Source organism: Gossypium raimondii, chromosome 9 (assembly GCF_025698545.1).
Source record: "Gossypium raimondii isolate GPD5lz chromosome 9, ASM2569854v1, whole genome shotgun sequence".
NCBI lineage: Eukaryota > Viridiplantae > Streptophyta > Magnoliopsida > Malvales > Malvaceae > Gossypium > Gossypium raimondii.
In genome coordinates, this window is record NC_068573.1 from 39,922,954 (window position 1) to 40,169,240 (window position 246,287).

The 246,287-nt window shown below is 33.0% G+C and overlaps 24 protein-coding genes, 3 long non-coding RNA genes and 1 pseudogene across 30 annotated transcripts; 17 read left to right on the forward strand and 11 right to left on the reverse strand.

Annotated features, from left to right (window-relative positions):
- Window positions 1–17,859: 17,859 nt before the first annotated feature.
- Window positions 17,860–19,198, reverse strand: LOC105799643 (short chain aldehyde dehydrogenase 1). Its single transcript, XM_012630312.2, has 2 exons — window positions 19,053–19,198; window positions 17,860–18,912 (listed from the first exon to the last, which is right to left on the reverse strand). Exons 1-2 carry the CDS (start codon window positions 19,079–19,081, stop codon window positions 18,126–18,128), a joined length of 816 nt encoding a protein of 271 aa, XP_012485766.1. The 5' UTR covers window positions 19,082–19,198; the 3' UTR covers window positions 17,860–18,125.
- Window positions 19,199–33,308: 14,110 nt separating this feature from the next.
- On the forward strand, window positions 33,309–34,492 carry LOC105797945 (tropinone reductase-like 1). The gene is made up of 2 exons (XM_012627810.2): window positions 33,309–33,430; window positions 33,584–34,492. The coding sequence occupies exons 1-2, from the start codon at window positions 33,417–33,419 to the stop codon at window positions 34,368–34,370; spliced, it is 801 nt and encodes a 266-aa protein (XP_012483264.1). The 5' UTR covers window positions 33,309–33,416; the 3' UTR covers window positions 34,371–34,492.
- Window positions 34,493–37,683: 3,191 nt separating this feature from the next.
- On the reverse strand, window positions 37,684–38,703 carry LOC105797946 (tropinone reductase-like 1). The gene is made up of 2 exons (XM_012627811.2): window positions 38,666–38,703; window positions 37,684–38,470 (listed from the first exon to the last, which is right to left on the reverse strand). The coding sequence occupies exons 1-2, from the start codon at window positions 38,701–38,703 to the stop codon at window positions 37,684–37,686; spliced, it is 825 nt and encodes a 274-aa protein (XP_012483265.1).
- A 1,468-nt stretch (window positions 38,704–40,171) lies between these two features.
- LOC105797947 ((+)-borneol dehydrogenase 1) lies at window positions 40,172–40,999 on the forward strand (the record flags this gene model as incomplete). Its single annotated transcript, XM_012627812.2, has 1 exon — window positions 40,172–40,999. A coding segment is annotated over one exon (819 nt), but the record flags the coding sequence as incomplete, so codon positions are not given.
- Window positions 41,000–42,945: 1,946 nt separating this feature from the next.
- On the reverse strand, window positions 42,946–44,656 carry LOC105799644 (secoisolariciresinol dehydrogenase). Its single transcript, XM_012630313.2, has 2 exons — window positions 44,488–44,656; window positions 42,946–43,863 (listed from the first exon to the last, which is right to left on the reverse strand). Exons 1-2 carry the CDS (start codon window positions 44,532–44,534, stop codon window positions 43,071–43,073), a joined length of 840 nt encoding a protein of 279 aa, XP_012485767.1. The 5' UTR covers window positions 44,535–44,656; the 3' UTR covers window positions 42,946–43,070.
- A 5,288-nt stretch (window positions 44,657–49,944) lies between these two features.
- Window positions 49,945–63,576, forward strand: LOC105799647 (uncharacterized). Its single transcript, XM_052621259.1, has 6 exons — window positions 49,945–50,089; window positions 59,257–59,338; window positions 59,448–59,454; window positions 61,262–62,186; window positions 62,292–62,491; window positions 63,472–63,576. Exons 1-6 carry the CDS (start codon window positions 49,945–49,947, stop codon window positions 63,520–63,522), a joined length of 1,410 nt encoding a protein of 469 aa, XP_052477219.1. The 3' UTR covers window positions 63,523–63,576.
- Window positions 63,577–67,445: 3,869 nt separating this feature from the next.
- On the reverse strand, window positions 67,446–70,088 carry LOC105799648 (uncharacterized). The gene is made up of 3 exons (XM_012630319.2): window positions 69,686–70,088; window positions 68,798–68,960; window positions 67,446–67,960 (listed from the first exon to the last, which is right to left on the reverse strand). Exons 1-3 carry the CDS (start codon window positions 69,821–69,823, stop codon window positions 67,764–67,766), a joined length of 498 nt encoding a protein of 165 aa, XP_012485773.1. The 5' UTR covers window positions 69,824–70,088; the 3' UTR covers window positions 67,446–67,763.
- Window positions 70,089–74,333: 4,245 nt separating this feature from the next.
- On the forward strand, window positions 74,334–76,481 carry LOC105799645 (protein trichome birefringence-like 8). Its single transcript, XM_012630314.2, has 4 exons — window positions 74,334–74,730; window positions 74,869–75,258; window positions 75,359–75,517; window positions 75,820–76,481. Exons 1-4 carry the CDS (start codon window positions 74,354–74,356, stop codon window positions 76,145–76,147), a joined length of 1,254 nt encoding a protein of 417 aa, XP_012485768.2. The 5' UTR covers window positions 74,334–74,353; the 3' UTR covers window positions 76,148–76,481.
- LOC105799649 (small RNA-binding protein 11, chloroplastic) lies at window positions 75,861–79,262 on the reverse strand. Of its 3 annotated transcripts, none has more exons than XM_052620803.1 (5): window positions 78,961–79,240; window positions 78,545–78,613; window positions 78,346–78,452; window positions 78,132–78,266; window positions 75,861–76,085 (listed from the first exon to the last, which is right to left on the reverse strand). In XM_052620803.1, the coding sequence occupies exons 1-4, from the start codon at window positions 79,163–79,165 to the stop codon at window positions 78,132–78,134; spliced, it is 516 nt and encodes a 171-aa protein (XP_052476763.1). In that variant the 5' UTR covers window positions 79,166–79,240; the 3' UTR covers window positions 75,861–76,085. The 3 variants fall into 3 exon arrangements, with proteins under 3 accessions (XP_052476763.1, XP_012485775.1, XP_012485776.1); XM_012630321.2 differs by lacking the exon at window positions 75,861–76,085 and adding an exon at window positions 77,774–78,056 and having other exon boundaries at window positions 78,961–79,224; XM_012630322.2 differs by lacking the exon at window positions 75,861–76,085 and having other exon boundaries at window positions 78,351–78,452; window positions 78,961–79,262.
- Window positions 79,263–79,728: 466 nt separating this feature from the next.
- Window positions 79,729–84,208, reverse strand: LOC105799646 (mRNA-decapping enzyme-like protein). The gene is made up of 8 exons (XM_012630316.2): window positions 83,918–84,208; window positions 83,730–83,770; window positions 83,559–83,608; window positions 83,334–83,478; window positions 82,727–82,783; window positions 81,879–82,002; window positions 81,322–81,780; window positions 79,729–80,903 (listed from the first exon to the last, which is right to left on the reverse strand). The coding sequence occupies exons 1-8, from the start codon at window positions 84,074–84,076 to the stop codon at window positions 80,847–80,849; spliced, it is 1,092 nt and encodes a 363-aa protein (XP_012485770.1). The 5' UTR covers window positions 84,077–84,208; the 3' UTR covers window positions 79,729–80,846.
- Window positions 84,209–86,597: 2,389 nt separating this feature from the next.
- On the forward strand, window positions 86,598–89,664 carry LOC105799650 (vacuolar protein sorting-associated protein 55 homolog). Its single transcript, XM_052621489.1, has 4 exons — window positions 86,598–86,761; window positions 88,808–88,847; window positions 88,938–89,022; window positions 89,204–89,664. Exons 1-4 carry the CDS (start codon window positions 86,729–86,731, stop codon window positions 89,385–89,387), a joined length of 342 nt encoding a protein of 113 aa, XP_052477449.1. The 5' UTR covers window positions 86,598–86,728; the 3' UTR covers window positions 89,388–89,664.
- Window positions 89,665–91,703: 2,039 nt separating this feature from the next.
- LOC105799652 (sorting nexin 1) lies at window positions 91,704–96,724 on the forward strand. The gene is made up of 11 exons (XM_012630325.2): window positions 91,704–92,150; window positions 93,022–93,174; window positions 93,273–93,408; window positions 93,557–93,690; window positions 94,207–94,281; window positions 94,766–94,925; window positions 95,040–95,173; window positions 95,326–95,394; window positions 95,716–95,795; window positions 95,924–95,984; window positions 96,072–96,724. The coding sequence occupies exons 1-11, from the start codon at window positions 92,088–92,090 to the stop codon at window positions 96,279–96,281; spliced, it is 1,275 nt and encodes a 424-aa protein (XP_012485779.2). The 5' UTR covers window positions 91,704–92,087; the 3' UTR covers window positions 96,282–96,724.
- A 2,453-nt stretch (window positions 96,725–99,177) lies between these two features.
- On the forward strand, window positions 99,178–101,198 carry LOC105799653 (uncharacterized). The gene is made up of 3 exons (XM_012630326.2): window positions 99,178–99,609; window positions 99,892–99,945; window positions 100,749–101,198. Exons 1-3 carry the CDS (start codon window positions 99,298–99,300, stop codon window positions 100,980–100,982), a joined length of 600 nt encoding a protein of 199 aa, XP_012485780.2. The 5' UTR covers window positions 99,178–99,297; the 3' UTR covers window positions 100,983–101,198.
- Window positions 101,199–101,339: 141 nt separating this feature from the next.
- LOC105799655 (uncharacterized) lies at window positions 101,340–104,345 on the forward strand. Of its 2 annotated transcripts, XR_008188777.1 has the most exons (4): window positions 101,340–101,964; window positions 102,152–102,281; window positions 102,413–102,565; window positions 103,179–104,345. XR_008188777.1 is itself a non-coding variant. In XM_052620942.1 (3 exons), exons 1-3 carry the CDS (start codon window positions 101,762–101,764, stop codon window positions 102,485–102,487), a joined length of 408 nt encoding a protein of 135 aa, XP_052476902.1. In that variant the 5' UTR covers window positions 101,340–101,761; the 3' UTR covers window positions 102,488–102,800. The 2 variants fall into 2 exon arrangements, 1 of the variants encoding a protein (XP_052476902.1); XM_052620942.1 differs by lacking the exon at window positions 103,179–104,345 and having other exon boundaries at window positions 102,413–102,800.
- Window positions 104,346–106,981: 2,636 nt separating this feature from the next.
- On the forward strand, window positions 106,982–108,755 carry LOC105799657 (40S ribosomal protein S14). Its single transcript, XM_012630330.2, has 6 exons — window positions 106,982–107,141; window positions 107,561–107,680; window positions 107,765–107,810; window positions 108,066–108,151; window positions 108,236–108,365; window positions 108,462–108,755. The coding sequence occupies exons 1-6, from the start codon at window positions 107,139–107,141 to the stop codon at window positions 108,527–108,529; spliced, it is 453 nt and encodes a 150-aa protein (XP_012485784.1). The 5' UTR covers window positions 106,982–107,138; the 3' UTR covers window positions 108,530–108,755.
- A 771-nt stretch (window positions 108,756–109,526) lies between these two features.
- Window positions 109,527–111,015, forward strand: LOC105799658 (ubiquitin-60S ribosomal protein L40). Its single transcript, XM_012630331.2, has 5 exons — window positions 109,527–109,694; window positions 109,788–109,874; window positions 109,968–110,070; window positions 110,617–110,683; window positions 110,763–111,015. Exons 1-5 carry the CDS (start codon window positions 109,592–109,594, stop codon window positions 110,787–110,789), a joined length of 387 nt encoding a protein of 128 aa, XP_012485785.1. The 5' UTR covers window positions 109,527–109,591; the 3' UTR covers window positions 110,790–111,015.
- Window positions 111,016–112,070: 1,055 nt separating this feature from the next.
- Window positions 112,071–113,243, reverse strand: LOC105797704 (agamous-like MADS-box protein AGL90). The gene has a single exon (XM_052621260.1). It carries the CDS (start codon window positions 113,241–113,243, stop codon window positions 112,071–112,073), a length of 1,173 nt encoding a protein of 390 aa, XP_052477220.1.
- An 11,985-nt stretch (window positions 113,244–125,228) lies between these two features.
- On the forward strand, window positions 125,229–127,192 carry LOC128032510 (uncharacterized). The gene is made up of 3 exons (XR_008188778.1): window positions 125,229–125,270; window positions 125,735–125,821; window positions 126,615–127,192. It is a non-coding gene; the product is annotated as an uncharacterized LOC128032510 (long non-coding RNA).
- A 1,508-nt stretch (window positions 127,193–128,700) lies between these two features.
- On the forward strand, window positions 128,701–134,189 carry LOC128032511 (uncharacterized). The gene is made up of 3 exons (XR_008188779.1): window positions 128,701–128,971; window positions 133,246–133,332; window positions 134,123–134,189. It is a non-coding gene; the product is annotated as an uncharacterized LOC128032511 (long non-coding RNA).
- A 14,633-nt stretch (window positions 134,190–148,822) lies between these two features.
- Window positions 148,823–149,995, reverse strand: LOC105799656 (agamous-like MADS-box protein AGL90). The gene has a single exon (XM_012630329.2). It carries the CDS (start codon window positions 149,993–149,995, stop codon window positions 148,823–148,825), a length of 1,173 nt encoding a protein of 390 aa, XP_012485783.1.
- A 12,978-nt stretch (window positions 149,996–162,973) lies between these two features.
- Window positions 162,974–164,466, forward strand: LOC105799659 (ubiquitin-60S ribosomal protein L40). Its single transcript, XM_012630332.2, has 5 exons — window positions 162,974–163,141; window positions 163,234–163,320; window positions 163,413–163,515; window positions 164,071–164,137; window positions 164,217–164,466. The coding sequence occupies exons 1-5, from the start codon at window positions 163,039–163,041 to the stop codon at window positions 164,241–164,243; spliced, it is 387 nt and encodes a 128-aa protein (XP_012485786.1). The 5' UTR covers window positions 162,974–163,038; the 3' UTR covers window positions 164,244–164,466.
- Window positions 164,467–166,872: 2,406 nt separating this feature from the next.
- LOC128032601 (agamous-like MADS-box protein AGL90) lies at window positions 166,873–168,045 on the reverse strand. The gene has a single exon (XM_052621261.1). It carries the CDS (start codon window positions 168,043–168,045, stop codon window positions 166,873–166,875), a length of 1,173 nt encoding a protein of 390 aa, XP_052477221.1.
- A 3,284-nt stretch (window positions 168,046–171,329) lies between these two features.
- LOC105799660 (uncharacterized) lies at window positions 171,330–172,869 on the forward strand. The gene is made up of 4 exons (XR_001135629.2): window positions 171,330–171,586; window positions 171,693–171,839; window positions 172,543–172,595; window positions 172,692–172,869. It is a non-coding gene; the product is annotated as an uncharacterized LOC105799660 (long non-coding RNA).
- A 4,364-nt stretch (window positions 172,870–177,233) lies between these two features.
- Window positions 177,234–177,617, forward strand: LOC128032602 (uncharacterized mitochondrial protein AtMg00820-like). Its single transcript, XM_052621262.1, has one exon. It carries the CDS (start codon window positions 177,234–177,236, stop codon window positions 177,615–177,617), a length of 384 nt encoding a protein of 127 aa, XP_052477222.1.
- Window positions 177,618–183,079: 5,462 nt separating this feature from the next.
- On the reverse strand, window positions 183,080–188,147 carry LOC105799661 (beta-fructofuranosidase, insoluble isoenzyme 1). Its single transcript, XM_012630333.2, has 7 exons — window positions 187,919–188,147; window positions 185,141–185,149; window positions 184,201–185,057; window positions 183,963–184,121; window positions 183,626–183,870; window positions 183,462–183,552; window positions 183,080–183,396 (listed from the first exon to the last, which is right to left on the reverse strand). The coding sequence occupies exons 1-7, from the start codon at window positions 188,097–188,099 to the stop codon at window positions 183,214–183,216; spliced, it is 1,725 nt and encodes a 574-aa protein (XP_012485787.1). The 5' UTR covers window positions 188,100–188,147; the 3' UTR covers window positions 183,080–183,213.
- Window positions 188,148–193,133: 4,986 nt separating this feature from the next.
- LOC105797705 (beta-fructofuranosidase, insoluble isoenzyme 1-like) lies at window positions 193,134–198,267 on the forward strand (annotated as a pseudogene).
- Window positions 198,268–203,210: 4,943 nt separating this feature from the next.
- On the reverse strand, window positions 203,211–209,699 carry LOC105799663 (kinesin-like protein KIN-5C). Its single transcript, XM_012630334.2, has 23 exons — window positions 209,420–209,699; window positions 209,177–209,306; window positions 208,896–209,054; window positions 208,437–208,786; window positions 208,202–208,340; window positions 208,010–208,107; window positions 207,771–207,927; window positions 207,113–207,182; window positions 206,920–206,996; window positions 206,587–206,640; window positions 206,398–206,478; window positions 206,217–206,328; window positions 206,051–206,137; window positions 205,793–205,968; window positions 205,542–205,703; window positions 205,334–205,441; window positions 204,966–205,124; window positions 204,798–204,881; window positions 204,519–204,724; window positions 204,330–204,431; window positions 204,026–204,135; window positions 203,732–203,883; window positions 203,211–203,652 (listed from the first exon to the last, which is right to left on the reverse strand). The coding sequence occupies exons 1-23, from the start codon at window positions 209,476–209,478 to the stop codon at window positions 203,455–203,457; spliced, it is 3,030 nt and encodes a 1,009-aa protein (XP_012485788.1). The 5' UTR covers window positions 209,479–209,699; the 3' UTR covers window positions 203,211–203,454.
- Window positions 209,700–233,005: 23,306 nt separating this feature from the next.
- LOC105799666 (uncharacterized) lies at window positions 233,006–235,359 on the forward strand. Its single transcript, XM_012630336.2, has 3 exons — window positions 233,006–233,963; window positions 234,044–234,212; window positions 234,577–235,359. Exons 1-3 carry the CDS (start codon window positions 233,142–233,144, stop codon window positions 235,053–235,055), a joined length of 1,470 nt encoding a protein of 489 aa, XP_012485790.1. The 5' UTR covers window positions 233,006–233,141; the 3' UTR covers window positions 235,056–235,359.
- Window positions 235,360–246,287: the final 10,928 nt, after the last annotated feature.

Consider the following 246,287-nt stretch of genomic DNA (forward strand, 5'->3'; position numbering starts at 1 on the left):
CAACGACGCCGTTTTCTGAGCTTTCGGGGATTTAGCGGCGTTTTTAGAAAAGCGCCGCTAAAAATAATTTATCTTAATTGGTTTATTCATATTAAATAAAATTCAATTTATTTCTAATTGAAAAAAAAAATCTTTAGAAAAAAATAATGACACGTAGAAATAATTTGAAATAAAATACATGGAAAAATTAAAATATTATTATTTAAAATAATTATAAAAGAGATAATAATAAATTTGTTTAGGGTTTTTGTTTAGGGTATATGATTTATTTAATATTTAAGGCCGGTTTAGGAGTTCATATTTTAAGGTTTAGTGAGTATGGGTTTAGGGATTATGGATTAGGGGTTGGGATTTAAGGTTTAGGGGTTAGAGGGTTAGGTGTTTAGGGATTAAAAGTTAGGGATTTAAGGGTCGAGTTAGGGTTTTGGGTTTAGATTAATTGTTTTTTAATTTATATTTTAAATATGTTCTTATATAATTGTAAAAGAGATAATAATAAATTTGTTTAGGGTTTTTAGTTTAGGGTATATGATTAATTTAAGATTTAAAGCCGGTTTAGGAGTTCATGTTTTAATGTTTAGGGAGTATGGATTTAGGGATTATGAATTAGGGATTATGGTTTAAGGGTTGAGATTTAAGGTTTAGGGGTTAAGGGTTTAGGGGTTAGATGTTAGGGGTTAAGAGTTAGGGATTTAAGGTTTAGGAATTCAGGGGTCGAGTTAAGGTTTTGAGTTTAGATTAATTATTTTATACAATTAATTAATGCTTTTATATTTAAAAAAATGTAATCTAAACCATTTGATATATTTAAATATTAGTTTAAATAGAATTAATAAATAAGTTAAAAAAGTAATAGATTGATATGGATACTTATGTATAATTATTTATTTTGAGAGGACCAAATTATAAGAAAAAATACAAAAATAAAAATGATATGGATATATAGGTAATTATTTAATTTAGATAATTCTAACTTAAAAATTAATTACAACCATTTTATCATTTGTTTTCTTATTAAAATATATAATATTTATTTTGAGAGTACTTTTATTTTATTTTATAAAAATCAATTTATAAAAAACAAAAAAAAAAAATTTTAGCATAGCAAAACGGCGTCATTTTGTTCAAAATGAAAAAAATTTTGCGGCGTTTTTCATAAAAACGCCGCAAAAGATAAGCAATAAAAAACGCCGCAAAAAATAAATCAATTTATTAAAAAAATAAAAAAATTTTAGAATAGCAAAACGGCATCGTTTTGTTCAAAATGAAAAAAATTTGCGGCGTTTGTCATAAAAACGCCGCAAAAGATAAGAAATAGCATAAAAAACGCCGCAAAAAATAAATCAATTTATAAAAAATAAAATAAAAAATTTTTAGCATAGCAAAACGGTGTCATTTTGTTCAAAATGAAATAGTGGCGTTTTTTATAAAAACGCCGCAAAAAATAAATCAATTTATAAAAAAATAAAAAAAATTTAGAATAGCAAGACGGCGTCGTTTTGTTCAAAATGAAAAAAAATTTGCGAGCAATAGCGGCATTTGCAAAAAATAAATCAATTTATTAAAAAAATAAAAAAAATTTAGAATAGCAAAACGACGACGTTTTGATCAAAATGAAAAAAATTTGCGGCGTTTGTCATAAAAACGCCGCAAAAGATAAGCAATAGCATAAAAAACGCCGCAAAAATAAATCAATTTATAAAAAATAAAATAAAAAATTTTTAGCATAGCAAAACGGTGTCATTTTGTTCAAAATGAAATAGCGGCGTTTTTATAAACGCCGCAAAAAATAAATCAATTTATAAAAAAATAAAAAAATTTTAGAATAGCAAGACGGCGTCGTTTTGTTCAAAAAAAAATTAGAATAGCAGCATTTTTATAAAAAACGCCGCAAAAATAAATCAATTTATTAAAAAAATAAAAAAAAATTAGAATAGCAAAACGACGTCGTTTTGTTCAAAATGAAAAAATTTGCGGCGTTTGTCATAACAACGCCGCTAAAGGTAAGCAATAGCGGCGTTTTTATAAAAAACGCCACAAAAATAATTTCACTTTAAAAAAATGGAACCGTTTGGATAGATAATTATTAGTGGCGTTTTTTTAAAAAACGCAGCAAAAGATAGACATTACCAGCGTTTTGATGAAAAACGCCACAAAAATTTATTGCATTTAAAAAAATCGCGCCATTTACCCCAAAATTTCCCCCCTGAAATCCTTAATCTTCCCATTTAAAAAATCGCACAATTTCCTCTCTCTGGTTTTTGCGTTTCCTTTCACCCTCAGAGGATGACACTGTCCATGTGCTTCTCTACCACCACGGTTGCTGATCCCATTCCCACTTCAGATCCGCATCCACCCCATTCATCCGACTCTCAATCACTCATGGTCGTTTCCTCCTACAAGTTTGCTGATTTCCCAGGCCATTCATCTGACCATGCTAATTTCCATTTTGACATTTTATTTGTTCATATTCCATGTAGTTTATATTTGCCATCTTGAAAACAACTCCAACGAAAATTTCAACAGTCTTTTTGTATTTGTATTTTTTTTTCAAACGCCATTTTTCAAATCTTTTCCTTTGAATTTCTGATCCCTTCAGAGTGCTGAAAAATATTCAGGTACTTCGGTATTTTTCACTTTCGCATTTTATTTTCTCCAATATTTGAATTTAGTTCCAATTTCGCATTCCATCAAGTGTTGGAAAAGATTACCCTTGTTTATCTTAAAATACAGGGTAGGGTTTGTTTTCTCTTTTTTGATTTTTTCCTCTTCCATAGTTGCTTACTCCAAATGGATGTTTCGCTTCGATAGCCAATAGTAGCAAATATGCTTTATTTAAGGTCAGTTTTTTCCCCTATTATTTGTTTATTTCGATTTTATCTCTGGGTTTTCTGCTACGTAGCTTGTTTTGTGCTTCAATTACATTTTTTTTGACTAAGTTGCATTCGTTAATATTATGCATCGTATACGTTGATTGCTAATTTTCTGTTGTTGTCATTTAATTACTACTTTATACTTTGCTCTGCTTCAATTTTAATATTGGGTCTTTGAGATTTTCTTTTAGTGTTTTTTCAATAGTTTGTTGATAAATTAGTCCTTTTTTTTTTTATCTTGTTGCATATAGGGATCTTTGGAGAAGGCATAGGAGGAAGGTTTTGGTTACAGCAGGTGTTTTAGGAACTGGCAAATGAAGGGGTTAGTTGATTCTTGGCTAACCCTTCTTGAATATTTGTTTTGATTCAGTCAATAGTGAAGGCATATCAAACATTATTAAGATGGTTCACATGGAATCAATGACCTTGAAAACTTTTATGTTACAATTTGTTTTCTTGTAAGGTGCATTAATTTTAAGCACTAGCTTAAATAGTTAAATGATTTATAAAGGCATGTCCAGAATTTTTATAGCCACTTGATGGATAATGTCAGTTCTCTTTTCCCGTGATGTAATTTTGGTTTTTGATTGCTAAAATTCTAACCTTGCGATGGGCCATGGTTTTTGATTGCAGATGTAATTTATAAAGGCATGTTACCTCTTCTTTTTTCTTTATACAACTTCTCATGTTTGTATTTTGCTACCGAATATGTTGGTTGGTATGTTTTTGAACTATACGTGCATGATAGATCAATACAATTAGCGGTGGTGCCATTTTTTCTTACTTGAGTAGCTCCTACACAAAACTGATGCTATGTTGTGTCATTACTAAAATTAGATTAGAATATATGTGGCAAAATGATTTGATAAATGAGTTAGCCTTAAACTGGAAGAAGATAAAATAAAAGGAAAGGGGAACATGGAAATCGTCATGATTTGTTTTTGGCTATTTTAGCATGTAATAGACAGAGCTATATTTTTAGAATTTCTTTCTGGCCAAACTATTGCTCTCTTTCTGTCAGTGAAAAATTGGAAAAGGTTATATAATTTAAAGATTAGTTATCCATGTGAGTCTGTATAAAAAAAATTATATATGTAAGTCAAATTTTAAGAGATTATGAAATCAGTAAAATATTTGGTGAAGAAAGGAAAATTGTAACAAATGTAACAAAATCATAGTTGATCCCAAGCTGTTAAACTTTTATAAGTAGGCATCAACTCTTCACTGAGTTTCTCTTGAGTTGCATACTTAAACTCTCCCTTACAGAAGTTTTGGGTAACTCTTACTTTCTCCAAAAAGGTTTCCATTGAAAGAGTTGTGGGGTCCTACAAATGGAGGAGTTATCGGTTGGCCACCCTGTTGGGTAGCACAGACAAGGATCATCAATACACTCATTTTTGGATCACCTTTTCTTTTCTAGTGAGGTACACTAGTTTTATTATTATTATTATGATTCTGTTGTTACTAATTAGTTAAGAAATGAAGTTGAATTTAAGTTCTTGTTAGTTCTATCTTGATGATAAATAATTTGTTTGTGGGATGATAAATGTGCGTTTCTTATTTAGATTCAGAGACTATTTTAAATAAAACAGTTCTATGGTGATAATAAATAATTTGTTTGTGGGATGAACTTGCCTAATGTCTTATAGGTTTAAATTAGTTATATAGTAAATTAGTATATGGAATCATCACTTGCTTTTCAGGTAAAGGTAGATGCAAAGGCACTACCTTAAATTGAATAATGCATTTGATTTAGATGTTTATTATTATTATTTTCTTTATTTTTATTATCGCTCACAATCCATGTGTCTTAGAAAAAGTAGATTGTCCTTAATAGAAAGCTCATCTGTGAAGTTGGTTTGCGTGACCTCCCTTACTTTTAACAGATTGCAAAAAATTCTTGAGTAAGAAACCTTACATTGTGACTGTAGTGTACTTTGAGTAAGAAAAAGTAGATTGTCCTTAATAGAAAGCTCACCTGCATATAATTCTTGAGTAAGAAACCTTACATTGTGACTGTAGTGTACTTTGAGTTGTTTGAAACTTGTACTTATTGCTTTACATGTTTGAAGGTATGTGGAGAATGGTTCACTTGCAAACATTATCAAGCCAAATAAATTTGGGCCTTTTTGAATCATTGGTGGTTGTTTATATTGCCAGTGTTTGTTTCTCTGCAATTTATTGCTTCATTTCCCTATTAAAGTATCATTTCGATATGCTAATTACTTGTTGAACAGGTTTTGGAAGGTTTGGTTTATCTACATGAATAGGGTGTTATCCATCGGGATATCAAGGGTGCAAATATTTTGACAACTAAAGCGGTAACCTACCAACCAGTTCTCTTTTGCTATAAATGATTTTTCCTATTAAAGTATCATTTCGATATAAATGATTTTTCCTTTTGCTAAAGACCTCCATCTATAATGTGTGAGCTACAGTTTCTTGTTGTTCTGGTTTAATGGATAATTGTTTGTTCCTCAAAATAAGATTGATGTGGTTTATTTTAAATTTTTTGTACATATTAATTTTTTGTACATATAAAGTAGGTTGAATATCTAGACTTTATTTTAAATTTTTGTACATATTAATATCATTAAACAAAAGTTTTCACCTACACATATTACATATTTTATTTTGTTCATATTGCATATGTTATTTAATGTTGTGGCTCATTGTACTTGTTTTGTGTTCTTCTGGCGCTTTTATTCGGGTAGCTCATTTTATGAAGAAACCACTACTCATGCAAGCTTGTGAATTAGCATTTGCTGAATGTGATGTTACAAATGGAATGCAAGCCCCGTGGTTGGTGGAGATAGGTATCTGCAAGGCTTAGCACTTCTTCAAGTGGAGTGTTATTTAATGTTGCATTCCATGGTCGTTTATCTTAGTCGGAACTTGAATTTGGTGTTATTGAAACAGGGTTTTGTAGCTACCTTGTGTATTAGCTTCTTTAACCATGATTGTTAATTATTACGTGTTTTGTAGCTTCTTTTATATTTGGCCGAGTTAATATATATCAGATGAGCTTGTGAGGTAGATTGTTCGTTTATTTAAACATAATATTTTAATTCTAAATTTAAATTCATTAATTTTTATATTTAGCTTTAAAGTTAAAATTTTAATAGAAAATTTAATTTAATTAATATTTTTTATCCTTAAAAGTATATAGTTTAAAGTTTAAATTTCAAAAATAAAACATAATATAATATTTATCATAGAAATAAATATTATTTAATTAAAATATTATTTTAAAAGTCATGTTTTTAGTGGCGTTTGTGAAAAAGCGCCGCTAAAGTACGTGATCTATAGCTGCGTTTTTATTTAATCGCCGCTAAAGAACATGATCTTTAGTGGCATTTAATTTTAAAGCGCCGCTAAAGAACATGACCTTTAGCGGCATTTGGTTTTCAAGCGCCGCTAAAGAACATGACCTTTAGAGGCGTTTTTTTCCAAGCGCCGCTAAAGAACATGACCTTTAGCGGCGTTTTTATCTGTAAACGCTGCAAATGTTAGCGACGTTGTCGTTAGCGGCTTTTTTCGCGGCGCATGGGGAAGCGCCGCAAACATCTTTAGTGGCGCTAAAAAGCACCGCTAAAGGCCTAAAAAAGCGCCGCTAAAACCCTGTTCTGGTGTAGTGTAAACTACACAAACGATCATTAAACTAAAGATAAAATTATTTTTTGATCACTCAACTATTAAAATTTATATTATTATCACTATCGTTGTCGACTTGTATATTTTCTTTACTCATCCGTTAACTATCACTAAAGAGATAACATCTGGCCCATTAAGTTAGCCACTTATGTGCAACATTTATTACATGTATTTGCCTAATTTTCTAAACAAAATATTTTTATTTTTTAATTCTTTTACTCATAAAAGACTAAAAAAATCGAAGGAAAGCAAACAATAGTAAATTGATCTCTACTAACCTATTTTTCATTGAGTTCGCCACCTCCAACATCTTCACCCTAATGTCACGAGTCGCGAATTAAAGTTCATGACCAAAACATATATAAACCCCTATTCTTTAATACATACTCATTAAAGACTTTGACTTTAATTTGTTGGCATTTTTTGATGACACGAATTTTAATTCGATAAAATTACATATAAATTATTTGGATAAACACATAAATAAAAAAGAAATTATTATTTTAAATCATAAATATATATATATTTGGTATTTTTTTATGTTCATTTTACAATTTAGATATGGGATTTCCTTTCCAACAATGTCATTTCCAAAATTTAAATCTATGTCTAATTAAATACAAATATTATTAAGAGTAATTTAATCTAATAAAAATTTAAAAAGAAAAGGTTACTTTTTTGGGCCAATGAAATTGTTTAAATGTTTTGATAATGATTTATAGATTTGACGAAACAACTGTTTAAAAGGTAAACAAAATGATTTTTTTATATATATTTTGCAATTTTTTTTAAAATTTATTGGTTAAATAAAATTTTTCCATATTGTATGGTTAGAATTATATGTTTGTCGAAATAGGCAAATAATTCTCATGTAATTTTCTTAAATTAAATTTCAATTCATCCCAAGTTATTAAAATTAACGTCTTTGATCAATATATATTAAAGAATATGACTTTGTTTAGGTAAAAACATTACGAGTACATTTTAAAAAGCTATTATAAATTGAGGAAATTTTAAATATATTAATTCTAAAAATGAATTTAGGGTTTAAATATAATAAATTGTGAAAATATGAAATAAATTAAAAAACCATATGAAAATAATATGGAATAATTAAAACACAACATAACATTGTTGAGTGTTTTTGTGTATATGTCCTTTAAAGGGGGTTATTATGAATTAATTAGCTTAGGAAAGGTTTCATGATCGTAAATCAATGAACTTAGATTGTGATTGTAAATTATCTAACCTTAATAAAATCAACTGTGATCATAAATCATCTAGTTGTTAGGAGTAACGATAGTAAATCAACTAACTCGTAGAAGATTGTTTATGATCGTAAATCAATGAACTTAGGTTGTGATCGTAAATCAACGAATTGTTTGAAGTAGTGATAATAAATCAGCTAACTCAGAGAAGATTGTTCATGACCGTCAATCAATAAACTTAGGTTATTATCGTAAATTAATGAGTCTTAATAATATCAACTGTGATCGTAAATCAATGAGCTGTTTGGAGTAGCAATAATAAAACAACTAACTTAGAGATACAACAATATTTAATATTTGAATTTGTTACATAAATATTTTCACTTACATTGTGGATGTCATTATCTAATATTATTTAAATGATTTATTAGGCATCACCATTCATTGTCTAATAAAACATCAAGAGATACAACAATATTTAGTATTTGAATTTGACATTTTTTCAATTTAATCCTTAAACATTTTTTTATTTAAAGTGATCTCAAATTTGATTATCTTAAGCAGTTTAATTCCTTTATTTCATAAGGCTTTTAAAATGTGATTATGTGACACTCTGAAATCATGTTGTGCCATCACCTATAATTTCTAAAATATATAATTTCGAATTATGAAAAATCATATAAATATATAAAACTATAGAACTTTATAAAAAACTATAATGAAAAATAGCATATATATAATATGTATGAAATTAAAAAATAATTTAAATTGTTAGTAAAAAATATTTAAATATGTAAATGCATGTAGTTAAGAATTTTACATATATGTAATATGTAATCATGACCGTATTTAAATTAGATGTTATTTCAAATGAAATGTTGATTTATATTGAGAGTTCTGTTTAAGTATAAACTAAAGGTAAGGAGTTGTCCAATTAAAGTTTAAGGGCTTATTTGGGTGTAATACAGGTATAAGGGCTTATTTAAATAAAGTGACAAAGCTCAAGGGCTTATTTAGTATATTAGCCAATAATCAAATTGACTTGGTGCTTCCCAGTAAAGTGATTGATGGAGTTAGAAGGTAGAAGGGGATAAAACCTAAAACAATTCTTGCTACTTAAGGTTTTCACTTATGGAAATGTAATTGTGGAAATGAAATCAAGAACAATGGAGTTAGAAGGTTGAAAGGGATATAGAACCTTAAAGGTTTCCTGCTACTTTTGGTTTTCTCTCATGGAATGTAATTAAGGAACTAAAACCAAGAAACTAAATGAGTATGTGATGCAAACTTATGGACCAAAATAAAGATGTATGCCCAAGAGTCAGGTCTAGCAGTTCACGACTCTTATCCACAAAACTTGCTGACATGAGCTGAAAAGGTAGATATTCTAAACTAGGTTCATTATCAAGAAAAGCATATACTGAAAGGAGATCCCAGTAACATCATCACCAAAATGATTTTTCAGAAGGGATAGTATAGATAGAGTCGTACCCCTTAGCCCAAAGCTTCTACTATTCCACCTAAACAATGACGCTCTATGAGAAAATACATTTAGTACACACTGTAACATTAGGGGCTTTACGAGAAAAGCAACTAAATTTCGTAAATTTTTCTCCCAAAATCAACAATTTCTAGCAGGTGGGTAACATTTTAATACACTTTGAATGAGCCATGAAACAGAGTGGGTAGGAAGGAAATAATCCAATAAGTTGAAGATTACTTGCAATGTAAAACCCGGATTTAGTAAAATGTATTAGTTGTTCAGTTGTTCTTTTGTTCTTCACAAAGCAAATTGAAACAGAAGCCCAGGTCATTAGAATGGGTCATTTCTGAAGCTATCCTTCAGTGAAAAGACATCTGTGTTAAATTCTATACCAAAGAGAAAACTTGTATTGAGAACATAAGAAATGATCATACAAAAGAAAAACCTTCTTTAGCAGTATCTGAACTGCACTATATATAGAACCATGCAGCTGATAACTGCTTATAACAACTAACAACTATTTGCAACTAACAGCCAATTGCCACTTATACTCAGCAGACTTCTAACTGAGGTTAATTCCTAACTCAGCCATACTCTAACATTCTCCCCGTTTCTTTGTTGTTTGAACACTTGATAGCCTCATTGAGTGTGAGGACTCGAAGTGCTTTGCGAAATGACTCAAACTGCTTGGGTGTAATTGGCTTGGTAAGAACATCTGCAATCTGATCTGATGATGGAACAAAGTTAACTTGTAGAGCTCCAGCCATTATCTTTTCCCGAATAAAATGATGGTTAATTTCTACGTGCTTCATTCGTGCATGATGCGTGGGGTTTGCTACTATAGCCACTGTTGATGTATTGTCGCACCAGATGACCGGTATCGATTGGGACAGACCAATCTCATCAACCAGTTGCTTTATCCACAAAAGCTCTGACACACAGTTGGCGAGACTTCTGTATTCTACCTCAGAAGACGACCTGGAGACAACATTTTGTTTCTTTGAGCACCATGCAACAGGGTTTGGCCCGAGATACACGACATACCCCGTGGTGGAACGACGATCTTCCATGGATGAAGCTCAATCAGCATCTGAGTAGCCAACAACTTCAACATTTCCTTTAGTGAAAAATAGACCATGATTACTAGTTCCAACGAGATACCTTAACATACGTTTGACTGCTCTCCAGTGATTCTCACTTGGACAATTCATGTACTGGCTTAATTTGTTGACGCAGAAGGATAATTCTGGTCGAGTGATGCACAGATACTGGAGCATTCCTACTACGCTGTGATATAGGGGTACATCAGTGAAGGGAGGGCTACTGTCTTCGGCAGTTAATTTTGGGGTACCTACCATTGGTGTAGGAACAGCTGTAGCTCCTATCATACCCGTTTTAGAGAGAATTTCTGACACGTATTTCTTCTGACTGAGCACTATCCCTTGCGATATATGTTGAACTTTAATACCCAAGAAAAAATCTAGCTGCCCCATGTCTTTTAGAGCAAATCTATTATGTAATTAATGAACCACACTATCCACTTCATCATTCGAGCTCCCTATTATCACAATATCATCCACATATACGATAAGTAGCACCATGCTTCTTGAAGAAATACTAATGAACAATGAAGTCTCAGCCTTTGATGTCTTAAAACCAAGCTGAGTAACCAAACATTGTTTAAGTGTATGAAACCATGCTCTAGGAGCTTGACGCAGGCCATAAAGCGTTTTGTTTAGCTTACAAACAAGCTGCTCCCCATTTTCACCGAACACCTCAAAACTAGGTGGTTGTTCCATGTAGATTTCTTCCATCAAGTCACCGTTAAGAAAGACGTTATTAACATCAACCTGCCTTAAGGACCACCCTTTCATAACAGCAACAACCAGTATGGTTCGAACGGACCACTAGGCTGAATGTGTCACAAAAATTAACTCCTGCATTCCGAGAGAAACCCTTGGCCACTAGTCGAGCTTTATATCTGTCTACTGTTCCATCAGCCTTTTTCTTGACTTTAAATAACCACTTGCAACCCACTGCTCGACGATTAACAGGGAGAGAGCATAAATGCCAAGTATTGTTGTTATGGAGTGCTTGTAGCTCATTTCGCACTACTCTTTGCGACTACTCATTCTTCATTGCTTCATGAATGTTATCAGGTGTATCACTTGATGAACAGGTGGTTGTGGTTAGATATGCCTTAGGCTTAAATATTCCTACTTTGCTACGTGTTACCATGGCATGAGTGTTTGGTTGAGTATTGGGTTGAGTAACAATAGGATGACACGTAGAAGGGGATGGTAGTATGGGTGCAATAGGTGGATATGGTTCAGATGGATGGGATGGCAAAGTTGTTGGTTGATAAGACTCGCTAGGGGAAACGTGTGGAGGAGAAGTCGAATTAGTGGGTTGATAGGATTAGCTAGGGAAGGTACTGTTACTAGGCACCAAAGAAATATTGGGAACTGTAGTTGATGTGGTGAGTAATGGGGACCGAGGTAGCATGACCAGTAGCTTGGAACTAAACCTTGACGAGTCAGTTGTGATAGATTCAGTTTTGGTTGACTCTTTTTTAAAAGGAAATGTTGACTCACAAAATGAAACATGGTGTGAAATATACACCTTGCCATTAGAATCTCGACACTAGTATCCTTTATGTAGAGGTGAATATCCCAGAAAAGTACAGGAAATGGAACGAAACTGTAGCTTATGAGTATTGTATGGTCGAAGGTTTGGGAAACATAAACATCTAAAAACACGTAGGAAAGAATAGTCTGGTGGGACTTGAAATAATTTTTCATAAGGTGACATATTTCCTATAGGAGAAGAAGGTAACCTGTTTATCAAGTATACGGAACTGCTGAAGGCATCATTCCAGTAGGACAAGGGCATAGCAGCATGCGCTAACATGGATAAGCCAACTTCCACGATCTGCCTGTGCTTTCTCTCAACTAAGTCGTTCTGCTCAGAGCTATAGGGACATGAAACCCTCTGCTGAATACCTTGTTGAGATAGATAGTTCCTTAAGGCTTGAAACTCACCACCTCCATCAGTTTGTAACGCAAGAAGTTTACACCCAAGAGATCGTTCTGCTTGTTTATGAAACAATGGAAAGACATGCAGCACTTCAAATTTTTGCTTTAAAAAATAAACCCACTTGTACCTGGTACAAGCATCAGTAAAGGCTACATAGTAGCGATAACCATTAGATGGGATTGGAGCAGGTCCCCAAACATCTGTTATTATCAATTGCAATGGTGTAGAATATACAGATGTAGATTTAGAGAAAGGTAATTTGCACTCTTTGCCTAAATGACAAGCAACACATGAAAAAGAGTCTGTAGACGAGCCAAATTCTATATTACAACGTTGTAAGGCTTTTTTAAGTGTCGCATTACATGGGTGTCCTAGCCTAGAATGCCATAGGCTGAAAGGAAGGAGTTTTGCGTGACAAGACAAAGATCGAGTAGTAGAACAATCAACCGATTGAGATGGGCCAGGTAGGTTGAGCTTGTACAGTCCGCCATGCATTGAACCCGTGAGCAGAACCTCATTGGTTTGAAGGTCGCGGACACGACACTGTGTAGGTAAAAACTCAAACATTACACTGTTATCTTTAGTGAACTTAGATACTGATAATAGATTTTTGGTTATCCCAGGCACACACAGCAGGGACTTCAAGAACAAAGACTGTGATCAAGTACGAAGAGACGACTGACCAGTTGCCTTGATAGAAAGAGCATGACCATTACCCATGTACACCTTACCTGGGCCAGTGTACGGTGTACTGTCACTCAGAGAAGCAGAGGAATTGGTGAGGTGATGAGATGCACCGGAGTCTGGGTACCATGCATTATCACCCACAGTATCAGAGGTAGCAATAAGAGCCTGAGACTGTATTGAAGATGATGACCCTGGAGCAGATGAACTAATATGCTGCATGGGATTAACGAAAGCGGGTTAGTGCATAGTTGAGTAGAGCGAGGAGATGCATACCATTCTTTGTTGAGGATAGGCATTCATCCAAGGATGTGGGGAAGCACCATTGCTAACCATACAAACATTTGTCTGAGGAGGTGGCCTATAATTCGTACTTTTATACGTGGTATCAAATCGGTAATAACACCGATCAACAAGATGACCAGTCTTTCCACATAACTGACATTGAAATCTTGAACCTGAAGAACGGCCGCGCCCGTGGCCACGAGCTCCTGATGAGGGTCGATAAGCTGGTAGAGAAGAATTATTATCGCTAGAGTCAGTAGACTGATGTGTAACCATGTTAGCGGAACAAGGAGCATCAGACACAATTAGTTACTGACGAGCTTCAGCATCAAGCAACATAGTAGAAACACTCTGAACACTGTAAGAAATTGAACTCGCGGTGATAATGGTAAGTACTGACTCATATTCAGATGATAAGCCATTAAGTATGGCTGTAACATGTTCTCTTTCACTAATAGTCTCTCCACAACTAGCAAGACTATCATAGTAACCCTTAATCTTCATCAAGAACTCCTTCATAGACAAATCAGCCTTACGCTGAGAGTGTAACGCCCTTCTATAAAACATTAACTGAGACGTAGTTTTACTACCAAACAACTTAACCAAAGCACTCCAAATTTGAAGACTCGTATCAAGACCAATAAGCTGAGGAAGAACAGTAGCACTTACAGATGACAATAGCCATGAAGCAAGAGCACTATCTTGCTGTTCAAAACGAGCAAACTCTGGATTTTCTTGCGAAACTCCATCATTATCAAGAAGATACTGCGGAGGAGGAACAAACTGCGAATCAAGAAACTTCGAAGCTTAAATGTTTTACTACCAATAGAACTTGCGACGCCATAGTAAGTAGTTATGATCATCAAGAAGCACGCTAATCTTCTTGGTAGAGAATAACCTACTATCTACCACTTCATCGACAAAATGGATGATATAGCCGGTTACAATGATGAATTACTGAGATGGATTGGAAGGAGAAGTCATAAACAACTACCCGAGAACGATCCCTACATCTAATACCATGTTAAATTCTATACTAAAGAGAAAACTTGTATTGAGAACATAAGAAATGATCATACAAAGGAAAAACCTTCTTTAGCAGTATCTGAACTGCACTTTATATAGAACCATACAGCTGATAACTGTTTATAACAACTAACAACTATTTGCAACTAACAGCCAACTGCCACTTATACTCAGCAGACTTCTAACTGAAGTTAATTCCTAACTCAGTCATACTCTAACAATCTGAATAAACAAAGTATCCTTATTTAATTAATTGGCAACAAAATACCACCTTAAGAATATCAATTTGCTGTGCTTGCAGGCAAAGGAAAGTAACAAGCTATTTCTAGGTTAAAGAAACAAGGTTGTTTTATAAGTAAATTCAAAGAATGGCAAAGCAAGTATTAAAGGGTAACAAAGGGATGGTTACTCTCCTACACAACAAGTCTGTGATGTCTCCAAGGACTTCTTTTTTCAACTCTCTAACAGAAGTACAGGGAAAAAGAATCTAGACACTGATGACTTATAACAAATTACAGAAACCAGTTGGTTTGACTATTCATAGCAATAATCAATCTTCTATTTCTTTCTTCGGGTATATTTGATCGAGCTAACTGAACTGGACTAGTTTATCCCATCCACAGAGGCTCGGATCTCTATCATTCTAACCAGATTAATGAACTAGCTATCAACTACAGAATGAACTAGCAACAAGTAGGAAAAACAATACTATCAGAATTAACACCATAACGAAACCCATTTCAAGCTTTTTAAACGATTTTTAAGAGTAAACTATGGACTAATTTCCTTGTTAGGAAAGATGAAAAAGCCATATTGGCAAAATGAAAAAAACATTGTTTCAATCAATTACTTAGTAGAATTAAAAGACTAAAAGAAACGAAACCATATTTCGCATCACTTTTTAATCATTATACCATTTGGAAGGTAACAAATACTGGGAAAAATGAATAACAATGTAAATTAACAAAAATTGAAGATCTAATTTATGCTTTGTTGGGATAGAAAAAAAAGAAGAAGATAGAATTGCACTAAAAAAAGGGATAGGCGAAACATTTTCTTTGACCGATTCTTGGCGTTTCGAAATGTATTGGTCTTCGACAAAAACGGTGGAGGTTGGTTCAATTTCTTCATCGAATTGCCGCTTCCACTTAAACTGAGAAGTGAATACTATTACGAACACTAGAAAAACGAGAAGCCAAAGTCTCGACATTACTCATGAACCTATGGCCAGATGAAGTATCTATCAACCTGTCAATTAAGGGCAAAGGAAAACATTCTCAATTTTCCATTAGTCTTTTTCACCATCACAACATTTGATACTCAATTTGAGTACGCCACCTCCCTAATAAATCTCGCTGAAAGCAATTTGCTTACCTCTTGTCTAATGGCCTCAACAACCCGTGGAGCAAACCTCCTTCTTTTTTGCTTGACTGGTTTAACCTTGGGGGACACATTTAGCCAATGCGCAATCACCTAAGGATCCATACCCGACATGTCTGCTACTAACCATGTAAAAATGCCTGAATTCTCCCTCAAGCATTGTACTAATTTCTCTTTTTCTTCTTCTGCTAATGTCCATGAGATCCTTACCAACTTACTTGTGTTATCATAAAACAATTGCAAAGTTTCAGGGACTTTTGTTGCCATGGCTTTGCATGTGCTCCCACAGCCTCTTATTGGAAAGGCGCGGCATGATCTTGTAGATCAAAATGGTCGAATTGCATCTTTCTTCTTAACTCTTCGTTTTGCCTCAACAACTCTTGTTCAAGTAATTGTTATTGTTCAAATCTGATACTTTGTTGAGTTATTTGTTCCTTCCTCAACCTTAGTTATTGTAAATCAAATAGTTGCTGCGAGGATGCCCCATGATTGAAAGGAAAAAATGGTCCCTGACTAGAGGGAGCATTGAGATCGAAAGAATTGGAGGCATCTGCCTGGCCTAAGTTGCCCAAATTTTCTGGTCTGTCAGTAAACCAACTAGCAAAAAGGTCCATTTCACGAGGTTGATTGTTGGTGTCATAACCTCCTGCTTGGTTTGATAGGAAGCTGCTGGGGAAATTCTCGTTAGGGTGAGTCATCTTGGTTTTCTGATTTTCTGATGGTTAGAAATTTGTTCACGCTCGTCTCACCAAATTGTTGAGTGTTTTTTTGTATTTGTCCTTCGAAGGGGGTTAAATTCTCTATTTATATGATACGGTCATTGTTCCTGAATGTGATGTTCTAAGTAGGTCTCCATGCATGCGAACATATACCCTATTCTAGGATTAACACATGTTCTTTAGGTGTAGGTTCGTCTACATGGTGGTGCGAACACACCCGTGCGAGTTCATGAGAGGATGCAAACTAATCACGTGCGAACCCCACGATGCATACTATACCGGCTACAGATCAGTTTCAGTCAGGTAACTGGGTAATGAGTCAATAATAGCGAACACCATAGCACACATATAATAAATTATTAACATGTAAAATTTTATTAAAAATCATATATAACAAATTAAATCAATATATAAATTTTCTCTAAATTGAATCAATATTAAAAATCATGCAAAATATGAGATAAATTTAAACACACATAACTCGTACACAAATTATTTTCTAAGATAAGCTAGCTCATTAAAACACAATGTCACACAAAAATAACACAAACAAGACATGCATTAAAAACGAATAAAAATTCTATATAAATAAATTATTAGCATGTAAAAATATAATTTAATGTTCTAAAGTCATAAAAATAACATGAATATAAACATGGTATAAAACTAATATAAATGCATTAAGAAAACATGAAAATGGCGAAATCGACACCATTACAATGGCTCTCAATTTTGTGTCATGTATCTTTGTGTTAGTTTCTATTCGTATTAGTTTTCTTTTCAATAGTCATAATCATATTTAATATATAATATAAAAATTTGGGCACAATAATAACTTTTTCAAATAAATTTTAACAATTTTTTTATTTTATTATTTCTCGTGTTGATTAATATTTTGATTATTTCTATATTGGGTTTGTGTTGTATAATTATGATGCTTTCAAAATTTTACTATTAAAAAACTCTAATTTTGTGTCATGTATTGTATAATAAATAACATTATTAAATATCTAAACTATTTTATTTCTCATGATTTTTAGTTTATTGTAGTGCCCGTAACAAAGTGCAAACATTTATCTAGTGTTTTATAAAGTAAACATGGGGACAAGTCGAGGGTCCTTTCGCCTAATCTCATAAATGAAATGGATATTTTCTACTATTAGTCATTCAACTTTAGCACATTTTATATAGTTTTTTATGATTTTATAATTTTTATTTTAATAAATTATAAATACTTTTTATATTTTAAATAATATTTATAATATCTATATTTTTATTATTCTTTTAATATATATCACCCTTGATTATAGCATGTGGTGGCTTTAATTAAAAAAATAAAAATTTAATAATTTATTTTAAAAATTTTTGAGTACTTTTTAGCAGCATATAAACTCGGTTGTGTTTTGTGTGGATCAATAAAAGAATTAAATAAGTGGGTGTTTGTTTTGGTTGTATGATTGAGGACGTTACTAGGCTCAATAACCCATTTTCTGATCTCATCTGCTAAAGGATTAAAGCACCAATAACCTTATCGCTGCAACATTTATTAACTTTCTTTTACACTGACTCAACAGCTTTACATTGTCAATTTCAACTAATAAAATAGAGTTAAAAATCACATTATAGTACGATGGTAGCTATTAGAGGTTTTTCACCCACCAAAAGAAATAAGGGGGAGAGAAGAGAGTAAACATAGCTTACATGTACACATGTAAATTTATCAAGTTGGCTACATAAATATAAATTCTAAACCCTAATTTATTAGCATAATGGTTGTTCAGGGAAATCCTGCTTTCCATGTTTGATTGTTGAGACTATAACCTCCATCCACAGGTAAGTTGACGCCATTTAGATACTTGGCGTCGTCACTTGCCAGAAACAAGGCAGCCTGAGCGATGTCACTGGGTTCCAATATGGCCCCTTCTAGTACTCCCGCGGCAGATAATATCTCCTCAACCTTTTCCTTTTTTGAAACTCCTGAGGTCTTTTGGAACAACGGGGTGACAATTGCATAAGGAGAAATGCAATTAACTCTAATCCCATACTCACCTAACTCCACTGCCAAATTTTCAGTCAACCCTACCACAGCATGCTTCGATGTGGTGTATGCATGTGACAGACCCATGCTTATCTTTGAAACTATACTAGCAGTGAAGAGAATGCACCCTTTCTTGGCTGGTATCATCACTCTAGCCGCATGCTTAGCACCCAAGAATCCACCTAACACGTTTACATCGAATACTCTCTTGAAGTCATGGAGACTGGAAGCAATGAGCCTTGGTTCCGCCTCCCCTGCTATGCCTGCGTTATTGAACATGATATCAAGCTTTCCGTACCTAGAGACTGCGGTATCCACGGCGTTTTGAACATACGATTCAGATGTTACGTCACAGTGGGTATAGCTGACGCTTTCTGGGCTTCCAAGCTGTTTGCAGAGGGATTGGCCTAATTCGTCTTGGATATCAGCAACTAAAACCTTTGCTCCGTGTTCAACGAACACCCTGGTTGTGCTCTCTCCGATGCCGCTGGCGCCACCGGTTATCAATGCTACCTTACCTTCTAGTCTGTATCAAACAAAGTGTGGTTTATACTTTATACACAACCTAATGATCCAATCTATCCTTTTTATTTGAAACATGGATGCTCTTTTAAAAAAAAAAATTTAACATAGGAAACAGAATTTAAGGGAAAAGAAACAATTTACCTCTTAGCTACCGATCGAAGACTCGCCATTCATCATAGCTCCCGGTTGTTTGGTGTTTTGTGTTTCACTTTCTTTGTTGTTTGTTTTATTATCCTCAAGTAGCGTGTGGGGATGATGTTTTAGATAAATAGTCTTATTTTGCTTTTGTGTGGATGACATTTTGTTTGAAAACAGATGGTTTTTTTCTCTTTCTTCGTAAAGGGTGTTAATCAGTTAACCGACCCGAAATAACATTAATCGAATTAATTGACCTTTTAAAAATTTTAACCGTTAACCGAACCAAAATTTTTTCAAAAAAATTAACCGAACCGAAATTTTTTGGTTAATTCGGTCGGTTAACCGAATTAACCGAAAATTATATGTTTTTTATTTTTGGGTAAAAATTAACCAAATTAACCGAATTACCTGAATTAACCGAATTACCCGAATTAACTAAATTAACCGAATTGAATCACTACATAATTAAAAACATTACATAAGTCTTTGAATCACTAACATTACATAAGTCTTGAAATTAAATTATTTTTATTTATTAAATTATTTGTAATTTTTATGATTGAGTTGGGTTGGGTTGGGTTGGATACTCGGGTTTGGATTGGATTTAGGTGAATAGTGGGTTTATTTATATATTATAATTTTATTTATTAATTTTTTTGGTTAACCGAAAAAATTCGGTTAACCGACCAATTTCGAATTGAATTAACCGTTAATCGAAAAATTAAAAAATAATTAATCGACCCCCGACCGAAAAAGTTCGGTTAACTGATCGATTAATCGAATTCGGTCAGTTAACCGAATTTTTTCGGTTTTATCCAAATTTTGCACACCTCTAATCGTCATGTCTATGAGAGAGAGAGGATGAAAATATGAAATTCAATAGTACTTTTATATTATATCAACAATTTCATCCTAATTTTTAAGATTTTAATTTAGATTTAATTTTTTTTCCAAGATAAAAATAATGAAATTCAAAATAAAATATTGATACAATATAAAATTATTAAAAAAAGAATACAAATTATATGAAGATATTATTTCATTAAATTAAAGAAATAGCTATGCTAATTTTGAGGCCAATAAGATTAGGAATTAAACTTTCTTTCAAGGATAATTATGGTAATGGCTAAATTAGTTTTATTTTTTTATTTTTATCAAAATCATTTATTTAATGTGTTATGTTGTTTTCATATTATTTTGTGTTTACAAATTTATAAATTTATATATTTTAAGTATGTTACCGAAAAAATAAATTAGTTAGGCCTCTTCGTTTAAGATTTCTATTGTTAAATGGTTTAACTGTTAATGAAAATTGATATAATTGATGGAATCAATCAAAATTGACACATGATATGTCATATAAAAGTATTAAGTAAAAACATAAAATAATTAAAATAATTATTAAAATTTTCTAAAAACTATAAAAACATAGAATTATAGGAAAAGGGACAAAATATTTCATCTTAAAGAGTTTTTTTTTAGAATTTGTCTTTGGATTACTTCTAATTAATGATATCTTATGATTTCCTTTTCTGAGTGAAATATCATTTGTAATAAATTAAATAAAGCCAAAGCCCCAAAACAAATCACCATAAAACCCTAACATCTCTATAGTCATCGACGAGGTGATAGTGAGAGTGTCTAAGTAATTAAAGATAAACCTCAAACTATAATTTATATTAAAGGTTGTTGTCACTAAATTTTAAACAAGTGTTCTCTACTTGAAAGTGAAATGCATTACAACTAACACTTGGGTTTTCTCTCTTTATTTCTTATAAAAATGATTACAATTTTAATTTATATTAAAGGAATGAGCTAGTTCTCTGAGGCCCATATGAACCCCAGGAAATCAGATGGCCCGATAATAACTTTTTGACCCACAACTATAAAACCAAGGCCCGAAAAACAATCACCATAAAACCCTAACATCTTTATAGTCGACATTGAGGTGATCAGTGGCGGAGCCAAAAAATTATTTTGGGAGGCCGAAATTAAATTATATATTTTTACAATAGTAAAAATGTAATTTTACTATTTTAATAGTCTATATCTTTACAATTTTTAAAGGATTAAATCAAATTTTTATCATTTTTGGGGGCCAAAGTACAATTTTACCATTGTTAATTTAAAATTTTATAAATTATAAAGGGCTTAAAAAGGAAATTTTCTATTTTAGAGAGGGCCAAGGGCCTGCCAGTCCGCTGACTCTGCCATTGGAGGTGATGGTGAGAGCCTAAATCATTAAAGATAAACCTCAAACTATAATTCATATTAAAGGTAACACTTGTTCTCTTCTTAAAAGTAAAATGTGTTTAATATTTCTCCATTTAGTTTTATAAAATGAGAAAAAATTTAATTTATATTAAAAGGAGGATGCTAAGTAATTAAAGATAAACCTCAAACTTCAATGTGAACTTATTCGGAATGAAGGCCCAAAAGTTCTATTACATTACAGATATCTATGTATAATTTATAGCTCATAAATTTTGTTGTATGTTTAATTGGTGATAAATTATTGTTAATACTTTATAAATTTAATTATTTTAATATTTTTAATAGTATTTAAATAGTGGAACAAGCCTGTGAGTTGGTCTAAACCCATTCAAACCCATAAATAATTTTTATTTTATCCAAACCAATCCGGTCGAAGAAAAAAACATAAATTTGTTTACAATTATTATTTAGAATTTTATTCTTAAAAATTTAATGTTATCATCTAATCTACATTAGCAAGACATTTGTTGATGTAATTTCACAGTTGTGTTTTTTTTTCTTTTTTTCTTTTTAAGTCTCAAATTTAGGGTTAAATTAGTCATATATGCTGAAATACTTTGTTAATTGGTCATATATGTCAATTTTTTTGAAAATTTAGGAAAATAGGTCGTTCCTAGAGAGAGTGTGTGAAAGCGCATCCAGTTAGGCGAACTTTTCTGTCAATTGTGCTAGACATGCTTTCACACACTCTCTCCAAAAATGATATATATATTTCCTTAAATTTTTAAAAAAAATGGTCTATATGGCCAATTAACAAAATATTTCGTCATATATGGCTAATTTAGCCTAAATTTTGGAGGTAATATCAATTTTGTTAACATTGAAGATTAAATTTTTTGAACTTTCTAGATTTATGATCAAATTGGTAAAATGTGTAAATATTGAAGGGCTAAATTTGTTATGTGGTCCATATGAAAAGCCTACGTAAACTTCCCTTACTCATCTAACTACAAGTAACGGGAGAGTGGCTACAAGATGTAATTATGAAAAGTTGAGTGATTAAATACAAAAAATTATAGATGGGTGAACAATATAGAATGAATTGTGTAATTGGGTGATTATTCTTGTACTTTACCCAGAAAATTTAAAGTTAATAATTTAAAGGGATAATTCTTAAAAAAATACATGATTTTTTGTTTAATATGCAATTTTATACACGTAATTTGATTTTGTGCAATTTTATATATGAAATTTTGATTTGATCAATTATCACAAATTATTAACACAATTATTAATATAACCCCATTTTATGTATATATATTGCATGCACATATAATTATATTTTTCAATATAAAATAAATTGATATATTTGTTTCTTTAAATGTGTATGATTGAATCAAAATTAAAATTCTATGTATATATTTAAATCATAATCAAAATTCATGTGTATAATTTCATGTGTATAATTTAATTAAAACTTATTAAATTATGATTCATCAGTTAATTTATTAATTGAGATGAAAGTGGGAATAAGAAAATATTAGTTAACCAATGGGTAAGTAAACGTAGGCAAATAAGTGGAGAATTCAACAGAAGAAAAGGATGGAGGTTTCTTCCATTTCATAGATTTTGCATTTTATTTATTTTCGTTGACTTTTCTATTTCTTTCGCATTTCAACACTTCTACGTCAGGCAAAATATATAAAAAAATTTGAAAATTATATATATGAAAGGCTGATTGAGACTGAATATTATTCAAAATCAAACAATAGCTTTTATTATAAAAATGTTTATATTTTTAATAATTAAAATTAAATAACTTAAATTCTGATATGGGTGAATGGTAAAATTGAAGGTTTGATCTTGGGTTCAATATACATTTATTAGTTTTTCATCACCCTTAATGTGGGTATCATATAATTTGTTATTTAAAATATTATGATAAATTTAATCTAAATTTAAGCTTGCAATAAAAATATCTCTTCAAAATAAATAAAAATTCATTTTATTCTTTTTAAAGAATTCATGAAAGTAAATAAAATGGCCATGTCCATTGAAGAAGTCTTACTTCTACAAAAGAATTCTTTTGTAAAAATAATATGTTAAAACTTAAAAGAAATACATATTTAAAATACGTAAAACTTGCATTGTTCCGTAACTTCTACGGCTGTTTTTCCTTTATGGTATTATATAATACATGACTTCCCATTGTTTTTAGTTACAATTCTATTAATCGTTTTTATCGTAATCAATTATTACAAGAATAAAATAGAGTAATTAGGGTAAACTATTAAAATAGTCACTTTTCTTTACTTTAGATTTCATTTTAGTCATTTATTTTTGAAATGTTATATTTTAGTCATTTACGTTAACGTGTTGTAACATTTTAGTCACTGAGTCGTTAATTGCCGTTAACGGTGTAATAGTAAGCTAATGTGACACGTTAAATAATCATTTCAAACAAAAATTTTTGATTAAATTATACAATTGGTCCCCATATTTTTTTCGTTTTGAGCAATTTAATTTTCTTTTATGTTCTTATAACTTTCTCTTCTTTTTTTTTAATTTTTTTATTCTCCATTCTCTTCTACTTCTCCCTTTGTTTTTCTCCATTCTCCATCTCTTTCAGTGTAGTTCTTTTTTCTTATGTTTTCCATTTGTTAAAACTTTTTTATGTTTATGAAAAAAGAAAAGGCGAAAGCTGAAACCAAAATAAAACCTGCTTCGCATATTCTCACCCCACAACTACAAACCCTAGTCTTTCATCATCGCTTTAACAAACCAATTTGGATCTCTTAATGACCTAGTCCACAAGCTCGCCTCACTTGAAGACCTGGCCAGTCGAGACTTATGGCAGTTCACCCTCAACAAAGTTTCTTGAGCCCGTTCCTTTAACCTCCTAACCAACCCCCACAACCACCTTATCTATCTTGCCTACAACATTCTCGTCCTCTCGAAACTATATTGTTTCACATATTCTTCAAACGAGCCCTACACTCCTAATGACTAAAACGACCACCATACGAAACTTGTCCTCAACTTTACCCAAACCAGTTTGGTTCCATGCTCCCTTTCTCTCTTTGGTTCATCCATGATCGACTTCCAATCAAGCTTGTTTGGGAATATCCAAGAAAGTTTAGATCAATTTTATCGTTTGCTTAATTTTATTCGTCAGAAAATAAAACAAAATGAAAGGAATAATCTACACAATTATGTAAAAGTTTGGAAACGGAAAAAAAATTGTTTTGACTATAAGGAAATCAATTTATGTTTAGATTTGATTAAGTATATGATTTTTATATTGATTAGTTAGATCCAATTTTAGTTTCAAAATTAGGTTATATTCAAATCGAGATTTCATTAAGAATGATTGATATTTAGTTTTGAGTGAAATTCAATTTAGGAATTATGTGAAAGAAACAATGACTTGGTTTATTTGGTGGGCAAAGATTATGTTTCTATCGTGAATAATATGAGAAGAGAGAAAAATAAAGGGAAGAAGAAAAGGAAATAAAGAAATAAAAGATAAAATTAAATTGTTCAAAAAATAAAAGTATAGAACTAGTTTTAACAAAAGAAAAACATAGAAAAATTACGTTAAAAGAAATAACAAATGGAGGAAAACAGAGGGAGAAGCAGAAGAGAATGAAAAATAAAAAACAAAACAAAAAAGAAGAAGAAAAGTTCAAAGAACATAAAAGAAAAAAAATTAAATTGCTCAAAACAAAAAAAATATAGGGACCAATTGTATAATTTAACCAAAAATATTCATTTGAAATTATGATTTAACGTGCCACATTTGTAACGTCCCTATCCCGTAACTATCGTCGGAATAGGTAAGGGGATTACAGGACCTTTAATACAGTTCGGAACAGTAAAACATTGAACATTTACTAAATACCATCTCAAACATACCAAATTCAACGTAATTTCATATGTCAAGTTTATATCCAAATATATGTCCATAACTCATTTCAACACATTATAAAACATACTAAAATGACCATTTCATTTGGTCATACATATGATTCAAAATATTCCTTTACAATTTAACCACATATCACCATTCATACCTTAATTATGCCAAAATACCATTTATCAAAATGACCGCAAAATGAACATAACACATAATGTTTCCATTCTAAACTAAACATTTCCAACTCAAGCCATATCACATAGCTTGATCAAACCCTAAAATCCATACCACATTCACCGACATAAGTGATCATATAATTCACGCCATAAACTAGCTTATACATGCCATATTTATATTATTTACATAAGATCCAAAAGTACCAAAAATCGTCTGGATAGTGTGATAGCAAATCTCCGACCTTGTCCGAAATCGAGCTAGCTTCTGAAATCTCGTATTGCTCGGATAACCGTCGTCTACTCGTTTACTTTTCGTTTCCCCCGATCTAGTTCTGGTAATTGTTTATCTTGATCTAATCAAGCTACCAAGTTGCCGAATATCAAAACCCTATTTTAGTTTTCTTCCTTGCTTCATTTGGCCATAAAAGATGATAAAATGGCCATCATTTTGTTTTGTTTTAATATAATTCATAATAATACAACAATTACCATTTTAGCCTTAGTTATATAACATTAAAATCCCACTAACTAATGTCCATACTAGTCCATGCATTAATTCAATGGTCCAATTGCATCATTAAGACCTCATATTTAAAAAGCCATGTCAATTCGGCACTTTAACAAATGGCATACAACTTTTGCATTTTCTGCAATTAAGTCTTTTTTCACAAATCGGCACACAAACGATAAAACTAATTCACGACAATTTCACACATATCAATTCACATACTATAAGCACAGAAAATAATATTAAAATATTTTTCTAACTCGGATTTATGGTCCCAAAACCACTGTCCGACTAGGGTCTAAATCGAGCTGTTACAACTCTCTCCCTTTAGGAATTTTCGTTCCCGAAAATCTTACCGGTAAATAGATTAGGGTACTGTTTTCACATAGCTTCCTCGGGTTCCCACGTAGCTTCCTTTATCCCGTGTTTATGCCAAAGAACCTTCACAAGTGCTTTACGTTTATTTCTTAATTCTTTGTTATCTCGGGCCAGAATTCTGATCGGTTCTTCGCTATACGATAAATCTGGTTGTATTTCCACATCAACGGGAGAGATCACATATGATGGGTAAGATCACTATCGACGTAACATCGAAACATGAAAAATATTATGTATCTTTTCAAGTTCAGACGATAATGATAGTCGATATGCTACAGGCCGTATTCTTTCAACAATTTTATACGGCCCGATAAATCGCGAACTTAACTTTCCTTTACGGTCGAAACGGGAAATTTTCTTCTACAGTGACACTTTCAAGAATACTCGATCTTTGACCTGAAACTCTATTTCTTTACGTTTCAAATCCGCATATGATTTATGTCTATCTAAGGCTACTTTTAAACTGACTCGAATCACTTTTACTTTTTCTTCAGTTTTTCTGATCAATTCAACCCCGTGAATCTTTTTCTCACTCAATTTTGTCCAGTATAACAGTGTCCGACATTTACGACAGTATAAAGCTTCGTACAGAGCCATTTTCAAACTTGTCTAGAAGCTGTTGTTATATGCAAAATCAATCAAAGGCAAGTGTTTCTCCTAGCTACCTTCAAATTTAAGTATGCAACAACGCAACATATCCTCAAGTATCTGTATAACTCTTTCCGACTGACCGTTAGTCTGAGGATGAAAGGTTGTACTAAAATTTAATTTCGTTCCCAGAGCTTCTTGTAATTTCTTCCAGAATCTCGATGTGAATCTCGGATCTCTATCATATATAATAGACAACGGTATACCGTGTAATCGTGCAATATCAGATAAGTACAATTCAACTAATCTATCCAGGGAGTAATCTGTACGCACCGGTATGAAATGAGTAGATTTTGTCAATTGATCAATGATAACCCAGATTGCATCTTTCTTTTTCAGAGTCATGGGTAATCCCGATACAAAATCCATAGTAACTCTGTCACATTTCCATTCCAGAATCATCACCGGGTGTAATAAACCTAACGGTACTTGATGTTCGACTTTTACTTATTGACAGATCAAGCATTTCGATACAAACTCTGATATATCTCGTTTCATTCCCAACCACCAGTATAACTGTTTCAGGTCATTATACATTTTAGTGCTACCCAGATGAACAGAAAAGCGACTACTATGTGCTTTGCTCAAAACTTTCTGAATTAGTTCAGTATCTTTAGGTATGCAAATTCTATTCCAGAATATTAAACAATCATCAGGTCTAATACTAAATTCAGAATCAGAATTAGACTCACACTGGATTCGTCTGGCTTACAACTCACTGTCATTTTTCTGAGCCTTTCAGATTTGTTGTAGAAATATCGGTCTAGCTTCTAATTCAGCTAGAATAGATTCATCATCACATAACATCATCTGAGCGTTCATTGTTCGCAAAGCAAATAGGGACTTCTGGCTCAAAGTGTCAGCTACAACATTAGCTTTTCCCGAATGATAATCAATTACAAACTTGTAATCTTTCAGTTACTCGAGCCATCTCCGTTGTTGCAGATTCAAATCTTTTTGTGACATCAAATACTTCAGGCTTTTATGATCTGTAAATATTCAGTATTTCTCACCGTACAGATAGTGTTGCCAAATCTTTAATGCGAATACTATTGCAACTAATTCAAGATCATGTGTCGGGTAATTCTTCTTGTGTGGTTTCAACTGTTGAGAAGCATAAGCTATAACTTTTCCGTCTTGCATAAATAAACAACCCAGTCCGTTTAACAATGTATCACTGTAAATCATAAACTCTTTACCCGATTCAGGTTGAACTAAAATCGGTGCCTCTGTTAACAGTGCTTTTAACTGTTCGAAACTCTGTTGACACTTATCAGTCCACTCGAATTTCACATATTTTTGAAGTAATCGAGTTAACGGTATTGCAATCATCGAGAATCTTTTTAAAAATCTCTAGTAGTATCCTGCTAATCCTAGGAAACTTCTGATCTCAGATACATTTTTCTGTGGTTTCCAGTCTATAATTGCAGATATTTTGCTCGGATCAACTCTGATGCCTTCCGCTAAAACAATATAACCCAAAAATCTGACTTTTCGAAGCCAGAATTCACATTTGCTGAATTTAGCATATAATTGTTTATATCTCAAAGTCTGTAACACAATTCTCAAATGTTTAGTATGCTCCATCTCATCACGAGAATAGATCAGAATGTCGTCAATGAACACAACAACAAATCTGTCTAAATACGGTCTGAATATTTGATTCATTAAATCCATAAATACCGCATGAGCGTTAGTCAAACCAAAAGGCATAACTAAAAATTCATAGTGACCGTACCGTGTTCTGAAGGCAGTCTTCGGTATATCTGAATCTTTTACTCGCAACTGATAGTAGCCTGATCTCAAATCAATCTTTAAAAATATGGTAGCCCCTTTCAACTGATCAAATAAGTCGTCGATCCGCGGTAAAGGATATTTATTCTTTATAGTTACTTTATTCAGTGGCCTGTAATCAATACACATTCTCATTGATCGATATTTCTTTTTCACGAATAACACCGGAGCACCCCAAGGTGAGAAGCTCAGTTTTGTAAATCCTCTGTCTGTTAACTCTTGTAACTGTGCTTTTAACTCTTTCAATTCTGTAAGTGTCATTCTGTACGGAGCTATCAATATCGGTGTTGTACCCGGTAACAATTAGATTTTAAATTCAACTTCTCTGATCGACGGTAAACCTAGTAGTTCTTTTAGAAATACATCTAGAAATTCACTGACAACCGATACAGATTCAATCTTTGATTCTGACATTTTAGTATCCAGTACATATGCTAAATACGCATCACAACATTTTTTCACACATTTCTGAGCTCGCATAGAAGATATCACAACCGGTAATTCACTCGAATCATTAGATTTAATCCGAAGAATTTCACCATTCTAACATTTCAGTTCTATACTCTTTCGTTTGCAATTTACAACTGCATCATGTATATTCAGCCAATCCATGCCTAGTATCATATCAAACTCATCAAATGGTAAGAGCATCAAGTCAGCTAGAAAATAATATCCCCGAGTCATCAATGGACATTTCTTACAAATTTTATCAACTAACACTGACTTACCCAACGGATTTGATACTTTAACTACAAATTTTGTAAACTCAACATGTAAACTCTTTTTAAACACTAGTTCCATACAGATATAAGAATGGGTTGATCTTGGATCTATCAACGCAATTATATCAGAATTAAAAAGAGAAAAAAGTATCGGTAATAACATCAGGCGACGAGGCTTCCTCGCGTGCGCGTATAGCATAAGCTCGGGCAGGTACTCGGGTCTCCGATCTCACATTTGAATCTCGTGTAGCACTGCGGTTTCCACTCTGATTCCCTGTATTTCGGGGTGGTCTACCCCTGGTAACAGTATTACTCACTTTAACTGATTGCTCTCTATCAGCAATAGATCTCTCCGGACAGTATCGTAAGAAATGATCTAATGATCCACATCTGAAACATGCCCCATTTTTCAATCGGCATTTACCATAGTGCTTTCAGTTACAATTTTTACAATTAGGTCCCGTATTTCTCATGCTACCCACATTGGCAACGGATGTCGTTTAAGGCTTCAGATTGAATGATCTAGCATCTCTTTCTCTGATTGATATACCCGCAGAAGTAGTGGAACGAGGATGGGAGTCTTTAGATTTCTTTAATCCAAATTGATGCGATTTACTCGCGAATATCTTTCTAGAATCTCTTACTTCAAAATCAGCTTTTCGTTTCTCTTTGGCAAGTTCTTCAGCTTTACAAGCCCTATCAACCAAGATAACGAACTCTTTCAGCTCAAGAATTCCAACTAACAATCGAATATATTCATTTAGCCCATCTTCAAACCTTTTACACATGATAGCTTCAGTAGAAATGCATTCACGAGCATATTTACTGAGTCGTACGAATTCTCTTTCATATTCGGTTACCGTCATACGGCCCTGTTTCAGATCAAGAAATTCTTTTCTTTTCTGGTCAACAAACCGCTGACTAATATATTTCTTTCGAAATTCAGTCTGAAAAAAATCCCACGTAACTCTTTCTCGCGGAACAACAAATATTAGAGTATTCCACCACTGATATGCTGCATCTCTCAACAATGAAATGGAACATTTTAAGCATTCGGTGTACAGGCTAATTCATCGAAAACCCTGATCGTATTTTCAAGCCAAAATTCAGCCCTCTCAGTATCATCACTAGTTGAAGCTCTGAATTCTTCGGCCTTATATTTCCGTATCTAATCAATAGGAGGTCTATTCAATTGCAAAAGATTCGTACCTTGTATATTTTCAGGGTTTGGTTGGGGAACAGGAGGGGGTGGCTGTTAAGCAGCCGAGTTTGCTCGAACAAATTCAGAAAACCATTAAGACATCATTTGAAAGAAAGCTTGTTTAACTTCTCCCTGACCGTTCGTAGCAGGGGCTCGATTCGGAAGATGTAGTTCTTTGAGTGGAAGCTGGCGCGTTACTTTCTACATCGTCGGCTATTGCTCGGTTTGGATCCATTTACCATATAAAATATAATTCAGAAGCTATCAGGAGATATCACACTATCGCAATTTAAATATGACATGTATAGCTAAACTCATATACACTACAGTAGTCCTAGAATCGACTAAACTGTAGCTCTGATACCAATTAAATGTAACGTCCCTATCCTGTAACCATCGCTGGAATAGGTAAGGGAATTACAGGACCTTTAATACAGTTTAGAATAGTAAAACATTGAACATTTACTAAATATCATCTCAAACATACCAAATTCAACGTAATTTCATAGATCAATTTTATATCCAAATATATGTTCATATCTCATTTCAACACATTATAAAACATACTAAAATGACCATTTCATTTGGTCATACATATGATTCAAAATATTCCTTTACAATTTAACCACATATCACCATTCATACCTCAATTATGCCAAAATACCATTTATCAAAATGACCGCAAAATGAACATAACACATAATGTTTCCATTCTAAACTAAACAGTTCCAACTCAAGCCATATCACATAGCTTGATCAAACCCCAAAATCCATACCACATTCACCGACATAAGTGACCATATAATTCACGCCATAAACTAGCTTATACATGCCATATTTATATTATTTACATAAGATCCAAAAGTACAAAAAATCGTCTGGATAGTGTGATAGCAAATCTCTGACCTTGTCCGAAATCGAGCTAGCTTTGGAAATCTCGTATTGTTTGGATAACCGTCATCTACTAGTCTACTTTTCGTTTCCCCCGATCTAGTTTTGGTAATTGTTTACTTGATCTAATCAAGCTACCAAGTTGCTGAATATCAAAACCCTATTTTAGCTTTCTTCCTTGCTTCATTCGGCCATAAAAGATGATAAAATGGCCATCATTTTGTTTTGTTTTAATATAATTCATAATAATACAACAATTACCATTTTAGCCTTAGTCATATAACATTAAAATCCCACTAACTAATGTCCATACTAGTCCATGCATTAATTCAATGGTCCAATTGCATCATAAGGACCTCATATTTAAAAAGCCATGTCAATTCAGCACTTTAACAAATGGCACCTCATATTTAAAAAGCCATGTCAATTCAGCACTTTAACAAATGGCACACAACTTTTGCATTTTCTGCAATTAAGTGTTTTTTCACAAATCAACACACAAACAATAAAATTAATTCATAGCAATTTCACACATATCAATTCACATACTATATGCATAGAAAATAATATTAAAATATTTTTCTGACTCGGATTTGTGGTCCCGAAACCACTGTTCAACTAGGGTCTAAATCGAGCTGTTACAACTACATCAGCTTACTGTTACACCATTAACGACAATTAACACTCAGTGACTAAAATGTTACAACATGATAATGTAAGTGACTAAAACGTAACATTTCAAACATAAGTGACTAAAATATAACTTAAAACAAACAAAAGTGACTATTTTAATAGTTTACCCGAATAATTAATTTAATAACGATTTAAATTCAAATTAAGTAATTATAACTAGAATAAATTTAAAAAAAAGAATCTACACATTTACATACAATGAAACTCAAACTTGGGATCTCAAAATACCCAAAACTTTGACCTTGGCATTGATGAATGGTAGACTCTTCAAAATAATAACCTTTGATAGAATTTCAAGTATTGTTGTCATATAACAATGGATTAAAAAGCAAAATCAATATTCTTGATGGGGAATAGACTCTCTTCAAGAGAAATATTCAAAGTGTCATCCTCGAGGTAGACTCGCAACAATCGAAGGCATTGTCCTATGTTGGGATTTTATTCCCAACCTTCTTGGAGAGCTATGTATGACCCACGAAAGGGGCGCCTCGATTAGTAGAGATAGGTACTGATAGCTTAAATGGTACCATATTTGCAAACATGTTACCTTTAAAGCATAGGTTGGTGGTTCGAGCTAGGTTCTTCCATTATTCTTCACACACCCAATACTGACACTTCTTTCAAGTTTTGTAGGTATTTATCTCCACTAGTCAAGTCACCCCCTCTGTAAGCCGTACATAGCTTTTCGTCGAGATCAGGGGAAAACCTCCGGCTTAAGGATAATACATTCGATTATTGGGAGTCTAAGTCGATTGTCTTAAAGACTATACTTTGAAAACTCTCCTGATGGGAGCCAATTCTCCCCTAAATAAATATAAATTGATTGAGTATTTAGGGACTGGAATATAAAAATAATAATTAGGAAACAGAAACAGAGGACCTTATGTACGGACAACGAGTAACGTGGTAAGAGAGGATTTGCCAAAATGGCTTGGCATATGTTTTAAACAACATGGCATGTTCTGTGGTTGTTGTCTTCTTTTATTACTATTTTTTTTTTCAAACGTTGTAACCTGTTGTTTGATTCTGGGCTTCAGGAATTAAAACCCCTATTAAATGTTTTGGTTGAAATATTGGTGATCTTATTTTTATTTATTTCTCTTTATATACGCATATATAAATGCTTGGATACCAGTGAGAGAAAATAAACAAACAGCCAATACGCAAGTTTCTTCCCTTCCTGCTAAATTCTAAATTTTCACAGACGTGTTAAAGTGAGCATTGCGATGTCTCAGAAGAGGTAACAAACTAAGAACTCGCACCCTAATTTTATGCATTACTATTCATGTTCGAATTTTTTAGCACCTGTTTGTTTTAACAAGTTTCTTTCTCTTAGTTTGATTCCAATTTCCCGAGATGTTCCCCATATTGATGTATAATCTTCAAGTTTCAGGCTTGAAGGCAAGGTGGCAATTATAACAGGTGGCGCCAGTGGGATTGGAGCAAGTGCTGTGCATGTTTTCCATGAAAATGGTGCCAAGGTGGTCATTGCTGATATCCAAGATTGCAAAGGCCAAGCCCTCGCCAACCAGCTTGGCGAAAATGTTGCCTTCATCCATTGTGATGTCTCAAATGAAGATGACATCTGCAATCTTATCGACACCACCATCTCCAAACATGGAAAACTGGACATTATGTACAACAATGCAGGCATCATGGACCGCCCAACAAGCGGAGGGATTTTGGATGCTAAAAAATCAGACCTGGAAAAGATGTTTCAAGTCAACACCATCGGCGCTTTCCTTGGAGCCAAACATGCAGCAAGGGTTATGATACCCCAACGTAAAGGTTGCATTCTCTTCACTGCCAGTGCTTGCACTTCGATTGCAGGGCTTGCATCTCACACTTACGCAGCAACAAAGTATGGGATTCTGGGGCTGGCTAAGAACTTGACGCCTGATTTGGGGCAATACGGCATAAGAGTAAATTGTATCTCGCCTTATGGAGTGGTAACTGGCTTTCCAGGGATTACCGAAGAACAGAGATCCATTGTGGAACTGAAACTGAGCAACATGGGCAATCTAAAGGGTGAAATTCTTAAGCCAGAATGTGTAGCCAAGGCTGCACTATACCTGGCTAGTGAAGAAGCAAATTATGTGAGTGGAGTCAATCTCCTGGTCGATGGAGGGTACAGTGCTGTGAATCCAACCATGTTCAAGTTTGCGAACCTTGTTAATTAATTACCAACCAAGCAATCAAGGCATTGGCCCTTGCCAGAGTTTTTTTCTTTTCAAGTGATGCAAAATGTCAGACTTTTTCTAGTCATATACATCAATATAATAAACAAATAAATTTGTTGGGATATTCATGTAGTTGTTTGATGTGCTTATATATAATAAATACAATAAGAAATCAATTTCTAATTAGTTTTCAACGTGTAATTCGATTATCTATATCATTGTTTGGATGGTGCAAGGAAATTAATTGTTCTAAACTTATGATATACTACAAAGAAATTTATTTTGAAGAGGTAAGCTTGACTTGTACCTAACTAGACATATTGTCGAGATATATAAGCACATGCTTCCAACGAAATTCCAAATTTTCAACTCCTAAATTTTGAAAATCTGTATCAAGAAATTAGGAATCAAAATCCTTTACTTTCTAAAACATTTGCTTGCACATTTTATATACGCAAGTCAATTATTTAATTAATTTTATATATTAGACATACATATGCAGTGAAGTTATGTTCATACTATTTCGCATCTATGTATAAGTGTATGTTTAAAATATATAATAAATTAAAGTTAATTTTAAATTGTGAGTAAAAAATTTTAAATAGCTAAATACATCATATTAAGAATATTAAATTATCATGCTTTTGTCATTTGTCTTGAGTTGATATCGAGTTGGTTTGTGACACCAACTCAATTAACGACATTATTGATGCCAAAATGTGGGTCAAAAGAAATCTATCTAAAAGATATATTTATAAAAAAAATTATATTAAGGCTAAGTGAGACATTGATTGAAATGGACAAATTAATATTTGTTACTTTGTACATAAGTGGGTATTATACTTAATGATCAAGGCTCTTATCAAAACTTTACGAAAAGTATAGGATTTAGAACACTAATATAATAATAAACAATAATAATTAATAATTAATATATTATGTATTACTATTATAATATACGATATTGTATTACATAGTGTAACAATATATTTCAAAACTATTGATACATATATATATAACTATTAATTGGTCTAAAATCAAAATCAAATTTACCAAATGATTTGATTGAATTGGCTCGATTTGGCTAATTAAGTTGGTTTTAATTGCTAACTATAATTAGGGGTGTTCAAATTTTGGTTAAAGCTGAATTAACCGACCGAACTGATCTAATTCAGTTAATCAGTTGGTTAATCGATCTAATTCGGTCGGAGGTCAATTAATGATTTTTTGGAAAGCCGGTTAATTCAGTTCGAAATCGGGTAATTAACCAAATTAATTTTAGGTTCGGTTAACAGTTAAAGGATTAAAAAGTTTAGTTAATTCGGTTAATACTAGTTCAATTTGGTTAAGCATTCAAACACCCCTAACTATAATAGATGATATACTACTACATAATATAATAATATAATATATATAACTATTACTAAAACTATTAATATGTATATATAATTATTATTATATTATAAATTATAATATAAAAGATATAGTATTACATAGAGGTGTCCATGGGTCGAGCCGAGCCCGACCAAAATTTTAGGCCCGTTCGCTAGGCTCGGCCCGAAAAATGGGCCTAACATTTTGCCCAAACCGGTCTGAATAAAAATGTTAAAACTCGGGCTCTGTCGCCCGTATTAATTTTTTTATATTATTTATTATATAATTTTTAAAATATATATAATACATAAAAAAATATTAAAAACATTAAAGTAAATGTTTCCCGAAAAATTGAAAATAAATTTTAAAAAATATGTATACTTAAATAATACTAAGATAGGTGCAACTTAACAAGCAGATGCCTCTAAAATAGTAACAAAATTAACAATACAACAATAACAACAAAATAATAGCAACATTACTTCAAAAAAAAAGTAGCAACATAATAGTGGATAAAATATAACAATAAACTAGCAAAAAAAAGTAAAAAACAACAAGAAAAAAATCAATTTTTTTGCATATTCGATCCAGGTCTGGCCCGAGCCAAAAAAGCTTTACCCGAGGTTTAACCTATTTTCTAAGTAAGCCTTATTTTTTTTCCCAAGTCCATTTTTCGAGCCTATATTTTTACCCAAATTCTCTCACTTTTCAGGCAAGCCTTCGAGCCCGGCTCATAGACAGGTCTAGTATTACGTAATATAATAATATATTTTAAAACTATTAATACATATATATATAACTATTATTATATTATAAGTTATAATAAAAAATATATAGTATCAATAGTTATGCGTAATTTAGTATATTACAATACATGTCTATAACTAATAATACATAAAATGTTATTAAAATTTTAATATCTTAATAAAATATTATTTTTTAAATTAGATTTTGAATTGAGTTTGAATTTTTACAAATTGTATTTGATATTGGGTTTAAATTTTTTTATTGTGGACATAAGGTTTGAACTATAATTAATTTATTTCAAGTTTAGTTAATATTGAGTATATCATTTGGGTTTGAGCTTAGTATAATATTTTTGAGTTTTAGAATAAATATTTTAGAATGTGAGTATTATGTTTATAAATTTAATAAAAAATCAAACTTATTCAATTGTTAAGATAATATAAAATAATAAACAATAAAAGATATTTTCTTGATTCATGTACATGAATAATAAATTTTATATACAATAAGCATTTTAATTATTTTAAAATAACTCTATTAAATATATATAATTTATGTTTTTATAATGCAAATCTAAATTGTATTGTCCTTATATAAAAGTAAAATGAATTATTACATTCGAAATTAAAATATCTATAACTTAGAAAATCCAAAATTATTTGAATATGTTAGAGCCCGTCGAGCTCGATTTAAGTCCATATAAAAAAAATTTAAGTTCGAGGAAATATGAGCCTGAAAAGGCCCAAGCCCAAGAAAATTTGAGCTCGTGATGATTTAAGAGAATAAGTTATGTGAGTGAAACTGTTATACTAAGGTCTGATAGAATTTAAACTATTTCTTATAGTAAATTTACACTTTGCAAACTTATGGAAACTAAATTGCATAAATAATATTTTGTGCCATTGTTTTATTTTATTTTTCTATGTTAGTCATTATAGTGACAATCAAAGTGGCCACTACAGCCAAATACTCCTTTCAACGTTCTATTTTATAAGTTACCATAAGTAATTGGTAATTGTTGAATTCCAAATAGAATTTAAGATATTAATTAAGATTTACCCTTGAAAAAAACAGAACCTTTCCTTTCAATGGGGGAATAGCGAATTTTTTATTTATTGCGGTAGAAGGATGCCTGGATTTGTGCAGGAGCATTTTAATAAAAAATTTACTGAAAACAAAAAGAAAGAAAAATTTAGTGAATAAGGTTAAAAGCCTTCATAAAGGTAGGATTGACAATGCTGAAACCTCCATCCAAAACAAGGTTGAGCCCACTCACATAATTCGCTTCATCACTAGCCAGGTATAACGCTGCATAAGCCAATCCCTCTGGCTTCAGAATTTCCCCTTTCAGATTGCCCATTGCTGTTAGTGACTGTTCCATGTTTCTCACCTCTGTTTCATTTGGTGCAATCATTGGAGTGGCAACTCCATATGGCGATATACAGTTCACTCTTATCCCATAATGCCCAAGCTCTGCTGCCAAGTTCTTAGCCAGGCCTAAAACTCCATATTTCGACACTGCATAGGCATTGCCTGATAGCAGCCCTGCGATTGCAGTACAAGCACTAGCTGTAAAAAGTATGCATCCTTTGCGCTGAGGCGCCATCAACCTGGCTGCATGTTTGGCACCTAGGAGAGCACCCACAAGGTTTACCCCAATAACTTGGTCTATTTCTGACTTTGTGATATCTAAAATGGTGCTAAAGGTACGGTCCAGGATGCCTGCATTGTTATGCATTACGTCGAGTTTCCCGTACTTGCTGATTGTGGTGTCAGTGAGGTTGCGGATATCATCTTCGTTCGTCACATCACAGTGAATGTAGCAAGCACTTCCGCCCAGCTTTCTGGCAAGGGCTTCTCCTTTGTTGTCCTGGATATCAGCGATGACCACCTTGGCACCGTTCTCATGGAAAAGGCATGCTGTACTTGCTCCAATGCCGCTTGCCCCTCCTGTTATAATTGCCACTTTCCCTGCTAACCTGAAATGAAACCATATTAAAAAGCAACAAATAATGTAACAACAAGCTCAAGAGAAAATGAAAATAATCGATTTTGTTCTTCTACAGAAAAGCAACTGAATGTCCTCGACCCCAAAAGGACACCGACAGAGTTGTATATAAATACCAGCAATTTGGTAAGAACTGTAACTAGAGCTTGTAGGAAAATTTTAATACCTTTTAAGGGGTGAAATCAAAGAAGTTATATTGGTCATCTCTTCTTGATAAGAAATCTGAAATCAAGCAGAGAATAGGAACAAATGAGAGGTGGTTGGTTTTTTATTCATCGTGAGCTCTATATATAACACTAACCGAAGATAAGTGGGATGAAAACGTGACTTGGTAGCAACATTTGTAAAGTCAAAATCTTGGATACTGATAAAATAATCTAGCATTTTGTATTAAAGATGAATGAATATATAGATTTTATCGACTGCAGACCATGGACGTATCAGCAAATTACAAAGGACAACCAAAGGTCCAAAACAACAAACATACGGTGAAACCAAATGGGTCGGCAACATTGGAAAAAAGGTGTTTTTTGGTTCCTAGCCAAGTGCAAAATGAATGAATTACGTTAAAATTCTACCAAGTATGAGAGACAGAAACTTGGGAATACGAGAAAAAGAAATACAAGTACACAAAATAATTTTACGAAATCAGATGACCCCAAGTTTAAAGCCACCTTAAAAGTTTAACTACATTTAGATGGTTATTTTGTTATCAATTTCAACCACTTCAATCCAAATAAATAATATTTAGATGTTTACTTTGTTATCAATTTCAATCCAAATAAACAACTGATACTTAAAAGCAAAAAAAAAAAAAGAGAGTCTAAATTACTTTTAGGTTTAGTAACTCTTAATATAAGTTTTAGTATTTTTAAAAATTTAGAATTTAATTCTTATATTTTTTTATTCATATTCATGTTATCATTTATGTTCTGGTTGTGTGACTATTATCCTATTAATGTCGTATTTAAGGTTCGAACTTGCATCTCCTTTTAGGGTGCAATATGTTTTACTATTACATCCTACTCTTAGGTTAGTCCTTATATTTTTATTTTAAAATTTAATCTCTTACTTTTTCAGATTTCAAAATTGAAATTTAACTGTTAATTTTGTTAATTTTTTTATTAAATTTAGGCTAATTATATTGTCATATTTTTAATTATATAACTATCAAATAAGTATTTTTTTTCAAAATGTCACACTAACAAATTTAAGCTTAAATGATTGATAGAAAGTTAAGAGAAAAATGTTTGGATAAACATTTCAACTGTTAATATTGCAGCAACGTTTGGATAAACATGGTTGATGATAAGCTTAAATGATGATAGAATGTTGAAGAGATATACAGAAAGAGAGATTGCGGTGATATTCTTTAACATTATCTTCGATTAGTATTATATATAGAGCTCCCGATGAATCAAAAACCAACCGCCGATCATTTGTTCCTATCTCTGCTTGGTTTCAGATTTCTTATTAAGTAGGCATGAGTAGTGTAGCTTCTTTGATATCACCCCTTAAGAGGTACTCCCACAATCTCTAGTTTCAGTTCTTCCCAAATTGCTGGTACACATATGCAACTCTGTTTCTGTCCCTTGGTGTCGAGGACATTCAGTTTGACTTTCTGTAGAAGAAGGGAGATATACCAAAGTCGATTGATTTCATTTGTTCTTGATATTGTTGCTTTTTACAATGGTTTCGTCTCAGGTTAGCAGGGAAAGTGGCAATTATAACAGGAGGGGCAAGCGGCATTGGCGCAAGCACAGCATGCCTTTTCCACGAGAACGGTGCCAAGGTGGTCATCGCTGATATCCAGGATAACAAAGGAGAAGCCCTTGCCAAAAAGCTGGGCGAAAGTGCTTGCTACATTCACTGTGATGTGACGAACGAAGATGATATCCGCAACCTTACGGACACCGCCATCAGCAAGCACGGCAAACTCGACATAATGCATAACAATGCAGGCATCCTGGACCGTACCTTGAGCACCATTTTGGATATCACAAAGTCAGAAATAGACCAAGTTATTGGGGTAAACCTTGTGGGTGCTCTCCTAGGAGCCAAACATGCAGCCAGGGTGATGTCGCCTCAGCGCAAAGGATGCATACTTTTTACTGCTAGTGCTTGTACTGCGATCGCGGGGCTGCCATCAGGCAATGCCTATGCAGTGTCGAAACATGGAGTTTTGGGACTGACTAAGAACTTAGCAGCAGAGCTTGGGCATTATGGGATAAGAGTGAACTGTATATCGCCATATGGAGTTGCCACTCCAATGATTGCACCAAATGAAACAGAGATGAGAAACATGGAACAATCGCTAACAGCAATGGGAAATCTGAAAGGGGAAATTCTGAAGCCAGAGGGATTGGCTTATGCAGCGTTATACCTGGCTAGTGATGAAGCGAATTATGTGAGTGGGGTCAACCTTGTTTTGGATGGAGGTTTCAGCATTGTCAATCCTACCATTATGAAGGCTTTTAACCTTATTCATTAAATTTTTCTTTTTTTTTTTCCAGTAATTTTTTTATTAAAATGATCCTTCCTAAATCCAGGCATCTTTCTAGCGTAATAATAAAAAATTTGGTATTTCAATTCAGATCTTAAACTCTAACCATCAAATTGTTTCAGTATAGTTAAATTAAATTAGTATTAATTTTGATTTCTTGAAATAAGGAAGTGGAATAAATTATTAAAACACTAAAAACATAACCTCTAACTAAATTGATTAACTCAGCAATTAATGGAATCTCAAAGTCTTAATATTATCATTCACAAATTGAATTATTTTATTGAGTTAATTGTTTACTTGTAAATTAGTTTTGTCCACATACAAGAAATTGGACTTCTTAGCTACCATTGTAAAATATTAAGTAGACGCAATCCAATATCAAGTATTAATAAATAATAACGTGAAGCTATAATTAACTCATCCAACATTCAAACATCACTTTATGCCCAAATTAACTCTCTAACAAACCACAAGTTTTCCATTTTATGATTCTTCTTTTCAAATCCGATTTGCACACCAAATACATATGATGTTTATTTCTTTTTACTTTTCTGTGTGTTGAGATATTTTTAGATTAATATTTCAAACTCACTTTCTTCAGAATTTGAAATTTTTAATTAATATTTTTATTTTCATCATATTATTAAATTCACATTTAAAATAATTATAATATTTAATTTAGAATTATTAGTTAAAAAGTGATATAAAATAGAAGTTGTGCACGTTAAAAATTAATTAGAATTTAAATTACATTTATTAATTAAAAAAGTTGTTTTTATTTTTTGTATTCTTCATGTCTATTTGTCAGTCCATGTTTGCGATTCATGGTTGTCTCTCCCAACAATGTTGTCTTCAAGGTTCAAATCTAGGTCCTCCCTTTAAGAATGCAATGTTCCTTACTATTGTACCCAACTTGTTATTATTTGAATAGAATATAGGGAAAAAAGGTTGTGATAATTATAATTATAATTTATCATTATTAGTTAAAAAATTTTAACCTAAACAAAAGTTGTACTAATTTTATTTTTAAATAACAATTGTTCTAATTTTATTGATGTAAAATAGAGTTATTATTTGAATAGAATTCTAAGCATATTAGTTATTACTTAATTAATATTAGAGTTAATTATGTTAATTAGTTATTATTTTAAATAATATTACTTTGCATAAATTACAAAGTAAAACTACATTAGTTCAAAATACTTTAACTATTATTTGAAAATCTTCTATTATAATTTTGAATTGACAAGTTAATATATTTTATAAAAATATTATTTTATGCTAAAACTTAAAATCACATGCAACGCATGTGACATTAGAAGCTAATGTTACTAAAATCATAAAAAGTATTTAATGTTGAATTAAGTAAAATAAATAAATAAAATTAGAAAGCCTATCACATGCGTATGTGATTAAAAACCAGTATGTAGAGTATATGTACCGGTTTAAAAATAACATACAACAAATAATATGCAATATTTACGAAATTAAAAAGAAAAAATAGTTTAAGCTTTGAGTAAAAGAAATTAAAAGGAAAATACTTCAGTTTAAGAATAATAAATGCACTCCAAATGTTTATCATGGTATTGTCATTTTTCTATAGCACGTCAAAAATTATCATGTTGGTGAAAGGAAAATTCAATATTAAAATCCAATTATAAAAATTAAATATCAAGTTGCCTTGTGACATCGACTTAATCAATTGCATTATATAAAGTATAAAAGATAAAACATCATCAAAATAATATAATAATCATTTAATCTTTTTTATCTAAATTGGTACCCCATTAATTCATGATATCAACCCAGTCAAAAGTTAGGATAATAGTATAGATATTTAATATATTAATTTACACTTTTTCTCATTTTAATAATTTTTTTTCCAATGATAATGATCCTTGTTATTAACTTTAACTATTCCAATAAGAAATACATGCATCTTTTCTTTATCCTCGATCTTTCAATATCTAATAGAAACGCTGCCTAAATAGCTTCTTATTCATATAACTTTAATTGGAAGCTAATTAACAAGACGGGCAAGAATTTGCTTAGCAAAATTTTGTACTTACGAGTCATCGGGGTATTGGAACATACGGAACGACGGATTGACAACAGTAAAGCCCCCATCTATGAACAGATTATGCCCACTCACATATCTTCCCTCCTCACTTGCTAAGTAAAGTGCTGCATTTGCTACATCTTCGGCCTTAAGATACACACCCTTTAGGTTAGCCAACGCACTCATCGCTTTCTCCAGCTCCTCATCATTAACCCCCACGAATCCCGTCGCTAAAGGCGTTGCCAGAGCGTAGGGAGACAAGCAGTTCACTCGGATCCCAAATTGCCCTAGCTCAACTGCAGCATTTCTGGTTAGTCCCAGCACAGCATGCTTTGAGGCACAATACGCATGTGTTGCAGCAGCACCAACGGTGGAGCTTACGCTTGAAGTCGAAATTATGCTACCACTTCGAGCAGGGACCATCACCCTAGCGGCGTGCTTGATCCCTAGGAAAACCCCAGTTACGTTTACACTAAGAACACGATCGAAATCTGATTTATCATAGTCGATTATGCGAGCCTTGTCAGCATCAACGATGCCGGCGTTGTTGAACATTATGTCTAGCTTGCCATGGGTGGCGACTGCTTTGTCAACAGCATTTTTTATTTGGTCTTCATCAGTGACGTTGCAATGCACGTAGGAACAGTTTGAAGAGCCTATGTCCTCACAAACGGAATGGCCCAAATCATCTTGGATATCAGCAATCACAACTTTGGCTCCATGGTGCGCAAACACTTTAGCAGTGCATTGCCCAATACCACTAGCTCCTCCTGTAATTAGTGCTACCTTCCCTTCCAGCCTGCACTTGATGGTTGAATAGTAGTAAGATTAAGTCTGTATTTTCATTTTCTAAAGATGAATTTCAGTATTTACAACTCGTTTCTCCTTTGGAGAAGGCTAGTCCATCCCCAAGGGTCTCATTCTTTTACCTAGAAGATGGATCCGACAACCTTGACTCAGGTCAAATGAGCTCCTACCCAACTAATTTACTTACAGTTTGGCAACCGGGGGAAGAGACTAGCTGGAACTTAAGATTTGTACTCAAAAACCAACCATTGAGTTTTCATTTTAAGATGTTAATTTCAGTAATCACAGTTAAATCCTGACAACCTCAATATAAAAAGATATATCAAAATAGTGCAGAAAAATACGTAAGGACGAGGGGAGGTGGAACAGTGGGATCTTTAACATCATTATGCTATTACAGAATTGCAAAGAACAAAGAGCTTCTGCTTCATTTTTTACCAATCCAAACCCATCAAATCTAAACTCTAGGAACAAAGATTAACATATATAAATGAGAATTTGATACCAAAGGAGAAGTTAGATTAACATGTGATAATCAGCACAACATCCAAAGAACAAATAAGATTACAGATTAAGATTGACAATAAAAAATGAGTCAACTAAGAGATACTCTCACCTCTTTGTGACTGCTGAGATAAAAGATGAAGCAGCTGCGCTTGCCATTGTTTCCTACAATTCTTTGACAATGCAGATGAGAAAGCCGAGTCTTATAAGACTCCGTCAACGGCTTGTCATCTTTTAGTAGTACTTGAGGAGCAACAGGGAGATGTTCGCGTGTCTACAAATATCTCGTATTTTCTTTAGAAGTTATATATTCAGTTTTCTAAATTTACTCTAATTTTAAACATTTTATATTGTAAAATTATTTCCTCCTCCTTTGTTTTTAAGAAAAAATGTCAAAAAAGTCAAATGTTAATTTCTAGAAAAGAACGCAATACCACTTGCATCATTGGTTTGTTCAGTACCATTATTTATATAAATAAATATATTTATGTAGGTTACTCTCCAAAAATAAATATTTAATCATAAAATGTGCTTTATTTTTATGAATGACAATCAAAGATAATATAAACAATCATCACGTTACACTTCACACTTAAAACTCGAGTATTACATTAATATAACAAACTATTAACCTGATAACAATAACTAATAACTTAGTGAGTTTCAAGTCTAGTTGCACTATATCAAGGTCCAAATCTTGTGTACAAACTCATCCCTTAAATTTTATAAAACATTTCATAATAATACTACATTGAATATTTCTACAAGACTAAAGCATTGATAATATTTTTGCTATAATTATCATCTTAGTTGTAATCATTTAAAATAAAACTTAATAAAATTTATTATTTTAATAAAACTTCAAATTATAATTTATTGTCTTTTTTTAAAAAGAGTTTGGACTCAATTCACAATAGATTATTTAATAAAATTAGAAAAACGCTATATTCTAACGGGACATTGGCTAGTAATTAAAAAAAGCTTATGTACTATAAACATCATTATTGGTCCTAAGCCTTCCTTTGGATCGAAATAATTAAGAAGCTTGGGTTTGAATAATAAAATGACAAAAGCGATGAATTGTTAATTGGTGGGTGGCCGGTTGAAGCATCTACCTCACGGAGTTTGATAAGTAAAATCTTTCTAAATTCAAGATGCATTAATGGTGAAGTGCTGCGAAACGACAAAGATCATATGGGGGGCATCTTCTTTGGTGTCCAAAGCATCTTTCCTTCTTCTTTTTTTCTTAATAAAAAAAATTACTAATTATTAATCCAATTTATGATATGTTTTTTTTAAAACTACTGTCATTTTCTAATCAACCTTAAATAATTGATATAATTTAGGTTTGGAGTGAATTATAAGAACCGAATTTAATATTTAGATAGTGTTTGTAAAATTGTTTAATGATTGGGTTTAGATGTAATTGTTTATAATTACGTATACATGAATAATATTGAATTGAGCATAATTGAAGTACTAATTTACACTTTCTAATTATTAGTGGAGGTGAAAATTAAAGTAATTACACTAAAATCCAATTATCACACTCATATATTATTTAAATTTAAAGAAATTATTTTAAGTTATAAAATTATATTATAAGCATGAACATGCATGTATGAGTATTTATGATGGTTATGACAATTTTTTTAAAATTTTATTATAAATATTAAATAATTATATTATAAAAATAATTTATGTTCATTTTATAAAGTGATAATAAAAATATATTATTTAAATCTTAAAAAATTTAAAATAATGATTCCATTTATAAAAAGTTGTAACTATTATTTATAAATTTATTTAAGTCAACATAACTTACTTATTAAAAGTTATGCAATTTTTATAGATTTTATAAGAAATTATTTATAGAAAATATATTATAAACTTTATAAATACTTAATAGATGCTCGTGCTTGACAAGAGTTCTCAAGGTAAACAAAACTTGGAAACTAATTTTTATACTTAATCAAGCACGATCATCTATTAACTTTCCCAATCGTGTAATTCATATTGTATTAAATGAGATATATATTAATTGACTTAAGATTCATGTATCATCTAACCAAAATATAAGTTTAAATTTGCTTTCAAGTGTGTTTTACGTGGAAGTTACATTGATGCTAACAAAAGAAAAGCTTAAAAACTAATCCTTATATCTTGTCAAGTACGACCATGTGTTAATTTTCCAATCGTATAATTTGTATTGTATTATATGAGACATATATTAGCCGACTTAAGATTCATATATCATCTACCCAAAATACAAGTTTAATTTGCTTTCAGTTATGTTGTTTGTGGAAATTGATGCTAACAAAAGAAAAACTTGCAAACTAATCCTCATACCCTGTAAAGTACGATCATCTATTAACTTTCCCAATGGTATAATTTGTATTGTATTATATGAGACATGTTAGTTAACTTAAGATTCATATATCATCTGACCAAAGGATAAGTTTAATTTGCTTTCAACTATGTTGTTTGTGAAAATTGCATTGATGCTGGCAAAAGAAAAACTTGAAAATTAATCCTTATACCTTGTCAAGCACAATCATCTATTAACTTTCTCAATTATATATATAATCTGTATTGTATTATATGAAACATATATTAGTTGACTTAATATTCACATATCAACTATCCAAAATATAAGTTTAATTTGCTTTCAACTGTGTTTTTTTGTGGAAATTACATTGATGCTACCAAAGTAAAAAGTACTAACATGAGACCATTCTTTAATTAAAGTGTTGTTTGATAAATTAAAATTTTAAATATTGAATTAATGTTATAAATATGTTTGGTGTATTTCTTAAAATTAAGTATGGAATATGATTAGATTGTTTAATAAATGTAATTTATCAAATTTTAAAGGTAAAGTATTTAAAAGATAATGTTAAAAGAAATAAAATAGAATTAAAAGAATTAAAAACAATTATATTAAGTGATAGTAGTTCCTTATCTATTTATTGTTTTCTACAAATCTTTTCATTAAAATTTCTTTTAAAAAATTTATTTAAGTAAATATAACTTATTTATAAAAGGTTGTGACCATTGTATGGATATAACTTATTTAAGTGTCCATGCAATATATTATAAAAAGATAATATACTTATTTATAAAAAAGTGTTATATATATTTAAAATGTTATAATTTTTGTCAAAACTTATTCATAAAAAATATTTTTAAATTTATGGTAAAATATATTATTTATAATAAGTGTTATAAATTTTATTTGTCACTTTATAAAATATTTTTATAAATGTTATATATTATATATTTTATATTTTTTACCTAATTTACATATTATAAAAAAGATATAATCTAGTATAAATCTTTCTCTAAATTAGGATTGATAGAACAATAAATATTCTAATATAAAATTTAATAAACAGGATATGTCATGTTAGATAATCAAGAACGAAACTAAATGTAGAAGCGTACCTTAATTCATTCAAATATAGAAATCTTCAAGTCTTATGGTTTTGATATTCTAAATTAACACACAAGTATTTTAGAGGATGTGACTCTTTCTTTTCTAAAGGTGGGATGTCAGAAAAGTTACGTATGTATAATTTAAGAACCATAACCCTAACATACAACTTTTGCAATTAACCTTAATTTCTAATCAACCCATCATATAATTAATTTTAAATATATATATCACACTTTTTTTTATTATAAATAAGTATATTATCTTTATAAAAAAGTGTTATATATATTTAAAAATGTTATAATTATAACATAAAAAAGGTTAAATTGTGCTAGTATACTGCATACTTCATAACTTCATTCTTAGGTGGAATTAGGATGACCCATACTTTGAAGAGTACATGAAAGGAGGAGATCTTGATAATTTTCATGATACAGATATAGATCCAAATGGAGAAGAACTCGGTCAAAGAACAACAAATGATGATAAGGAATATATGTTAAATGTTAAAGAGGGAATAACTAAATAAATATGAAATGCTAGAGGAATTAGATAAAATTGCATATGGTGTTTATTTTTCTTGTTATTTTATTAGTAAACATATTATCGACTACTTTCTTGGACTAACAATATTACATATGATTATTCAATTTTAATCTTTGTTACTCATTTAAAACAACTTGATTGTACGGACAATTTTTATAAAACTAATCTTTTATAAAATATAATTTATACTTATTTAAAATTTAAAAATAAAATTGAGTTAATGTGAAATTTGGGCCGCGTTGGATGTCTCCACTCCTTTTCCTTTTATTAATTTCAACCTTTCTATTCCTTATTATTGTTTTTTTCTTCCTGCGATGGCAGCTAAATATAAAAAATAATCACCTCCCTACAAATCATATCATTAGTTTTTCAAAAAATAATTAACATACCAAGACCTGCCAAGTGTTCGAAATATATATATTTGACTTTTTAGCTTTTAACTAACATTTTGTATATTCTCTAATACCAAATTTAAGTTAAAATTTATATTAAATATTATGCACATTTATCACACATTAATTACTTATCTACTTATGGGTAATTTGTCAATGCTCTATTGTTGACGTATAGGAAGCTAAGGACAACAAAAACAAAAACAAACAAACATGAAATTCAAAATTTTAAATTATAGCTTTAAAAATTAAAGAAATATTAGAAATTTTATTACACACGTATCGTATGGAAACCACATATTAGAATATAGGGTGTGTTTAAAAATAACATATAATAAATAATGAAACGTATGGTTTGAAACTAATTAATAATAATAATACATGAATTGTTTACAAATATTAAACTAGTTTAAGTTCTAATACTACTATTAATTATAAAAAATTAATATAATTGAATTAATTTATTGGTGTGTTGCATGGATAAACTAGTTTAAGTTCTAATACTACACTTAGCTATAAAGTATAATTCCTTTTTTTAGTACTGGACAGTTTACTTGGAGTCGGACTTAAATATAAATAATTAAGTATAAGAATCTAACTCGGTTTTATTAAAATGTTCAGTTTTTTATTACAATAGCAGGCCCAAAATAGCCCAAATCGTTTTTAACCTAAATTGCCCAAACACTAGCCTAGCCCAATATCCCCAACCCAATTGAAACCAAATCTAATCTGGACCCAATTCCTAAAACGGTGGCCCAATTGCCATGTGGCCCAGCGATGCAAAATCAGAAGCTGACACCCTAGGGCAAACCCCAGTGCCGCAGCAGTTCCTCTCGTCCGCGAGTGCCAGGCCTCTGTTCTCACGTGCGCCTCCGTACCCTCCGTATTCGCCACGTCCACTGCTCCGTACGCTTGCAACAAACAAAAACGAACAACGCAGCACCAAAAGAAAATAGCAGTTGTAAAAAAGAAAATTTGGGGATTTTGATTTTCTTTTTCATTTTCTTTTCGACTATATAAGCCATTAAACAGAATCTGTAAAGAGGTGGGGGGGAGACCACGAATATTGTATCAAAATATTTTTGAAAGAAAAGCAATAGAAAAAAAATAATTTCTTAAAAGTGATTTCGAGTTTCTTTTCTCTGGTTCTTTTATCATTTTCGATCCTTTTTCTCTTATTTTTATTTATTGTTTGAGAATGGGAAACGGAAGGAAAGTGAAGGCTTTAACCTTTGTTGCGAAGCCGAGCCCTCGCCCTCTTCGTCGTAATCGGAGATCGGGTGTGGGATCGGAGAGCCTTCGAGCGGCTGAGTCTGAAACGGCGCACGGAGGGGAAGGGATTGGTTTTTTTTAGGGTTGATTTGTGAGTCTGAAATGTCTGCTGATTTTAGGCTTAATTTAGCCTTTATTTTGACTAAAGAAACGACGTCGTTCAGAGCCTGAGCAGTGGCTATGATACGACGCCGTTTAGCAACCGTACCCAATGACCCGACCCAACTGCGGCTAGATCCGCGCGTTTTGGCGGGGGAGGGTTATTTGCGCGCTAAGTCTCTTTTCTTTTGTGTCGTAGTTCAATCTAGTTTTCGTTGCTATTTTAATTCTGGCCGTACAATTTTCTGCTGATCTCACTTCGATCCTTATTGGAACGCAGCGTTTTAAAGGGTCGAGGTTAATTTCCTTTTGACCCCTCTTGGTTGCTCGCGTGTTCAATATGGTTCGCGCCCTTATATTTAGTTCGAATTGGCTCTTAAATTTTAGCATTGATTTCAAATTAGTCCTTCTGTTGTCTTTGTACTACCATTATTATTATCATTTTTACCATTACTATTACTATTATATTTTATATCGATATATTTAGCTTTTTATATACGGGATTTTATTTTATTTTATTTTACTATTTCCTTTTTATATTACTATTATATGTTATCATTTAATTTTACAATATACTATTTTATTTTATTTTATATATTAATTCAACATAATATATATTTTAATAATGTATATATATATATTAGATTCACTTAAACATATTTTTGTGCTTTAAAATATTTATACAATAATATTTTCATAATTCCATTTTATATATATATACAATTTTTATTAAATTATTTTATTTATACACATGTACATACATAATATGTTATTTTTTATAACATTATTTTTATAATATTATTATTTTATAATTTTTTGTAACCTTAATTTTCTTTCTGCATAATATTTGCTTCAAGATTCATCTAAATAATATTATTTATGTAGTGTTTGTTTTATTAAATTTATTTTGAATCTAATAAAATTCATATATATTTCTTTTAAAATTTGGTGTTTACAATTTATTGATTATCATTTCCTTTTAGGTACTTAAAGGTTAATTATTAATGTTATGGTTCTTTTTAATGTTGATAATTAGGTTTGCATGGTTTGAGATGTGTGATTATTATTCGTACATGTATGATGTTGTTTATTTGTATTCATAAATTATTGATGACCATTACTCTAAACTTTAGTTTATTAATTATTATTTCATGTTGTACATTAATATCTCATCACATTATTTTTTAAAATATCTGATTTCATGAAATTATTAAAATCATCTCATTCCGCAAATTGTCAAAATACTCGATACTCACGATTCTCGAGAAAATTGTGCCCTAACTTACTGGGCTTCAATTCTTCTCGACGAATTTAGATAATCAAGTACTCATTTTATTAAAACCATACAATTGTTAAAATAGAGTTCTTAAGATTTCAAAATATTGGATCCTAACTTACGGGATACGACATTTTGTTATCTCGATTTTAAAATAGAGGCAATAGTTGATGTATAAGAATTTCGAGAAATTGAACCCTAGCTTACTGGATTCTGATTTCTCAATTGACTTAAATAATCAAATAACCTTCTTAAAATACATGATTTTCTTTAAAAAAAAAAAAGGGGACAAATTTAATTTCAAAGATTGAATTGTAGCACCCTAACTCACTGAGTGTGACAATTTATTTTCTCGAAATAAGTGCGTCCTATCATTCAATTTAGTTCATTTGAGTTTTCTCACCAAAAGATCGTATTTTAAAATCTTTTCAAAGTTTCGGCATTAAGACATTAAATAATCAATTTGGTACCAATTTTGGGCGTTATGAGGGTGCTAACCCTTCCTCGCGCGTAACCGACTCCCGAACTTGTTTTCTCAAATTCGTAGACCTAAAATCGTTTTCAAGGTGATCCGATCACACCTTCAATAAAGGTCGGTGGCGACTCCCATTTTTTTTTTAAAAGTCGATCCCCGTTTTTTTCAAATAATAAAAATGTTTTCGACACTATTTTGCCCCTGTACTTTTAATTCATTGTAATTTAGTCCATAGGCTCGGAAAATGAAATTCATACAATTTAATCTTTACTCAAGCATAGTCAATTGTTTTATACATATTAATAACAACCCACATAATTCACAATTTCACAATTTTTACCATAAATTTATTATCTTTTCAATTTAATCTCTAATTGATAATTTCATCAAAATTATTTTTATAAAAGTTGTTTATCTAACAACAACCTTTCATTTTCTATCATGAAACTTCAAAATTCAAGCATACTCATCGATGGCAAAACCCTAATACTTTAACAATTTTGCAAATTAATTCCCGAGCTAGCTAGCTTAAGCTACTACGATCTCGGAAACATAAAAATCATTAAAAACGGGACAAAAATACATACCTAATTGAGCAAAATAAGCTTGCTAATATTTCAAGTTGTCATGACTAGGTTTTCTCTCTTTTTTTTTTCTTTTTTTTCTTTTTTGTAGTAGATGATGATAATAGATGATATTTGTTTATTTTATTAATTTATTAAAATTTTAATCACATATTTCCAAAATTAACCTTGATATTTCATTAAATTTCCAATGATGACTATTCATACTTATCCACTAACCACTTTAATGGTCTATTTACTATATAAGGACCTCCAATTTAAAATTCTATAGCTATTTAATACTTTTAGCTATTAGAACTCAAATTTTGCACTTAATGCAATTTAGTCCTTTTATCAAATTAGACATGTAAACGGTAAAATTTCTTAACTAAATTTTTATATGGTATTTCTATCATACTTAGACCATATAATAATAAAATAAATTTTTCCAACTTTAGATTTGTGATCTTGAAACCACTATTCTGATTTCACTGAAAATGGGTTGTTACATAAATTTTGTCTTGATTATATATAAATAGGAATTTTGTGTTAAACTTTTTACACACATCATTGTACATCGTTAGTCTCTCAAAGAAATAGTGAAAGTTAATAAAAGTTTTTATTCTATGATTTGGTTTGTGTTGTTCGAGCCCACATTTGAAGTAATTCGTGGTTCGAGAATAATGGAAAAGGTTGTTCAGTAGAAAGCCGAGATTAACTTTAAATAAGCACAAGTATAATTTCGATTAAGTTTATTGCTATAAATAACACAATTGCTCAAGTTCAAAGAAAAATTTAAAACTTTTGCTATTCCTAATGATAATGTTTTCTAAATCGATTTTTCCAACAATATGACACCTCGAGATCATTGCTAAGGGTATATAATCCTTGGCTTTGATAAAAAAAAGTACACCATTAATCATTCGATTATGAGTAAATTTTATTTTAAACACTTAATTAAAAATGTTACAATTTGATGAACAATGTTTAAGAATTTTTTATCACTCGACCATTAGTCATAAGTAATTGTGGAGTACTATTATTCAGGATTAATGGAAAAAAAAAAAAAAGGAAAAAGTCCTATACTATAATTTCACTCTGTTGTGCTTGAGAAATATTCGTGTTTCAATGTTTCAATATATTTTGAGAGCAGTGAGTCAGAAGTTCAAGGTAATTGGACGGAAGTACCCCAACTTACCCAATGGCTGAAGCCCATCTCTCCGACATTGTACTCTCGACATTAATACCGTAGATCTTGGATTTGTTGAAGTTGAGTTTCAGACTTGAAATGACTTCAAAGCAGCGAAGCACCTTCCTGATGTTGAGCTCACTTGCACCACAAAACGGACCAGATTGTCAACATACTGAAGTTGCAAGATTATTAAGCTTTGTTGGCCGATAGGAACCCCTTTGAATAACCTAATGGAGATAGCCTTACATAACAAAATGTTGAGTGCTTTAACAATGTTGAACAACAAAAGGGACAATGGACAACCTCAAAGTAGTTCGTGGGAGAACCATTAACAAGGATCGAGACCAAAGTAGTTGAAACACAATGTTGGTTAAATGGTCTAAAGTCATTGAGATTGGTTGCGCATTGATTTGATCATGAGTCGGGTTCAGGCTGGGCCAATGATAAATTTTAAGTTCATTTTTTAGGACTAGTTCGACCCAAAAAATGGACTTAAACTTTTCTCCAAATTTGATCCAGATAAAAAATGTTAAACCCATGCCTGTATTAAAATTTTTTATATTATTTTTTATATAAAAACCAATTTAAAAAATATAATACATCGCATACACTAAAAACATTAAAATAAATGTTTACAAACAAATTGAAAATACATTAAAAAAGTCTTTTATATTTAAATAACATTAAGTTATAGTTACATTTTAGAAAGCAAATGTCTCTAAAATAGTAACAAAATTAGTAATAAAACAAAAGTTATACAATATACAAATAATAACAACAAAATATTAGTAATATAATAATAAAATTGCAGCAAAATAATATCAAAATGACATCACATAACTATGAAAAAATTTAAGTAAAATTGGGCTAGGCTTGGGCCAAAAGTTCTTACTTGAGGCCTGACTTATTTAGAAAATGGACATTATTTTTTGTCCAAACCCATTTTCCGCTTATATTTTTATCCAACCCTCTCACTTTTCGGACGAACCTAGACAAATAATCCGACTCATGATCAAATCTAGTTGTTTACCACAATTTAGGAACAAATGAAGGCTCAAATTATTTCTCATTGGTTGGTGACGAATTTATACATATTTAATTTAACCTCAAAATGATGTTTACTAACTCATCCGATAATTGTAAATGCATAATATTATTATCCAATAATAATTACAATAATATATTATATTAACTTAATTATTTGTAAATTTTTAATTTGAATATATATAAATCATATTTTAGATATTAAAATATAATCACTATAAGTTCAAAAATATAATATATACTCAATATAGATATTACAGAAGTACATTCTATGATAAATTAAAGTTAAAAATTTACTCTCTTTTTTCTTGTCTTGACTTGTATGGAGTTATAATTAAAATTTTTGTCAAATATTTGTTCGGCACGGGTTCAAATTGTGTTCCCCATCCCCGCCCCTAATTTTGTATAAAAAAACTTCACTTTATTGTATAACTAAATTATAATCTATGTCCATTTTTAAGATAGATGGAAACTAATCTTTTAAAGTTTGTGATTATCCTTTTCATCAATATCATTTTTAGTTATTTTAATTTCAAAAATGATTTCTCAAACCAAAAACTATAAACTATTGTCCTTTGAGTCTAAAATTAATTTTTAAAGCACTTTTACCTTTTAAAATTTATGTATTTAGTATTGTTTATGGGTGTGAAAGACAGTTTTGACCTTAAAAACGCTTTAAAAAAACATTAATGGTTGAAGAAACACATGGGAGGGTTATTGTATGAAAACAATCAGGTTCACCGACCAAATGATATGTTGATGAATAGGTTATGAGACTTTTTCAACAAAATTGGACTCAAATGGTTGTTTGGCTAAGATGAAGGGATTGAGTTAGGTTTGGTTAAAAGCTGCAAGGGAAGGGGAAACGTGACAAAATGTTGAAACCTCAGACACATAAAGCCTGCCTGGAAGGGCCAATGTCAAATGGAATAAGTCTTTTGGAAACCAGGGCATAGGTCCCCCAAGGACCATGCCCTGTCCTATAACATATAATATATTCTTTTACCTTACACCCTCAACTCAACTCAACCACCGAATATCTGGTCCCAAACACCCTCATTTTCACTTCACTCCGTTGGAATCCTAGACCAGTCATGCCACGTCTCATTTTCTTTTTTTTACCCTAACCCACTTTGCAATCTACCCCAGCAAGCAGCAGGCACTACGGTTGGACCGAAACTGATCCAGGTCAAGGTCATGACTCATGTGATACGCTGCTGTGCTGGGGCTTATATAAATATTATATACACGCCTTTTGATGAATGTGAAATTGATTTCATCAACCATTAATTTCCAAAATAAATAAATAGAAAGAGGAGACGTGGCTTGTTCTACATACTTGGTTTTTTATTTTATTGTCTCTCTGTTTTTTGATATATTTTGGCTGTAAATGAGATGTTTCCCTTCCTTTTTCAATCTTTTCCTTGGACAGTTAGACATAGGCAATTTGGCAATGCCTCGGGAAATTGTTATTTATTTTTTGTTCCTTTTTTCGAGAAAATCTATTCGATAACCTAAATGATGAATTATTTGCCATTTACTATTTTAGAGATTTCCCCATGTTCCAAGTTAAACTGCACTTCATGGGTTCACTGCTTACACCTTCCACACGATACCTATAAACATTACAAGCAGGACTGTCTTTATAGAAGTAAATAATGGATAACTTACAGGCATGCGTAAGCAATCCAACCACAAAGCCAGCCCCAATTACACCGTCTAGCCAATGGGAAACCCAACATGTTATTTATAATTTTGTTTTATTCACAAATCTCCATGTGTGGATACAATTTGAAGATTTTAAGTCCAAACAAAAACAAAATAAATAAATCAAGTTTTCCTGCAAATGTTCACCCCAGTCCAACTTATCGGCTTCGTCCATAAGTGTTCATTTCAACCATATTTTAATGCCCCTCCCTTTTTTCATCTCACAATTTCTCCTCTTTGAGATTCAAATATGGTTCAAATTTTTTTTATTTTTGAGAAGTTGAAATGATCGGAGTGAAAAATAAAAGTATAGGTTTCGAACTTTATCAAAATAGTATTTAACAAAAAATTTAATTACTATTCTAAGTCAAGATAAAAGTTCGAAAAGATTTCAACGTTATCTATGAAGTGTGATGCTCGTTAAAATGTGGTTGTAAAATTTGACTTTTCTCATTTTTCATTATATATATATATATATATATTTCTCATTTTAATTAAATTATTTGATAAATATAAGTTGCACAAATTAATAAATGAAAAGCAAAAATAAGATAAAAATCTATCAATCTTAAATATAAGTTGTTGATGTTAGGTTTATATAGAGTCCCTCTTACCTTTGAAGTATTGAAACTTTATATATAAAGCAAGGTTAGACCAAAAGAATTACGTTTGTACCATTTTTATTTTTTATTCTATAGTTTGCTCTATCTGAGAATCCAAACCAAACTGTTCCTCCACCCCCCACAAATTGACTAGCTTTAATTTTCCTTGACTAGCTCTTATTTTAAGGGATGCTGTGTTATGGTATCCAACAATCGTTATCAATAAATCTTTAAGTCTTTTAAGTTTCAAAAAGTATTTAAATTTTATTTCTATAAATAAACGACATTATATTATAAGGTAAGCAAATAGATAGTGTTTTCTGTTTTAATTGTTTGGAGTCACTATTGCACCACTCTTGCAGGTTTCAAGTACTTAAAATTATCATGCCAAAGAAGACTCAGATTAAAAAAATTTAATGTTTAAAAATACTGAAATCAAATATATTTTAGCAGATAATTTGAAATGTAAAATGACATTTGGGGAAAAATATAAATTAAAGTAAAAATTAGTACTGTATAACTGAAGGTATGATGTAAATTGTCTTGTCTTATGTCCTATTACCCTTGCCATTCACATGTATGATGTATATGATATGATTAAAAAGCCTCTGATTAGCTACTTGGAGAAAATAGAGGTCTTACTCTTTAGAGAAGAAGAAGGAAAAAAAAAAAAACTCTATACTAATAATTCAAGGCAGAAAGAGGGGGTTGGAGTTTTGCGAGGAAGATGTCGATGGACAGGTCTTGTAAAAGCGGGTGTTGGTTCCGCAGCATGTGCCAGATTCCTTCAAAAACAAAACCTGGTTTGAATTATTTTTATGAAAAAATCTAGGAACACACATCCTGTCCTTGCCCAAACAACATATTATTTGCACAAAGTTTGAGGCTTTGGTTTACAAACTTCATTGAAAATTGAGGCAAAAGCTGGGGCTCACATATAATAATCTAAAACCCTATCTGATGATTGCATTAAGTAGAGAGTGAATAGTTATATAAGATGACATAAACATATGGTGGATGTATTAGGATGAGAGCATAGCATAGCATAACAAAACAACATGTATTTAAGTTATAACAACCAGTCCAGTCCTTTTGGGGGATGGAAAAGGGTGTCTGAATCTACCTGGAAATTTGAGGTGGGTTTTGTCTCAAGCTCACAAAAAAAGACAGTCAATGCTGAATCTTAAATATTATACTTCTCCTCAATTTAAAGTTTTAGGAAGGAAGGGCAATTGTTTTATCACAGCCAACACAATGAATTAAAGAGTGAAAGAAACCCATGATGGGAGGAAAAGGAAACGGGAGTAGAGGAATGGAAACACGACTGAGACTGAGAGATTGTCCTTAATCCTTTTCAGTACTTTATTTTATTTTATGTTTTAAAACAAAAACAAAACTTGCTTTCACTGACTTTTACTAAAATATTCAGTGACTGAATATAAACCTAACAAGCATGGCCTTCTCTGTCAGGTTTACACTTTACAATGAAGTATGAGATTTTGCACTGTTTGAAATGATACAATATCCCCTTTCTTATATATATATATATATATTACAGGCAACGCAAAAACATCAAACATCCTCTCCTGATTTACCAAACCTCTACTCCTCCACCTGCTGCCGTAGGATGCCGCCCATATTGCGTCACCACTGCCCCTGCCCTTCTGATTTGCTTGCCACCCTAATAACATGATCCCACAAATTTTATTATTATTGTTCAGCCTGTAATTAGAATCTCTCTTTTTGTTTTCTAAAGATTTCATCCCCATACATGTTCTGTCTAATTCAGCAATTCTTATCAGTATATAAAGTGTGTATGTCCCTGTCATAGGATCGGACATATGTGTGTTTCAGAAAACTGCTCCAAATAAACGATTTTTATTTTCAATTCAATAAATTATTTTAATTCTGAATCTAAATAGCATATTCTAGAGTGAGATTACTTCATTGCTTATATGGAATGATGAATAAAAGTGAAGTAAAATCTGACTGACACGCCCTATTTGTTTGGTTGATCTCTTTTCCATATCCAAAAATAACATATCATTCAAGACCTGAACTAGTAATTAATGGCAAGTAGTAAGAGTTGAAAAAAACTTGAAAGAAAATGTCAAGTTACGCATAAATAATGAATTAATGATTGAAAATTCCTCACGCAAAACCTTAAAAGGTAGTCATGTACTTCTGAAGTTACAATTTCCCTTACCTCAAAAAGATGTCCTTTTTCTTAAAGAAAAAAATCTCAATGTTTGTTATATCTCTGAATGTCTTGTCTTTTAGCTGCATCAAATAGTTTCCACATCAAACCCCATACTCATTACGACTCTTTCTGCCCACCTCCATCCCCTTTAAGTTTCAAAAAGTATTTAAATTTTATTTCTATAAATAAACGACATTATATTATAAGGTAAGCAAATAGATAGTGTTTTCTGTTTTAATTGTTTGGAGTCACTATTGCACCACTCTTGCAGGTTTCAAGTACTTAAAATTATCATGCCAAAGAAGACTCAGATTAAAAAAATTTAATGTTTAAAAATACTGAAATCAAATATATTTTAGCAGATAATTTGAAATGTAAAATGACATTTGGGGAAAAATATAAATTAAAGTAAAAATTAGTACTGTATAACTGAAGGTATGATGTAAATTGTCTTGTCTTATGTCCTATTACCCTTGCCATTCACATGTATGATGTATATGATATGATTAAAAAGCCTCTGATTAGCTACTTGGAGAAAATAGAGGTCTTACTCTTTAGAGAAGAAGAAGGAAAAAAAAAAAAACTCTATACTAATAATTCAAGGCAGAAAGAGGGGGTTGGAGTTTTGCGAGGAAGATGTCGATGGACAGGTCTTGTAAAAGCGGGTGTTGGTTCCGCAGCATGTGCCAGATTCCTTCAAAAACAAAACCTGGTTTGAATTATTTTTATGAAAAAATCTAGGAACACACATCCTGTCCTTGCCCAAACAACATATTATTTGCACAAAGTTTGAGGCTTTGGTTTACAAACTTCATTGAAAATTGAGGCAAAAGCTGGGGCTCACATATAATAATCTAAAACCCTATCTGATGATTGCATTAAGTAGAGAGTGAATAGTTATATAAGATGACATAAACATATGGTGGATGTATTAGGATGAGAGCATAGCATAGCATAACAAAACAACATGTATTTAAGTTATAACAACCAGTCCAGTCCTTTTGGGGATGGAAAAGGGTGTCTGAATCTACCTGGAAATTTGAGGTGGGTTTTGTCTCAAGCTCACAAAAAAGACAGTCAATGCTGAATCTTAAATATTATACTTCTCCTCAATTTAAAGTTTTAGGAAGGAAGGGCAATTGTTTTATCACAGCCAACACAATGAATTAAAGAGTGAAAGAAACCCATGATGGGAGGAAAAGGAAACGGGAGTAGAGGAATGGAAACACGACTGAGACTGAGAGATTGTCCTTAATCCTTTTCAGTACTTTATTTTATTTTATGTTTTAAAACAAAACAAAACTTGCTTTCACTGACTTTTACTAAAATATTCAGTGACTGAATATAAACCTAACAAGCATGGCCTTCTCTGTCAGGTTTACACTTTACAATGAAGTATGAGATTTTGCACTGTTTGAAATGATACAATATCCCCTTTCTTATATATATATATATATATTACAGGCAACGCAAAAACATCAAACATCCTCTCCTGATTTACCAAACCTCTACTCCTCCACCTGCTGCCGTAGGATGCCGCCCATATTGCGTCACCACTGCCCCTGCCCTTCTGATTTGCTTGCCACCCTAATAACATGATCCCACAAATTTTATTATTATTGTTCAGCCTGTAATTAGAATCTCTCTTTTTGTTTTCTAAAGATTTCATCCCCATACATGTTCTGTCTAATTCAGCAATTCTTATCAGTATATAAAGTGTGTATGTCCCTGTCATAGGATCGGACATATGTGTGTTTCAGAAAACTGCTCCAAATAAACGATTTTTATTTTCAATTCAATAAATTATTTTAATTCTGAATCTAAATAGCATATTCTAGAGTGAGATTACTTCATTGCTTATATGGAATGATGAATAAAAGTGAAGTAAAATCTGACTGACACGCCCTATTTGTTTGGTTGATCTCTTTTTCCATATCCAAAAAATAACATATCATTCAAGACCTGAACTAGTAATTAATGGCAAGTAGTAAGAGTTGAAAAAAAAAACTTGAAAGAAAATGTCAAGTTACGCATAAATAATGAATTAATGATTGAAAATTCCTCACGCAAAACCTTAAAAGGTAGTCATGTACTTCTGAAGTTACAATTTCCCCTTACCTCAAAAAAGATGTCCCTTTTTTCTTAAAGAAAAAAAATCTCAATGTTTGTTATATCTCTGAATGTCTTGTCTTTTTAGCTGCATCAAATAGTTTCCACATCAAACCCCATACTCATTACGACTCTTTCTGCCCACTCCTCCATCCCCTTTCTTTCCTCTCCCAAAACCACCACCAACTCAAACAAGAAGAAAAGATAATCAGACTATGTTCTTTCATTAGCAGCCTTTCATTCAATTCCCTCTTGAAAACTCTTCTCCTTGCTCCTCCTTCTCCGCTAAAACTCCTCCTCCAACCATCCATGTTCTTCTCTTCAAACCACCCTTCCCTCAGCTTCAATTTCAACCAACATGAAGACCACTCTGAGTCTGAGATAAACCCTAACCAAATCCATCCAGACCATGGAATGGAACCCATGTTTGAAAAACCCTTAACCCCCAGTGATGTTGGCAAGCTCAACAGGCTTGTTATTCCCAAACAACACGCCGAGAAATACTTCCCGCTCGCCGCTGACTCCGTCGACAAAGGCTTGTTGCTCAGTTTCGAAGACGAGTCCGGCAAGTTTTGGCGTTTCCGTTACTCGTATTGGAACAGCAGCCAAAGCTACGTGTTGACAAAAGGGTGGAGCAAATACGTCAAAGAGAAGCAACTTGATGCTGGTGACATTATTTTATTCCTGCGACACCGTTCAGATGGTGATAGGTTCTTTATAGGGTGCAGGAGGCGCGGTGCACCGTCAGCACCAGCTGATGCCGGCAACACCCTCATGGGAAATAGTACATCCTGTGGAGGCGGTGGCGATACTAGGGGACTTTATCATGGGCATCCTTATCTTGGGCACATTCAAGGCTATGCTGCTAATCTGCCATACCGCCCTGGCTGCCTTCATGCAGGTACACACACACATAGAGAGAGAGAGAGAAAATCTGAAATTTAGCAACAAAATTAGGAGGAAATAATTGTGTGAATAGCATTTTTATATATTTTTGCATTTCTAGGAAGTATTGTTGAAAATGAAGGTATAGCAGCCGGGAACCCAAGAAGGCTGGTGCGGCTGTTTGGGGTGAACCTAGAGTGCCAGCTCGATGGGTCAGAGCCATCCACGCCTGAAAATAGCTCGTCGGTGTCGGTGTCAAGCCAGCAGGGCCCAACCACCCACCAGTTTTATAACTCTCAGTCATACACTTCAAACTACATGGTAAGCCATGCATCCTCATTATCATCATAAACTTATAAAGTTAATTAATTAAGGAATAAATATACTGCAATTAGGCTGCGATTGCCATTTAATTAGTAAGTTGTGCTTACCACTTGGCACGTGGCCTAATTGCATTTACAGTATGATTACGTTGTACCATGGTTTCCTTTAATTCTACAAATTTATTTTAGGGACCAGTATCCACAGATATATGAAAATATCAATTAAATATTTGAAGTTGTTATTTTAGGGGGGGAAATATATTTAATCTGCTACTTTAATTAAAATTTAAATACATATAAAAAAACAATATTTTAAGTAGCAAGCTAAAGATAAAGATGTAGCCGAATAGTTTGGTCGGTTTATACTATTTTAGTTTGGAAAGCAAGAAATTGAATACTACAGTTAGTAGCAAAATTTGGTTAGATACTAACCATAGAATTTAATTCAAAAAATAGAAAAAAAAGTAGAATAATATGTACAAGTTTTAAAATTCCAAGTAGCAATGATGGAATTGGAAGTGAATAGAGTCCACATAAGGCAGATTGTTAGTTAAATTCCAAGTCAAACTGTGTTTTGGTTGGAATGGATGGTGACGCCCTCCAAATAATTGATTGGCCGAAATGTGTTAGAAAGATTGATGCCATTGATTCGATTTTAAACCTTCACCACTTGATAATCGAGAAATTATGTTTTGATCATTAAGGTCAGATCTTGCAAATTAAGAAAAGAATCGATTTTGGATAAACTGAGTGGATTTTGTGGTCATCCCTAAAATTGGTCAATAAGGCTGGTCATAATAGTTAGGCACATATTCTAAAGAACAGTGACTTTTGCAAAAGAAAAATACAACTGGTCCATTAAAGCATTGGTGTGATTACAATGAAATCTCCTATATATGATTTCTTAATTTGGGCATAAAAGGAGAACATGTTTGGTGTGATTATAATTATTAGATTTTGGTGGTTTGATTGTAACAGGATATTACCTTCTCCCGAGATATGAACCAGATGAGAAATCATCAAGAATAAGATCTGAAGATGTGACATCCTGGATTTTATTTTTAATTCAACCTCCCCGGAAAGTTCAAACAAATTCTTCTTCTTCTTCTTCTTCTTCTTCTTCTAGTAGTAACTTTATATTTTTCTTAAAGTAGAAAAAAAATCCATTGAATTAGGCAGCTTTCCAATGCACAACATAGAGGAGATGGGAGATGGTCAGGCAAAGGTGGTGATGTAAGAAAATTGCCACAAGGGGAAAACTGGGTATTTGAGGGACTCTTGATTTTTCAATGGGAGAGAGAGATATTGATAATCATAATAATGGAAGGGTATGGTGATGGTGGTGGGTGGTGGTTCTTAAATAGATGGGCTACCAGCCTCTCTCCCTCTTTATGACTTTTTTGTGTAGTGTATCTAATTATGTAAGAAAGTCCCCAGGGGAGGGGAGGGGAGGGAGGGGTGGGGAGCCAAGCCCAAGCAAGTTTTATGCTCTCTACTATGTAATTTGCAGAAATCAGAATCTGAAAAGCTCTTTAGAAATACAATGGCATGTTTCATCCCACAAAGGATGAAGTCATCCTGAATTCCTTAGGATGGTGATTGCTGATTCTATTATTCATAAGGAAATCCCCGATAACTTAATTCTAACCAAAAAAGAAAACCAACATAAATATAAGATAAACAAAGTGGTGCCTGACTAGATAATGCAAAGATTTGAACAAGTTGCAGGGAACTTTGAATTTCCCTTTGGGAAGAGGTTTACTATTAACGAAATTTCAACTTCACAAATCACAGACTATTTCAATGTACTGCAATAAACCTGCCTGAAGATTTGAAATAATAACATGAATGTAATAGTAATATACAAACTATGCTGGAATTTATATTACAAAAATTATCAATATATGAAAATATATAATATCATGACGTAAGAAAATACTATAAACATAATACATATACACAAATTGAGGCTTGCCAATTACCATATCGTTCCTGTTACTTGGCAAGTGTTCTAACAAATCGGTGCCACAAACAGCCGAGGGAGAAAAGGCCACTACAGCCGAGAAAGGGCCATGGAAGGCCAGCAAACAAAAGGGTTAATCCATTTTTTTGGGCCTGAACTTTTTTATTTTTGTCAAATTTAATTTTGATCTTGACAATTATTTTCACATTACAGTCTGAATTAAGTAATTGCTCCTACATTGGAACTTGAATTTTCTTGTTCAACTTTTTTCGAGGAAATATCAATGACTAACTTGGATAAAAAAAAGTTTAAATCTCAATGTGAGAATAATTGTCAAGTCCAACGAATAATTTGACAAAAAGAATTCAGACTTTAATGTAGGAACTATTGTCAAGTTTAAGAAATAATTTGGACAAAAAAATTTAAGTCCCAATATAGGTACACTTGCCAAGTTTAAACCCTAAATAATGGATTAACCCCAAACAAAAACAGACAGGGAAAAAAACCAAAAACAAGCTTTGTTACTCGGACTCAGGTATGAATGTTGAATATGGGTATATCTCCGTCTTTTTCAATGTATTTGGAGGATCCCGGAGTTCATATCCCATATCCATATGTTGGACATGAGTGTTGGACACGTCAGTTCAAGAAAAATGAAAAATCCGAGAAACACAGTAAACAAGAGAGGGAAACAAGGAAAAGAAGACAAAAAATCCAAAAGCTTCAGACTCTGTAACTGCTTCATCTCAAACAGGCATACCCTGCTTCTCATGAAAAAGAACACCATGACTTAATAAGCTACATTCTCATAACTCTAGCCAATAGCATGCAATCAAATACCCTGTCCGACAGGGATCGCATTTTATGGACCTTGAACTCCATGCGATCAGATTACTAAGTTTCTTTTCTACCGTTCGTCAAACATTAAAATTTTCAGCCACTGATCATTTTTGAGAACCTGGTTCCACCAGCTGGATCAGATATAAGGTTATTAAGAAAAGTTTTTTAGCTATCCAGTAAACTTCACAAGCCCAAGCACCTATGCTTTAGGCAGCTCATATATTTACCCATTGAATCAAACATTTAACGGATGTTCTTAATCAAGCCATCGTACAGGCAGCTCAAAGCAAGCTGATAGAAAATTTTAGTTTTAAATTGAGTAAAAACATTAAGCCCCAACAGTTTAGTGAAACCACTAATAGTCAACTGAGTTGGACATGGGGGCATCCCAGTGATAAAAATCGATATGTGACCCTTGAATGAATGGCTTAGATTAAGCATCCACAGCAGGAGTTGAACAAAGATTTTCATGACCGAAGTGCTAAAATGAAGCTTGGACCACACATCATTCGGTATGGACTAATGGCTACAGGAATCTAGCTAGAATGCACATGTTTGAAAGACATTCCAGGTTAACTAAGAGATGCCAATAGAGGCAGGTGGATTTGGTGACTAGATAGTGACTAATCAAATCAAGTGTCAATTAATCATCAGGGCCCATAAGGATTTGGACAATAGAGTTACCCATCGATCTCCACTGGAAATGGCCTCCAAAGTTTTAGTGGCTCTGCAAGTGGGAGGATCACCAGGTATTTGTTATCACTGGCCAAGGGGTGGTGGCTAATCAAGAGGTCCAGCAAGAAAAAAAATTCAATCATGCATGACTAAGTACTGTATAAATATAGTAAGAACATGAGAATCTTTGTCCCACTTAGTTTTTCCTCTTATCATAACTTTTGCTTTTGGAGCTAAATCAACCTTTTCAATTCTCTCAATATCTGCAACAGAAAAACGAGTTAATTTTTTCATACTTAAAGCCCCTGAGGAACAAAACCAAATCAAATAGTGTTGAAAGCAACATTGACCAGCATCAAGATATCAAGAGACGACTAGATTTTGTAATAATTGCAAGCTTGAAATTTTAAAAACTTCAAAGGAAAAACAAATCTAAGTTGGAAATTACATGTCTTTGGAGTTATTAGAACCATCAAAAGGATACCTTTAAAAAAAAGGATTTGTCTAGCACCAAATGTCCACGATCTGCAAAGCAAACTTAAACTTGAAGCCAATAAAATGCCATCCCTAAATCCCCGAGGAAACAGATAACTTTCTAGGAGAATCTCATGAAAGCTTGCAGCTGAAGACTTAAAATAAAAAAATCATGTGGCTGGAAGGTTTAAAAGCAAAACAAATCACTAGGTGATAATTGGTGTACAATAGCCCAACCAACAGTATCACTTGACAGAGTACCAGATTTCTCGCACAAGGTACTAAGAACAACTGGTACCTCACGATAATGTTACATCCTATTGTTAGTGCAAGCTTAACTGGAATTTCAACTCTGCACCAAACTCTAATTCTGGAGCCCCACTTCCATTCAGCCGTTTATATTGTGCAAGTCATTTTCAACCTCTCTCCAATCTGTACTCTATGCAGTGTACTTCAAAAATTTGCTATTGCAAATTTGACAAATATTGTTTTCCACAAGCAAGACTTTCCAGAAAAAAACTAAAAGAAGAGTTCAAGTACCTGTTTAAATCTTAAACTGATTGTACACAGAAAATTTCAGCCCAAAATAGATTCCTAAGAATCCTCGAGAGGCCAGAAAAGATCCTCACTTTGGAGAAGCAAAACCTAAATCACCCACATTCCAACAAAAAGACAAGTTTTTTTTTTTTTTTTTGCTACATGCTGCTTTTCACTATAGTAATATACAAACCTTTTCTCAGGGATGTACGCCAAATGATGCATTTTCTTAGGCTTCCTTTCTTTAATGCTTTAGCTATTTTGAATAAATGCTAAAACCAGAAGGGAAAAAGCAGAATGAAAAAGAAAAAAAGAGCAAAAGCAGCAATCAAATTTTACTTCAATTAATCCGACTTAAGACTACAACAATCTTTTCTTTCACAGTCAATCATGGTTTTGGTTTCTTTAGTGTAAGAGCAGCATATTCAAGATTGGTCTTTAATGCAAAAGTGCTAATCGGGTATTATATGCAAACTGCCTCCATTAAGCATTAAGGTTCTTTTACATTTCTCCAAGCTCAAGCACGTTGAATACTAAACTACAACAAAAACTAACAAACATGAAATGACAAGAAGGAAAGAGCATCACCATTGTCAATGGAGATTCCCATTATATTTGTAGTTTCTAAAGGTCACTTTCTCAATACAGGAAAATTCTCAGGACATGTATCATTCTTGTGATTTCATGCTAACCCAGCTCCACCAAATCTCTAAACTTGTATCTACAATAGGCATGCTGAAGAAGTACTCACATGCATCTCCGATTACGCACTTATCAGCCATCAAGCTGAATTTTTATCAGTATTTCCTTCTTGCTGTGCTTTAGAAGAATCTTCCTTTTTCTCCATGACCTGCTGGATACCTTCTTCATATCCTTCTATGAAACTCTTAAGAGCATCTCTATATGCAGAAGCCCTTGTCATGTATAACCTCTGTAAAGCAGGCCTCAAAGTCTCCATCCCTCCTCTTGCAGCAACCGCTATTAAATCATTTCCATAGACAACATCAAAACAATGTAAAATTCAACAAGATAAACTATAATACCAGGAAAATAAGAGAGCAAAGAGTGAGAGGAGAGAAATTTGGCCTCAAAAATTGTAGTTGAAAAAGAGAAGCAGTACCAACAAGGTAAATGATGACAGAATAAGTAGAAAATTATCATCAGTTAAAGATTTTCTTTCAAAAATCAATTAAATAAATATATATTAAGATGTTCAGAAAATAGAATGTTTGCAGATGGCACATCATGCTATCATTCTTCAGAGTGAGCACTTTTATTTACCAAAATGAAGAAAAAAAGGCACCTAGGTAGCAAGATAACAGTATGATCGTCACGATAATGGCTCTAGACAATGAAACCCAGATAACTAAGACTGCTAGGAGAGAAACAGTAATTTAATATTTTCCTTAACAACTGAACCTTGGCCTGGTGAAGAAGGGATTCACCAAAAATATGCCAATGGAAGCGTAAAATATAAGACTTGAACACAGGTGCCAACAACATAATAAAACAAAATGCAGTCACGGATGACTCTAAGCACCAAGGGGAAAAAGAAATCAAAGAATCAATTCCATGCTACCTCCAGACAAGTTCTACTAAAAAAGGAAGTTGAAATGAAAACCTAACTGAACTCAAGCATTACGGGACTTTGTTCCTTGACCTCCATAAGATGTCTCAAGCACGAACCAGACAGTTTATTGCACATATAATATGCCGCATATTATGCAAGTCATGCTATACACTTCTTGATTCACTACAGACAACTTATACATCAGAACAGTTCAAGAGAAGAAACCACAGAGTAAAGTTCCTCACCGATATCCTCCAAGGCCGAAGGTTCTGTCTCTGTACTCCTACTCTTATCTCCATTGGATTTATCTTCAGTACCATCATCCTTCTTATAATCGTTTGGTCTAAGATCAGGACCAATATCCCTTACCCAGCTTGCAGCATAAAGCCTAGAGGCCTCCTTCAAGACCTAAAGAACGATGACAGGTTTTTATTACTTATATACTAAAAATAAATGCCTCTTATTCCCTAATACATAGGCAAATAATAGGTTCTTGAGCATCATTTGACATTCAAGTGGTTAAGTTAACCATCAAGTAAGCAGAACAGTACATAAAAGTCATTTGATCATTTCAATATCCCAATGATCTAATTTCCACTCTGATCACCAGCTATAGCATCTGTGAGATTTCAAATTTTCATTATGCTTCTTTAAAATTTGTCAAATGGAACAAAAGCAAAAAATATATTATAAAAAGGAAGTGGCAAAATCATCATATTTGAGAAGAAATTGCTAATAGTTCAAACGTAAAGTATTTCCAAACATACGTTCTTGATTTAAAGTAAAAACCATGCACTTCTTCTTTTTTTCCAAAAAAAGGCTTCAGAATTCAAAAATGTTTTTGCTTACAGCAATAGCAACGATGCAGAAAAAAAAAGGGGTTAATTTACAAACCAAGCTCACTATTTTACTATGATGGAGAAATGATAGAGCCATGCTCTTTAAACTGGCAGTAATATCTAAACGACAATCCAGTAATAATATAGCTTCTCCATCACATAAACCATCAAAAAATACAATTATATAAAGGAAGGGGGGAAACCCAGAATCTAACAGCATTCATCATTAAAACCCAGAAATCGATAAGCAAACAGAACTCTTACTGCGGAAGAGAAAGTGGAAAAGAAAAGTACCAAGAAGCGCTCGTGCCAAGTCAATTTGCGGCGCTTTTTGATGTGGGGAGGATCAGGCAATGAAGAAGGGAAAGCTATTTCTTTGAGATCGTATCGGACGTAGTCATACAGCTTCCTGCACACTACTTTTACCTTCATTTTAGGTTGATATAAGAGATAACCAATTTGATTAAGCTAATGAAATCTTTGTTCTTCCACGGTCTAACTATTTAGGGGAAGCAGGCTATTAACAGGGTTCGGCGGTACTGAGGCCTGAGGGCTTTTGATTTGTTTGATTTTCATTTTTTTTTAACCCCTTTTCAAGGTTTTCAGGTGCTAACTTGGATTTGGGAAGGTAAGCTGTTTGGTGTTGAGGGTACATGGGAGAACTATGTTGGTGCTAGCCATTTACGTGATAATGAATCGAGATTAAACCAAATAACTAATGTTTTTTTTCTGTGTGTGATTAACGATTTTTTTTTTTTGTTGGTGGGTTTCCTACATAGATAATAAAAAAATTAATAACAAAAATGGGTATGTTGTATATTATTTATGTAAATGGTATGATTTTTATAATAAATTTAGGTGCAGTGTGTTAGGCGGCATCAATTTCAAAAACAATTTATGTCACTAAATCATTTTAGGTGAAAGTTTTTTAAGTGGTGCTGTTATATTGTCAGGTAACATTAAAAGATATAAATTTATTGTAAATACTGAATAAATACAATAGGAATACAAAGAAATTTATTATTTAAACACATTGGCGACACTAATTCAAATTATATCTTTTTGTATTCCTATGATATTTGTTCAATATTTAAAGGAAATCCGTATTTTTTATGTTGCTTGACAGTATGGCAGCGCCACTTAAAAAAATATTTTCTTCATTTGGAATTGGACGATGATGGATTGCTATTAAAATTTACAATTAAAAAACATATCATGTACCTAAATAATTTACAACATCTCCCATTTTTATAATTTATTATTATTATTCATATAATTTGTTTGGTCTTTTGCTAAAAATTTTAAAAATATGTTGACGCTTAATATGCAAATATTATGAAAATATAATTAAACATTTTCATCTATTACTAAAATTTTGTACATAAAACTAAACATACTTAATCTAAACAATGTTTTTGTTGAATTTTTCCTTAATTTGTAGTTGTTAAGGATTTGAAAACGAAGACCTCCTTATCATCCTCTTCAAGATAAATAATTCTACCATTTGGTAGGCATGCTATTGTTAGGAGTATTGTTTCTTGTCATGATATAGTTCAGTTACATTTTAGTTTATGCAGTAAGCAAAATTCACCACTGCAGTATAAAAGAAATTTCAATGGTCGAATTAGTGATTTGTAAGTCTAGAACCTGCACAATAGATTTATCGGGTGAAAGACTGTTGGATATGGGAGAAAGTTGAAATACATGGTATATTGTGAGATATTAATTGAGGATATTGAATCGTAAAGATATGAAAAGTAAAGGATCAAACAATCGATATTCAAAAGTTGAGAGGTTAAATTAGAAAGTGGAAAAGTTAAAATACTAAAGTTACAATTATACCAAAAGTGAGAAAAGACTCAAACGTAAATATCAAAGATTCTTAGGGGCAAAACGATCATATTTCAAGTGAGGATATTTTGGCAAAATTATCGAAATGCACTTACGCATATGTATTGAATTTGAGACATTAGATTTACTTGAAGAAGATGAAATTAATATGGGTCATTGTATGTATTATATTTATTAAATCGTGAAACTTTGGCAACATATTAACCATTGGATCTTGATGAAAAGCCAGACGAAATTAAGATAGTTAATTAAAATTATTAAATTGGATATTATCATTATTATTATCAATGGTTTTCATTGTAATGCGATTTTTTAACATTTTAATTATACTTTTTTGAAAATTAAACTCGATGTGTTAAAGTTTTCGTAAATTTCACTTGTTAATTGAAAATTTTTTCGATTTCCCAATAAAAAGTTTCATGGTGAATTTCAAGCGTTAACCTCATATATAAGATGTAATGGAATAACTCAACAAGTTTGTTATCCACATACCCTTGAACAAAATGGTTGTGCTGACTGCAAACATTGCCATATTACTGAAACCGATCGAGCTTTGTTACATCATGTATATGCCCCTACTCGTTTTTGGTGAAATGCCTTTATCATCAATCGTCTCTCTAAATCTCAATTACAGAATAGGTCTCCCTTTGAGATTTTGTTTACTACCAAGCTTGATTATCACTCTCTCTGTGTTTTTGTTTGTTTATACTATCTTTTGCTCCGTCTGCATGTGTTTTTATGGGTCATAGTAGGACTTATAAAGGATGTAAATGTTATGATCTTACTTGCAATAAATTTTATGTTTCTCGCCATGTCTTATTTGATGAGTTTGTTTTCCCGTTTGAGGCACAAGGTGATGATGGTGACTGCCCCCACCTTTGCTTATAAACCTATCATCTCCACCGCTACCAGAAACACCTGTTGTATTACCATCTTAACCGACTTCTTCCTTTACTTGTTCACTTATTACTGCTTCGACCACCCTCACACCTACTTCATCTTCTATTGACAAGTTGGGTACAGTGAATTCCCATGACATTGATCTTGTTTTGGAAAGGTCTTCTTCAACCAGTCTTACTCAATCTCCTACGATACCTCCAACATCGCTAATGCGTACACCTCTTATTGTCGACTCTCTCATAACTCACTTGCAATCTCGACCTTCCGTGCGAAACCTTGGCAAACTTCATTACTTTCTCAACCTTGAGACTACTTGGAAATAAAATGGTCTTATGCTCCATCAGTCTAAATATATTAAAGAACTTGTGCTTTGCTCTAGCATGTGTTCTTGCAGTGATATCTCTACTCCGTCTTCTCCTGCCAATAAATTGATAGTGGCTGATAGTGAAAAGTTTCATGATGACAGCTTTTTCCGCAGTGTTGTTGGCGGGCTACAAATATCTGACATTTACACATCCCAATATTTCCTATGCCGTTAATAAAGTTAGTCACTCGCTCACTGTGCATCGTTGGTCGGCTATGGATCGTATTTTATGCTATTTAAAGACTACCTCCTATCATGGTTTATTCTTATCCTTTAATGGTCGGTACACACCATGGTTTTTGTGATTTGAATTTAGCGGGCAATTTTGATGATCAGAAATGTAAGAGTAGATGTGGGATTTATCGTGGCTAGAGTCTTGTGTCTTGGTCTGCCAAGGAGCAGCATTCAATGTCACGTTCTTCTATTGAGGCTGAATATTGGGCACTGGTTATTACTACTACTACTTCTGAGTTGATATGGATTTATAATTTGCTTCAAGAGACAAGTCTTGTTTATATCCACTCTCCCTCTTCTCTGGTACGACAACATTAATGCTACATATCTCACAACTAATCATGTGCTTCGTGACCTTATTCACTCTAAATGTCTTTTAAGTGTTGTACATTTCTTTTCGTGATCAAGCTACTAAATTTTGACAAAGTCGTAAGGCCAATTTCAGATTTAATGTAACAAGCGTTAAATATTTTTTTCACCCCGATTCATCTTGCCGGGGGTAATGAAGGATAATGTTCTTAGATATATATTTCTTAGGTTTTAGGCATACTTCAAATCCACCAAAACCAAATCTATTTCTCCTTGCAATCCAAATAATCACTTAGGATACATTTCACGTGCTAGGTTGCCTATAACAAATTTTCATGGTGTTCAAATGAAAAATTGTTGACAAACATGATCATAATCTACACGGCGAAACACACTGAGACTCAAGAAAAAATCCTCAACGCTGGTTTTGTAATGAAATAACTCATACCATTTTTATTTAATTCCACAATATAAATAATTTGAAATGAGTCCTAACACTAATCAATAAGGGACAAAAACTTTCAAACGAAAATATATACATTAGATTTCAAATTTAGTAAAAATACAGGGACGAGAAGACCGTATTTTAACCTAATCTTTTATGTATTTGTTGGGTTTTATTTTATTTTATTCAATTATACTTGACAGGATGGTTGTGTTGGGTTATAATCGAAGCTTTCAACAGTTAAAAACAAAGAGACCTATTGTGACAGCTTGGCAAGGTACTAAGTTCTTAGGATTTCCCATTAGGAAATAAGTAATTTTTTAAACAATGCACACATTGTAGGTTTTTTTTTCAGGAGTAAATAAATAGAAATTTGGATCTTACAAACTAAAATAAATATATTAAAAATAATAATTGTTTAAAATAAATTTTACCAAAACATCAAGGATTAATCACTAAATTCGCTTCAATAAATATATTGAGAAATTAAACTTTTATTAAATATTTCATGATTCATTTTAAGAATACAAATACTAGTTTTTAAGTATTAGATTAAAAGAATATATTAGCTAAGTTCCCATACTTGCAAGTAAATGTGAAACCTTAATCGTTTCTTATATATAAAAAAGCTTTTGACTTCTGAGAGTGGCGAAATTGAGTTAATTCAGATGTCGTGAATATTTATGTCTTAAAAACGTTTGATTAGGAAATGAACCAATAAAGACGTGCAGTAGAACCAATGAGAAAAACAAAGATCGACGTATGCGTCGGCCAAGTTTTTTGCAACAGAAAAGATCTCCTAGAAATTGACTCTAAAAGTAAAACTCGATTGTGCATCATCTTCTTCGATCCTCTTCTTATGGATCAACGCACGACCCAAACAAGATACAATGCTTCCTTCGTCCCTGTAATAAATAAAAGAGAACGTTGCTATATTCTCTCTTTTGTCTTCATCTTATTCATCTCCATTATCATTGTTTTCAACCTTGGAGACTCGCCTCTTCTTTTCCGTTTCGGTTATTTCTTCCCTGCTGCTCATCAACTTATATCAAACCAACAAAGACGACCCTGCGATTATTCCTACGGTAGATGGGTTCGAGACGAGAATTATCCGAATCAGTTGTACAATGAGAGCTGCATGTTTCTTGATCGTGGTTTTCAGTGTCGTCGGAATGGACGAGAAGACGTAGAGTTTCTCAAGTGGAGATGGCAACCCCATGGCTGTGATCTTCCTAGGTAAATTCTTTAGGTTGATTATTTAAGCTGGATTTATGTTACACTTGCTAGTTTAATTGCATAGTTGCGCAGTGAAATAATGAACTCCAAAGTGATATACGGCTCTCCCTTTTTTTGCTTTCGGATGGACCACCTCAGATTCAATGCAAGCGACTTTTTGGAAAGGAGTCGAAACGGACGAATAGTATTTGCAGGTGATTCAATGGGTAGAAACCAGTGGGAGTCTCTGATATGCATGCTAGCACAGGCGGTTACCAACCAGTCATCAATCTTCGAAGAAAATGGAAGCCCCATAACCAAACACAAGGGGTTTCTTTCCATGAAGTTCGGAGATTACAACCTCACCATTGAACATTACAGGGCACCGTTCCTTGTTATCATCAATCGCCCACCCAAAGATTCAGCAGCTCAAGTCCAAGTAACCATCAGTGTCGACAAGTTGCACAAGTATTCCGAGCGATGGACGGGGGCCCATGTTCTAGTCTTCAATACAGGGCATTGGTGGAACAAGGAGAAAACTGTTAGGATGTATGGGTTATTGCTAATGCTATCTCTTTAATTCTCTCCGTGCCTTGCTTCCATTTCAAACGGCATAAAGGAATAATGACGAAGATGTCTCGCTTTTCAGGGGATGCTATTTTCAGGAAGGAGGGAAAGTGAACATGACCATGGATGTGATGGAGGGGTTTCGCAGGTCTCTGCACACGTTGAAGCTATGGATAACCAAGAATTTAAACCCGGAACGGAGCCATGTTTTTCTTCAAAGCTATTCACCAGTTCATTATACGTAAGTGTATATGTTTATTGTGGTTGTAAATGTAACATATGTTATTACGCTCGACAAGTATCAACAATCAGGTGGCAAAATCGGACTGCATGGCCATCAATTTTTTCCTAAACCAGAATGCTCTACCTAAACAATGCTCTAAATGACCGCCTTTGGTGGACAAATATATAGAATATACTTGATATGCCGAGAGATTACTTTCCCTACTGATTGAGCAATCAGAATGTTCAGTCTCTCTCTTGGAAAACAACAGCTTCTGTTGCAGCAATGATTGATGAGTGTTTTATTTATGAAAATTGCAGGAATGGCGCATGGAATGATGGTGGCTTGTGTGATGCAGAAATTGAACCAGAAAAGAACGAAAAAAAGCTTAAAGCAGAGCCTTGGAATAATCGATACATTGCTGATGTAATTAATCAAATGACATATGGCAACAGGAAGGTCCGGTTGTTAAACATTACATACCTGACAGAGTTCAGGAAAGATGGTCACCCGTCGAGGCACCGAGAGCCAGGGACTCCTGCTGATGCTCCACAGGACTGCAGCCATTGGTGCCTACCTGGTATACCTGACACATGGAATGAAATTCTCTATGCTCACCTACTATCAATGGAATTTAGAACCAAGTAAATTGCCAATTGGGAAATACCAAAACAAGAAACAAAAATGATATTGAAACCATCTATTACCCTATATGGGGTGTAAATGTTTCGATTTTGAAGGTTGTACAGGATCTCCTCAGCCAGAGCATAGCTAGGAGGGCAAATAGGGGCCTTGGCTCTGTTAGTCAAGTGGGATAACATCAGTTTTAGTCTCTCCCAACTATCAAGAATTCAATTTAGACCCATTTAAACAAAATTTATACCTTTAGCCTCAAATTTTAAAATTTTTTATTTTGGCCCTCAATACTGATTTCCAAGATTTGGCTCTTCCATCAAGCTAAGCTATTCAAACAACTTTAGAATTCATTATCACATCAATCAAACCACTAGTTCAGTGACAAACTTACATGGGTTTTGAGTTCATGAGATTCAGGGTTCGACACAGAACCCTTTCCCCTTTCACATTGTAATGTAAATGTTCACTTGTATTAAAAAAATGAATTCACTATCATTGGTTTACATTTCCTTTACATTTTCAAGCAACATCAAGAGATCTAATCTCTTATTATCATTTCTAGTAATGGATGTTGAAGCATATCTTTAAAGAAACAAATCCAGATACATGGTTTCCAGTAATGGATGTTGAAGCATATCTTTAAAGAAACAAATCCAGATACATGGTTTCCAGTAATGGATGTTGAAGCATATCTTTAAGGAAACAAATCGTGGGATTAATGCTTTGGCACAAAAGGGAAGCAATTTTCAATCACCGTTTTCCTTGAAACTTCACTTTCAGTGAACTTTGTATGTATCAATAATATTATGATGTATCGAACCTCTTAATTTTATTATAGTCCAATGTTTAATTTTGAATTTTTTAAAAAAACTTCTTAAGAATAGAGATGTAAATTCCCACAAACAATAATTTTTTATAACAATTAAGTTATACAAAATGTTGTGGATGATTATGGTAGTGATTCACTTATAGGTAGTGCGAATAACCACTAAAATAGTGGTGGTTCACACTATACGTGGTTCAGAAAGCTACTAAAGTTATGATTTGTAAAGGTGTTTGAGTAGGTTATAGGCTATATATCTTGGTCCTATGTCTCTTACTTAATGGGTCCCTCTTGTCCTGGTGTTTAAAGAGAAGTTGGCTTAGCATGAATCCAGTCATTAAATATCCTACTCATTAAGCATAGGTGGTAGAATAATAAATGTCAATCACGACTATTGTTAAGAGTCAACTTAAGAGAATGAAGAATTCATTAAATTAAAAAAGTGATGGATTAACGAGTGCTGAGAGGAACTCTTCCTTGTATTTCTTTCGAATATCATGCAAGCCTGCCTACCTTATTAGACATGTTTTAGTGAGGCTATTCTCTTGATGAACTCTGAGGCTGAACTTTGCCAAGTTTTTCATTTAATCATAAGATTTGATGGATCGACAGCAAGTGATATGACAAGGGTATAATAAAAATAGGTCCAAAGAAAGGTTGCCAAAATTTTGTTCAGGTCTATAATCATATTTTAAAATGATAGCCACCAAAATGATAAAATTTTGTTTGAAAAAAAAGGGATTTTGCAAACCAAAACAGATAAGAGTATGTGCGTTCATATATCACACTGATGAAGTAATGGAGGTACAGCAATATAACATTAAACTAAGCTTGGTTAAAAGGAATGTAGTCTGTTGGATAAAGAGAAGCAAATCAACATGAATAATTTATAAGATACAAGACCATCTTCCTTAACTGTCCTTGCAAAGAGCTTTATGTATCTGCTACTAAAACAAGCAATCATATCAAATATAAGAAAGCTAAATCAACCTACGTAACTTAGTCTGTGCTCTTTACTAGGTTTCTAGACCTTAAAACCTTAACTTCTATGACTTCTTGCTTCTATTGATGTGTAGTCCTCGGGGCTACTAGATAGATCTGAAATGATTAAAAGCCACCATTATCATTGTAGCAATGAATTTAAGATGTTTTGTATGTAGCATAAGATTGTACCTAATTCTCAATGCCTGTGTCTTTGAAATGTAATGTATCTACTGGATCCGGAGGTCCTCTTGCAATGGGCATTCCACCTCCAATAGCAAGTTTGGGTTTAGCATAGTCCACAAAAATAACACGTCCATTCAAATCCTGTCAGTAATCACTAGGTTATTTCTGAAAACCACTGAGATCCCAGTATATAGGAAGATGAAGGAATGGACTTCAGTACCTTACCATTCATCTCAGCTATAGCTTTCTCAGCTTCATCTTCAGATGCATAAGTAACAAATCCAAAACCTTTTGATTTATCTGAAACCCTATCTGTTATAATTTTGGCTGGTAAAAGTAACCATGTTAGAACAAAGTTTAAGCATAAACCCACCCTTGAATCCTCAGACTATTGTTCAATAAATAACATCGAGACTAACCTTCCATAACTTGACCATACTGAGAAAATGCATCTAATAACCCCTTCTCCGTGGTATAAAAGGACAGACCTGTTTAAAAAAGGAATTTACAAAGACTGTTACAAGTTTAAGCAAATATCTATTCAGTGTCAAGACTGGTAATGATACTAATGCAATCAGATGCTATAAACAGAGTAAGCATTTGGGTTTCAACTTATTTCGGCTAAAATCGTGTATTTTCAATTCAATTTCCAGTTTATAATTGAGATGAGGTGGAGCAGGAGGGAAACGTTTCCAAAGGAATATATACATCATTACTGAATATTGATCAAGCATTTGTATTTACAGGATAAGCTGAGGGTTCTGTACAAGAAAAATTGAAGGTAACATATAACACAAAAGGATAGAGAAGAGTAAATGAAAAGTAAGAAGGGTACCTCCAACGAAGAGCTTGGAGGCGATACCTCTGTGGGAAAGAAGAAAGGTTGGAGGAACAAGGAAAGATGGTTTTGGGGCTCCCTTAATAAGTCTTCTGAGTGCCGCCATGTCCACTACTGCTAAGGAACAAGCAAACTCAGTTCCTTCCTCTCGTATTATACATACCGAGAGATTTGCCAATTCTATGAACCTGTGTGTTCTCATTGGACGGGCTCAACCCTAACCACGTGGGCCTATTTAATTAATCTCCATTGCCCTAATACCATTTTACAATCTAAACTCACTTCTGTACGTATGCATCCCTCACCCTATTCATCAAGTTGTTTTAAAATTCGTCATCCACTTATTTTTCTTGTCTTTAAAGAAAGAGTTCACGTTTCACAGAGTTTAATAATATAAAATCCTTGCCAAGCTCAACTTACACAAGAAGACCTAACCTCCATGGTCGTAAGCTTGATCCAAATTCCTTCCACCTTGTGTAATTCATGAGTAAGCTCTCTGTCATATTTATTTTAGTGTTTTAGTTATTGAGTTAATTGTTCAGCTTAATGATCGAAAATCTTGGCATATTTGTAACTTCAAAATAATTATTATTATTGAATCTATAAAATAGTCCCTGTTACAGAAATGTCTCCCCATGAACGTTCCATGCAGGGTGATTGATTCATAGTTTCATATCAAATGTATCAGCATGCAACAAGTTTACCAATTTCAAAGGGACGACACTAAAAAGAGCCTGCCCACGCACACACCCAATGACATAAAAATCAGGCAAAAATGGTGGTCTTGCTATATTTCTCAAGTGGCGAAAGAGTAAATCATTTTGCATTGAAGTCACATTAGCAGAGCCTTTTGACAAAAACTAGCATTGTCCTAAACATCCAAGAAGCTCGCATCATATTAAACAACATTTTAACTTCTATGAGGAAAAAAAAAAGGATTCAATTCCAACTATTACAATAGACCGAAGAAAAGATACAATGATGTTAAACCAAACTTCCAATGCTTCCAATAGTCTCAAAGAGCTCACACCAGCAACTTCTCATACTAGTTGGCACGACAGGAAGGTCATACTATAAACAGAATCAGTTTCACAATTACTTAGCAATCAAAGAAATCTGGCAACGGGATGTCCACTATCGCTTTAAAGACTAAACACCAAATTAATCCTCAAACTCTGCTTCAATGTCCACTGCACACCTCAGACTTATACTTTGTTGAATTAGGCATTCAATCTTCTATAACTGATTCGATCAGCTAAAACCTTTACGGGTTACGGTCCAATAAAACATGACAAAACATTGCCTGAAATCCTCAAACTGAAATCAATGTTGTAGTTGTTCACCTTAAATGATGAAACATAGCTGCTGCACTCCACCATCCCCCATATGATGCACGTCTCAAAAAGTGGAGAAAATGAACACTCTCCAGATATCAACGACAATGGGTCTCTCCCTCCTGAAAGCAAGCTCAACGGTGCAGAGAGGAAATGGTGATAAGGAAGAAAGCAAGGATTTATGTTGACATGGACGGAACGATGGTGGGCTGTTTGCTGGAGGAAATAAAGCTGATTTTTAATTTCTCTATCTTCTCTCAACCCTCAAAGATCAGTTCTTTCGGTGCATGTTGAAACTTTTAGGTTTATCTTCATCATGCAGGCCACAACCTTTTTGCCGCATCAGCAACCATGAGTCCGTTTTAATTTATGCCAGCTCCAGTTATACAAACTACAATGCTAACGGGGTAGTGTTTCACACTATCATCCATTAACAATTAGGGTATAGATCGAATCAAGTGTCTAAGTTGAGATACCTGACCGAAGAAAATAAAAGTACATGGTGCACAGGGAACTTTGAAGTGAAGCTTTGAGGATGAACTTTAGAGCTCATGAATGATGCACCTTTTGCAATGCCTGGTAGAACATGTCAATGAATTGATCATCCTAGCACAAGAAGGCAAGAATCAGTCAATAACAAGAAGCATACACCAAATTAAGGGGGCTTCAAATTATGTATACATGTATGTGTCTTCACCAGGGATTTATTAGTGGCCTTCCAAGCATACCACATCAAGTTCAGTCTTGAAATCTTAGAAAGAGTACTTATCAATACTGTTCAACAGGTGCAAAGATATTCCCAGTTGGACAGTACTACTGGCTACATCTCCTTCTCACAGGCATTTGCATTAACTACTCATAATAATGATTTTTTTTTCCAATATTTATCTTCTTATTTTCTATTAAGAAATCAATCTTTTGGCTGAATTCTAATAAGTCGTCATAATCAAGCGACATGAGCTGCTATTAATTAACATCATAAGTTAAAAACAAGAACCAAGAGGCAGAAATTTTTTCTTAATACCTGAACAAGCACAAGAAGTGCATCACGGACTTTATCCCTGCTAATATGAGTTCCATCATGCAAAGTAGGAGGTGCACTAGGAGTAAGAGATGCAGGTGGAGTAGGTGGTGGAAAAGGTTGAAGCAGAGGAGTGCCATAAGGACGTTGCAGGTTGAGGGGTGGATGAAGAGCAGAAGCAGTTGGTGTTGATGAAGAGATAGGTGGCATCATCAATGAGGCTGATGATGAGGTAGGAGGAGCAAAAAAGGAAGAAGGCTTAATGAGATTGGTCACTCGGTTGCTGCTACTTACTGAATCGAGTGAAGGAGGAGCAGGAGGAAGGGACGGCACTGGTGGAGTTGGCACTGGAGCAGAGACGACAGCTGCTGCATGAGAAGATGGAGGGGTGGTTGAGATAGAATGGCAAGGCTGTATTGAATTTGTACCATTGGGAGCATTAGTTCCGAGATTCATAGCAGCCTGAAGTTAGTGAACAACATAAGTTTGAGAATAGATACATTGGATAAATATTAGGTCTTGAAAAGCCAAAAAAGAGATGATATCCGCTGTTGACATACACTAAAGAAGTTAACAAATGAAGAATCTTCAGGTGCATCAGTAGTAGGAGAGGCAGTTGCTGGCGGCTCCAAGGGGCCTTCTATTACAGACATGCTAGGAACTGCTTCTAGTTCCTCAAATTCACTGAATTATAGTGATAAATAAGCTTAGAAAACTCAGGCACCGTAAAAAGGCAAAAAAATTAAAGAAGTTACTACCAGCATATACTGGCAAAAAGGATTTTAAATTTGCCAAGGATCACAATCCAAATCACTAAATTCCAAGATAATCATTTATAATAAAACATGTAGATGCTTGTTCTCCAGCTAATCGTAAATTATAAATTTACCCACGGGACTTAGCATGTCTGGCAATTATTACCTATTGAGCTACATTTTGGTGCACCTCATAACCTGTAGATATGGGAGTTGAGGCTCATTGTTATAACAATAAACTTTTTACAAAGCTCACCTTACTCCCCTATTTAAGCATGTAGTAGAATTCAGTTCTTAATTCCATCTATTCCCTATTCTCAGTTCATATTCTGCCCACTTGCTACCTTCTATGTCCTTCACCTTCCACAACATTTGGCATCCACAGTCCACCCTAGTCCTCCTCTCTACCGTCTTTACCTTAATCCTTTACTTGCAATTGCAAAACTACCTTACCTCATACACAGACGGACCCCTTATACATGCAAAACAGACAATTGACAAAAATGCCATATGGGCATCAAACAAGATAATATGAAGGGAAAAATACAGGAATACACTCCACAACTGCAGGGGCAAATTAAACGGTTAAAAATATGTTCTATGACTTCATAAAAGCGATAAATTCCTTACGGATGCTTCATAAAAATCATTACCTTTTGCTTGCAGATACTTTTGGCTTTGCAGGAACTTTTGAATATGCATTAAGTATTCTGTGCAAAAGACAACAAATGAAATGTTACAATAAAACCACCCAAAGGAACAGACCATTAACTTCACTTGTTGAATTATAACTCACAAAACAGATTGATATAGATTTGTTTTGAATGATTCCAACATATATTCTTAAAATATGAAAGTTCCAATGTTGTTGTCAATGCCAGGAAACTTCTTTTTTTTATATAGAAATATCCCGATGCATACCAGTGACAAGTATATACTTGATAGTTTGATAGAGCTAAAAACACATACATTATTGGTTCAACATTATAAAGTGCATTGACCTCACTTATCTAGAATCTTGTCACCAAATTTAGAATACTTAAAAATTCAATCAACCAGAACAGGAGGCAAATCAAAACCACACGTCAAAGGAATGTCTTTAGCTATTAAACCCTGCCTTAGGGTGAAAAATAATCATTAAGTAATGAAGAAAGCACAACATATAAGATAATAAAAATATAAACTCCATATATGAATTCACTTGGGAAAATCATGCTCAAATTCAGCTAAATGGAAAAGAAGACAAGGAGGAAGTTCTACCTACTAAAGAGGTTAGCAACATCCTGACATTCACGAGAATTATAGAACCACATGCCGTTAACTTCTTGTGCTGCATTTCGATACAATAGGTAAGGGACTTGAACCTCATACTCGAAATCTCCCAGCAAATTCTCCACTAAATTATCTGTTTGTTAAAAGCAGATTCAATACCAAATCAAGGGGAAATAAGGTCCATGCTAATTCATTTCAATTAAGAATTTCGACCTGTGTTACGCCGATTCATTACAATGAACTGGAACCGAGGTTGCGTATTCCTTAAAAACCAAGTACATAATCATCAATCATTAATATAAACTAAATCAATTTCCAAGTTATTTACTTGTTTCTAACAAAGTTAATGCTGAAAAAATAACTCAAAAACATTGACTTATTTACCTCTTAACAACAAAGAGAGATCCTTCAACATCTTTTCGACTCTAATATAAAAACAAAAAAAAATTAAAAAAACAAAAAAGACAAAGGATCTAAAGCTAAAAGGAAAAAAAACTTGAAATTTCTAGACCAAACCAAACTTAAAATTCTAAGATTCCAAAGAGTTAAAAGAGAATTGCGAGAAAGCGAACCCATTGATTGCTGTCAATGTTGAATTCATAGAAGGTGACGTGAGCGGCAGTGATCAGAATTTCCTCTATGAAAGGATCTATTCGTTGGAGAACAGTGAGATTGAGCATCTTCGTGCTTTGTTGATCGATATTCGGCATCAATTTTCCACTCTGAGACATTCTCCGATTCGATTAATTTCAATCCCTAAACCCTAAATTCAATTTTTGGAGGTGTTGCAACGTAAACGATGAGATGAGTTACCCACGTCAAATCCTATCCCAATAAACACGGTAGTTGGCAATTTACTTTACTCATTCATGAATGACCAAAACAGCCTTTGACCTCTAGAATTTTACAAAAGAAAAGGGTAATAAAGATACAAGTCTAATCAAATAAATCGGTGAAAATCTACTAGGAGTCCCTGTACAACGACCGAAAATTCATCTTGGTCCCTCAATTAATGAAACTCCAAAATCAGACACTAAAAAATTGTTCAAATCATGTCACCTAAATTAATTTATACTTAACTAGTTTGCCCATAATTTCGAGCCGGCCTATGAAAAAGAATCAATCATCCTACATTTCATATATTTTTGAATTATGATTAATAATAATTCAAGTTATTTTTAGAATAGATGAACATCTTATCAATAAGTTATTGATAGCCGGTGGTGGTAGAGTGGTTAATGGTGTTATTTCGGTAAGTGGGTTCATCGAAAAGATTGAAATCATGATTCGTCGTCGTCATTAGATTTCTTTTGCTTAATGAGGATGTAGATGTTGATGGATATCACTATTAGAATCTTCATGTTGCAAATAAATAAAAAAAAAAAAAAGCTATTTCAGATTCATTTTAAAGAGGTTGTTGGCTTTAGTCAAAAGTCAAAAAAAAAGGTCAAGACAACAATCCATTAATATATTAATGAAATTTTTAACAACAGTGATCAATTTAAATAAGGGTAAACTACAACCATGGTCACTTTTGTTTACCTTAGGTTACATTTTAGTCACTTATGTTTGAAATGTTACGTTTTAGTCATTTACGTTGTCATGTTGTAATATTTTAGTCACTGAGCCATTAATCGTCGTTAATGGTGTAATGGTAAGCTGACGTGACACGTTAAATCATCATTTCAAACAAAATTTTAGGTTAAATTATCTACATGGCAATTCACATGCATACCTCATCAACAAAGCTAACAAAGGTAAACTTTTCTATCTATTTTGAGGTAATTTGACAAAAAATACAAATTTAAGGGTTAAAAGAGGTAAAAACTTAAATGAAAGACTAAAATAAATTTATTGTAAAGTTGGAGGGTCAAATAAATCATTATGCTTATATTTTATTCAATTTATTAACAATAATATTTTTTTATTAAATTAGACAAATAGATGTGAAATGTGATAATACACTTCTTGTGGAAACTCTTTTATCTGGTAGAGTCGCTAATAGTAACTTGATAGAATTGCGTCTAATTCATCAATTACTAACCCAGAATTGAAAAGTTCGATTTCGTCATGTTCTTAGATCGTTGAATGAAACTGTAGGCCACATGATAAAATATGCTCTTATTGGAGTCTCAGGATTACTATACTATGAAGAGCCATTAAGTTCAATTCGTGATTTATTGTGAAAGGATAGGAATAATCTTTAATTTAGTCTATGATTAATATTGTATTGGTATAACGTTGTTATTTCTAAAAAATATTTATTGAAAGGGATGTTTCGAAAAGACTTTTACCCAAAAAAGATTATAGTGTGAGAAGGAAGTTAAACCAATATCATATTCCTATACCTATTCGGCTATTCCTAGATCTCTTGTTTTTATTTTGATATTTGTATATGTGTTTTGATACACACCAATACCATTACACTAAAATAGAAACTAAACCTACAGTTTTGGTATGAAATTAACTTTATTAATTTAAACAAATAAATACAAATGTTTTTTAAATAAAAGAAAGTTACAATACTAAAAAACTTAAATCATAATTTAGCTCACATAGTTTCTTGTGTTGGCACCTTTTTTTTAAATTTTATAGTTAATTATTAATTTTGTTTCTAAAATTAAAAATTTGTTAATAAAAACATGAACCATTATATATTTTTATTAGATGTTAATTTTTTAATAAAATAAGATAAAAATGATAGTCTAAATACTAAAATAAAACAAATTTAAATATCAAAGTAAAAGAAATTATATAGTTGAAGGGCCAAAAAAGTAAATAAGATAAAAAGGGATCCATGAGGTTTACTGTCGGAAAAATTCTAATATTAATCCGAACCCTTAATAAAATTGTTATCGTATTAGTATGTTCTGATTGCTTTTTCTTTAATCTTCCTTCCTTTCTCAATTTCGGTGAGCCAAGTTTCGATCGACAGCAACTCCAACTTTCCCTTCTGCCAAAAATGGCTATGACTATTGAAGGTAATCATCATCTCTCCTTTTTGTTTTCTATTTTTTCAGTTATACTCTTCGATTCATCCTTGTTGTAGGATGCTTGGGGTTTGACTGTGATCTTGTAATTCAATAAGGTTATGAAATGAAATTAGTTGTCGGACCTAGATCTTTCTTTAAAGAGAAGTCTTTCGTTCTTTTTTTTTTTTGATCATTTGTTTTCAAATTATTTTTTGGGGCTAATTTCTTTTTCTTTTCTTTTTTCTGGTTCATCTTCGGTTTGGGCTTGTTGGATAACTGTTGTTAACGGCAGTGTAAGTTGTAATCTTTGTTGGTAATTCTGGGTTTTATGAAGTTATAAACAAGTGGAATTTGTTTATTTATTATCTGTGTTTTATTTTCGAAATATGCAGGCTTGCTGGGCTCGCTTTTATGTTTTCAGCTAGTATACTGTTACAAATTCTGGTATGTTTTTCCTAATCTGATTCAGCTGTAAGCCATTAGTCATCAGTGGCACTGCCACTGAATTATTGTAAATATTTTCTGAATAAATATTAATGTTTATATTATAGTTTGCAAGTTAGAATGCGTTGCCATCAACACTGTGATCGGGTCTTGTTTTACATTTTCCTTGTGATAGAAGCAATGCTAGTCTTCGGATATGTAGTTAGCTAAATGCTTATTGAAGCATTTTACCTATATTTCTGTTTATGACTATAATGCAATTAACCAATCACAACACAAAATTTTCTAGGTTCCACCATAAAACCATTGTTCCACATTATACTTTGTTGGACCTTACACAATTGATGTGATTGGTTTTTTGCGTTGCGGTAACTGTAGATTATGTGCGCCTATTTTTATTTAAATCTATGCAGTTTTGATTCACATAACTTAATCCTACTTCAAATTATGGTATTATGTGCTTCATATCTTGAGAAGATGGAATGTAAATTCTCTATCGTATTAGAGGACTTGATATGTTAGTATTTAGGAGTGGTGATATCTTGTTTCTGAAAATAGATTTTTCTTTTGAAAAGAAAGTCCTTTTAAGGTTGCACCAGATTGAATTGACATCAGATGTGAGGAAAAAGATACAGCTTTTGGATAGCATTTTATTTGCTAACTCTTGTGAATAAAGGGAGGGTTACTGGATTTGACAAATGTAGGCTAATTAAACTCTATTAGGCTGTCTAAATACATCTAGTAGCTCTCTAGAAGAGGTTTAGTTAAGTTCCTGATCCGTCTGAGGTTTAATTAGCTTATAGGTTTGTTGAGGGAGAACTGGCTCCTCTGGGAGAAGTCTTGTCTTTGAAGTGTCGTCCTTTGGGCAGCCGTTCGGACCATCAACAATCAAAGGTATTGTCCCTGTGTCAGGGTTTTGTCCTCGGCCTCCGCGGAGAGTCGTGTACCGGTTCACGGAGAGGGGCACCTTGATCGGTGAAGATCAGTACCTGCAAGACTCGGTATAGGTAGTATTGGGCGTGTGAATAATTATGGAGGCACCTAGGCATACTGTAGCTTGAATCACCAACCTTGGCCTTCCCTCTCCGTGAACCGTAAATGGCTCTCCAACCATCCTGACTTGGTATTTATATTGGTTCAACTGTCTGGTAAGCTCAATGGTCTTAAACTTGTCTTCATTGATGATATGGACTATTCGAGTGAAATCAAACTCCTGAATTTTTTGGAGGCTTGTACAATCATGCTGTCTTGCTTTGTGCAAAGATGGAATTTATGGACCTAGTGGGGTGCTTCTTTTACCTGATGTAGAATGGGTTTACTGTTCAACCATGCCGCCTGTCTCTAGGCTGCACATAGCTACTTTATCCGCCGAAACATCTGATATATATCAATATGCTACTGTGTGATTAGCGTGGGTACATCAAAAAGAGATGTTGTGGTCGCCTCTTAAATTCGAGTCGTACTGAGCTACTCGGCACTGGCTAATATGCCTTTAGCTTTTTCAGAAAACGTACATTATTTTTATATTTCTTATCTTAATTTTGAAGGACTTTGAGTGAGTCTTGCCTTGTGTTTGTTTGGTGTAATAATAAAAGGGTTCAATGATACTTGCTAATAGCCCAAATCTCTTCAAGATGAGCTTATTTGTATTTAAGGTCTTTTTGATGTCCTTTGAGGGCATTGAAGTGACTAATACATGATTTAATTGGCACTCCTGAGTTTGATTTGCTTTATGGTACCCCTACTAGTTCAGCCTCAGGTAGGCATGTTTTGTGTAGGGGTTGGTTTGGAGGCAGCAGTTTTTTTTCCGTTATAAAGGATTTGCCATAGTAATCTGAGATTCTGATTTTTCCCTTAATAAAATGAGCTTTCGATGAAGAAGTTGCTGACAATGTTCATCTATCTATTGACTGAACCAACCGTGTTAAGAGCTTAAAGCATTTTTTTCTGAATTCCTTTCTTGTATATTCACTTTAATTTTGAGCACATCAGCTCCCGATAATCCATCACTAATATCAATGAAGTGTTTTTAAATTTCCATGTCAGGCTTGTGCATTATATAACAACTGGTGGCCGATGCTTTCAGGTGAGATAGTTTATTAGAAGTTGGTCATGCCACTTAATAAACCAGGTTACCTTTTAATGATTGATAATCAGAAACTACTATTATTCACAGCTCTCATGTATGTCCTGGTGCCAATGCCTTGTTTATTCTTTGGAGGTGGATCAACTCAGTTTCTAACCAGTCGGGATGGTGGGGGGTGAGTAGAATTCTTATAAATATAAGCTTTTAAAACCTCTTATATAATTTTCCCATTATGCCTTTATCATAAAAAATCATTGGTTGTTTCGGGAATGTGGTGTTCAAACTCTTGATAAAAATAGTTCCTCAGTTTATCACCTTGTTGTCTTGTTCACTTTATTTATTTAACTTCATTGCAGATGGATAGATGCTGCCAAATTTCTTACAGGGGCATCTGCTGTTGGGAGCTTTGCAATTCCCATTATTCTCAGGCATGCTCACATGATTTCAACCGGTGCAATGTTCATCGAATTTACATCATTCATCATATTCGTTTGCACAGTCTTGTGTTTTCACCGTGCTAGCCTTGAAGACGACTGGTGATAGATGCCCTCCCGGAAATTTTCACCTACACTTATGTATGTCATTCACCTAGATCTCTGATAGTTTGTTTACTTCTCCATTTGCAAAGGAAATGAAACAGGAACTTTTCCCTTTTTAAAGCCCTTAGTGTATATTTTTGAACAACTGTTGGCTTTATTTCTTCTTGTTTTTCTCCTTGTATTATGATTTGCCTTCCTCTTTTTGACAATGGAATAATTGTTGCTAGACAAGTACTTATCAATCTGATCCATCAATCCAATGGGTTGATTACAAACAATGAACGCGTTTCTTTCAGTTCTGAGAACCTGAAGTTTCTTGACCTGTTGTAAATAGATTTTTTTAAAATTTTCTTTTAGTTAATTTTACAACTGGTTAAATATAAAGTTCTTATTTGGTCTAATTTTCCTTTCAGTCCTTGTATTTTTCACATGTATGAAATTTAATCTTATTTTTAATTTTAAGATTTTGAAATCCATTTGATAACGATGATAAAGAATTTTACAACTCAAGGTTTAGAATCAGAAATCGTACAATCTCAAATTTAATATTGTTATTTCTTTTATTTGATATTCCAAGTGTGTAATATCATGTGAGGATTTTTTTATTTTAAAAGTTTTTTGATAATATTATAAATTAGACTTTAATTATTAAATCAAAACATAGGAATTAATTTCTTACCATGTGCAATCTCTATACTAAAAAAGTTGCACCAAATAACCTTTGCCGTTTTTGCCAAGTGTTTGGGAAGGATATAGTTCATGCTTGCAGAGATTGTGCAAGCATCTTTGGAATCTGGGAAAGGGTGGATATAAGCTGGCCAACTTCACACTCGACTACAAACATTTCATATTGGATTACTTATTTCAGTTTCTGATTTAGAAGAATGCATCCTTATTACCAGAGTTTTATGGGCAGCATGGTTTGTTTAAGAACAAAGTACATGAGTTACATGCATTTGTTACATCTTACCTGTTGGAGCTGAAATTGGTTTCTGATTCAAGGATTTCTTCGGCGCAACTCCGACAAGTTTATTGGAATCCCCTACTGGCGAACACCACAAAAATCAATCTTGATGCAGGTTTTAAAATATCTATAAATAAGAACAGTGCTAGTGTGTTTATCGTAAACCAAAACTGAGAGGTGATGGGTACGTGTGTCACGTCCTGCGCATAGAGGCTCATGACTAAGCATGCATCATCGATTCAAGTTGTTCTTATGGGTTATATAGGCTTACTTTGGCCAAACAGGACTGGACTAATATTTTGAAAGTTTTATAAGAGTAGTGGCAGAGCTATAAAATTTTTTTTGGTTAAAATAAAATCCTTCTTAATTTTTTTGCTCAACTAAAACACTATTACAATTTATTTAGGGTTTTATTCTTCAAAAATTTTAAGTATGTTCTTTACAACAAAAAGAAGATGGCAAACTAAGACTGAACCTCTAGTAGGTGTATGTTTGCAAATTGAAGCTCTAAATACGAAGATTTGAGAGTGAGAAAAGATATTACAATAAGCTCTCAATAATATGTACAGAAGAAATGGAGAAAAATAAAGATTTTTTCGCTTGCGTTTGATACTTGGATTTGTCTCTCTTATTTCTTGATGTGTTTTAAACTTGTATTTATATCAAGGAATAAATTTGTGGACGTTTACGGTTGTTGGGGATGAATTCTAACCATTAGAAGCATTGAATTCTAGTTTAAGGGTTCAGACTTATACGTATAGTTACATTGATAAAAAGTTTAAGAGAATTCAAAAATTACTTACTGACTTACTTGTATAAGTAAAAGTTCCCTTAAATATATGAAAATTTATTTTAAATGTTGTTATATCAAAAGTTTGGAATAATACATTGTTAGTAGAGTTTTAGACTCTATAAGTAAGGTTAGGAATAAACAAATGTCTTATAATAATATAATAAAATATTTAAAAATCAATATTAAAAAAAGGAGATATATCAATTTTTAATACTGTAAATACTACTAATTTTGTCAAATATTCACCCAATGAAATTGATTTTCTTAAAATTGAATTAAAAAGCAAAGATTGATTCAATGAAACATTTAAATTGACCAAATTAAAATTGTTGAAATGATAAATATCCGCACATTAGAATTCTAATAAATCTAATAGATGAGTGATGTGTTTTCTAAATGAACAAAACAATTAGATTGCTCTCCATTCTCTCTTTACCAAGGTTTTAACTCTTGGCCTTCTCCGTGAGTGGTTGTCCAACCTTCGGGCCAACATCCTCACCTCTTTACTTATATTTTCCACTATGCTTTCTTTTTAATTTTTTCTTATCCCTTTGGCATGGTACCCTTAATATCTCCCCTTCTTTTCACTGTTTGATCTTAGGCCGATAATGAGAAGCAATGTGGGTCTCATTGCTCCATGGTTCCCACCAATGAAACCTTTGGGCTTGTTGGACTTTTTTTTTTCCCTCTTTGGAAAAGATTCCCTGCTTTCACGAGGATTTGATGTAGGTGTCCCCCAGAGTTTTCGCTGGTCGATTTCTCGACAGTGGTTGCAGCCATTGCACCAGAACCATTTGTTTTGGTGGTTGTCATAGCTGTTATGTCAGCTTTGGCTCATTCTTTTGCTAACGTTTGGCCTGTCTCCCTGGAGGTCTTCAACGTCTTTTATTTTTTTCTTTTTCTAGGGAAAGGGGGTGGTGGCATGACCTCCCCTAAAGGCGTGTATGTCGTTTGACCAATTACAGTGGCTCAGTTTCCACCGGAGCTTTCTCCCCCTCTTGGTTTTGGTGGACTTCAGCCCTTAAAGCTTTCCTTATTTTAGTTGTTTTATTTGAGTTTTTTTCACCTATCGGTTATTCGGAGTTGATTTGGAGTTCATCATCGTTCTTCCAATAATATTATTTCAAGAGCTCGAATTTGAATTATCTCCTTCATGCGCATGTTCATCTTTTATTGAAACTCTCTTCTAAAATATGGTATCCGCGGAAAAATCTAATCCACTCTTCCAGGCAATGAAGTAAAATGGAACTTCATCTGCATTTACTGGACACCACAATTCGAAACAGACCATGATTTTATGATAATTACAACTTTACCACTACTTTTCTGATTTTTTAGGTATACTACGTTAACCTATTAGCAAATTTATATTTTTATTACTCAATTTTAAAAAATTACATCATTTAAGTTATTAGGATGTCAAAATAATTACTATATAATTTTCTATTTACACTGCATGTATCAATCAAAAGCTCTCATTCTTTTCTTCTCTATAATTCAGTTTTTTTCATAACATAGATTTGAACATCACAAATTAGTGAACTAAATCTAAACAATTATTTTTTGATCTTGACACTAATTGGTAAATACATTTTGATTTAAGATATGTTCTTCTACTTATTGATGAATCTTGATTCATTTTATCAATCACCAAATTATCTGTTGAAGCTCCTTAGTTGTTTTTATTTTCTAATAATAGTCCAGTCACTTAAATAAAAAGTTTCGAATAATTTAGTGATTTAAATGAAAATTTTGAATAGTTTAATGATGATTTTATAAAATTTTAAAGTTACTTAGATGTAGTTTACCTTTTCGCCCCTGGGGATTATTTATTACTTGATTAATTGATATTCTCTTTTTTCTTTTTATTTTTGGTAGTGTGAAAAGATGGAGCAGCAACGAAGCTTATCGGGGTCGTCGCAGAGCCCCAGATCTCCGTCGTCACAACCGTATCTATCAGTTTCCGTGACGGATCCCGTTAAATTAGGCAATGGCGTCCAAGCTTACATATCCTATCGTGTCATCACCAAGGTAATCGTTGCTAGTAATTAAAATGACTTTTCTTTTTTATATTTTTGAATTTTGGTGAAAATTTTGGATTTTTGGGGGAAATTTTACTGTTTGCACAGACCAATTTCCCTGAATACCAAGGCCCGGAGAAGATTGTTATTAGGCGTTACAGTGACTTTATTTGGTTACGCGATCGCCTTTTCGAAAAGTACAAAGGCATATTCATTCCTCCTCTTCCCGAGAAGAGTGCTGTAGGTAAACAAATTCAACCCTTCTTTTTGCCTTAATTATGATTAGTATATGATCATTTTTTAGTGTAAAACTGTTTGTTCTTTGTAGCTAAATGTGTAAGGTTGTGCCTGAACTATGAAGTAATCCAAGTTTTTCCTCTTCATTACTGCAGAGAAATTTCGGTTTAGTGCTGAATTTATTGAAATGAGACGCCAAGCATTGGATATATTTGTTAATAGGATTGCTTCCCATAATTTGCTTCAACAGAGTGAAGATCTTAGAACTTTTTTGCAGGCAGATGAAGAGGTGATGCTTTTAGGATTTGTTGCGTTGAATGGTTCAGTTTGTGTTATCTTTCGTGTGTTCAATTGTTATCATTATCTCATAATCCCTTTAGGATTTTCCTTATGTTGAGTGTTTTATCTAATTGTGACTTTGCATTGAAGGTGCATAAGCTCAGTTTTTAATACAGAACGTGACTACTACTCTGTAAAATTGCCGAGTAAATTTTTAGTTATGAAAATGTAATGCAGAAATTGTGTTAAATTGTTGATATATTATGCATTTTTAACAATTCTTTGTATACGGGATAAGCAATTTGTTCACCTTTTTCTTTATTACAATGTTCAGCTCTACATTCCTTTTAGACACTGTTTGTATGGTACCCATTTCATTTCTATATGAAATCTAGTTGAAGATGTTCTCTGGACGATTGGCAATAAATTGCTCAAAATTTTGTCCCCATTTAGGTTCCCATTTTTTTTTATTTGGTGCCTCTTTTTAGAATAAGAAATTGACATTAACTTTTTAGCTACTTTTCAGACAATGGAGAGACTGAGATCTCACGAGACTGGTATTTTTAAGAAGAAGCCAGCTGATTTGATGCAAATGTTTAAGGTAAATAAGTTCCTCATGACTTTATAGTGAGTACGAATGTTGGTGGATTGACTTTATGGTAGACAGATGCAAATCAAATGCATACTGATTAGTTCAATGTCAAGAAACTTTAATTTGAACATTTTTTTCTTTAGTAGATAATTTGGCTTGTAAAACTGTATAAACAAAAATTCTTGCTGCAACAAAACTTCTATGAATTCTATTTGGTACTCTGACCACAGTTTTAGGTGAGAAGGCATCGAGTAGAATTTATAAACCTTACATAAATAATTTGTTGCTTTGTATCTGAAGCTGAAGAATACAGGAAACTCACTACTTGCTTTCTATAGTGCATGTTGGTTTCCCTTTGTTACTGCTTTAATGTGTACCATTTTGCTGATATTATTTTTTTATTCTATTGAAGTTGGTTTCTCTGGCTTGAATTTGACATTTTTATAGTATTGAAATTCCTACCCTTGCATTAACTTCTCTAGAAATTTAACAGGATGTACAGTCTAAGGTGAGTGATGTTGTTCTTGGAAAGGAAAAACCTGTTGAAGAGTCAAATCCTGAATATGAGAAACTTAAACAGTATGTTTTTGAGCTTGAAAATCATTTGGCTGAAGCTCAGAAGCATGCTTATCGTCTTGTAAAGAGACACAGAGGTTTGGAGAATTTTGAGGCTCTGAACACTATGCTTCTTGTTATTATCTTTATCAAGTGTTTATCTCCTTTTGATATAAATAAAATTTGAACAAATTTTTTTTGTCTATTTTCAGAGTTGGGGCAATCACTATCTGATTTTGGTAAGGCAGCCAAGCTTCTTGGTGCTTGTGAAGGACAAGTCCTTGGGAAGGCATTTTCTGATCTTGGGGCCAAATCTGAGGTGCTATCGGCTAAGCTGCAGAAGGAGGTAAGCTGTCTTTTAATGCTGAAACTTGTAGTTTGTCTTCCAGCCTTGATTGCATGCGTAATTGTGGCCTGATACATAATGTCCTAACTTTTCCATGATAAGAGGTTAATATGGATAGCTTTACATTTTCTCAATCATAGAATTGATTACAGGCCCATCAACTCTTGATGAGTTTTGAAGAACCCTTGAAGGATTACGTTCGTGCTGTCCAGTCCATAAAGGTGAGTTGGACTGCTGTCTTGTGTAATATTTGATGACTGATATTGATTCATTGTATAGCATTCCTTGATGAAAATACTGAAGAACTATGTGTTTTTATTTATTCATTGTATAGCATTCCTTGATGAAAATGCTGAAGAACTATGTATTTTTTTCCTACAATCCTGAAAATAGTTAACTGGGAAAGTAATGATATTCTGGAATGTTGATGGAAAGCTTCTTCCTAACTGAGCTCCCTTTTCATCTTATGTTTTGAAAATATTGGTGTGGATGGTTGGTGACAATTTCATAGGTGATCCTCTTGCATTTGTGTTTCATAACAGGCCACAATAGGAGAGAGAGCGAATGCTTTCAGGCAACAGTGTGAACTGGCTGAAACAATGAAGTTGAAGGAGATAAATCTGTATGCTTCTTGTCATCCATTCATTATGTCTTGTTCCCTATTAGCAGTGGTCTCAGCTAACTTTGACCAGCTTTAAAACTTGTACTATTTCGTAATCTGATTTGTAATTTGAGATCCATTGTTTGCAGTGACAAGCTCATGCTAACACGCTCTGATAGGGTGGGAGAAGCCGAGCATGAGTACAAGGAGGCAAGTCATTCTTCCCAAGCTTTCACTAGATGCTGATTTAGGTCTTATTGTTTTTACCTTTGCTAAAAATATATTTCATGGTTGCAGTTGAAGGCAGCAAGTGAGGAGGCGACAAGAAGATTTGAGACAATCGTCCAACTGATGAATGAAGAGATTGTACGTTTCCAGGAACAGAAAACTCAAGACATGGGGATTGCTTTTCATGAATTTGCAAAGGGACAGGCCCGACTGGCAAATAGTGTTGCAGATGCCTGGCGGAGTCTCCTTCCTAAGCTTGAAGCCTGCTCGTCTGTGTAATAATGAAGGTGGAGTTATTATCATTGAACTTATTCCTCATCCTGGGTGGTGGGTAGATTTGAGGAATGGCAGAGTAGCTTTTGCTATGTAAAGCACGAGTATGAGGAGCTAGATCTGCCATTTTATGTTGTACCTGTTATGGTACGGTTTGACTCGGTTCTGCTTGCACACATTTTAAACTGAAAGAAAAGTTAACGTTACAGAGCAAAACTGAGAGAAAACAATAACTTTCACGTGTATTTCATCCTCCAATTCTTAACCCTTTTTTATTTGAACTGGATTGTTCTTCATTTGTAATTTGTAAATGAGATTGTGCTTGCAAAGGTATTGTTAAAGAAATCGGACTGGTTGTGCTGTTTGTCTAGTGAAACATTATCTGTAAAAACTGAATGAAATTACTTTGTCTAGTGAAAGATAGGAACACTATGGTATCATTTCTCTCATCTATTTATTTTAATTTTTTAAATACACATGCTATTATTGATTTTATTGTTATACATTAATATTTATTCTCACTGCTAGAATGGGTGAAGTTAAGGATTTTATGAGGGCTGAAGTTATAAATTATTGTTATAAATTTCTTTTATTTAACCAATGGGTTAAAAGAGCTTAAGTTAAATTATTAATATTTTTATGAGGGCTGAAGTTATAAATTGAGTTAACTAAGAGGTTAAAGAAACTTAAATTAAATTATTAATTTTTAGAATGGTTAATATTACAGCTTTTTATTTAACATAAAAGCTTGTCACAATTTAGATTTCAAACAATATCCATTTTTCACTTTGATAATTAAATTTTTTATTCTATTTTGGTATATAAACTATTTCTCCACTATAGTTTTGAGTGTCAAAAAAAAAAAAAAGTTTAGAACACACGAGTGTTTAAAATTTTCCCATATCATCAATGATGTGGGTAAATATTTTGATGATTAAAAAGGTGAGACACATGAAAAATTCAGTGATTTTTTTGTCCGTTAGATATTACTCCAAATATTTGTTAAGTTGCAAGCAGAACCAGTAATTATGGGAGAAAAAAATTAGAGATGGACACTAAAGCTGTACTCAAGCATTTAGATTTTTTTTTGCAGGGTTTTATTAAAAAAAAATTATTATGTTCAACAAGTTCAAACAATGGAATAATTTTCGCTCAATCATTTAAGTACTAACTTCACTCCTATACTTAACTTAAGTAACTAACACTTTTGTAAATTAATTCTCACTTACTAAGTAGTAATTTCACTCTTATATTTAATCTAAGTTTAACCCACAAATTAGTACCTAAATTATATAATTTTTTTCCATCTTGGTACCTAAACTTTTTTTGTTACAAGTTGTACCTAAAATACTTTCTTTTCTCAAGTTGGTACTATCGTTAGTCAAACTGTTAAGTTTATTTAACAAAAAGGCTTAACCCACAAATTGGTATATAAAGTATGCATTTTTTCTTATTTTGACACCTAAACATTTTTAATCATAAGTGGTACTTAAATTAATTTTCATCCCTAATTTGGTACCTCATTATTTTAAAACAAATATTACCAATTGAAAATTGACACATGTGAAAAGACAAAAAGTATTATTTTCCCTTTTATATATGTTTTTTTTCTTTCTTAAAAATCGAACTAATAACTGAATTGGTCGGGCTCCAGTTTGTTTAACTAGTTCATTTAGTTTGATCAAATAAATTATTAAAAATTCATAACAATAAAAAATTTAAAAAATACTAAGAAAACCAATTCAACTGGTTTGTATAGATCTGCAGGTCAATTGGTTTAACTCCTATCTCCGGACCAGTATCCGATCAGTTCCCAATGCAACCAGTTTGATTCAATTCAAAAAAATAAATTTTGATCGACGAAATTACTTTTCCAATCCCGTCAGGTTAAGCAAACAAGTGGTGAAGTTTGATAACAAAATTAATCACTAGTGTCTCGACTTCGAGAGGGCAAATTTCGAGCATTGTTGGTATTGTTAGACATTGTAAAGGAATAAGAAAGGAAAAAAAGAGGAAAAATAGAAAAGAATAGAGGAAAAAAAATAAAAGAACTAAAAAATATAAATTTTTTAAAGTTTATATGAAGAGGCAATTTATTATTTGGTTGAATTTTTTTAGTTGATATAATATTTTGGTGTAAAATGAATAATTGAAAAATAGTTTAGCATTGCTTGTGACAAAAGGTTTAGGTACCACCTTGATAAAAGAATATAGTTTAGGTACTAATTTATGGATTAAGTCTTTTTAAAATAAATTTAATGATTTGACTAACGGTTTAACTAATGAGGTACCAACTTGGGGAATAAAATAATTTAGGTATCACATATGACAAAAAATTTAGCAACTAAAATAGAAAAAATGTATAGTTTAAATACTAATTTGTGGATTAAGCCTTTAAACTAAATAACTTTCTCTAAGACTTTTAGTAAAGTGATTGACTCAATTCGGTTTACTTGCAATATTGATACTCAATAAAACATTTCTTATATGGAACAAGTATAGTTCTCTATCAGACCTAAACAAGGCATTAACATAATGAATTGAGTTTTCAATTCCATCCTTACCTATCTTGATTCTAACACGTTTGATCTCATTAATTAGCTGATAATAATCTTCATGATTTATGAAAATAAAGAAGATTAAACTAGGTGTGACATAATGTAAAAACAAATATCGTTATGAGCAATTAATATCAAATCGATGAAATCATCAATGTCTGATTCGATCGATTAAAATTATAAAACTCCAATTTAAACTGAGATTTTATTTGACTCCAAACTGATGTATGTATCAATTTTTAATTCTACTGAGCCGATACGACCCGATTTCAACCATCTCGGTTGCATGGATGGATCTAAAAAAAACACACAAAACAAAATGAAAATGAAATGGTGACACGACATGTGATGCAAGAATGAGCTGAGTTGCTCTCCACCTCACCTGCTTTTACTTGGAAAAATATCCTTCCTCTTATCCGAAGTTCTCTTTGGCACTTTCTTCTTCTTATTATTGAACTTCTCTCATGGCCGGAGCTTTGAGGCAACCTCTCCACTCAACCACCTCCGCCATTCCACCACTGCAACTCTCTAAACCCAGGGCGACGGGTATTTCCCCATCACCGGCTTTATTCCTCAAGGACAAAACGCAAGGGTCGTCGAAGCTGAGTAGATTTTACGGCCACCGAAGCCTGATTGTTAAGTTAGTGGGCAAGGCTTCCCCAGGAAAGGATGACATTACACCAGCTGCTGATGACCCAGAAAATGGAGTCTCACTTGGTACCATGAAATTGCCTTCCAATACTGATATTCAGCGATTCGAAACCTTGTTGTTTCAGGTACTCTACTTGCATTTCTTCATTTTCTTGGACTTGTATATTTTCTGTCACTAATGTCAACAATGCTTGAATAGCTCCGTTCGCTAGAGCATATAGCCTGTAGGTGTTAACCACAATAATAATAGAAAAAAGAAAGGGAAAAAAAATCCTTCAGTGATCATTGCATTCTACGAGCTTTCATACGTTAAGCTGGCGTCTTTATATCTCTAGTCCCCGCAAAGTAACCTGTTCTATCAGAGTATTTGGTTCATGTCTTTATCTTTTTCTTTGTTTTTGTAACAGTGGGCGAACAGTCTTTGCCAAGGAGCTAATCTGCCTCTTCCAGTGCCTTTGAAGGTTTGTCATTGCTTCATTGGTATTCTTGTTACCTTAAAGTTGTTTTCTTTTTTTACCGCTAATTGGGCAAGCACACATGTTAATAGGATTTTGTGTATTCGTTACTAGGCATAGGCCCATCCATATCCATCAAAACCCTGTATTCTAAATAGATAATATCAACCAAGGTGATGCAGGACATTAGTTAAAATTTTATGTTGTTTCCATAAGTTGATGAAATAATTGATATCTTAATGCAGTCTACTCATAATGCTAAGAGGACTTGTCTTCAACTCTGTTTCAGAGGAACATTAAATGTGTGCATCACTAATAAAAGATTGAAAATCAATGCCACTTGTTATTCCTGATTCCCATGTCAAAGCTAGCTTCTTCTTTTTTGTAAAAGCATGCTTTGATTTCTTTTCCAGCAGTGATTGTATTGACCATGGCATATGAATCAAAGTTTATGGCTTTTATTTTCATAGGACTTATTTAATTTGACCTGCACCTTTAAATTGTTCAATTTGGTGGGAAGGTTTCTTGCTAGATATGAGACAGATCTAGTTTCTATCTTCGTGCTTCAATTGTTCCTCTGCTGTACAATGTCCAAGTTTTTGCAAGACCTGGAAGATTTTAGGTGAACCACATTATATTTATGGATCTAACTTTATCAGAGTGGTATATTAACCTTGTTTTTTCCCTGAGTCTTGGGTGCATGTTCTTATTTTAAGTTCTTTGAAGGTAATCATGGTTTTTGGATAATTCTAACTAGTATCTGTAAAATATGACAGCTCCTAATGTTTCTCCACTTTTTGTTCATACAGATCGATAAAATAGCAGGTGGAGCTAGACTTGGTTTTATTACAGTCGGAGATGGAAAGACTGAAGTCCTGGTGTATATAGATTGCTTAGTCTTTCCAGCAACAGATAATTCAGGTCCAATCTTTCGAGCAATAAGAAATGGGCCATTAAAAGATCAGTCTCCCCCTGGTGAGCCAAGGATCATGAGAAGTCTTCTTCAAGCCCTGCAAAAGTCTGTTGAAATTGCTAGAGTTTGAGCAAGATTTTTGTTTAATATGTACCACTATTCTCCATTTCCCCGCACTCCCCAACTTTGCTACCGTCTTCTTTTTCTCTCTTTCCTAGATAATTTAAATATTATGTTCATAGTATAAAGAAATCTGAGCTTAATAGTTCTTCATTTTCTGTGTCCAGACTGTTGTTTGTTTTATTCTTTGGAAGATACATATAAATTTTGAAACATGATGGAACAATTTGATGCTTGCTTTCTTTTTATGGAAATACTGCACAATAGATTATTTCAACAATGGTTATAAGTTCTTTAAGCAAGGAACCATCTATGCTGTTTTACATGCGCTTAATGCTTTCCTATTGCATGATCTACGTACTTATAAATTGGTTGACAAGAAAGAACATGTTCTGTCATTTGTCTGTTCTTTGAATTGTCTCTAATGAAATTTAATAATACATTGCCAAGAGGCATAGTTCTAAGTGATATCGCCAAGTCTATTGTCTCATTATGAATGCACTGGATTCTTCGTGCAGAAACAATGACGTTATAACTCTCCTAGAACAAAATATAGGTAAAGAAAAAAAAATACTTCCTCAGGGTTAATTTTCATAAACAATTGAATATGAAACTGAAATATTCCTTGTAACTCTTTTCATTGCTTAGAGATAAGCTAATAGACATAACTAGAAGGTCGTGAAAGTTTCAGTTCTGATTTTTGAAGAAAATGCAGAAACCAACAGATTCAAAACGAATGCTTTTTGATGGAAAAGATGGATATGATGTTGTTCTTGTAGGGGTCTTGATATGGTGGTTCTGTTGCCGCTTGTTGGTTGCCAATGGCAGGAGTCAAGATATGCCTGGTTTGGAGGGGCTGAATATTGGAAACTAATTGGTATTTTTTCCAGCAGACAGTTTCAGCATGAATTAACTGAGAGGATGGAGAATCAGAAGCTTAGGTGTCACTTGGTCAACCTGCTAGGTTTGTCCCAAAGGGTGCTTTGTTCCAGGTCAGTCTCCCTTCCTGTACAATGTAAATTAGTTGATCATATTTTAATAGAAAAAGCTATCAATTTTTTTGAATGGTTTGAAACTGGATTAAAAGTCATATTTTGTTTTAACTATAGAATGAATAAAATTATGATAATTTATTACTGAAATCATAGGTTTATGAACAAAAAGATTCACTAGAAGCAGTTACTTTACAGAGGCTGGGATTGGCCTGACGTTGTCATCAACCACCCCATGCGTGGCAAGGTTGCATTACAATTTGCAAAAGAGTTGTGCAGATAGAGATTGTGGTGAAAATGTCAAACTTCTCAAACAGGTATCTACTGCTTAATTGCCCAAATGTCCATACACTCTATTCCGTTGTTGCTTTTACTGATTTTATGTATTTAGAGAAGTTATTGGTTGGACTCCTACGTGATTAATCGGTTTGAAATGTTGCTATTCCAGAAGAAGGATCTGCAGGGAATATTTCAGTTTATGTTCTTGCAGTTCAGGCCACTGGATTCATGTGGACAATCTTAAGTGCCTTATTGAGATTGTGGCACCCAAGCTGAAGTCTCTTAATGTCTTAAGTGGCTTTTGTGGCATACTGTGATGCAGGTATAAACCTATTCTGCTGTAATAATTCATATAGGACACTTAATTCTAGTCATTAAGCTGCTGGGGAGACTTAATTGGTGGAAAATGTTTGAACTATGAAATGTGTTACGATGGTAGTAATCTTGCTGGAAAAACGAGATCCATTATTATTGTTTCATTTGGCATTCTTAATATCTCTACTCATTCCTACATACGATCGATTCATTAGCATCATCAAACTGTATAATTGTTGGAATGTTTAGACACTCAATTTGAAACTCCTGGATGACTATGATGCTTTAAAGTAGTTAAATCATGAAACATTCTTACGATATCAAGAAGACAAAGAGAATATAATACAAACTAATGGAGCAAAAACATTAGGTATCTAGAAGTAGTACATGGCACCCCCCTAGGGGACTATTTCAAGGATCCAGTTAACTCGTTATCCAATCTTTGTGAAAGACTTTCAGATTCAGTTTCTACATAAATTTAGAGCAAAATAGACCCATAGCAAAGGCAAGGGGCCAAAGGGAAATATTGAGGGGATAATTAGCATGTTGAAGGTAGAAAGTGTAAGCAATTGCCGACAAAACAGTTTGCAGAATGGCACAAACTAATCCGATCATTTCAGGGAAAGTACCGAAACGCCTGTGATTTGGAGATGAATGATAAAACCAGGGCAATTTACTTTCGCACCTCCAGATGACTCTTTCCTTTCCAGCCTTGTAAGCAAGCTCAATGATGCATGTAATGGCAGCCACAGAAGACATTAACATGGCAATCAAAGCATATCGGGGCTTGTTTGCAGAGTAAAGCTACTCGAAAGCTGCTGACAGAAGCTCGGTAAGAATATTGATTATGAGAAACATCCATTCTGGGATGCTAACCTATGAAATAAGTCAAGAAGGTATCATATTTAGTAAACTTTTTAGTCAAATCTTTCTAGAAATTGAATATAAAAAGAGTTGTTGAATGTATTTCTCTTATGTGTTGACTTCTAGTATTACTTGTGCTTTTCGTACAAATGGGGCTGCAATCTGAGTACAGCTGAAAGGTTACAATGTAAGTTTAAATCCCAAACCTGCAAAATGCCATCTTTTAACCAACTGTACTAAGCGCTCGGTTCAACTCTAGAATTACTTTGTTCACCTTTCGAGTTGAACTACCTTTGACAGGTTACGCCACTTGATTATGAAATGAAGCATCTAATAATGGGACAATCTGTCTGTAGGCGCCATATATTAGATATTCTATTACCTTAGCTTCAGAAATTTCTCCATCATCCATGGTGGTTATGAAACTTTGGTCCATCCCAGCTTCAGGAAAAGGAGTATCCGCTTCATCTTCATCTATATAAGCTTCAAAAATATCTCCTTCATAATCTGTGATGTCAATCAAACGTTCTGCTGGCCAATAGTCTTCCACCCAAGCTTCTTCATCAGATGAGATGTCCATAAAATATGTTGTCCTTGCAAGCTTCAAAAACGCAGGTCTCAAAGTATCCAGCTAAAGGGAAGAAAATGAAGGGTCCAATGTTTGATGACTTAAGCCAGAAGTGCTTTTTTTAAGCACTACTAAATAGGCCCTTAACCAGCTAAAGCAGTGGAGTGGCTGAACTTCGATGATAAGAAATGCTACTTGTACTCGAATAGGTAAGTCGAGTGAGTGATCATGGGAAGATTGGGATATAAGTTTTGAATGAGGGCTTTCCATAACTTGCAAAGAAGCTCTCATAAAACGATTGCTTGGTGGATAATCTATTGTGTCGAAAAGAAAAGAAAAGAAAAAGTATTTTTAACTTCCACAGTTTTTAACTTCCTAGATAATTTATCTGGGATTCAAAACTAAATAAAAGAAAAGATTACTATATTAAAGAGGGGAAATAAAATAAAGGCTTAATTCATGATTTGCCCCTCAAGTATATCTATTTTTTACTTTGATATCTAAACTTTCTTTTGTCCAATTTAGTACCTAAAATACACTCACTTCTCAATTTGGTACCTAACGTATGACTACATTTTATTTTTTTAGTCTATTTTTTACAAACATTAAAAATATTATATCCAATAAAAAGCGCCAGGTGGTGTCTTTTTGTAAAAACATTTTTCTTTTATTAAATACATTAAAAATGAAAAATGGAAATAACTATACAAAAAATCAGAAAATATAAAATCTAGAAAAAATATAAATTATTAAAATAAAATTTACAAAAATAAAATTATTGAAAAAATTAGTTGAAATTAATAATGTTATTAAAATTGTAAAAAAAATTGTAAGAATTATAAGAAAATGTAAAAAATATTTAGAAAATGTTTAGAAATATTTTTTTATAAAATTATAGAATACATAATTCTAAAATTCTAAAAAGTATTTAAATTTCAAGTTTTTTTCAATTACTTGAAATTTTAATATTTTTTAATTTTATAACATTTTCTCTTTTATATATTACTTTGATTTTTAAAATTTATAATTATATATTTTAAAATTTTATAAAAATATATTTCAAATTTATTATACATTATATATGATTTTTTACATTTTTAATCAATATAATATACATAATATTTAAAAATAAAAAGGACATATGGCGTGTTCTAATAGTGCCAAGTGGTCGATTAATGTTGGTCAACAGTTGATCAACTCTGGTCAATAGTTAGTCAAAGAAAAAAAAGTATTTTTAATATTTAAATATTAAATATTATAATTTTCTATTTTAATTTAAATTTAATATTTTTATTTTAAATAAACCTAATTGTCATATGACATTTTTTCACTGGCTAAAATATATTGCGTGTCACTTTTCTATTGACTGAAGTTGACCAACAATATTTTTAATACCGGTTTAAAATGAACCAAAATAGAAAAAAGTTACTAAAATGAGATAAAATTAAATATTAAAATAAAAAAATAAGCAGACTTCATTAGCTAAAACTTGGATTAAGTCTAAAATAAAATATGATAGCAACCACAAAGTGGACCACCTTTTTTGATCACTTTCAAACCAATTAATACAGACTTTCTTCTATTGGCTCAATTCTAAACAATGATTTTGGAGATAGAAATGGAAGAAAACTAACATAGGGGCAGCATTGGTAGCAACAAAGACTTTTAAATATATAAAAGAATATTTTTTTTAATAATCTCGTTATAAATTATGATCGTATCTGTTTTTTTTTGACACAATGTTTAGAATTATTCATAGCCTCTCCTTAACCCATAAATACGAGGATAATATGCTTTAGCGTATTCGAATACACTTCCTCCTACATGAGCAACAATGCCCATGCCAATTGAGCTCAAACTCAATCGAATAAATTCGATTCAATTCGAATAAATTGAAAAAAAGTTCGAATTTCGAATTATTCGAATCAACTCGATTTCGAGTTCAAATTTTTTAATTCAAATAACTTGAATATTTTGAATAAGTCAAATATCAAACCCTTTTACTTACTTTCCCCGACCCTTGAAACCCCTTTACTTTCTCTGAAAATTTTTTACTCCCCCAAATCCTCAAATCGTTTTTCCTTTTACTTCCTTTAAAAAAATTTACTTCCTCAAACCCCCAATTTTTTTCTTTTTACTTTCCCTCAAACCCCAAATTCTTTTTCTCCAAATTTATATCTACTATTTATATTATTGAATTGTTTAATCATGCTGAACATTTATCGGTTTATGTTAAAATTAAATTATTGATGATGCCATAAAATGTTTGTATTAAAATTTTTTTATTGGTATCAATTTCACATTTTATCTTTAAAATAAATTTTATTAAAAAATTACACTTTTACATTTAATATATATTTAATTTTAAAATATATGATTACAAGAATAAGAAGATAATTAAAGCAACTAAGCAAGCAAATAAGTTAACCCGTATATAAAAGATTAATAAATAAATTATGAGGGATAAAGTTAATAATAAATTTGATTACGGTGGTTGGTAAAATTTTTTAAAAATTTAATTGAACAAATATATTCGATTTAATCGAATTTCATATCACTCGACTTGATTCAAGAAAATTTCAAATCAAATTAAAATGATAAAATATGATTCGTGAACTTAATTACCTTAAAATTTTATACAACGAGGACGTAATAGTTAAGATTCCAGCCGCATGAGATGTTTGACTGTATATTCCTTCAAATTGTTAGCAAGACATGAAGTTCTAAAACGTTACACTATCAAGCACCACTTATAAAATTAAAAACTAAATTTGATTTGTTTGAGTTTATTATTTATATAATAATTTTTACTTTTCTTTTGGACATTATTTATAATTTTTCACTTAAATAATTTGTTAGAAATACCGATTAAACTCTCTGTTTCGAACTATAAATTACAAACATTTTCCTAATCCCCTCCTCAAAAAAATAAAATAATAAAATGACGTATTTACCACTATGCCTATAATAATCTAATGAGGCCTTTTTCGTCATTTAATGTAAGGGTTAACAAAACCCTAACTATATAATGATAGTAACTGCTTTCTCAGTTTCTTTTTGAAAGCTAGAGTCGCTGGAGGCTGAAGCTCAGTCAAAGTGCTGTCTTAAAACCCTAGTTTTCGAGCTCTCTTTCAGTTTTCCGGAAGCCATGGTAAGTCTCTCTTTCCAATCTATTTTCAGTTATCGGCGACAAGTTGAATCTTGTTTGGCTGCTGGGAAAAAAAGTTTAGGATTGGGGTATAGAAAAGGGTGAATTTTACGGACTAAATGTAGTGTAATTTTGTAATAAGCTTTTATTATGCATGAATGCCAGGAAAACTGAAGCAAAACAAAACTATAAATGTGCAATTTTTTCTTAGTCTTGAAATGGGAAGCTTCAAGTTGGAATAATTTACTAATTGGATTAGGTTTAACCTTGTACCAAAATTGCCTTCTCTCTGGACAATGTTTGTTTCAGATTCAAGCGGGGTGGGATTTTGGGGTTATTTTTTACCAGTATAGGACAAGTTTATTAAGACTTAATTGCAAATAAGATAGCTTATGTGTTCATTGATTTGGGATATTTTGTAGTCAAGGAGAAAGGTTAGGGAGCCCAAGGAGGAGAATACTAACCTTGGACCTGCTGTTCGAGAGGGTGAGCATGTTTTTGGGGTGGCTCACATTTTTGCTTCATTCAATGATACATTTATTGTAAGCGATGACACCCTCTATTGACAATGATTTTTGTTTTTGTGGAAATTCATACTGTTTAACATGCTATGGTTGGATTTGCAGCACGTGACTGATTTGTCTGGAAGGGAAACAATGGTTCGAATCACTGGTATGGTTTATGATTCTATTTAAAAAATGAATGCTTTGGCTATCTTGGGTTTTTGGTGTCCTTGCCATCTCTAGTGTTTTAAAGTCATTTTCATTGGTTTTAATACTTCAATCGCCTATTTCATAAATTGGATGTTGCTGTTATATCTTTATCATAAAAAGTGTAAACTTCACATTTTAACATGCGATGATACTCATGTTCCAGAATGGAGTTATTTGGATGAACAATATTCTTCTAACTTTTTCTAAACAACAGGCGGTATGAAGGTGAAAGCTGATAGGGATGAGTCTTCCCCTTATGCAGCCATGCTTGCAGCACAAGATGTTTCTCAACGCTGCAAGGTCTTACAGCTTGCCCTCTGAATTATGGTTCAATATGTAGTTATAAGTAGTGAACTCATTCCATTAAGCATTTGCTATCCGCAGGAGTTGGGTATTACTGCCCTTCATATAAAGCTCCGAGCTACTGGAGGAAACAAGACGAAGACCCCTGGTCCTGGTGCTCAGTCTGCACTTAGAGCCCTTGCTCGTTCAGGCATGAAAATTGGTCGAATAGGTACATTTCTTTGATCCTTTCATTTCTGAATGTGTTTTATTAAGTCGTTTCACTTTGACTCTTGTAAATTACAAATAACCTTTTTGTTCTCCTCAGAGGATGTTACTCCCATTCCCACTGATAGTACCCGTAGAAAGGGTGGCAGACGTGGAAGAAGGCTGTGATTCTTTGCTTTATATCAATTACTCACTCAGCTACTATTGCTGTGGCGCTTGGAGTTTTCTTTGTTAAACAGTTTTCTTTACATTCAAGTGTGTTTTGCCCGGTTCTCTTGCTGCACATTTAGTTTTTGGAATGGATTTTAGATCTTTTATCTAGACAGGAAAAAGTTGTGGAACTATTTAATGCAGCTTCAAAGTTAAGCTTTTATATTATTGAGGTTTTTATAAATATTTTATAATCAGATCCATATTTTCATAATTGCATAATAAACCAATTTTTCTAGGTTGAACAAATACCAGAAATCCAGATTCCAGATTTCTTCTAAATGGTGCAAGAGATTGAGACGTAGGATTCACATAACAGTGCAGCATAATACGTTGCTGTGCGAGGAAACTAAAAAATGTGAAATGATCTTTTCAGCTGAATCAAATTTAAAAAATTATATTAAAACATTCATTTGGAATCTAAAATTTAAAATCTTCGAAGCATGTTGTTTTTACTGTTTAGTAGGTGCATGAGCAAGTCACTCTTTGATCAATGGGTTAAGCATTGAGGTTTGACGATGTAGGGTGTTTATGAATTGGACAAATGTAAACGATGCAAGACAAAAGGAGATGTAAGGATCCCTTACAAATGCTGATCTCATAATGTAGGAATAGATACTGTAATGTTGTTGTCTTAGGGTCATCCTATTCCTATATAGCTCAAAATCAAAGTAATATCTACCTGACTCCTCCCTTGATCGGGTAACTGATACACGTGCATTACTTGTGGGAGTCGAGAGCATCAACCTCCTCTTTCTCAATGGCTGCCCATCCTCCATTTTCCAGAATGGATGGCCCCTTTCCTATCTATGCTATTGGGTTCATCCAGGGCCCGCTTGGCTTGTCTATTTTAGATAAAACCTTATTTCTTTTCCTCTTTTGGGCTCAAAGAGGAAAAAGCCCTAATACAATCTCATATCCAACAACAACAAAAAAACCCTAGAAAATGAGTATAAAACCCTCTGAATGTTTTAGCCGCTCATTATTCTTGTGAAGGAAGAGAGAGGGAGGGAGGAAAAGATGCAGATATTCGTGAAAACCCTAACCGGCAAGACCATAACTCTCGAGGTCGAGAGCAGCGATACCATTGACAACGTCAAAGCCAAGATCCAAGACAAAGAAGGTCTTTTTTCCTTCTACAATTTTTCATTTCTCTGTATCATAACTTCTTAAATTTGATTTAAACTGATTTTCTTTTATGAACTAACAAACACAGGAATCCCACCGGACCAACAACGTCTCATCTTCGCCGGAAAACAGCTCGAAGATGGCCGTACCTTGGCTGACTACAACATCCAGAAAGGTTTCTCTATTGAGTGTTAGAAGATGTTTTCTACATTTTTTATTTTATTAATATACTTAAAAGACTCTGGCTCTTATATTTTTTTCGACGTAGAATCAACACTTCATCTTGTTCTGAGGTTGAGAGGTGGAATTATCGAGCCTTCTTTGATGGCTTTGGCTCGCAAATACAACCAAGACAAGATGATTTGCCGCAAGTAAGCTACTTTTCTTTGTTTTATTTTGTAGGCATCTTTTAGTATTCTTCTAAGGCCTAAGGGGGACCTGACTACTGTTGATGTGAAACGGGATAGAGGTCATACGAGGTCCTAATAGTGATTGTAACCATTTTTCTACTTTTTCATGGCAGTTGATTTTCATGAATGGCACAATCCTCAGAATGCGATAAATTAATCTCAATTTACTATTTTGTAGTACCATAAATGGGACTACAAGTTGAACCCTCTTTTGAGCTAAAGAATGAAAAGGAGGGCATCTTAGTTCCCAAAATTCAAATTTCCATTCTCAACTTTGTCAACTGGTCTAAACTTTACTTGGCAGTTGATTTTCTAGTGTGGTACATGATGATCAATTCTCTGTTTCGTACTTATGTAGCTTGATAAATCCCAAGATCGATTTCTTCGAGTAATGAGAATTTTTAAGATCAAAGTGAAGGAGCTAATTAGTAGTCTGCCCATTGCATGTTATCTTAAAAGACGCATGTGCATGGAAGTTATTTGATAATTGAGAATGTGCGTTGCTAGGTGTTATGCTCGTCTGCATCCAAGAGCCGTGAACTGCCGCAAGAAGAAGTGTGGTCACAGCAATCAGGTTTGTATTCTTGCAGATTCTATTATCTTTTTGTTGCAGATTGAATTAAGTTAATATAAATGCCTTTCCCTTGTTGCAGTTGAGGCCGAAGAAGAAGATCAAGTAGATACTGACTGGTGTTATCCTGTCTGCTTTAAAAGAAATTGAATGTCAGACGAGGAAAATATTTCCATTTGGTTCTTTTGCTATTATTCTATTTTGTTGAGATTTTGTTTTGGGTTCCGGATTTGATGTTCCAATGTATGTTTGGACAATCTTATGTGTTTTGTCTTGGAAATTTTAAGAACACTGTTTTAGAAATATTATTTAAAAATGTTAGTGTTAAAATCAAATTTTTATATATAAATTCTAATTTCATACCAACAATGGTAAAATTCATTAAGATGAGAATATTACCAGAAAATTTGTAAATTAAGAACAAAAAGGTACATAACTTATCAAATTAGCAGATGTAATAAATCAAAGAAAAAATAAAAAAGTTAAACATTATTATGATAATTAAGCTGAATAATAAAAAAATAGAAATCATAATCAGTGTATAGATTTTGGCTTTCCTCGTTCCTTCAACTGAAACTCCCAAATCCTCCCTTATTCCATTTCTTTGCAAAAATAACGTCCACCATGCTACCCAAACCCTTGTTTTTTTTACTACTAATCTAATTTCTAGTAATGTTTGCAGTTTTTTTTTTTATATTTTTATTAAGTTTAATTGATCAATTTATTCTTTTTTAAAATTTTTTAGGTGAAAGGTTCATACGAAAAAATGTTCAAAAATAATTGTTGAAGTGTGAATTTTTTAGAATCAAAATTAAATTAATAAAATATTTGAATGTTGAGTGTTAAAATTATTATCATGTTGATTTAAAAACTACAACCTTTAACCTGTTGGTGATTAAAAAGATAATTGAATAATTAGGTAATATTTTGTAAAAAATTATTAATAATTGTGTGGGTTCATAGTTTACCCTTTTTCTTAATTGCTTGTGACTTAACAATCAATTTATAATCCTAGTAAGCTTTTGTTTATAGATGATTTATTTTAAAGATATATAGCTATAATGTAAAATGACAAATCAATTTAAAATTCACGTGAGCTTTACAATTAAATCAGTGAGGTGATTGATATTTTAATTAAAAGCAAATTTTTTTTTAAAAAAAAGCGAGAAAATTACAAGTTTGAATGTTGATGATTAAATTACCAGTAATCAAGTTTAACCACTCCTCCCTTATATGTTGAGAAAAACATTACATTTTATTAGATTATAATAATTGACTCGCAAAAATATAACTACTTGACCTTGAAATGACATAGAAAAACGAAACACTAGGAATTTAGGCCATATTCAATGACTTCGGAAACTTTATTTCATGGCGCAAAGTTGGTGGGCTAGTTTTTGTCATCAAATGGTCCGGTTTCACGATTGCCTTCGGCGCCATGGCTGCTGCTTTCACCACCAAAAAACCTTAAAGGGTTCCCTTCAAAATCACTTGCAGGAGAACTGCTTTCCAGTGGTCCCAACGGGAAATGTCCCGGCCCCATATCATTGTCGAAAGGCCCAAGACTGTCGCCTTTAAGCAGATCGTCGCTAAGAGGCTCAAATGGGGGTAGTTCCGGGTTAGCAGTACCAACACTTGAGGAGCTATCATAACCGAATGGAGGCATTGGCGGCCTCGGTTCTATAGCAGCACTTGTGTTGCCGCCGTAAGAGAATCCTGTCAGCCCCGGCTCAGGTGCAATACTTGAGTTGCCATCATGTGAGGGCCTTGGCTGATGGAGACTTGAGCTACCAGCGCCGCCAAGTGATGATCCTGGCAACGTCAAGTGATCCCCGGTAACAGCAGCAAAGGGATCATGATATGTTAAGCCCATCTCCCTCCGTATGCTACTGCTAGCTTCACCTCTAATATAATTGGTGTTAGTATTGGCGTTTAACGGATCCTCCCAGGGAAAGTCCTCAAAGGTGTCTTTGTCTCCAACACCTGCATCAGCACTGCCAATATTTTGACCGACTGCAGGTGCACTGCCTTGGGGTGGTGGTGGTGGTAAAGGAACATCTCCTTGACTGGGACCAACAGATGGAGGAGGAAATTTTTCATAAAATTCTATAAGTTTCCCCATGTCTGTCCTCATTGTTTCCATATACCACTTCATGTCATCCAGTTCATTAACGCTAAAGTCATCTATCTTCTTGCCTTGTTCGAATTGAAGCATGAGCTGACCCACCTCCATTTCCTTGGTTTTCCTGGTTTCCCTCCTTAGTTGGTCTTGCGACTTGGAAATCATCCCTTTGTAGTAGGTCTCCAAGTTCATCGATTTCTTCATGCGTTCTACCTCGGGAATTTCGTTGAACTTCCGTAGCAGTTGTTCCATCTCTTCACGCGACGGCCACACTATTGGCTCCTCCTCGTTTTTAGTGTATATTACAATGCCACCTTCTACACCACATAGAGTGGTCAGCTCCGTCACTTTCTTCACCAGCCCTTGCCTCCTTTTCCTCAGGCTTGCTCTTCGGGCACTGCTATTTTCTATCCAAGCAAGCTTAACTCTCTTTCCTGTCATTGCTATCGCTAGTTTTGCAAGCTTAACAGTTTCTGATTGCTTGTCAACTAGTGCTCTCTCTCTTGCTCTCAAACTGTTTCTAACAGAGGGTGAAGGAAAGAATTGGGTTGCTTGAAACGAGTGGCGAATAAGGCCTTTATATAGTGAGTGAGTACAAGGCAAAATGGGGAGTTTCAAGGCTAAATCATTTGGAGACTCGAACAACACAAAGGCATATGCATAATAGGTAACGAAATCCAATTGTCAAGATTCTAAATATAAATGGCGGTTGCTAAATCTTTGTTAATCATGGCAATATAAATCACCATCTGGATTTCCCCTCAACATTAACTTTAAAACAATTATTTATCTATGGGTAATAAGCAATATTATGTTTAAGAATCAAATTTATTTGTTTAATTCTCATAATAAACTTTAAAAAATAACTTCATAGATACGTCGAGTTTTAAAGATAAAATCATATTATCATATTTGAAAAGTAAATTGATCGATTTTTAAAAGACAAAATGATATTATCATATTTGTAATAAGTAAATTGATCGGTCGGTCTTTTAAAGATAAAACTATGTTATCATAAATGAATGGGAGATTGATCGTTATTTCTTTGCTTATTGAATTCATAGCAAAAATATCAATAGTTGAATCAAACATGTATTATATTCACTATGAAAATCACACATTTATTATATCCGCTGTACCAAACGGGCATTAGTGTTTACATAATTAAGAGTTTGTTTTAAAATAAGCTCGTATTTATTATAAATAATATTGTTGTGTGTTTCATTTTACAATTATGAAATTTATAGTGTATGAATAAAAAAATTTAATTTGAATTTAGATTTATATTAATAAAAAGTATACGTATTTAATATATAATTTTCCATGTAACTCTTAAAATGTATTCGACAAATCATAACTTACAGAAATTAATCCATGTTCTATAATTTGAGATGAATTTTAGTGTAAATATTGAAAACTTTTCATAGCATACTAATTTAAATATTCATGTAATTTAATAGTCAAATTTAGGCTGTAGATGTTATATATATATATATAAAAGACCGTTAGCAAGTTATTGACTGTGGCATAGATTTTTATTTATGACTTAAATACCTTAACTTTTTCACAAACAAAATTTGGATGAAATTTTTATGCAACACATTGATATATATGATAATTTATGTACGAATTTTAGATGAATAAATAAATTTATAAAATTTCGAACCAAAATTTTAACAAATAGAGATACAAAGAATAAAAATTTATTTACAAGTGTGAAAATGTCTTAAATTTTAATAAAATTCAGAGTCAAATGTAATAACTAATACATATATAGATACAAATATATCTATAATTTTACATCTTAAAGATATATCCAACATTACATCTAATTTAGATTTCAAAATAAGGAATTATATTTAATTTGGAAGGAAAGTTGGGTTTCCATATATAGAATTTTTATTTTGCTATTCCCATATATAGAATTGAGGGCTAACAGAAATAAGGTGGAAGTATTATGCTATATTGGTCCGTCACATCCCAAATATCGAATTAGTAGAAATTAGATTAATGAACTAAGAATAATCACCTCATGCTTTTAAATAAAAGTTGTAGGAATTATGTTAAAGTGAATTACTCTATTGTAGTGGTTAAGCATTGAATATTCGTTTTAGAGGTCTTGTGTTGAAATCCTTTCATTTGAAATTTTTGTTATTTTTATTCCAATCTTTGACTTAGAACATCTTATTTATCTTTAATTTATGGGGTTTTATTTTTTGATAAAAATGAGTCTGTTGATTTAGTGGTAAGATTTTAGCTTACCTAGAGGTCTAGTATTTGAATCTTGTGCATGCAAAGTGAAACTATTTTTGCTTTTGTTTTGTGCCGTTGACCATGTGGTCAGAATTTGAGTTAAATTTAAATTCTGAAAAATCTGATGGGTCGGGATTTAGCGAGATCGAGATATGGGTAGTTTTTTTTAAAAAAATCTTTTTGAAATTATCCCCAAAATCTCTCTCTCTCCCCACTCATTTTCATTTCTGTTTTTAGGTTAGACATTTCTTTTTCTTTATTCTCAAAATTTTCTTCTCTTTTCTTTACTCTCCTACCTTTTGTTTTATCTTTATGTCATCGTTGTTTTGGTGATTACGCCTCTCAGATTTTGTATTCGATCTTGTGCTGTTGTCAATCCACTGATTTTGGTTTGGGTTTTGGTTGTTTGGAAGTTTCTCTATTGCAATATCAAAATTCTGGTGTAAGTAAAACTTATTCGTGTGGTTAGGATGGTTGAATGTTAATTATCGTTTATCGTTTAGCCATGACTTTGAGAAGTGGAAAAATTTTGTAACCCCTTCCTTAAATTGGTGGATCTTTAAGCTTTGGGCATTAATTTACAATTGGTGAAATTTTCATTTTTCTTTTTTTTTTGGTTATTGGGAGTTTAATTTCACAAGTATTGTGAAAATGTGGTGGCTTATGAGCTGCTAGGGTGTTTTGGTCAATTTAGCCCGGACAGGTAACCTGACACGAATATACTTAGCTTAAACGAGCAACTGGTGTGATGTAGATACTTGTGTATTCAAGTCCATTTACTAGGTTTCATAGGGCAAAACTAATTATATGAGACGAGAAACAAAATCGAGATAAGCAGAACTTAATGTTCAAATGGAAAAAAATGATGAATTAAATATGAGCAATGTATTTGAATGAAACGTGTGTGATGGAATTATCCCTTGAATGAGTATGAATTTAAATTTGTTATGAACTAGCATATTGATCATTTATAGCATCCTATGGTTTGATTGCGGTATAATACTCACCTTTTTCATATAGTGAATTGTCATGTTTTGCTAAACTATGCCAACATTGGTAGCCTAATGTATTCAATTGAAAGCTAAGTTAATTTTTTTGTTTAATGCCTATGAACTTACTAAGCATCTTATATGCTTACCTAGTTTGTTTTTCCTTTTCCTTGTAGATCATTACCTTGCGGAACATGTTAAGCCGGACTAACTCAAAGCTCACGCTATCCTATCATTGAATCAGTAGATGTTTAATCATTTTGAACTTAGGGTTATGACATGTATATAGGTATCTTGGTACATACTTTAATGTTTTAAAGTTTTGATGAGTTGAACATGGAAATGAATTTAACTTGTGAAGATTTTGTATGTGTTTCATGGCAATGTTTGATGTTTTGAGGAGGTGATATATGTACCTACTTGAAATTGATATGTTTGGTTGTCATGCTTGAGCTAAGTATTAGTATAGAACTAATATGGTTCATATCAATGTTATGAGGGTTATGATGAATGAATTGAACTAATATGTAATTGAAATGGAATGACATATTTCAATGTGGTATGGCATATTTGAAGGTTGGTATTTGAATGTTTGAACAAATTGATATGTCTTGATTTGTTTTAAATTAAGTAGATGTAGTAATTGAATGATAAGACATTATAGTCCATGTGTATTGTATGATTTGGCTAGAAATATGGTTAGAATGTGTATATTAGTTAATGTAACACCCCTATCGACCTTATCACCGAATTCAGGTACGGGCGTTACAACTGAATCGGTCATTGTATATACTTAGAACTTAGTAAATTTTAAAATTAGATTGTATTACCTATTTATTTAAGAACCTTCACAACAGAGATAATAAATTTTAAATAAAAAATCACTGTTTCAACTCCAGACTCTAAGGGAACTTTTTGGTTACAACATATTCGCCCCATTGGTGAAGTCTCTAAAGGTATCCCCCTCACTATGTGCATGACACCTTCTCAACGGAACTCCTTGATCCCACACGGTCTGACTTGGTCCTTCCTCGATTTCTTTATCCCGCGAATGCTGCAATCATAGTTCAAAACTCTTGTAAGTTCGAATGGATTTAGTGAGTTTCTACATTATACGAAAACATACACCACCTTGTAGGGGTTTAAACAAATAATTCTAAAATACAAAAAGAATCTTGCTCGTTTGGGGAAATTTTTGTCAATCTGACCTGGCGATTTCTGACTTATCTCCGAACTTATCCTTTGATTGATAGGTCATTAAGCAATCATTCCCTGAACCATACTAATTCAATGGTTCTTTGAACGATTCCTCATATATGCAAACTCTACCTTTCCTTTACTTATATCCTTTCTTTTAACCCTACCCTAGGGTGGTTTCTTCTTCCCACCATTTAACTATAAAAGGGATCATTCTGGTTATGTTTGCCTCGACAAATATTTCGCATATAATTAGCTCTTGGCGAACTTTTTATTATTATTGTAGTCCTGAAAATCTCACTAACATATTAGCCTCTAGGTTAACTAACGAGAACCTGCACCACTCTAGTGGACTAAGTCCCAATTGGGTTAAATAGTTATGAGATTACCTCTTTGTAACCCATCTTACTCACTTTACCTTACTATTATACGTAACACTCCCATGTGCTATAGGCCGCTTTGGCCTACTGTACTCAATTGACTGTCATCTGAGTGACCATCTATGTAACAGCCCGGTTTAGACCCCAGTTGGAACAGTGGTTTCGGGACCATAATCTAAAGTTAAAATATTTATTTTAATATTTTATTATGGTTTACAGTATGATAGAATTATTGTGTGAAAATTTCATTAAGAAATTTTACCGTTTAGAGGCTTAATTCGGTAAAAGGACTAAATCGCGTAAAGTGTAAAATTTATGTTCTATTAGCTAAAGGTATTAAATAGCTATAGAAACTTAAATTTAAAGTCCTTATGTGGTAAATATACCATTTCTATGTTAGTGGATGTTAATGGTTTGACATAAATGAAATTTTGAATTATTTTTAAGGTTAAATTGGTAAATGGTTAATAAATGTCATAATAATTATAATAAAGCCAAAATATCATCTTCATTAATTCATCCACCACCGAAAATGCTTGAAAAAAACAGCCATGGATGACGCTACATTCGGCCAAGCTTTGAAGATTAATTGGTGAGTGGTTTTTACTCGGTTTTCAATAATTTTTACGTTTTTGAGATCGTTGCTTCAAATACTAGTAGACCATGCCTTAATTTTCGGATTTAATGAAGAATTTGAGATTTTCCATTGATATAGCTTAATGTTTTTGTGGTTTGATGATGAAATATAAATTTTTGTTGATAGACTATTATATTTAATTAATTGATTTTTGATAAAAATATGTGTTAAGAACTAAATTGAGAAATTTGTAAATTGAGAGGTCAAAATGTGAAGTAAATGAAATTAATGGGCTGCTAGGGATTTAAGGTAAATTCGGCCGAACATGGGTTTGATGAGATTTTGTGTATTTTGTGTTATTTTGAATTAGGGACTAAATTGTGAAAATGTGAAATGTTTGGGGCTAAAATTCAAAATACCCAAATTATGTGTTCTTAGATGAAATTGAATAAAATTTTGAATAATTAAGTTAATTTTGATATTTATTAGATTGGAAAAAAAAGCGGAATTCGGATCTAAATCGAGGAAAAATCAAAGTATCGGATTAGTTGAATTAATTTGTCGTTACTGCGAACGAGGTAAGTTCGTAGTCCCCAAACTCGAACTTTATAAATTATTTTAATTAATCTAGTTGCTACTTGATGCCTTAATATATATATATATATATCCCTAATGTAATTGTTAATTAAATGAATGAAAGTTTATGGAGGTATAAGTTAATTTAATTGAATAGAGGTTCATGGAATGTGACATTATGGAATAACTTAATGTATGATTAGTAGATAATTGGAGTGAAAGTGTTATTAAATTATGAAATTTGATATTGAATTGTTCGAGAAGCAGAATATATGAATACGAGAAAGTTTAGATAACATGAAGACGCCAGAAAAGTTCCGTACGAACCCTAGGAATGGTATAGGATACATATGTTATGACATAGGATTCTGAGATATGATTTCATGTAAGACCACGTCTGGGATGTTGGCATCAACTTGTGTTTACGTGTAAGACCACGTCTGGGACGTTGGCATCGACTTGTGTTTACGTGTAAGACCACATCTGGGATGTTGGCATCGACTTGTGTTTACGTGTAAGACCACGTCTGGAACGTTGGCATCGACTTGTGTTTACGTGTAAGACCATGTCTGGAACACTGGCATCGTATTTGATTCGTGTAAGACCCTGTCTGGGACAGTGTAATTGATATAAGATTACATGTAAGACCACGTCTGGGACGTTGGCATTGTACGATATTTCTGTTTATCTGAGTATCATTATTAATTCCAAACGGTTTAACGGGCGTTCCGAAAAATAAGTGAATAAATGAATGACATTCTGATTCAGGTACGTTGAAATAGATACAATATTTGGTATTAAAAGGTAAGTATATATGTGCAAAGAATGTTATGTAATGTGTATGCAAATGGATTGTGAATATGTACATATGGAGCATGAACAAATGAATAAGATATGATTTAAAAAAGTGACATATGTGAATTGTCGATATTATATGAATGAAAGATGAATTTGGATATAAGTGATGATATGTGAATCATATGAAAAGATATGTGATTAAATATATTATTTCTCATAATGTGCTTAATTAGTTACATGAAAATGAGACTTGAATGTTATATGAGAATCGAAATGAATAAACTTGTAAAAGTTAAAGTCAGTGAGTAAGTAAGTATATTATTAAATGGTGATGATTGGTATGATATCATGATATAAACTTGAGATAATTTGTGTTTTGACGTTTGAGATAGCATTGTATGCTTATGGCATTGTAATAAATTTATATGTTATATTAAGTTTATTAAGATTTGAGCTTACTAAGCTTTCAAAGCTTACTCTGTGTGTTTTTCCTATGTTATAGAGTTTCGGAGACTTGCTCGGGTTTGAAGTCGTGGGAGATCTCATCACACTATCCAGTATTTGTTTCGGTAAATAAATATTTTAAGATTTGGTTATGTGGCGTGTATAGGCTAGTTTTGATATATTTGGTTTTGAAATTTGTATAAGTATATAGCCATGCGAAAATGACTTGTTCAAGATGCAAATGTTAGTAACTATATTTGGTCATGTTATAAACTTAATTGAGAGGTATGATTTATGGTAAATATGTTGTGATGTTGGTTATACGATTTAGTAATGAGGAGTGGTAAGTAGGGTATATATATTTGGCTTATTAATTAACTCATTTTGGTAGCATGAAAGTGGTAATAATATGGTTTGGTAAAAGGGCCATTTGAATAGCTATAAATGACATATTGTTTTGATGTTAAGATATGAGATAATATGTTTAGCTTATAGATTGAGTGATGGAAATGTTATGATTTATTGAGTTAAATTTGATAACCAAAAGGTTGTTTATTTAAGTTGTTGGACATTTGAGATATGAATACCTATGCCTATTTAATGTTTGCTTATAGTTCGTTTTAAAAGGTTAAATCGTTGATTCAATGAATGGTTATAAAATGTGTTATATATAAGTAGTTATATGTTTGGCTCGGTTTTGAATGACAACGAATGTATATGATCTAATTGATATGGAAGTTAAATTGGAGGATTGATTATTGAAATTATTAATTGGTTGTGTATATGAAATATAGGCATGATAATTGCATGCTAATTAGGTATGTGGTTCATGTGTGTGATTGAATATAACATGTTAGATATGTTATTTAGCTTGCAAATTAGATATTTTATGACTTGGCATTTGACTTGAAAATAGTTAAGTTTGATTTAGTAAAATGTACATAAGGTTATAATTTTTAAAATACTATGATTTGGTAATTGAATTTTTATAATTATGAATCATGTACAAATCGGTTTTGATATTTGATTGCTTGGATTGAAAGTTTTGAATTAGCAAACGTAATTGAAATGGTTAGATATTGAATTATAATTCGTATAAGAGAATATTCGATAAAGCATGATTTGTGTGGTTAGATATATGATTCAAATAGATGCTTTTGACTTGTATGAATAAGAGGTTGGTTTATTAATTTATTTCAGAAAATTTTATAAAGGAGAATACATTATTAGGCGTTTGAATTGTAAAGAATGTCCAATCTAAACTGTGTATTGTTTGGTAATACCTCGTAACCCTAGTCTAGCGATGGACACGGGTTAGGGGTGTTACAATCTAAGTTTCCAATTTTCTCTTATACGCTAGTTTCCCATGGAACTAGCCATTTGGCTAATACTTGCTCAATAGTTTCCCTTAAAGAGGAATAGTCTTGACAGACATATCTGTGACTTGGTACCCCTTATTAGTACCTTTCTCCCGCATACCAACTTTTCTGGCAACCTTAATGGTGGATTCTTACTTGCGATCCTTGAATACATCTTTCTTGCTTGTCTTTACCCTAGTATGTGTCTTGTTGGGTTACAACCCATATGCCCTTCTGGCTTTTTTGATCATTGCATTGGTGGACTATTTCCTTTTCTACTTCATTTTTCCTTATTCAACGGATTCCCCAATTATATCCTGGCTCACTATCGTTTCCCATTACTTACATTTTTCTTTCACCCATTTTCCATGTTTGTAAGATTTCCCCCGATTATTGTCCTGATTATCCACCTGTATTTATTTTCCTAGAGGACTCTCTTATGTTGCCATAGTCGTGTTATGGTCTTACTTAATATAATCCCACGTTTAACGTCCTAGCGGACTACCCTGAGTTTAGTGTCCTGACAAATTTCACCTGTTGCCATAGCTGAGATATAGTCTTACTCGTTAGGTTCCATATTTAAAGTCCTAGTGAACTACCCCGTGTTTACTATCTTGACAGACTCTATTGGTCGTCATAGTTAGCTATGGTCTTATACCTCGTAATCCTCGTATTTACTGTCCTGACGAACTCTATTGGTTGCCATAGTTGAGCTATGGTTATACACCTTGTAATCCCCAAATAACCTTATTGCCATCGCGGCGTCGCTCCTTAGAGCTTACTGATTGTCGTTGTGGTGTTGCTCTACGAAACTTAATAGCCGTCAATATCGTCTTATCTCATATCAACCTTGATGCTCGAACACCAAAGTGTCCCCCAGAGCTTCGCCTATTACGGTTTTCTCCTAGCAATCCCGGATGGTGGAATCGTAATGGAATTTCAATTTCTTTTTTCCATATTCCTCCACCCATTCCTCCACTTATCATCCTAATATTGATGCTCGAACACTGTAGTGTCCCCTCTGCAAGGCTCGGAGCTTCGTTTATCACGATTTTCACTTAGCAATACCGTATTGCGGTATTTAAAAGAACCACCCTTTTTCCCATCCTAACTTCATCTAGCTTGTCGATGATTCCCTTCCATATTTCATAGACATTACATGCAAATTCATAAATTATGAGACACCATGTAATCCCCAAATGACCTTATCGCTGTCGCGACGTCGCTCCTTAGAGCTTACTAATTGTCGTTGTGGTGTTGCTCTACGAAACTTAATAGCCGTCAATATCGTCTTATCTCATATCAACCTTGATGCTCAAACACCAAAGTGTCCCCAAGAGCTTCGCCCATTACGGTTTGCTCCTAGCAATCCCAGATGGTGGAATCGTAATGGAATTTCAATTTCTTTTTTCCATATTCCTTCTCCTATTCCTCCACTTATCATTCTAATATTGATGCTCGAACACTGTAGTATCCCCTCTACAAGGCTTGGAGCTTCGTTTATCACGATTTGCACTCAGCAATACTGTATTGCGGTATTTAACAGAACCACCTTTTTTCCCATCCTAACTTCATCTAGCTTGTCGATGATTCCCTTCCATATTTTAGAGACATTACATGCAAATTCATAAACTACGATACACCTTGTAATCCCCAAATGACCTTATCGTCGTTGCGGCGTCGCTCCTTAGAGCTTACTAATTGTCGTTGTGGTGTTGCTCTACGAAACTTAATAGCCGTCAATTTCGTCTTATCTCATATCAACCTTGATGCTCGAACACCAAAGTGTCCCCCTGAGTTTTGCCCATTACGGTTTGCTCCTATCAATCCCGGATGGTGGAATCGTAATAGAATTTCAATTTCTTTTTTCCATATTCCTCCGCCTATTCCTCCACTTATCATCCTAATATTGATGCTCGAACACTGTAGTGTCCCCTCTGCAAGGCTCGAAGCTTCGTTTATCATGGTTTGCACTCAGCAATACCGTATTGCTGTATTTAACAGAACCACCCTTTTTCCCATCCTAACTTCATCTAGCTTGTCGATGATTCCCTTCCATATTTCATAGACATTACATACTAATTCATAAACTACGATACAATGGCAGATACTTATAACTTACTCATTCTTAAACAACCAAGCATTCTCAGGCAACAGAGATCATGGATTGTCATGGAATTCATTTTAGAATTGACACATACTCATGTGTTTAGCAAAGCATCCAAAGAATGAATATAGAAACTCACCTGATGCTTTTTTGCCTTATCAACGTAACTTTTTCAAATGCTAGAGCTTCCATTCTCCTAGTAGTTAAGCATGACAACCAAATCATGGGTTGAACTTAGTATTTTTAACTTAAACCTAAGTTTTCCAAAAACATGCAGAATTCCTAAAATGGTTATGAAAACCTTTAACTTTGTTTTCTAAATCTCATGTGTACAGAAGGACTAAAAACCTTACCAGCTTCAGAGATTCTCTACTTTTTTGACTCAAACCCCATGATTTTTGCTCTATGCAAAGCTTCTCATAACTATCTATTCTTGGAAGCAATCAAAGAAGAATATGGAGAAAAAAAGTGAAATAGAAAATGAGAAGAATTCTCTCCTCGGGAAGTCATGTCCTCGGCTATTTATAGCTATTCCTGCACGGTCTTCAGCCATGTAAAATATCTTCGTTTACAATTATTTTGTCTCCCACTAACGAACCAGCTGGTTTTAATCCAGCCAAACCAAACTTATATTTCAGCAACATCAAAAAATATTTCCTTGGGCATATTGAAAGATTATAGATGAAATGGTGGACAATCCAAGAGGATCCACATCTATAACATTAAAAGCTCCAACATTGTCTACTTGGGAGAGACCGATAATGGCAAATACGAGATTAGAATTGAAGATCTTTGATGGAACGAGTCATTTCGATATGTGGCAACGTGAGGTTCTAGATGCTCTTTCAGCAAGGTCTAGACATTACCATTGATGGAATGAAATAAGATGAAATAAGAGGTATGTTTTCTCGAAGGAGAATTCTGCGAATAAGTTGTGGTTGGCACTAGAAGAAATTTTTTGAAGAAAAACAGTAAGAATAAGCTCCACATGAAGAAAATGTTGTTTCAATTCACTTATGTTCTAGGTGACACTATGAATGATACCCAAACCCACCAATACTACCTTTGATAGGAATTAATATTACTTCTTTTACAATGGTGATGTCTTAATTGTCGTTTCTCCATTTCTAGTTGTTGCTTATTTTTCTTAGGACACATTATATTAGTATTCATCTAATTATTAGTAGAATTTTTAGTGTCACTCAACCATAAAAAGTTTTAAAATGGTCATATAACTATTCAGTTTTAACTTTTTTTATGACTAATTGGCTAACGGTGACTGTAATGGCCCAAATTTGAGGTTATCGGAACAGTGGTTTCGGGACCACAAATGTAATGGCCCAAATTTGAGGTTATCGGAACAGTGGTTTCGGGACCACAAATCCGATGAGAAAAATTTTATTTTTCTTATATTTTTATGGTCTACAATTTCACAAAATGATTTCGTGAAAATTTCGTTCGAAAATTTCGACGTTTGGGCACTCAATTTAGTCAAAAGGACTAAATTGTAAAAGTGCAAAAGTTGAGTTCTACATGTTAGAGGTGTCCAATTGTTATGAAAATTTAAATTGGAGGTCCTTATATGGTAATTATACCATTGGTAACTTGGTAGACAAAATGGACATGAGATAAGTGAAATAGAAAATTTTTAAGTTAGGGGCAATTTGGTAATCTAGTAATTAAAATGAATTAAAAGGAAAAAGATGACAAATTATGCTCATCTTCTTCATATGAACGAAATCAGCAAGGGGAAGCCATAGTTAGGGTTTTCAAGCTTCCAAGCTCCATAGTAAGTGATCCCAAACCCGCTTTTAATGTTCTTTACGTTTTGAGATCCCGATAGCTTAATTTAGCTTATTCTAGCAATAATTTAACCTAGGGTTTATATTTGGAAAAATACCCATAGGTGAAAAGTGTTTATTTTGATGTTTTATGATAGAACATGAAGCTAGAAATTATGTTAAACAACTTTTGCTAAGCGATTTTAAGTGAAAACGAGTAAAACGACATAATCGGTAAAAATACCTAATGTTCATAAGTACATGTTAGAGTGGGAATTTGATGTTTCCATAGAAGGGAAAAATGTTCAGAATGTTATAAAACATAAGAATAAGAGATGAAGTTTAATTTCCAAGCCTTGGGGCAAAAATGTAATTATGTAAAAGTTTAGGGCAAAATTGTAATTTTGAAAAGTTAGAGTCGAGGATGTTTTGATGAATGTGATTATTAAATAAGTTAAATTTACTATTTTAGATCAAGAAGTACGAAACTCGAGGTTAGACAAAGGGAAGAATAAAGTTGAAGACTAAGTTGGTGAATTTGGCTATAATTGGTACCGAGGTAAGTTTACGGTAAATAAATGCAATATTTCCATATTTATTATCAATGCTGTTATTTTCCAGCAACTATGAATTTATTTTATGAATTTATTTGATGATGATCTAAGCATGAAATGATAGAGAATTAAAATTTAAAAGTCCCGTTGATACATAAGGATGGTCTGGATACGAATGTCATGACATTTGGGTAAAGAGATCCCATGTAAGACCATGTCCGGGACATGGCATTGGCATCCTTAAGATCATAAGAGGTCCCTCAGAAGACCATGTGCAGGACATGGCATGGGCACCGAGACGAGAGGTCCCATGTAAGACCATGTCCAGGACATGGCGTTATACCGAGATGAGAGGTCCCTATAAGACCATGTCAGGACATGGCATGGGCACTAACATGAGAACATCCCATGTAAGACCATGTCCGGGACATGGCTTTGGCATGTTATTATCGAAGAGACCCGAGTATCCTTATTATTCCAATGTAGCTCAACGGGCTTGTAAATGAATCATGTTCATGAAAGTTCGGTTTAAAGCATAAATGGCAAGCTCGTGTAAGTTGTAAGACTTAAGAACTTATTATACTATCAATTGATGTTCAACGATGCAGCAAGGATTGAGTAAGTTATGCACACAAGTATTCTAAGTAAACAAGTAAGAGAACTAGTATGAGATTAACTAAAGAGTAAACTAGAGATATAGACATTGAGTTTAATTATTTAAGTTAAATATTGTTATTTATTTGCTAGTAAACTTACTAAGCTTTATGCTTACTTCTTTTATTTCTCTTTCTCTTATAGTATTGCAAAGCTACTTCAAGGATCCTAAAGAAGTCGGAGATCGTCCACACTATCAACCACAACTGCTCGGTATTTTATATCGAATCACGTTTGAGTTATGGCATGTATAGGGATTTAGTTTTTTTGTATGTTTGTAATGATGATTTTGCTAATGAGTGATGTGTAAGTATTTGATGATGTATGGTCATTAAAATGGTTAAGGATGAAGGTGTTTGTTGTTATGAAAGATTAGGTGATAAATTATGCATGGAAATCATGAAAGGATAAAATTTTGCAAAGAAACAGAATTCAGGCAGCACAGTGACGTGAATTTGAAAAATCACCCAAGATAGTATAAAATGAATTATAGGGTGAATGATATATGGAATTGAATCTTGTTGAGTCTATTTTCATAGAAAAATAACGGTGTAGAAAAAGGAAATTTATATTTTAAGATATGTGAATTTTCGTGAGACAGGGTCAGAACAGTTTTTGGAGTCCCCTGTTCTGAGTTTAGAAAATAATTACAAATTGTACAAAAATGGTTATGAGTTGAAATTTACATGCTTAGATTCCTTAATGAGTCTATTTTCTGTAGGAACAAGTGGTAATAGCATATGAAAATCCTATAACGAGAAAAGTTATTTTTAGTAACAAGAGGTCAGAATAGTCGAATGGTGAAACAGGGGAGACTTTAACTAATAAACTGTACTAATTGGCTGAACCAAAAATTCTAAAAATTTTATGGTGAGTAGATATATGAGTCTAGTTTCAGGGAAAATTTACGGAATTAAATTTCGAGTTCTCTAGCTCAAGTTATAATTAATTTAGTAACTGCTGCGCGATTGGACAGATTTGCTGTAAATAGTGAAATAAATTTTCAAACCTAGTTTTTATGCTCCGAATTGGTAAGATAAGCTAAGTAATGCCTCGTGCTCGACTCCGGAAACGGTCTCGGGTAAGGGGTGTTACATTTTGTTGGTATCAGAGCAGGTTTAGTCGATTCTCGGAAATATGCAGTATGAATAAGAGTCTACCTATACATGCCATACTTATATATTTTGATAGTGTGACGACTCCTGACGATTTTAAAATGTTTTCTTTTATAGTTATGGATCCTGAACGAGCTAGTACAGATGAAGTAGAGAGTAATGCACCTATTCCCTTGAAGGGACGGTGCCATCGATGTTAATGTTAGTGAAAGACCTGCATCGATAGACGGGGAGGAGGAGCTAGAGAAGCCTTCTTACAAGCCATGATCGATTGGTTTGCCGAGTTCGTCGCACGAATCGGCTATAAGACCTCCACCCCTCAAGAATCACAGGTTCCCCATGTAGCTTCCCCACTGCGGTATAGTTATCGGGAGAGACCACTGTTGATAAGATTAGGAAGCAAGGGTGAAGAATTTCGGGCTACCAAAGATGATGATGCGAAAAGCGACTCGGCTTGAGAATACAATCGTGGTTTTGAAGAATTATCTTGTACTCGGAAGAATGTATAAAGTGTGTTGTTTCACTTCTTCGAGATTCACTTACCATTGGTGGAAGACCCTCGTGTCAATAGTACCGAGTGAGAGGGTTACAGGATTTCTTTCAGGAGGAGTTTGAAAGAAGTACATCACCGAGATTTATAGATCGAAAAGGAAGGAGTTTCTTGAGCTAAAACAAGGTAAAATGTCGTGATTGAATATGAACGCGAATTTGTCGGACTTAGTAAGTATGCTCGGAATTTGTATCCACCAAGCCAACATGTGCAAGAGATTTGAAGATGGGCTTAATGATGACATCCGACTATCGGTGGGTGTATTGGAAATCGAGAGTTTGTTGTTCGTAGAAAGAGCTTGTAAAGTAGAAGACTTGTTAAAAGAAAAGAGAAGAGCAAAGTCAAGTGGAGCGCAGGATACAAAGAAGAGGCAAATGAGTAAATCATTTCATCTACATCTAAGAGGCCTAGGGAGCTCTCTAGCGGATCACATTTTCCATGTATATATTCGCCAAGGTAAGTAGAAGATTCGAGGGTTTTAGAGCTCAAACCACTACGGTTGCAAGCACAGCAAGACTCGACCTCCTAGGCCCGAATGTTCTCAATGTGGGAGACGCCACCCGGAGAGTGTAGAGCAGGTGAAAATGTTTGTTTTAGATGTGGAGCATCCGATCACTTTATCCGGGATTGTCCTGAAACAACTAAAAGAGAAGAAATAACGAGTGCGAGATCAGGTAATGCTCCTACCAGAGGTAGACCGCAGAGAAACCCAGGAGTGGGGGCGAGTAATAGGAGTGCATCCAGAGATTCAGCAGCGAGATCAGATGTTAGAGCACCCGCGAGAACATATGCTATTCGTGCTCGTGAAGAGGCGTCCTCTCCTGATATAATTACGGGTACACTTTCTCTTTATGATACTAATGTTATTGCATTAATTGATCCTGGCTCTGTACATTCATATATATGCATGAAATTAGCATTTGTTAAAAATTTGTCTGTTGAACCTACTGAATTTATGGTTAAAGTCTCTAACCCCCTGGGCCAGTTTGTGATGGTGGATAAAGTTTGTAAAAATTGTCCACTGATGATAAAAGGTATTTGTTTCCCGGTTGACTTGATGTTATTGCCTTTTGATGAGTTTGATGTGATATTGGGCATGGATTGGTTAACTCAAAGATGACGCAAAGAGTAAACTCAGAGATGTAAATATGTTGTCTTGAAGTGCGAATGGAGAATTACTTGGTTAAATCGATCGTATGATGAATTATCGATGTAATTTTAGTGATGTCACTCGAGGTGTGTCGAAAATGGTATGATGTTTATTTGGCGTATGTGTTGGATACTAAAGTATCTCGAGTCAAAGATCTGTGCGATGCCGATTGTATGTGAATTTTCTGATGTGTTTCTAGAGGAATTACCGGGGTTGCCACCAGAAAGAGAAGTGGAATTTTCTATAGATCTGATTCAGGGAACTACCCCAATTTCTATAGCTCCGTATCGTATGGCTCGACAGAGTTAAAAGAGTTAAAGGTGCGATTCTGAGAACTTGTTGACAGAGGTTTTGTTCGTCCGAGTCATTCACCTTGGGGTGCTCCAGTTCTGTTTGTGAAAAAGAAAGACGGGTCTTTGAGATTGTGTATCGACTATCGACAGCTCAATAAGGTAACTATAAAGAATAAGTACCCATTGCCTCGAATTGATGACTTATTTGATCAACCTGAAAGGTGCCACAAGATTTTCAAAGATTGATCTCCGATCGGGTTATTACCGATTCACGGGTAAAAGAGTCGATGTGCCAAAGACGACTTTCGAAACGTGTATGGGCATTATGAGTTTCGGTTATGCCGTTTGGGTTGACTAATGCACCGCAGATTCATGGATTTGATGAATCGGATATTCGACCGTATCTAGATAGGTTTGTAGTAGTTTTATTGATGACATTTTAGTTTATTCTCGGGATGAAACCGAGCATGCGAACATTTGAAAATAGTGTTGCAAATTCTGCGAAAAGAAGCTTTATGCTAAATTCAAGAAATGTGAATTTTGGCTTCAAGAGGTGGGTTTTCTCGGACATATTGTATCTGCAGAAGGCATCGTGGTAGATCCAAGTAAAATTTCACTATTGTCAATGGAGTCCACCAAGAATGTATCCGAAGTTAGAAGTTTCTTGGGTTTAGTGGTTATTATCGGAGATTTGTACAGGGTTTTCTATGATAGCTTCTCCAATGACTCGTTTATTACGAAAGATGTTAAATTTGAATGGATGATAAATGCCAAGAAAGTTTTGACCGATTGAAGAAATTGTTGACTAAGCACTTTTGTGTTGGTACAAACCGAATCGGGTAATGAATTTATTATTTATAGTGATGCATCATTAAATGGTTTGGGTTGTGTCTTGATGCAAGAAGATAAAGTAATAGCCTATGCTTCAAGACAACTTAAGCCACATGAAAGAAACTACCCGGTACATGATCTCGAGTTAATGCTATTGTATTTGCATTGAAAATATGGCGGCATTATTTGTATGGTGAAAAGTGTCATATTTATCTTGATCACAAAAGCTTGAAATATTTGATGACACGAAAGATTTGAATTTGAGACAACGCAGTGGCTTGAATTGATAAAGGATTATGATTTGTTCTTGATTACCATCCGGTAAGGCTAACGTGGTAGCTGATGCTTTGAGCCGAAAATCTCTATTTGCTTTACGAGCTATGAATACCCGGTTGTCACTGTCTAATGATGGTTCAATCATAGCTGAATTGAGAGCTAAATCGACATTTCGTCAACAAATATGTGAAGCTCAGAGGACTGATGAGAAATTACAGGCTAAACGGGTGCATTGTGAGTCAGGTAATGATTCAGAATTTCAGACTGGGACTGATGGTTGTTTATTATTTAGAGGTAGAGTATGTGTACCGAAGAATTCTGAGCTTAAACAGAAGATTCTACACGAGGCCCATAGCGGTACTATGTCTGTACATCCGGGGAGTAATAAAATGTATAATGACTTGAAAAAGATGTATTGGTGGCCGGGTATTAAACGTGATATCTCTGAGTTTGTATCAAGATGTTTAGTATGTCAGCAGGTTAAAGCTGAACATCAGGTACCTTTGGGGTTGCTTCAACCAATCACTATACGGAATGGAAATGGGAAAGAGTCACTATGGATTTTGTATCCGGGTTGCCGATGTCTCCAAAGAAGAAAGATGCCATTTGGGTAATTGTCGATCGATTGACAAAGTCCGCGACTTTATCCCAAAGATGTATGGATTATTCTTTAGATAAATTGGTGAATTGTATATATCCGAGATTGTTAGACTACATGGAGTGCCTGTCTCCATTATATCGCATGAGATCCCCGATTTACATCTCGTTTCTGGAACAAATTACAAGAAGCTTTGGGTACTCAGTTGTATTTCAAGATCGCATTTCATCCTCGAGATGATGGCCAATCTGGCGTGTAATTCAGGTATTGGAAGATATGCTCCGATGTTGCGTATTAGAGTTGCAAGGTAATTGGGAAATGTATCTACCTTTGATTGAATTTGCTTACAATAACAGTTATCAGTCTAGTATTAAAATGGCTCCGTATGAAGCTTTGTATGGTAGAAAATGTAGAACACCGTTATATTGGGTAGAGCTTAGTGAAAAGAAGATACACGGGGTTGATTTGATCCGGGAAACAAAAGAAAAAGTAAGGCTGATTCGAGATAGTCTAAAAGCAGCTTCCGATCGTCAGAAGTCATACGCCGATCTTAAACGAAGGGAGATTGAATTTTAGGTGGGTGATAAAGTATTCTTAAAAGTGTCTCCTTGGAAGAAAGTTCTCCGGTTCGGTCGAAAGGGTAAATTGAGTCCAAGATTTATCGGACCATATGAGATTATAGAAAGAATTGGACCAGTTGCTTACCGATTGGCTTTACCACCGGAACTCGACAAAATTCATAATGTATTTCATGTATCTATGCTACAACGGTATCGATCAGATCCTTCACATGTTATTACTCCAATGAAGTAGAAATTCAAAGGATATGACTTATAATGAAGAACCAGGTTAAAGTATTAGCACGAGAAACAAAGGAGCTTAGAAACAAAAAGGTAAATCGGTGAAAGTGCTATGGCAAAAGCACGGATTGAGGAAGCAACATGGGAACCGGAAGAGACAATGAGGAAGCAATACCGAATCTCTTATTGGTAAGATTTTCGAGGACGAAAATCCTAAAAAGGGGGGGAGAGTTGTAATGGCCCAAATTTGAGGTTATCGGAACAGTGGTTTCGGGACCACAAATCCGATGAGAAAATTTTATTTTTCTTATATTTTTATGGTCTACAATTTCACAAAATGATTTCGTGAAAATTTCGTTCGAAAATTTCGACGTTTGGGCACTCAATTTAGTCAAAAGGACTAAATTGTAAAAGTGCAAAAGTTGAGTTCTACATGTTAGAGGTGTCCAATTGTTATGAAAATTTAAATTGGAGGTCCTTATATGGTAATTATACCATTGGTAACTTGGTAGACAAAAATGGACATGAGATAAGTGAAATAGAAAATTTTTAAGTTAGGGGCAATTTGGTAATCTAGTAATTAAAATGAATTAAAAGGGAAAAAGATGACAAATTATGCTCATCTTCTTCATATGAACGAAATCAGCAAGGGGGGAAGCCATAGTTAGGGTTTTCAAGCTTCCAAGCTCCATAGTAAGTGATCCCAAACCCCGTTTTTAATGTTCTTTACGTTTTTGAGATCCCGATAGCTTAATTTAGCTTATTCTAGCAATAATTTAACCTAGGGTTTATATTTGGAAAAATACCCATAGGTGAAAAGTGTTTATTTTGATGTTTTATGATAGAACATGAAGCTAGAAATTATGTTAAACAACTTTTGCTAAGCGATTTTAAGTGAAAACGAGTAAAACGACATAATCGGTAAAAATACCTAATGTTCATAAGTACATGTTAGAGTGGGAATTTGATGTTTCCATAGAAGGGAAAAATGTTCAGAATGTTATAAAACATAAGAATAAGAGATGAAGTTTAATTTCCAAGCCTTGGGGCAAAAATGTAATTATGTAAAAGTTTAGGGGCAAAATTGTAATTTTGAAAAAGTTAGAGTCGAGGGATGTTTTGATGAATGTGATTATTAAATAAGTTAAATTTACTATTTTAGATCAAGAAGTACGAAACTCGAGGTTAGACAAAGGGAAGAATAAAGTTGAAGACTAAGTTGGTGAATTTGGCTATAATTGGTACCGAGGTAAGTTTACGGTAAATAAATGCAATATTTCCATATTTATTATCAATGCTGTTATTTTCCAGCAACTATGAATTTATTTTATGAATTTATTTGATGATGATCTAAGCATGAAATGATAGAGAATTAAAATTTAAAAGTCCCGATTGATACATAAGGATGGTAATGGATACGAATGTCATGACATTTGGGTAAAGAGATCCCATGTAAGACCATGTCTGGGACATGGCATTGGCATCCTTAAGATCATAAGAGGTCCTCAGTAAGACCATGTCAGGACATGGCATGGGCACCGAGACGAGAGGTCCATGTAAGACCATGTCCGGGACATGGCGTTGTATCGAGATGAGAGGTCCCTATAAGACCATGTCGGGACATGGCATGGGCACTAACATGAGAACATCCCATGTAAGACCATGTGGGACATGGCTTTGGCATGTTATTATCGAAGAGACCCAGTATCCTTATTATTCCAATGTAGCTCAACGGGCTTGTAAATGAATCATGTTCATGAAAGTTCGGTTTAAAGCATAAATGGCAAGCTCGGGTAAGTTGTAAGACTTAAGAACTTATTATACTATCAATTGATGTTCAACGATGCAGCAAGGATTGAGTAAGTTATGCACACAAGTATTCTAAGTAAACAAGTAAGAGAACTAGTATGAGATTAACTAAAGAGTAAACTAGAGATATAGACATTGAGTTTAATTATTTAAGTTAAATATTGTTATTTATTTGCTAGTAAACTTACTAAGCTTTATGCTTACTTCTTTTATTTCTCTTTCTCTTATAGTATTGCAAAGCTACTTCAAGGATCCTAAAGAAGTCGGAGATCGTCCACACTATCAACCACAACCGCTTTCGGTATTTTATATCGAATCACGTTTGAGTTATGGCATGTATAGGGATTTAGTTTTTTTGTATGTTTGTAATGATGATTTTGCTAATGAGTGATGTGTAAGTATTTGATGATGTATGGTCATTAAAATGGTTAAGGATGAAGGTGTTTGTTGTTATGAAAGATTAGGTGATAAATTATGCATGGAAATCATGAAAGGATAAAATTTTGCAAAGAAACAGAATTCAGGCAGCACAGTGACGTGAATTTGAAAAATCACCCAAGATAGTATAAAATGAATTATAGGGTGAATGATATATGGAATTGAATCTTGTTGAGTCTATTTTCATAGAAAAATAACGGTGTAGAAAAAGGAAATTTATATTTTAAGATATGTGAATTTTCGTGAGACAGGGTCAGAACAGTTTTGGAGTCCCTGTTCTGAGTTTAGAAAATAATTACAAATTGTACAAAAATGGTTATGAGTTGAAATTTACATGCTTAGATTCCTTAATGAGTCTATTTTCTGTAGGAACAAGTGGTAATAGCATATGAAAATCCTATAACGAGAAAAGTTATTTTAGTAACAAGAGGTCAGAATAGTCGAATGGTGAAACAGGGAGACTTTAACTAATAAACTGTACTAATTGGATGAACCAAAATTCTAAAAATTTTATGGTGAGTAGATATATGAGTCTAGTTTCAGGAAAATTTACGGAATTAAATTTCGAGTTCTCTAGCTCAAGTTATAATTAATTTAGTAACTGCTGCGCGATTGGACAGATTTGCTGTAAATAGTGAAATAAATTTTCAAACCTAGTTTTTATGCTCAATTGGTAAGATAAGCTAAGTAATGCCTCGTGCTCGACTCGGAAACGGTCTCGGGTAAGGGTGTTACATTTTGTTGGTATCGAGCAGGTTTAGTCGATTCTCGGAAATATGCAAGTATGAATAAGAGTCTACCTATACATGCCATACTTATATATTTTGATAGTGTGACGACTCTGACGATTTTAAAATGTTTTCTTTTATAGTTATGGATCCCTGAACGAGCTAGTACAGATGAAGTAGAGAGTAATGCACCTATTCCCTTGAAGGGGCGGTGCCATCGAGATGTTAATGTTAGTGAAAGACACGCATCGAGATAGACAGGGAGGAGGAGCTAGAGAAGCCTTCTTACAAGCCATGATCGATTGGTTTGCCGAGTTCGTTAAATGCGAATCCGGCTATAAGACCTCCACCCCTCAAGAATCACAGGTTCCCATGTAGCTTCCCATTGCAGGTATAGTTATCGAGGAGAGACCACTGTTGATAAGATTAGGAAGCAAGGGTGAAGAATTTCGGGCTACCAAAGATGATGATGCGTAAAAGCGAGTCGGCTTGAGAATACAATCGGGGTTTTGAAGAATTATCTTGTACTCGGAAGAATGTATAAAGTGTGTTGTTTCACTTCTTCGAGATTCACTTACCATTGGTGGAAGACCCTCGTGTCAATAGTACCGAGTGAGAGGGTTACAGGATTTCTTTCGGGAGGAGTTTCAAAGAAGTACATCGACCGTAGATTTATAGATCGAAAAGGAAGGAGTTTCTTGAGCTAAAACAAGGTAAAATGTCTGTATTTGAATATGAACGCGAATTTGTCGGACTTAGTAAGTATGCTCGAATTTGTATCCACCAAGCCAACATGTGCAAGAGATTTGAAGATGGGCTTAATGATGACATCCGACTATCGGTGGGTGTATTGGAAATCGAGAGTTTGTTGTTCGGTAGAAAGAGCTTGTAAAGTAGAAGACTTGTTAAAAGAAAAGAGAAGAGCAAAGTCAAGTGGAGCGCAGGATACAAAGAAGAGGCAAATGAGTAAATCATTTGGTCTACATCTAAGAGGCCTAGGAGCTCTCTAGCGGATCACATTTTCCATGATATATTTCGCCAAGTAAGTAGAAGATTCGAGGGTTTTAGAGCTCAAACCACTACAGGTTGCAAGTACAGCAAGACTCGACCTCCTAGGCCCGAATGTTCTCAATGTGGGAGACGCCACCCGGAGAGTGTAGAGCGGTGAAAATGTTTGTTTTAGATGTGGAGCATCCGATCACTTTATCCGGATTGTCTGAAACAACTAAAGAGAAGAAATAACGAGTGCGAGATCGGTAATGCTCCTACCAGAGGTAGACCGCAGAGAAACCAGAGAGGGGGCGAGTAATAGGAGTGCATCCAGAGATTCAAAGAATGAGATCGGATGTTAGAGCACCGCGAGAACATATGCTATTCGTGCTCGTGAAGAGGCGTCCTCTCCTGATATAATTACGGGTACACTTTCTCTTTATGATACTAATGTTATTGCATTAATTGATCCTGGCTCTGTACATTCATATATATGCATGAAATTAGCATTTGTTAAAAATTTGTCTGTTGAACCTACTGAATTTATGGTTAAAGTCTCTAACCCCCTGGGCCAGTTTGTGATGGTGGATAAAGTTTGTAAAAATTGTCCACTGATGATAAAAGGTATTTGTTTCCCGGTTGACTTGATGTTATTGCCTTTTGATGAGTTTGATGTGATATTGGGCATGGATTGGTTAACTCAGCATGACGCAGTAGTAAACTGTAGACAGAAATATGTTGTACTGAAGTGCCAGAATGGAGAATTACTTCGGGTTAAATCTGATCAGACAGATGAATTATCTGATGTAATTTTAGTGATGTCAGCTCAGAGGTGTGTCAGAAAATGGTATGATGTTTATTTGGCGTATGTGTTGGATACTAAAGTATCTCGAGTCAAAGATACTGAGCGATGCGCTTGTATGTGAATTTTCCGATGTGTTTCTAGAGGAATTACCGTGGTTGCCACCGTAAAGAGAAGTGGAATTTTCTATAGATCCGATTTGTGGAACTACCCCAATTTCTATAGCTCCGTGATCGTATGGCTCAAGCAGAGTTAAAAGAGTTAAAGGTACGATTCTGAGAACTTGTTGACAGAGGTTTTGTTCGTCCGAGTCATTCACCTTGGGTGCTCCAGATTGCTTTGTGAAAAGAAAGACGGGTCTTTGAGATTGTGTATCGACTATCGATGACTCAATAAGGTAACTATAAAGAATAAGTACCCATTGCCTCGAATTGATGACTTATTTGATCAACCTGAAAGGTGCCACAGTATTTTCAAAGATTGATCTCCGATCGGGTTATTACCGCCACTGGTAAAAGAGTCGATGTGCCAAAGATGACTTTCGAAACTGTATGGGCATTATGAGTTTCTGGTTATGCCGTTTGGGTTGACTAATGCACCTGCAGTATTCATGGATTTGATGAATCGGATATTCAGACCGTATCTAGATAGGTTTGTAGTAGTTTTTATTGATGACATTTTAGTTTATTCTCGGGATGAAACTGAGCATGCAGAACATTTGAAAATAGTGTTGCAAATTCTGCGCGAAAAGAAGCTTTATGCTAAATTCAGTAAATGTGAATTTTGGCTTCAAGAGGTGGGTTTTCTCGGACATATTGTATCTGCAGAAGGCATCAGGGTAGATCCAAGTAAAATTTCAGCTATTGTCAATGGGAGTCCACCGAAGAATGTATCTGAAGTTAGAAGTTTCTTGGGTTTAGCTGGTTATTATCGGAGATTTGTACAGGGGTTTTCTATGATAGCTTCTCCAATGACTCGTTTATTACAGAAAGATGTTAAATTTGAATGGACAGATAAATGCCAGCAAAGTTTTGACCGATTGAAGAAATTGTTGACTAAGCACTGTGTTGGTACAAACGAATCGGGTAATGAATTTATTATTTATAGTGATGCATCATTAAATGGTTTGGGTTGTGTCTTGATGCAAGAAGATAAAGTAATAGCCTATGCTTCAAGACAACTTAAGCCACATGAAAGAAACTACCCGGTACATGATCTCGAGTTAGCTGCTATTGTATTTGCATTGAAAATATGGCGGCATTATTTGTATGGTGAAAAGTGTCATATTTATACTGATCACAAAAGCTTGAAATATTTGATGACACAGAAAGATTTGAATTTGAGACAACGCAGGTGGCTTGAATTGATAAAGGATTATGATTTGTTCTTCGATTACCATCCGGGTAAGGCTAACGTGGTAGCTGATGCTTTGAGCCGAAAATCTCTATTTGCTTTACGAGCTATGAATACCCGGTTGTCACTGTCTAATGATGGTTCAATCATAGCTGAATTGAGAGCTAAATCGACATTTCGTCAACAAATATGTGAAGCTCAGAGGACTGATGAGAAATTACAGGCTAAACGGGTGCATTGTGAGTCAGGTAATGATTCAGAATTTCAGACTGGGACTGATGGTTGTTTATTATTTAGAGGTAGAGTATGTGTACCGAAGAATTCTGAGCTTAAACAGAAGATTCTACACGAGGCCCATAGCGGTACTATGTCTGTACATCCGGGGAGTAATAAAATGTATAATGACTTGAAAAAGATGTATTGGTGGCCGGGTATTAAACGTGATATCTCTGAGTTTGTATCAAGATGTTTAGTATGTCAGCAGGTTAAAGCTGAACATCAGGTACCTTTGGGGTTGCTTCAACCAATCACTATACCGGAATGGAAATGGGAAAGAGTCACTATGGATTTTGTATCTGGGTTGCCGATGTCTCCAAAGAAGAAAGATGCCATTTGGGTAATTGTCGATCGATTGACAAAGTCCGCGCACTTTATCCCAGTATGTATGGATTATTCTTTAGATAAATTGGCTGAATTGTATATATCTGAGATTGTTAGACTACATGGAGTGCCTGTCTCCATTATATCAGACAGAGATCCCCGATTTACATCTCGTTTCTGGAACAAATTACAAGAAGCTTTGGGTACTCAGTTGTATTTCAGTACTGCATTTCATCCTCAGACAGATGGCCAATCTGAGCGTGTAATTCAGGTATTGGAAGATATGTCTCGATGTTGCGTATTAGAGTTGCAAGGTAATTGGGAAATGTATCTACCTTTGATTGAATTTGCTTACAATAACAGTTATCAGTCTAGTATTAAAATGGCTCCGTATGAAGCTTTGTATGGTAGAAAATGTAGAACACCGTTATATTGGGTAGAGCTTAGTGAAAAGAAGATACACGGGGTTGATTTGATCCGGAAACAAAAGAAAAGTAAGGTCGATTCGAGATAGTCTAAAGCGACTTCCGATCGTCGAAGTCATCGCCGATCTTAAACGAAGGAGATTGAATTTTAGGTGGGTGATAAAGTATTCTTAAAAGTGTCTCCTTGGAAGAAAGTTCTCGGTTCGGTCGAAGGGTAAATTGAGTCCAAGATTTATCGGACCATATGAGATTATAGAAAGAATTGGACCATTGCTTACCGATTGGCTTTACCACCGAACTCGACAAAATTCATAATGTATTTCATGTATCTATGCTACAACGGTATCGATCAGATCCTTCACATGTTATTACTCCAATGAAGTAGAAATTCAATGGATATGACTTATAATGAAGAACCAGGTTAAAGTATTAGCACGAGAAACAAAGGAGCTTAGAAACAAAAAGGTAACTGGTGAAAGTGCTATGGCAAAAGCACGGATTGAGGAAGCAACATGGGAACCGGAAGAGACAATGAGGAAGCAATACCGAATCTCTTTCTTGGTAAGATTTTCGAGGACGAAAATCCTAAAAAGGGGAGAGTTGTAATGGCCCAAATTTGAGGTTATCGAACAGTGGTTTCGGGACCACAAATCCGATGAGAAAAATTTTATTTTTCTTATATTTTTATGGTCTACAATTTCACAAAATGATTTCGTGAAAATTTCGTTCGAAAATTTCGACGTTTAGCACTCAATTTAGTCAAAAGGACTAAATTGTAAAAGTGCAAAAGTTGAGTTCTACATGTTAGAGGTGTCCAATTGTTATGAAAATTTAAATTGGAGGTCCTTATATGGTAATTATACCATTGGTAACTTGGTAGACAAAATGGACATGAGATAAGTGAAATAGAAAATTTTAAGTTAGGGGCAATTTGGTAATCTAGTAATTAAAATGAATTAAAAGGGAAAAGATGACAAATTATGCTCATCTTCTTCATATGAACGAAATCAGCAAGGGGAAGCCATAGTTAGGGTTTTCAAGCTTCCAAGCTCCATAGTAAGTGATCCCAAACCCGCTTTTAATGTTCTTTACGCTTTTGAGATCCCGATAGCTTAATTTAGCTTATTCTAGCAATAATTTAACCTAGGGTTTATATTTGGAAAAATACCCATAGGTGAAAAGTGTTTATTTTGATGTTTTATGATAGAACATGAAGCTAGAAATTATGTTAAACAACTTTTGCTAAGCGATTTTAAGTGAAAACGAGTAAAACGACATAATCGGTAAAAATACCTAATGTTCATAAGTACATGTTAGAGTGGGAATTTGATGTTTCCATAGAAGGAAAAATGTTCAGAATGTTATAAAACATAAGAATAAGAGATGAAGTTTAATTTCCAAGCCTTGGGGCAAAATGTAATTATGTAAAGTTTAGGGCAAAATTGTAATTTTGAAAAGTTAGAGTCGAGGATGTTTTGATGAATGTGATTATTAAATAAGTTAAATTTACTATTTTAGATCAAGAAGTACGAAACTCGAGGTTAGACAAAGGGAAGAATAAAGTTGAAGACTAAGTTGGTGAATTTGGCTATAATTGGTACCGAGGTAAGTTTACGGTAAATAAATGCAATATTTCCATATTTATTATCAATGCTGTTATTTTCCAGCAACTATGAATTTATTTTATGAATTTATTTGATGATGATCTAAGCATGAAATGATAGAGAATTAAAATTTAAAAGTCCCGTTGATACATAAGGATGGTACTGGATACGAATGTCATGACATTTGGGTAAAGAGATCCCATGTAAGACCATGTCTGGGACATGGCATTGGCATCCTTAAGATCATAAGAGGTCCCCTGTAAGACCATGTCTGGGACATGGCATGGGCACCGAGACGAGAGGTCCCATGTAAGACCATGTCTAGGACATGGCGTTGGCACCGAGATGAGAGGTCCCTATAAGACCATGTCCGGGACATGGCATGGGCACTAACATGAGAACATCCCATGTAAGACCATGTCTGGGACATGGCTTTGGCATGTTATTATCGAAGAGACCCAGTATCCTTATTATTCCAATGTAGCTCAACGGGCTTGTAAATGAATCATGTTCATGAAAGTTCAGTTTAAAGCATAAATGGCAAGCTCAGGTAAGTTGTAAGACTTAAGAACTTATTATACTATCAATTGATGTTCAACGATGCAGCAAGGATTGAGTAAGTTATGCACACAAGTATTCTAAGTAAACAAGTAAGAGAACTAGTATGAGATTAACTAAAGAGTAAACTAGAGATATAGACATTGAGTTTAATTATTTAAGTTAAATATTGTTATTTATTTGCTAGTAAACTTACTAAGCTTTATGCTTACTTCTTTTATTTCTCTTTCTCTTATAGTATTGCAAAGCTACTTCAAGGATCCTAAAGAAGTCGGAGATCGTCCACACTATCAACCACAACCGCTTCGGTATTTTATATCGAATCACGTTTGAGTTATGGCATGTATAGGGATTTAGTTTTTTGTATGTTTGTAATGATGATTTTGCTAATGAGTGATGTGTAAGTATTTGATGATGTATGGTCATTAAAATGGTTAAGGATGAAGGTGTTTGTTGTTATGAAAGATTAGGTGATAAATTATGCATGGAAATCATGAAAGGATAAAATTTTGCAAAGAAACAGAATTCAGGCAGCACAGTGACGTGAATTTGAAAAATCACCCAAGATAGTATAAAATGAATTATAGGGTGAATGATATATGGAATTGAATCTTGTTGAGTCTATTTTCATAGAAAAATAACGGTGTAGAAAAGGAAATTTATATTTTAAGATATGTGAATTTTCGTGAGACAGGGTCAGAACAGTTTTTGGAGTCCCTGTTCTGAGTTTAGAAAATAATTACAAATTGTACAAAATGGTTATGAGTTGAAATTTACATGCTTAGATTCCTTAATGAGTCTATTTTCTGTAGGAACAAGTGGTAATAGCATATGAAAATCCTATAACGAGAAAAGTTATTTTTAGTAACAAGAGGTCAGAATAGTCGAATGGTGAAACAGGGAGACTTTAACTAATAAACTGTACTAATTGGCTGAACCAAAATTCTAAAAATTTTATGGTGAGTAGATATATGAGTCTAGTTTCAGGGAAAATTTACGGAATTAAATTTCGAGTTCTCTAGCTCAAGTTATAATTAATTTAGTAACTGCTGCGCGATTGGACAGATTTGCTGTAAATAGTGAAATAAATTTTCAAACCTAGTTTTTATGCTCCGAATTGGTAAGATAAGCTAAGTAATGCCTCGTGCTCGACTCCGGAAACGGTCTCGGGTAAGGGGTGTTACAACAAATCCGATGAGAAAAATTTTATTTTTCTTATATTTTTATGGTCTACAATTTCACAAAATGATTTCGTGAAAATTTCGTTCGAAAATTTCGACGTTTGGGCACTCAATTTAGTCAAAAGGACTAAATTGTAAAAGTGCAAAAGTTGAGTTCTACATGTTAGAGGTGTCCAATTGTTATGAAACTTTAAATTGGAGGTCCTTATATGGTAATTATACCATTGGTAACTTGGTAGACAAAAATGGACATGAGATAAGTGAAATAGAAAATTTTTAAGTTAGGGCAATTTGGTAATCTAGTAATTAAAATGAATTAAAAGGGAAAAAGATGGCAAAATCATCATCTTCTTCATTAGGACGAAATCAGCAAGGGGAAGCCATAGTTAGGGTTTTCAAGCTTCCAAGCTCCATAGTAAGTGATCCCAAGTCCCGTTTTAATGTTCTTTACGTTTTGGAGTCCCGATAGCTTAATTTAGCTTATTCTAGCAATAATTTAACCTAGGGTTTATATTTGGAAAAATACCCATAGGTGAAAAGTGTTTATTTTGATGTTTTATGATAGAATATGAAGCTAGAAATTATGTTAAACAACTTTTGCTAAGCGATTTTAAGTGAAAACGAGTAAAACGACATAATCGGTAAAAATACCTAATGTTCATAAGTACATGTTAGAGTGGGAATTTGATGTTGCCATAGAAGGGAAAATGTTCAGAATGTTATAAAACATAAGAATAAGAGATGAAGTTTAATTTCCAAGCCTTGGGGAAAAAATGTAATTATGTAAAAGTTTAGGGCAAAATTGTAATTTTGAAAAGTTAGAGTCGAGGCTGTTTTGATGAATGTGATTATTAAATAAGTTAAATTTACTATTTTAGATCAAGAAGTACGAAACTCGAGGTTAGACAAAGGGAAGAATAAAGTTGAAGACTAAGTTGGTGAATTTGGCTATAATTGGTACCGAGGTAAGTTTACGGTAAATAAATGCAATATTTCAATATTTATTATTAATGCTGTTAATTTCCAGCAATTATGAATTTATTTTATGAATTTATTTGATGATGATCCAAGCATGAAATGATAGAGAATTAAAATTTAAAAGTCCCGTTGATACATAAGGATGGTACTGGATACGAATGTCATGACATTTGGGTAAAGAGATCCCATGTAAGACCATGTCTGGGACATGGCATTGGCATCCTTAAGATCATGAGAGGTCCCCTGTAAGACCATGTCTGGGACATGGCATGGGCACCGAGATGAGAGGTCCCATGTAAGACCATGTCTGGGTCATGGCATTGGCACCGAGATGAGAGGTCCCCTATAAGACCATGTCTGGGACATGGCATGGGCACCAACATGAGAACATCCCATGTAAGACCATGTCTGGGACATGGCTTTGGCATGTTATTATCAAAAGAGACCCGAGTATCCTTATTATTCCAATGTAGCTCAACGGGCTTGTAAACGAATCATGTTCATGAAAGTTCAGTTTAAAGCATAAATGGCAAGCTCAGGTAAGTTGTAAGACTTAAGAACTTATTATACTATCAATTGATGTTCAACGATGCAGCAAGAGTTGAGTAAGTTATGCACACAAGTATTCTAAGTAAACAAGTAAGAGAACTAGTATGAGATTAACTAAAGAGTAAACTAGAGATATAGTCACTTGAGTTTAATTATTTGTGTGTAATGTTGTTATTTATTTGCTAGTAAACTTACTAAGCTTTATGCTTACTTCTTTTATTTCTCTTTCTCTTATAGTATTGCAAAGCTACTTCAAGGATCCTAAAGAAGTCGGAGATCGTCCACACTATCAACCACAACGCTTTCGGTATTTTATGTCAAAACACGTTTGAGTTATGGCATGTATAGGGATTTAGTTATTTTGTATGTTTGTAATGATGATTTTGCTAATGAGTGATGTGTAAGTATTTGATGATGTATGGTCATTAAAATGGTTAAGGATGAAGGTGTTTGTTGTTATGAAAGATTAGGTGATAAATTATGCATGGAAATCATGAAAGGATAAAATTTTGCAAAGAAACAGAATTCAGGCAGCACAGTGACGTGAATTTGAAAAATTACCTAGGATGGTATAAAATGAATTAGAGGGTGAATGATATATGGAATTAAATCTTGTTGAGTCTATTTTCATGGAAAAATAACAGTGTAGCAAAAGGAAGTTTATATTTTAAGATATGTGAATTTTAGTAAGATAGGGTCAGAACTAGTTTTGGAGTCCCTGTTCTGAGTTTAGAAAATAATTACAAATTGTACAAAAATGGTTATGAGTTGAAATTTACATGCTTAGATTCATTAATGAGTCTATTTTCTGTAGGAACAAGTGGTAATAGCATATGAAAATCCTATAACGAGAAAAGTTATTTTTAGTAACAAGAGGTCAGAATAGTCGAATGGTGAAACAGGGAGACTTTAACTAATAAACTGTACTAATTGGCTGAACAAAAATTCTAAAAATTTTATGGTAGGAAGATATATGAGTCTAGTTTCAAGGAAAATTTACGGAGTTAAATTTTGAGTTCCGTAGCTCAAGTTATAATTAATTTAGTGACTGCTGCGCAATTGGACAACTTTGCTGTAAATAGTGAAAATAATTTGCAAAAGTAAGTTTTTATGCTCAATTAGTAAGATAAGTTAAGTAATGCCTCGTGCTCGACTCGAAACGGTCTCGGGTAAGGGTGTTACAACAAAATTGTTATGAAACTTTAAATTGGAGGTCCTTATATGGTAATTATACCATTGGTAACTTGGTAGACAAAAATGGACATGAGATAAGTGAAATAGAAAATTTTTAAGTTAGGGGCAATTTGGTAATCTAGTAATTAAAATGAATTAAAAGGAAAAAGATGGCAAAATCATCATCTTCTTCATTAGGACGAAATCAGCAAGGGGAAGCCATAGTTAGGGTTTTCAAGCTTCCAAGCTCCATAGTAAGTGATCCCAAGTCCGTTTTTAATGTTTTTACGTTTTTGGAGTCCCTAGCTTAATTTAGCTTATTCTAGCAATAATTTAACCTAGGGTTTATATTTGGAAAAATACCCATAGGTGAAAAGTGTTTATTTTGATGTTTTATGATAGAATATGAAGCTAGAAATTATGTTAAACAACTTTTGCTAAGCGATTTTAAGTGAAAACGAGTAAAACGACATAATCGGTAAAAATACCTAATGTTCATAAGTACATGTTAGAGTCGGAATTTGATGTTGCCATAGAAGGGAAAAATGTTCAGAATGTTATAAAACATAAGAATAAGAGATGAAGTTTAATTTCCGAGCCTTGGGGAAAAAATGTAATTATGTAAAAGTTTAGGGGCAAAATTGTAATTTTGAAAAGTTAGAGTCGAGGGCTGTTTTGATGAATGTGATTATTAAATAAGTTAAATTTACTATTTTAGATCAAGAAGTACGAAACTCGAGGTTAGACAAAGGGAAGAATAAAGTTGAAGACTAAGTTGGTGAATTTGGCTATAATTGGTACCGAGGTAAGTTTACGGTAAATAAATGCAATATTTCAATATTTATTATTAATGCTGTTAATTTCCAGCAATTATGAATTTATTTTATGAATTTATTTGATGATGATCCAAGCATGAAATGATAGAGAATTAAAATTTAAAAGTCCCGTTGATACATAAGGATGGTACTGGATACGAATGTCATGACATTTGGGTAAAGAGATCCCATGTAAGACCATGTCGGGACATGGCATTGGCATCCTTAAGATCATGAGAGGTCCCATGTAAGACCATGTCCGGGACATGGCGTTATACCTAGATGAGAGGTCCCATGTAAGACCATGTCGGGTCATGGCATTGGCACCGAGATGAGAGGTCCCTATAAGACCATGTCCGGGACATGGCATGGGCACTCAACATGAGAACATCCATGTAAGACCATGTCTGGGACATGGCTTTGGCATGTTATTATCAAAAGAGACCCGAGTATCCTTATTATTCCAATGTAGCTCAACGGGCTTGTAAACGAATCATGTTCATGAAAGTTCAGTTTAAAGCATAAATGGCAAGCTCAGGTAAGTTGTAAGACTTAAGAACTTATTATACTATCAATTGATGTTCAACGATGCAGCAAGAGTTGAGTAAGTTATGCACACAAGTATTCTAAGTAAACAAGTAAGAGAACTAGTATGAGATTAACTACAGAGTAAACTAGAGATATAGTCACTTGAGTTTAATTATTTGTGTGTAATGTTGTTATTTATTTGCTAGTAAACTTACTAAGCTTTATGCTTACTTCTTTTATTTCTCTTTCTCTTATAGTATTGCAAAGCTACTTCAAGGATCCTAAAGAAGTCGGAGATCGTCCACACTATCAACCACAATCGCTCGGTATTTTATGTCAAAACACGTTTGAGTTATGGCATGTATAGGGATTTAGTTATTTTGTATGTTTGTAATGATGATTTTGCTAATGAGTGATGTGTAAGTATTTGATGATGTATGGTCATTAAAATGGTTAAGGATGAAGGTGTTTGTTGTTATGAAAGATTAGGTGATAAATTATGCATGGAAATCATGAAAGGATAAAATTTTGCAAAGAAACAGAATTCAGGCAGCACAGTGACGTGAATTTGAAAAATTACCTAGGATGGTATAAAATGAATTAGAGGGTGAATGATATATGGAATTAAATCTTGTTGAGTCTATTTTCATGGAAAAATAACAGTGTAGCAAAAGGAAGTTTATATTTTAAGATATGTGAATTTTAGTAAGATAGGGTCAGAACTATTTTTGGAGTCCCCTGTTCTGAGTTTAGAAAATAATTACAAATTGTAAAAAAATGGTTATGAGTTGAAATTTACATGCTTAGATTCATTAATGAGTCTATTTTCTGTAGGAACAAGTGGGAATAGCATATGAAAATCCTATAACGAGAAAAGTTATTTTTAGTAACAAGAGGTCAGAATAGTCGAATGGTGAAACAGGGGAGACTTTAACTAATAAACTGTACTAATTGGCTGAACAAAAAATTCTAAAAATTTTATGGTAGGAAGATATATGAGTCTAGTTTCAAGGAAAATTTACGGAGTTAAATTTTGAGTTCCGTAGCTCAAGTTATAATTAATTTAGTGACCGCTGCGCAATTGGACAACTTTGCTGTAAATAGTGAAAATAATTTGCAAAAGTAAATTTTTATGCTCCGAATTAGTAAGATAAGTTAAGTAATGCCTCGTGCTCGACTCCGGAAACGGTCTCGGGTAAGGGGTGTTACAGTGACAATTTTTAAAATTGGCATAATAATAACTTTAACACTCAATATTTATAAATTATGTCAGTTTAGTCTTGATTCTAAAACAGTTAGTCCTCAACATTTACAAATTGTGTAAATAATTTTTTTTTACTTTTTTTGTAGTTTTTTTTGGGACATTGAGAGTTAATTTTAAAAGAATAAAAAATGATAGAAATATATTATTTTGAAATCTTGGGTGTTTGCATTTTTTGTATGTTTTCGATTAAATTTAATTGATAATTTTTTTTTAGCTTTTTAGGTAAAATGGTTACAAAGAAAAGAATAAATGCACACACACACACAAAAAAAATCAAATTAAACAATATGTAAGTGCAGAGGGGTAGATTTTTTAGAATTAAGATTAAATTGACACAATGTATAAATGTTGATGGTTACAATTGCTATTATGTCGATTTAAAAAGCTGACACCGTTAGCCTACTAGCTACTTGTGACTAAAAAAGACAAAATTGAAGAATTGAAGAATCATTTTATAATTTTCATAATTAAATGACTAAATTTTTTTATTAATAGTTAGGTAACTAGTAGTTTGTCCTTTTCTTAATTGCTTGTGGAGATTTTCTAAGATGCAGCTATAGTATGGAATGAGCAATCAATTTATAATCCACATAAGCTTTTGATTATGAAATATGGAGTTTATTTGTTTTAAAAAATATGATCGTTCAATTTAAAATTCCCGTAAACTTGTGAGTGAATTACATTAATAAAATTTGAACATCGATCATTAAAAGTGTCAATAAACAACTTTAACCTCTCTTCTTTTATACGTTTCAGAAAAACACTATTTTTTATTAGATCATAATAATTATCTCGCAAAAATTTAACTACTAAAATAGAAAAATAGAGAGAAAGAAACACTAACAATTTAGGCAATACTCTGTAACTTTACCAATATGGCGACTTATTGCTGATAAATCAACAAGACACCAAAGAAACTTATTTTATGGCGAAAAGGTGGTGGGTTAGTTTTTGTCATCAAATGGGCCAGTTTCACGACTGCCTGCGGCGCCATGGCTGCTGCTTTCACCACCAAAAAACCTTAAAGGGTTCCCTCCAATATCACTTGCAGGAGAACTGCTTTCCAGTGGTCCTAACGGGTAATGTCCCGGCCCCATATCATTGTCGAAAGGCCCAATATTGTCGCCTTTAAGCAGATCGTCTCTAAGAGGCTCAAATGGTGGCAGTTCCGGGTTAGCAGTACGAACACTTGAGGAGCTATCATAACCAAATGGAGGCATTGACGGCCTCGGTTCTATAGCAGCACTCGAGCTGCCGCCGTAAGAGAATCCTGTCAGCCCTGACTCAGGTGCAATTCTTGAGCTGCCACCATGAGAGGGTCTTGGCTGCTGGAGACTTGAGCTGCCAACGCCGCCAAGAGAAGATCCTGGCAACTTCACGTGATCCCCGGTAGCAGCAGCAAAGAGGTTATGATATGTTAAGCCCATCTCCCTCCGTATGCTGCTGCTAGCTTCACCTCTAATATAATTGGTGTTAGTATTGGAGTTTAACCGATCCTCCCAGGGAAAACCCTCAGAGGTGTCTTTGTCTCCAACACCTGCATTAGCAATGCCAATAGTTTGACCGACTGCAGGTGCACGGCCTTGGGTTGGTGGTGGTGGTAAAGGAGCATCTCCTTGAGTGAGACCAACAGATGAAGAAGGAAATTGTTCATAAAATTCCATAAGTTTCCTTATGTCTGTCCTCATTGTTTCCCCATACCAAATCAAGTCATCCAGTTCATTAACGTTAAAGTCATCTGGCATCTTGCCTTGTTCGATTTGAAGCATGAGCTGCCCCACCTTCATTTCCTTGTTTTTCCTGTTTTGCTTCCTGAGTTGGTCTTGCGACTTGGAAATCATCTCTTTGTAGTAGGTCTCCAAGTTCATCGATCTCTTCATGCTTTCTACCTCGGGAACTTCATTGAACTTCCGTAGCAGTCGTTCCACCTCTTCACGCGACGGCCACACTATTGGCTCCTGTTCGTTTCGACTGTATATTACAATGCCACCTTCTACACCACATAGAGTGGTCAGCTCCGTCACTTTCTTCACCAGCCCTTGCCTCCTTTTCCTCAGGCTTGCTCTTCGGGCACTGCTATTTTCTATCCAAGCAAGCTTAACCTTCTTTCTTGTCATTGCTATTGCTAGTTTTGCAAGCTTAACAGTTTCTGATTGTTTGCCAACTAGTGCTCTCTCTCTTGCTCTCGAACTGTTTCTAACGGAGGGTGAAGGAAAGAATTGGGTTGCTTGAAACGAGTGGCGAATAAGGCATTTATATAGTGAGTGAGTTTCAAGGCTAAATCATTTGGAGACTCAAAGAACACTAAGGCATATCCATAATAGCTAACGAAATCCACTTGTCAAAGATTTTGTATATAAATGATGGTAATCTTTGTTAATTATGGCAATATAAATCACCATTTGGATTTGGTTAACCTTAAAACATCTATTTATTCATTATGGTAAAGAAATAATATTGTATTTAAAATCAAATTTATTTGTCTAATTCTTATAATAAACTTAGAAAAAGAAAATTCATAGATGTGTCAATTTTAATGACAAAATTCTACCATATTATCATATTTGAAAAGTAAATTATTATAAATAAAAGGAAATTCAACCATTATTTAATTGCGATATTCTTTGTTTATTTAATTCATAACAAAAAAATATCAATAGTTGAATTAAACATGTATTATTCATTATGAATATCATACCTTTTTTACATCCGTTGTACCAAATGGGCATTAATGTTTACATAAATAAGAGCTTGTTTTTAAAATAAGCTCGTCTCCATTATAAGTAACATTGTGTGTTTCATTATACAATTATGAAATTTATCGTAGGAATAAAAATATTAAAATTACTAAATTTAAATTTATAATAATCAAAAGTATACATATTTAATATAGTAACTCCTAAAATATATTTGACAAATCATAAATTAGAGAAATCATCGGTTTTCTATATAATCTGTGATGAATTTTAGTGTAATATCAAAAACTTTTCATGGCATATTAATTTAATTTCAAATGTAATTTAATAGTAATTTTGGACTGTAGATGTTATATATATATATATATAATAGAATGTTAGCTAGTTATTGACCGTGGTGTAGATTTTCATTTATGACTTAAATACCTCAACTTTTTCACAAACAAATTAAATTTGTGTTTTTGAAATCCATCAAATTAATATTTCGTTATTATTTCACTAAAATTGAAGGAAATTTGGATGAAAATTTCATGGGACACAATGATATTTATGGTAACTTCTATTCGAATTTTAGGTAAATAAATAAATTTATAAGAATTTCGAAAAAAACTTTTAAAAATGGAGATGCAAATAATAAAATTTTATTTACCTGTGAGAAAAACTCTTAAATTTTAATAAAATTTAGAATCAAATGTAACAAATATATAGATACAAAATATATCTATCATTTTGACATCTTAAATATATATCTAATAATTTAGATTTCAAAATAAGGAATTGTATTTAATATTGTATTTGAAAGGAAAGTCGAGTTCCTATATATAAAATTCTTATTGTGACCATTTCCATATATAGAATTCTTATTTTAACCATTTCCATTTATAGGATTGACGGCTAAGAAAAATCAGGTGGAGACCATGCATGCATGTAACCAACCACCCTATGTGTTAAAATTAAACATTATGCCATATTGCTTTATAAGATGTGTTTAATCAAAATTAGGGGTTTAGGGGCATTTTGGTCTAAAAATTAGGGTTGAAATCAACTATATAAAGTCACTCTTTTTTTTTTTTGAAGGAATATAAAGTCACTCTTTGCTGAATGAAAATGGGACTCTTTTGCTTAGGTTTGTTTGTCATCTTTTCCCTCGGTTTTATGTTAGGGTTAGGTTTTTTCTTTTCTTTTCTTTTTCTTTTCATTTTTAGTTTAGGTTCTCTTTTTTCTTTTTAGGTTAGATTTTAATTTTGTTGTTTACTTTCTACTTTATTGCTAAAGATTTTGTAAACAATGATGGACAAATTCTTGAGCATCAATGAAACTTCATCAATTGAATGAACATTTTCTTAAACCCTTTGTTTTCACCTTATGCTTACAATATGTTTGATAAAATGCTTATTAGGAATTTGAGTTTGAGCATGTGCTAAATTTGTTGGATGGTTGGTTGATTGATTTTTTGTTATCTTAAGTTAAGTCAATGTCTATTCTTGATTGATTGGTTGTTCGATTATATAGAAATACTTAATATGTTAGAGTTGACGCCTCTAGCGAAATACTTGGACAAATGAGACTGAGAGGAGAGTTTATCCTTAGATAGTTCGATATAATCGTGTCGAGTAGTGAGAATGAAAGGTAATCTATATGCCTAGGTGAGACCGAGAGGTAATCTTAGGTGGTATCTTTTAGTCTAGGATAAGACCAAGAGGAGATTCCTAACTAAGAGTGACCACCAATATAACCAGTATAAGTTAATTAGTTTAATTAGCACTCAACTAATCAATCGACCATCGTTTAATCATTTACATTATCTAAAATATTAGGAAGAAAGTTTAGCTTAGTTAGTTCAATTAATAGTTTAATTTTAGTTTGTAAACAATTTTATTTGGACTTGCATTAATAATTTCCGACTCGATTAGACCAGCAATTGCTTAACTTGTAATTAACTTAATAAACACATTTATCCACTTGGCAATCCTTTGGGTTCGAACCTTGGGATACTCGAGTATCCCATTGACACTACAAATATTACAACTGACACTATATGCTTTCGGTTAAAATAAAAATTTTAAATATTTTTTACATTTTTTTTTGTTTTTATGCGCACGTGTGAAGTAACCCATTGTTTTCAAAATAACCATCAAACACCAATTCACAACAGCCTAATCAAGTGATCATTGGTCTATTTCCACAATTTAAACATCATATATCCTTTACACAATTCACATGCCAACATTTAACTAACATTGCTATTCAATATACCAAATTGACAATACACCACATCTCAACTCATACATATTCATTTTCATAATATAACCATTTTACTTTAACAACTCATATGGTTAAGCTCAAATTGACATTTACTGATCCAAAATTTAAAAATGACCATTTAAATTATAAAACAGACTCAACCTTAGATACATGTCATATTTCAAAACGTAAAGGAACTATACAAACATTACTACGTTGAGGGTTGTGGTTTGGATGTTGGATCACTCCTCGAGCCTTCGAGATCTACTAATACCAAAACACTGAATAAAGAAACCATACACTGAGTGATAAAGCTCACTGATACTTTCATGATTCAAGATAATAAAGCAACAACACTATCATGTTAAGTATACAACAACACATGATCTAATTTAACCATTTAAGTCTCAAGAATCAAGTTTATGTACTAATCCATTTAACCAAGTTTTTACACACATTTCAAGCCTTGTATTATAACCACATAACATATCCATCTCCATTTCATTTCATACTACCTATTCATTTCATTATCTTATTCTTTCTCGAATCTATAGATTCATTTCATTACCATATCAGCCCTCAGGGCTTATTTAAAATGGTTTGCATGATCTTTCACATGTTGTCAGTTGATAAATTTCATATACATACATATATTGTACCATTTGTTGGAAAAAAATATGGTTCAAAAATGATTTTTTTGCACAACGAAAAATAAAAATTTTAAAAATAGACCCAGTTTGTGATATTTATAGCAATAAACACTAGACAGAATTTGCATATGCGTTTTTGGATAGATAGATCTTTGCCATTCTTAGCTTTCAACCAAATGATCTTCTCCACTATTCTCGTACCACGAACTGCTTCAAGTGTGAGCTTGAACGAATCGAACCAAACACAGAACCAGAAATAGTTTTCTTTTCTTTAGTGTGAAAACGAAAATCCCTTTTCAAATAGAAACCTGCAGAATTGTTATTCCGGAAAATATATTTAATTCTTAAAGAATAAAAGTTTCTCTATTTTCGGGCAAAAAAATGATATCTGAAAGTTGTGATAATAGCCCTATTGCTGCCATATATTTATAGGAAGAGAAGGTAGAACTCTTTTTGAATTGTAAAAGTTTATATGAACTCCTAGTCTAACTAGAAGTATAGGTGGCGGCAACCCTAGTTAATATTACTAGGGTTTTCCGTCCACCCTTTTTAACATGAGGGGCTTTTAGGCCATTCCTGTAACACCCCTAACCCGTATCCGTCGCCGGAACAGGGTTACAAAGCATTATCGAAATATACAGATCAAGTAAACAAATATTTTATTTTATACAGTATTCACGTTAGAAATCAAGCATAAAGTCCCTTATATGAACCCTCGAGGTCCAAAACATGTATTAGAAACAAGTCGGGACTAAACCTGATACTCAGAGAATTTTTCGCAAAATCTTAAAATTTTTCCTAGGTGTAGAGGTCACGCGCCCGTGTGGTCAGGCCGTGTGGTTCACACGGCCAAGGGACACAACCGTGTCTCAGGCCGTGCAATTCTATGACTTGGGTCACAGAGTCAAGCCACATGCCCATGTGTCGGGCCGTGTATAAATACCTAGGCATTCTGTTTTGAAATTTTAAAGATGCAAGGAACACAAAAGCCAGGTCACAAACCCGCGTCTCTGCCCTTGTGGACGAAAATAGGCTATTTTTCAAGTCATATTTCTCAATCCATTTTGTCCTCCTCCTACACCAACACTTTAACACATTCACAAGCTAATATAGGTCATTTAACCCAACTCAAAATCAAGTCCTATACATGATATAATACCTCATATAATCAAGTATACACACCTACTTAAATTACCAAGTTCACATATATGCATATCTTATCAAATATGCTGACTTAATTCAATCATCAATATGCTAATATAATTTCTATCAATCAACCATTTCAAACACATACCAAACATATCCATCACAAGCCATTCCAATGGCTAGATACAATTAAAGCATTTATATGCCGATATTGGTCAATTAACCTATACATGCCATTATAACCATAATTGATTTACCATATATATACCGAAATAGGCTGATATATAGTGTGAGTGATCTCCGCCAAGCTTTCAATCCAACGAGCCTCCAAATTACTATATAGCAGGGAAAAATAAAACAGAGTAAGCAGGAAATGCTTAGTAAGTTCATATAACATGGTAATTAACTTACCATTCATTTAAATTCAATATAAACATACAAGGCACATTCAATCAACTTGGTCACGAGCCCTAACGCATATCCTTATCACCCTTGTTAGTCATATATTTCATATAAATATCAAGAAACATGTATGGGCTCAACAATCATTAGATTTCCATATATATATATATATATATATATATATTCCACATGATGTATTCATATAACATATACAAATTATATCCTTGTATTTCAAGTACATTTTCATAATAATTTGTCTCGAGTTCAGATTATTCATGTCGGAACTTTTCCCATTAAATCATTTGAAATGTCAGTGTCATACGGGTAATACACTCAAGGTGTACAAATATATAATCATGGATGAACATATTCATTAAACAAATTCCATGTTCATATATTATCATATCGTATTTCCATATATCATGAATCATCATTTTCATGTATTTCAGGTAGATACGTGTATTAATTCACTTCATGTTCATATTTTCTCATGTCAGGATTTTGCTCGAATTTATTTGAAATATCAGTGGATACACAGGTAGTACACTCGAAGTGTACAAATCAGAAATCCGTCAATTCATATTCAAGAGTGCTCTTTAAAGCACATAATCGGGAAATCCTCTTTCAAGCCATACAACAGGAAGCTTAAAAAGAGCTATTAATCAGAAAGCTCATAAGAGCCATAATCAGGAAGTTCACAAAGAACTTTTAATCAGGAAGCTCACGAAGGCCTTTAATCAGGAGCTCCGGATAGCCATATATTGGGAAGTTCAAGTGAACCATATCAGGACGCTCACAAAGAGCTGCGTTTGTGTCCGCAATATATGCAGGATCACAATCGATCATATAACAGAACACTCATAAAGAGCTACGGCAGTCCGCAACACATGCAAGATAAGTACCGATTAGGATGCTCGCAGGAACCATAAAACGAGAAGCTCGAGAGGGCTTATAACGGGATGCTCGTAAGAGCTGTGGTGTGTCCGCAACACATGCAGGACCACAACCAATCGGGAAATCCTGTATCCATCGAATTTCATTATTCAAATGAGATTTAATATTTATCTGGCTTTGTCGGATATGTAATCAATTTCATGTATATGACATTTATACAATTCACATACACAACATTTGATTCAAACATATAAATATGCATAATTCAGTTACACGAACTTACCTCGACAAATGTTCGTGTACGTAAAATCTACTAATCCGACATTTTCTCTTTTCCTCGTTCTAACTCCAAATTTGGTCTATCCGAATCTATATGAATGAATTTAACATTAATTTATATTCATTTCAATTCAATTTGCATCTTAGGAAAAATTACCATTTTGCCCCTAAACTTTTAATTAATGACAATTTCGTTCCTAGGCTCGGAAAATGAAATTCATGAAATATAATCCTTATTCCAAGCCTAGCCAATTTTTACAACTTACATCCCATGTATTTCATAAAATTTAGAATTTTCCATAAATTTTACATCTTTTCAATTTAGTCCCTAAATCATAATTTCATCAAAATTCCCTTTACAAAAGTTGTTTATCTATCAACAACCTTTCATTTTCTACCATAAAACTTCATAATTCATTTATGTTCATCCATGGAAAAACCCTAGTACCTTGATAATTTTGCAAAATCATCCCCGAGATAGCTAGATTAAACTATTACGATCTCGAAAATATAAAAATCATTAAAAATGGCCAAGAATACTTACCTAATCAAGCAAAATAAGTTGGCTTGAGCTTAGGTTTCCATGGCTAGGGTTCCCATGCTTTTAATTTGGGAAAGATGATATAAATGATGATATTTTTATTTTTTTATCATTTATCATCTTTTATTATTTCACTTTCCAATTTCATCATTTTCTTTATTTTATTTTTCATGAATGAATCATCATCCTTAACCACTAAGCATTTTTAATGGTATATTTTCCATATAAGGACCTTAAATTTTGAATTCCATAGCTATTTAATCCTTTTAGCTATTAGAACTCAACTTTTGCACTTTGTGCAATTTGGTCCTTTATCAATTTAAGCATGTAATCGGTAAAATTGCTTTACGAAATTTTTATACGACATTACTATCATACTATAGACCATGAAATAATATAAAAATATTTTTTCTTTCGAAATCAGATTTGTAGTCCCAAAACCACTGTTCCGATTTTACCGAAAACGGGCTATTACAATTCCTATATTAGATCCAATTACAAGTACTTCCCGGGCTTTTAACCCAATAATTTATAATTCGATCCAACTAGATATTTGTTTTTGTTTTTCTATTTCCCAAAACAAAATTCAATATATTTCAATTAAATAATTTTCCCAACTCAATTCTAATTCTATTAAAATCATGATGACTTTACCATAAAGGAATTTATGAGAAAATATATTTAATATTTCTTCATTCAACAGTTCACTATGAACAAATGATTTATTTTCATTTTGAACTTCATTTAATTGAAAAATATAAATTCATTTTCGATTATTTTCATTTTCATTTTGGAAAAACCATATTCATTTCCAAATGATTCAATTTCTCTATTTTCATTTTCATTTTCATTTTTATTTTGGAGAAAACCATAATTATTTCCAAATGATTTCTCATTTCTCCATTTTCACCATTTCTATTCATTTTTGTTCATTGATTCAAAATGCAATTCATTTTCAGTTTCAACAAGCTAGTAGAGGAACCGATTGGACATATGCAATTGAAGCTCAATTGATTTATAATTAAGTTTCATCTTTTCGCCTATTAATTATAAACTTATTTAGCCACGAAGTCATTCCACTATAGTATCTTGATTGAGTTCTCCCAAACGTCATACCATTACGAAAGTAACTCGATCAGTGCTCGTCAAATGACCTTGTCATAAGTATGTTACCCTCATAGGATATCTTTAATCTATTTGGGATAATATTTCCTCTCCCAATATGATCCTATTTTATCTCATGGTAACCATTACATCTTCCTTAATGAAAATTCAATTACTATTAAATAATAATAAAATCATTCATCACAAAGACGAACGACCCGTGATCACGTTTACTTTTCATCAACCATGTAATGCTAAAGAGAGGATATCATTTACCCATGTCTCGAACTATGAATTTTTCTATTGTGAATGATGCTACATACTGTAGATGTCATACACCCAATGTATTAACTTTCGGTTTCTTATCTATTCAGACTCAGAATTTTACTTACATCAAAGTTTACGAGTCATGAATACATAGTACGCCATCCACTCAGGATTTAGGTATTCCACACTATAAACATCACAAGTGAATAAATCCTTAAACAGATTCAAGATCTATTCTTCTTGGGTTCAGACTAATATTGTACTGTCAGTCCAGTTAGCCATATTTATGTCTCTATCTTCTGGGAGTCATCCGCTCTAATGCCCAAGACAAAGCATCTCTTCAATTGGACTTGATAGACGGACATATTAGACTTTCAATCGGTTTGCTCATTTTTTATTAGTCTAAGGATATGTTTAGATTTGTCTACTAATATAATCTGTCTTTCTGTATTACGATCCAACCACGTAATACGGCTTACTATTAGTTCAAACATTAGACAACCAATGAGCAACATTTTCTTTTATTTTGCTTTGCGTGCAAAAAACCACATGAAGACAATCATACAAAGTGTATAAATGTACTCAATGAATTTGTTGTATATAAATGTATTCAATGAATTTGTTTTACTAACTAATCTGTTTGAAAATTTACAAGTTTAAAAACAAATATACTACGCTCAAGGCACCAAATCCAACACCATTTCATATAAGGATTTAATTTAATATCAATCATCAAGTTTATGTTTTATAATCCCTATTAACCAAACTCAAACTCAAGATGAATACAAAAACCATCCAACCAATAGACCAATCTAGCACTTTTTTGCATCATCAGAAAGTCTGAAGTAATCCGCGCTTAATGCTATCAAATCATATTGGCACATGGTGCATCATAAAAAAGACAAAAGTAATCTGCACTTAGCACTATCATATCATACTGGCACATAGTGCATCACCAAAATATAACCAAAGTATAAACCCATACACAATCTAATCCTATGACATGTCAATTATATTTGACTTTACCTGAACATTTAATAGGGTATCGATGGTCCAATTACATTTTATAAACCAATTCACATATCATGCTTTCATATCGTTTCACCATCAATTCACATCACATATCATTGATCAATTCATATCATGCTTGTTTCTAATATATATGCAATTCAATCCAATTCTCGACATTCGATATCATCATGTATAAAATGAGTTATAAAACAGTAATATGCTTACCTCAATAGGTAGACTTGAAACAATCACATATATGTATATATGCATATGTATATGTATTTATGTATTGAACTCGAATAATATATACAAACTAAATTTGTCACTTGTCTACGACTCTTGTCTTTCCTTTCTCTCACAACCACCCGATATCATCTTTAACTACGTTTAATATTGCAATTATAAAACAATGTCAATTCACATCCTAATCACATTAAAATCATAGCAAACATATTTTACATTTTATTCATTTTAGTCCTTATATCCGAAATACTCGTATTTTTCCATATCCAATATCGATCAAAATCGATTTCACATTATTCCATTAGGGACCTTATACTTCCTTTCTATAATAAAATTTCATGATAGTTTTTAATTTATTCAATTTAGTCCCTAATGTCACAAAGTCATCTAACTAGTTTAAATTAGGCTCTAATTTAGTCATTTTCACAATATAAGCTTATTAACTATTAGTTTATTCAAATTAAGCTCAAAATCATCAATTTCACTATAATCAAAACTTGCTAAATATCAACTAATTGAACAAATTAACATATGAGCTAGCTAGATCAAGCTCCCATGATTCAATTTTTATAAAAATTTCAAGAAAATAACTTAATTACTTTTGAAAATTGGTGGTCGAATGTTGCTTGGGCGTTTAAGGTTTTTCTTCTCTTTTGTTTCCTTTAATGGTGTACAATTTGGGGATGAAAATGACATGTTGATCTTTCCATCCACTAAAGTTTGCTATTTATAATTTTAACTAATTAATTGTAATTATAAACCAAGTTAAGTGGAATCATCATCATCTTCCACTATTTTATGAATAAAATTGGTTTAATAGTCATTTTTGTCATTTGGTTAATAATTATTTAGGTCCCCAAGTATTTTCTCAATTAAAATTCAATAGCGAATGGACTTCTAGAGTTTAGTTCCTACGCTTTAATTAACGATTTTCTCAATTAAATTACTTAACCAATCTTTAATATATTTCATATTATTTTCGTAAGTCTTCCTATTTTACATTTACGGACTCAATTTACGGAAATGGGGTTTCAAAACCGTCTTTTTTGACACAATATAAAATTGAGTCGTTACAGTAACATACTTATGACAAGGTTATTGGATGAACACTGATTGAGTAGCTTTCATAATGGTATGTAATTAGGGAGATATCAGTCATGATACTATAATGGAATGACTTCGTGACTAAATAAGTTTATAATTAATAGGCGGAAAGTTCAAACTAATTATATATCATTTGTGCCCTAATTATATATGTCCAATTGGTTTCTCAGCTAGCTCGTTAAAATCAGAAATGAACTGCATAAAGAATTAAATGAAAAAAATGATGGAAATGATAAAGTTAGATAAATGAGTCATGTTCAGAAATGAATGCGTTTTTCAATTAGTAGAAAAATGACTTGAGGATTAATTTAAAATTTTCAAATTATTATTTAATTAAATAATTGGAGTTCAAAATGAAATTAAGTTAATTAGTCATGGTGAATCATTAAATATAGAAATCAAATATATTTTCTCATAGATTCTTTTACGGTAAAGTTGTTATGATTTTAACAACATTAGAGTTGTGTTGAGAAAATTATTTAATTAGAAAATTATTTTATTTTATTAAATTAATTTATAATAATATTTATTTTGAGAAATAAAAAACATGTAATTGGCCCTTATACGAGAGAGACCCAAACTCCCCTCATATTACATATGAGATATTAGGGTTGCCTCCCCTTTCTTTTTGTTAAACTAAAAGATTAGTTTTTCTATTAAATAAATATCATATGTATTGTACTAATTCAATAATGATTCTCTTATCTCTCACTATAAGTAGATGATATTGGTAGAATTATTTACACAACAGTTAATACAAGTTTTTAGTATTGTTATTCTACCAGAAAAATACTGAGAATTTACTTTCCGGGGTTAACAATTTTGTCGGACTTTATTGAGAGAGCATTGCTTTCCCACTGCAAGTTATAAATCGTTCTAGTTTTGTATCTGATTCGTGAGTGTTCAAGATCACACTCGAAGCAATTTATGGTACAAGAATAGCGGAGAAGACCATTTAGTTGAAAGTCAGGAACGTCTAGGATCTGTCTCGCACAAAGCATAAGTAATTTTCGGGAAAAAAATTATTGCTATAAAATATCACAAACCGGCTTGGTTTCAAAATTTTAATTTTTCGTTGTAATAGAAAACCGTTTAACCTGAATTTTTCCAACAATATTTTCTCCAATTGTGAAGCATTCCTCTATTAGAATTTTATTAGCTTTAATGGCATAGTTGGACTTGGAACTAGTTTAGTTGGATGTAAATTTTTTTTTATATGGAGACTTGAAAGAGGAAATGTACATGACTCAGCTAGAAGGATTCAAGATTGCTAGAAAAGAAAAATTAGTGTGTAAACTTGAAAAATCGTTTTACAGCTTAAAGTAATCTCCGAGGTAGTGGTACAAATGAGTTGACAAGTTTATGACAAAACAAAAGTACACAAGAAGAAAATATGATCATTATGTGTATCTTCGCAAGCTCCAAGATGGCTCTACCATATATCTTCTTCTTTATGTTGATGATATGTTGATAGCTTCCAAAAGTCAAATAGAAATTGAGAAGCTAAAGACACGATTGGAACATAAGTTTGAGATCAAGGATCTAGGAGAAGCAAAAAAAGATTATTGGCATGGAGATAACTCAAGATAGAAGCTTGAAGAGGCTTTGTTTGACTCAGAAACAATATCTGAAAAAATTGTTAAAGCGTTTTGGCATGAATGAAAAGTCAAAACCTATTAGCACTCCTCTTGTTGCACATTTTAAGCTTAATGTCTCTATGTCGCCAAAGAATGACGCGGGACAAGAATAAATGTCAAAGATACTTTATGAATATGTTGTCGTTAGCTTAATATATGCTATGGTATGTACAAAACTTGACATTTCACTAGCAATTGGGGTCGTGAGCAGGTATATGCATGATTTAGGAAAGGAGTATTGACAAGCTATGAGACGAATTTTGCAATATATCCAAAATAGAATGGATATTGGACTAATTTTTTGAGCAGGAAGATAATTAAGGTGTGATTGGATATTCTGATTTAGATTATGTTGGTGATCTGGACATATTAACAGTGTATGGTTAAACATTGACTTTTGACGATGTAGGGTGTTTATAAATTGAACAAAGTAAACGATTTTGATTAGCATGAAGGCAAGACAAAAAGAGATGTAAGGACCCCTTACAAATGCTGAATTCATACTGTAGGAGTAGATACTGTAATATTGTTGTCATTAGGGTCATCGTATTCCTGTATAGCTCAAAATCAAAGTAATATCCACCTGACTCCTCCCTTGACCGGGCAACTGATACACATGCATTACTTGCGGGAGTCAAAAGCATCAACCTCCCCTTTCTCATCGGCTGCTGATAGAGCCCATCCTCCATATTCCAGTAAGGACATCTATCCAGGCCCCTATCCTATCTATGCTATTGGGTTCATCCAGGGCCCACTCGGCTTGTCTACTTTAGATAAAACCTTATTTCTTTTCCTCTTTCGGGCTCAAAGAGGAAAAAGCCTTAATACCATCTCACATCCAACAACAACAAAAAAAAAACCCTAGAAAATGAGTATAAAATCGTCTGAATGTTTTAGCCGCTCATTGTCCTTGTGAAGGAAGAGAGAGAGAGGGAGGAAAAGATGCAGATATTCGTGAAAACGCTAACCGGCAAGACCATAACTCTCGAGGTCGAGAGCAGCGATACCATTGACAACGTGAAAGCCAAGATCCAAGACAAAGAAGGTCTGTTTCCTTCTACAATTTTGCATTTCTCTGTATTATAACTTCTTAAATTTGATTTAAACTGATTTTCTTTTATGAACTAACAAACACAGGAATCCCACCGGACCAACAACGTCTCATCTTCGCCGGAAAACAGCTCGAAGATGGCCGTACCTTGGCTGACTACAACATCCAGAAAGGTTTCTCTATTGAGTATTAGAAGATGTTTTCTACATTTTTATTTTATTAATATACTTAAAAGACTCTGGCTCTTAAATTTTTTTCGACGTAGAATCAACACTTCATCTTGTTCTGAGGTTGAGAGGTGGAATTATTGAGCCTTCTTTGATGGCTTTGGCTCGCAAATACAACCAAGACAAGATGATTTGCCGCAAGTAAGCTACTTTTCGTTGTTTTATTTTGTGGGCATCTTTTAGTATTCTGCTAAAGCGTAAGGGGGACCTGACTTAGCCTCTACTGTTGATGTGAAATGGGATAGAGGTCATACGAGGTCCTAATAGTGATTGTAACCATTTTTCTACTTTTTCATGGCAGTTGATTTTCATGAATGGCACAATCTTCAGAATGCGGTAAATTAATCCCAATTTACTAATTTGTAGTACCATAAATGGGACTACAAGTTGAACCCTCTTTTGAGCTAAAGAATGAAAAGGAGGGCATCTTAGTTCCCAAAATTCAAATTTCCATTCTCAACTTTGTCAACTGGTCTAAACTAAACTTGGCAGTTGATTTTCTAGTGTGGTACATGATAATCAGTGCTCTGTTTCGTGCTTATGTAGCTTGAGAAATCCCAAGATCGATTTGTTCTGAGTAATGAGAATTTTTAAGATCAAAGTGAAGGAGCTAATTAGTAGTCTGCCCATTGCATGTTATCTTAAAAGACGCATGTGCATGGAAGTTATTTGATACTTGAGAATGTGCGTTTCTAGGTGTTATGCTCGTCTACATCCAAGAGCCGTGAACTGCCGCAAGAAGAAGTGTGGTCACAGCAATCAGGTTTGTATTCTTGCAGGTTCTATTATCTTTTTGTTGCAGATTGAATTAAGTAAATAAAAATGCCTTTCCCTTGTTGCAGTTGAGGCCGAAGAAGAAGATCAAGTAGATACCGACTGGTGTTATCCTGTCTGCTTTAAAAGAAATTGAATGTCAGACTAGGAAAATATTTCCATTGAGTTCTTTTGCTATTATTCTATTTTGTTGAGATTTTGTTTGTGGGTTCTGGATTTGATGTTCCAATGTATGTTTGGACAATCTTATGTGTTTTGTCTTGGAATTTTAAGTAACGCTAGTTTTAGAAATATTATTTAAAAATGTTAGTGTGAAAATCAATTTTTATAGATTTAAATTCTAATTTCACACCAACAATGGTAAAATTCATTAAGATGAGAATACTGTCAGAAAATTATCTTATATTCATTTTTTTTAAATTAAATAACTCTGCAAAATTTTAGATAAAATTGTAAATTATGAACAAAAAGGTACACAACATATCAAATTAACATATTCATGGCGAAAAGTTGGTAGGCTAGGTTTTGTCATCAAATAGTCCGGTTTCACGATTGCCTGCGGCGCCATGGCTGCTCCTTTCACCACCAAAATCACTTGCAGGAGAACTGCTTTCCAGTGGTCCCAACGGGAAATGTCCCGGCCCCATATCATTGTCGAAAGGCCCAAGATTGTCGCCTTTAAGCAGATCGTCGCTAAGAGGCTGTAGATGTTATATATGCATAAAAAGAACGTTCGCTTATTGACCGTGGCATAGATTTTTATTTATGACTTAAATACCTCAACTTTTTTCACAAACAAAACTTGTGTTTTTGTTGTTTCATTACAATTGAAGGAAATTTGGATGAAATTTTCATGCGACACATTGATATATATGATAACTTATATTTAAATTTTAGATAAAGAAATAAATTTATAAAATTTCGAATCAAACTTTTAACAAATAGAGATACAAAGAATAAAAATTATTTACAAGTGCGAAAATGTCTTAAGTTTTAATAAAATTTAGAGTCAAATGTAATAACTAATACATATATGGATACAAATGTATTTATAATTTTACATCTTAAACATATATCCAACATTATATCTAATTTAGATTTCAAAATAAGGAATTATATTTAATTTGGAAGGAAAGTTGAGTTCCCATACATAGAATTCTTATTTTTGTCATTCCCATATATAGAATTGAGGGCTAACAGAAATAAGGTGGAAGTCATGCATGCATATATGTAATTAACTTTATTATATATATATATATATATATACGTGATTTCCATATTTTTCAATATAAAAATTTACATAATAGGTAATAAAATCCAGTTATCAAAATTCTAAATATAAATGGTGGTTGGTAGGATAATTTAAATCTTTGTTAATTATGGCAATATAAATCACCATTTGGATTTCTCCTTAAAAGAACTATTTATCTATGGTGGTAAGAAACGATTTTGTGTTTAAAATCAAATTTATTTGCTTAATTCTCATAATAAGCTTAGAAAAACCATATTATCATATTTTAAAAGTAAATTAACCGATCGATCAATATTTAAAAGACAAATATTATCATATTTATAAAGTAAATTGATCGGTCGACAATTTTAAAAGACAAAATGATATTATCATATTTGTAAAGTAAATTGGCGGTCTTTTAAAGATAATATTATGTTACCATAAATGAAAGGGAGATTGATCGTTATTTAATTGCGATATTCTTTGTTTATTTAATTAATAACAAAAATATCAATAGTTGAATCAAACATGTATTACGCACTATGAATATCACACTTTTTTATACTAAACGGGTATTCTTGTTTACATAATTAAGAGCTTGTTTCTAAAATAAGCTTGTCTCTATTTTAAATATCATTGTGTGCTTCATTTTATAATTGTGAAATTGATGGTATACGAATAAAAAGTATAAAATTACTAATTAAATTTAGATTTATAATAATCAAAAGTATACATATTTGTGATGAAGTAAACATGGTCACGGGTCGTTCATATTTGTGACGAATGACTTCATTACTATTTTATAATAATTAAATTTAGTTGATAATTTCAAATTACACCAAAAAATGCACGATTAAATTGACAAAGAAAAGCAAAATGCACCTAAAAAATTCAAATTACATAATGTGTAAATGTCAAGGAGTAGATTTTTTAGAATCACGATTAAATTGACAAAATTTATGAATGTTGAGAGTTAAAGTTACTATTATGTCGATTTAAAAAGTTGTCACTGTTAACCTACTAATAACTAAAAAGACAAAATTGAATAATTGAATAGCCATTTTATAACTTTTCATAACTAACTAAAAAATTACTAATAATTTACTCACTACCACTAGTTTACCCTTCTTCTTAATTGCTTGTACGTAACTATCAATTTATAATCTACGTAGGCTTTCGTTTATTGAGTCTTTTTTTTTAAATATGTAGCTATTATGTGGAATGACCAATCAATTAATCAATAAGGTGATTGATATTTTAATTTCACTTTAACCACTCTTCCTTTCCACGTTGAGAAAAACATTATATTTTATTAGATCATAATAATTTATTCGCAACAATATAACTACTTGACCATGAAATGACATAGAAAAACGAAACACTAAGAATTTAGGCCATATTCAGTGACTCAAACGTTTACCATATGACGACTTACTGTGGATAAATCAACTTGACACTAAGGAAACTTTATTTCATGGCGCAAAGTTGGTGGGCTAATTTTTGTCATCAAATGGTCCGGTTTCACGATTGCCTTCGACGCCATGGCTGCTGCTTTCACCACCAAAAAACCTTAAAGGGTTTCCTCCAAAATCACTTGCAGGAGAACTGCTTTCCAGTGGTCCCAACGGGAAATGTCCCGGCCCCATATCATTGTCGAAAGGCCCAAGACTGTCACCTTTAAGCAGATCGTCGCTAAGAGGCTCAAATGGGGGTAGTTCCGGGTTAGCAGTACCAACAGTTGAGGAGCTATCATAACCGAATGGAGGCATTGGCGGCCTCGGTTCTATAGCAGCACTTGTGTTGCCGCCGTAAGAGAATCCTGTCAGCCCCGGCTCAGGTGCAATACTTGAGTTGCCATCATGTGAGGGCCTTGGCTGATGGAGACTTGAGCTACCAGCGCCGCCAAGTGATGATCCTGGCAACGTCAAGTGATCCCCGGTAACAGCAGCAAAGGGATCATGATATGTTAAGCCCATCTCCCTCCGTATGCTACTGCTAGCTTCACCTCTAATATAATTGTTGTTAGTATTGGCGTTTAACGGATCCTCCCAGGGAAAGTCCTCAAAGGTGTCTTTGTCTCCAACACCTGCATCAGCAATGCCAATATTTTGACCGACTAAAGGTGCACTGCCTTGGGGTGGTGGTGGTGGTAAAGGAACATCTCCTTGACTGGGACCAACAGATGAAGGAGGAAATTTTTCATAAAATTCCATAAGTTTCCCCATGTCTGTCCTCATTGTTTCCATATACCACTTCATGTCATCCAGTTCATTAACGCTAAAGTCATCTAGCTTCTTGCCTTGTTCGAATTGAAGCATGAACTGACCCACCTCCATTTCCTTGGTTTTCCTGGTTTCCCTCCTTAGTTGGTCTTGCGACTTGGAAATCATCCCTTTGTAGTAGGTCTCCAAGTTCATCGATTTCTTCATGCGTTCTACCTCGGGAATTTCGTTGAACTTCCGTAGCAGTTGTTCCATCTCTTCACGCGACGGCCACACTATTGGCTCCTCCTCGTTTTTAGTGTATATTACAATGCCACCTTCTACACCACATAGAGTGGTCAGCTCCGTCACTTTCTTCACCAGCCCTTGCCTCCTTTTCCTCAGGCTTGCTCTTCGGGCACTGCTATTTTCTATCCAAGCAAGCTTAACTCTCTTTCCTGTCATTGCTATCGCTAGTTTTGCAAGCTTAACAGTTTCTGATTGCTTGTCAACTAGTGCTCTCTCTCTTGCTCTCAAACTGTTTCTAACAGAGGGTGAAGGAAAGAATTGGGTTGCTTGAAACGAGTGGCGAATAAGGCCTTTATATAGTGAGTGAGTACAAGGCAAAATGGGGAGTTTCAAGGCTAAATCATTTGGAGACTCGAACAACACAAAGGCATATGCATAATAGGTAACGAAATCCAATTGTCAAGATTCTAAATATAAATGGCGGTTGCTAAATCTTTGTTAATCATGGCAATATAAATCACCATCTGGATTTCCCCTCAACATTAACTTTAAAACAATTATTTATCTATGGGTAATAAGCAATATTATGTTTAAGAATCAAATTTATTTGTTTAATTCTCATAATAAACTTTAAAAAATAACTTCATAGATACGTCGAGTTTTAAAGATAAAATCATATTATCATATTTGAAAAGTAAATTGATCGATTTTTAAAAGACAAAATGATATTATCATATTTGTAATAAGTAAATTGATCGGTCGGTCTTTTAAAGATAAAACTATGTTATCATAAATGAATGGGAGATTGATCGTTATTTCTTTGCTTATTGAATTCATAGCAAAAATATCAATAGTTGAATCAAACATGTATTATATTCACTATGAAAATCACACATTTATTATATCCGCTGTACCAAACGGGCATTAGTGTTTACATAATTAAGAGTTTGTTTTAAAATAAGCTCGTATTTATTATGAATAATATTGTTGTGCGCTTCATTTTACAATTATAAAATTTATCATGTATGAATAAAAATTCTAATTTGAATTTAAATTTATATTAATAAAAAGTATTCGTATTTAATATATTAGTTTCCATGTAACTCCTAAAATATATTCGAGAAATCATAAATTACAGAAATTAATCAATGTTGTATAATATGAGATGAATTTTAGTGTAAATATTGAAAACTTTTCATAGCATACTAATTTAAATTTACATTTAATTTAATAGTCAAATTTAGGCTGTAGATGTTATATATATGTAAGAACGTTATCGAGTTATTGACCGTGGCATAGATTTTTATTTATAACTTAAATATCTCAACTTTTTCACAAACAAATTACTTGTGTTTTTGTTACTTCATTAAAATTGAAGGAAATTTGGATGAAATTTTCATGCGACACATTGATATATATGATAACTTATGACGAACTTTAGATGAATAAATAAATTTATAAGAAGTTCGAACCAAATTTTAACAAATAGAGATACGAACAATAAAAATTTATTTATAAGTGTGAAAATGTCTTAAATTTTAATAAAATTTAGAGTCAAATGTAATAATTAATACATATATGGATACAAATATATCTATAATTTTTATATATATCTTAAACATATATCCAACATTACATCTAATTTAGATTTCAAAATAAGGAATTATATTTAATTTGGAAGGAAAGTTGAGTTCCCATATATAGAGTTCTTATTTTTGCCATTCCCATATATGGATTTGAGGGCTAACAGAAATAAGGTGGAAGTCATGCATGCATGTCACCAACCATTGTGTGCGTTAAAATTAAATGTTACATATGCTATATTGGTCTGCCACATTCTAAAAATTAGGTTAGTAGAAATTGATTTAATGAATTGAGAATAATCACCTCATGTTTTTTAATAAAAGTTGTACGAGTTATATTAAAGTGAATTGATTTATTTTAGTGGTTAAGCATTGAATATATTTTTTAGAGATCTTGTGTTTAAATCCCTTCTCTTAAAATTTTTGTAATTTCTGAGGTTTTATTTCTTAATAAGAATGAGCCTGTTAATTTAGTGCTAAAATTTTAGCTTACTTAAAGGTCCCGTGTTTGAATCTCGTGTGTACAAAATGAAACTAATTTTGTTTTGTCTCTGTTTGCACCACCCATGTGGTAAGAATTTGAATGAAAAATTTGATAGGCTTGGATTTAGTGGGATATAGGTAGTTTTTTTTTTTTTAATCTTTTTGAAATTATCCCACTCCCCACTCCTTTTCATTCCTATTTTCATGTTAGACTTTTCTTTACTTTCTTTTCAAAATTTTCTTCTCATTTCTTTATTCTCCTACCGCCAAGAAATCTTGAATGGCAATGTGGGTAGGGGTTTCCGAGGAATACAAATAACCTTTGATTTTTTTCAGATTTGGCGAGCATCTAGAATAACTAGTGAATTACAACTCTATTGTACTGCAATCAGTGCATTGGTCTTTGTGGCCTTAATGTTTTTTGCCGGTTGGTTTTGTTTTATCTTTCTACAATCGTTGTTTTAGTGATTACGTCCCTCGGATTTTCATTTCTATTTTCACGTTAGACTTCTTCTTTCTTTCTTCTCAAAATTTTCTTCTCTTTTCTTTTTCTCTTACCTTTTGTTTTATCTTTCTACAATCGTTGTTTTGGTGATTACGCCGCTCGAATTTTGTATTCAGTCTTGTGCTGTTGTTAATCCACTGATTTTGGTTTGAGTCTTGGGTGTTTGGAAGTCTCTTCGTTGTAGTATCAAAATTCTTGTGTAAGTAAAATCTATTCATGTTGTTAGGATGATTGAATGCGAATTATCGTTTAGCGGTTTGTGAATATTTTCTGTTGGGCTAATTTTTCTTGTCCTTTTGTTAGGTAAGAATCAAGAGGTGCAAATCTGTTCTCCGGTGATTAATGAGCCTTACGAATGGTTGTTTCGATCGAGGTAAGTGCTTGAATGCCTTGTAAGGACTGATTCTTTATGATTAAACCAAAATGTTTAGCGTTTGTAGCCGAATTAATTATTGGATTTCGTATATCATTGTTAATTAGCGTGTCATATCATCATATTCTAATAAGGTGTGTGACTTGAACTCGTAAAAAACTGTAAACAACGCAAAGCGAAAAAACCTATGGTTGATGTCACACGGATGTGTGTCTGACCATGTGAGCCAGACGAGCTGGGTTAATTGTGTCGTGTGGGCCACATGGGCATGTGGGGCTATTTTCTCTAAAAACTAGTTAAGAGTCATGTTTGATGTACACTTCGAGGTCAGCTACTAGAGGTGCTCATGGGTCGGGCGGCCCAGCCCGGCCCGACGGCCCGCCCGAAAAATGAGAGGGTTTGGGTAAAAATATAGGCCCGAAATATGGGCTTGGGCAAAAATTGAGGCCCATTTAAAAAACGGGCCTGGCCTCGGGCAAAAATTTTTTAGCCCGGGCCCGGCCCGGCCCGGCCCGGTTTCATATTAAATATATATTTTTTATAAATATATTAATATACTACATTTAGTTTTTAATTTTTAATTTTAAGTTTTAAGTTTTGTTTTACTTTTACTGCCCTATTCCCTAACCCTATCGTCCCCTGACTCCCCTCCCCTCCTCCCTTTTTTTCCCAATTCCAAAATCAAGGCATCAAGCTACCTCCGTCCTCCACCGATCCACCTCCATCGGTCCACCTCCGGTCCTCCACCCAGTTCCAGAATCAAGCATTTAAGGGTTTGTTTATTCCTGAATCGCCAACAAATTCGTATTTAAGGTAAACCGTTTGTTTTCTGTTGATGTTCATAATATTTTTTGCGTTGTATTTTGAATTTTTGGGTAATAATGTTGCTAATTTTAACTTTTGCTTTACTGCCCGATAGTCTTCCAAATCCCTAACCCTATCGTGCCCTCCTCCTTTTTTTTCCCAATTCCAAAATCAAGGCATCAAGCTACCTCCACCTCCACCGATCCACCTCCACCGGTCCACCTCCGGTCCTGCACCTAGTTCCAGAATCAGGCATTTAAGGGTAAAAAGACTTTTTATGTTAATTATTTTAATTTTTTGGGTAATAATGTTAATATGATTTTTTGATTCGTTGATGTTCATATGATTTTTATTTAATTATTTTGATTCTGATTCGTTAATGTTGCTAATTTTTTGAAAGCCTACAACTTAGTCAATAGCAAATCTCAAGCTCCTGATGTTATACTTTTATGAATTTCTTATGTTCTGTTCTAGAGGATTTGATGGTTATTTGTTGCTGCTGCTCTTATTTCATGTTTTATCTACTACTGTTGTTATTAGGAAGTTATGTTCTTTCATGTGATTCTTGTCCAGATTACATTTAATATCTCAAGTGTGTTTGTGGCTTGGTGATAGGGAAAGTCGGGGAATATTTAGTTGATTGTAGAAATCATGAGATCGACGTGTGATATCCATCAAGACTTATATTCTTTTAAGCCTGGTAGTTTGGATTGCACTGATACATTTACTTAGATAATAAGATGGATAATAAGACTTTATTTTGGGATAAATGCTGGATAATCAGGCAACAATTTTAGATACAATTACCTGGATAAATGCTGGAGGCTTTGGTCTTGGATCATTTTGCATGTATTTATCTTCTCAAAAACTGGTCTGCAAAGCTGTTTTATTTATCTTCTCAGGATGCAATTTTAGTTTCTTCATTTAAACTCATCTTTTTTGTTTTTGCTTTGTTTTTTTTGCAGAAACAAGCAACATTGAAATCTATTTGGCTTACCTTAGCTTCCAATCCTTTCCCGTAAGCTTTCATTTACATTTTCTTTTTAGATTTTAATTTAATTTAATTTAATTTAATTTTATTTCACTTTGTACAACATTTTGCAATTAAATGCAGGATTAGCAGATTTTCTAGATGATAATTTCTGTCCTTATCTCAAAACATTGTTATGGTTACAGATTCCTCTGAAAAAGAAGCGAACTTCCAAAATATTAGTGGGAAAGAAAAACTTAAATTTTGATTAAATTATGGTAATGTTTATCTACTAGTAGGAGGAAAATAATGGGATTGAGAAATGGAGATGCTTTTATTTATGATTTTGGATTGGATTTATGCGTTTGAATTTCATTAATTTCTTTTTGGTACATATGTATTATGTAATTTAGCTTATAGAATAAGTATTTCATTAATTTCTTTTCTTCATGTTTACATCCGAACTATGGAATATGGATCAAAGATCAATTAGAGTATGGATCAATTTCGATATTGTTATCCTTTAAAAGCATAAAATGTAATGATATGATAAACTTTAAAATATTTAAGTTAAAAAGTTAAAAAGTTAAGAGTAATTAAATTTTGAGTTAATTTTTGTAATTACTTGTATAATCATTTTTTATTTTTATACTCTTTTTTAAGAATTGATTGTTTGTAATTAAATTCAAATTAATTGTTTGTAATTAAATTCAAATAAGTAATCTTATTTTATTTTTTGTTCATTATATACAAAAAAAATTACAATTTGATATTTGATATAAATTTAATAACAATTAGTTTTAACTTTTAAGTAAAAAAATTAAAAAAATAAAAACCGGGTCGGGCCGAGGCAGCCCAGCTTCATTTTTTCCACGGGTCAGCACTGGGAAAATATCAGTCCATATTTGGTAGGGCGGCACTGGGCCTAATAAACGGGCTGAAATTTTTTTATGGGCGGCCCATGAGCACCTCTATCAGCTACTTCATAGGGTCTTTAATGTGTTTTGTATGACTTCTGTATGTGAAATATGTGATATTTATATTGACTGTGTAATATCTATAGAATGTTAGAAGTATTAATTTCACATCTGGAATGTGAATACTAATAAACTTGTTTAAGCATGATACATTTGCGTGCATCTCGAGACATAACATATTTCCTTGGTCTGGAAGTGTTTTAGTCAGAACAAGGAATCTTCATAAGCCAAAAGATTTTTGCTTTGAAGATCTTAAACAAGTTTTGCATGAAAAACTGCAAGCTAGCAGGCATACCTATTGCACAAGGAGAAAAACTCACCATTTAGGGTGATTTTGAAAAGGTTGATGAAGGCAGCTATCGAAGCCTTATATGATGTTTGTTTTATTTGAAAACATCAAGGCCTGACATCATATTTGTTATTAGCCTGCTATCAAGATACATGTATTTTTGCAATCTGGTTCATTTTAAAGCAATTTAGAGAGTTATGAGCAATGTCAAGGGAACCTTAAGCTATGGAGGTAAATGAGTTGAAGTTAATTGGTTACACAGACAATGATTAGGCTGGTTCTGTTGAAGATATGAAGAGTACTTTAGTTAGAGTACCAAGAAACAAGAGACTGTTGCACAACCAACTGCTAAAGCTGAGTACATTGCAGCTACCACAGCTGTAAGTTAAGCACTTTGGATAAGAAAATTGATGTCTGATTTGAATCTAATGCAAGGGGAAGCAACAGAGATATATTGTGGCAACCGATACAAAGCACTTCAAGACAAAATATTACTTTATAAGAAAAGTCGAGCAATCAAATGAAGTGAAATTGGTTCATTGCAGTTCAGAAGACCAACTTGCTGATATTCTGACAAAACCTCTTGAAAAGATGAAGTTTGTGTTAAGCAATGGACTGCAATGCAACAAGTGACCAGCAGCAGTAGCAGCAGCAGATCAGCAAGCATGCCAGCATCGAGACAGAACCAGAAGCAACTTAGCATTTTGTTTCTTTAGTTTTTTTTTTGTAATTCAATCAAGTTAACTTGTAACTTGATATCTAAAGTTAGTAAACTTTTGATTTGAATTTGATGGATGTAATAGCTGACATTATCAGCTTTGTTTTTGTGTATCACTCAAGTTAGCAAATTAGTCAAATTAGTGGGAGCAGTTATATGTTTAGGTAACTGTCAAGTTAATTTTGTAACTTCAATATATTTCAATTTTGGAATGAAAAAAAGTGTTCCTTCAGTTACATTTTCTTTGGCCTTCATTTTCGTTTTAGTTTTGATTGTTGTTTGTGTTGCTCTTGCTGCAATTGTTTCAACAAATAGTAATCAGAGCCTCTTGTCTTTGAGGACCTCTGTTGTTGTTTGAGTTTTTTCTTTCTGTTTGAAACAAACTTAAAAATCGAGTTTGTCAAATTTGTTTCAGCAGCATGAGTTTCACACCTCCTCCACCACCTGTGTTCACTGGAGAGAACTACCACATTTGGGTAGTTAAGATGAAAACTTACCTCCAAGCACATAATTTGTGGAGTGTAGTTGAGAATGATGCTGAACCACCTCCATTGAGAGCAAATCCCACTATTGCACAGATTAGACAACATGGTGAAGAGCGAGCCAAGAAGCATAAAGCCATGGCCTGCCTGCAGAATGGAGTGTCTGATGTGATCTTCACTCGGATTATGGCTTATGATTCACCTAAGCAAGCATGGGAAAGGTTGAAGGAGGAGTTTATGGGATCAAATAAAACAAGGCAGCAATAAGTAATTAATCTTAGAAGAGAATTTGAAAATGAAAGAATCAGAGACTATCAAGCAATACTCTAATAGGATAATGGCTACTGTCAACAATATCAGGCTCCTAGGAGAAAACTTCAGTGACAACAGGGTTGTTGAGAAGGTTATCACCACACTCCTTGAAAGGTTTGAGTCAAAGATCTCCTCATTGGAGGACTCAAGGGATCTCACAACCATTTCTTTGTTTGAGTTAATGAACTCCATTTATGCACTTGAGCAAAGAAGGGCCAATAGACAAGAAGAACACTTGAGGGAGCATTCCAAGCAAAAGCCAGAGAATGCTCAAGCTTAAGTCAGAAAGCAAAGAAGCATTGGTTTGATAGAAAAGAAAAATCAGGAAAAGATTTAGGGAGAAGAAGGTTTCCACCATGCATTCACTACAAGAAGACAAATCATCTGGAGAAGTTTTGCTTGAACAGACCAGATATTCAGTGCAAAAGCTGTAAGCAGCATAGCCATCATGAGAAAATTTGCAAAAATCAGGAGAAGGCACAAGCTCAGCAAATACAGGCTAAAACTGCTGGGGATCTATAGGTTCAGGATGAGCATGTTTTTACTGCCTTATATCTTGCAACCACAAGCAAGGTCAAATGCAATTGGCTTGAGGATAGTGGCTGCTCACATCACATGGCAGCTGATGAAAACTTGTTCAAAAACCTTGACAGGAGCTTCACCTCGAAGGTAAGGATTGGCAATGAGAACCAGATTAAAGCCAAAGGCAGAGATGATGTGGTGATCAACACTAGTTCAGGTAACAAAGTTATTTCAGATGTGCTTTATGTGCCTGATATAGATCAGAACCTACTTAGTGTAGGTCAGTTGGTTGAAAAAGGCTATTCACTAGTTTTCAAGAATGGTTCTTGTGTTATTAAATATTTTCATGGTGTAGAAATTGTTTCAACACCTATGGCAGACAAGTGTTTTATGATTGATGTAAGCCAGCTTGAGAGAAAAGCTTATACAAGCTTAACTGATAATACTGGTCTATGGCATAGAAGATTAGGCCATGTCAATTTCAGGTCACTCGATTTGGTGCACAAGTTGAATTTGGCATAGGACATGACCAAGGTTGAGGCAAGTGAAGCTGTTTGTGAAGTATGCCAACTTGGCAAGCAGGCTAGGCTACCTTTTCCAATTAACCAGGCATGGAGGGCTCGAGAAAAGCTTGAATTGGTACACTCTGATGTTTGTGGACCAATGAAGACACCTTCATTGAATGGCAGTAAGTACTTTGTGTTTATAGATGATCTGACCAGATTTTGCTGGTTTTTTTTTATGAAACAGAAGTCTGAAGTGTTTGAAGCCTTTGGAAAATTCAAAGCTTTAGCAGAAAATCAATCTGGCTGCGGAATTAAAGCCTTGAGGACTGATAATGGTTCAGAATATTTATCTGAGAGATTTTAGAAGTTATGTGAGCAGGCTGGAATCCATCATCAGTTAACCATTATGTACACTCTTTAGCAAAATAAAATGTGTGAGAGGAAAAATAGAACACTGATGAACATGGCTAGGTGTTTTCTATTTCAAAGCAATCTTTCAAGCACATTTTGGGCTGAAGGTGTCAATTCCTCTATACACATGCTGTGAAGGCTAAAACTCCTTTTGAAGCATAGCATGGACTCAAGCTAACTGTTTCTCATTTGAAAGTATTTGGATGTGTGTGTTATGTTCTTATACCAGCTGAAAGAAGAACTAAGCTTGAGAAAATGTCAGTTCCAGGCATATTTGTTGGCTACAACAACACCAAGAAGGGCTACAGGGTATTTGATCCCTCAACCAAGAAGATTTTGGTAAGTAGGGATGTCAAATTTGATGAAGGAAGGTTTTGGAGCCTGAATGGCTCAGACACAAGTCAGTTTGAAGAAGACCAGAATAACAGCAGTTTAGAATTAACAAAAAAACGAGCTCAGTAATGGGAATATGGATGATCCTCCTGTGAGAGGGACCAGGTCCATTGCTGACATCTATCAAAAATGCAATGTGGCTATAGTTGAGCCTTCGAGCTTTAAAGAAGCCATGAGAAATGAGCATTGGAAGAAGGCCATGGAGGCTGAGATTGATATGATTCATAAAAATGACACTTGGGATCTAATGGTTAGACCTGATCAAAAGAAGGTCATAGGTGTCAAGTGGGTTTTTAGAGCCAAGTTTAATTCTGATGGCTCATTGAACAAACACAAGGCAAGGCTTGTTGTGAAAGGGTATAGCCAGCAGTTTGGCATTGATTTTGTGGAGACATTTGCTCCAGTAGCAAGGCTAGACACCATCAAGCTTCTGTTTGCCTTGGCTGCACAAAAGCAATAGATAATTCATCAACTTGATGTCAAGTCAGCCTTCTTGAATGGACTTCTTAAAGAAGAGATATATGTTGAACAGCCTAATGGTTTCAAAGTCCAAGGAGAAGAGGACAAAGTCTATAGGCTGAAGAAAGCTCTTTATGGCCTAAAGTAGGCACCTCGAGCTTGGTATGATAGGATTGATGCTTACCTGTCTAAGCTTGATTTTGAGAAAAGTTTGAGTGAGCCAACACTCTATGTAAAGAAATGTAAAGATGAAACCTTGCTGATTGTTTCAATTTATGTAGATGATTTGTTAGTGACTGGAAGCAAGGCTGATTTGATCCTTGAGTTCAAACTAAAAATGCAATAAGTATTTGACATGACTGACTTGGGAATCATGACATACTTCCTTGGTATGGAAGTAAATCAGTCAGATCTAGACATTTTTATCACTCAGCATGCATTTGCTTTGAAAATTCTCAACAAGTTTCAGATGACAAACTGTAAATCAGTGAGCACACCATTGGCTCAAGGGGGAAAACTGACTAGCTTTGGAAGCCAATAGAGAGTTGATGAAAAGGAGTACAGAAGCTTAGTTGGTTGCTTGCTTTACTTGATAGCAACTAGACCTGACCTCATGCACACTGTTAGTTTGTTGTCGAGATTCATGCATTGTTGCAATACAACTCATTCCAAAGCAGCTAAGAGGATACTCAGGTATGTCAAAGGAACCTTAAAGTGTTGGGTCATGTTCAAGAAAGAAAGTGCGCTTAAGCTGATTGGTTACTCAGATAGTGACTGGACTGGATCTGTTGATGACATGAGAAGTACCTCGGGATATTTCTTTACACTTGGCTCGGGAGTTTTTTGCTGGAGCTCAAAGAAACAGCAAACAGTTGCTCAGTCAACAGCTGAAGCTGAATACTTAGCAGCAGTCAATCAAGCCATTTGGCTTAGGAAGTTGCTATGTGATTTAAATGAAGAACAACATGAACCTACTGAAATAATGGTAGACAACCAATCAGCAGTTGCCATAGCCAAAAATCCAGTTTTTCATGGCAAAACTAAACATTTTAAAATCAAGTTCCATTTTGTTCGAAAGGTTGAGTAGTCTAAAGAAGTAAGTCTCGTTCATTGCAGCTCACAAGATCAATTGGCTGACATTTTGACAAAGCCTCTTAGTACAACAAGGTTTGAAGTCTTGAGAGATTCTATTGGTGTTTGTTGCCTACAGTCCAAGGAGGAGTGTTAAGCAATGGACTGCAATGCAACAAGTGTAACACCCCAAACCCGGTCTAAACGTTATGACCGAATCTGGCGATGTCACATTGTAACACCCCTTACCCGTATTCGATGCCAGAATAAGGTACGAGGCATTACTAGAATACATACATTTGCATACGTATTAAACCGAGTTACAAAATTTCATCCGAATTAAAAATTTTAAATTATTAACGTTCTTTTATAATTCTTTACAACATATCCTCGAAATATTATATTCATAACAAATAGGGCCTACGAGATCCGATATTTACACATGTAATTCAAAGCTTCATTTCCATTTCATTCAATTTACAATTTCTCAATTTCACAATTCAAATCAATTTCTCAATCCAATATATATATTTCAATCATCTAAGAATATAATTCAAGTTACACAAACTTACCAAGGCTAAATTGCAGAAATATCAAAATTCACGGACATTTTGGTAATTTTCTATTTTCCTCAATTTCCACTCAATCTTGATATAAATTAATATTTCATTCAATTTATTAATTTAAGTAATAAAACAATTCATTTCATGCAATTTGGTCACTTTTGTCATTTTTACAAATTTACCCTTAAAATATTACTTTTATTCAATTTAGTCCCGAACCTAAAACATCCAAATTAGCCATTTTAATGAAAGCACATGCTAGTTGAATAATCATATATTTTCCTTCTCCTCCTCTCCATTCCACATCCTTAATGTATATAACATGCTTATATGTAACATTATATATAATTTCACTATTTATTTATTTGTTCATTCAAAGTTGTCCAATTGAGTCATTGTCACAAAATTATTTACATCTTGAGCTACAGAACTCAAAATTAAGATCCGTAAATTTTCTCTGAAACTAGACTGACATATCTTCTTACCATAAAATTTTCATAATTTTGGTTTATCCAATAAGTACAGTTTATTCTTTAAATTCATCCCTATTCTACTGTCTAACAGTTTTGACCCTTCTTCACTAAAATTAATTATCTCCTCATACAAGATTCGGATAATGTTCCTGTCTATTTCTATTGAAAATATACTCATTCAATATTTTAAACATATAATTTTAAGCCCCTAATAATTTTTCTCCAATTTTTTATGATTTTTCAAAGTCAGAACAGGGGAACCCGAAATCATTTTGACCTTATCTCACAAAATTTATTATAACTCATGATTTATAATTCCATTCTTACACCATTTCTTCTATGAGAAACTATACTTAATAATATTTAATTCCATATCTTTTTCATTCTCTAATTCACTTTTCACGATTTATGGTGATTTTTCAAAGTTAGACTACTGCTGCTGTCCAAAACTGTTTTAGTGCAAAATGTTGATTACTAGGTGTATAACTCCATTATTCCCTTTCTCTATAATATTTCTCATCACTTTCACTTATTTTTCTTCACTAATATATCAAGAACATAACACCTTATATAAGAAAACTCTACTATAACATTATTTCCATGCTTTTTCAATAATATCAAACTTAAAAATATATTGAAATCTTGATGTTCTTACATTGTGTTATTGATTTCAATCTTTAACTTGATTTTGTCTCTCCTCCAGCTTCTATTTCTTGAATCTAACTTGATATTCTAGCTCCCCATTGTCTCCTTGTTATTTTTCTCTCTTGGAAGCTATGAAAATTCTTTTGAATTCTAAGTAAAAATGGTAAATTTTTGGTGGAAGGACCAAATTGTAAAGAAAGCAAAACTTTCTTACTCTTCCTCTCTTCTCACGTTGGTTGCATGGAAGAAGATGAAGATTCTTCATCTTTCCTTCCATATATATACTAAATAGAATAATAATAAAATAATAAAATATCATTTAAAAATCAAATTAAAATATTAATAAACTAATATTTATTTAATTAATTAATCTAAAATATCACCAACACATCATTGCCTTCTAGATTTCTCTCTCTTCTAATTAACCATTTTGCCCTTCATAATTTTTAAAATTCAATCCTTAAGTCATCACTTAATTTGGTAAAATTTTGATTTAGTCCTCAAAATTCTTCACCTTTTCAATTTGGTCCTAATTCATCCATTTTCTTTAGTTTCTAGATTATTCCACCCTTAAAATATTTACACTATTGCTCCTTCAAATTTTTTGTATTTACACTTTAACCCCTCAAATTTTGAGTATTTACTTTTGGGCAACAAAACTTTTCTCACTTTTGCGATTTAATCCTTTCTTGAATTAATATGTCATAATATAATTCTCAATGTTGCCATAACTCAAAATCTCCCTTTTTGTCACTTTATTTCCTTATTTTACTATCAAGGATACCTACTTTCTTACTGTAGTAATTTTCGGGTATTACAGTAGTAATTTTCGAGATATTACAACAAGTGACCAGCAGCAGTAGCAGCAGCAGATCAACTAGCATGCCAGCATCGAGGCAGAACCAGAAGCAAGTTAGCATTTTGTTTCTTTAGTTTTTTTTTGTAATCCAATCAAGTTAACTTGTAACTTGATATCTAAAGTTAGTAAACTTTTGATTTGAATTTGATGGATGTAATAGCTGACATTATCAGATTTGCTTTTGTGTATCACTCAAGTTAGCAAATTAGTCAAATTAGTGGGAGCAGTTATATGTTTAGGTAACTGTCAAGTTAATTTTGTAACTTCAATATATTTCAATTTTTGAATGAAAAAAAGTGTTCCTTCAGTTACATTTTCTTTGGCCTTCATTTTCGTTTTAGTTTTGATTGTTGTTTGTGTTGCTCTTGCTGCAATTGTTTCAACAGTTTGAAAGGTTAAGACATGATATTGGAGTTCACAGCATTATGGCCAAGGAGGAGTGTTGTGAAGTGGCCATCCATGCAATGGCGAACACAAATCACACAGTTGCGAGCTCATCCAAAGTTACGAACTCATCCAAATTCGCGAACTCATCCAAATTTGCGAGCTTAGCAAAGATGCAAGCTTAACCAAGTTGTGATTGATGTGCGAACTACCTCGCGAATGTCTAGTGCAAGCTATTAAGGGTTTTGGCGAGCTGTAGAATGAAGCGTGAGGTGGGTTCAAAAATGCAAAAATTGATGTTTTTTGTTTAGTCTATTTGTTAAGTTATCTTGTTGAAAACAAACAGAGTTAGTAATGACTTGACAATTTAGGTATTGATTTCTCCTAATCAATTTGTGTACAAGTTTTGTTTTATTTTTCCAAGATATTAGTTGGATTAGTTGATTACTTGTTGAACATATGATATATATAATGTAACTTTTTTGGAATGAAAATGTATAAGAGCTATATAACAGTTTATTCCATTAGCTAAGTGTGCGAGTTTATTCTCTTTTTTTTGTTCTTGTCTCTCTTACCAAAAACACCAACAGGTAAGCTGGGTCTAGGGGATATGGGGGAGTCTTAAGAAATTCAATTGGTGATATTTTAGCATTGTTTTCTAGCCCCTTGGGTATCATCAATTCTAACGTGGCAAAGGTATTGGTCATCAAGACAACATTGGATACTTATAGAAGGACTGAATGGAATAATTTGGTTCCACTTATTATTAAACCAAACTCAATCGTGGCAGTGAATTGGTGTGCTCCTTCTCTCCCTTGGAAACTCTGGGAGACATTTAATTAAATTGATAGTAACATTGTCAATTGTAAATAAGTGTGTTTTGTCAACGTGGCAAATGGAATGACAGATACGCTATAGAAGAAATCTCTTTTGGGCTTCGTGGTGAACTGTTTTCCAATCCGGTGTCTTGGTGTGTGCTAGTTATATCTTTAGATGGGTGATATTTTTCCTATTATGCGTCTTTTTTTTGTGTTGGTATCTTGAATTGAGGTTTTCTGGTTCTTCCTATATTAACTGAGTTCTGTGTTTGTATTATATGACTTTTGGTGTGTGTTTTTTGTCTGGTTGGATTATTGACCTATTGTTGGGTCCCTGTTTTGCCACTATTTCAGTGGCTTTTCAAATAAAACGTAAGAGGAAAAAAGTGAGCACTCTTGAGAGGTTCTCTAATTTGTCATTGAATTTCAATTGATCTTTGCTTTTTCAATTGGATTTTGAAGTCTAATATCTATGTATGTATGTATCTGTATTTACGTAATAGAGAAGATTATTTTTTATATCTCAACAGATCTTTCCTTTAGAACTCATCCTCTGTCTTATGGGACTTTCTCATCAATTTATTTTTTCTTTGCAACAACAATTTATATAACCATAAGAACTAAAGACATAGCATCCAAAGACCCATCCATAATTCCAACATAACTATTTAGGCAGTAGAATCTTAACATTACAACCTTAATATTCACCAATATTTTGCACAATTTGACGTGCAAAACTTATTAATTCACAATATAATCAAAGTCCCATTAATCCAATCCCTTTTCAGTTCATCCTTAGAGGCTTCTTCATGCTCCATGCATTAAGATTCTCGATAATGATTGTCTCAGTCCCATTGTTGAATGCGTACAAATGAGCATTCTCAAGCACTGCTAACGTAGGATAAACCCTAGATGTGATGCATGTTTTTCCTCCAGCTCCGAAGCTTTCCACTACAGAATGATCAATCTGAAAGTAAAATGATTAAATATATAAGATACTGTAAGGACTACAAAGTTAAAGATTGATCATACCAGACTCCTCAGTGAAAGCTTCTTATCAGTCAAATCTACATCAACAAAGCCAGCAAATGATGGTTTATAAAGACCATCCTTCAATGAGGAACTGCAAAATTTTTTAATTCGAATCAAGTTATAAATTTGATGACATACTTAACTAAAAGTTATAGAAGATTCACCTTCTTGCATCAGAGCATAATAGGACTATATGTTTCTGTGAACTTTTGAATATTCTGAAGAAGACTGGAGTATATTCTTCTAGGTTTTCAGAAGCTAAAGCCAAGAGCCCAAATGGGCCAATTCCACCTTGAACCTTTGAACCCTTTTTGGTACAGAGAAGTTGGGCATCTGTCAAACTCCAACCAAGGTTAAATGCTTCTACTTTATCCAAACTAGGAATATAGAAGGTAACATCAACATCAGCCTGTAAGCAATATCAAGTAAATTGGAGTTGATCGGTTAAAAAACTTGAAAAAATTGTATCTTCAGCTCAAATAAACAAATCTTAAAGTAAACCTGAGCAGCAGAAATTCCTTTGACTTCAATATGATCGCCTGTTTTAAGCATTTGATGGTTCATTTTAACATTTGTCCCTCTCAGAGTCTCCAACTCTTGAATAGGCCATTGCATCAATTGCCTTTGACTTGGATCGAGCCACACTATTCTTGGAATTGCCTAGGAAAACAAATTGTTAAGTCATCAAATTTAACATGGTTGTGTACTAAGTAAATACACACAGAGATTATTTTAGTACCTGAATTCCTGCCCATCCTTTTCTAACATCATCTGAAGTGGTATCAGATTCATTAACCCACCCCCACAAAATCCTCCTCTTTTTAGCAGGGTCAAAAAATGTCTTTGAAGCATAAAAATTCCCATAATCATATCTAATGCCAGCCCATCCATCGACGGATGTATTATCAGGCACATATCGATCCTCATTAGTTAAATATGTCCCAACTGTGTAGTAATCATATCTGGTAACATCCAAGCTCACTTTCAAAACATGCTTCACTTGTTTTCCCACTACAGAAGTGTCTAAACCTTGTTTACCAGATAACAAAACTGGGTAAAAATCAGGGCATTCCCACATTCCTGTGTGGGGTGCTGAATGTAAAGGGTGTTTAGCTTTGATCCAATGAATGAAATCTCTACTTCTATACAGATAGGCCATCCCTCTGTGATTCCTTTTGCTTCCCACTACCATTCTCCAGTGACCACTCAACCACCAGGCAGTGGTTGGGTCTCGAAAGGCACTAGCATTCACGCCTGCTTCAGGATCGACAACTGGGTTTAAACCAGCTGGCTTGATCCACTTTCGTAGATAAGGGTCAGATAAATTTGCTGGGACTGCGTAGTTTTGGACTTGCCTGTCACTGGGATCGACCCCAGTGTACAAAATTATGGGTTTATTGCCAGGAAGAATGGTGGCAGAGCCAGACCAAGCTCCCTTTCTATCGAAGCGATGTGAAGGATAAATTGCGGGTTCAAGTGCTTTCCAATTGATCATGTCTTTTGAAACTGAATGAGCCCACACAATGTTGCCCCAAACTGCACCTTTGGGATTATATTGGTAGAAAAAATGGTATATTCCATTGTAGTACATTGGGGCTACAAAACCAACAAAATACTTTATTCCAGGACACCATTCAATGGGAAAGGAACATTCATAGGGTTATGTTAGTGAAACTCACCGTTTGGATCTGTTGATGATTTGTCCATTTTTTGAAGAGCCCAACACAAAACAAAGCAAGTGGGAGGTTAGTCATCAAACTATAATTCATCACATCTTACAACTTATAGCTTTGAATTTCATAATTTAGAATCCATCCCAATCACAACATCTAAGAGAAAAATATTCTACTATTTCACTTTTATATAGGTAACGCTGAATATATCCATATAATTCAAATAATTCAATTTCCATTGATATTCCAGTAAAATAAATTACCAGATTTGATACTCATTCACATTTAATAATATAACATAAAATAGATATATCTATTCAGTTAGTAACTAAAAAAATTTTAAAAAAGGTCTAAAGTTGATTATCACTTCCCAAACTCTAATTATGGGCTGAATTCTTTTATTGTTTTAGTTATTAAAAATAATTAATTATACTTAGCAATTTAAATAATATACATAAAAATAACAATTAACAATTAGTATTACCAAAAGGCCAGAATATATTTATATCCTAAAATATAAGCTTAAGGACCACAGCATAGTTAAGAAGATGATTCAAGAAAGTGGTTCCAGCAAAAGAAAAAAAAAGATTCCCATTTGCCAAAAAACGGCACAAAAGCTATTTAGCTTCGGAAATTGCAGTGGTGACCCAAAGAAAGATATGATGATGTTAAAAAGAGAAATCAGATGGCCCAGGTTCTAAACAAGCTAAAAATATATATACTAATTCAAATTTGTGTGTTGCATAAAATTTTTACAACATGATCTTAAATTTTAATTAATATGCATAACATATGTTTTGCATGTTATCTTATAGATACCAAAAAGTTATACTGCTACTCCGCATAGTCCTTTTCATTGACATGGATCTTATGTCTACTCAGATTTCACTTGCGAGAAACAAAAAGAGAACAAATGTCATGGTAGAGCGACATTGATGGTTAATACCTAATACCTAATATTTTACTAATTTAACTCACCTAACTATCATATCTATCTTTTCTAAATCCTACTCGCTTTCATTTTTATTACACAACAACACCATCATAAATCTAACTTTTAATCTTTAAATTGTTTGTACATTCCACTATTATTAACCCTTACCATTTTAACAAGTATTAAATTTTACTATTAATCTTTCAAAAATAGTTCAATTCATGGTTCTTAATGAAAATACAAACTAAAACGCTAAATTCTTAAACAAGATAGTTCATGTTTAATCCTTACTCTCTTTTTGAATTTTAGTTTTTTAATATTTTATCATTTTTAAATTATTTTTGACGTGACATATAAAAGAATTAATGTCATGTCAACATGAAGTATGCATAAATTATTATATAGGTTGTCATGCCAACATCATTAAAATTAATATTTTAATCATCATTTCTATTAAATAAAAGTGTTCTGACTTTTTAAAAATTAATGATTAAAGTTAATTAAAATGATAATAAAGATCAAATTGATAAAAAAGTGTAAAGATTAAATATCATTATATCTAAAATAAATTACAAATTTTCATCATCAACGCATCAAAATTGAAATCTTTTATATCAATTAGAGTTGTTTTCTTTTGTGAATTTGCTTTATGCAGGAAGGCAAACCATGTCTTTGTTATTAGGTTAAAATAGAGAATTACCCAGATTTTTTTCATGACTTCTGATCAAGTTAAATGCTGCAAATCTATACTATAGTTAGAGCTTTCCATAAGGCATGAAGAAAAAGAAAGATAGGTAATGATCCTATCATCTTTTGTGCCATTGATTTATATATAAATTTTGACACTTTACTATATAATTTTATCTTATTCATGATGTCATGTCATATTTTAATTTTCTTTGTCTTATGTTCTATCAGTCCTATTATCATCTTATGTCTCATAGTGCTAGGTTTAAATCTTGAGTTACATACCAATGTTTTGATATTTAATGTAATATTTTTATATTATGCTATTATGTCATCTTGATTTTATTTTTCTTCTCCTATCGTGTATATAATTATTGTTCATATTTTACTGAAATCATATCTTAATTTAGTTTTTCATAGTAATTTAATTTTGAAGTTTAAATTAATTAACTTCTTAATTAAATTAGTTCTTTTAAGAACTCCCTAATTAAATTGTTACTTCCATCATTGATTAAAATAAAATCACATTAAAAACTTAATTTCATACTAAATCTCAAAAAGATAACTGCAGTTTATGGGTATTACAAAATTTGGCCACCCCACTAAGAAAGTAAGTAGTTCGGTTCAATTACACGATCTTCAAAGCACTAGACCCTACTATACTTTATAATATCACTTTGCAGAAGAAAAAATATATACATATATAATAAAAGATTCTTCCAGAAAAAAATCCAACCATCCATTAAAATTCTTTTATATATTTTAAGGAATCTGAGTAACATAGAACCTGAAAAATTAATCTTGGAAGCAACCAAAACCATGCATGCATGACACCCAAACAGCATGCCTTAAAAGTGTGATTTTTTTTTTTTTCCGGCTGAAAACTAACAAAAACTAAAAAGAAATGGAATGGAACACGGCATGATCCTGGAGAAACTAGACATGTTGACCACAAATTTAAGCCCTCCAACTATTTTCTGCAAGTCAATGCAATAACTTAACTATATATATCAACAAACAAATAATATTCATACCACAGATGAAGGAAGCGGCTAATCTTTGAGCAATATATATACATATATAAAATAAGCCCTCTAAAAGGACAAACAAAGCAGTAAACAAGGAAAAGAAAATACCCTTATGACTGTTCGAAAGAAACGTACCGTTGATCCAATTCTTAGGAGGCTGAAAGTGGAAGGCAGTTCTGTGGAGTTGGTGGACACTAACAGCGCTGAGAGACTGAAATTGTGGATAAATCTCGTGAGTTGCTTCCACTCGGCCATTGTTAACGGCGCAAAGGAAAGTGATGAATAGGGTAAGAGAGAGCAGCTTTGAAACTGCCATTGAAACGAAACACACAAAGGAAAATAGACTAATTAATTCAGTTGTAGGAGGACGAAGTAGGGTTGGTATTTATAGAGAGAGAGCAGTGAATTTCTTTGAATATGTCATGGGGCAAATTACAATTTTTTTTTATAAATGGCACAATAAAATTTTAACTCTAAAGTCTACACCAAGTTGAAAGTTCCAACTAGAAACAAAATTACACTGGAACTATTATTCAACAAACTATCATAGTGTCAGTTAAGGCAAAGGTCTCCAATTCTATCATATACACATGTTAGGTATGAAATTTGTTTGATTTTTTTCGATTCCTTATCTATTGTTTTTCATATATTACTTTGATTTTACATTTATGAATATAACTATAAATAAAAACACTTAAATTATGGCTAAATATATATATAATGGTGCCCATAATTTTTAAAATATTTTATTTTAAATTTTAAAAATAAGAGACATAATCATCCTAAATTCTATGGGTTTTTATTATTATTTATTTTGGCATTCGGATGAATGAATGCTATTAACCTATGAACTTGACTTGTGTATTTAAGATTTCAAGTTCTTATGTAAATATATGGATTCTCCTTTAAATTATTTCAGTCAATTATAAAATTTGTAACTACTTTTATGTTCAAAATGAAGTGACATAGACTCGATTAGAAAATTGAAAAATATAATTTTAATAAATCTATAAAATAAAGGATATAAAATTCCTTTTATCATAAAAATTAAAATTAATTTTAAAACATATCCATCTTTACTTTCTCCTTTCGTTTTTTTTCTTCTTGTAGGTGTTTGAAAATCAATTATCTTTTTAAAAGATAAAAGAATAGAAACAATCTTTAAGTGTGTAGTCTACAATTATGACGTGTGAACGGCTTGAAATATCGTCATGTGTTTTATAATAAATAATAAATGTAATTTATTATATTTTACATTTTTAATTTAAAATATATAATTAATTCTTAACTAATTATAATATGATCATTCTAAATATAGTTTAATTAAAATGATATTAAAAAATAAGTATTCTTGATTTATATGAAACCGAGATTAAAACTATTATGACACACCTTCAATATTAAAATTCTTTTAACTTATTTATTGGCTCCACAGCTTCAATTCTTTTCAATTTTTTTTATGAACTTCTTCCCAAGTTTTAGTGATCAACCTTTTAATAATACCAAACTATTATAGATTCACCTTTACTTTAATTTTTATCATTGTTATTACAATATCTAAAAGAACATAGATTTAAATGTGTTTAAACGTATATTTTCTTCCAATTTAAAATTTTGGAAAATTTATGTCTAAAAGTAAATGTTGTATAAAAAAATGTTATGCATAAAAGTCATAGAGATTAATATAATTCAAGTGTTGAATATTATAAATTTAAAATTACAAGTTATAAATATAATTCAAGACTTAATTAATTGAAAAATCATTACACAATTATTATATACATGGGTTAGTATTTGGTACGTTGAAGTGTATTTTTTTTTAATTTTATAAGTAGCTTAAAAATTAGCATTTTTCTATTTTTAAATATTTTAATATAATTTTATAGGACATTTGTCAATACTAGGTCAAATAATTTCCATATATATATATATATATATTAAAAATACAATTAATTTCCATAAAAACGTCATTTTAATTAAAAGATATTTATTTTATTTATTTAAGAACTTTAAAATTTTATTTAATATAATATTTATTTTCTTTCCACAACATTATTCTTTATTAATTTTGTTTAGGATTTAATTTGATTTGATTATTAATTGGTTTGATTTTATTCTTAATAATTAGTTTGACCATTTATTTTCTTTCCATAATAATATTTTAGGATAAATTGTGATTTTTGGTGACATAAGAAAATTTGAAATAAAAAAATAAGAAGATGTACTAAAATTGAGTATCAATAATACTTAAGGAATAAATCCATTTTTCCATATAAGTAATAATGTAATATTAAGATTTAAAAGATGCAAATAAATTTGTTATTTTCTTTATTCTAGCTTTGAATTATTATTTTTTATATTATTTCTATTTTAAATATAATTATATATTTTCTCTATAAATAAAGGTCTTTATTAATAATAAAGTAGAGCCATTTTATAAGCATCTCGTTACTTCAATATAGTATCCAAGCCTTCTGTCTAGTGACATGGTTTTCGATCCTAATCTATACGTTACTTTCTTTTACCCTTTCATTCAAGTGAGCATATCCTTGGATCTTCATATGGTTCCAACTATTTTCCTTTTCCAATTGAAACAATGTCGACTCTTGCTCAACAAAGTCAACGAATCGACTTTCTTTATAACCAACCAATCATTGTGTAGATAGAATTTTTCGAATCAATTACAGACATCGTGTGTCAAGTCTGACTAACCATAAGCCAAGTCGAAGTTACCATGGGTAAAAATAATGACATCATATTTGTGTCATAATTATTTTTATTTAACTAATTTAAATTAAATTATTAAGTGATAATATTAAATGATTATTTTATCTTTAGTTAGTTAAATTAATAAGAGACAAATAATAAATAAAAGAGTTTAATCTTTGTGGATTACTTCAAATGAAGAGTTTATATTCCACAAGAAATTTCTAATTTTACTTAGACAATTGGTACTATAAAAGGGGTTACCTCTAGGTCATTGAACACATTCACAAGTTCAAAAGTCTTGAAGTTCTCTAAAGAAGACTCTAGAAAAAAATTGAAGAACTTGAAGAAGTTCTAACAAACATCATGTTAGTTCTAAAGAAAAGTTGTCTTCCAATCAACAACTGTTTCTAAAGAAAGTAGCCTATTGATTTAATTTAGCCAATAGAAAATAGGCTAAACCCATTTTTTTAAAATCAAGCTTAAAAGGTTGTTGAACTCTAGACAACTCTGGGATCAAAGCTCTCCCCAATCTAGTTACACCAACACAAAGGAGATAAAATTCGTTTTCAATATTAAGTCTAGAATACCCTTGAAGCAAAACCATCCATCCAAGATCAAGTCTTGGAGACCCTTGGATTCAAACTCTCTCCAAAGACCCTTGAACCCAGTCAAATCAAATTCTCAATCAAGCATCTTGTCAAACTCATCCTCAAGATCAAGTCTCGACAAACCTCAAAGTAAATTGCATCCTTCCAAGATCAAGTCTAAACAATCATTGGAATAAAAATCCATCAAAAAGAATAACCAAAGGGGATTTCTTTGCAAAGAAATTCAGCGATTGTAATTTCTTTTCAAAGTTTATAAATAAAATTCGACAACAAAATATTCAAGTCAATATTCAATTTGAAATTTGTGTACAAATTTCTCGCACGCCCAGTGTGACAATCTCTATCCTTCGTCTCTTTTCTCAAAAAGATAAAGTTAAAAGTTACAATGGACTCAAAGAATATCATCATCAGCAAACTAGCTAGCAAAGCCACTTAAGCTAATGCTGCAACAAATCAATCCTCAAACCCAAAATCTCTCAATTACCTTTGTTTTCCAATTCAATCCTCGGAAGCTTAATTTCCAACATTAAAGGATATATATGTACATACTTAATGTGCATGCATAAAGGATGCAGTTAAAATAATATATGGATGGGATTTCATATTATTTTTAATTAGGAATAATTTTATCGAAATTATTAAATAATGGTTTAATAATTTTCAACCAAATATACATGTTAAGGAATTATGAAACTTGATAACCTTATGGTAAGGTGTCACTTTTTTTTTTAGAAGATTCTTTAATTAACTCCCTCTATTCAATATGGGATTTTGAATAAAAAGAAGTTATATACAATGCATACCAACGTTCCAACGGGATTGAGCCGCCTTCTTTCATCTCTTCCATTTGTGCGACTACACCAAATTTATTAGGTGCATTGCTTTAATACCAAATGAAAAAATTGAAGTTTGGTAGTGAGGTGTGGCAAGTGATTTGAGCATACAGATTGGTACACCAATAGATAAACATAAAAATAATAGAAGATATAACATAACAGGTTGTTAACACATGTCAAACTTAACTTACATCCATGAGACCTTACCCAAAAATCCTTACAAACCGTTGCAACCTCTCTATTATATTACACAATGAACTCACTACAAAAACACTCACCTTCCTTACTAGAGGTATAAACTAAACATTGAGAAAGTGAAAGTGAAAGCACATAAAAATATCCCTATTGCGCTCTACATTCAATCCAAACGGAAATGCCACTTATTTATAAGCCATCATAACCTCATCCAACTAAAGGATAAATGGGCTAATATATATTTTATTTATTTGTTAATTATTCATAACTTTAAATTATCAAGAAATGAATTCAATTATCACAAATTATCCTCCATATAACCTTCATATTTTAACTTATTTTAATCATCAAAATCTTCAGTAGTATCCATAAAAAATTGCTTTAATTACATAACCATGATCTTCAACTATCACTTAATGCTACCAATTTTTATGAATAAAATAAAAAAAAAAGTACCCTTAATCAAAACTACCAATTTTATAAGACACGGTCTACCTTTAGGTGTGGTACAAGATGTTACGATATTTGTTCTTACATTGCCTGATATAATGTAGCCTATGCATCAACACTTGTACATACCACCTCCTTCACTATTAGGAGATAGGACTTTTTTCCTAAGCGAAAACTCGGATAGACCATCCATTCAAATGGCTCTTTTCATTTTTTTTTTCATGATCATTCACTCGTTTTTGTGTGAACCACCCCTCTTCTTATTTTTGCCTCAAAAACTATTTATTTATTTAACTTTTTAAATATATTCTCTAGAAAGTATAGTCTAACTAAATCTCTTGGGGAAGACAATAATTGGTCAACATCCTCCTTTTAAGTTCATATGCAACAGAATATACATATTTACATTTAATCTAATTTTGTATAATAATCCATTCAATGAAGGTAATTAATATGACGAAAACCAATCCGGTTTTTAGACCTCTCTCATAACGTTATAAATCACCGAATCAAATTTAGAATGAAGCATGAAGTTGTAGCTTTACCACTGTGATGGAAGTTTCAAAGTCTCTTCGTCTTTGTTTAATAGTATGGAATGTTATTATTGCAATACTCAGTTTTAACAACGGAGTGGAAGCTTCTCATGGGATTTATCCTGAATATGAATCTCTAGCTGCATCTACGGTTAGGCAACTCCATAGAACAGGTTACCACTTTCAGCCTCCACAGCATTGGCTCAATGGCACGTTCTCCATCAATTCTTTAAGAATCACGTAGCTCTACGTAGTAGATCATAGCTTGGAAATAAATAAATAAGGATTTTAAAAACCAAGATTCCAACTTGTAAATTGATTGAATGTCATCTCTTATATAAAAGAATTTTACTTTCACGTTTGCTGAGGGTGAAGGTCAAATGGATAGTTTCGTAGTGGCAGCAAACATGCCCTAATTAATATGAAATCCTCATTACTCGGTGGACGTATCTTGTAAGAACTAGTTAGCAACTGCCAACTTTATTTGCTTTTTGTTGTTTAATAATGGTGGAATCACGCGTGCCATTACAAAGCTAAGCTGTGTCACCACGACAAAATGCTTGAAAAGTCATTTTCTTTACCTGCTTATATATGTATATGCACACACTTTATATCACTTCTTCATATAAAATGGTCGCGGTGAATCCTTATTAAGGAAGACTTCCATTTTGAGGGGAAAAAATGAAACATAGTACGCACTTTATGTCCTTTTCTCCCCCACTATACAGTGTTCCTTTTTTTAGCATAAAGAAAATTAGGGTTCCCCTCATCCACATAGAACTTAACCAGAACCATGAAAAGAAAAAGAATTGGGTTCGGCAGTTTGGAGGAGACACAAATGTACTTTCCCATTATAATTTTGGATTTTGTTGTCAAAGTTGCATAATCTTAAAAGTGGGTGGATATCAACTTCAATGGTATTTGTGTAGTAGATTCATATCTGGGAAAGTAAAATTCAATTTGATTTGAAAAAATTAAAAAAAATTCAAACGTTGAGTTAATTAAATTGAGTTATTGGAATACTCAAATAAGTAATTCAAGTTTGGGTTCAAGTCCAGCTGAATTTTATAATTTGAATAACATATTGATGTAAATACCCTTTTAATCCCCATCAATTTTGAAAATGAGCAAATTGGTCTCTCTCTTAACAAAATTACAAAATAATTCAAAATAATTTTAAAATTCCAAATATTTATAAAATATCCAAATTTTATATTTTTTAAAATTTAAAAATTATAAGAATATATAAAGAAAGTTAAAATTTTAAAAATATTCTAAAATAATAATTGTGAGACCGAAATAAGTTAATTAATGATTTAAGTTTATCAAATTAAAGTATATTGATTTTTTTATCTTATTTTGCTTTGAAAAGGTTTTCAAATATATATGTTTTCAAATTTATGTGCTCTAACATGGAATTAGTTATGTTGTAACAAAATTTTAATTTGACATTTTAATTTTCTAATTTAACTTAAACAATTTCACTCGATTTGAGTCAACTTAAATTTCATTTAACTCGATTTAAAAAATTCAAATCAAATTAGGATGATAAAATAAGACTCGTCAATTTAATTAACTTAAAATTTCTTCACTTAATTTAACTCGATTCGATTGAGTCCTAATATATACAAATCATCTTAATCCTTTAAATATCAACAAAATCCGACTATTTTATCATAACTCTTTATTTTTGCATATCATTCTTTTTTATTTTGGATTATTAAGTCTTTATTTTATTTCTTGTCTTCAAAGTCTACAACCTTATCATTATATTCTTTTTTAGATTTTTAAAACCCTTTGATTTTTAAAAAATATTTTAAGAAATTGTTGTATCAAATTAATTTTCGAACTCTTTTAATTTCTGAAATTATTTTGTTGTATTATTCTTTTTAATATTTTGAATTATTAGGTCTCTATTTTTTTAATTTGTATTAAAAATATAACATTTTCAGTATTTTATATCATTTTATATTTTTAGACTTTTGATTTTAAATTATTTAAGAAATCAACGTATCAAATTCTTTTTAGCTATTTGGCTTAACTTTTTAATATTAGCTTTGTTTTAGATTGCTAAACTCTTCTTTTATGAATTTTTTATCCAGTTATTTTACTCTCAACTTTTAATTATTTATGTAAAGGTTAATTGAAAATTGTAGATAAAATTTTTCTTTTTAGGTTAACCAAATGAAAGGAGTTGAAATTCCTTTTCTTTCGTTTTCCTTTCCTCTATAAAATTTAAATATCCAGATAAAAATAAATATGTCAACCAAATAAAAAATAAATATATCCTTCCTTTCTTTGGAAAAGGATTGTATGAAACAGTGACCCCACTTATCTGTATCCCTTTTTCAATAGTTTTATGCCACATCATCATTTTCATCCTGAATTTCAATATTTTCATCTTAAAAAAAAATCAAATCCAAATTAAAATTCAGGATAAAATTATCGATGTGACATAAAACTATTGGGAAGGGATAATATTAGAGGTACTCATGGGCCGGGCCGGGCCCATAAAAAATTTTGGGCCTGGGCCCGACCCGGCCCGAAATATGGGCCTAAAATTTTTCCCAAGCCCGGCTCGGGAAAAAATCATAAGCCCGGGCCCAGCCCGGCCCGACCCATTTTTTTAATAAATACCAAAAATTTATTTTAAAAATTAAAAAAAATATTTTAAAAATATTTTAAAATTAAAAAAATTATTTTAAAAATATTTTAAAATTAAAAATAAATATATTTATTATACCGGGCCAAAAAAAGTTGTGCTCGAGGCCCAGCCCGTTTTCTAAACGGGCCTCGTTTTTTTGCCCAAACCCATATTTCGGGCCTATATTTTTACCCAAACCCTCTCATATTTTGGGCGGGCCGTCGGGCCGGGCCGGACCACCCGGCTCATGAGCACCTCTAGATAATATTCATGTTTCATACAATCCTTTCTCTCCTTTCTTTTCTTTTCTTTTCCTTTAATATTATTTATCTGTAATAGATTTTCAACAAATAATATTTGAAATATATAGACGTAAATATCAAATATATATTAAAAATGAATTTAGACACCATCAATTCTATCATGCTGTTATGTTTTTTTTGGATATATGTTCTGGTTTCTTTCTTTGCTTTGGTTCTTTCTCATTGGGGGCGTTCAAAAAACTGAAAATTTCCAAGGGTAGATCCAAATGGAGTGTAATATTAGTCTAGTTTCCTGTAATTGAGCAAAAGTAATTTATTCTCACAATTCATGTGTTTATATGATACAGCCCCCATGTTTGTTTTACCAATACAATCCCAAGGGGTCAGTGTGGGGCAACATAGTTTGGGCCCATTAAATCTCAATAGATTTGGTGAATTGGGAAGCCCTTGAACCAGCAATCTTTCCTTCAGAACCCTTTGACATAAAGGGCACTTGGTCAGGTTCAGCCACCGTTTTCCCTGAAAGTAATCCAGTAATTTACTACACAGGGGTAGACGCCAAGGGACAGCAGGTTCAAAACTATGCCATACCGGCAGATAGAACAGATAAGAACCTACGTAAATGGGTAAAGCCTAAGGAAGGGAACCCAATGGTGGTTGCCGATAAAGAAATTAATGGCAGTGCCTTTCGTGACCCTACAACTGCTTGGCAAGCGAATGGGTATTGGAATATATTGGTAGGAAGTAGAAAAGGCAGTACAGGGGTGGCCTATTTGTTCAAGAGCAAGGATAAAAAGACATGGACCAAGACGGCTCGTCCTTTGCACGAGGTCCCTAACACAGGCATGTGGGAATGTCCAGATTTTTTCCCTGTTTCAACATCCCATGAAAAGGGATTGGATTTTTCTGAACTAGGGAAGGATGTGAAACATGTTCTGAAAGTGAGCTTAGATGTTACAAGATTTGAGTATTACACAATTGGCACCTATTTCCTAGACCAAGATAAGTATGTTCCCGACAAGGGCCAAGTTGATGGGTGAGATGGACTTAAATTAGATTATGGAAATTTTTATGCATCCAAGTCATTCTATGACCCTGTGAAGTTCAGGAGGGTTGTATGGGTTGGGCTAATGAGTCGGATTCTAAGGAAGAAGATGTTAAAAAAGGATGGGCTGGAATTATGGTACTATCTTCATTATTTTATATGTTGTAGGTGCTATAGTTATCAACTTATTATAAACTTTAATGCCTTTTTTATTTTTTATGATTCTTATTATCTCAGCCGATTCCAAGAACACTGAGGCTTGATCCCAGTGGAAAGCAATTGTTGGTATGGCCTATTGATGACATTGAGACTCTGAAGGGAAACAAGGTCCAGATGAGTAATCAACAGCTTGAAACTGGAAAGCCTGTTAAAATCAGTGGAATAACTGGAAATCAGGTTTGGTCCCTAAAAGAAACTATGACAAACATAAATTGATTGAATGAAATGGAATGAGTATCCCGTTTTATATCTCCTTGGATCTTTTTTGCAGGCTGATGTTGAAGTCACCTTCTCAATACCAAACTTAGAGAAAGCAGAGCCATTTGATCCTAGCTGGAAAGATCCTCGAGACCTTACAAAATGAAATCCAGAGTCCAGGGTGCCATCGGTCCCTTCGGTCTGCTGGCATTCGCTACAGAAAAGCTAGAAGAATTCACTCCAGTTTTCTTCAGGATATATATTCAAAGCTCAAAACAACAAACATGTTGTTCTCATGTGCTCTGATGCAGAACCGTCAGTCAACCTTATTCCTCCATTATATATATCTATATACATAACACACACACTCTCTGACCTCATACTTTTTTTATTTGATTTCGTTGTTGCAGTTCCACTGTGATGACTAATGTTTACAAACCAATGTTTGGTGGGTTTGTAGATGTTGATTTGTCTGATAGAAAGCTTTCACTTAGGAGTTTGGTATATATGAAAAAGCCTTTCACTATTTATTTCGTTTTTATTTAGTGATAAGGTATCATGCTAAGTCATGCATCAAATACTATATTTGTTTTGGCAGATTGATAACTCGGTGGTGGAGAGTTTTGCGGCGGGAGGCAAAACATGCATCACATCCAGGGTATATCCAACGCTAGCAGTATTTCAAGATGCTCAAGTGTTTGCATTCAACAATGGAACTGAACCTATTACTCTAGAACACGCAAGTGCTTGGAGCCTGGAAAGCCCTCGGAAAATGAACAACTGAACCACTTTTCTCATTCAAACAACACGTTACACTTCACTAGTTTGTAACAACGTGGTAGTTTAACGGTAATTTTATCATTATTAGGATCTTTTGTGCTAATTCTATCAAACTTTTCGCAATTTCTCTCTTTTTCCAACTCCCATTAAAATTTTCTCACGAATTTTATTAACTAAATTTTTGGATAAATTGGAAATTAAAATTAAGGGCTAAAAAATTAAATATTAATTTTAAATTATAAAATATATTTGGAATGTTCCTTTCACTCCAAAAGTTGCATCTTCTTTCAACTTTGTATTTTTATGGGTTTTCTTCCAATTTGTCATTATATTAGTACTTTTTGTAATAATGTTAATTTTTGATGACATTATAATCTAAAATTTGTAATAAATCATGATTTATTATCCTTACCAAAACATGATTATTATTCTCGCCCTTCGTTAGAATAGTCATTACATTCATTTTAAAAATGTCATCACAAAGATACCATTTACCGACATTATAAGGCTCAAGCAAATAAGAAGAGGCAACATTATTATTCTCATCCTTCGTTACAATGGTAATTACATTCATTTTGAAAATGTCATCATAATTCATAAAGATACCCCTTAACGACAATTATACCACTTTTGATAAGTACAAATTTGTCACTTTCGAAGACCATTTTAAAACCCTTTTTGCTCGATAACGATCCAGACGCAAGGTTCTTCCTAATATCTACTCATAGAGTATATTGTTTAGGGTGAGAAATTTCTCAAAGGTCATTTGCAGAATATCTTTTCTAATGTCAAGTTCTTTTGAAGTAGATGCATTCCCCATGTAGAGTTGTTCTCCATCCACTAAGTTGAGAACATCCTCTTTTCAATACAAACATGTCTTGTGGCACCAGTGTCAATCCTCCATTGCTCAAGATTATTGATCAAGTTGACCTCAAAGACAACTGCTGACAAGTTCATTTCTGAAACTTCCTTTAAAAGTTCATTCCCTTTTGTGACATGGGCTTAAAGAATATTTCCTCTCTTTAACTTTCCAAAAGAAGTTTTATTTATGCAATCCTTGGTTTGATGACCAATTTTGAAGCATACAAAGCATGTGCCATGAAATTTCTTATGTTTCTTTTTCCTTTTATGACAAGCTTTTTCTTTTGGGTCTTATTTGGTTTCAAACCACATGTCCAACCACATTTACCTTAGAGGCTATTGAAGAATAATTTTCAATCTCAGGATGAGATCTTCAACTCTCATTTCCTTGCATTTATGCTTAAGGTTGTTCTTGAAATCATTCCAAGAAGGAGACAATTTTCAGTTATTGCAATACTTGAAAAAATTCACTTAAAACGATACCTTCAACAAGAATTTCATGCAAGATTAGTTGAAGCTCTTCAACTTGGCTTATTACAGTCTTTGAATCAACCATCTTAAATCAAGAAATTTTGGACTATGAATTTTTTTCAAGTCCTATAGTGTCTTTGCACTATTAATGGACCTATAAACATCATAGGGTTTATTGTCCAAGCCATTCAGAATGTAATTCTTGCATATGATGTTATTGCGCATCCATGCATTCACAGTAGCAACAGTTGTGGAATCAGATTTTGTTTTTGAGAGTTTCAATTCATCCTTAATTAAGAACTTAGCCAAGTTTAAGGTATTCAAATAGAACATCTTTTGTTACCACCCTACCACTTCAAACTTTTCATGTTTCTCACCATGCATCAATGAGGGTAATAGTGGACTCCTCCCTTCCGAAGAAGTCTTAGTTGTGTTAGTTAAAAATCACTGCATTTTTTATTAAAAAATTGACAACCCAACAAAATAAACAAAATAAAATTTTTACCTTAAGATTGTTAGGAAATTTAATAATAAAAATATAATTTTCTGTTGTTAAAACTAAATAATTATTTACTAAGAAGTTACACATTTATTGGTCAAGAATATATTTTAAGAATCGAAAACTTAACATTGTCATCAAAGATTAAATCTGTCCTTAGGTCGGAATTGTCCGTCACTTGGTGCACTAGTTTTGATGCAATTGTCTCTAAGAACTTCAACATCACCTCAAAAAGTTACACAATTTGACTCCACTGTAATAAAGTCTTAAAAGATGAAATATATAAAGGTAATAAATCTTTTAAAAGGAGAAATTAAATTTTCTTTAATAATCTCCTGGAAAAACCACGAATACATTGAAGTGAAGAAATACTTCACTATTTATATTAGTATAAAAATAAAACGGACAATTTTTTCTTAATTAATTCTAATTCTAAGTTCATAAAATTACAATCATAAATTGTATATAAAACTTTTTAAGGCTTCATTTAGTACATTTTCTACTTCTTAAAAGATTTTTAAATTGGGTAAACTCTACCACGGGTCACTTTAAAATAGTGTTATTTTGATTTTGGTCACTGATTTTTTTTGTCAATTTAGTCATTTAAATAAGATAATTGTTCAAATTTGTCACTACCATTAAAATTTTCGTTAATTCACTAATAGATCACTGACATAGCATTTTTTTTTACTTTTGACTAAAGCTAGGGAGCTCTTTATAATTAGTCCAAAATACTTTTTTTTTTTTTTTGCAACATAAAAACCACCAATCCTCATGTGACACCCCACAACTGACCCGATCGTTGGATCCAAATGTGTGATATCACATTACGTTACCAAAGCAACTCAAACTAACTTAACATAAATTCACAAAATTGAATTTTTATTCCTCGTTTAGAACAATAAATACATTCATGATTAAACACATACATTCATAGTACATAAGAATCAATTTTATCTACTTACGGGATTATAAAGAGTTGATATCAGAGTTAGGACTTGAATCCAAACTCAAATGTCAAATTTCAAGTTTATGTCTCGAGACAGGTTATGAATTATTTTGGAAATTTTAGTTTTGAAGTTAATAAGTCTCGAGACACTACATGTGTCTTGAGGCAATGTCATTTATGTCTCGAGACTTGGTATAAAGACTAACCTCCCTATTTTCCTATTTTTGCTGCGATGTTTGAATATCTCAAGACAAGGACTCTTGTTTCAAGACCTGAAACAAGGCAAAAATTAATCAAGTTTCAATCTATTTCTGTCTCAAGACAAAGACCACTTGTCTCGAGACCTAGGAGTAATTGTCTCGAGACTAACTAGTTATGCCTCGAGGCATCAGGCTCTTGAATGCAAAAATTAGGATAAATTTATTGTAATGGTCTCGAGATATATTCTCCCTATATCAAGACTTAATGACCAAATGGTCAAAATCCCACTTCTAAGTGTCCAAAACCTTAGCCAATTGAACCCAAACTCGCCTAAAACTTACCTCAAACCACAATCATCAATTTAACCCATCTAAACACATTCCAATATCACCAACACTTAACCAACCAATTTACACAATCAAACCAACATAAACAAGCATAATTAAATAGTAGTCAAAAGATAATCCAACCTTTAAAGCATTATGGATCACTTACCAAAAGTGCTAAAACTAATTTAGGCATCAAACTAACCAAATTAGGTACATGCTATATGACTTGAAAACATATATATACATACAAAATAGGACCGTAATAGCTTTCGACCTGAGTTGGAGAGTTGAATGCTTGACCATGAACTTTTATAGCTTTTATCCAAAACTTATGCACAGAAACAAACAAATTCATACATTGAATAATTGTTACTAAGTAGTGTTAACATAACTTGAATTCGTTATAAACATAACAAATCTAATAAAAATAAATAACAAAATAACTCAAGTTAACCAACCAACATTTCACAATAGCATCTAGGATACAAATATACTAATAGATCATTTATCATTTCATCTTATTCACATCAATGTTTTACTCAATTTCTTGATATAATTTTTTATGCAATTGTCAGGTATTTGCATCTAGTTTAACATATCAAAACATGAATCATTTGAACATTTTTACTTCATCTCAGCTACACATATCTGTACAAAATTTGTATTGCATTTTTAAGCCTCGTTAACATATATCGAACTCATGGACGGATACTCAGATCAATCCACCAACATAATAAATACGCACTGAAGTGTTAATCAAGCATAAATGCACTAATCTCACCAACCACACCAGAACGCTCTCGTACCCTTAGGGTGTTTGAGCTAGTGATTTGTTCTCAACCCTCAGGGTATTAGAGAACTATCACGATATGTATGCAAATGGCACTGAATCTTCCACCTAACAATACAGACCCTATGGCCTTCCAACTATATTCGTGACTCTATTCGACAACATTAATAGGGAAATATCATCATTATTAATCATATAATATCATCAAACATATACATGTATATTCATTCAACCAATTGATCACAAATCATCCAATCAAGTATGTAACACCCTAAATCCAACCCAACCGTTAGATCCAAGCTACACGATACTACATTCGTTGCTGGAGCAACTACAAATTATAATACGATTTAACCATTTCAGCATGCTAGCAATACAAAATATATTCACCATATGTTATTTAATTATTTTCGAGTATTATACAAACAAAAACTCTTTTGCTAGCTCAAGGACAAATTGGGACAAAATTGTAAAACTTACAATCAGATTGATATCGCAACTTTAAGGGTTCCTCATCACAATGCAACTCACTAACTTGATCTCACCACAACATTAAGAACCCAACATCAACCATCTATTTTCAAACAAATCCAAATATCCAGGATCTAAATCCATCAACCACAAAAAAAAAAACAAATTCAAATAGTGAATACCAAAGAATTTTTATTAGCACCCACACTAGATCTGCAGATAATTAAAATAACAAAATAAAAATATTATCAAACCCAAAAAAAAAATCAAATATCTATAAATTTTTAAATCCACATTATATCCATTATCAAATCAAATGTAAATTTTAATTTTAATTTTAATTTTGAGGATGAAAATGGCAGATATGAAGAGCTGCTGAAGAAAATGCAATGTTACATGAATTTTGAATAAGCCTTAACCCAAGTGTGGGATTCAAGCTCAAGTTTACTCTATTCCGAGCTTAATATCGTTAAATCCTGAGAAAGGATTATTCGTACTAAATCCCGAGTCGATGCAATACACCTTACAATCTTCACAACGATGATTGATAGTAACAGTGAGTTTACACTAGTCATACAGATATAAATATAATTTCCAGAATGAATCAAACACCACCGGTTCTAATTGATTTGAGTAAGTGGTGACCGTGGTATTAACGATGGCTTTAATTCCTTTGGCTCAAATGATTCATATGAATTGTTTTCACGAAATTCTTCAACTAAAGTTTCCATTGGCATGGCTCGTAGTGATTCAATGGTCCCTTTGCTTGGAACATCTTGATCATTTCGTATTGGAGTCGTCCCACTTGGCTCATAATCCTGTACAATTAGTTTTTGAGTATCAAATCTCAAATCAAGTCACCATGGTTTAATTTCAATGCTTCATCCATAAACATACCATATATCTTAGCTGGAATGTTTCTTCTGCTCTATGCTTGATTGATGAAGCTTGACTTGAATGGCCATCCTGGAATGTTTCAAGGCTTTTGCTATGAGCTTTAATGGAGTCCACAATTCCGCGTGTAATTCCTAGTTCTTGCTCTGACATACCTGTGTAAACAAAATTCCACCAAAAATATAATTCATAAGAGGATTCCAGTTCCGACCTAACTTTTGCAACAACAAATAAGTGATGTTTTACATAGAATATAAAACCCTACAATCTATATGGAAAAAGAGAAATGGAACTCACTATCAATGTACTGAAGGGTATCATCAGTATTCTTCAAGCCATCTTGCTCAGCTGCAACGCGGGCACTATCAATCTCAGCATCATGCTGCTCATTTGCATCAGAAGCGCTCCTGAAAGGAACATATGAAATTAACTTCACGGAGACAACAAACAGCATCCTACAATGGAACGGATTATGGTTGTGCACTAATTTCCCAACAAAAATTAGATCTACGTAGAATTTATTTTTAATACGGGGAAAAATGAACTAATTTTGGATCCATTTACAACGGAAAAAAGACCGCAAAAGATGTTCCCCACCAACCTGATAAGTGATACCATATCTGAAACATTTTTTCTACCCATCTCATTCACAGATTCCTGAGTACACTTGCCGTGCTTGATTGCAGATTCAGCAGTAGACGCACTTTAAGTAATAGACAAAGAAAAAGGACAAGTCAAAACCAAAAAGTGAGGAGAAACGTATTCAAAATATGAACATGGCATAGTTTACCAATGCTGTAGGAGTTCCTCGATACGACAATGTTTGGCAGCTGAGTAATCAGCAGCGTCCTTAGCATCATTTTCTGCTTGCATGGAAAATGCTTGCCATTTGCGTTTTGCATCTGTTGTAATGCCCTCAATGGAGGAAACATGTCCATCTAAAAATGTTTTGTTTGCGACAGCACTGTCTTTGATATCTACGAGCCTTGCATCCACCTGCCACAGAAACCATTGCTTAGTCTTCAATAAGCGTAAAGGAAACTAGAAACCAAATATAGAATAAACATACCAGCTCTTTTTGCCGACGAACATGGCTATAAACAAGATTTGTCATATCGGCAATAAGCTTCTCTGCATCAAACTTCGATTGCTCCTACATGGCATATGCTTGGTGAATAAAGAAATTTCGACCATATAAATATATCTCAGGGCTGGAAATATAGTATGTCTATTATACCTCATAAGCCTTCTGGAAGCTAGCAATACTCTTCATTTGAATTTCATCAGCTTCCACAGCATGATTCTCAACCCTCATAGTCTCTTCCGAAAGCTTATCCAGAATTCCACTGGTATAATCAGAAATTTCCTTTGTTTGCTCAATGCTAACATGAAACCTCTGTCAATAAAAAATAAAATCAGCAACGACAATGAAATTAATATCAAGTGAAAAAAGCAATGTAGCTATGCAACCTATCTACAGATAATTATGCCAACATAAATAGTACAACCAAAACAATAAATTTGGCAACAAAGATTCATTGCAGAATAAACGCATGTCCTCTACTGCTATGGTCTAAAAGGTGAGCTCAAAATTCAGACACAAACCTGACGTAGTTCCTTTGCAAAAATAGCCATTTCTCCCTGGTGAGTTGCAAGTGTACCCCGAAGATCATCAAACATTGAAGCTGCTTTACTAGCCTCAGATGAAAGGAACTGATCCATAGTTCATAAAGGAGAAGGAAACAATTAAACCAAGCAAAAACTCCAAATAAATTAAATAAAATCCAACCAAACTCGAGATATCACCACTTACCTCATCTATGGAATGTGCATTTGAAGAAGCCAGAGTTGAAACTTCATCTAAGGTAGCATTGGAGCTAGCTTTGTGCAAACGCACAACATTTTGGATTGCCTCTATGTGGGAAACATGCAAAGCCCTTGCAGCAGTCACCTTTTTCTTCATTTCCAAGATTGCCTAAAAGCAGGATTTATGAATACAAGGTCACCGGAGCTATTAAATGAAATCCACATCAGAGGCTCATTCCAGGGGAAAACTTTCAATACCTTATCATGTATGTCTGTAAAACAGCAACAGAGTTTCTCAACACTCTGAAGGTGCTCATTTTGCTGAGACACTGATGAGGCCACCAGGTTGCAAAGAGAACCAATTTTTTGGGCTAGTTCTACTTGGAAGTTGTTAACCACTACTCTATTATCAGAGTTCAGTTTGTCTTCTCTTCCTATTAAGTAAAGCATCATAGGGTCATATTTCTATTCGTTTATATATGCTACGTTAAGAAATAACTAAGCTGAAGAGCATACCAATTTTTAGGAACAAGGAAGCATTATCCTTAAGAGCTTTCTCCAAGTCAGACCTTAGCACACAGGCTTGATGTGCTAGAGCATTTTCTATTTTTAACCATTCAAAAATAATGTAAGCAAAAAGTAAATATTAATAGTCAAAATTCAAGTAGATATTGATATGTACCTGCTTTTTTTTGTTCACATATAATAAACTCTTTCTCCTCCAACTCATAGCGACACTTCTTCAATTCTTCTTCAGAGTTGGCGAGCAATTTGACGGTTTCGTTCAAGTTTTTCTGTACTTTCCACCTATTAGCATGAGCCCATAAAATAAAATATCAGCTAAAAACCTTAACACAGTTTACCTCAGTCATCTCAAGTTTGCCAGTCAAATCAGAGCATTGTCGAACTTGGGCAACATATTTATCTTGCAATTCCTGAAGTTGCTGTGTTCAAAGGGGAGAAAAAAAAAACAGAAGACAACTTATAAGCTCTACAAATCAAACAAAAACACCAAGGATCTGGCTTAAAAGTGACACCAGACAAAGGCTAACCTTCTGATGTGTTTCTAGAAGGACCCCCATTTGTTCAATTTGTTCAGCCATTGCCTAAACAAATGCCAGATGACCACATGAATGATAATGAATAAAAAGAAACATTTAGTAGCCCTGAATAACCAGAGTACTAAATAAAAAGATTTCAATTGTACTTGTATAGAAAAAATCATATATAGAGTAGACAAACACACAAAAGTTTCCAACAATAGCAAAAGAATATCATATAGAGAGAGTAGACGTCAAGGAACAATACGAAGTAATAGAACCTCTCTTACAGGGGTAAACCTACACTCTTAAAGCTAAAGGGGAAGTATGAGCCAAACTGCACACCTTTCTTTCACTTTCCTCTTGGTAATACCGCTCTTTTGGAATATAAACACCATTTTTTTCACGAGCAGCATACACCTCTGAAGAAAATGGACATCAAAGAATGTATAATAGTCAATATATATTGTAAAAGAATATTGAATTGCCCCATACCCTTAGTTGTTTTGACCAGCCGTCCAATAAAGAAGTAGCTTACCTCCCTTTAGGCGTTCAATTTCACCATAGAGGTCCTTTATAAGAGTTGATTTCATCATTTTTTGATTAACCTACATAAAGTGATCGATAGTTTACCTGTTAAACCTTTTCTCATTTGCAAACATCAGGTATCATATTACTAGCCAATAAGAACAAGACAATCAGTTGCATAGTAAGAACAAGATAAAACAAGTGGATATTTTTATAGCAAAACGATTGCGTAATAGCAACATATTCAACTTACATTCAAGATATGGTATAGACTACGGAATAATTACTTCCCTCCACAGGCAACTATTAGCCCACGGCACTTAATGAATAACAGGTACTAAATGAGAAGATTAGAAACCAAATTTAAGTGCATGGAACTCGGAGAGAATTCAAAGTGCTATCCGGAGCATGAATGATACATCAGTTTCAAGGAACATAAACCTTCATTTATCAGACTTCATTTTAAAGCAAACAATGTCGCAACTTGCAAGTCTAAGCAATTCCGGCATAGTTTGTAGAAACTATAGCAGGCACTCATTACCATTGACATTAAATTTTAGCATGCTTCTAGCTATTGTCTAAGAAAAAAATAAAAAGAAAAAATGAACCCACACAAAAGTGTGACATACTAAAGAAATTGACTTGTCTAATGATTGTGTACAACAAACCTCAGGTTTATTTTTTATATTTTTTGCCCTGTGTGCATAATCCAGTGTACTCAAGGTCTCCTCAAGACAATGGACAGCAGGAGAAACTGTAGCTATAATGCAAGTCTTTGTCCGTCCCCCGAGTGAATCACGAAGTAATCGAGTAAGCTTGCTATCCCTAAATTCCCATTAAACTAAATAATTAGAGAAGAACATGAAAGGAATATAGGTGTCAAGCAACTAAATGAGGCGTTTCAAACCTGTACGGAATATGCCCAAGATGTTCCACAAGGGCATTTATAACTCGTCCTAAAGTAAGTAAACTTTTATTAATTTCACCGGCTTCTCTTGCACGACCCTGTAAATATCAACATCAAACGAAGCATTAATGATTTAAAGATAATTTGGTAAAAACTTCCAAATTGATTAGCAAATATACAAGAAATACATACATCCCTAGCACCAGAACGAGATATATTTTCTGATCCTGCTAAATCAACCAAATTCAGCTTCCCACACTTTATAAGCTCTTCACCTTCGGGCGTAGCTTCCTTAATATGAATTGTAATAGAAAATAGAGAATGCGACCGACTGAAATAGACCAAAACATCTTAATCAACAAAAACTGGGAAAAAGAAAAGCTTAACTACACTCAAGCTTATATAAAGCAGACAAAAGAACCATTACCTTGATTGCTTATTCAACAAAGTCTCAGCAGTTCTGCGCTTAGCAGACCCTCTTTCAAGCAAAGTAAATATCTCACTAGCACTTGTAACAATTTCTTCTTCTAGCCCTCTCACAAGAACTCCCCCTTTGCCATCTTCCATCAATGGCAACTGCTTCTTCTGTTTGTCCTCCAAAGCAACTTTGGAAATTTCTTCAGGCGCAAGTAAATCAGTAATCTCTTCATTATACAGCTCCAAAAAAGTGACTTTCACACTGTATTCCGCATTCTGACCCTCCAGTGTATCAAAAATCTGTTGAACTGCTCTTGGAATGACCCCTGCCTCCGCTGGCAATTCGCCATTAGGACCCGTCTGTCACGTTTTTTAGCATGGATTTAACAAACTAGAACACTTAATGGCACAGGGATAAAGTTAAAAATGAAATTAAAACAAAATGTATAGATAATAAATCTAATACTACCTTCGCTCTTTTGCATTCACCTTCCATGGTGTAAGTTTTCCCAGTACCAGTTTGACCATAGGCAAAAATAGTACAGTTAAAACCTTCTAAAACTTCATTTACAATTGGAACCACTGCTTGCTCATATAGATCTTTTTGTTGTGCTGATGGCCCAAATACCTGGTTACGATTACAAAAAGAATAAAACAAAACAAAACAATACAAATTCAAACATTTATAGCAGCAAACAAATCAAATTATAATATTAATCAATTAAAAATTAATAATCACAAAAAGGATACCTTATCGAAAGTGAAAACTCTATCAAAATGTTTTCCGGCGATGTTCTGAGAAACGGCGACTTCTCGTTGGTACTCATTACACTTCACCACTTGCGGCGCATTATTCCGTAACTCCTCTTCGCTAAACGGCCTGCAAAGTTAGTTTTTACCCGCAAAAAAATTAATCAAAATATATGAAATCAAACAAAACTAGAGGATCAAAGAAACCCTAAGTCGAAATACGAGTTAAAAAGAAGCGAAAACCTGCAACGAAGGAGGACTTGCACGTTGACGCCTTTCTCTTTTTCGTGGCGACCGGACATTTTCAGTCGTCGAAGAGAAGGAGAATCACACGAACCTATTTTTTATTCTTTTTCTTTCTTTCAAAATTCTTTCAGTTCAGCTGTGTTGTTCTTATTCTGCTACTGTCTCCGTTTGAATTTGATTCGTTCTCTCTCTCTCTCTCTTTTCTTTCGTTTTTTCGGGGCGGGGGGACTTTGTTTATGCTTGTGAAACGAAATATGAAGAAAGAGCGGGATTCCGAGTGATATTTGAATTTTTTTGAAGAAGGCGCTTGGTCAGTAAGGTGTTAAATCGAACCGCTACGTTTTTCCTGGAAATTCTAATCTGACGCTCAATATTTTTAAACTGATTGTACTGACCCTTATGACCTAACTAAGCTTGGCCCAGATAAATTACACCTGGACTTAGCCCAATATATTTTCATGGGTTTCCTTTGACCGCTTTTCTTTTCGTTTTTTAATAATTTTTTATCGAGTATATATAATAAATTACACCTAGACTTAGCCCAATTTAGTGCCAGTTCTTCATTGTTTTTGAAAAGTGCGGTGAAAAAATATTTTTGAGAAGTGTTTTTGAAAAAATTGAGTGTTTAGTATTGTTGTCAAAAAGTGCTTTTGATAAATAAAATGTCCATTTTAGACATGATATTATAAAGTAACAAATATGTATTTAAATAATGTTCAAATTAGTTAATATTACGATATTTTATCAAAATATAAAAATAATTTATTATAACTTATTGTTAATATTTTAATATATAATATTAATTTTAAATATTTCTAAGTAATTAATATTAATTATTTATTAAATTTAATTAGAATATATAAATTATATTTAAATATAATAATTAAATATTTGTAATTAGATATTGACACAATTGTATTATTATAAAATTATTTTTATTTTTAATTAATGCTTTTAACACATTTGTATTATTTTATTTTAAAATGTATTTGAATATAAACTCAGATTAGATATTAACATAACATAAAAAACATAAACCTAACAAATTAAAATATCACATATATTTGGATTGAAGTTTTAAAAAGGGATAATATTTATATATCAAATATAAATACTAAAAATTTTACAATAGCATTTACAATTTAAAGTGAATTCATTAAACTAGAAGCTATAGCATCTCTTATTAATTCCATTTCAAAACCACTTAAATTGTTTGATTCACCGTCATCATCACTATCATCGTCGTCGTCGTCGTCATAATCACTTTCTCGACCATGCGCATTTTCTGAATCAATATTATTCTCATATGCTCAGTTAATATCTTCGTATTCCATAAAATCTGCATCATTTCGACCGACATGTTTTCGGATAAAATTGTGTATCGTCATTGTAGCAACAATGATCATCGTTTGCTTTTCAAAACTATAACTTGGCATATCCCTTAAAATGGCCCATTTTTTTTTCAAAACATCAAAAGTTCGTTCAATCACACTACGTAATGATGAATGTGAATGATTGAATATCTCTTCTTTACCAGATATCGGTCTACCTCTACGGAAGTCAGGTAAATGATATCGCTGACCTCTATATGGTCCAAGATAACATTTTATTTGAGGATATCCAGAATCAACAAGATAATATTTTCCTACAAGTCATAATATAACAAACAATTAATTCAAGAATTTTTTTAATAAAAATAATCAATTAAAGAACTTATACTTTATTATTTAAAAAAATCACATATAAACAAAATATCTAACCATTTGGAGGATGCGGAAATTTGTATTTTGAATCTCGAATTGCATCAAGAAATATTCTAGTGCCATGTGCCGATCCTTCCCATCCAGCCATGACAAATGTGAAACACATATTAAAATCACATACTGCCATAACATTTTGAGTCGGGATACCTTTTCTTCCAATATAGGGAATTTGTTCATTTGGTGGAAGAATAGCCGCAATGTGAGTACCATCAATTGCACCTATGCAATCCTGAACAAATAATTATATTACTCTCGTGCATATTTTTAGTCAACCAAATATATTAAAATATAATAATATAAAATTAAATTTTAACATTAAAATGCGGCATATATCTAGAATCATTACGTATTTGTTCGGGTATTGAGCTAAAAAAAGGATCTTCGGGTGCAATTAGATCAGTGGTCATCCTTGAAACTTTCTCAAGCACAACTGTAAAGTGTCGACTTATTGTTGATCTGAACATTTGAAATCTTTCTCGACATTGGGAAACTTTTGCACCGGTGCCCAAGATGTATAAAAAAATTCCCAACATTTCACTAAAATATATGTTTCTTGAAGTTTGCAAGTTGTATTTTTTCTCCAAAACTCTCAGCAAACTTGTGAATATCATTTTAGACATCCTAAAATTAATCATACAACGTGATTCGTGACCGTCAAGGATCTCTCGGATCCATGTCTCACCTGACTATTTTGAATCCATGCATGGTTGCCTCAATATATACTTCTCGTAATATAATTGCACGGAAGAAGATGCAATAACAAATAATCGGTTAAAACATTCCATGCGTTGTAAAATCTCTTTCTTTTTCCTTTCATCATCACTTTCATCACTGCTATAATCCTCAACTATACTCATCACTTGTGAATAAATTTTATATCCAAAATCACATATAAACAACTATTGATAAAACTAATTTAGTAAAAATAAGTAGAACATAAATTCAATATCTAAAGACCAAACATAAACAACTATTAATAAAACTAGATTACACATAAATAAGTAGAACATAAATTCAATATCCAAAAACCAAACATAAATAACTATTGATTAAAACATAATTCGCTTATGCCATTATAACTAGAAGATTACACATAAATAGATATCTTTGAACCCTAGAAGATCAGAAAATTTTCAACTATCCTCCATTTCTGTCTTAAGCCACAAAGCTCTAATATTGGGATTAATTGATAAAAACATAATTCGCTTGTCCTTATTGAGCAATAATCTAAGTGCGAAAAAGTATAGCAGACTAGCTTCTGGAACTTCTTCCGACATGCTATCAAGCATTTTGACTGCTTGTGGAATACCATATGAATCCATAACAGTGAGTCAAACTAGATGTGGCTTGACTCATATTCTCAGCTGCATTGCATAATTTTTCTATTTGACTGGACAATCTTGCAGCCCCTCCAATTTGCTTTGAGGATTTCTTTCTTCCAGTTTTAAAATGTGAACTTGACATCTTAGGATTTTTTCTTTTTTGACTGTTTCCATCAATTTGAACATCATTTGAAATGTGAACATCATTTGAAATGTGAACATCATTTAAAATGTGAACATCATTTCTCATATTTTCTTCTTCATTCTCTTCAGGTATTTCGTTGTTAACATCTTCAAAAAAATCACTACGGAGTGTACCAGAAGAAGGTGGCCATGCTTTATCACCTGTTGCAACTATCGCTATGAACATTTGATCCAACTTCCCTTCGAATTCAATATCAATGCCCGATGTTCTAAATTTTTTAGCTTCAGGCACAACCTACATATAAAATGATTGTTTAATAACAGTAATTATCAATAACCTCATAAATAAGAAAAAAATAAAAAATATTCAGAATTATTAATGTACCTGGAGCCTACTCTCCCACCATTCATCCGATGCATCAACAGTTCTTTTTATAGGATTTCACCCTAAACCAGTATCTTCGCCTTTAAGTTTCTTCCAAGCTTTCCATTCTTTTTTTAAGGCATCCCACCTATTTTTAAGTTGTCTTTGTGAAAAACCCTTGTCCGTTTCTTTCTCAAAGTTGATCATCATTTTCAACCATCCATCTTTTGTGAAATGAGTACCAGGCCTATTGCCTTTCAATATCTCTTTAATACAAATATCACAAAATATCTCTGTCAATCTCTTATCCCACATTACTTTCACTTTTTCATCAATAACTTCAACCGCCGAAGTACTCATCTATTGTGTATACGAACAGATTCGTTTCAGCCAGTAAAGCAATCAAGAAAATCAAATGTCACATAAGTATATATGTTTACATGTGTATCAAAAATTTAACTATATACATGAACAAATAACAGTATTAATGAAGCTTGCTGCCTACCAGTCGGGGAAGGGTCATTTTTTTTCCACATTAAATTATTGGATTTATTATAAAAGTTGAAGCCTTTGCTTTCAATCTTTATAACTAGCACAACACACATTCTTTCGCATATTGTATTTGTAATAAAATAAGTAGACGAGAAATATTCAGAGAAAAAGGTATATTTGGACGTGTAGTAATTGATATTAACAGGATTACAATTGTCAAGCCTTAAAAACAGGCCTAACCCAAGCTATGTTTTTCTTTCTTCACATAGACTCTGCTAAAAGTAGGTTAAATTTCTATATTTATGATTAACAAGCCCCACTTCCATCAAACTTTCTGTCACTTTCCCTAGAAAACTTTTTTAACATGCTAAGTATCCAAAGTGGCCTCCGACTGCCTTCACTTGCCTCTCTTATACAATAAGCTACCATTTCTTTTCTTTTTCTCTTCTTCTTATGTGTATTTTTTTCCATTGTTAATATTTCTACCTCAAACTTTATATTATTTTTAATAATTTGTTTACTTAAATTGAACTTATCCTTTCCAGTAGTACATCACAAGCGATCTTTTTGTGTTGGAAACACCAAGCTCTTGGTGATGGGGCAAAAATAGGAAAGGTTTTAGAATTGGCTGGTGAGAACCTATTTGGATTTCAGATTATCCAAATCAAAGCCCTTTTAGACGGTAGAAAGAACAAAGCGGTAAGAATTATTTAGGCAAGGCAGACTAGTTCGGGGCTTAGGGTCGATACTGTAAACTTTAACTTCGGTGAGTCAAGCACGGTTAGTGAAAGCATCGGTCATAGGTCGACACTAATGAATGAGTTGGAGCAAACAAAACCGCCAGAAATGGAGTTCAGGGGGTCAGAATAGTCCTTGGTAGAGCTCGGAACAGTCATGAGAGAGATTATTGATAACATTAAGCACGACAACAAGCTGAGAAAACAAGCTAGTGAATAAGCAATGGTGGTTGAGGATTTGGCTAAAATAGTGGGCGTGCAAGCAGAAATTAACTGCTAATTTGATTTGTTTTTTGTTGACTTGTTACCATTATATTTTTTTATGGACACAAGTCTAATGTTTTGGAATTGCATGCGTACTGGTGATCCTAGGTTTCATAATTTTGTGAGGGAATAAATGCGAGATTTTAATATTGATTTATTTTGTCTTGTGGAAACCCAGATCAGTGAAAATAAAGCTAATGATATAATTGGCGATATCAAAATTCATTTCAAATTGAATCTAGCGATTTTGCTAGGGGTATTTGGTTTTTATGGAATGATAACATATATATGGAAACCATCTATCTACATGCTCAAGTGATCCACATAAGAGTTTGTAGCAAGAAAGGAGCAACTAGTTTCATGTGTTCAGCAGTTTATGCGAGTCCTCAAGCTAAGGTTCTGGACCTAATTGTTGAATCTTTTAACGAGCCTTGGTTTATAGCGAGTGATTTTAATTCATTTTGGATAGTTCGAACAGGAAAGAAGGTGCAGCTCGTGTGGTATTTGGTTGTGATTTATTTCAAGGTTTTGTTTTCAATCATAACTATCTTCTTAAAGATCCAGCACTTCAAAGTTCTATCCAATCTTCAAGCAATGCCTTGAACATAAGTTCAAAACTGGCCTCAGCATACTACATATCTCATAAGAACACACACCCCAACAAAAAAAAATATATCCAACCTAATCCTTAGGAAAGATACCCTAAATCAATCCCAGATGAAAATCAATCTCATAATAAAGACAAACAAAAATATACAGAATAAGAGAAGGAGAAAAGAAAAAGATAAACTCACCGGCAGAGGGTAGAGGAACAAAGAACCAGCAGAGGGAAGAACAAATAACCAGCAGAGGGCAGAGATGAGGGCAAAGAACCAGAGTAGCAGAGGGCAGAGAAATAAAAAACCAGCAGAGAGCAGAGTGCAAAGAAGAGTACTGGGCGTTCGTGTGGATAAAAAAGTAAAAGAACCAACCCAAAAGCATTTTTTGACTGAAAAGCTAAAAAATTTTACTTTTTCATCTGCCCAAAAGCACTTCTAATAAGTTGGGAATTTGCTACTAAATGAAGGTTGTTCTTTATTGCTTTTCAGAGAAAAGCACTTTTCCAGGTAAAAGCTCATCTCTTAAGCAATGAAGAACACAACCTTATTTTCATGGGTTTCCGTTCACTGCTTTTCTTTTCTTTTTTTAATAATTTTTTTATCGAGTATATATAATAAATCAGGGTAAACTATCAAAATAGTCACTTTTGTTTACCTCAAGTTATATTTTAGTCACTATTATTTGAAATGTAACTTTTTAGTCACTTAAGTTAACGTATTATAACATTTTAGTCACTGAGTCGTTAATTGTCTTTGACAGTGTAATGGTAAGCTGACATGACACGTTACATCATCATTTTAAACAACAATTTTAGGTTAAATTATACAATTGGTCCCCATATTTTTCATTTTGAGCAATTTAGTTTTTTTTTTTGTTTTATGTTCTTTTAACTTTCCTTTTTTTTTCATTCTTTTCTACTTCCCCCTCTGTTTTCCTCCATTCTCCATTTCTTTTAACGTAGTTTTTCTATATTTTCCATTTGTTAAAACTTTTTTACGTTTATGGAAAAAATAAGAGAAAGCTGAAATCAAAATGAAACTTGCTTCATATATTCTCACCCCACAATTACAAACCCTCGTCATCCATCATCGTTTTAACGAACCAATTTGGATCTCTCAATGACCTAGTCCACAAGCTCGCCTCATTCAAATACCTTGCCAGTCATGACTTGTGGCAGTCCACCTTCAACAAAGTTTCCCGAGCTTGTTCCCTTAACCTCTTAACCAACCCTTATGACCACCTTATCTATCTTACCTACAACATTTTCGCCCTCTCGAAACTACGTTGTTTCACAAATTCTTCAAATGATCTCTACACTCTTAATGACTAAAACGACCATCATACGAAACCTACCCTCAACTTTACCCAAACCAGTTTGGTTCCATGCTCCCTTTCTCTCTTAGGTTCATCCATGCTCAACTTCCAATCAAGCTTGCTTGAGAATATCCAAAAAGGTTGAGGTCAATTTTATTGTTTGCTTAATTTTATTCATCAAAAAATAAAAGAAAATGGAAGAAATAATCTACACTATTCTATATAAGTTTGGAAAAGAAAAAATTTTGTTTTGAATGTAAATAATTCAATTTATGTTTAGATTTAATTAAGAATATGGTTTTTTATATTGATTGGTTAGATCCAATTTTAGTTTCAAAATTAGGTTATACTCAATTTGAGATTTGATTAAGAATGATTGATATTAGGTTTTCAGTGAAATTTAATTTAGGAATCATGTGAAAGAAACAATGATTTGGTTTATTTAGTGGGCAAAGATTATGTTTCGCCGTGAAGAATATGAGAAGAGAGAAAAGCAAAGGGAAGAAGAAAAGGAAAATAAAGAATAAAAGAAAAAATTAAATTGTTTAAAAAATAAAAGTACGGGACTAGTTTCAACAAATGGGAAATATAAAAAATTACGTTAAAAGAAATGAAGAAGGAAGGAAAAGCAGAGGAGAAGGAGAAGAGAATGAAAAATAAAGAAAAAATGAAAATTCAAAGAACATAAAAAAATTAATTGCTCAAAACGAAAAAATATAGGGACTAATTATATAATTTAACCTAAAATTTTTAATTGAAATGATGATTTAACATGACACGTCACTTCTTGTTACATCGTTACAACAATTAATGTTCGATGACTAAAATGTTACAACACGATAATATAAGTGACTAAAACATAATATTCCAAATATAAGTAATTAAAATTTAACACAAGACAAACAAAAGTACTATTTTGGTAGTTTACCCAATAAATTATGGGAAATTATTTGGTACACTATAAATATAATTTTAGACTCTATAAGTAGGGTTAAGGGATTGACAAGTGTCCAGATATAATAAAAGGGAACTTATTTGGTACACTATTGGTGAAATTTTAAACTTTACAAACAGAATAAAGGAATTGACAAGTATCTTATATGGGTATAGTAAAATATTAAAAAATAAATATGTTTAAAAATGACATTTGTCAAATTTTCAATACTATTGTGGAATAAAAAATATATTATCGTATCAAATACTAATCCATAATAAAATATTAAAAATATATATTTTAAAAATAAACACATATCAAATTTTAAAGTTATATTTTACGTATCCATAAATATTATAATAAAATTAAAGTTTAGAACAAAGGTGCCCAGAGATGGTATAGATGAGTTTGCTTCTCCCTTTCGTTTTCGTTTGAGACCAAATTTGAAACTAAAACAAAGCATCTTATTAACTTATGAAGTTTTTAAATTTAAAAATAGATTTTTTATATATATTTCACTAGTTTTCTTATCCAAACGATTTACGTGTTTGATTGTATAAATTAAAATATATTAAAATTATTTTATAAATTTTATAAATTTAATTTTATGATTAATATTATAAATAATTTTATATTTGTATATATTTTATTTGATAAAATTATTTTCTTAAATTATTATATATAATTTTTAGATTAAACATAGATAAAAATTACTTTTAATGGAATGAATATAAACAAATATATTATACCTTTAATTGACGAATTTAAGACATACTTGTTCTTGATTCTGTTTTTATCAAAGAAGATTGTATTATGTATTGAAAAGAAATATGAAACAAAAATATAATAAAAAAGAATTGTTAATATGACGTTATTAATTTAAGTTTAATAAAATTGTAAAAAATCGGTAATGACAATTTATCGCAAAGAAAAAGAGAGAGAGAAAAAAAGAACATACAGATTTTACGTGGAAACCCTTTCGGGGAAAAAATCATGGGGAGAGGAGAAGATAATTCACTATGTCGAATTCGAATAATTATGAGAGGAGTAGACTAAGTCTATTTATAGGCTTGTAAAACCATATTCTAATAGGAGTGTAGTAAGATTGGAACACCTTATTCTAATCAATATCAAATAGATGGAGTTTAATAATGTTTAAAAAACCTTATTCTAAAATAAAATAAAAAAAGTATAGTTCTACAGAGATTTTACTTTTATTTTATTTTACCACAGTATTTTATTTAAATAAGGATTTGGGTCACTTAATTCTAACAATCTCCACCTTGACACGAATTCTCAATGAATAAGTTCTTTATCGCGAACTCTCAACGAACAAGTTCTCCACCTCTTCCATAAAACCTCTTAAGGATTTAACTTCAACAATGAACACCAATCAAGTCTAAGCAATGCTCAAACTTGGTTATAGGAAGTGACTCAGTCATCATATCTGCAGGATTTTCATGAGTACTAATTTTGTTCACAACAATATCACCACGAACTATAATATCACGAACAAAATGATACCGAACATCAATATGTTTTGTTCTCTCATGAAACATTTGATCTTTTGTAAGGAATATGACACTCTGACTGTCACAAAATATTATATTGATTTGAAGGTCTTCATTGAGTTCACTAAAGAGTCCCTTCAACCAAATAGCTTCTTTACAAGCTTCAGTAATCGCCATACACTCAGCTTCAGTGGTAGACAAAGTAACTGTAGTTTGCAAAGTGCCTTTCCAACTGATTGCACAACTTTCGATTGTAAAGACATAACCTGCGAGAGATCTTCTTCTATCAAGGTCTCTAGCAAAATCAGCATCAACATACCCAATGACTCCATCTCTAGTTCTTCCAATTTGTAAGCAAACATCAGTAGTACCTCGTAAGTATCTTAAAATCCATTGAACTACTTTCCAATGTTCTTTATCGGGATTCACCATGTATCTGCTAACTACACTGACTGCATATGATAAATCTGGACATGAACAAACCACAACATACATGAGAGATCCCACTGCACTAGAGTATGGAACATGAGACATGTACTCAATCTCATCATCTGATTGTGGAGACAAAGCCGATGAAAGTCTGAAATGGGCTGCTAAATGAGTACTAACAAGCTTAGCATTCTACATATTGAATCTGCAAATAACTTTCTCAATGTACCCCTTCTGACTTTGGTACAATTTACTTACTTTTCTATCTCTGAGAATCTCCATACCAAGTATATTCTTTGCTGGTCCCAAATCTTTCATCTGAAATTCTTTACTTAGTTGGGCTTTGACCTTTCTTATCTCTCATTTATCTTTCGCTGCTATCAACATGTCATCAACATAAAGGAATAGATACACAAAAGAACCATCACTGTTTTTCTTAAAGTAAACACACCTATCAAAGCTACTTCTTTTAAAATCATGAGAAGTCATAAAGCAATTAAACCTCTTGTACCACTATCTTGGTGACTGTTTCAAACAGTAAAGGAACTTTTTCAGCAAGCAAATATAGTCCTCTTTTTCTGATACTGTAAAACCCTCTGGTTATTACATGTAAATATCCTCCTCAAGTTCTCTATGCAAAAATACAGTTTTTACATCTAACTGCTCAAGCTCCAAATCATGCATAGGCACAATACCAAGCAAAGCTCGAATCGAACCATGCTTGACAATTGGGGAGAACACATCTATGAAGTCCACTCTTGGAATTTGACTGTAACCCTTTACAACAAGCCTTACTTTATATCTGGGTTATTCAACTCCTGGAGTCCCCTCTTTCTTTTTAAACACCCATTTACAACGAACAGCATTTTTACCTTTTGGAAGTTTTACAAGATCCCATATTTTGTTTTTGTGGAGTGATTCCATCTCCTCTTACATAGCAAACATCCACTTTTTTGAGTTTTCACAACTAACTGCCTTAGAATAATTAGATGGCTCTTGGTTTGCATCTATATCTTTAGCCACATTTAAAGCATAAGCAACTAGATCAGCCTCGGCATACTTCTTTGGAGGTTTAATTTCTCTTCTAGTTCTGTTTTTGGCAATAGAGTATTGTGGTGAATAAGCAACTCTATTCTGAATTTTTGTACTGGCTTAAGGAGTCGACTTTGTTGTAGATTCTAGATTAATCTGATGTTCCACCTGCTTTTAATTTTCTTTATTGGAAGAGCCTTTAAGAGATAAGTTAGGTAGCATAGCAGTTTCATCAAAAATAACATCTCTGCTAATCACAACTTTTCTATTTTCAAGACACCATAACATATATATCGAAATAATAAAAGAAAAGTAGATATAATATAACAAATTATTATGCTTTTTTCTTTTTCTTTTTTTTATGGAGACCCTAGTTTCGAAAAAAAATCATTCTCTACTTTAAGCTTGATGTAAGTATTCCTAATTGAACTCCATTGTTGAATCATGACATTTGCTTCTGCCATGTACTTCTTTTTTGTTTGTTTCTTCTAGGAAATGGTTTAACATCACCATCATTTGTTCATTTGTAATGTCTTCATCTCCATCAATGAAATTATCGAGGAACCTAAATATTAACCCTTATGTATTATTAATAACCTATATATAAGAAAACATTATAATATATAGAGGAACCTAAACATTCTCTGGTTCATTTTGTAAGATAAGATAACTAAGAAATGAGTTGCATGAAAGGAATAACCTAAGGTGTTAGTATAAATATTTGAGAAGTTAACAATTTGCCAACCAAGAAATAGGAGGTCCAAGTCATAAATGAAAGGCTAAGCAGATGTAAGTTGTGTCAACCCAAGTATTTTATTGGTGAGTTTCTAAACTCAAACTCTCTGTGGTTGTTATATATATTGTTGGGAAATGTGTTCATATTATAGTAAACATGTAATTGTTTTCTATATATTTTAATGATGAATAAATAAATAAAGTTAATCTCACATTTCACTATTATATCTTTTGTGTTTCTATTTTTCATGTTTTGCATGCTTAGCTTAATTGTGACAAGCAAATATTAGCTCATTGATTGTTTAAGTTCAAACTGATGATAAATGGCACTATAAGAATATTTACATTATGAGAAAGACAACTTACTTCAGTAGATAATCTAAATGAGTATGTAATCTCGTAAAAAGTCAAAGTGAGCACTTGATTCAAATACTTAGAAGGATTATTATGTCGTCTACAATTCAAATTGGGGGGATGACTAGTCTTGACTATCAAAACAGTTGACTCCACGGGTAGAGACATATATGTATTCAATGGAAAAATGATACATTGGACTAGACCCAAGATAAATTAATTATGAACTCGTTTGTGAATTAATTCACTTATGACGTTCATGGTGTAATTTACCTAAATCATGAGTTATTCATTGACCATGCTATGTAACTTATGTGCTTTGATATAAGTGGAGGCTTGTGCTCTAAAGATGATCGAGCCCATAGTCGGTATGTTGGGTACATAACTTGTGTATAGCTTGATTTTACTGACAACAATAGAATTCATAACTCGATTAAAGAGTTAACGATATCCTCTCATTGACATTATGTAGATTAATAATTATGGAACGTGACCACGGGTTGCTTGTTCTTGAACGAGCAATTTATCACAGTCATTTGTTGACAGTGATCATATTAATCATTAAGAAGACACAATGGTGACAATGAGATAAAATAAGATTGTATTAAGTGAACCAATTTAACTCAAATGTATTAAGGATATCATATGCGGGTAACACACACATGATGAGGTCATTAGACAAAGTAGTTAGATGAATTGCTTTCGTAAAAAGTATACAATAAGGAGTTTTCAATCATGGTGCTTTTTGTGCACTGACTCCATGATTAAGTAATTGGTAATTATCAGAACGATGCTTTTGGACATAATTGCAATTACTAGAGCCTAATTGTATATGTCTGATTAGTCCATTCGCTAGCTTAACAAAAACTCGATCAGAGCGCATTTGAATTAGAATAAAATTCTATGAATTTGGATATAATTTAATTGGGTCTATTTATTCGATGTGAAATTAAATTAGGCGGTTATGAGAATTGTTCAACTAGATAAATTGATTAAATAATTTTCTTGAAAATTTAATTTGGAAATCTAAGTGATTTTTGGGAAAACAAATTTTGATCAAGTAAAATTAAATTAATCAAATTAATTAAAATAAATATGATATTTTTAGAAATTCAATTTCAAGTCAGACAATGCCCAGTGAGTAATTGAACTTGAAAATTGGACTTGATATTGAAAATTGAGCCCGAGACCCAAAAGTGATCGAATCAGGCTTAGTATGTGAAATCGGGCCGATGGTCCAATCGGTGGCAGGACCGGTCCGATCGGGCCATCACTGGCATAGACCAAATCAGTAATAACCGAATCGATTCGAGGTACCATGAGGGTGTTGCACTTGCAATAGCACCATTGGATGGTTGGCGACAATGGTTCTTCAGTGATTGAGCAGTAGAAGAATTACACTCCTACTAGGACTTTACTAGATACTTTGATTTTAGATTAACTATTCTAAAAATAATATTATTTTAATAGTTTTAATATTAAATTAAATTTAATATTTATCCTGTAAATAAGTATTCTATTAATTGAATAGATTTAATATTAAAATTAATCTAATATTTATCTTTATAATTATTATATTAATTTAATATTAAAATGATTTAAGTTTAATCATAATTGAACTCTCTAAACTCTCCCTATTTAAATAGAGTCGCGAGTCATTATTTTTTTCACACTTAAATTCAGTAGAAAATTGTAAAGAGAAAATTCTCTAAAGAAATTATTTTAGAAAATTTCTAGAGATATTTTTTATTTACAACTTGACCCCAAAGTTTAGAGAAATTATAAAATTGTCTCACTGATAATTTTGTGAAAAATTTTCTAATTTGAAGCGAGCCCACACTCGGCAGATGTGAGCTTGAGGATAACAGAGAAGACTATTCGATCGGAGAGTTCATCCTAGACAAATCGGAAAATGTACAATTTTAATTAAGTTTTTATTACTTCAGATAACACAACCAAGTTCTAGTTTTGGAAAAAAAATTAAATCTCTGATTTTTTCTCAAATCTATTTTTCGCTACGTTTTCTAAACCCGATTTTTCAACATATATATATTAGTACGGTGTTATCATGTTGTTGTTGACTTTATGTCTTCTAATGATGAGTTGAATTATCGTGAATGGTTTATATAAAGTATTGATTTATAGTTGCATGTTTAATTATACTTTTTAGTTCATTGTTTGATAAACTTTCACTAGGAAAAATAATTATTGATGAAGTTATCATTGTCATGGTCTGCTTGATGTTATGTTTGGTATGACATGTTGTGTTATCAATGAAATGATTAGCTGAATGCTTGTTATATGCCTGTCATCATTATGAATGATATGCGGAGTGTGGAGAGTTGTTCTGGCAGATGAAAGATGAAGAAATGTCGCGTTGTGCACTCTGTGTCATGTGTTATCTAGCTTTGTAGAGGTTCGGTTGAATTGTACAGAAATGTATGCACAAATCAATATGATAACCCTATGTGGGTTCTATGTATGTATGAGACACTGTGGAGTCTAATGCTTTAAGCCTCGTATGTGTAAGCAAGTCCATGGGCATGGTATATGAAAGTTATGAAAGTTCATCGAACCTAATCGATAAGTTTTGTGTTAAACTTATATGTGAGATTAAGCCATACTAAGTTCGCGACAAAGTCCGCTTGTACGAATCCATTATGATTGTGAAGCTCATTTTAGGTAATTTCAAATTGTTGTTCGTGGGAAATTAATGAACTAAGCTAGAACCTCCAAAGCCTTGTGTGAGCATGACATCCTTTATTTTGTAACATGTGAAGATGTTGGGGGATCGCATGGTTTAAATTTCTTTTTTTGTACTTGTATAAGAACTTCTCAAATCTAGTTTAAAATGTAACTAGACTCGTGAAATTAGTTGGACATAATATTATTACAAGAGATTAATTTTATTAGAAGGTTGTTTCACATGGAATTTTTAATTGATTATTAAATTACTATCACTTACTTTAATAGTTGAATTCATGAAGGGTCGGTCGTCCGGCCATTTGGGTGTTACAAAAATAAAATGAAAGAATTGTTAATATGATGTTGAAATTAACTTAAATTTAACAAAATAATTTTAATAGTGCTAATCAAAATTTGTAAAATAAAAAACTAAATTCTTAAAATAAAAGTACAAAACTAAATTCTAAATTTCTGAAAAATAAATAAGCTTATAATATATTTTAATTTTATATACAAATTACTCTCTAGATATTTAGATCTTAACCCAAATGTTTGACTTATTTTGTTAAGAAATATTGTGAAGTTATGAGTGGGATTCGCAGGGTATAATATTTGCTTTCTCAATCAAATAAACCTCAAGCTTATTTGAAAAAGAAAAACAGAAAGCCTTCCTATAAAAGCATTGCTTGTTACAGTTTATTGATTTACAGTACATATGAAAGCATGAAGTCAAATACTACAACGTGCGATGTAGCTCTATCTCATCACATGCTACACACAATTAATACACGATGCTATCTTCCCATAACTATCAACCTTACCAAAACTAAGGTGTGGTCGCCATCAATGTGGTTGTTTATATATACACACACAACACATTCAATCCAACAAAGGATACAATGGATGCAACCATTTCTACATAATATACCTATACACGTGGTGCGTATACGATAGATGTAACTCTGGTTCGGTTGATCTGTTTACTTTTTTCTTGATGATCAACATTTCCAAGGTTTTTATTTCAGGTACAGAACAATAAAACGGTATGCATTCTATGTATGGTTTTAGGGGCATTGAATTTCTTAACTAATATTTAAAGATGATGTGTACATTGACCTTATATGGTATTAAATACAACATGGGCTTTGATATTGGATGAGAGGGTAGAAGTAGGCCCACCACGTGAATCTTTTAATGACATTATTATCATTGTTGTTGTTAATTAGTAGTGAGCAAAAAAAAAAAAAAAGCTAAATAATATTTTACGTGGAAAAATATATTTGAAGAGGATAAAAAATTATGGGCAAATATAATTTCACTAAAACAGAAAAAACGACGAGTACAAAAAATGGAGATAAAATAAAACATCGAAACCAAAAATAATAACTCTCAAAATGTAAACACAAAATTCTTTAAAAGCTTTTAAAAGTTAATACCTAAATGTGTAACGAGTTATCTTTCTAAAGTGGAAAAAGGGCTTATTTATAGGCTAAATTTGTAGGTCAAATAATATTAAAATAACCTACAATAATCATAGTTTAACTTGGAGAAGAAAAGATGAAAAATACAAGGCATAACTCCACAAATCTTCACGTTGACTTGTATTTTCACAACGTCTTCTTTGCCAAAGCCCGCCACGGGCTTATCTCGAACTATACATGATATTAACTGAGTCGAAGTTGTGCTTAGAAGTTGAAATACTTCTAGCCTTTGTCTTATGCATTGCCAAATCAAAACTGATTCGTGTCTGATTTCCACGAATGCAGTACCCTATCTTTTCAAAATCTGCACTCAAAAGAGAACCTCTCTTATTCGAAACACTCATACATATTTCCTTCTTATGACCAAATTGTCTCCACTTCAAACGAGTCAACTTCGACTCTTTAACAACCGAAGGACATCTTGTTTCACCAGTCACCGTTGATTCTTCCAGAATATAAAGACTGCTAATTTATTTACCTTTCATCAAAACAAGAGCCCCACAAGATACCTTAATGCCGTTTGGCTCAATATTAATTCTACAACCCTTCGAGTCCAAAATTCTCAATGAGATGAGATTTTTCATTAAGTCAAGCACATGCTTGACATCTAATAGTATCCTAATTGTCCCGTCATGCATCTTGATCTAAACAGTACCAATATTGGTTACCTTACTAGGTGAGCCATTCCCCATGCGCACAACTCTACCTTCAACTGAACTGTATGTGGAGAACCAATCCCTATTAGGGCACATGTGAAAAGAACACTCATAATCCATGATTCACTCGGATGTAAGCTTGGAGCTTTCACTTATTGACACCAACAAGAAATCATCACCCTTGTCATTGGCCAAGTTAGCACCAACTAAATCTTCCTCGTGGCTCCCAATAGCCATTTTATTTCACAGTTTGTAACAATCTGTCTTAATGTGACCTAACTTCTTACAATAGCAACATCTTTTGTCTCACTTCCTTGATGCTACCAAAACCGAGGCTTGCCTATCTAACTTGCTATTTTAACCAAACTCATTGTCAAGTTTGTATTTACTCAACAGATGACCCTTCACATCATCGACTGAGAGATTATCTCTGCTATAAATCAAGGTCTCCCTGAAAGACTTGTATGAATGGGGTAAAGAGCATAATACTAGCATAGCCTAATGTAACACCCCTAACCTGTATCCGTCGCTGAAACAGAGTTATGGAGCATTACCAGACATTTCGGTACAAATACAAACATTACATAATTATTTAACATTCACATCATAATTTAATCTTATCGTCCCTTATTTAATATCCACTTAAATAACAACTTAAACATATTCTTCCTTAATCACAATATAATATACATATATTTATGTATAAAGTAACCAATGTCATCATTAACAACAATTATTTTGTAAAATGACATACATGACATCCTAGGTACATGCCATTACCAAAAAAATGTTCATCACCACAATTAGTTCGGAATCGGCTTTGGATGCTGATTCAACGATCTGACTTTAACTTAACCTGTGCATGGGAACAAACCGTACGCTGAGTATAAACTCAGTGGTATTTCTATAATCTGAATATTTAAAAATAAAACAATATAATATGCATAATAAAATGTCAAGCACAATTGAACATTTAAAACCATACGATACTCAATTATCATCACTTGCTATATATAATAGTTTTCCACAATTTGTTCACATATCATTTAAACAATGGCACTATTCATTCCACGTTCAATTCACGAGTATATAACTCGTGTATTCCATGTATTTACAACATATTTCACATTCTATTTTCAATTCACTATCGTTTTTCACATTCTATTTTCAATTCACTATCTCATATTCTTAGCCCAAAGTAGATTTTATAGAACATACCGGATATACGGAACAAATAGTTTTCCACAATTTGTTCACATATCATTTAAACAATGGCACTATCCATTCCACGTTCAATTCATGAGTATATAACTCGTGTATTCCATGTATTTACAACATATTTCACATTCTATTTTCAATTCACTGTCGTTTTTCACATTCTATTTTCAATTCACTATCTCATATTCTTAGTCCAAAGTAGATTTTATAAAACATACCGGATATACGGAACAAATACAGAGGTGCATTATTATGCACTAATGAACAGAGGGCACTGAAGTGCTATACAGTGAGCACAGATGTGCTAATCAGAGAGCACTAACATGCTAATAATCAGAGAGCACTAACGTGCTAATAATCAGAGAGAGCGCTAGGGTTCCTTAATGACACGCCACTAATATCCTAGTAGCTCTAAATTTGTCTACTTGGGCATTAAAGCTGATTTTCATACATATAAAAAATAATCTAATTATCATATTTATACAATTTCACATTTACACATATATATTTATAATATATATATTCCAATTTAATTCAACCAATATAATTTCATCACATACCAAAACAGTCCATTTCAATTGTAAAATACAATAATTCTCACCTCAATCACTTACCATAACATTTAATCAAAATACAACAATTAATAATTAAATTCGGATTATAGAAATATAAACCAGGAATTCCGAGCTATTCCTCGTCAACTATATTTTTCCCCCTTTTTAGTCGAGAATTCCGATACGACGCTAGCTACGGAATTAAAACAATTAAAAATCATCAATACAACACAATTCAATCTCACATTAAATATTTCAATTTTTACTCAATATTTTCCAATATTCCAATTTAGTCCCTGAACCGAGACTAACTTTGATTTCATATTTTCATTCCATTCCCACTTTAAACTAATTTAACTCTCTAATTTCACCATAAATCCCCAATTTTGAAATTCTCTCAATTTAGTTCCTATTAATTCAAAACCTATAATTTATTTTACAATTTAATCCATTTCTCTATTCTAACTTGAAATTTTATCAATTTAATCCCTAATTCTTCAATTTATTCAACATGAACCACATCTAAAATTTACTAACTTTCAAATTTTCAACTTAAATCAAGTAGTATTTTGTTTTAGGATTCCAAAACATCAAAATTATAAGAAAATGAATTAAATTAACTTACCAAATTAAGCCTGGACCTCAAAACCCCAATTCTCCTTTTTTTCTTTTCTTTCTCCTTTCTCCTTATCTGTTTCGTTTTTCAATTCTGTTTCTTTCCTTCTTTTCTATTTGTTTGTTTTATTATATAATATACATATACTTAACTTTTAAGTAATATTATTATAATATTATAATATATTTTAACTTTAGATTTTTAAATAAATATCCCGCCTCAACTTTAAGTAATGGCATAATTTCTTCTTTGGTCCCTTTAACTTTCTTTAATCTATAATTAAACTTTTCTCTCTATTGCAATTTAATCATTTTTATAATTACTCATAATTAAGTCAAATTCACCTAATCAAAACCTAATTAACTACATAACTAACTTCCTAAATATTTATAAAAATATTTACGAGTCGATTTACGGAACGGAGTCCCGAGAATGCATTTTTTAATTTTGTCCTTTTTAATCATTTAACCATTGAAACGTTAAAATTTCTTAACGAAAATTTAATATTACCCTAATGACACTCCGTAAATTTTTATAAAAATATTTACGACTCAGTTTATAATATTGAGGTCTCGATACCTCGTTTTTTACCCAATTTACCTAATAATTTATTTTAAATCACAAAATTCACTAATTCAAAAATATTTTTAAAATTACATTTAACTTATAATTATTAATTAATAAATTTTTCTAACTTTTTCATCAGATTAGTGATCTCAAATCACTGTTCTGACACTACTAAAAATTGGGTTGTTACACCTAATCTTCATCGTCAATTTGAATCTTAACGTAATTCTTTAAATCATTCAAAAAAATAATAAATTAATTGATGTGATCTCTAAGGTGCTCACATTCTTTCATGCGAAATGTATACAACCGTTGTTTTAGCACTAATTGGTTAGTTAGAAACTTAGTCATGTAGAGGGTTTCTAACATTTTCCAAAAGGTAAATGTCGTTTTCTCCATCAAAACCTCACGCAACACATTATTTGTTAAACATAATTGAATCATGGATAAAATATTTTTATCTAACCTATCCCATTTTGATTTATCCATATATGCAAGCTTCTTCTCTATAAAGACTTTCTCAAGATCGCTCTGAATCAAATTTGTCATTATCCGAACTTACCACAGATTGAAATTTATGATGCCATCGAACTTATCAATATCAAAATTATTGCTACCATCTCTGAACGAGTTGATTGCAGAAATCAAACTAGCTATTGATACCAATTTGTTAGGAAAAACTCAGTTAAGCAACAAACAAGTAAAATAACGAAAAATTGAAAAGATTCAACACAAATATTTTACGTGGAAAAACTCCTCTGAAGAGGATAAAAAACCACGGTAAAAAATAATGTAACCAAAACGAAAAAAACGAAAAGTACAAAAGATAGAGATAAAACTAAACTCCGAAACATGAAATAAAAATTCTCAAAATGTAAACACAAAAGTCTCTAAAATCTTGTAAAAACTAATACCTAAATGTGTAATGAGTTATCTTTTTAGGGTGGAAAAAGGACCTAATTAATTATAGGCTAAATTTGTAGGTCAAATAATATTCAAATAACCTACACTAATCAGAGTTTAACTGGAAGAAACAAATTAAAAATACGAGGCATAACTCCACAATTTCTCGCGAGAAACTAATAATGTATAAAAATATGAGTTCGAAAAAACTTTTAAACTAATTATTATATATTTAATATTAATTATATTACTAGTTTTATCATTTTAAATATCATTTTGTTGTTTATAAAATTTATCAGATTTATAAATATGGATTTTAGTTTTATTGAAATTGAAATATTTGATTAAACCAATTTATTTGAAAACTTATCCCACTCAAAAATAAAAATTTTAATTTTATTAAAATACTTTATTTAAAATAAATACATTTAATAATAAATAAAAATTAAATTTTATATTGAATTTTTATCTTCATAGTATTACTTTTTTATGAACAAAAAGTAACATTTATGTTACTTTAATTTTAAATATCAAAATTTAATTAATATAATAAACAACTTTATATTATACATACGATTTTATAATTACCATATATTATTTATGAGCTATTATGATCAATTTATAAATTACATATTTAAAACAATAATTATTATTTCTCCAAACTCATATTTATATATATTATAAATTATCGATTATGAATTAATCAAAAGACTATTTTATTCAATATTAATTAAAGTTATTTAAAAGTAACTAAAATTACAATTAAAAATAGTGAAAATATTTAAATATTTTATTTAAAAAATAACTAGCCACCAACCCTTAAATACCTGATTTAAAAAGCCTCCTCAAGCTTTAAACTTTTAACTTAAAACTTAAATTTCATTTTTAAATATATGTTCCTTCACATGATAAATTCTTTGCCTATTAACTTAATCCAAGCTTCAATAAACCTCTGTATGGGAACACATTTCGAAATCACAAAAACGATGTTACCGACCGACATTCTCCATGTTCCAAACATCCCATTTATTTATTTACTTTTCGCCAGCTCTCCATCAAACATATCAAAAGAAAACACATCCATATGGTTAGGGATGATAACGGGATAAGATGAAGTGACTTTTTCCTAACCTCAATCTCTATTTCTTTAAAAATGATTTATTTTCTATTGTGCACGTCGATGCTGTCATTTTTATTGACGGCACCACCCTTTCATCATTGAACAATCATCAGTTTCTTTTTAAATAATTATTTTAAGTTCCGTCAAATAAATTGATAGTACTAGATTGAAGTGTGATTGTATAAAACGTTTAGAGATTTGATGAAGTGATTACCCATTTTAGATTGACTGAAAAATGTGGTAAGCCGCACCAAATTAAATGCTTTTCAATTTTCTTTTATCTATTTGCATGTTAGATATGTTCTCTTTTGAAATTAAATTTAAATAACACTTAAAAAATACAAGAATAACACAAATAAGCCCTTTTAATTTTTTAAACAATAAACTTAAAATTTATATAAAATTCTTATTTAAATTACTCAAATATATCCTCAAAAATTTTCTTCACGTTTATTTAAATTTAAACATTTTCAATTTAAATAAGAATTTTATATAATTTTTTAAGTTTATTATTTTAAAAAAATGAGAATGATTTATTTTTGTTAATCTTATATTTTTAAGAACTGTTTAAATTTAATTTAAAAAAAGAATAGACTTAACATGCAAATAAATCAAAAGGTTGCAAGCATTTAATTTATTGCTGCCATACCCTGATGCGCACCCTTTTTTCAACCAATCTAAAGGTTAATTGTTTCATTATGTCCCTGAACATTTTATATAATCACACATTAGTTCGGTGTTGTCAATTTATTTGCGACACCATTAAAATTTATTTTTTCTTTTAAATGCAATCGTTGGCCAATGATGGGGTCAATGTCGTCGATGTGTCTGACGAGACTGATAGACACTGCAAAAATTAAATTATTTATATACATGATTTTTAAGTTGAATCATTTTCGTAATTTATAAAAAAAATTCTTCTAAAAGAAGCACAACTTAAATTTCACTTATAAATATTGAGTTGATTTTTAAAATACCAACAAATGACTTAATCATTTTTCTGTATTGCTTACAAAATGAAATAAAAATTATATAAAGTCTTCTAAAAGCACTGAATATTATTAAATACTATAAATTTAAAAAATTATAATTTTAAAATATGAAAATAATTAAATAAATTAGAAAAGACATTTTAATAAATATATCAAGGTGAGATGAGGGCAGATTCTACTCCATAAAATCAGTGTAGATGGATTTAGAGGTGCTATTTTTTTTTTCTCAAACCCGACCTAATTTAAAGAAAGTTAACCCGATTCAACCTGCTTATATTTGATATTTTTAAATTAAATAAAATTTAGAAAAATATAATACACTAAATGCACTAAAAACTGCAAAATTAAAAGTTTTCTAACACAATAAAAAATATTTATATTAAAAACACTACCATAAATATGATAAATATTTTATTATATTAAAAATACAAATAAATACAATAAATATTGTATTGTATTAAATATAAATTTTAAAATTTTATATTTTGGGTGGAGTTATTTAGTTGCATAAGTTTTGTTAGGTTTTGAATAATAGATTGAATTGTTATTGAGTTAGTGATTTAATATAAATATAAAATTATCATTTAATATATATAATTAATATAATTTTATAATGTAATGTATTGGACTTGGGAAAAAATCTTACCAAAACCCGATTGGAATCTTAAATTTTTTGAAAAATTCGGATTAACCATTTGTAGAAATTAATTCCAACGAAAACAAAAAGGCAAATGGTACATGATTTATTTTTATTTCTTTTGTGCTTATACAATGACTATTCTATCAACACTGTCTTCAACTTTTTATATGATCTTATTTATCAATAATTTATTTTTTATTTCTTTCATCGGTCTCTCTCTCTCTATATCCCCACTTCAAAGCTCACCGAAACCAAGCACACGAAGCAGTGGTTTGGCTCTCATCCCCTGTACATGTCAACCCCAGCTCTCAACTCCACAATGCTCCATCCCAATAGCCGAGTTGTTGGCGGAACCGAGAACAGCTGGTGCCGTGCGGTGCTGGGTGGCACTGGCATTGCCGTCTTGGCCCTCCTTATTTCCAAAAACCCTGACCTTTCACGCCTCCGTAGTGCGCTCCACGAGCTACAGAATTCCCACCCCATTCTTAGGTCTAGGCTCCATTACAACCCTGCTTCCAACACTTTCTCCTTCGTTACGTCTCCTTCGCCTTTCATTCAAATCAACTCCTTTAACCATTCCGCAACTTCCAACATCCTCGAAAATCTTTACGGCCAAGAAACCCAGAACGTCACACTCCTTCATTTGATTCTTGAACACGAACTTAACCAAAATTCTTGGCTTGCTTCTCATAATCCGAATAGCCCTTCATTTAGCACGAAAAATGACGTGTTACTCGCCAGTGTTTACGCCTTGCCTGGTGCAAAGTGGGTGGTGGTGCTCCGCCTGCATGCTGCCGCATGTGACAGGACCACAGCGGTGTCATTGCTGCGAGAGTTGCTAACGTTAATAGGTAGGGAAGAAGAGGAAACGACGCCGCAGAGGGAAGAAAAGGAAACCATGATGAACAAAGGAGAGGTTAGTTTGGCGATCGAAGATCTTATTCCCAAGGGGAAAACCAAGAAAAATGTTTTGGCACGAGGAATCGACATGCTTGGCTACTCTGTTAATTCTTTCAGTTTCACAAATTTAAAGTTCAAAGATGCAAAGTCATCCAGATCTACCCAAGTAGTGAAGTTGCTGATCAACCCTGATGACACCGAGAGGATCTTGACTGTAAGTAATTTAGTAGTTAACAAATATTTCCCAACATTTGCTGCCTTGTAAAGAAGGCCTTAAAAGTTGAAAATTTTCAGGGTTGCAAGGCAAGAGGGATTAAGTTGTGTGGTGCATTAGGAGCAGCTGGGCTGATTGCTGCACACAATTCTAAATGCTGTTCAGATCATCAAAAAAAGAAGTATGGAGTTGTAACACTCACAGATTGCCGCTCCATCCTTCAACCTCCTCTCTCCAATCTCAATTTCGGTAGGCAAAGTTCAAATTGCCAAAAAATGTCTTGAAACTCTTCCTATTCAAATGAGTTGTCAAAATCGAAATCTTATGTCATCAGTTATATCATCAAAGCTAGTTTAGACTTGGACTTCAATCATTAAGTTTGTCCTGAAATAGATATTTATGTTGGAGGTTGGCCTTGCTATTTGTTTCTGGAGAATCCATCACATGACAATTCATAGCTGACCCTATACCAAGTACTTGGGTTCTTTTTCCATATTTGTTTAATAGAAAACCAATAAGGCTCCTCAACTTTTTTTATTAGGAGCAAAAGACCAAACACCCAAGTTGCATTCGATTTGTAATTTACTTCAATGGAACTCTTGAAAATTTGTAGGATTTTACCACTCAGCTGTTCTAAACACGCATGCCATCAAAGGAGGAGAGAAGCTGTGGGACTTGGCAAAGAAAACATACACATCGTTTGCGAACTATAAGAAGTGCAACAAACACTTGTCAGACATGGCAGATTTGAATTTCTTGATGTGCAGGGCCATGGCAAACCCTGGCTTGACTTCCTCTTCATCCTTGAGAACTTCTTTGATATCAGTGTTCGAAGACACCGTGATCGATGAGTCCAATGACCAGCAAAAACTAGTTGGTGTAGAGGACTACATGGGGTGCGCTTCCGGTCACGGCATCGCCCCTTCCATTGCCATTTTCGACACCATCCGCGACGGATGGCTGGATTGCATTTGCGTTTATCCTTCGCCATTGCATTCGAGGGAGCAAATGAAGGAGCTGGTTGATGCTATGAAGTGCATTCTCGTGGATGCAGGGAACAATAATGGTACTGATGAAATAATTAAACCATAGACAATATGAGGCTTATAAATGTCTGTTCTTTAAAGCCTGAGAGCCACCCATGGCCCTCTACAAATCGCGTTTACCCTTCCCCATTTACAATTACAATGTTCCCCTTTCATATCAATTACAGTTCATTGTGGTTGAAGAACATTGTATAGAATTTAAGTTGTTTTTAGCCAAAGCAGAAACTGACTATATCAATGTTCTAAGAATGCTTATCGTCGTTATTAGCATTTTTATCTTTCTAATTTAAATTATTATTAATCCGTTAGTTTGAATTTAATTTATTATAGAATATATGCTTTATATTATACTTGTTTAAAGGTTGTGCTATTTGTCTAAAATTTAAGAAGGTTTGAAAAAAAATTTATTAGGCCTGAAAATGAGTTTGGGTTAAGTTGGCTTGAAATATTAGTTAGGTTCAAGTTCTAATATTTAGTGCTCGAGCTCGACATAGCTTATTTTTTTGTATATTTGATGTTTGTTTTTACGATTCATGTTCAAGATTTATGGTTGTTTCTCTTAATAATGTCATATTCAAAGCTCGTTTTAAGTTTATAATAAGATATATATTTTATATATATTATGTAATTTATATTATACAAAAATTAAATAAGCTAACTATAATGTAAATATTAAAATATAGGTTAAGTTGTTGATATTTTTCCTTAAAAGATGTTTATTATTATAAATTTAATAAAAGAAAAATATATAATGCATTGATATATAATTTTAAATGTTAAATAAAAATAAATATGTTTTTAAAATAATATGAATAAGTTTAAATAGGTTCAAGATAAATATTAGTAAATATTAATGAATTTATCCAAAATTTGAGAAATGTAATTCAAAGCTTAAATAATTATGTATGATTTTAAGAAATTTCACTTTCAAAGACCCACCTAAGAAAAGGCAAAACGGACATATTATCAAATTCGTTCAAACTTTTAGACATAAATGAACTCAAATAATTTGAATAAAATGTTCCTCAAAATTAGTGTAAAGAGAATAAAATTTACTCTATAGTATAAGTATTAAATATTGGGTTTTTTCTTTTATTTTCCTCTTTATATTAGGAAGGTTTCTAGAATCTTGTTTTGAGTTTTAGGGTGGTTTTGGATGAGTGGTGCATTTAGTTGCAATTAGTGTAAAAATAGCGGTGGCGGTGAGATTAAATACTATAGCGTGAAACAAAAAATAAGCTAAACACACCGCACCGTACCCAATTGTCCATCCTAACCCACCTTTAGTTTCTAAAAGCTTTGGGGTCTTCGATTCTTCTTTTATGGCAACATATATTCGTTGTATTGAGGGCTTCGTTCTGTTTCTTTTTTCCTATTTGTTGAAATTACGGTGTCATTTTTTTCTTAAAAGTTACTATTTCTTCTCGAGTAAAGATTGAATGAAACATGAATGCTACATTTATCTTATATCACTTTTCAATTATTTAATGATATTTCAATAAAAAAATTTTCATGTCATTGGTACATAGTTTTGATAATTTTTTTAACCTAAACCCCGAACTCGAACTCGAACCTCGAACCTTTAACCCAGAACTCAACCTTTTGGTTTAAGGTTCAGGATTTCGGGTTTCGAGTTTGGGGTTCAAGGTTAAAGGTTTCAGTTAGAAAAATTATCAAAATTATGTATCAATGACATGGAAAAAATTGTTGAAATGTCATTAAATAATTGGAAAATGATACATGATGACATAATGCCCTTGTTTCATGCAATCCTTTCTCTTATTTGAATTCTGCTGGAGTGCTTTAGTTACGAGTTGTCCTTCTCTCATTGGGTAATGGTGAAGAGTGTCAATCATGCCTTTGTGGCTGTTTTCTTAAGCTGTTTTGAATGCATCAACGTCGATTCTTGAAAAAGAGTGGATGAGTTTCATTATAAACATAAATTTTGAGTCAAAAATGATTTGAAAATTTGAATTCAAATTTTATTATTAACTTTGATATATAGTTACAATATTTGGATTTTTTTTATTATAGAGAATTTTTGCTACACTCTTATTTTTTATAGAGCTTCTATCTAAAATTCGTTTAGACTTGAATTTTGATGGTTGAATATGCTTTAAGGATTTCTAGATTAGATTTTGAAAATGGGTTTGTGCCTCATTGATGGGTGTCGAATCCACCAATATAAACCTACGCCTTAAGTTGCAAATTATGCAGTATAGAGAGTAGGGTCGATCCCTCAGAGACTGGTTTACTGTAAATTGTTGCTCGTTTGACCAGATTTATGTCGGGGCAGCTGTCGTGCCCAAGACGTTTGGGGGGATAAAAATTTGAAAACCTGAAATTAACAGAAAAATAATGTCAAAAGTAAAAGTTGAAAACAGAATAATAATAATAACTGTGAAATAAATATTAAGAAAAATTAATTAGAATGAGCTCAGCTTTAGGCGCGAATTTTCCTCGTCTTTGAACCGATCCTCGAAATTGGATGAACTCCTCTTTTCCAATAAGCTAGTTATAGCTACCAAGGACGCCTCGGACACCAACTCTTCCTTGTGTAAATTAGTTATGGAACGTCCAATAACTAATTCTTACCGATCGAACAACCACGAAACGTTCGTGATTTAGAACTCCGGCAGCTTTGCGTTCTAGAAGAGCCTAGCTCGAACCAATGCCCTCAACCGCGTGGGACATTTAAATCCGGTTACTACTTCCCTTGACGGAACCAAACAGCAGCCTCCACTTGGCACGCCAATGTGTTCACAGAAAACCGATTAGAAACGTTCTTTTCGGAATTCCAACTGTACGTCTAATCACACCAAATCAAACGACGTCTTTTTTGACTTAGTGTTGATCTGACTTTATGAGCTGACAAAATCATACTCTTAATCCGGAGAAGTAATAAGTACTGGAATTTTAGGAGTTAAATGGCTCGGGTTCGTAACTCACGGGTTTTGACGAGGCTAATTTCGGCCTAAAGCTGAAAATGGGTTTAGTTGGCTAAGGTTTGGACATGTTGGTATTTGATAAATTAATTAAGGTAGAAAAGGTGAAAAGATGGGTGATGTGATTGAGAATGGGGGTGGTTGAAAAAGGGAATTTGAAAAAGGTGTTGTAATTAGAAAGTAGTAAAAGCTGGAAGTTTTTAGGAATTAAAAGTTAAAGAAACTAAAGACAATAAATAAATTTGTGAAAAGTTGAAAATAAAGGTGAAATGGATGGTAGGTTACTGGAACTAATGAAAATTGAAGGAAAGCAAGCTAAGAAATAACAAAGGCTACGTGAGAAAGGAGAGAATTGAAAGACAAAAGCTAAAATATTTTTTGATTGATGAAATGATGAACAATACAAGCACTATTTATACTAGAGGATTTACTAAATTAGGAACCAACTAGTCATAGGAAATTAAGGAAAAAAATATATTCCATGACCAAAAATATCCCCAAATAATCTCCCCCACTAAATCAACAAAATTTTCAGCTAATTAAAATAGGAAAAATTCTACTTTGGCCCTCCTTCTTTGCTTCTTTCTTTAATTTGGCCCAATTGTTTCCTTTTTCTTCTATTTAGCCTCAAATTGCATTCATGCACAAAATTCAATAAAAACATGGAAAAATTAGTGGTGCACTTCATAAATTAACCAATTTAATTACATAAAATATGTAACTTTAGCATTTAATCAAATCCCCCCTACTTAGCTTATGCTAGTCCTCGAGCATATTGTATGTTTCTGTAAAAGGAAAAAATTTCTCCAAAATAGGACTTGACCCCCATGGTTTGTACAATTCAACAATTTAATCCTAGAACATTAACATCTCAAATAACCTAGCCTAATAAGTAAATATATTTCAGAATTTATGAGAGATAACCTTACCTTTCATTTTATTATTTTGTACTTAGGACATTTTCGAATTTTTTGACACGAGACATGATGACAACCCAAGCACCATGTTCCGGTTACTCAATTCGGACATCTCTAAGCGGGTTATTTCGCCCTACTCATGATAACTTGTTAGCGGAGTAAGTGCAAAGAAATTGGACAGCCACACGAACCTTTTTACGCGAGATGTGATGACAACCCAAGCACCACGTTCCGGTTACTCAGCCTGATGTACAACCCCAATTTTTCACTCTTAACATTCGTATCAGAGGAGTATTATTATTTATTTCTTTTCTTTTTTTTTTTTGAAAGATGAAAGCTAGGCAGTCAAGTAAAACTCATAATTCCCAAAAATTTCTTACCCACTAAGTCTAGGTTATTGAAAAGTTGTATGTATAAAGAACTAAATAGCTAAATAGGTCAAACCATAAGTGCACCATCCCAACTTAAAAGAAAAATTTACCTTTTATCGAAAACATGCAAAAATAGCGATGACAGATAAGCAAATTGGAACCAATTTATGTTTCCCTCCCCCCTACTTATTTTACATTGTCCCAATGTAATTTAAAGAATAAAAGTAAAGGTAAGTAGGAGAAAGAAAGAAAAAGAAACTCCCCAAGTATTTCAACGTCGTGGAGGGCAGTCTCGTAAGTAGAGTGGGCCTTAACTGAAAAAAGAATTTTGTGGGTTGACATGTGGAATTTAATTTTGTCTTGGAATGTTTTCCTGCAAAAATAAAATAGTAAAAATAAATAATAATAATAGGAAAATTAAAATGTTTTTTTTTTCAAATTTATTAGCTAAGCTATAAACTCGAGAAATAAATTATTAAAAACCAAGATTACGAGATTTGGTAAAACAGTGTGATAAATGCACCAAGTAAGTTCCGGAAAGAGGTGAGTCACAATGGACATACTTAAGTACCAAGTCTTTCCTTAGACAGAACTAATCCTTGACATGCATTTCCATTTTCCATTTTACCAAAAATTTTATTTGCATAAAGGAAAAGAAAATTTGGGTTGCCTCCCAACATCGCTTTGTTTAACGTCGTTTAGCTCGACGACCTGTGTTATTCAAGTTTTGGGCTCTTCGAGAACAATCTCCTCAACTGTGTGTATTTGAAAATTCTCGTAGAAGGGTTTCAGTCGTTGACCATTCACCTTAAAGCACTTTCGGGTTTCTTCGCTTTGAATTTCCACTGCACCATTTGAGAATAGATTAGTGATAGTAAATGGACCTATCCATTTGGATCGAAGCTTACCAGCGAAGATTTTTAAGGTGGAGTCGTATAGGAGAACTTTTTGTCCTAATGAAAACTACTTCCTAGTGATCATCTTATCATGGAACGCCTTCGTCTTTTCTTTATAAACTCGAGCATTTTCATATGCATCGTTTCTAATTTCCTCGAGTTCTTGAATGTCCAACTTCTGAGTTCTTCCTGCGGCCTCCATCTCCATATTACATTGTTTACTTGCCCAAAATGCTTTATGCTCTAATTCGACCGGGAGATGGCACGGTTTACCAAAAACGAGTCGATAAGGTGACATGCCTATTGGTCCATTGTAAGCTGTCCTATAAGCCCAGGGTGCGTCATTTAGTCTCAAGCTCCAATCCTTTCTGTTAGGTTTAACAGTCTTCTCCAATATGGACTTGATTTCTCGATTTGACACTTCAGCTTGTCCGTTTGTTTGTGGATGGTAGGCAGTGGCAATTCGTTGAGTCACTCCATATTTTTCCATAAGTGCACTTACGAGTTTATTGCAGAAATGAGTTCCTCTGTCGCTGATCAATGCTCGTGGGGTGCCATACCTGGAAAAGATAGAACTTTTAAGAAAGTCAACCACAGTCTTAGCATTATCATTGCGAGTAGCCTTTGCTTCTATCCACTTAGAAATGTAATCAACAGCTAAGAGTATATAGAAATTACCAAAAAAAGAAATAAAAGGACCCATAAAATCGATGCCCCACACATCAAAAATTTCACAAATATGGATGGGAGTAAGGGGCATCTTATTTCGACGGCTAAGATTACCGACTTTTTGGCATCTTTCACAGGTTTTACAGAATAAAAATGCATCACGAAATATACTTGGCCAAAATAGTCCACACTCGAGAATTTCATGTGCGGTGCGTTTAGGTCCAAAGTGTCCTCTACATGCATAAGAATGACAAAAAGTTAAGATAGATTGTACCTCTGTTTCTGCTACACCGTCGAATTACCTGATCGGAGCAATGCTTCCATAGGTAAGGATCGTCCCAAATGTAATATCGAGCATCTTTTTTAATCTTATCTTTTCTGGACCTTGGTAATTCTGAAGGTATAGTATATGTGACGAGATAGTTTACTATGTCTGCGTACCAAGGATGAACCGCATTGGCTGAAAACAAGTTTTCATCTGGAAAGTTGTCTTTCAATGGTGTGTCATCTGCTGGAATCGGTAATCGACTCAGATGGTCGGCTACTAAGTTTTCGCATCCCTTCTTATCCCGGATTTCAAGATCAAATTCTTGCAGAAGTAGAATCCACCTAATTAGTCGAGGTTTTGCCTCCTTCTTTCCTATCAAATATTTCAAAGCTGCATGATCAGAAAAAATAATCACTTTAGTTCCCAACAGGTAAGATCTAAATTTATCCAAAGCAAACACAACAGCTAGTAATTCTTTCTCTGTGGTTGTGTAATTACTTTGGGCAGCATCCAAAGTTTTTGAAGCGTAGTAGATAACATGAGGCTCTTTCCCTATTCTTTAGCCAAGAACAGCTCCCACACTTTGATCACTTGCATCGCACATGATTTCAAACGGGAAGTTCCAATTTGGTGGTTGCACTATGGGGGTGGAGACCAATTTCTGCTTCAGTACGTCAAATGCATCTTTACAAGTCTGGTCAAATTTGAATTCTTTATCCTTCTGTAATAGACTGCAAAGCGGTTGCACAATCTTCGAGAAGTCTTTTATGAATCGTCTGTAAAATCCTGCATGCCCAAGAAACGAACGAATTTCCCTCACAGATGTGGGGTAAGGTAATGAGTTAATAATATCCGTTTTTGCTTTATCGACCTCAATACCTTCTGAGGAAACTATATGACCTAAAATTAGTCCTTTGTCAACCATGAAATGACATTTTTCATAATTTAAAACAAGATTAAATTCTAGGCATCTTTGTAATATCTTAGCAAGATTATCGAGACATTCATTAAAAGAGTTACCGTACACCGTGAAGTCATCCATGAAGACTTCAATGATTTTCTCGACGTAATCGGAGAATATGCTTACCATACATCTCTGGAAGGTGGCCGGAGCATTACAGAGTCCAAACGGCATTCGTCTATACTCAAAAGTTCCAAAGGGGCACGTGAAAGTTGTTTTGTCTTGATCTTCAGGCGCCACCGGAATTTGGAAAAATCCTGAATATCCATCGAGACAACAATAATGAGTCTTACCAACTAATCGCTCGAGCATTTGATCGATAAAAGGAAGTGGAAAATGGTCTTTTCGGGTAGCTGCGTTTAACTTCCTATAATCGATGCAAACCCTCCATCCATTCTGGACTCGAGTAGGAACTAGCTCTCCTGATGAATTTTGCACCACTGTCACGCTAGTTTTCTTGGGCACGACATGAACTGGGCTAACCCAATCACTATCAGAGATCGGGTATATCATTCCAGCATCCAACATTTTCTGGATTTCCTTCTTTACTACCTCCGTCATGGGTGGATTAAGGCGCCTCTGAGCATCTCTCTTTGGTTTCGTGTTATCTTCGATGGAAATTCTATGCATACAGGTGGATGGACTTAGCCCTTTTATGTCGGCTATTGTCCAACCAATAGCTTCCTTATATTCCTTCAGAACTCGAACTAGACTTTCCTCCTCGTCTTTGGTTAGTCTGTTTGACACTATTACCGGTAAGGTGTCTTTCTCTCCCAAAAAGACGTACTTGAGATGGTCTGGTAATGCTTTAAGCTCCAAGGTTGGTGGCTGCAAAATCGAAGGCAACATTTTAACTTGGGAAGGTAATAGTTCAAGATGGTTACCTCGACTCGTCGACGATGGTTGAGTCTCCAAGTGTTTGACAATTTCTCGCAACGGATCTTCTATAACTGCTAACTCTTCGAGACGACTCAATACATCCATGTCAATACTTCTGTAAAGGACAGTTTCCAATTCATCAAAGTTATGATATTCAGAATAATTTTGAGTTAAACAATCTATACTATCGATACTGGAAATATTTGATAACGAGTTAGGATGACCCATTGCTTTGTAGACATTGAATTTCACAATTTCGCCATCAAACTCCATTGTCAATGTTCCACTCTGAACATCAATTTTTGCGCTTGCGGTACTTAAGAATGGCCTTCCAAGCAAAATATCAGATGAATTAGTTGAGTTATCGTCCTCCATATTAATAATGTAGAAATCTGTAGGGAAAACTAATTCGTTAACTTTAACAAGGACGTCTTCAAGCAACCCTTCGGGATAGATGACTGACCTGTCCGCCAACTGGATTATTACTCCTGTCTTTTTCAAAGGACCCGCGTCAATCAACTTATAAATAGGATAAGGCATAACATTAATGGAAGCCCCTAAATCGCACATGGCTTTCTTAATGCCTACATTACCTATCTCACAGGAAATAGCAAACATACCTTGGTCCTTGTATTTAGGCGGAACTTTCTTTTGTAGTACCGCGGAGACATTTTCTCCTACATTTACTCTTTCGTTACCTATTAACTTCCTCTTGCTAGTGCACAATTCCTTGAGAAATTTCGCATAACGAGGGATTTGCTTGATAGCGTCGAGCAAAGGGATATTCACCTCCACTTTTCTAAATGTTTCGAGGATTTCTTTTTCCTCATTTTCTTTCTTATCCTTCGCGAGTCTCCCTGGAAAAGGAGGTGGCACCACAATTGGTTTTTGAATTTCTGATTCCGGTCTGGCTTTTGGATCAGAGATCTGTTTTTCCCGTTCGTTGTCTTGCCCATGACTTTTGTCTGGAACTGTTTCCAGAACTTTTCCGCTACGAAGAGTTATTGCACTTGCATTCTGCCGAGGATTCGGCTCTGTCTGGGAAGGTAATTTGCCTAGAGATTCCAAACGATTAACCGCCATCGAGAGTTTACTAACTTGATTAGTTAACTCTTGTATTGATGCATCTGTCCTTTGTTGGTATTTTGCAGCATCGACGGCAAGTCTCTCTATAATTGCTTCTAGAGATGTGCTCGGCTTGGGTGGCGGTTGCGGTGGTTGCAAAGGTCTCGGTTGGTATGCCGGATTATATCGGGGATTAGCTCCGTAGTTCAAGTTGGGATGATCCTTCCACCCGGGATTGTAGGTGTTGGAAAAAGGATCATAGCGTCTTTGTGGAGGTCCCGGAAAACCTCCGACAGCGTCAACATGTGCCGTTGAATTTTCGTTAAGGATTGGGCACAAATCCGTCAGATGTTCAGATGTAGTACAAATCCCACACAGTTGGGTCTGATTCTTCTTTTCTGTAAGCATAGATTGGACAATATTAGTGAGCTTATCCAATTTATCTTCCAAGGATGAAACGTTTACCCCATTAACCCGTCTTGTGGGTTCTGAATTTGGCCGATACAGTTGAGAATTTGCCGCCATGGTGGATATCAGTTCTCTTGCCTTTTGAGGAGTCATATTGACAAGCGCCCCTCCACTAGCAGTGTCAATCATCTTCATTTCCAAAGAGAGCAAACCCTCGTAGAAATATTGAAGAAGTGATTCTTCGGTCAAACCGTGTTGAGGACAACTTGCACACAGTTTCTTGTATCGCTCCCAATAGTCATAGAGCGATTCACTTTCCATTTGGCGAATTCCCACTATGTCTCTCCTAAGTTCAGCTGCTCGCGATGCTGGGAAAAACCTGTCAAGAAAAACACGAGATAAGTCATCCCATGTTGTAATTGAACCGGGGGGTAAGTAAAATAACCATTCTCTTGCTGTATCAACTAAAGAAAAAGGAAAGGCCCGAAGTTTAATTTCATATTCGGTTACTCCCTGTGGTTTCATGCTTGAGCAGACCATGTGGAATTCTCTCAAGTGGGTATGTGGATTCTCATTCTTCAAGCCTCGAAAAGTGGGCAAAAGATGGATCAGGCCTGACTTCAACTCGAATGGAGTTTCTCCGGCTGGATAGTTGATGCATAACGGTGTTTGTTTGTTGAGAGCAGTAGCTAGTTGACGAATGGTTCGGTTTGCCATCCTTTCCGGTTCACCGAGGTTGTCTTCTGCTTCTTTTATTTCAGGAAGTGGTTTGGTCTCAGGTTCAACCACTTTGACTTGTTTTCCACGTTCAATTGCTTTTACACGTTTAAGAACTTTCGTCTCTTTACGTCGCGTTCGTGCAGATTTTTCGATCTCTGGATCGTATTCGAGATCTCCGGATGAAGATCTGGTCATCAAGATGATTTAAACAATTTGTAAGTGTTGCCAGTCCCCGGCAACGGCGCCAAAACTGATGGGTGTCGAATCCACCAATATAAACCTACGCCTTAAGTTGCAAATTATGCAGTATAGAGAGTAGGGTCGATCCCTCAGAGACTGGTTTACTGTAAATTGTTGCTCGTTTGACCAGATTTATGTCGGGGCAGCTGTCGTGCCCAAGACGTTTGGGGGGATAAAAATTTGAAAACCTGAAATTAACAGAAAAATAATGTCAAAAGTAAAAGTTGAAAACAGAATAATAATAACTGTGAAATAAATATTAAGAAAAATTAATTAGAATGAGCTCAGCTTTAGGCGCGAATTTTCCTCGTCTTTGAACCGATCCTCGAAATTGGATGAACTCCTCTTTTCCAATAAGCTAATTATAGCTACCAAGGACGCCTCGGACACCAACTCTTCCTTGTGTAAATTAGTTATGGAACGTCCAATAACTAATTCTTACCGATCGAACAACCACGAAACGTTCGTGATTTAGAACTCCGACAGCTTTGCGTTCTAGAAGAGCCTAGCTCGAACCGATGCCCTCAACCGCGTGGGACATTTAAATCCGGTTACTACTTCCCTTGACGGAACCAAACAGCAGCCTCCACTTGGCACGCCAATATGTTCACAGAAAACCGATTAGAAACGTTCTTTTCGGAATTCCAACTGTACGTCTAATCACACCAAATCAAACGACGTCTTTTTTGACTTAGTGTTGATCTGACTTTATGAGCTGACAAAATCATACTCTTAATTCGAAGAAGTAATAAGTACTGGAATTTTAGGAGTTAAATGGCTCGGGTTCGTAACTCACGGGTTTTGACAAGGCTAATTTCGGCCTAAAGCTGAAAATGGGTTTAGTTGGCTAAGGTTTGGGACATGTTGGTATTTGATAAATTAATTAAGGTAGAAAAGGTGAAAAGATGGGTAATGTGATTGAGAATGGGGGTGGTTGAA

What these genes read in the sequence shown, in the direction of transcription:
- LOC128032601 (XM_052621261.1), bottom strand. Translation starts at nt 168,045, where the DNA reads ATGACAGGAAAGAGAGTTAAGCTTGCTTGGATAGAAAATAGCAGTGCC.
- LOC105799666 (XM_012630336.2), top strand. Translation starts at nt 233,142, where the DNA reads ATGTCAACCCCAGCTCTCAACTCCACAATGCTCCATCCCAATAGCCGA. An exon ending in ACACCGAGAGGATCTTGACT is followed by an intron (nt 233,964 to 234,043) that starts GTAAGTAATTTA and finishes GAAAATTTTCAG; the next exon opens with GGTTGCAAGGCAAGAGGGAT. An exon ending in TCTCTCCAATCTCAATTTCG is followed by an intron (nt 234,213 to 234,576) that starts GTAGGCAAAGTT and finishes GAAAATTTGTAG; the next exon opens with GATTTTACCACTCAGCTGTT.
- LOC105799661 (XM_012630333.2), bottom strand. Translation starts at nt 188,099, where the DNA reads ATGGCAGTTTCAAAGCTGCTCTCTCTTACCCTATTCATCACTTTCCTT. An exon ending in AAGGATGGGCAGGAATTCAG is followed by an intron (nt 184,122 to 184,200) that starts GTACTAAAATAA and finishes TTGTTTTCCTAG; the next exon opens with GCAATTCCAAGAATAGTGTG. An exon ending in AAGGAATTTCTGCTGCTCAG is followed by an intron (nt 183,871 to 183,962) that starts GTTTACTTTAAG and finishes TATTGCTTACAG; the next exon opens with GCTGATGTTGATGTTACCTT.
- LOC105799652 (XM_012630325.2), top strand. Translation starts at nt 92,088, where the DNA reads ATGTCGTTTGACCAATTACAGTGGCTCAGTTTCCACCGGAGCTTTCTC. An exon ending in CGGCTAAGCTGCAGAAGGAG is followed by an intron (nt 95,174 to 95,325) that starts GTAAGCTGTCTT and finishes AATTGATTACAG; the next exon opens with GCCCATCAACTCTTGATGAG. An exon ending in AAGTTGAAGGAGATAAATCT is followed by an intron (nt 95,796 to 95,923) that starts GTATGCTTCTTG and finishes CATTGTTTGCAG; the next exon opens with TGACAAGCTCATGCTAACAC.
- LOC105799647 (XM_052621259.1), top strand. Translation starts at nt 49,945, where the DNA reads ATGGGAAACGGAAGGAAAGTGAAGGCTTTAACCTTTGTTGCGAAGCCG. An exon ending in GCACGGAGGGGAAGGGATTG is followed by an intron (nt 50,090 to 59,256) that starts GTTTTTTTTAGG and finishes CTTGTCTTTTAG; the next exon opens with CTGCATCAAATAGTTTCCAC. An exon ending in CCCTGGCTGCCTTCATGCAG is followed by an intron (nt 62,187 to 62,291) that starts GTACACACACAC and finishes TTGCATTTCTAG; the next exon opens with GAAGTATTGTTGAAAATGAA.
- LOC105799648 (XM_012630319.2), bottom strand. Translation starts at nt 69,823, where the DNA reads ATGAAGGTAAAAGTAGTGTGCAGGAAGCTGTATGACTACGTCCGATAC. An exon ending in CTTGGCACGAGCGCTTCTTG is followed by an intron (nt 68,961 to 69,685) that starts GTACTTTTCTTT and finishes ATCGTTCTTTAG; the next exon opens with GTCTTGAAGGAGGCCTCTAG. An exon ending in TTCGGCCTTGGAGGATATCG is followed by an intron (nt 67,961 to 68,797) that starts GTGAGGAACTTT and finishes ATGATTTAATAG; the next exon opens with CGGTTGCTGCAAGAGGAGGG.
- LOC105799649 (XM_052620803.1), bottom strand. Translation starts at nt 79,165, where the DNA reads ATGAGAACACACAGGTTCATAGAATTGGCAAATCTCTCGGTATGTATA. An exon ending in CTCCAAGCTCTTCGTTGGAG is followed by an intron (nt 78,614 to 78,960) that starts GTACCCTTCTTA and finishes TTTTTTAAACAG; the next exon opens with GTCTGTCCTTTTATACCACG. An exon ending in GTATGGTCAAGTTATGGAAG is followed by an intron (nt 78,453 to 78,544) that starts GTTAGTCTCGAT and finishes TACTTTTACCAG; the next exon opens with CCAAAATTATAACAGATAGG.
- LOC105799645 (XM_012630314.2), top strand. Translation starts at nt 74,354, where the DNA reads ATGGATCAACGCACGACCCAAACAAGATACAATGCTTCCTTCGTCCCT. An exon ending in CATGGCTGTGATCTTCCTAG is followed by an intron (nt 74,731 to 74,868) that starts GTAAATTCTTTA and finishes GGACCACCTCAG; the next exon opens with ATTCAATGCAAGCGACTTTT. An exon ending in AAGGAGAAAACTGTTAGGAT is followed by an intron (nt 75,259 to 75,358) that starts GTATGGGTTATT and finishes CTCGCTTTTCAG; the next exon opens with GGGATGCTATTTTCAGGAAG.
- LOC105799663 (XM_012630334.2), bottom strand. Translation starts at nt 209,478, where the DNA reads ATGTCCGGTCGCCACGAAAAAGAGAAAGGCGTCAACGTGCAAGTCCTC. An exon ending in TTCCTTGTTCCTAAAAATTG is followed by an intron (nt 205,969 to 206,050) that starts GTATGCTCTTCA and finishes TTTACTTAATAG; the next exon opens with GAAGAGAAGACAAACTGAAC. An exon ending in GATATGGTATCACTTATCAG is followed by an intron (nt 204,136 to 204,329) that starts GTTGGTGGGGAA and finishes TGTTCCTTTCAG; the next exon opens with GAGCGCTTCTGATGCAAATG.
- LOC105799658 (XM_012630331.2), top strand. Translation starts at nt 109,592, where the DNA reads ATGCAGATATTCGTGAAAACCCTAACCGGCAAGACCATAACTCTCGAG. An exon ending in GACAAGATGATTTGCCGCAA is followed by an intron (nt 110,071 to 110,616) that starts GTAAGCTACTTT and finishes GTGCGTTGCTAG; the next exon opens with GTGTTATGCTCGTCTGCATC. An exon ending in AGTGTGGTCACAGCAATCAG is followed by an intron (nt 110,684 to 110,762) that starts GTTTGTATTCTT and finishes CCCTTGTTGCAG; the next exon opens with TTGAGGCCGAAGAAGAAGAT.
- LOC105799644 (XM_012630313.2), bottom strand. Translation starts at nt 44,534, where the DNA reads ATGGCAAGCGCAGCTGCTTCATCTTTTATCTCAGCAGTCACAAAGAG. An exon ending in ATCTCAGCAGTCACAAAGAG is followed by an intron (nt 43,864 to 44,487) that starts GTGAGAGTATCT and finishes CATCAAGTGCAG; the next exon opens with GCTGGAAGGGAAGGTAGCAC.
- LOC105799646 (XM_012630316.2), bottom strand. Translation starts at nt 84,076, where the DNA reads ATGTCTCAGAGTGGAAAATTGATGCCGAATATCGATCAACAAAGCACG. An exon ending in ACATTGACAGCAATCAATGG is followed by an intron (nt 83,771 to 83,917) that starts GTTCGCTTTCTC and finishes TTTTTATATTAG; the next exon opens with AGTCGAAAAGATGTTGAAGG. An exon ending in CATTTGTTAACTTCTTTAGT is followed by an intron (nt 81,781 to 81,878) that starts GTATGTCAACAG and finishes CACTAACTTCAG; the next exon opens with GCTGCTATGAATCTCGGAAC.
- LOC105799659 (XM_012630332.2), top strand. Translation starts at nt 163,039, where the DNA reads ATGCAGATATTCGTGAAAACGCTAACCGGCAAGACCATAACTCTCGAG. An exon ending in CAAGATCCAAGACAAAGAAG is followed by an intron (nt 163,142 to 163,233) that starts GTCTGTTTCCTT and finishes TAACAAACACAG; the next exon opens with GAATCCCACCGGACCAACAA. An exon ending in TGACTACAACATCCAGAAAG is followed by an intron (nt 163,321 to 163,412) that starts GTTTCTCTATTG and finishes TTTTCGACGTAG; the next exon opens with AATCAACACTTCATCTTGTT.
- LOC128032602 (XM_052621262.1), top strand. Translation starts at nt 177,234, where the DNA reads ATGGATGATCCTCCTGTGAGAGGGACCAGGTCCATTGCTGACATCTAT.
- LOC105797946 (XM_012627811.2), bottom strand. Translation starts at nt 38,703, where the DNA reads ATGACCAATATAACTTCTTTGATTTCACCCCTTAAAAG. An exon ending in TTGATTTCACCCCTTAAAAG is followed by an intron (nt 38,471 to 38,665) that starts GTATTAAAATTT and finishes GTTTCATTTCAG; the next exon opens with GTTAGCAGGGAAAGTGGCAA.
- LOC105799653 (XM_012630326.2), top strand. Translation starts at nt 99,298, where the DNA reads ATGGCCGGAGCTTTGAGGCAACCTCTCCACTCAACCACCTCCGCCATT. An exon ending in TCGAAACCTTGTTGTTTCAG is followed by an intron (nt 99,610 to 99,891) that starts GTACTCTACTTG and finishes TTTTTGTAACAG; the next exon opens with TGGGCGAACAGTCTTTGCCA. An exon ending in CTCTTCCAGTGCCTTTGAAG is followed by an intron (nt 99,946 to 100,748) that starts GTTTGTCATTGC and finishes TTGTTCATACAG; the next exon opens with ATCGATAAAATAGCAGGTGG.
- LOC105799655 (XM_052620942.1), top strand. Translation starts at nt 101,762, where the DNA reads ATGGTGGTTCTGTTGCCGCTTGTTGGTTGCCAATGGCAGGAGTCAAGA. An exon ending in CAAAGGGTGCTTTGTTCCAG is followed by an intron (nt 101,965 to 102,151) that starts GTCAGTCTCCCT and finishes CACTAGAAGCAG; the next exon opens with TTACTTTACAGAGGCTGGGA. An exon ending in ATGTCAAACTTCTCAAACAG is followed by an intron (nt 102,282 to 102,412) that starts GTATCTACTGCT and finishes TTGCTATTCCAG; the next exon opens with AAGAAGGATCTGCAGGGAAT.
- LOC105799657 (XM_012630330.2), top strand. An exon ending in ATGTTTCTCAACGCTGCAAG is followed by an intron (nt 108,152 to 108,235) that starts GTCTTACAGCTT and finishes TGCTATCCGCAG; the next exon opens with GAGTTGGGTATTACTGCCCT. An exon ending in CATGAAAATTGGTCGAATAG is followed by an intron (nt 108,366 to 108,461) that starts GTACATTTCTTT and finishes TGTTCTCCTCAG; the next exon opens with AGGATGTTACTCCCATTCCC.
- LOC105797704 (XM_052621260.1), bottom strand. Translation starts at nt 113,243, where the DNA reads ATGACAGGAAAGAGAGTTAAGCTTGCTTGGATAGAAAATAGCAGTGCC.
- LOC105799643 (XM_012630312.2), bottom strand. Translation starts at nt 19,081, where the DNA reads ATGGCGAGTCTTCGATCGGTAGCTAAGAG. An exon ending in CTTCGATCGGTAGCTAAGAG is followed by an intron (nt 18,913 to 19,052) that starts GTAAATTGTTTC and finishes TGTTTGATACAG; the next exon opens with ACTAGAAGGTAAGGTAGCAT.
- LOC105799650 (XM_052621489.1), top strand. Translation starts at nt 86,729, where the DNA reads ATGTTTTCAGCTAGTATACTGTTACAAATTCTG. An exon ending in CTGGTGGCCGATGCTTTCAG is followed by an intron (nt 88,848 to 88,937) that starts GTGAGATAGTTT and finishes TATTATTCACAG; the next exon opens with CTCTCATGTATGTCCTGGTG. An exon ending in ACCAGTCGGGATGGTGGGGG is followed by an intron (nt 89,023 to 89,203) that starts GTGAGTAGAATT and finishes ACTTCATTGCAG; the next exon opens with ATGGATAGATGCTGCCAAAT.
- LOC105799656 (XM_012630329.2), bottom strand. Translation starts at nt 149,995, where the DNA reads ATGACAAGAAAGAAGGTTAAGCTTGCTTGGATAGAAAATAGCAGTGCC.